At 41.3% G+C, this 220,606-nt stretch overlaps 2 protein-coding genes across 8 annotated transcripts; both read left to right on the forward strand.

Moving 5' to 3' along the window:
- Positions 1–1,675: 1,675 nt before the first annotated feature.
- On the forward strand, positions 1,676–9,114 carry LOC131196624 (uncharacterized). Its single transcript, XM_058179645.1, has 2 exons — positions 1,676–5,571; positions 8,575–9,114. The coding sequence occupies exon 1, from the start codon at positions 3,752–3,754 to the stop codon at positions 4,652–4,654; it is 903 nt and encodes a 300-aa protein (XP_058035628.1). The 5' UTR covers positions 1,676–3,751; the 3' UTR covers positions 4,655–5,571; positions 8,575–9,114.
- A 9,195-nt stretch (positions 9,115–18,309) lies between these two features.
- On the forward strand, positions 18,310–192,712 carry NPHP3 (nephrocystin 3). Of its 7 annotated transcripts, XM_058181002.1 has the most exons (27): positions 18,314–19,668; positions 19,981–20,106; positions 20,974–21,124; positions 22,329–22,481; positions 24,171–24,304; positions 33,880–34,040; positions 40,746–40,893; positions 42,344–42,418; positions 68,318–68,497; positions 71,406–71,509; positions 72,679–72,793; positions 75,473–75,616; positions 76,185–76,282; positions 84,902–85,004; positions 97,106–97,188; positions 121,578–121,716; positions 139,252–139,416; positions 142,288–142,385; positions 143,379–143,501; positions 147,814–148,003; positions 148,370–148,611; positions 154,676–154,751; positions 155,445–155,572; positions 162,875–163,115; positions 166,283–166,408; positions 190,548–190,663; positions 191,356–192,712. In XM_058181002.1, the coding sequence occupies exons 1-27, from the start codon at positions 19,315–19,317 to the stop codon at positions 191,534–191,536; spliced, it is 3,954 nt and encodes a 1,317-aa protein (XP_058036985.1). In that variant the 5' UTR covers positions 18,314–19,314; the 3' UTR covers positions 191,537–192,712. The 7 variants fall into 7 exon arrangements, with proteins under 7 accessions (XP_058036989.1, XP_058036990.1, XP_058036991.1 ...); XM_058181003.1 differs by lacking the exon at positions 166,283–166,408 and having other exon boundaries at positions 18,312–19,668; XM_058181006.1 differs by lacking the exons at positions 166,283–166,408; positions 190,548–190,663; positions 191,356–192,712 and adding an exon at positions 165,344–165,563 and having other exon boundaries at positions 18,310–19,668.
- Positions 192,713–220,606: the final 27,894 nt, after the last annotated feature.

Raw genomic sequence — 220,606 nt, forward strand, 5'->3', positions numbered from 1 at the left:
GGCCTTCTCTGTGGGGGCAGTGACGCTCTGGAACAAACTTCCCCCTGGCCTACGTCAAGTGCCTGATCTTCGGACCTTCCGTCGGGAGCTCAAAACACATCTATTCATTCAAGCGGGACTGGCATAATAGTGTTGAATTTTAATTGGGGTTTTGTGAATTTTAAAATTTAAAATTTTAATTTTAATTATCAGCCTTTTATAATCTGCTTTGTTTTAACTGTTGTTTTTAATTGTATATATTTTGTGTTTTATTTTTTGGCTGTACACTGCCCTGAGTCCTTCGGGAGAAGGGCGGTATAAAAATTTAATAAATAATAAATAATTCTGAGCATGTCCAAGATGGCGTTGCCCTGCTGATCGGGGGAGCGGCGATGGGCCTTTTCGGGCTCTGTCCGGGTCTGGGGGGGGGGCCTTAATAACATCTTAGGCCCCCGCCCTGATGGATGAAGACCCAGTCACCCGAAAAAAGGGTGACTTGGCGCTGTGCGACTCCGAGGGGCATTGGGAGGAGCCCTGGAGTTGCGGCGCTTTGACGGTGATCCTGGCGGCCTGCCGAGGCCTGCCGAGCCGCCGCCAGCCATTTCGGCGTTTTGGCGGCGGCGGCGGTGGGGGGGGGCGTTGATATCGCAGACCCCCTGGACTCCTGCCTTGAAGACTCAGGCATTTAGAAGATGGGTGATTTGGAGCTGGGCGTCTCCGGGGGCGATGGGAGGAGCCCCGGAGGGGCTGCGCCCCAATGGAGATCTGGAGGGCCGCCCGGGCTCCGTCGGCCTCTTTGAACTCTCGGTGGCGGCGGCGGTGGCCTGGTTTTCTCCATTGGGTGTTGGCGCCGGTGGAACCCCGGGACTGCTGGCGGGACTTGGTGACTGGTGTCCCTTCCTGGATGGTGGGGATTGCGGTGGCCTTCTTGCGGCGGCGATGGGGCTTTTCCGGCAGCGATGGCCGGGCGGAGGCGGTAGGCGGCGGCCTGCCCCGGTGCTTTGAAGCGGCGGATGGCCCGGTAGGCCCAATGTGGTTGTGGCCTTGCCCTAGTGGCGTGGATATCTGGTGGTGCCTTGAGGAAGGCCCACGGGCCCAGCGGATACCCCTCCATTATTTAACATCTTTAAATAACATCTTTATCATTGTTCCTCCCCCCTTCTTCCATAGTCCACCCCTGGTTGCTTGTATGGGGTGGTGAATTGACTGAGTTAGCGGTTTGGTCATCTACCGCACAAGGATTACAACTAACTGTTTCCCATCAGGATAGACTGGTCATGGTCATTTTACCATCTGCTTTGTCATCTGTTACCATCTTGACCAGCCCAGGATGGGCCTTTTCTGTGATGCGAACCTTCTCTGTGATGCGAACATTTACTGCGGCTGACCTACTTGCCCTGCGAGATGCCCCTCTCTCGTTTGGCCCTCCAGATTATCGAGGGCCCACCTTGAGGATGGGCTTTGGAGCCCCGAGAGGTGGCATGCGAAAAATAGGAGGCTTAGGGGTTTTTTAATTAGTTGTTTTAGCAGATTTTTTAAGGGGAGTTTTAGAGGGGATTTTAAGGGTTGGGAGGGGGGGAGGGATTTGACGGGTAGGGGAGAGAACCCGTCGGGGAGGGATCCAGCCTCTGTGCTTGTTCACAACATTATTACATCTGGTCTGAAGGCAGGGGGGGAGGGTTCTGTTCCAGGACTAGAGGGCTGTTCAATCGGTACGGTAAGTGGGAGAGGCAGATATGGCGGAGGGGGGGGCCGTATCGAGTGTTGGGAGCACGTGCTCGATGTTTGAAGGTGATCACGTGCTCCGGTCCCTCAGTCCCTACCCGTTCCTCAGGCGGCCATGATTCTCAGAGCCTGGATCTTCGGTTGATGCTATGTAATGCCCGGTCCGTGGCTAATAAAGCCCCCCTGATTTGCGATCTTATTCAGGGGGAGTCCGCGGACCTTATGGGCATTACGGAGACCTGGTTGGGTCCGGAGGGGGGGGTTCCCCTCGTTGAGCTGTGCCCTCCAGGTTTCCGAGCATTTCATCAGCCGAGGGCCCAAGGTAGGGGTGGCGGTTGTCATTAAGGAAGATCTAGAGCCGAGGGAGGCCACTGTTCCTCAGATTGCCGGTTGTGAATCCCTCTATGTGAGGTGGGGCCATAGGAATCAGTTGGGCTTGTTGATCGCGTACCTGGCTCCTTGCTGCGTGACCACAGCCCTGCCCGAGCTGTTGGAGGTACTTGCCTCTGTGGCGGTTGAGACCCCCAGACTTATAGTCATGGGGGATTTCAACTTGCCATCGGCTGGCTTGCTATCGACTGCAGCTCGGGAGTTCCAGGCTTCCATGACGGCCTTGGACCTGATTCGGGTAAATGATGGCCCCACGCACATGGGGGGAGGCACACTGGACCTGATTTATATCTCTGGTCAGTGGTTAAATGATCTGGAACTAGATGATTTAGTAACAGAACCGATGTCATGGTCCAATCATTTTCTCCTTCGACTAGACTTCCGAACCGCCATCCATCATTGCAGGGAGACGGAACCTATACGGTGGTTCCGTCCCAGGTGCCTGATGGACCCTGAGAGGTTCCTGACGGAGCTTGGGCCATTCCCTGAGGATCTGGCCCACGGCACGACTGAGGAACTAGTCGCGGCCTGGGAGCGGGCCGCGGCTGGGGCCTTGGACCATGTCGTGCCTTTGCGACCTCTGACCCGGCGCAGATCTCGTCTGGCCCCTTGGTTCTCCGAGGGGCTGAGGGAGATGAAACGCCGGAGAAGACGTCTAGAGAGCAGCTGGAGGTCCAGTCGTTCCGAAGCTGATCGGACACTAGTTAGGTCCTATTCTAGGACCTACCTAGTGGCAATGAGGGAGGCGAGGCACTCATACGCCTCCACCCTTATTGCGTCGGCAGATAACCGCCCGGCTGCCCTGTTTCGGGTGACCCGCTCCCTCCTTCATCAGGAGGTGCGGGATGACCCGTTGCAGGGACGTGCCGAGGAGCTTAGTGGTTAGCTATACGATAACATCGCTCAGCTCCGGGATGGTCTGGACCGAAATTGGGATGATCCAGGCGAGGGAGAGGAGACACGTCTTGTTGAGTCCATTTGGGATGAGTTTGACCCTATGGCTCCCGAGGACGTGGACAGGTTGTTGGGGAGGCTTCACGCCACGACATGTTTACTGGACCCGTGTCCTTCCTGGTTGCTACTGGCCAGTCAGGAGGTGACACGAGGCTGGCTCCAGGGGATTATCAACGCTTCTTTGTTGGAAGGGGTTTTCCCTGCCGCCTTGAAAGAGGCGGCGGTGAGACCCCTCCTCAAGAAGCCCTCCCTGGACCCAGCTATTTTGGGTAATTATCGTCCAGTCTCCAACTTTCGCTTTGTTGCGAAGGTTGTAGAGAGTGCTGTGGCGCGACAGCTACCCCAATACCTGGATGAAGCCGTCTATCTAGACCCGTTCCAGTCCGGCTTCCGACCCGGGTACAGCACGGAGACAGCTTTGGTCGCACTGGTGGATGATCTCTGGAGGGACAGGGACAGGGGTTATTCCTCTGCCCTGGTCCTATTAGACCTCTCAGCGGCTTTTGATACCATCGACCATGGTATCTTGCTGCGCCGGTTGGGGGGATTGGGAGTGGGAGGCACCGTGTATCGGTGATTCTCCTCCTATCTCTCTGACCGGTCGCAGACGGTGTTGACAGGGGGGCAAAGGTCGACCGCGAGGGACCTCACTTGTGGGGTGCCGCAGGGGTCAATTCTCTCGCCCCTTCTGTTCAACATCTATATGAAGCCGTTGGGTGAGATCATCAGTGGCTTTGGGGTGAGATACCAGCTGTACGCTGATGACACCCAGCTGTACTTTTCCACCCCAGGCCACCCCAATGAAGGTGTTGAAGTGCTGTCCCGATGCGTGGAAGCCGTACGGGTCTGGATGGGGAGAAACAGGCTCAAGCTTAATCCCTCCAAGACAGAGTGGCTGTGGATACCGGCACCCCGATTCAGTCAGCTGCAGCCGCGGCTGACTGTTGGAGGCGAGTTATTGGCCCCAAAGGATAGGGTGCGCAACTTAGGTGTCCTCCTGGATGAACAGCTGTCGTTTGAAGATCATTTGACGGCCGTCTCCAGGGGGGCCTTCCACCAGGTTCGCCTGGTTCGGCAGTTGCGCCCCTTCCTTGATCGGGATGCCTTGTGCACGGTCACTCATGCGCTCGTTACCTCTTGCTTGGATTATTGTAATGCTCTCTACATGGGGCTCCCCTTGAAGTGCACTCGGAGGCTTCAGTTAGTCCAGAATGCAGCTGCGCGGGTGATAGAGGGAGCTCCGCGTAGCTCCCATATAACACCGCTCCTGCGCAGACTGCACTGGCTACCTGTGGCCTTTCGAGTGCACTTTAAGGTTTTGGTTACTACCTTTAAAGCGCTCCATGGCTTAGGGCCTGGGTACTTACGGGACCGCCTGCTGTTACCACATGCCTCCCACCAACCCGTACGCTCTCACAGAGAGGGACTTCTCAGGGTGCCGTCCGCCAAGCAATGTCGGCTGGCGGCCCCCAGGGGAAGGTCCTTCTCTGTGGGGGCTCCCACACTCTGGAACGAACTTCCCCCGGGTTTATGCCAAATACCTGACCTTCGGACATTCCGTCGCGAACTGAAGACACATCTTTTAATTCGTGCGGGGCTGGCTTAAATTGAATTTTATTAAATTTTAAATTTTATTAACTAATTTTAAATGGGGTTTTTAGTTCATTGTATACTTTTCAGGCCAATTTTAAAATAAGTTTTTTAATTGCATTTTAAATTGTATATTGTACTATCTGTTTTATTTTTGCCTGTACACCGCCCTGAGTCCTTCGGGAGAAGGGCGGTATAAAAATCAAATAAATAAATAAATAAATAAATAAATAAATAAATAAATAAATAAATAAATAAATAAATAAATAAATAAATAAATAAATAAATAAATAAATAAATAAATAAATAATAATTGAAGACAGACAATGGTCCTGCATATATTAGTAAGGAATTTGCCTCCTTTTGTCAACAATGGAATATTCAATTGACACCTGAAATTCCTTATAACTCTCAAGGACAAGCTATAATTGAGCGAGCCCATCCTAAATTTAAAGCTAAATTAGTCAAAACTGAATCTGGCCCATACAATTTGAGAAAAATTCAAAATTTGATATCTATTGCTCTTTATGCTTGGAATTACTTAACCTTTTTAGATTCCTTTTCAGAAATTCCAGTCAATTTACATTTTCATATTCAGGATCCTGTCTCTGGACCTCTGGTATCCTATCGTCAACTTCCTGATCCTACCTGGCGTGGACCTGCTCAACTTATAACCTGGAGTCGTGGTTATGCCGCAACTGAGGATCTGTTAACAAAACAAGCTGTGTGGATCCCAGGCTGGTGTGTTTGTCCTTATCATGGCATGGCATCAAGGTCTCCACAATCCCATTCCTAACTTTGATCTGCATCTCAAAATGGAAGTTCGTGTTCCCAAGTCGCCACATCCTCCAGCCATGACTTGGGGTCAAGTGAAAGCTACTACCTATGAAGTTCAGCAACAACTACAGAAGGCTTCTTTACCTCAAACCAGGGGTGAAATCTAAAAATTTTCCCTATCGGTTCTGTGGGCGTGGCTTAATTGGTGGGGGTGGCTTGGTGGTCAGATGGCTGGGTGGGCGTGGCCAATAACAATAAATAATAAAAATAATAAACAAAGTATAAAAAACAATGAGAGGTACCAAAAAACAAATTTTACACTTTACACACACACAACACAACACAACACAACACAACTGACTCACACACAGTGTAAAAGCAGCTGCACTTCACACTTCACACAGCCACAAAAAGCTCAAAAACCAACTTTCACACTTTACACACACAACACAACACAACTGACTCACACACAATGTAAAAGCAGCTGCACTTCACACTTCATACAGCCACAAAAAAGCTCAAAAACCAACTTTCACACTTTACACACACACAACACAACTGACATACACACACACACACACACACACACACACACAATACCACATACAGCTTTCTGAGATTTTATGTGTTTGTGTAGTTAGAGTGAAACACTACAGAGACACACCAAATCTCAGAAAGCTGCACAAATATTTTATTTTATTATTTTATTTTATTTTATTTTATTTTATTTTATTGTGGACTTCAATTCCCAGAGTTCCTCAGTCAGAAAAGCCAGACAGCATTAATCGCTCAGTGATGAAATAGATTAGCTAAGTTTAGATTAGTTCTGTCTGGCTGAAAGCGAACCTGGGGCTTTCCGGCTGGGGAAAAAGCCATGAGGTCATCAGTAATCAGGTAAGTGCCTTAGAATCTCTTAAAAGGAGGTTTTCTAGGTTGGCTCCAGTGACGTCACCCTCCTGCTGGGTGCTCTAACAGAGCACTCCGTGTTAGAAGATTGTAAAAGTCAGTGAAACAGAAAAAAAAATCACTGTTCACTGAGCTTAGCATAACCTCTGGGTGAAAGAGGTTATCAGAGTTGTGGGAAAGTGGCAGATCTGACAGGGGGTTTGCTCTCAAGAGCGAATTTTCCTGGATTTATGACCCCACCGAATTCCACTCCCTCCAACTTCAGCACACTCCTGTTTTTATCAGGAAAAAGGAGTGGGAATGTCGCTTCTGCTCTAAAGGACTTATTGATTGATATTCTAAGCAGACGGGAATTTCACAAGCGTTCGATTTTTGATGTAGAATCAGCACGGCAAGTACCGACTCCCTTTTTGAAACTTGAAACCTTTCTTTGTCTTTGATTAATTGACTTTTAAAATGGCGTCTGAAAGTGAAAGTAAAAAATTTTAGTACGATGAAGCAGCGTTATTTGTGGATTGTTACAAACGGAGTTTTTTTATACTGAAAGGAGGGAAGGAGAGTTATTAAGTTTGAATTCGTGATTCTTTTGAAGACAGAATGGCAGCTAAACCTTTAAAGCCTTCTGGAAGAAGGGGATCTGAACCAAGTCTTGAGGAAATATTGAAAGAACAATTAAAACTTTCTGAAGATAGGCAAAAAGAGATGATGGAGAATTTTAATGCAAAAATAAGAAAAGATATTCTTATGGCAGTTCAAGGACTGAGTAAAAAAATTGAAGGATTGGAAGTGGAAATGCAACAGATCTCTCAGTCAAATAAGCATTTAGAAGACAAAATGAAAGGTGTTCAGAAAAAAGTGGATCAAAATGAAGATCAGGTTGTGATATTACAATATAAACTTATGGAAGGAGCTCTTAGAATTCGTGGTATGCAAGAAGAGCGAGGAGAAGACTTAAGAAAAATTATATCAGAAGCATTGGCTGAATTTATTGATGTGGACCCCCAAGAGGTAGCTTACCAAATTGATAAAATATAGAGTTAATTCCTGGATTGCAAGACAGAGAAAGCTTCCTTGGGACATTGTGGTTTATTTTGTGAAAAGGACTATGAGAAATCAGATTCTGCAAGTTTCATATCAGACAACTTTAAAAATTGGAGAACAGGAGTTGAAGGTGTTGAAAGAGATTCCTTCAAAGATGTTAAGAGACAGGAAGGAATTTGTTTTTTTTACACAAGAACTTAAAAAACATCAGATTCAATTCAGATGGGAAGTGCCAGTTGGACTGACAGTATTCTATCAAGGAAGGAGATATAGAATTGACACTGTTTTAAAGGCAAAGGATTTTCTTTCTACAGTTTTGAAAGTCGAAATATAAGTGATAGAAAAATTTCAAGAGACTCAAGAAGGCGTGGTGATCCAAGAGCCTTTATTGCTGCCAGTATTAGAGGAACCACAAGAGCAAAGGGTGACAAGAGGAGCCCTTAAGGGTAAAGAAGAGCAACAGTCTCAAAGTAAAAGTCAGGATCCCAGTATGGAAGCTGTGGGAGGAGCTAGACGGAAGATACCGGAGGAGGAGCTTTCGTTGTCTGCTTCAAAGCTTCAGGAGGCCAGTAATGGCAAATAGAATCTTGTCATGGAATGTTAATGGCTTGAATTCAGCTCAGAAAAGAAGGAAAATATTTTACTACTTGAAACAATTTAAAAATGATGTGATTTGTTTGCAAGAGACACATATAAAATTATCAGACCAAAAATATTTAATTAATTCAAAATTGGGTAACCATTTTGTTGCATCAGCTTTGGAAAAGAAGCATGGAATTGTTGTATATATCAGGAAGGATATACCAGCTAAGTTAATTGAGGCAGATATTCAAGGAAGATTTATTGCTATTGAACTGGTGATAGATGCAAAAAAGACTTTGTTGATAGGTATTTATGCACCTAATCAGCAACAAGAAAAGTTTTACAAAATGTTACATGAGAGGTTGACCCTCTGGGATTATAGTTCGTTTATTTTATTAGGAGACTGGAATGGAGTAATTGATACAAGAAGGATAAGAGAACCTCCTCCAAGAAGATACCTATACATGCAAAATTACCAAAATCCTTTTTTGAAATGATGGAAGACTTTGAGTTTAGAGATATATGGAGGTTACGGAATCCAGATGAGAGAGATTTTACTTTTTTTTCTGATAGGCATCAATCTTTTTCACGTATTGATTTTATTTTAATTTCTAATGACTTGCTTTCTAGGGTGAAGAAAACGAAGATATTTCCGAGGTGTTTAACTGACCATAGCCCAGTATGGATGGAATTATTACAAGGGAAAAAAGGTGGTAGAACATGGAGGTTGAATGAAAATCTGTTTAGATATGAGGATAATGTAACTTATTGTAAGAAACAGTTAAAAGAATTTTTTGATTTTAATATGTACAAAGGGACACCTATAGGAACTGTGTGGGAGGAGAGCAAAGCGTTTATTAGAGGGATATGATTTACTTGGACAATAGGCAAAGGAATAATAAACAAAGGCAGCGTAGGTATTTGGAAGAAGAAATTCAAAGGAAGCAACAGTTATTAATTCAAAACCCACAAGATCACAAACTTAAAGAGGCTATAAAAATATTACAGAGTCAATTTAATATGTTAATGGCAGACCAGGTGGCAACGAATATACAATATGCTAAACATAATACCTTTTGTAATGCAAATAAACCTGGGAGATGGTTGGCATATAATTTAAGGAAGAAACAGAAAGCACGTGTCATACAAAAAATAGAATATAAAGGTAAAGAGATATACCAACAGGATAAAATTAAAAGGCATTCTCAGAATTTTATACTGCACTATATGCAAAAAGACAAAATATTGGATAGGGACATTTATGATTATTTGAAAGATTATAAGGTTAATATTCTAACATTAGAACAGAGGGAGGAGCTGAATCGGCCGATAGCTACTGGAGAAATAGTGGAGGCAATTAAACAATTAAAAATGGGGAAAACCCCTGGTACAGATGGTCTTACAGCAACTTATTATAAAAAAACACAGGATGAAATATTAGGCCCACTTAAAGAATTATTTAATCAGATACAATTAGGAGTGGAAATACCCCCGTCATGGAAAACATCTTTTATTTCACTGATACCAAAAGAGGAGCAAGACTGCTCTAAACCTGGTAACTACAGGCCGATTTCACTTTTAAATAATGATTATAAGATTTTTGTAAAAATAATAGCAAATAGATTAATGTTAGTTTTACAACAAAGAATTCATACTGATCAATCTGGTTTTATAAAAGGGAGGCAGATGAGGAATAATGTTAGACAGATTATTAATATATTGGAATATTTGGAAAAGAAGAATACTTCAGCGGCACTTATTTTTTTGGATGCAGAGAAAGCCTTTGATCGATTGCATTGGGATTTTTTATTTAAATTAATAGAGAAAATGCAATTTGGAGATTGTTTTGTTAGAATAATTAAAGCGATTTATGGAGAGCAAACAGCACAGATTATAGTAAATGGTAGCTTGACAGAAGTTATTAAGATTGCGAAAGGAACGAGACAGGGATGTCCCTTATCACCATTATTGTTTGTTTTGACTCTGGAACCATTATTAGATAAAATACGAGAATTAATGAAAATAGAGGGAATTAAGATTAGACAATATGAATATAAAGTTAGAGCTTTTGCAGATGATGTAGTGGTTACATTAACGAATCCTATAAATTCAAGTAGATTTTTGTTGGAAGTAATTGATAAATATGGAAAGGTATCAGGATTTAAAATAAATCAGAATAAAACAAAAGTGATAATTAAAAATATGTCTATACAACAGAAACAAAAACTAGAGGAAATGACAGGATTTGAGGTAGTAAAAAAGGTTAAATATTTAGGGGTCTATATTAGCTCATCGAACAAGAAACTTTATAAGAATAATTATGACTTGCTATGGCAAAAAGTTCAGAATGATATGAGTGGCTGGAAGAAATTGCAGTTATCCCTATTGGGAAGGATTGCGGCTATTAAAATGAATGTGTTACCTAGATTTTTGTTTCTGTTCCAGATGATACCAATAATTAAAAAGGATAAAAATTTGGAAGATTGGCAGATTGGGATTAACAAATTTATATGGCAGGGTAAAAAGGCGAGGGTTAAAATGAAAATAATACAGGACTCACGGGAAAGAGGTGGTTTAAGAATGCCTAACTTTAAACTATATTATGAAGCAGTAGCCCTTTCAGTAATAAGTGACTGGTTTAACTTAACAGAGGAAAGAATTTTGAATATAGAAGGTTATGACTTGTTATATGGATGGCATGCGATTTATTTTATGAAAAAAGTGGATAGGGCTTTTAAGAATCATGTGTTGAGAAGTGCTCTTTATGGTCTGGAAAAATATTCCTATAAATTAGAATACAAGATTCCTATATGGGCGAGCCCTAGACATGCAATAGAGAATATAAATATAGAACAGAAACAGGAAATGATTACTTATAAAGAACTTTTGTATGCTGAAGGAGGTAGATTGCAATTAAAATCATTACAGGTATTAAATGAAGAAGGAGGAATTATACTTGGTTTCAATATGGGCAAATAAGTGCTAGATGGAAAGAAGATCAAAAATTGGTATAATGCAAAGGAGGAAAATTTAATAAAGCAAATTAGAAATCAGACCCAGGAGCATATAAAGAGATTGTATAATGTGTTGCTTGAAATAGATTCGAAAAGGATTTGGTAAAGGATTGTATGATAAAATGGGCACAGAATATTCAGGAACCAATAATGTTGGAAACATGGGAGAAAATCTGGGTTAGAAATGTTAAGTTTACACAAGCACAGAATTTAAGGAAAATTTTTATAAGATGTTTTATAGATGGCATTAGATCCCAAAAATTATCATGTATGTATCCTAATATCCAAGCGAAATGTTGGAGGTGTGATTGTGATGATGCTACATATTTTCATATTTGGTGGACTTGCAAGAAAATTAAGGTCTTTTGGATAAGAATTTGGTGGATTATTCAAAATGTACTGAAGAAGAAGATAAAGTTCCTGCCACAATTTTTCCTTTTGGGAATTATAACGGATTGTACAGGGATTGAGACTAAATTGATTCTGAATTTAATAACAGCAGCAAGACTGTTGATTGGACAATACTGGAAGAAAGAAGAGATACCTACAATAGAAGAATGGATATTGAAAGTTATTAATTTGGCTGAGATGGCTAAAATCTCAGCGTTTTTAAAAGACAATACGCAGGAAAGATATTTAATTGAATGGAAAAAATGGATTGATTATCTACAAAACAGATATCAGATTAAGAAATATCAGATTGCCTTTGAATAATTAGAAAGTTATTTTATGTAATGGGGAGGGGGTTGGGAGATGAAAAGCTTTGGATGTGGTTATTTGGATTGGAAGGGAAAATTTTATTCTATGTTTGGTTTATGTATGTGATTGACCCGGGAAGCCGGGGGGGGGGAAGGGTTTTTTTTTTTTTTTTTGGGAGGGAGGGGAAAAAAAGGGGAAAAAATGTTTTTGTTTTTTAAAACTCTTTCAATAAAAAAAAAAGGTGGTTTTCTACATGTTTTCTACAGAAAACATGTTTTTTGAGGTTCTGCTGATGAGGAATTCAAGTGAGATCCCCAGAATAGCCTTTAATTAAAAAAAAAAGCTTAAAAGCTCTGCCGATCTCAGCTGAGGGGCGGGATCCTCAAAGGCTTTTTTTTACTTTTAAAGGCATGTTTCAGCTGAAGCAAAACCTTCTTTTAAAAGTATAAAAAAAAAAACCTCTGCTGATGGTGCGGCTCAGCAGAGGCAGGGGGTGGGGCCAGGGATTTTTGCTACCGGTCCTCCGAACCAGCAGTTACCATCGCTACCGGATCGCGCAAGCTGATTCGATCCGGGAGCATTTCACCCCTGCCTCAAACTCCACAAAATCTTTTAGCTGCAGTTTTCGCTGTTATAATCGCAAATTGTTACTATTCTGTTGTGTTGTTTTCTTTGTTTTCCTTTTTTTGTTTCTACCACTTCTGAAGCAACTCCTGCCCTTTCTCTCAATCCTAACCTTTGGATTCGTCATGCTCAATGTATGCTTTTAACTCATGGCCGCAATGTAACCTTAATTATGAACCTCCTATGGCTTTTGGATAAGTTGCTTTTATTCCTAATCTAATTACCTCTTCTATCTTCATTGTTTCGCAACTTCAACATATTTCTTCCTCTTGGCTACTTTCTAAGCCTCCGAGTCAACTGAATTTAGTTAAATGGCGTTACCTCTGTATCAATCAGTTTACTCGAGGTTTGTGTTTTTGCTGTCATGCTCGTCATAATTGGCTTAATGCTTGTTCTGATTATCCAAAAGCAAAACGTATTTTAGATAAAGTGGGGAATTATAGTCATTGTACTCAAAGATTTTGGCTATGGGGTACTACTAATGCTACATTAGAAGGTTCTAATATTGCACCTGATATGTATCCTGATAATTTTCCTATTTTTAATGCCAGTGATTCTTCTAATATCGGATCTATATGTGCTGGATGGCAGTTAAAGGATCCTAATATGTGGTTTTTCTTTGATAAATATGCAACAAATATGCATCCTCAGAACTATCAATGTGCAGCAATTGGATATTTGTCGTTACCAGTACAAATAGGTGTTCCCGACCAATCATCAACTCGTACTCGGCGTGAAGCTTTGGGGCCATGTTCTGATGAAGTCATCATAGATACTCAACATTCCTCATTGTCTACCTATGGACATGCAGTTGCTGGGGCAATTACTGGAGTAATCACCTTGGAAGCATATCCAGGAATAATTGCTCAAGAAAATAGACATTCTATTTGGTACTCACATGTTGATTAGAAAAATCTATCAATGCTACTGCTGCAATTGTTCGAGACTTTTAGAATGAAATTGAAGAACTAAATCAGCATACGCTTCAACAACGTTTTGCTATAGACTATTTGTTAGCTCGTCAAGGAGGATTTTGTAAACTGGTTGGTCAGCGTGCTTGTGCTGTGCATTTTCATTCACTTAATAAAACTATTGAGGATGAACTGGCTAATATGCATTAGAAGATAATGTTCATGAAAATTTTTCTCCTTTTGCTTGGCCAACTAACTGGTTACCTGATTGGTCTTGGTTAACACAAATGTTTTTCTATGGTTTGATTGTAATTGTTCTTCTCATAATTTGCTGTTGTTTTATGCAATGTATTCCTTCATTTTTTGCTCTTTTCTGTTCGCCTCCCCCACCTACTTTGCATCCAATTCAAATACGAGCTATTCAAAAATCTCTTTTCTCTTCATTTAAAACAAAAAGCGAGGAAATATAGGGTTAATATTTTGTTCATCATGGGTTAATACTTTGTAATCATCATGTGCGTTTTGGAATGTGGGTAGTACTCTTATCTCGGATGGCAAACCGCAGTAAACAGTGTTCCCAGCATATACAAGGATACAGGATGAAACAAAGTATAACCAGAAACATTTGTTGCTTTAATCTTCCTTGCATACACGCATATTCACCTGAAAGCCAATGATGTAATAACTAACCAATTATTGTGCTTTGGAGATTCATCAGCCAATAATGAAGTAACACATATGTTAGCTGAGCTATGAAAAGCTATATAAACTTTGTGTAATGTTCAATAAATATTCTGGCTCTGTTCAATAAAGATTCTATGATTCTGATTCTGCTAATTTTGATTATGCTGCTGATTCTGGAAAAAGTCTGATTCATCATCATCAACCCTCGGGTCGTTTTAACATGCCTCCACTTTCTGCTGGTGCCACCACGCAAACCTCCCATGAGGAAAAAGAGGGGAAAAAGCAAAGTGGCTGGCTGCGGAACTGCCAGCTTTAGGAAATGGCCCAACAGGCCGAAGCAATGTGCCCAGAAAGAGGAGCCACCACCCTCTCACCTCCCACTCACCTTTTGCCATAGATTGGGGGCTGGGGCCCAGGGACGCGCTATTCCCTGAGACCCCAGAGCTGCCGCCTGCTCACCACCTGCCTCAATCAGGTTGGGGAATGCACCATTCCCCGACACCAGCCTTGCCCCAGAACTGCCACCCGCTTGCCACCTGCTCTTCCTTTGCTTTGGGTCAGGGGCCAAGGCCCAGGGACATGCCATTCCCCAGGGCCCTTGCACCTGCTCTCCCTTTGCCACACAGTGTATCCTTAGCTTCCTCCCTCAGCTGGCTGCCAGGGAAGGCAACCGCCAAAAGATGCAGCGGCTGCAGGTTTCTTGCAAGTGAAAGTTACTGGAGCCGCTCCCCTTCTTTAATATGCCGCCGCCATTGCCGCCCTGTTCCATGAGCCGACTGCGCAAGTGCACACTGTTTATTTCATTCATCAGCGGCAAGTTGGGTGTATGCTTGCACAGTCGGCATGTGGAACAGGGCGGCAATGGTCGAGGCACATTCAAGAAGGGGTGTGGAGCAAAGGGAGAGCAGACGGCGGCACTGGGACAAGTCTGGAGTCAGGGAATCGTACATTCCCTGACCCAGTCGAAGCGAGTGGCAAACGGACAGTGGCCCCAGGGAATTGTGCGTCTCTGGGCCCCGGCCCCCAACCCAAAGCGAAGGGAGAGCGGGCAGTGAGCGGGCAGCGGCTCTGGTAACTTTTGCTTGCAAAAAGCCTGCAGCCGCTGCATCTTTCAGCACAAGAAGCGCCTATAGGCGCACTAAAAAATAGAGAAGCTGCAGCTGCAGGCATCTGGCAAAAAGGGAAAAGGCAGAATAGAAATTTAAAAAGTTTTCTTACCAGCTTCTGTAGGTGTGGCTTGGTGGTGTTGGAGTCATGTAACTGAGTGGGCATGGCTGTGAGTGACATTGAGCTGGCCACGCCCACTCAGTCACAGGACACCCCCCACCAAGCTACACCCACAGAACCGGTAGGGAAAATTTTTAGATTTCACCCCTGGCCAGAGCACTCTGTCAGTGAAAATGGTCTACTGAGCTCCGTTTTCAGCTGCGACGGCCTCCTGCAACCCTCTGCCAGCAAAAACGGAACTTGGCAGAGCTGCACCCAGCCCTCCCGAGCTTCATTTTCTCTGGAAGAGGTACTGCAGGATAGACCTTCACTGTTTCCAGGGCAGCCCCACAGACCAGATCTAAGCACCCCGCGGGTCTTGAGTTTGACACCCCTGTGCTACAACACCTGGTTAAACTAAAAACCTATTATATTCTATGTATATATATATATATATATATATATATATATATATATATATATATATATATATATATATATTTACTACTAATAAATCAATGCTAAGAAATTAATGGAATAAAGAATTAGAAATCCAAAAATGATTAGATAATGGGGGAGTGTCTTAACTTCTGTAACAAGTATGTCAATGGACCAATTTATACAGCAGAAAATAATATTGAAAGTATACTGGGCTAAATTACATTTCTACAAAAAGGGATTCTCTAGGACAGCATTTTGCTGGAGATTTAATAATAATAATAAATTATTTTAACAGATTAACAGAATTGGAAGGGACCTTGTAGGTCTTCTAGTCCAACCCTCTGCCCAAACAGGAGACCCTACACCATTTCTGACAAATGGCCGTCCAATCTCTTCTTGAAAGCTTCCAGTGATGAAGCTTCCATGACTTCTGAAAGCGAGGTGTTCCATTGGTTGATTGTTCTCACTGTCAGAAAATTTCTCCTTATTTCTAGGTTAAATCTCTCCTTGATCAGTTTCCATCCATTATTCCTCGTATGACCTTCAGGTGCTTTAGTTTAGTTTAGTTTAGTTTAATTTGATTTCTATACCGCCCTTCTCCCGAAGGACTCAGAGCGGTTTACAGCCAGGTAAAACACAATTATACATATAACATAAAAGTTTAAAAATCCTGTTAAAAGACTAATTCAATTTGGCCGAGTTAAAACTTAAAAACAATAATAAAACTATAATAAAACCCCTATTAAAATTACTATTAGTTCAAGCCAGCCCTGTGCGGTAAAACAAAAACGTCTTCAACTCGCGACGAAAGGTCCGGAGGTCAGGGAGCGGGCAAACTGTATCATGGATAGAAGAATCTATCTGTGAGTGAATCGTGCTTTATCTATAACTTTCTGGTTATCTCCAGGGATTTTGGCAGGTGTGTGGGGAGACATCTCTGTGCCAGAAGGAATTCAGCCAAATGTAAATAAATTGGGAAGAGGCCTTTGACTGACTCTTTGTTGGGAGTATTGGGGGAGGGAAACAGAACAATGATATTCATTTTTCGCTCCCACACTAACATTGCTCTCAATGTGGTTGCTCTCAAACTGGAGCAAAAACTTCATCATAATCTTTATCAGACTGAGCAAAACCTTGAGCAACTAATCATGCTTTATGGGTTACAGTTCCATCAGCACCGGTCTTTAACTTATAAATTCATCTACAACCAATTAATCGTGCTCCTGGTGGTAACTTAACATTTCCATACACACCTAACTCTTTTAATGAATTCAATTCTTTATCCATAGTTTCCTTCCAAGCTAATTGATCCTTTTCAGGATACATCCCAATATCTTCATAGCTAGAAGGTTCTATGTTTATTTGACAAACAACGTTTGCTTGATATCTATCAGGTGGAAGCCTTATCCTTGTAGATCTTCTAGGTAATACAGAACTCATAACTGATCTTTCATCTAATTCCTCCCCTAAAGTTTCTTCTTCTTTTATAATAGATTCTACTTCATCTATTTCATTTTCGGGGGTATTATTGAATATTTGGTTATCAATAATAACATTATCCTCCTTTCTGTAATTAGCTTGCTCAAGCTTATCCCAACCTTCATGCTCCAGGAATTCTGCACTAGCACTACGATAAATACTAGTGGTTCCTGGCGCCCCAAATCTAAATGATCTATGATTAGAATCATACCCAACAAAAAACATTTTCCTAGCTCTTGGTTGTCCCTTTCGCCTTAATTGCGATGGTATAGGAATCCAAGCAGGAGCACCAAATGTATGTAAGTAGCTGAGATTTGGTTTTTTACCATGCCAAAGTGGAAACAGTAATTCATCAGTAGATGAATTCACTACATTGTTTAACACATGGTTAGCACACATTATGGCTTCACCCCAAAGTGATTCTGATGGACTAGAATCTGCTAACATAGATCTAGCCATGACTTGCGATGTTTGACTTCTGCATTCTATGTAAGAGTTGTGTTGTGGTCTATAAGGGGCAGAATGTTCAATACCTGCCTCCTGCAACATGTTCTCTAATCTAAGATTAGTAAACTCAGTACCATTGTCTGTTACTAAGCAAACTACCTTATGTTTCCTCTCAGCAAATTTCAGCCAGTTTGCCATACGCTGAAATGTTTCAGACTTCGTTTTCATCAAGTAACAGAAACCATATCTAGAGAAATGATCAACTAAGCTCAGTATATAGCAGGCTCCCCCTAAACTGGGTTTTTTAGGTCCGTCCCACCAGCTGCTTCTATTATTTTCTCACCTCCTCTTCCATTGAAACTAGAGGAGGTAGTACTTCTAAATCTGTTCAGGTGGTCTTCCTGAAATAAAAAAATGCTGTAACCTAAATTGATGTAACGGGTTTTCTCCAGCCCAATGCAAAATTCATTGTGTGACTCGGCTTTTCCTTTGTTTTAGAAACCTTTCCTCTCCCTCTGCAGTCTCAAGTGTAGACAATTCTTCTCTGACAGCGTTGTCGAGAAAAGCACCTTCGTTAACCACAGCCCTCGAAAAACGCGGGATATTGTACAACTTTTAATTTCTGATGCAAGAATGGCCGTGCTTCGACTGCAGACTGATAGGCGTTGTGTTCCAACACATCCCGAGGGGGTGTCAGGTTGGAGAATCCGGCGGCCCACGGCCCGCCCAACAAGCCTTTCCCGCAAGCGCTCAGAGCACGCCTTCTCTTTCGGCGAGCCTCAGCTGCGGAACGTCACGAAACGACAACGAACGTTGGCACTTCGCTTTCCTTCCCACGAGACCGCCAGAGCCAGTTGCAACCGTCCAGGAGAAAGCTGCCACGTCACTGCCTATTTCCTGCTTTCGTTGCGGCCCCCCGCCCACCAGCGCCGAAGAGTTTCCCGGCAGCAGTGCCTGGGCTGTAGTTCAGCGGAAGGAGGTCGAGGTGGGAGCGACGAGCGACCAAGTTGCTTGGCTGGTTGACTGTTTTCCCGTTGCTCGTCAACATTCCCTTAGTTTCTGGAAAGTTAAGGGATTCTTCTGGGAAGCTCCGGAGTAAAGCTCTCTACATTGACCTATTTGTTTGGAAAACGATTCCTTCCTTTTCGATTCTTCCATTTTTCTGAACCAAATGAGCAAGGCATAGCATGGGAAATAATAGGGCAGACTGGTATGAACTGTTGGTGACCGAGGTAACTTTGCTTGTTATTGGGAAAACGACAAGAAGACTATTTTCCCTTTAACAACCATACTGTAAATATTTGTGCTTGTTTGCTGGGTAGTTTTCTTTGATTTACATAAGGCAGAAATCCCAGCTCAGGCAGATAAGGGTTTGGTGAGTTTTATTTCCAAGGAAATGTGTGGAAAGTTGGCAGACTTAAGCATTGTCTCCTGTGGACAACCAGCACTAAACTATTCCTGATAACAGAACAACAGGAACATTTCCTTTGCTATGACTGTATAGAGAATTGTTACCAATGTTAATGAATATTGAATCTGTAGTAGTAACAGCCTTGTCAAGGAAATATGTATTATGTACTCTGCCCTTATCTACAAGGCTTAAAAAGAATTATCTATTTTTAAATTCGACTATTACTCCTTTGCACACATAAGTATTTTCTGATCTTAAAACCAGCAGTCTGGTTGGAGGAAAAGCGTCCATTTATGGATAATTAGACAGGAAGAAAGAAAGTGATTTGGGGCAATATCCTGGGCCCAAGTGTTGAGCAGCAGTTTGTCATTAAAGAAAGTCTACATCTAGTAGGATTTTGAGATAGTTAGAATCTGCCATTTTAAAAAGTGTGCATAAAGGAAGTTCTTCAGCTATGGGATCTGCTTCATCTTTGGTTAATCCAATGGTCACTGTTGGGGAGGTGATTGAAGATCCATATGAGGGAGTGGGTGGTGAGGCCTGCGAAATTCCTGTTGAAGTAAAGCCCAAAGCCCGTCTTCTGCGTAGTTCTTTTCGACGGGTAGGTGCATCTCGCCCTGGAGGCCTCATTGGCGCAAGCTTCAAGTCTACTGCTTCTGTACAAGAGCTGGATTGCATGGCAGAGTATGAACGCCTGAAAAAAGAATATGAGATATTTCGCATTAGCAAGAACAATGAGGTGGCTGCCATGATGAAGAAAGAAGCCAAGCTGGACAAAGAAAACAAGCGCTTGAGGGCAGAGCTTCAGGTATCTGCATGGGACATTGGCACCAGGATTGACCAAAAAACCCTTTCTGTTTAAAAAAAAAATCTGACCACCTTTATATTGCTGTATTGTAATTCTTACCAGACTCATCCAGAATAGCTAATAGGGATGCTAAAAGATGAGCTGTATCTGGAATACTGTATCATTTAAACCCTGGATTAAAATATCAAATGTATTCAAATTACATTTAGGAAGAGCTTTCTGACATCTAACAAATTACCGGCAATAGTCAGAGAGAATAAATGAAAATTTTCAGACCAGGGGTTAATAATGTCACTTTTTTCTTTCCCCCAGGCACTTCAGAAAACATATCAGAAAATCCTCAGAGAAAAGGAAAGTGCTGTAGAGGCCAAATATCAAGCTATGGAAAGAGCAGCTACATTTGAACATGATCGTGACAAAGTCAGGAGGCAGTTCAAAGTAAATAATTAATTTATTGGCTTTGCTGGATAAAAGCATGTTTCAGAGAGCCCTAAGCTTTGCTTAAATATAAATATTTTTTAGAAGTTAAACTGTTAATGATGGAATTTCTCCTCTTAAACAGGAACCATGATGGTGAATTTATGGCACGCCTGCCAGAGGTAGCATGCACAGCCCTTTGTGGGCACACGTGCCGTTGTCAGCTGTTCTTCTGGTTTCCAGGACGCACATGCATGCTGGCCAGCTGCTCTTTGCAGGTGGTGAAGCACTGGAAAATGGCCAAAAAACAGGCTGTTTTTGGGGCTGTGTACAGGCTGGTTTTTGGCCTGTTTTCAGGGCTGCTTCTGGCCTGAAAAACAGGCCTTTTGGGGCTGTTTCCAGGCTGTTTTTCAGGCCGTTTTTGGGGCCAGAAGCGGCCCTGAAAATGGTCTGAAAAATGGGCCAAAAACCAGCCAAGAAACAAGCATGTGTGTGCTAGCCAGCTGGTCTTCGGGTGTCTGGCACTCCAGCGTGCGCACATGCACACACATGCATGCATGTTCCAGTTTGGGCACCTAGTGCTGAAAAGATTCATTACTGGCCTAGGAAAGGACATATAGTATGTACGGAACTGTCTTAGAAATCAGGACTGATAGCTTGTAAACTTGAATAAAAGAATCATTTTATATTAGAATTTATTGCAAGTTCCACTTGATTCTAAATACTTCCCTTTTATCTACACAAGTTGATAGGTTGGGATTCTGTTGCTTAAGACTTAAGGGGGGAAAGGCTAAACTATTAATTGAAAATATATATTAATTGTATGCATATAATGAAATATGAATACTTTTTTAAAATACACTTGCTCAGAACTTTCTTCATTTATAGATTTTCAGAGAAACCAAGGAAAATGAAATTCAGGATCTACTGAGGGCCAAGCGAGAGCTTGAAGCAAAACTTCAGAGGTTGCAAGCTCAGGGTATCCAAATAGTTGATTCTGAAGAATCAGATTCGGATGACAGCTGTACAGAAATTACTGGTATGAGTCATTTTGCATTTATCAGTTGCCTAGATATGTTTTATAAATCTGCAGTGTACAGACAAAATGCTTTGTCAATATTTTGTTAAAAAATCAGAATAATGTCTAAGGAATAAAAATAGCTAAATTAATTATTGCCTAGTCCTCCCAACAATTTTTATTGATTGATTGATTAGCCTTTGAGCCATATCAAAGTACAGAGTTCCAGAAACAAATTATTACTAAAATTTTATAGAAGCAATTTAATATGGAATTGGATAAAATACAATTTAAAACCTCTCAACAATTGATTTTTCTTAATCCTTTAGATAAAGATTCTTCAATTTCTCCTATTTTCAAATAGTGACTTCTTCCCTTCTTTCCCTTTAAAATACCATGTCAATTGAATTTTTTTAATGCAAAGGCAGTACCTTGATTTGGGCATATCATTTTTTTAAGATTGAAAACTGAACAAAGAAACTTGACAGTGATATAAAAGTAGGTTATCACTAAAGTCCAGGAAGACTTATAGAGTTACCAGTTCTAGCCCATAACTCCATAATTTCCTAAAGCACTTGGTCATCCATGTAAATTTTAATCAGCTCTGGTCCAGTTTAGGGTTTTCAATCTTATTATGATTCTGATTTCCTGATTAGTAAGAATATTTGAGACAGGAGAAGAAGGCTTCTATCCCTTTTCATAATATTCTGAAAACTTCAATTACCACCACCACCATAATAATATATTTACTATTGAAGAACTTTTTTGTATCTTGCACCAGTCAGCCAATGGGAGCTGTTTGGTGACTAAGAAACTGGATCTGTTGTGAGCCATGGGAGACGGCTCAGGGCCTGGGCATGGCGTAGTTTAACTGATCTGTATGTAAGAGTTTGTCCTTGGATTATTGCTTCTGTGCTTTCTGTTTCTGTTTCTTGTCCTTGTACTTGTTACCATATTGCAAGAGCTGCATAGGTATTGTATACATGCCTCATATTCTATATTATTGTATATAAACAAGTTTCTTCTATAAATGAATTCTGCTGAATTATTTACTTATGTGCTGGTTGGATCGCTGCAAAATCTGATAACATGTTTTTTAATTACAGCTCCATTAGATTCCTTGCAGAAAACTCCCTTTGCTTTCCTGTTCTTTGCTTCTGAAGAATAATTGTATTTCTGATTAAATTTAATTTATTGAATTAGTATTTGTTTCCTTCATTTTAAGCTGCTGGAGGTCAGACAGAATATTGGATGGGAGGAGCCTTGGGAAGCGAGCCTTCCATGGGCAGCATGATGCAGCTTCAGCAGTCTTTTAGAGGACCCGAGTTTGCACATAGTTCCATAGATGTGGAAGGACCATTTGCAAATGTCAATAGAGGTAAGCATTTGCTGCTCCTTGAAACAAGAATGAGAGCAACAACAATAAGTCCTACTAAAAGCCCAAGCCTAAATATTGTAAAAATCTAGCGTTAAAACTTGTGGAATGTGGAGCCGGACTTCAAAATATGTAGTGCTTCATCTGCAAAGGTATGTAGATTTTCATCACTGTTTACTATCGGTGAAGAATTGATATTTGTATGAACCTGCTTTCTGAATTAGATCAAATCTTTCTTTATAAATGATTAGCAATGCCAGGTAAAATATAATCTGCTGACAGAAGTTGTTTTGTTTCCCTCGCATCCTGGACATAAACTGTTTCAACTCCTACCCTCAAAACGACGCTATAGAGCACTGCACACCAGAACAACTAGACACAAGAACAGTTTTTTCCCGAAGGCCATCACTCTGCTAAACAAATAATTCCATCAACACTGTCAGATTATTTACTGAATCTGCACTACTATTAATCGTCCCATAGTTCCCATCACCAATCTCTTTCCACTTATGACTGTATGACTATAACTTGTTGCTGGCAATCCTTATGATTTATATTGATATATTGACCATCAATTGTGTTGTAAATGTTGTACCTTGATGAACGTATCTTTTCTTTTATGTACACTGAGAGCATATGCACCAAGACAAATTCCTTGTGTGTCCAATCACACTTGGTCAATAAAATTCTATTCTATTGTATTCTATTCTTATATGTTAAATGGGTGCTCCATTATTATTATTATTATTTTCTTTTAAAGCCAGTATGTCTGTGAAGTTCATTTCTTTTCAGCATAATATTATTTTGTCCATAATTGGCACAGATGTTGTCATCCTTCCCTTGTCTTCTAAGGTGATCTTCATTTTTAAGACATATATATGAAATATTTAACCTGCAGTGAATAAAATTTGATAAATAGAAAGGAATCTCAATCCAGCATTAGCCATAGCAAGTTTCTTGATCAATAATTCTGATCTGTACATTTAGGTCTAATAATTATTAAATTTAGCTGTGCTTACACAAATGGAAACAATTTTCTTAAAAGTAATGCCAATATTTGATTTGTGTATATAACAAGCAGAAAACATTTTTAGAGAAAATCTTTTAGAAGATAGCTTTTGGCGCTTTTATAGCAGCAGCATTTAGTATGGAGAATGTGAGAAATGAGATAGATCCAGCTAACCAACAGAAGAGTACAATGAATTCTATCTAATCAGCATCCTATTGTCTGAGCTACTTCTGGCTATGAAGTAATAAAAATCTCTTTTGTTTTCTCATACCTCACAAAAAGGAAATTGCTAGCATCTTCCCATGTTTTCAGTACAATTTATTTGTAATGTTTGCAAAAGAACGTTTGAGATTGCTATAATACAAGCTATGTTACAGAAGATGAACTGAAAACATGTCAATAAAAGCCCTGAAATTCTCTAAAGCTTCTTGTTGCCCTTGCCTCTATGAGCTGTGGTGGTAAAATGATAGCATCTCAGCAATTTTGCAAACACTTTCCGCAGTTGCTGTGACAGTATGTTGTTATGGCAGCAGAATTGGAAGAACTGGAAGCAAATTCCAAGCAGTGTAATGCAAATAGAAAAGGATGAACTGGGGGAAAGGGACATGGAATTTCTATGAGTGGTTGGTAATAGGGAGAGGAGAAAGTTTGGCTTGATGTTCTTTATCTTTTGTTCTTTACAGATGATTGGGATGCAGCTGTTGCCAGTTTATTGCAAGTCACTCCTTTGTTTTCCCACTCTTTGTGGAGTAACACAGTAAGAGTGTATCTCATTAACACTGAAGAGACTCAGTTGGAAGTAGACATTTTCATAAAGGTGAGAAAAATCGCACTGCACAATATGCTGATTGCACTGATTGTTATGTCTGTCTTTGTTGTCTCACATTCTGGTGACAGAAACCTACATATGCAGTTTTCTCCATATGAATTAGAAACTGGTCTAATTTTATAGAATTCAGTGGAAGAGGTAAAGTTCAGTATGAGAGCAAAGAGTTTGTTTGAATAAGATTTAAGATTAATTCTTGGCATTTTGTAATATAAAAAGAATTTGGGTGAAATAACATTACGGATAAGACAGCCATGTCTGTTGAATTAATCTAGATATATCAGTTTCCTTAGATAAAATGTTAAATGAATGTTTTTAGATTTATAACATAATGGTATCTAACATGATACAGTGGATCATTTCAATGGAAAAATATAGACTTTATATGTATTCTCCCTACATATATTGAAGTAGTAGCTGGTTCTATAATGCCTTAACATTAATTTGGATTTGCTGAATATGAGAATTCCCATTCAATTAATCAAATATTTTGATTATATTTTCTCTGTACCCCACCCTAATCAACAGCCTTGACTGCTGTTGATTTTTTTAAAAATATTTTTAATTTTTCTTCAAACCACTTGTTAATATAGCAATAGCAATACCACTTAGACTTATATACCACTTCACAGTGCTTTATAGCCCTCTCTAACTGGTTTAAAGAGTCAGCATATTGCCCCAACAATCTAAGAGCCGAGCTGCCAAATTGCTGGCACCAGTGATCAGCAGAAGTCGCCTGCAGTACTGCATTCTAACCACTGTACTGCGGTGGCTCATATATAAGATTTGCGTATGTATTTTATAGAGAAATATTTCCAAATTTCATTAACATTTATTGTTTAAGTCATAGGCCACATCTGTAACAGGAAAAATGTTCTCTGTCAGGTCCCAAGTGGATCTATACTCCAAAATGTTTCCCTTTATTATCAAACCACTTATCAGAAAGTCTTTTCAAATTACAAGGACTGATCAAAAATCCCTTCCTTCAGCACCTTTGTAACTGAACAGTCATTCAATGGTCATAACTCAAGGCCTACCTATATTATAAAAGCAATATCATTGCATGATCTTTATGTAATTTCAACAAATTTCAACAACAAGGAGCACTGGTAATTTCATCAATCTTCATCTCCATAGGAATACTTTAGAGAGATGTAGTTTGGTGTAGTGATTAAAGTATCAGGCTATAAATCATGAATTCATCAGCTCTCTCATCATGCCTTTGACACAAAGCCAGCTGAGTGACCTTAGACCAGTCTCTTCTCTCATCCCGAGAAAGGAGGCAGTGATAAACAATTTGTAAAAAAATCTTGCTAAGAAAACTGCAGAGACTTGTCTAGGCAGTTTTGGAGAATCGGACAAAATAAAGGAATACTTGGGAGATGTTTGGCAATCTTTAAATCAATTTAAATATACTTGTTATGATGGGTAATGGATTTATGTGGTGTTACCAGTGGTGGGATTCTGCCGTTTCTAGGCGGTTTGGCCGAATCGTTTGTTAAATTGCTGGCTGACCCCGCCCCTCCCCACCATTACCTACTGGCCTTGTAGCACACCGAACTGTTTGTTAAATTGCTGCCTCGCACTCCCCTTGTCCCGCCCCTCCCCACCATTATTTATTGGCCTCGGAGCACACCGAACTGTTTGTTAAATTGCTGGTTCATCCGCCCCCCCACCTCACCCCACCACTATTTATTGGCCTCGGAGCACAACAAATCATTTGTTAAATTGCTGGCTCGCCCGCCCATCACCCTGCCCACTACTATTTATTGGCCTTGCTCGCAGTGTTGCACAGCTTGCCTTAGTGACACACTGAGACATAGCTGTAGCTACTCTTTGGTTCCTTGATCACATGGCCCAGCCTTCTTTCTTACCTTTGCTGCGGTTTCTCACTCTGTTCTCCACCTCGGACTGCCCCGACTGCTAAAGCAGCAGAACAGGCAAGTACAGGCGAGTGCTGCCCTTGGGGAAGCGGGAAAGGTGGTCGACCTGCCCCCGCCCAGCTGCCGGCTGCGACCTACCTCCATCCAAGCGTCTCGCTAGACACCCGATCCAAGTGCCTCGCTGCCACATGGCCACCAACCGTAGGCTGCGGTCGGCGGCTGCCTGGCCAGCGGGGCGCTTGAATCGGGTGGGAAGTGAGACACTTGGATGGAGGTAGGCTTCTGTTCTGTCCCCCCACCTCAGTCCGGGAGGCACGTGAGCTGATTCAATTAGCTAGCAATTTAGTCCACGGCAGCTATCAGCTCTGGCAGCAGACCAGCGAAAGTCTGTCAAGGTTTTCCCTGATGTTACCGGAGCAACCAGGAAGCCAGGAACAAACAGCAATCCAGGCCAAATGCTCAATTAAATAGTTCAGCTCAAGTTTTCTCCAGTCAGTTTGTTTGTTCGTCACGAAGCAGTAGAGCAGCCCCTCCTGCTTTTATACCCTGTGGGGTGTGGGTCCATGACTCAGCACTTTCTAGGCCTGCTCCACCCCTTCTTCTGTTGTTCCCGCCTCTCTTGTCTACGAAACCGGGGATCTAACCAGGACTGATTGTCCACCGCTGGGTCTGGAAGCATTACCTGGACAGGGGAAGATACAGGAGACAGAGGCCACCTCACCTCCTCCACCTGGCCTGCCTTTGGCTCCCGGAGCTGAGCCAGAGAGGCCAGCCCTGCAGAGGGGAGTCCTGACGGCCCTTCCCCCTCACTCTCTGAGTCACTTTCTGGCAGAGGGCCAGGCCCGGGGTGGGGGCTGGAGCCACAACAGCTTCGGTCGGTGGCCGCATGGCCAGCGAGGCACTTGGATTGGGTGGCTAGCGAGATGCTTGAATGGGGTAGCCAGCAGCTCGTGGCTGCTACACACCCGATCCAAGCCCCTTGCTGGCCATGCAGCTGCCAATCAGTCAGTGGCTGCATGACCAGTGAGGCGCTTGAATTTGGTGGTTAGCGAGACGCTTGGATGGAGATAGGCTTCAGTCAACAGCCGGGTGCCAACAAGGCACTTGGATTGGGTGGGCAGTGAGACACTTGGATGGAGGTAGGGTTCACTCAGCGGCCGCGTGGCCAGCGAGGGGCTTGGATCAGGTGGGCAGCGAGGTACTTGGATCGGGTGGGCAGCGAGGCATGTGTCAATTGCCTCGGCATGCTGACCACCCAGCAGGACTGTCCTGTGGCCGCGTCCCACCCATGCAGCGCCAGCCTACCCTACCCCATTTGGAGAAAGAGTGATGGAGAGAAAGAAGGGGGAGAAAGAGAGAGAGAGAGATGAAGGATAGAAGGGGGGGAGAAAGATGAAGATGAGAAAGGGGGGAGAAAGGGAGATGAAGGAGAGAAAGGGGGAGAAAGATGGAGAGAAAGAGAGGAAGGGAGAAATAGATTAAGGAGGGAGAGAAAAATGAACGAGAGAAAGAGAGGGAGGGAGAAAGATTAAGGAAAGAGAGATGGAGAGAAAGGGGGGAGAAAGATAAAGGAGAGAAAGAGATGAAGGAGAGAAAGGGGGGAGAAAGATGAAAGAAAAAGGGGGAGAAAGATGGAGAGAAAGAGGGGAGAAAGGGGAGAAAGATGAAGGAGAGAAAGATGAAGGAGGGAAAGGGGAGAAAGATGAAAGAGAGAAAGAGGGGGAGAAAGAGATGGAGAGAAAAAAATAGAAAGAGGGGGAGAAAAACGAAGGAGAAAAAGAGGGAGGGAGAATAGATTTGTTCTGGTAATTGGTTTAACAAGCATGGCACCAAAAAAGTGACTTATGACCATTTTTCATACTTACGAACATTGCAGCAAACTGTCATTAAGACAAAGAAGCTATGTCACATGACCACCTGGCCACGCCCACCCGGTCACATGAATCACTGCAGTTGTGATATGAGTGACATTGTTATTAAAAATGCTGCAACAGGCATAAATGATGACCAGTCATAAGTGTGAGGACTGGTCAAAAGTGTGAGAACTTGTCAGAAACCACTTTTTTCAGCCCTCTGGGTAGTCCCTATGTGCATAGGGACTACTCAGAGGGCTGAAAAAGTTATTTTTGACCTGTCCTCGCACTTTTGACCGGTCCTCACACTTACAACTGTCCTCATATTTTACATTTTGCACCCTATCTTGTAACTGTGATGAAGGGAAGTAAATGAGTGAAATGAGTGACATGGTTGTTAAAAATGCTGCAATGGGCATAAATGTGAGGATGGTCATAAGTACGAGGATTGGTCAAAAGTGCGAAGACCGGTCAGAAATGACTTTTTTTAGCCCTCTGAGTAGTTTCTATGCCCATAGCCATGGCCATCCGGTCACATGACCAGCTAGGTTCAGCCACCTAGTCACATGACCAGCTAGCCATGCCTACTCAGTCACATGACCAGCTAGCCACACCCATCCAGTCACATGACCACCAAGCCACACTCCAAAATAAGCCATGCTCACAGAACCAGTTGTTAAAAAATTTGAATCCCACCACAGGGTGTTACTCAAACAAAACTTTTTATCCAATCTTAGGCAATTTACCTTAGTTTGGGGAGCATTGATCTACAATATGATTTAAAATTTAAGTCTCATATTCATATGACAATATTTTTGGAAAGCTTTTCAGTAATAGGAAGTTCTAGCTCTTCTGAATTGAACTGCTGCCTTAAATATGAATACAGCTGAGTATAATAATCAAAATTGGGGATCCTTCTCTGGGTCCTATCTAATTGATTACATTGGGTGAATGTAAGTATCAAGGTCTCTTTTGATTAAGATATTGGATTTTTCTTCTAAAAAGATCTGCTAGGGTCTATCATGGTGTGTCTTTATATAATAATAATAATAATAATAATAATAATAATAATAATAATAATAATAATAATAATAATAATAATAATAATAATAATAATAATATTTTAATTTGTATACCGCCCTTCTCCCGAAGGACTCAGGGCGGTTCACAGCCACAATAAAATACAAAAAAACAACACATACAATAATAAAAACAACCATTAAAAAACTTATTCAATTGGCCCCATTTAAAATATAATATCAACCCTGTAAAATTTACAAATTTAAAACCCATAAAATCAATTTAAAAATTTAAAAATTCAAGCCAGTCCAGCAAGATGAAATAAATAAGTTTTAAGTTCGCGGCGAAAGGTCCGAAGGTCAGGTATTTGACGAAGTCCAGGGGAAAGTTCGTTCCACAGGGTAGGAGCCCCCACAGAGAAGGCCCTCCCTCTGGGGGCCGCCAGTCGACATTGCTTGGCTGACGGCACCCTAAGGAGTCCCTCTCTGTGAGAACGCACCGGTTGCTGGGAGATAGAAGATGGCAGTAGACGGTCCCGTAAATATCCCGGTCCTAAGCCATGGAGCGCTTTGAAGGTAGTCACCAATACCTTGAAGTGCACCCGGAAGACAACAGGTAGCCAGTGCAGTCTGCGCTGGATAGGTGTTACATGGGAGCTCCGAACTGCTCCCTCAATCACCCGCGCAGCCGCATTCTGGACTAACTGGAGTCTCCGGGTGCTCTTCAAGGGGAGCCCAATGTAGAGAGCATTGCAATAGTCCAAGCGAGAGGTAATGAGAGCATGAGTGACTGTGCATAGGGGATCCCGGTCCAGGAAGGGACGCAACTGGCGAATCAGGCGAACCTGATAAAAAGCTCTCCTGGAGACGGTCACCAAATGGTCTTCAAAGGACAACCGCCTATCCAGGAGAACGCCCAAGTTGCGCACCCTTTCCATCGGGGCCAATGACTCGCCCCCAAGAGACAGCCGCAACTGCAGCTGACTGTACCGGGGTGCCGGCATCCACAGCCACTCCGTCTTGGAGGGATTAGGCTTGAACCTGTTCCTCCCCATCCAGGCCCGTACGGGTTCCAGACACCGGGACAGTACTTTGATAGCTTCGTTGGGGTGGCCTGGGGTGGAAAAGTACAGCTGCGTGTCATCAGCGTACAGTTGGTACCTCACCCCAAAACCACTGATGATCTCGCCCAGTGGCTTCATATAGATGTTGAACAGGAGAGGCGAGAGAATCGATCCCTGCGGCACCCCACACATGAGGCGCCTCGGGGTCGATCTCTGCCCCCCTGTCAACACCGTCTGCGTCCGGTCAGAAAGGTAAGAGGAGAACCACCGATAAACGGTGCCTCCCACTCCCAAACCCTCCAACCGGCGCACCAGGATACCATGGTCGATGGTATCAAAAGCCGCTGAGAGGTCTAATAGGACCAGGGCCGAGGAGTAACCCTTATCCCTGGCCCTCCAGAGATCATCCACCAACGCGACCAAAGCTGTCTCCGTACTGTATCTGGGCCGAAAGCTGGACAGGTCTAGATAGACAGTTTCATTCAGGTACTGGGGTAGTTGACGTGCCACCGCACTCACTACAACCTTCGCCGTAAAGCGAAGATTGGAGACTGGACAGTAATTTCCTAAAACAGCTGGGTCCAGGGAAGGCTTCTTGAGGAGAGGTCTCACCACCGCCTCTTTCAAGGCAGCGGGGAAGACCCCCTCCCGCAAAGAAGCATTTGTAATCCCCCGGAGCCAGCCTCGTGTCACCTCCTGCGTGGCCAGCACCAACCAAGAGGGGCACGGGTCCAGTAAACATGTGGCGGCATTCACCTTTCCCAGCAACCTGTCCATGACCTCGGGAGTCACAGGGTCAAAACTATCCCAAACAGTCTCAACAAGACGAATCTCGAAACTTTCGCCTGGATATACCCAATTTTGATCCAATCCGTCCCGAAGCTGAACGATTTTATTGTAAAGATAACCGTTAAACTCCTCGGCACGCCCTTGTAATGGGTCCTCCCGCCCCTCTTGTTGAAGGAGAGAGCAGGTCACCCGAAACAGGGCGGCCGGGTGGTTATCTGCCAACGCAATGAGGGAGGAAACGTAAGAACGCTTCGCATCCCTCAATTCCACTAGATAGGTCCTACTATAGGACCTAACTAGTGTCTGGTCAGCCTCAGAACGACTGGATCTCCAGGCACTCTCTAGGCATCTTCTCCGGCATTTCATCTCCCTCAGCTCCTCGAGAACCAAGGAGCTTGTTGAGATCTGCGCCAGGTCAGAGGCCGCAAAGGCACGACACGATCCAAAGCTCCAGCTTTTTGTGCCCAGGCTGCGAGTAGTTCTTCAGTCGTGCCGCAGGCCAGATTCTCGGGAAACGGCCCAAGCTTTGTCAGGAACCTCACAGGGTCCATCAGGCGCCTGGGACGGAACCAACACATTGGTTCCGTCTCCCTGCGGTGGTGGGTAGCGGTCCGAAAGTCCAGACGAAGGCGAAAATGATCTGACCATGACAAGGGCTCGACAACTAAATCATTTAAAATCAGATCATTAAACCACTGGCCAGAGATAAAAATCAAGTCTAGGGTGCCTCCCCCGATGTGGATAGGGCCGTCAACTAATTGAGTCAGGTCCATGGCCGTCATGGAAGCCATGAACTCCCGGGCCGTCGAGGATGCCGCGCCAGTTGATGGCAGATTGAAATCCCCCATGACCAACAGTCTAGGGGTTTCAACTGCCAACCCAGCCAGCAACTCCAACAGCTCGGGCAGGGCTGTTGCCACGCAGCAAGGAGTCAGGTACGTGATCAACAAGCCCACCTGAGTCCTACGATCCCACTTCACATAGAGGGATTCACAACCAGCTATCTGAGGCACAGTGGTCTCCCTCGGTTCCAGACTCTCCTTAATAATAACCGCCACCCCGCCACCCCTACCTTGGGCCCTCGGCTGATGGAATGCTCGGAAACCTGGTGGGCACATCTCTACTAGGGGGACCCCCCCTTAGGTGCCCAACCAGGTTTCCGTAATGCCCATAACATCCATGGTCCCCTCCTGAAAATGTGGCTGTTCTTAGTATTTGGTCTGAAACTGTTTTCATTGTATTTTGTTAGTAATCAGAGGTGGGATTCAGCCGATTTTAGGCAATTCGGCCGAACCATTTGTTAAATTGCCAGTTCGCCCCACCCCTTGCCCCTCCCCACCATTACTTACTGGTGTCGTGACACCATTTGTAAAATTGCTGGCTTGCACTCTCCTCCTCCCTGGGAGCACATCCGAACAGCTTGTTAAATGTCTGGCTCAGCCACCTACCACTCTGTTCCCCATCTCGGACTGCCCACCTCGGACTGCCCTGACCGCTTCAGCAGCAGAAGGCTAGTACAGCCGAGTGCTGCCCCTGGGGAAGTGGGACTGGGAAAGGTGGTTGACCTGTGCCCGCCTGGCTGCCGGCCGTGACCTACCCCCATCCAAGCACCTCGCTGGCCACACAGCCGTCATCTGAAGCCTGCCTCCATCCAAGTGTCTCGCTGCCCACCTGACCCAAGCGCCATGCGGCCAACGACCGAAGCCTGCCTGCATCCAAGCCTCTTGCTAGTCAGCCAATCCAAGCTCCTTGCTGGCCATGTGGCCAGCGAGGCGCTTTAATCGCTGGCTAAAGAGACGCTTGGATGCAGGCAGGGTTCGGTTGGCGGCCTCATGTCGCTTGGCTCAGGTGGGCAGCGATATGAATGGATTGGGTGGGCAGCGGCCACAAGCTGCTGCCCACCCGAACCATGCACCTCGCTGCCCACCTGAGCCAAGCGCCACGCGGCCACCGACCAAAGCCTGCCTGCATCCAAGCCTCTTGCTAGTCAGCGATTAAAGCACCTCGTGGCCACATGGCTGCAATGGGCATAAATGTGAGGATGGTCATAAGTGCGAAGACCGGTCAGAAATGACTTTTTTTAGCCCTCTGAGTAGTTTCTATGCCCATAGCCAGGGCCACCCGGTCACATGAGCAGCTAGGCTCACCCACCCAGTCACATGAGCAGCTAGCCACACCCACCCAGTCACATGACCACCAAGCCATACCCCAAAATAAGCCACGCCCACAGAACCGGTTGTTAAAAAATTTGAATCTCACCATTGGTAGTAATGCTTATTTCTCTAGTTATAATTGGTATGCTTTATTTTGTAACTTGGATTTTGCTTTTGAATTTAGGGAGTTTTTAATTTTTTTCTACGAAGCAATTTGAAGGATCTGCTATAGAAAAGGCATTATTTGTGGATGATTTTGATTTGTACAAATCATTATCAACTGTTGCTACTAAATGTATGATTATAACTTGTTGCTGGTAATCCTTATGATTTATATTGATATATTGATCATCAATTATGTTGTAAATGTTGTACCTTGATGAACGTATCTTTTCTTTTATGTACACTGAGAGCATATGCACCAAGACAAATTCCTTGTGTGTCCAATCACACTTGGCCAATAAAAATTCTATTCTATTCTATTCTAAATTACAAGATGTCTGTGTATAAGTAGACTGTAAAAAATAGGGACTTTTCCTAGATCTAGAAGAATTATTAGGTTTAATCACACAATGATATTACTATTTTGGGGATTAATTTGCGATCAAAACTAAGTGTCATTTTTAGCTATAGTGTATATTAACCCCAGTTCATTATATAAATATATGTAGTTTATTTAGCTTTGGTTTATAATGATGTCCAAATTCATTTTTCTGAATTGTAAACTATGCATATTTGCTTTATAGTTTATGACTTAGCTTTATATGGGAAGCAGTTTGTGTTTTATTTTTTTCTTAAATTTCAGAAATACTCTCCAAAACTTCAGAAATATTGTGAGATGATGGAGTATTTTTTTCAAGTTGTCTATTTTCCAGTAGAAAATGAGAGCTGTCTACATGCTGTAAGGAAATGGGAAATTGAGAAAAGTTCTCTAACAATTTTATTTTTACATTTAAATCTGCCAAGGTGAGTTAATACCCCTAATAAAAACATTAAACAAAAAGAGTAATTTTGAATGTTTTTTTTTTTGGAAGAAAAGTAGAAGAATATTTTAAAGAAAAATATCCAGGTAAAAGAGAATATTATTGAATTACATTTCAATATACATATGGAACATAGTTTTAAATATACTTAAATTATTTACATTTTCTGATAAAAATCATCTGCAGTTTTTCTGAATATTAAGATCTATAGTAATGAAAACATGCAACCTGTTATTCTATAAATTTTAATAATTTCAATGTTAAAAACAGCCATATGCTTTGCATATTCTAATCAAAGTACATTTAGTTACTTGATTTTATATGTAGAAAAGACACCAAATGTAGATTATTATTTTTTTTGCCAAAAAGTTTTTTTAATTTTTTATAAACATAATAATAAAAAAAATCATTGTGAACAAATTATTGGTCAGGTACATCTTTAAACATATCAAATTTCACCCAAATTTATAATCTAATACAATATATTCCTTTCCTTCTTAAATTTAATTATTTATTTGCACAAATCTAATTAAAAATATTCCAAATTCAACACATTCTGAAAATTATTTAAATGAAGTTTAGTCCTCGTGTTTACTTCCCCAAAACATCCATAATTATTTATTTATTTATTTATTTATTTATTTATTTATTTATTTATTTATTTAATTCGATTTTTATACCGCCCTTCTCCCGAAGGACTCAGGGCGGTGTACAGCCAAAATAAAAACAGACAATACAATATACATTTTAAAATACAAATTAAAAAACTTATTTTATAATTGGCCTAAAAACTTTAAAATATATAAAGCTAAAAACCCTTAAAATTGATAATAAAAATTTAAAAATCAGTAAAATTTAAGCCAGCCCGCGCAAATAAAAAGATGTGTCTTCAGTTCGCGGCAGAAGGTCCGAAGGTCAGGTATTTGGCGTAAACCCGGGGGCAGTTCGTTCCAGAGTGTGGGAGCCCCCACAGAGAAGGACCTTCCCTTGGGGGCTGCCAGCCGGCATTGCTTGGCGGACGGCACCCTGAGAAGACCCTCTCTGTGAGAGCGTACGGGTCAGTGGGAGGCATGCGGTAACAGCAGGCGGTCCTGTAAGTACCCAGGCCCTAAGCCATGGAGCGCTTTAAAGGTCGTAACCAAAACCTTAAAGTGCACCCGAAAGGCCACAGGTAGCCAGTGCAGTCTGCGCAGGAGCGGTGTTACGCGGGAGCTACGCGAAGCTCCCTCTATCACCCGCGCAGCTGCATTCTGGACTAACTGAAGCCTCCGAGTGCACCTCAAGGAGAGCCCCATGTAGAGAGCATTACAATAATCCAAGCGAGAGGTAACGAGCGCATGAGTGACTGTGCACAAGGCATCCCGATCAAGGAAGGGGCGCAACTGCCGAACCAGGCGAACCTGGTGGAAGGCCCTCCTGGAGACGGCCGTCAAATGATCTTCAAACGACAGCCGTTCATCCAGGAGGACAGCTAACTTGCGCACCCTATCCTTTGGGGCCAATAACTCGCCTCCGACAGTCAGCTGCAGCTGCAGCTGACTGAATTGGGATGCTGCATCCACAGCCACTCTGTCTTGGAGGGATTGAGCTTGAGCCTGTTTCTCCCCATCCAGACCCGTACGGCCTCCAAGCACCGGGACAGCACTTCAACAGCTTCATTGGGGTGGCCCGAGGTGGAAAAGTACAGCTGAGTGTCATCAGCGTACAGCTGGTATCTCACCCCAAAGCCACAGATGATCTCACCCAACGGCTTCATATAGATGTTGAACAGAAGGGGTGAGAGGATCGACCCCTGTGGCATCCCACAAGTGAGGCCCCTCACGGTCGACCTCTGCCCCCCTGTCAACACCGTCTGCGACCGGTCAGAGAGATAGGAGGAGAACCACCGATACACGGTGTCTCCCACTCCCAATCCCCCCAACCGGCGCAGCAAGATACCATGGTCGATGGTATCAAAAGCCGCTGAGAGATCTAATAGGACCAGGGCAGAGGAATAACCCCTGTCCCTGTCCCTCCAGAGATCATTCACCAATGCGACCAAAGCTGTCTCCGTGCTGTACCCGGGTCGGAAGCCGGACTGGAACGGGTCTAGATAGACGGCTTCATCCAGGTATTGGGGTAGCTGTCGCACCACAGCACTCTCTACAACCTTCGCAACGAAGCGAAGGTTGGAGACCGGACGATAATTACCCAAAATAGCCGGGTCCAGGGAAGGCTTCTTGAGGAGGGGTCTCACCACCGCCTCTTTCAAGGCGGCAGGGAAAACCCCTTCCAACAAAGAAGCGTTGATAATCCCCTGGAGCCAGCCTCGTGTCACTTCCTGAGTGGCCAGTACCAGCCAGGAAGGACATGGGTCCAGTAAACATGTAGTGGCGTGAAGCCTCCCCAACAACCTGTCCACGTCCTCGGGAGCCACAGGGTCAAACTCATCCCAAACAGACTCGACAAGACGTGCCTCCTCTCCCCCGCTTGGATCATCCCAATTTCGGTCCAGACCATCCCGGAGCTGAGCGATTTTATCGTATAGATAACCAGTAAACTCCTCGGCACGTCCCTGCAAAGGGTCATCCCGCACCTCCTGATGAAGGAGGGAGCGGGTCACCCGAAACAGGGCAGCCGGGCAGTTATCTGCCGATGCAATGAGGGTGGAGGCGTAGGAGCGCCTCGCCTCCCTCATTGCCACTAGGTAGGTCCTAGAATAGGACCTAACTAGTGTCCGATCAGCTTCGGAACGACTGGACCTCCAGGTGCTCTCTAGACGTCTTCTCCGGCGTTTCATCTCCCTCAGCCCCTCGGAGAACCAAGGGGCCGGACGAGACCTACGCCGGGTCAGAGGCCGCAAAGGCACGACACAGTCCAAGGCCCCAGCCGCGGCCTGTTCCCAGGCCGCAACTAGTTCCTCAGTCAAGCCGTGGGCCAGATCCTCAGGAATTGGCCAAGCTCCGTCAGGAACCTCTCAGGGTCCATCAGGCGCCTGGGACGGAACCAACGTATAGGTTCCGTCTCCCTGCGATGGTGGGTGGCGGTTCGGAGGTCTAGGCAAGGAGAAAATAATCTGTCCATGACAACGGTTCTGTTACTACATCATCTAATTCCAGATCATTTAACCACTGTCCAGAGACATAAATTAGATCCAGCGTGCCTCCTCCCATGTGTGTAGGGCCATCATTTACTCCAATCAGGTCCAAGGCCGTCATGGAAGCCTGGAACTCCCGAGCTGCAGTCGATGACAAGCCAGCTGATGGCAGGTTGAAATCCCCCATAACCATAAGTCTGGGGGTCTCAACCGCCACACCGGCAAGTACCTCCAACAGCTCGGGCAGGGCTGTGTTCATGCAGCAAGGAGCCAGGTACGCGATCAACAAGCCCAACTGATTCCTATGGCCCCACCTCACATAGAGGGATTCACAGCCGGCAATCTGAGGAACAGTGGCCTCCCTCGGCTCTAGATCCTCCTTAATGACAACCGCCACCCCCCCCCACCCCTACCTTGGGCCCTCGGTTGATGAAATGCTCGGAAACCCGGAGGGCACAGCTCGACAAGGGGGACCCCCCCCTCTGGGCCCAACCAGGTCTCCGTAATGCCCATAAGGTCCGCAGACTCCCCCTGAATAAGATCACAAATCAGGGGAGCTTTATTAACCACGGACCGGGCATTACATAACATCAACCGAAGATCCAAGCTCTGAGGATCATGGCCGCCCAAGGAAATCTATTTACATTTTTAAATTTCATCAGTCATAACTTTGCATCTACATTATTAGTCAAAGGTCAGACCACCTAGAATCTTTTCCTTGAAAACTGCCCAGAGATCACATAGACAATTTCTTTCTTCCCTTCTCATCCTCCTCCCCTTTAAATCAAATAACATATATTCAAAGTTCCCATCTAATCCTTTATAATACCAAACAAAAAAAATAATATTTAAAAGGGGTACACTAATTATGACAATATTCCAAATTCAACACATTCTGAAAAATATTTAAATAAAATTTAGTCCCCATGTTTACTTCCCCAAAACATCAATAATAAGTCTTCTGTTTACATTTTTAAGTTTCACCAATCTCAATTTTCCATTTATATTATTGATCAAAGGTCAGACAAACTAAAATCTCATCTTTGAAAACTGCCCAGAGATCATATAGACAATTTCTTTCTTCCCTACTCTTCATCCTCTGCCTCTAAATCAAATAACATATATTTCAAATTCCCATCTAAATCATTTATAATACCAAACAAGAAGTTTAACATTTAAAAAGGATTCACTAATTATTTCCACCAATTATTTCTACAATATATTTAATTATTCCCTTAGAAGTTTTTATCAAATCATTTCATTACCTCACCCATACATAAAAATAAGAAAAGAAAAAAAGGGACAAGAAAAAAACACTGTTGCCAAAACATAAAAACCCTCAATTCCCTCTTATCCCAATTCTAATATCTTTCCCTCCATTTCCCAAAACATCAATTTACTTTTATTACATTTGTCACTTATATTTTAAGATAGATATTAACATTTTCTATTTTAAACTCTTTAGATGATTCTAAAAGCAGCCATTAGTTCCTTTCAAAGCAATGTTATGTGTCCACGTCAACAGGACCTTCTCTGGAGGAGTAGTCTGCTATTCCATTCTTATAGTCTTTCTCTGCCTTTGGATCCTTACTTAAATAACAAATTCTCCAGATCTGTAATCCAAGAGCACACCATCTAAAATTCTCTTCCAAAACTGTTGCGCAGTCCCTAAAAACGCCAATCATTCATGGGAAGAGTCACAAGAAAGCTATTCGACTCTTACTATCTTCCTCTGCCTCTAGGTGTCATCTTGAAACAGTTGCAGCTCACAAATCATATGTAGCCATTTTGGTGACAAATTTTCTTTGTTCTCAAATGCTTCAGTATATGGAGGTTAATTTTCCCAAGTTTTTCTTTAACTGTATTGAAAGTTGATAAAGTCTTTTAACTCCAAAACAACAATTTCCCCCCCATTTTTCTTCCATCTTTACTGTATCTTCTCTTAAATTACATTCTCAATTTAAAATATTCATTTTCATTTTGTGTCCAATTTATTTATCTTCCAAGATTTTTCTATTGTAGGTTGCTTTAATATTTCATAGATTTAGGGTAGAGGGATTTGAGACATTTATTTAATAACAGTTCAAATATTTCTTTTATACTTTTCTCATTATATCTTTAATTTCCATTTATAATCCATTAACACTTCCAGGGTTTTCCAAACCATTACTTAATAAAAACTTATTTTTCCTTTCCTTATTTAAATAGGGCTCTACTTCGATTCTGAGCCCCCAGAGCTCATTCAATTCCAGAGTGTGTATTCGTTAAATTGATTCTTTCCACTTTCACTTCCTCTTCAATTAGCCGCCTGACAAGGTTTCTCCCAGTGTTTGCGCTTATTTTAAAATGTTTTTTCTTCGTGAGCTCACAACTCACCCGACTTCAACAATTTGTCTCCTGATGCTTCTTCCTCCTGCTCATTCTTGTGGCCGCGGCGGCTTTGGTGCAGCCGCCATGATGGACGATGGCGGCTGCATTCCTCCCCTTTGGGTCTTGGGGAAAAAGTCCGGAGCTGTGCGGGGTTTGCAGTCCCCCCCGTTCTCTCCGGTTGCTCCCCCACTCTTCGCTGCCCCTACAGGTCAGCTGCAGTCCGATCCTAAATTAGGACGGACCCCCAGATCAGGGAGGTATCAGCGCAAACCCCGGAGCCATTGGGGTTTGTGACCGTCTCACCCGCAATGCTGGCCACGCCCCCCCAATGTAGATTATTGAATGAAAACAAAATGTAATGAATAATACAGAAAAGATGCTTCCCCCCCAGTCAAGCAAATTGTTCATATCAGAAATTTAGTTGACTTCAGAAGAGATTTTCTTGGAACATGTTCTCTATTTCCTAAATGAGCATTAAGATTGGAAGGTTCAGTCTTAGCTATGCACTTAAAACAGCAGGCAAACCCTGTCAAAATAAGTTTCTGCCATAATGGCCATTTTCATACAGGGAATCTGTTCCATTTTATTTGTATTTGACAACTGAGCTGATAAACGTTTAGCTTACCTGCAGTGTATCTGCAATTGCAATCCTTCCCCCCGCCCCCCATGCAGGGTTTTTTTTTCCCATGCAGTTCTGAAGCTGCATGGGAGGAACTTTCGTGTCTTCCTCTCCTGGTTCCTGAACTTTAGTTTTCACAGCACTCTACTCAGAAGAGATTGGGTAACCATTTGTTTGAAATGGTATATAGGATTTGCTGCCTAAGTAGGGGGTTGGACTAGAAGATCTGTAAGGTCTATTCCAACTCTGTTATTGTGTTATTCATACATTCTAAAGAAGAAAAGTAGCTTAATGACTTAATCACTTCATTTAGAAATATTTGGCATAGAACCAAAGCAGTGCTTGCCATCTTATTAATTCTGCATTAAAACTGAAATTATAAATTGCTGTTGAACTTAAAATGATCTGGTACCCTTTTAACTTCATTCTTTGTAAAATTAATATTTGTGGTAGTCATTTATAGAGCAGATAAATTTTTGCTCTTGGTTTTTAAAAATGCATGACATTTGTACTCATAAAGTTTGACCATTTTGATTGGAGTTTCTGGAAAAATACAATATTGGAGCTAACACTGATTACTGCAGCAAAGTATTATAGCAAAAGAATGCTGATTTCTAATTTAGGCATCTACTGGATGAGTGTGAAGAAGCCTTTTTGAAAAACCCTGAAGGAAAACCTCGGCTCATTTACCACCGACTAGAAGATGGTCAAGTCAGTTCAGATTTGGTGCAGCAATTAATTGAGCAAGTTCATTTTGTGAATAAAGCAAAGGTAACAAGGCAAAACATCTACAAAAGTGGAGCATTTACTGTGATTGGTATCTTCGTTTATGTAACATAGTTGTAATAGATGATATTAACAGGATTTGCAGATTATTTATTTATTGTATTATAAAAGGTAAAATACAAAACAAACACACACACACACACACACACAAACAAGCATATATTCAGCACTAACAACAAAAGAAAAGAAAAAAAATGGTGTACAAAAAAAGAGAAAAAGGTGATCAAAATACTAAATAAATTAACATTTAAGATATAGAAATTTTTCTGGGTGCAAAAGAAAAGCAATAAATTCTCTTCTTTTACAAATATATATACATACATATACATAGAAGAAAGAAGTAAAAGCTCTCTCAGTCTTCGGAGAAGGGCGGTATAAAAATATGAATAAATAAATAAATAAATGTTTAGTTAAGCTAATTAGTCACACTAATCTTTAAATCCCTTTATTAACCATCTGTTGTTGTATTTAGTGCGTAGAAAGACTACAAATGATTTCCAAGTCTGTCTAGTCCATTATCTCAAATCAAAGCAGTTAATTCCAAAATCTTTGATAAAATGAGCCTGGATTATGACTACATTTCCAGCACTTATTAGCTATCCCCTTATACATTTTCACTAGTCTACCTGGGGTCAATTACATCATTTTATAAAAAAAATATTTCAAGCTATAATTAAATATAAATTTTAATCCAGATTACCATTTCTATTTCTACTGAATGGAAAATGCTGCCTCTAGAAAGCTAAAGATATAGTTCGTAACTAAATGTCCATCATTATCAAATTCTTACATTAGAGGATATTTATTAACGGAAATATAGTAGTACAATTATTTAATAAGCAGGTATGTTCTAATCAAAATGTGTTTAGATTTATGCTTTTAAAAAAGTACATTGATATAGAGAAAGGTGTCTTGAACTCCTTTTCTGTGCATCTCTATAATTTTTTTGATTTTATGTCTAAATAACATAGGCTTCACTTAGGTTTTTTATATGGAATCTGGGTATTGGATGCTTGTATTAAGAATTGTGGGAAGCTGGCCTTCATCACTATTTACTTCACTATTTACTAAAACTGCAATACTATTAATCTTCTCATCGTTCCCATTACCAATCTCTTTCCACTTATGACTGTATGACTGTAACTTTGTTGCTGGCAATCCTTATGATTTATATTGATATATTGACCATCATTTATGTTGTAAATGTTGTACCTTGATGAACGTATCTTTTCTTTTATGTACACTGAGAGCATATGCACCAAGACAAATTCCTTGTGTGTCCAATCACACTTGGCCAATAAAAAATTCTATTCTATTCTATCAAAAATATGTAAATTTTTTTGAATGTAAAACTAGCCTTATAAATCTTTCTGTTATTAAACTTTGTCAGCTATGAGGTAACCTAATCTTTTAATGATGATTTCTTTTCTCTCAGATCATCAACCATACGGGAGGATTAGAGGAAGGAGCATATGAAGTATATAGTTACGTGGAAAAGATTATAAAGCAGGTATTATCCATTGTCTCTTGCCCTGAAGATTGGATGTGGATGTGGATGATGAAAAGAAGTGGATGATGAAAAAGCAGCATATTAATGATGTACCATATTTTTAGGCATATAAAATGCACTGGAGTATAAGACTTACCTTAGTTTTTTTTTGGGGTGGGGGGGAAACAAGAAAAAAAAAGAATTCTGCCTCTGCCGTACGTGCGAGGGTAACCTTTACCTAATGTAGCAACATATTACAATATGCTTTCTTACTTATTTAGCACTTAGGATTTCAATTACTGTGTTTCATGACACATTCACAGATTGACACAATCTGTGCAATACATACCAGATGTTCCCCACTTATTTCAGGTGCCTATGGTTACATAAACTACAACTATTTGAGGATTTTTACTGGAATGCAATGTAATAACTATGGACTCTACAACATTTTTGTGTGCATATGCTTTCAAGTCAGAGTTCTGAAATAGTTCTGTAGTTTTCTTGAGAAGGTTTTTTAGAAGTGGTTTCCCCTTCCTAGGGCTCACCATCACCTAGTGGAACTCACCATCACCTAGTGGTCATCTTAAACCAAACCAAACCAGACCAGACCAAAACGTCTCTCTACCTACAGCATTCTTCTTCTCTGAATTATTAGTTGTATTTGAGATGACATCCAGGAAATCCCAAGTTGTTCTTTTTAATGAAAAATGGCCTAAATGTCATGTTAAAGTGAAAGTTTATGACATTTTAGCATTCCAGTTAAACAGATTTAGGAGAAGCTGCTCCAGCGCAGAAAACATTTGTGACTCCCACATTCTGGCAATTTACAACTGAGCAAGCACTGTAAAGAAAAGTTTGTTCAAAAGCTCAATCTACCCCTGTTCCTTCCCGAAATCATTTCTCAGAGAGCAGTGTAGAAGCTTACTGTGATCTCTCATAGACTTGCAGCACAGAAAAGAGAAGGCAGCAGAAATGGATGGTTCTCTTTTTCCCAGATGCAAAAATGTCTACTCAGGGAGCGTCCCAGTCAGGGGAATCAGAGAGCTCTTTCTGTTCGGTCAATTTTCAAATATATTTCACATGTACTACTAGCTTTTCCTACCAAAGAATGGAAGAATTCAAACACCCTGCTTGCCCATAAGACATCGGGAAAAACGAGCATGAGTGGCACTCTTCGGAGAAATTGAGAGCAAAACCAAGACACTAAGCGCATGCCCATTAAGCCAGGATTTTTGCGGAATTGTGACTAGCCTGTGTAGTGTTTGTAATGGGAGTAAATCGGGATTCTTTTGCATTGTAAAGAAAATGGATGTCTTCTCTGACGGGTGGGGGGTGGTGTAAAAATTTTTTTATGTGTGAATTGCTTCGGGCAATTGGGAGGAAAATGCCGGAAAACGCGATGCATGGAGGATGGAGGCAACACCGGGCGGCGAGCACCTTTTTGTACGCCTCTTATGGAGAAGCGCCCACCTCGTAAGAGCATCACCTTTTCCAGCATTTTTTTCCTCAATTCTCTGAAGGAATTTGCAAAGCCGCGCACCCTCCTCATCCTTTTCTGCAGTCTCTTTCCTCCTAGCCAGATCCGCCTCCCAGGCTAGGAGCAGAAGCTGACTGCAGAAAAGGAGGAGGAGGACACGCAGCTTTGCAAATTGCTTCGGAGAATTGAGGGAAAAAAATACGCCATTCATGGAAGCAAGGCTCTTTTTCCTCCCCCATTGCCCGAAGTGTTGCCTTTGAGTAGCGTTGTAGGCTGTCGACGGCAGCTGAGGCAGACTGGCTCAAAGCGAGTGCTCCTGCTGCGTGTCAAGGTTCCAGAAAAACCTCCTCTGCATGAAAAAAAAACTCTGAAGCCATTATCTTTCAAAGTTCTTTACTAGCATAAGGAAACTGGCACACGATGAGTGAAATTCCAAAACTGAAACTTCCAGCTTCTTTTCCCTAGTTATACAAATCCCAAGAGTCCCACCCCCCTAGCCCCTTTGCCGGTCATATGGTCCAACGTTCTTCCACTTTATTCAAAACCTCTTCTTGCCACTCCTTCTGCAGATGCGAACACAATCTGACCTTGACCGTTTGAAGAATGTTACCATACCCCTCAACCCCCCTTCTTCCCCTCAGGGGAGAAATGTGGCAGCGTCTGGAAACCTATGGCCTAGTATGGTTTCCAGGCCTGTCAGGCGTCCCCCCTTGCAAAAGAAGCTATATCCTAGGAAAGAAAAGAAAGAATTAATAAAGAAAAGTGTTGGTGGTCCGCACTTCCCTTCTACCCCCCTCTCCCCCCTCCAAGAGGTTTTTTAGGTTTGTCAGGGAAAGTGTCGTGAAATTGTTTAATCAAATTGTCAGCATTTACTTTCCAACTTTTGACCCAAGTAGATTCTGATAATGGATATCCTTTCCAGTGGACTAAATATTGTAACTGACCTCTGTATAGTCTAGAGTCAAGGATTTTCTTTCATAGGGATTCACCTTGGATTATCAAGGGGGCGGGGACGGGAGGTAGAGGTCTCAGTCCAGATTGTCTAGCAGGTTTTAATAAGCTGCTATGGAATACTAGGTGTATTTTTCCCAATATTCGAGGGAGTTTAAGTTGGACGGTAACGGGATTAATAATCTTTACAATGGGGAAAGGGCCCAAAAATTTTGGACCGAATTTTTTGCTTGGTATTCTCAACCTCAGATACTTAGTAGATAAAAAGACTTTATCCCCAATGCGAAAAGGGGGTTGAAGGGAACGGTGTTTGTCAGCTTGGGCTTTGTATTTTTGAGCTGTTACAGCTAAGGCCTTTTTTGTATTTTCCCACCCTTTTTTCAACGAATTTATCCAGTCCGTTAGGGAAATGGAAGTGAGGGGGTTGGTTGCACGGGGAGTTCAGGCATTGGAACGAAGTCCATGTCAGTGGTTATCTGAAAAGGAGTTTAACCCCGTGCTGCTGTGAACAGCATTATTATATGCGACTTCTGCAAATGCCAACAAATCCGGCCGGTTCTCTTGTTGGTAATTTACATAACACCGTATGTATTGTTCCACCATTGAGTTCAATTTCTCAGCCGCACCATTGGTCTCCGGATGGAACCCAGAATTAAGTCCTTGAGACGACCCAATGGACCGTAGGAATTCCCTCCAGAACTTGGCCGTGAATTAAACACCCTGTCGGATATTATCCTTTTAGGAACCCCATGTAGTCTGTAGATGTGTTTCACAAAGAGCTTTGCTAATTTTCTTGCCGATGGCAATCAGCTGCACACAGTTAAGTGGGCCTGTTTAGAGAACAAATCCACCACGGTCCATATCACCGTATTTCCCCCACTAGGTGGGAGTTCAACAATGAAATCCATGGCAATCTCCTCCCAGGATTTCATGGGTTCGGCCACAGTATGTAGGAGTCCGGGGGGGTTCCCTGGTCTGGATTTCATGGTGGCGCAGGTGGCACAGCTCCGCACATAGTCTTCGACATCTGATTTCATTTTTGGATACCAGAATTGCCTTCTAGCCAAGTGGAGAGTTTTCAAAAACCCGAAGTGACCTCCTAGGCGAGAGTCGTGGCTTCTCTGTAGTATAGCCAGCTGCATAATGATGGGTACATAAATCTTGGTTCACTTCCAGGGTAGTCCATCCCTTAAGGTGAGGTCTGGCAAGTTTTCTTTAAACCAAGCATCGTCAGCGATTGCTGATTTTAATTCCGCTAGTAGTTTATTTCGTGGGATATTAGCACCACGGCGTGATCGCGGTCGAGTAAGTGCTTGGCTGGCTGGTTCGGTATCGGGAATCTGCATGTACTACCTCTTCACGTTGGCTGTCAAATTGCGGTTTCCTAGATAGGGCATCAGTCAGTAGATTTTGGTCACCGGGGATGTATTTGAGGGTGAAATGGAACCGTTTGAAAAACTGAGCCCATCGAACTTGTTTGGGAAAAAGTTTTTGAGGGGTTTTTAAGTATTCGAGGTTTTTGTGGTCCGTCCACACCTCGAATGGTTCCTTCCCCCCTTCAAGGAAGTGTCTCCAGGAGAGGAGTGCCCACCGCACTGCAAAGACTTCCTTTTCCCAAACTGCCCATTTGCGTTCAGTGTTTGTCAGTTTTTTAGAAACGTACGCTCAGGGCATAAGATTGTCATCGGTATTCCGTTGTAATAAGAGCTGCTACCGCTACATCACTTGCGTCAGCTTGGACCACAAAAGGTTTATTTGGATCCGGGTGTTGAAGAATTGGTTCCATCGAGAATAGGCATTTTAGGGGTTCAAAGGACCATTGGCAGTCCATTGTCCAAGGTAGGAGTTGGTTAGGTTTGGGTTTGGTGGGTGATGGTCCAGTTTTTAGCAATTCTGTGAATGGTAGAGCTACTTCTGCGAAAGAAGGAATGAATTTGCGGTAAAAATTTGCGAATCCCAGGAAACTTTGAAGATGTTTACGTGTGCGTGGCAGTTGCCAATCCAACACTGCTTTCACTTTTCCTGGGTCCATTTCGATACCTTTGTTTGATATCCGGTAACCTAGGTAGTCTAGGGATTCCTTATGGAATTCGCATTTGGAAAGTTTTACATATAGCTTGGCCACTAGGAGTTTTTTAAGGACTTGTCTGACTAATTTGATGTGTTGTTTGATATTGTCCGTGTAGATAAGAATGTCATCTAAGTAGACAAGAACCCCATTGTAGAGATGGAGGTGCAGGGTTTCATTAATTAGTTGCATGAAAACCGCTGGAGCCCCCTGGAGTCCAAAAGGCATGACACGGTATTGGAAACTGCCCAAGGGGCAGTTGAAAGCCGTTTTCCATGCATCACCTTCCTTGATGCGGACCTGGTAATAGGCTTCCCTTAAATCCAATCTGGTGAAAATTTTGCTTTTTGCTAAGTGGTTCAACAAATCGTGCATTAGTGGTAATGGGTATGTGTTCTGTATGCAAATCGCATTGATATTTTGAAATCAATACACAATCTAAGTGAACTATCTTTCTTTTGTTTAAATAGCACGGGCGCAGCTACAGGTGATTTTGCCGGTTCAATGAACCCCCTGGCTAGGTTAGTGTCAATTTATTTCCTTAGTTCAGACATTTCGGCTGGCGTCATTGAGTACATTTTGGGTTTAGGTAATTTTGCACCCGGGTGCAATTCAATTGCGTAATCAGTTTGTCAGTCTGGGGGTAGGAGGTTACATTCATCCTTGCTAAAAACGTCTGCTAAATCCATGTATGCTTTAGGGATGCGTGGTTGATTACGAGGTAATTGGATATTGTGGCTATCGGTTCCCTCGGGTGGTCATTTTGGATAAGGTTTTTTTCGGTAGGGGGAACTGGGTCTATGGGTCCGAAAGCCTATATAATTTTCCTGAATCTATCCTCCCATTTGATTGTGGGTTCCCATTTGTCCAACCAAGCTAAACCCAGGACGATGGATTCTGACATCTTTGGAATTACTATGAATCTTATAAGTTCATGATGGTCTCCAATTTCTAAGTGAACCAGTTGCATGATTTGGGTCGCTGGAACGCCGCCAATTAAGGTTCCATCTACTTGGTGGAATTTTTTTTTATTCAAAAAGTTTTACAAAAATTTTTTTTATCCTTCACAATGACTTGGGCGAGCACAAGGTATAGTTAAAAATAAAACAAACATATGCTAAAAAATTTTCGTCCCAACTTAATTATATCTCTACAATCATCAATTCCTAACTTCCCCCGAAAACAATCAAAAATAATACATCATAATCATTCAAAGGCAGTCTGATAACTCTTAGTCTGATATCTACTTTGAATATAGTCAATCCATTTTTTCCATTCCTTTAAGTATCTTTCTTGCGTATTGTCTTTCAAAAAGGCTGATATCTTCGCCATCTCAGCCAAATTGGCAACTTTCAATATCCATTCTTCTATTGTAGGTACTTCTTTTTTCTTCCAATACTGTCCTATTAGTAATCTTGCTGCTGTTATTAGATTTAAAATCAATTTAGTCTCAATTACTGTACAGTCCGTAATAATTCCCAACAAAAAAAATTGCGGCAGGAACTTTATCTTCTTTTTCAAAACATTTTGTAAAATCCACCAAATTTTTATCCAAAAGGCCTTTATATCCTTACAAGTCCACCAAATATGAAAATATGTAGCGTCATCACTCCAACATTTTGCTTGCATATCTGGATACATACACAATAATTTCTTAGGATCTAAATGCCATCTATAAAACATTTTATAAAAATTTTCCCTCAAATTCTGTGCCTGCGTGAGTTTAACATTTCTAACCCAAATTTTTTCCCAAGTTTCCAATAACATTGGCTCCTGAAAATTTTGTGCCCACTTTATCGTACAGTCCTTTACCAAGTCCCTTTCAGAATCTATTTCAAATAACACATTATACAATCTCTTTATATGCTCCTGAGACTGATTTCTAATTTGCTTTACCAAATTTCCCTCGTTCTGCTCTATACCAATTTTCTGATCTTCCTTCCATCTAGCACGTAGTTGCTCATATTGAAACCAAGTATAATTTTTCCCTTCTTCTTTTAATACGTGCAAACATTTTAATTGCAAATTACCTCTTTCAGTATACAAAAGATCTTTATATGTAATCATTTCCTGATTCTGTTCTATATTTATATTCTCTATTGTATGTTCAGAGGACGATGCATCCGTGGAGTGGAAGGCTTCTCCTGAGTGTCCGAATCCGCCGAGGCCTTAGCCAGGTGTTCAAGGACATGCAGATCCAGGTCCCCAGCCGATATACAGGACTGGGGGACCGATGCTGGCGCTAGGCTCGGGGTTGAGGCCACAGGCGCCATTTTTCGCCGCCTCCCTGCTGACACCGGCTTGAATAATTGCAGCAGCCTGGTGGTGAACAGGGAGCGGAGAAGAATTGAGGAATGAAGAAGGAAGGGATATCGGCAAATGTGAGTGGAGTACTCCGGTGCGGGGGTTTTCTCCCCTGCGACTGGAAGAATCTGAATCACTTTGGAGAGAGGAGAACTTAAAATAACAAGATTACCGGTTTTGTGGAGCTCTGGAGAAAGAGGTGATGGAGAAATTTAGGAGGGAGGGTTTGAGGCCCCTCCTCTGGGGAACAATGGTGGCGTCCAGCTTCCGCCTTCACTATGAGAATCTTGATGACATCACTTCCTTGGCTTCCTGGTTGACTAACTGTACTCTGGACTCGTTGCTCCTGTGAGTGCCCCTGGTGGATCCGGAGGAAATTATAAGGATACTGTGCTTGCCTGAGGATTTAAAAATTTTTTTTAAATGGCAAGGTCGAGACCAACTGCTGGAGAAATGGAGAATTCTGGAAAGTTATCTAATATGGACAAGAAACTGGATGAAATAAGGCAGAAATTGTGACTATCCAAAAGGATTTAAAGGATACTCAACAAGTCTCAGCAGAAAATAAGCAGAAAGTGGAAGGTCTGGAGGGTGAGATGGGCAGTGCAGAAAAGAGGGAGGCGACAAGCAATGCTGTGCTTGGACTACAGATGGATAAAATGTCTTATTTTCTTAGGTTCCAAAATTTGGAAGAAGTGGACCAAGAAGACTTGAGAGATGTTGTGACTAAACTGTTGGGAGAATTTCTTGGGAGATGTTGATTTTATGAATTGGGATGTGGATCGAGTTTATAGAGTTAATTCACAATATGCAGCATGCATGCAGTTCCTAGAGAGGTTCATGTCAAATTTGTGAAAAGAGAGCGAGAGATGAAATTCTTAGAAAACATAGGAGTGGGGCACTGACTTATAGGGGCAGGAGATAGCCATTCTGAGGCAGATTCCCAGACAGGTGCGTGAAATGAGAAAGAAATATTATTTTTATCAAGCAAATTGTACCAGAAGGAGTGGGCTTCAGATGGCTGATGCCAGAGGGATTGATGATTTTCGGGAGGCATTTCGAAAAAAATTAGTACAATTGCGGAGGCTATGGCCTACGTGGAGGAACACAAAGCCCTCCTGGATTTAGATGACCCAGGAATTGAAGAAGGGGAGGTTATAGACCATGGGGCGGAGGCGGCTGCCGCTGTTGCGGCCCTGGAGTTGGGTCAGGCTGAACCCAGAGTTCTGAGATCCAAAACTAGGAAGTGACAAAGATATCTGGTATTGTGTTGGTTTTCCTTATTCTCTTTCGTATGATATTCTGATTATTCTTGACCCTTCCTTATTGTGTAAGATTGAAACTTAGCTACTTCGTATCACCTGCTTGCCATATGGCTATTGTATGTGTTTAAAATTTTGAGTAAAATTCTTATCATGTATAAGAAAAATGAAAATTTACCATACCTGATATGTATTTGCATAAATTTTTTTTTGACCAATAAAAACTTTTTATATATTGTATGTCTAGGACTTGCCCACATAGCAACCTTATAATTTAGTTTATAAGAGTATTTTTTCCAAACACGCAGAAGAGCAGTTCTTAACACATGATTTTTAAAGGCCTTATCCACTTTTTTGTCATAAATTAAATATGCATGCCAGCCATATAGCAAGTCATAACCTTCTATATTCAAAATTCTTTCCTCCGTTAAATTAAACCAATCACTTATTGTAGAGAGAGCAGCTGCTTCATAGTATAATTTAAAATTGGGCATTTTTAAACCTCCCCTTTCCCGAGAATCTTGAATTATTTTCATTTTAACCCTAGCTTTTTTACCTTCCCATATAAATTTGTTAATTCCCTTCTGCCATTCCTCAAGATTCTTATCTTTCTTAATTATTGGTATCATCTGAAAGAGGAATAAAAATCTAGGTAAAACATTCATTTTAATAGCAGCTATTCTCCCCATCAAAGATAATTGCAATTTTTTCCAATCAACTCTTTCTGAACTTTTTGCCATAAAACCTCATAGTTATTCTTATACAATTTCACATTTGACGATGTAATATAGACCCCTAAGTATTTAACCTTCTTTACAATTTCAAATCCTGTTATTTCCTCTAGTTTTTCTTTCTGTTGTCAACTTTAGGAAAAGGAGTTTGTTGCTCCTTTTCTTTATGCTTAAGGGTTCCCCTCGTCAGTCTTTGTTCTTGTGGTTGTTCCTCAAATGGTAACATCACTGGGATCACCTCAGATTCCACACCCATTTGAGTCTCTTGAATTCTTTTTTCTATTATTTCTACTTCAAGTTTCAGCACGGTAGAAAGAAAATCTTTGGCCTTAAGCACTGTATCAATACGATATCTCCTTCCTTGATAATACACTGTCAAACCAACTGGAACCTCCCATCTAAATTGAATCTGGTATTTCTTAAGTTCTTGTGTAAAAAATGTAAAGTCCTTTCTATCCCTTAACATCTTGGGAGGAATCTCTTTCAAAACCTTCAGCTCCTGTTCTCCTATTTCAAACTTTTCTGAAATGCAACTTGTAATATTTGATTTCTGTTCTTTTCAAAAAATAAACCACAATGTCTCTAGAAAGTTTCTTCTGCCTAGCAATCCAGGAATTAACTCTATAAATTTTATCAATTTGATAAGCAACCTCTTGTGGATCAAGTTCAATAAATTCAGCCAGAGCTTCTGATAATTTTTTTTTAGATCTTCCCCTTTCTCCTCATGCAAGCCCCTAATTCTCAGAGCTCCTTCCATCATTCTATACTGCATCACCACCACTTGATCTTCATTTTTGTCCCATTTGATTTGCATTCCCCCCATTCTATTTTCTATTTGCTGATTTGACTGAGCAATTTCTTGCACCTCCTCCTCCACCACCTCCAGTCTTTTTGCCAAACCTTGGAAAGCCATCCAAATATCTTCTCTTCTTTTTTTATTATTCTCTTTTATTTCTTCTCTTATTTTCTCATTATTATCCATCATCTCCTTAAACCTTTCTTCAAACACTTTCCCTTGCTCTTTAATCAAATCTTCTAAAGCTGGTTCAGAACCCCTTCTACCCCCAGTCTTAGGTGGTTTAGTAGCCATTTCAGTTTTTAAAATTCACAAAATATAAGTCTAGAAACTTCTCTTTTCCCCTTTAAGTATAGGAGAGCTCACTTGATTAGAATCCACACATAACGTTTCTTAGCTTCTTAGTTACACAGCCTGTTTACAATTCCATTCTTCACTTTCACTTTCTTTCAGGCGCCATCTTAAACAGTCAGTTAAAGAAAAAAAAAGTTTCTCTTTTTAAAAGGGTAGAAGTCAGGAAATCAAAAATACTTGCAATCCAGTAGTTGTTCACTTGTGCTTATTCCGTCTGCTTATAGAAATCCATAAAGATAAGACAATTACCAGAGATGGACACTTTCTTCTTTTCCTGCTTTTGCAGGAGCGCACTGAAGGTCAGAGCTTGGCAGGTTTTTGGACTCCTCAGGGCTCTGCTTAATAAACAGCCCTGGGAGGTTTCCTGCTTCTCCCTTTCATCCAGGAAAATTCTTTTTGGCTTTACACAACCAGCAAGACAATTAGCACCCAGCAAGAATTAAAGTTCAACTTGGTGGAATTTAATTGGGTTTTTCAAGGGAAATGTTTTTATATGCAGTTGCGTGACTGTAGAGGTTGAAATTAGGCATCTGGTGCATCCTGTGTCCACAATAGCCTCTAAGTCTTTTGGCCCCTCCCCCTGGAATTATTAAGTTTACTTTGATAGCAAAAGGAGGAATGGGTGCACTCACCATTGGGTCATTTTCCGCCTCGTTTGAGTCGTCAGGAGGTGAATCAGCTGACGGAAGGTCAGTGGATACTTCAGTAGGGAGGGGGTTGTCCACGGCTTGTCTTGCAAAGCGACTGGTATTCAGGTTCTTTCGAGGGGGTCTGCATGGTCGGGTAGCAGTTGGTGAGCGATACTGTGGGAGTGGTGTTCGGGCCAGGCAAGCTGAAGCCCAGTGCCTAGTTTTCCACAACGGTAGCATTTAATTATTGTTGAAGATTGAAAGATGGAGGGTGTGGTAGGTTTTAAGTGGGAAGGTCTTGTAGGTAGCCACTGTAGAGTTGTAGTTGTTGATTGGCTTTGGCGGGGGTTGAATTCTCTGTCCAGAGCTACGGACACGTTGTACCAGTCATTTAGTTGTTCTGGGATTCCTCTGGTGGATCAGGCTTTTCTGATTTTTTGATCAATTACCTCTTTGAAATAGTGGAGGAGGATGCGGTTTGGCCAATGTCTAAGGTTACCAGCAACTCTTCGAAAATCCCATACAAATTCCTTTAGAGGCCTGTTACCTGTCTCATCGTTTTTAAGGTGGTTTCACATTCTGCAATTAGGTCATCATCTTGAAACCGGTTGCGAAGCAATGCAATAAATCCGTGAACATCGTTTAATTCAGGGGCACGTTCATTGTGTAGTTGAACTATCCACTCTGAGGCTATTTATTTATTTAATTTATATATCGCCCTTCTCCCGAAGGACTCAGGGCGGTTTACAGTCATGGTAAAAGTACAAATCAAAAAGTTAAAAAAAGCATTTAAAAACTAATTAAATTAAAGACTGAAATAATTATAATAAAACTATATTAAAACCCCCATAAAAAACTTCATTAAGAGATAGACTTCCTGTTTGGCACCGTAGGTGATGGCGGTGATCTTTACGATCACCAACCTCTGGATTATGTGGAATCGCTAGGACAGCTTAAATCTGCTGCCCAGCGGTTCGAAAAACCCTCTCTTCGGGAGAAGAAGAGATGGTGAGCTGAGGGCAGAGGTTGAATTTCCCTAAAGCCCCTGAGAAAAAAGTGATTTGAAGGGTTAAGTTCCCTCCAGTAAGCCGAAGTGCTCCAGATCCGAGGATTTTTCTGCTTTGGCGGAACCAATCACCACGACCAAACACCGAGATTTATTTTGGACAATAAAGGATTATACCGGACAGAACGAAAGTGGGAGAACTTTATGCAAGTAGCCAAGCCAATTCCCTGTTATTTTGTAACAAGCTTGAAAACAGCAAGAAAATGGAGGCGAATTGTTAAGTTAACGAGTGGAAAGCGAAAGTGATACTTTTAGCGTTTGCCGTCTGGTGCTGGTAAATTGCATGTTATTTGCTACTTTAACTCTTTGCTGCCTAGAATCTAGGGGAGATTTTCTTTTTAAATATTGCTTTAAAACACTGTGTTTCTCAGAGGTTAAGAAGATTTAAAGTGAATATTAAGTTGGAAATAAATAAATAATTTTATAGAAGATGGCAGCCAAACAATTAAAGTCTACTGTAACAAAGGGCTTTGGAATTTCATCAGCTGGTGCCTCTCCAGCTCATACAGCAGAGACTAGAACATTGAACTTAGAGGCGGTACAAGAGAATTTAAAAGACTTTATGCAAGAAAAATTTAAAGTAATAACTGATGAGATGTCTGAAATGAAAGAGCAGATATTAGAAATTCAAGTGGGAAATAAAGAAGTTAAGGAAGGATTTGTAACTGCAGTACAAAGTTTGGCAACAAATGTGATTTTATTAGAAGAGGAAGTTGAAGAAATTAAGCAACATAATTCAAAATTAGAAAATAAAATGGCTGAATTTCAAAGTAAAATGGAAAAGACAGATGATGAAATAGTTTTGATACAATATAGAAATATGGAATTTGCTCTAAGAATCCGTGGTTTGAAAGAGAATAAAGAAGAGAATTTAAGGGAAATTTTTTCTGAAGTATTTGCTGAGATATTAGCAGCTCGTCCAGCAGATGTGGCTTATCAAATTGATAAAATATATCGTGTGAATTCTTGGATAGCAAGGCAAAAAAAGTTGCCAAGGGATGTTGTTATTTATTTTACAAATAGAACAGTGAGAAATCAGATTTGCAAGCCTCATATAAGGGGGAGAAGATTCAGGTTGCTGGTCAAGATATTTTAACACTAAAGGAAATTCCACCAAAAATGTTAAGGGCTAGGAAGGAATTTGCCTTCCTGGTGAATGAACTTATAAAACGTCAGATTGAATATAGATGGGATATTCCAACTGGTATAATAGTATATTATGCAGGGAAAGTACATCGTCTCAATACAGTTGGAAAAGCAAGAGAATTTTATGCTGAGGTATTAAAAGTTGGAAGTCTTCCTCCATTGGAAGCTAGAAGAAGGGAGACAGAAGTGAAGGAAAGAGAAGTGAAGCAGGTACAAGAACAGATTGTGATGGAAGAAGATTTATTACAAGTGTTGGAAATACCTACGACGGGTTCAGACTCAAAAGAACAAAGGCTGACAAGAGCTGCTGCTAAACGCAAGGAATAAGAGATGAAGGCACAACAACAACTGGCAACTACTACAACGGAAACAGTGGGAGGAGCAAGGCCTAAAGCAAAATGTGATCTCCGGCTAGTGTTCCAAAAGTTTCCTTTGGCCGATAATGGCAATTAAACTATTATCTTGGAATGTTAATGGTTTGAATTCACCGCAGAAGAGAAGGAAAGTATTTCACTATTTGAAACAATTTAAAAATGACATTACCTGTTTACAAGAAACACATATTAGATCTTTAGACCAGAAATATTTGATAAATTCAAAACTGTGAGTACATTTTGTTGCCTCCTCTTTGGAAAAAAAAATGGTTTAGTTATATATATAAAGAAGGATATATTGGCAAAATTAATTGAGGTGGATAAGCAAGGAAGATATATTGCTATTGAACTTTTGTTGGAGGGGAAGAAGACATTATTAATAGGAGTTTATGCTCTGAATCAACAACAAGAAATTTTTTTCAAGTTTTTACATAAAAGAATAGTATTTTGGGATTATAAATCATATATATTAATGGGTGACTGGAATGGTGTGTTGGATACTCAGAAAGACAAAAAAAGTTTAAGGAAGATATCAAGCCGGGCGAAATTACCAAAGGCTTTTTTTGAAATGATGGAGGACTTGGAATTAAGAGATATTTGGAGAGAACGTAATACAGAAGAGAGGGATTTTACCTTCTTTTCTGACAGGCACCAATCATTTTCGAGGATTGATTTTATTTTGATTACTAATGATTTGTATTCTAGAGTGAAGAAGACTAAGATTTGTTCAAGAACTCTATCTGATCATAGTCCGGTTTGGATTGAATTTGATCGGGAAAAGGAGGCTAGGAGATCATGGAGGTTGAATGAGAATTTGTTTAAATATGAACAAAATGTAAATGAATGTAAAAAGCAAATGAAACAATTTTTTATTATGAATATGAAAAAAGAAACGTCTATAGAGATGATTTGGGATGCTAGCAAGGCCTATATGAGAGGAAATCTTATACAAATGAATATTAAATACAAAAATAAATTGCAGAAAAAGAAAAAGGAATTGGAAGACGAAGACGAAGAGGAAATTAAAAAGAAAGAACAATTATTGATAAATAGCCCAGGAAATAGTAAAATAAAAGAATCAATAAATATATTAAGAGGTCAGTTTAATATGTTGATGGCAGATCAAGTAGCAATTAATTTACAATATGTAAAACATAATACATTTAATAATGCCAATAAGCCAGGAAGATAGGCTTGCCTATTTAATAAGGAAAATAAGGAAAAAACAGAAATCACGAATGATTGATAAAATAGAATATAGGGGTAAGGAAGTTTACCAAAAGAACTTGATTAAAAAAGCATTTTTAGAGTATTATAGTAAGTTATATTCTAGGGACATGATTGATGATACAGAGATAGAAAGATATTTACAACAACAAAATATTTGTGAGCTTACAGAAAATCAAAGAGAAGAACTGAATCAATTAATTACTACAGAGGAAATTTTGTTAGCAATTAAGCAACTTAAAATCGGTAAAGCACCAGGTACAGATGGTTTAACAGCTGTTTATTATAAAAATTTACAAAATGAGATGGTTGAACCACTTAAAGAGTTATTTAATAAAATTCAAATGGGAGGAGATGTTCCCCCTTCATGGAGGACAGCCTTTATTTTGTTAATACCGAAGGAAGATCGAGATGGTATTAAAGCAGAGAATTATAGGCCTATATCACTTTTAAATACTGATTACAAGATATTTACCAAGATACTTGCTAATAGATTAATTCCAGTGATGAATCAAATAATTCATAATGATCAGTCAGGATTTATTAAGGGTAGGCAGATGAGATATAATGTGAGGCAAATCGTAAATTTACTTGAATATTTGGAACGAAACAACCAAGTCTCAGCGGCATTACTTTTTTTGGATGCTGAAAAAGCTTTTGATAGATTGGATTGGCAGTTTTTGTTCAAAGTAATAGAAAAAATGCAATTTGGGGATTATTTTATCCATGCAATCAAAGCAATATATCAGAAGCAAACAGCACAAATAATAGTAAATGGTGGGTTAACAGAAACTTTTAAAATTGGGAAAGGGACAAGACAGGGATGTCCCTTGTCCCCATTACTTTTTATTTTAACTTTAGAAATTCTTCTGAATAAAATACGTGGTTCCGATCGAATAAAGGGAATTAGAGTTAAACATCAAGATTACAGATTAAGAGCTTTTGCAGATGACCTGGTTGTTACTGTATCTCAACCAATATACTCAGTTACTGGTTTAAAAGATATAATTGGTCAGTATGGCAAAGTATCTGGATTTAAGGTGAATCAGCAAAAGACAAAGATGATAACTAAAAATATGAATATACAACAAAAAGAAGAGTTAGAAAGAACTACAGGTTTTGAAATTGTTAAAAAGGTTAAATATTTAGGAATATATATTACAACTTCAAATGTTAAATTATATAAATATAATTATGAGGTATTATGGCAGAAGGTATGGAAAGAAATGGAGAGTTGGAAGAAGTTACAACTATCTTTGCTGGGAAGAATAGCGGCTATAAAAATGAATGTTTTGCCCAGGTTTTTATTTTTGTTTCAAATGATACCGGTGCTTAAGAATGATATTAAATTACAGGAATGGCAAAAGGGGATTAATAAATTTGTATGGATGGGCAAAAAACCAAGAATAAAATTAAAAATAATGCAGGATACAAGGGAAAGGGGGGGTCTTAAAATGCCTAACTTAAAATTGTATTATGAAGCAGTTGTCTTATCATTAATTACTGATTGGATTAATTTAACTGAGGAAAGAGTTTTGAATATAGAAGGTTATGGTTTGTTATATGGATGGCATGCCTATTTATTATATGATAAGAAAGTAGATAAAATATTTAAAAATAATATAATTAGAAATGCATTATTGAGGGTTTGGAGGAAATATCAATATAAATTAGATGGAAAGATTCCAATATGGGCAATCCCGAGACACATGATAGAAAATATAAATATATATCAAAAGATATATATCGCGGCGAAGGTTGTAGAGAGTGTGGTGGCATGTCAGCTACCTCGGTACCTGGAGGAAACCGTCTATCTAGACCCGTTCCAGTCCGGTTTCTGACCCGGTTACAGCACTGAGACGGCTTTGGTCGCGTTGGTGGATGATCTCTGGAGGGCCAGGGATAGGGGTTGTTCCTCTGCCTTGGTCCTATTAGACCTCTCAGTGGCTTTTGATACCATCGACCATGGTATCCTGCTGCACCGGTTGGAGGGATTGGGAGTGGGAGGCACCGTTTATCGGTGGTTCTCCTCCTATCTCTCCGATCGGTCGCAGACGGTGTTGACGGGGGGGCAGAGGTCGGCCCCGAGGCGCCTCACTTGTGGGGTGCCTCAGGGGTCGATTCTCTCGCCCCTGTTGTTCAACATCTACATGAAGCCGCTGGGTGAGATCATCAGTGGTTTCGGTGTGAGGTACCAGCTGTACGCTGATGACACCCAGCTGTACTTTTCCACACCGGACCACCCCAGCGAAGCTATCGAGGTGCTGTCCCGGTGTCTGGAAGCCGTACGGGTCTGGATGGGGAGAAACAGGCTCAAAGTCAATCCCTCCAAGACGGAGTGGCTGTGGATGCCGGCATCCCGGTACAGTCAGCTGCAGCCTCGGCTGACTGTTGGGGGTGAGTCATTGGCCCCAATGGAGAGGGTACGCAACTTGGCCGTTCTCCTGGATGGACGGCTGTCTTTCGAAGATCATCTGACGGCCGTCTCCAGGAGAGCTTTTTACCAGGTTCGCCTGGTCCGCCAGTTGCGCCCCTTTCTAGACCGGGATGCCTTATGCACGGTCACTCATGCTCTTGTTACCTCTCACTTGGACTACTGCAATGGTCTCTACATGGGGCTCCCCTTGAAGAGCACCCAAAGACTCCAGTTAGTTCAGAATGCGGCTGCGCGGGTAATAGAGGGAGCCCCTCGTGGCTCCCATGTAACACCTCTCCTGCGCAGACTGCACTGGCTACCTGTGGTTTTCTGGGTGCGCTTCAAGGTTTTGGTAATGGTCTTTAAAGCACTCCATGGCATAGGGCCGGGTTACTTACGGGACCATCTGCTGCCACTGAATGCCTCCCACCGACCCGTGCACTCCCACAGGGAGGGACTCCTCAGGGTGCCGTCAGCTAGGCAGTGCCGACTGGCGACGCCCAGGGGAAGGGCCTTTTCTGTGGGGGCTCCCACCCTCTGGAACGAGCTTCCCCCAGGACTTCGTCAACTTCCTGACCTTCGGACCTTCCGCCGCGAGCTTAAGACACATCTATTTATTTGCGCAGGACTGGACTAGATTCTTAAATTTTAATTGTTTAAATTTTAGATTTGGTTTTAACTTGGGGTTTTATTATTTATGTCTATTTTAAATATTCGGCCTATTTAATAAGTTTTTTAGATTATGTTTTACTGTGTATATTTATGTTGTTTTTAGATGGCTGTACACCGCCCTGAGTCCCTAGGGAGATAGGGCGGTATAAAAATATGAATAAATAAATAAATAAATAAATGGAGGTAGTTACCTATAAAGAACTTCTTTGTATGGAAAAGGGGGAATTACAATTAAAATCTAGAGAAAAGATGGGGGAAGAAGGGAAAAATTATACATGGTTCCAATATGGACAATTACAAGCTAGATGGAAATTAGATCAAAAAATAGGTGTTAGGCAAATTGAGGATAATTTGTTAAAACAAATGAGAGATCAAGGCCAACAGCATATTAAGAGGTTGTATAATGTATTAGTAGAAATAGACTCAGAGACTGAATTGGTTAAGGATTGTATGATTAAGTGGGCACAAAATTTTCAGCAACCAATAATGTTGGAAACTTGGGAAAGAATTTGGGTGAGGAATGTTAAATTTACACAAGCGCAAAATATGAGAGAAAATTTTTATAAGATGTTTTATAGATGGCATATAGACCCAAAAAAATTGTCATGTATGTATCCTAATGTACAGGCTAAATGTTGGAGATGCGATTGTGAAGATGCCACTTATTACCATATATGGTGGACTTGTAAAAAAATTAAAGCATTTTGGATTAAAGTATGGTGGATTATGCAGAATATTTTGAAAAAGAAGATTAAGTTTACTCCATGATTCTTTTTACTAGGAATAATTATGGACTGTACAGTTATAGAGACTAAATTGATTTTGAACTTAATAACAGCCGCAAGACTTTTGATTGCTCAATATTGGAAGAAAGAAGAATTACCTACAATTGAAGAATGGACACTTAAAGTATCAAATCTGGCAGAAATGGCAAAAATCTCTGCTTATTTGAAAGACTATACACAAGAAAAATATATTTTAGAATGGAAAATGTGGATTGATTATATTCAGAATAAGTATCAGATAAAAAATATCGAATAGCATATGAGTAAATTTAGGAAATATTTTGTATTAGATATATTTCTGAAGGAGAGGGGAATTGAGAGTGTGATTAAGTGTGGAGAGACTAGAGATTATAATTTAGGAATTATTTTAGATTATGATTGTTAGTTTTGATACCCTGCATTTTGTTCTGGGAAGTCGGGTGGGGGCGGGGTTATGGGGAGAAATTGGGGGTTGAGGCTAGAGATGGAGTGATGGTTAATGTACAGGGATTATTGAAGATGTATAAATATAATTAATGTAGGGTCGGGTCTGCCCAGTTACCATTTTAGAACGGTGGGGAGGAGAAAGAGAGTAGGAGGTAGGAAAGAGGAGAAGAGGAAGGAAGAGGGGTAGAAGAGGGAGAAGGAAGGTGTAGGGTGGAGGGAGGAGAGGATGTAGATAAGAGAAGGAGAGGAAGGTTTGGATAGTAAAAGAAGGTAGAAGAGAGGAGTGTTAAAAAGGGGGGTGGTGACTGGGCAGGCCCGACTAAATGTATATAACTGTACATTGAATTAATTGTTTGACCTGATTGTAAAAATAAAACTTTTTTACTAAAAAAAAAAAAACTTCATTAAGCCAGCCCTGCACGATGAACAGGAAGGTCTTTAGCTCGCGGCGAAAGGTCCGGAGATCAGGAAGTTGACGTAACCTCAGAGGCAGTTCATTCCAGAGGGCAGGGGCCCCCACAGAGAAGGCTCTCCCCCTGGGGGTCGCCAGCCTACTTTGTTTGACCGACGGCACCCTGAGGAGACACCCTTTTTGGGAGCGCATGGGTCGATGGGAGGCTATTGGTAGCAGCAGGCGGTCTCATAGATAACCCGGTCCTATGCCATGGAGCGCTTTAAAGGTGATAACCAACACCTTGAATTGCATCCGGAAGACCACCGGAAGCCAGTGCAGCTCGCGCAGGATAGGTGTTACATGGGAGCCTCGTGTTGCTCCCACTATTACCCGCGCGGCCACATTCTGAACCAGTTGGAGCCTCCGGTTGCTCTTCAAGGGGAGCCCCATGTAGAGAGCATTACAGTAGTGCAGGCGGGAAGTGACGAGAGCATGAGTGACCGTGCATAGGGAATCCCGGTAGAGAAAGGGACGCAACTGGCGTATAAGGCAAATCTGATAAAAAGCCCCCCTGGCAACGGCCGTCATATGCTCTTCTAAAGACAGCCGTTCATCCAGGAGGTTGATTGTGAGCCCTTTCCGTGGGTGCCATTGACTCGCCCCAACAGCCAGCGATGGCGTCAGTTGGCTATACCGGGACGCTGGCATCCATAGCCACTCAGTCTTGGAAGGGTTGAGTCGAAGCCTGTTTCTCCCCATCCAGACCCGCATGGCCTCCAGACACCGGGACATCACTTCAACGGCATCGTTGGGATGGTTTGGGGTGGAAATGTATAGCTGAGTATCGTCAGCGTACAAATGACATCGCACCCCAAAAGCACGGATGATCTCACCTAGCGGCTTCACAAAGATGTTGAACAGAAGAGGCGAGAGAACCGACCCCTATGGCACCCCACATATGAGGCACTTCGCGGCTTATCTCTGCCCTCCTGCCAACACCGTCTGCGACCAGTCAGAAAGATAGGAGGAGAACCACCGCAGAACGGTGCCCCCCACTCCTAACCCCTCCAACCAGCGAAGTAGAATACCATGGTCGATGGTATCAAAGGCCGCTGAAAGATCTAATAGGACCAGGACAGAGGAACAATCCCTGTCCCAAGCCCTCCAGAGATCATCCACCAACGCGACCAATGCCGTCTCCGTGCTGTACCCAGGCCGGAAGCCAGACTGAAAGGGGTCGAGATAGGCAGTTTCATCCAGGTACTGTGGGAGTTGTCGCGCCACCACACTCTCTACAACCTTCGCCACAAAGCGAAGGTTGGATACGGGACGATAGTTCGCTAAAACAGCTGGATCCAGGGAGGGCTTCTTGAGGAGAGGCCTCACTACGGCCTCTTTCAAGGTGGCAGGGAAGATGGCCTCTGTCAAGGAAGCATTGACAATTCCCTGAAGCCAGCCTCGTGTAACCTCCCAGGTTGTCAATACCAGCCAGGAGGGACACAGGTCCAATAAACATGTGGTCGTGTTCAGCCTCCCCAGTATCCTGTCCATGTCTTCAGAAACAACTATATCAAACTCTTTCCAGATAACATCCTCAAGACCTATCTCCGTCATCCTACCTGAATCCACCCAATGTCAAGGTTCCAGAAAAACCTCCTCTGCATAAAAAAAACTCAGAAGCCATTGTCTTTCAGAATTCTTTACTAGCATAAGGAAACTGGCACACGATGAGTAAAATTCCAAAACTGAACTTCCGGATTCTTTTCCCAGTTATACAAACCCCAAGAGTCCCACCCCCCCAATCCCTTTGCCGGTCACATGGTCCAACGTTCTTCCATTTTATTCGAAACCTCTTCTTGCCACTCCTTCTGCAGATATGAACACAATCCAACCTTGACTGCTCGAAGAATGTTACTATACCCCTCAACCCCCCTCCTTCCCTTCAGGGGAAAAATGTGGCAGCGTCTGGAAACCTAAGGCCTAGTATGGTTTCCAGGCCTGACACCCAGTCAGAGTCCAAACCCTCCCGAATCTGAGCAATTTTATTGTGCAGATATTGTCCAATATCCTCAGCACGCCCTTGCAAGGGGTCCTCCTGTGCTCCCAGATGGAGGAGGGAGCGGGTCACCCTAAACAGGGCGGCTGGGCAATTCTCTGCCGATGCAATAAGAATGGAAAAATACTCATGTTTTGTTTCTCTTATCGCTACTAAGTAGGTCTGAATATGAGACCTTACTAGTGTCCGGTCGGATTCGAAATGGCTGGCCCTCAACCACTCTCTAGGCGTCTTTTCTGGCGTTTCATCTCTCTCACTCTCAGAATACCAAGGAGCCAGTCGAGACCAGCGCCAGGTCAGAGGCCGCAAAGGCACGACGCGTCCAAAGCCTCAGCGGCCACCCTTTCCCAGGCGCCCACTAGTTGAACTAGTGGGCTAGCCCGACCTTCATAACATCCGAGATGGTGTTGATTAGGCTTTTTTCTGATGGGTATTGATGTATATATTGTTTAAAGTAAGCCTCAATTCTCCTGAGGAAGTAAGCCAAGTGGTGTGGATTCCCATCAAAGGTTGCTTTGAACGCAGGAGGAGCTGGGAGAAGGGTGGAGGTGGGTTTAGCTGGCCTGCTTGCGGTTGAGGAATTTGTGGGATGGCTATTGCTGATAGCTGTAAAACGCCTGTTGCGGGGAGGTTGAAGCCACCATGGCTGGTTGCTGAGTTGTAAAGGGGGGTGGAATCCCCGGCTGCTGAGAAGAAAGTCCTTGAAATGCTTCAGCTGGTGTGGCAAAACCTGGCTGGGGCCCCCCAGGAAAGAAAGGTGCTTAAACCGCTGGTTGCCATTGGTATTGGACCTATCCCTTTCCAGGATAAAATGCCCAACCGGGAGGAATAGAAGCAGCAGGAGGTAGCGTAGGCCTTGGCTGGTGGGAAAAGTCAATTGAGGGTGTTGCGGTTCCTTCCAAGTCAATTGTGCTGCCTGAGCTCCCTGCTGTGTGAGGGAGGGAAGGGAGGGCCTCCTGCGTTCATCGGAATGGCTTCGAGCTTCAGTAACTTTGCTGAGAGGGAGGATGAATTTAGCCATTTAGGAATGGCTCTCGAGGGAGGTGAGCTGAGCTTATGAGGCCTCACTCGGCCTCTTTCAAGGTGGCAGGAAGATGGCCTCTGTCAAGGAAGCATTGACAATTCCTGAAGCCAGCCTCGTGTAACCTCCCAGGTTGTCAATACCAGCCAGGAGGGACACAGGTCCAATAAACATGTGGTCGTGTTCAGCCTCCCAGTATCCTGTCCATGTCTTCAGAAACAACTATATCAAACTCTTTCCAGATAACATCCTCAAGACCTATCTCCGTCATCCTACCTGAATCCACCCAATGTCAAGGTTCCAGAAAAACCTCCTCTGCATAAAAAAACTCAGAAGCCATTGTCTTTCAAAGTTCTTCACTAGCATAAGGAAACTGGCACACGATGAGTGAAATTCCAAAACTGAAACTTCTGGATTCTTTTCCCAGTTATACAAACCCCAAGAGTCCCACCCCCCCAATCCCTTTGCCGGTCACATGGTCCAACGTTCTTCCATTTTATTCGAAACCTCTTCTTGCCACTCCTTCTGCAGATATGAACACAATCCAACCTTGACTGCTCGAAGAATGTTACTATACCCCTCAACCCCCCTCCTTCCCTTCAGGGGAAAAATGTGGCAGCGTCTGGAAACCTAAGGCCTAGTATGGTTTCCAGGCCTGACACCCAGTCAGAGTCCAAACCCTCCCGAATCTGAGCAATTTTATTGTGCAGATATTGTCCAATATCCTCAGCACGCCCTTGCAAGGGGTCCTCCTGTGCTCCCAGATGGAGGAGGGAGCGGGTCACCCTAAACAGGGCGGCTGGGCAATTCTCTGCCGATGCAATAAGAATGGAAAAATACTCATGTTTTGTTTCTCTTATCGCTACTAAGTAGGTCTGAATATGAGACCTTACTAGTGTCCGGTCGGATTCGAAATGGCTGGCCCTCCAACCACTCTCTAGGCGTCTTTTCTGGCGTTTCATCTCTCTCACTCTCAGAATACCAAGGAGCCAGTCGAGACCAGCGCCAGGTCAGAGGCCGCAAAGGCACGACGCGGTCCAAAGCCTCAGCGGCCACCCTTTCCCAGGCGCCCACTAGTTGAACTAGTGGGCTAGCCCGACGTTCATAACATCCGAGATGGTGTTGATTAGGCTTTTTTCTGATGGGTATTGATGTATATATTGTTTAAAGTAAGCCTCAATTCTCCTGAGGAAGTAAGCCAAGTGGTGTGGATTCCCATCAAAGGTTGCTTTGAACGCAGGAGGAGCTGGGAGAAGGGGTGGAGGTGGGTTTAGCTGGCCTGCTTGCGGTTGAGGAATTTGTGGGATGGCTATTGCTGATAGCTGTAAAAACGCCTGTTGCGGGGGGAGGGTTGAAGCCACCATGGCTGGTTGCAGAGTTGTAAAGGGGGGTGGAATCCCCCCGGCTGCTGAGAAGAAAGTCCTTGAAATGCTTCAGCTGGTGTGGCAAAACCTGGCTGGGGGCCCCCAGGAAAGAAAGGGGCTGAACCCGCTGGTTGCCATTGGTATTGGATCCATCGTTGTCCAGGATAAAATGCCCAACCGGGAGGAATAGAAGCAGCAGGAGGTAGTGTAGGCCTTGGCTAGTGGGAAAAGTCAATTGGGGGGGGTTGCGGTTCCCCCCAAGTCACTGGTGCTGCCTGAACTCCCTGCTGTGTGAAGGAGGGAAGGGAGGGCCTCCTGCGTTCGTCGGAATGGCTTTGAGCTTCAGTAATTTTCCCCTCTCTGCTGGGAGGGAAGATGAATTTAGGCTGAGCTAAATTCAATGGCTCTCGAGGGAGGTGAGCTGAGCTTATGCGAGGCCTCACTTCCAAACGCTCAAAAGTCTCCAGGAGGTCCAATAGGTATTGCGATTTTAGGGGGTTTCTCAAGCCCCAATCCAGTGACTCTCCCGATTCTCCAGTTTTTACTGTCCTCCATTGAGATTGAGAAGAGGGAGGGGGCTCTCCATTCCGCTCTGGGGAAATGTTTTCTCCCAGGGATCTCACTTCTTGCAATTGATGGGGAGGGGTTTGTCCGGAGCGACAGCTTGCCCATGAATCAGAGTCTTTAGGCCGTGCACCAAGCTGACGCGCAGGTTCCACAACTTCAGGCTTTTGAGTCACATCTTCCGATGGGAAGAAGGTGATCTCGACCAAGTCCTCAGATTCCAGCCCCACTGCCCCTTCAAGGGTTTCTGCTTGCTGGCTTTCCATCTTCACTGGGTCTTCACACCACTGTGGAGGTTACGGAGGCTGGGGCCCAGCACCCCCTAATGGGAACCCAGAGCGGAGGAGAGGGTACCGTAAAGCCAAAGAAAGTTTTGAGTTTTGGAATAGTGTCAAGGTAAAAACCTCTTCTGCATGAAAAAAACTCTGAAGCCATTGTCTTTCAAAGTTCTTTATTAGTATAAGGAAACTGGCACACGATGAGTGAAATTCCAAAACTGAAACTTCTGGATTCTTTTCCCCAGTTATACAAACCCCAAGAGTCCCACCCCCCTAACCCCTTTGCCAGTCACATGGTCCAACGTTCTTCCACTTTATTCGAAACCTCTTCTTGCCACTCCTGCAGATGCGAACACAATCCGACCTTGACCGCTTGAAGAATGTTACCATACCCATCAACCCCTCTTCTTCCCCTCAGGGAAGAAATGTGGCAGCGTCTGGAAACCTACGGCCTAGTATAGTTTCTAGGCCAGTCACTGCGGCTGTAACTACACTAGGTGCACCCATGCTCCACGAGCTGGAGGGGAGGCCTGTTGGCTGTCCTAGAGCCAAGTGTTATCGCCGCTTCTTCAAAAGGATTCGGGTAGCCTGGCTCGCAAAGAGCGCTCTTACCATGGCTATGTTGATGCCGAAACAGCAGCCACTTTCCACACATAGAATTTTTGGCCGACAACCTCTGAAGGTTGGGGGGTGGCGGGTGGGCGGGGCTATATTTGGCATATAAGACGAAGCCAGATTTTCACCCTCTTTTTGGGGGTAAAAAGGTGTGTCTTATATGCCAAAAAATACAATAATTCTTTTTTAATTGTAGCACATTTACTTAGATTTCTTGACTCTGTTTTCATGTCAGAACATTTAATTATGCTTTTGAATTTCACATCTAAAATATTTTAAATCTTCATATAAAGCATGGATAGTATGAAAGCATTTGCAAATTCAAATACCATTGTCAATATAATTATCCTAAAAAGCAGCTTATGCTAAATGCCTATTGGCTAGTTTATGCTATCTGATGTTTGACTAGATCACTTTAATACTTATCTTTCAAAAACATGAGTATCTGTCAATATTTTGAAAGTAGTTTATCTACATGTTATTCAGTATGAAGGTTTTTCTGAAGGTTTAAAAATATTTATAACCTAATGCTTTAGTTTCTGGTATACCATAGTTAGTATAGTGTTAAAATACAGAATTTTCTGTTCCAGGAATGTGTAAGATGACAGCTAAGGTAATCCTTGGTTAATTTTGGTTTTTGTTACTATTGAATACAATAAGGATACAAAATTACTTGGTTGTATGGATGGTACAATAGTTCCACATTGAGCAACATCTTCCCTCTTTTAACAAGTGTATCATATAGTAAACAATATTGTCTACTAAAAATTCTTTTTTTTTCTCCAAGGAAGTTCCATAGTCATCTTATATGTGAATAAATTGCCAGGAGACCTTTTTTCATGCTGGAGAAGAATCGAGGGTCTAAAATATTGTCTTTTTAGAAACTGTCCTTAAAGAAGAATAATGATGTTTTCATAAGTTTTGCTTCTATTCTCATATAGGATATATTGGTCTGTGAAGTTTCACATATAGAAAAGAAAGATGTGGCTGATAATGGTGACTCTTCAGTTCCTGAAGAGGAACTGTTTGGAGACTTGCTATGGGATGCACATGATGAACAAGAACAAATGGAGGCTTTCCAGCAGGCATCTAATTCAACATGTGAACTAGGATTTGACAAAGTAAGTTCATATCCTCTCCTAGAAGGAAATGCATAAAATGTTTGGGATTTTTTCTTTTTCATTGTTGAAAATATAGAAAAAACAGATTTGAGAATAATATCGGAGGCTTTCAAATCTTATATAGATGACAGGTTTGGTTTGGGAATTGATGCTAATAATTCTGTATTAAAAATTTGTGGATATGGTTGCTGTTTCTCTCTTTGGAAATAAACTGCCATGGTGTAACTTTAGTTTATTTATCTGACTACTGAGATAATGCAAAATACTTCACTGGGCAGCAGTAGATTATGCAGATGGAATTTTAAGTGCTGAAACTTTCTGGAATAAAATGTAATAGCATACTTTGTATTTATGGACCATAGTTGAAAAGAGCAGCAGTTGCATAATATTAATTTTTAGTATATCCTTTGTTTATTTATTTATTTGGCAGGGTGGATTTGATTTAAATAGAGTCAATTTAAATCACAATTTAAATCACTAGTAAAAAGGCTCGATTTAAATCAACTCGATTTAAATCATAATTTTTAAAGAGCAACTGTCATCTCTGTCCTCCAGCGGCTCCTCTGACCCACTGTTGACTCACTGACAGTCCCATTCATTTTAATGAGATGGCTAGTGATCTGGCAGTGACCCAACAAGGTGAGGGACCTGGCAGGCATTAGATGAGTGGATATCCACTTACAAGTGCTTCTGGTGCTTCGTGGTGGATCTGAAATGACAGGTGCTCTTTAATATTATATTTATAAGCTGCTTAGAAGGTTTCACTTTCATTTTTACTTGCTTGCCCTTCTTCGTCACACTTAGAGCCTGGTGGTACAGATGAATTTCTCATCAAAGAATCATAGTTTGTGGTGTACATAGATTTGCAAAACAGTGGGATAAAGGAATATTCCTGAATTTTTTTTTATGATTTATCTCATGGTTATTGTGAAATTGTGTGAATGCATCAGTGCAGTGCATGTTATCTCAGCTTGCAGAGCTTGGGTTCATTGAATGAGTTTACCAAAAATGTAAATATTACAGAATATACAGCTTCATGCTATATAATTAAGCTCCATTTCATGCTGAATAAATTAAATTGTTAACATATCTTAAATAGAAAGCTATCTTTAGATAGGTTTGTACTCCAAAAGCATTTTATTAAATTTGATAAAAAATAATAAATCAAATTTAAATTAAAAAATCTGATTTAAATAAAAAAATCTGATTTTTATTTTATTTTTTAAAAAATCATCGATTTTTATTCACCTTGTTAATTGGAGCCATGATGAAGAATCCATCAACTTGACAAATCCTTGGTTACATTGAATTTTTTAGACAATATACATTTTTAGCAAGTTAACAAATTTAAGCAGGCTTATAATAAATATTTTCCACTAAAATGAAATTATCTGATTCCAAATTAAGGGACTCGAAGCCCCATTGATTTTTGGGATTTAAATTGAACTGAATGTCATATTGCAATAATCTATTGTCTTTCAAACACAATGACAATGAGCTTTACAGAAAATCATTTTATATGGGAACAGTAACTCCATATACAGAAAATGTGAGTTTCTTGGTTTCTATAGATGTGTTCCCTTTGTAAGTTGTTGACACAATGTAAGATAGGTATAGTATGAAGGATGATTAAGGGTGCAAAGATACTTGAATGTATACCTGGATTATAACAGTTCGTTTAATGATTATTCTAAGTTACAACATGAAAAAAATGGACTTATGACCGTTTTTCACACGACTTTGTAGCATCTCCATGGTCATGTGATCAAAATTTAGACATTTGGCAGCTAACTCATATTTATAACAACTGTGTGTCCCAGGATCATGTGATCACCTTTTCTAATCTTCTGACAAGCAAAGTCAATGGGAAACCTGATTCACTTAACCAGATTATTAATTTAACAGCTCCAGTGATTCACTTAACAAATGTGGCAAGAAAGGTTGTAATGTGGGACAAAACTCACTTAACAACTGTCTCATTAAGCAATAGAAATTTGGGGCTCAGTTGTGTTTGTAAGTTGAAGACTAGTTATATTTAAAACTAGTGGGACTAAGAAAAAGGCCTTCTCTGTGGTGGCTCCCTCTCTGTGGAACATCATTCCCGCAGAAATAAGATTTTTCCCCGTTTTGAAACTCTCACAAGATCCTGAAGATAGGATTTTGCCAATGAGCCTGGGAATTGAAATGGAAATCCAGAGTGGATGTAGCCCGTCAAATGGCTTATTTTATTGACTGTTGTCACCATGCGGTAATGTACACCATGTTACACCATGGGGTAATGTACACCACGGGGTACACCATGGGGTAATGGTGTTGTCACCATGGGTCAATAAACAGTCAATAAAATAATGGGGTGGAGGGTTATTTCTTTTTATTGTTATTTATTAGAATTTTATTTTTGTAAAATTCCCACAGTCACTGTGAGTGAGTTGGGTGGCCATATACATTTTCTTAAATAGACAGTTGAGGATAATGATTCAAAAATGGAGAACCCAAGCTAATAAATAATACATTGGTGTTTTATGCCATTTGATGCTATGGTTAGTATTTAGAATGTAGTGATGCAATATTCTTATGCATTTATATGAAGTTGGTTTAAACTGGTAGTGTTGAATTTAAGCTATTAGCTGTAGAGAATTTCTTGATTTGTCATTCATCTTCCACTTGCAGGGAAAACAAGCTTACATTCTGTAGTGAATTTCATGTGTAAGACAAAGCCAGAATTTTAAATTCTTTAATTAACAAGGTCCTTTATGTGCAAACTAAGCCAATGCCAATATTTTATATGCACATAAATTAATATGAAAAAGACTAATTTTTGGATTAACACAGCTTTATATTCAAGTGAATGTAAATGTTTGGACCTAACTCAACAATTATTTATTATATTGTGTTGTTTCATTTACAGTATTATGAAAGTCTGAACGATTTGGTGGCAGCCCCTGCACCAATTCCACCCCTCCTTGTAACTGGAGAGTCAGGCTCCGGAAAATCTCTCCTTTTATCAAAATGGTATTATAGATACATTTTTTAAAAACCTGTATTTCTAGAAAATGTACATTTTAAAAAACATTTCCCTCCTTCAACAAATACCAAGCTGTACATGTATGTTCAGATATACATTCATGTGCATTCCAGATTTCCTTTAAATCCTGCTTTACTGGTCACTTCATAACACAAATATAACACACTAGATCAGTTGACAAAGTATTAATGAAGCACGACTACACCTATAACATTTATATTATATGCAGTGTGCTCTGTCATAAGATTTTGTCTGCCCTCCCCCCTCCATTTGTTCCACAGAGTTCTTTTGCAGCTAGCCAGGTTCTGTATATTACACATTTGTTACTTTATCACAGACTCTTCTCCACCTAGGTTTTCAAGATCCTCCAACCAGCTATCCTTGTGACCATTCCTGACATTTTACCTTGGTGGGAATGTTGTTCAGCAGGGAAAAGGTCAAAAATGTTCCACCTGTGCAATGACATAATTTAGTTGCATTGCTTTAGTGTCTCACTGTAATCTGTATAAAGTATATCCATACAGATATTTAAAGTTTAAAATGTGTATATATATATATATATATATATATATATATATATATATATATATATATATATATATATATATATATATATATATATATATATATATATATATATATATATATATATATATATATATACACCACCGTTTACTTTCTAAAGAGTATTTGTTTTTTTACCTTAACTTTATCTAGAATTTAAACTGTTATTGATGACACCATTCAGATTTCTAGTCTAAGACCAAATGCCAAAGAAACTGCAGCACAGAAGTTTAAACCTTTGGAAAAGAATGGCAGTTCATTGGCAAAATGAGTTACATACAGAAGGTATCATATACAGTTCCTAATATCTCAAGACAAGTCTGGAAAAAACTTATGAGTTCCTGGAGCGCTCCTGCCAGTTATGGTAGTATGTTGACTCTAAACTAAGTGGGCCAGTCCTTTAATGCAAGGATGAAGAGATTTTCTTTTCCACTTTTTTGAAACAATCATTAATATCTAGTTGATAGTTCAATGTTTAAAAAATTAAATATAGCCATATAAAAAAACTTTCCAGTGTAACAACATAATCATCCATATTTTGGTAGAACTGTTTGTAGTATTTGAGTTGACAAGTATATTTTTTTCTTATTAGGATTCAGTTACAGCAGAAGCATTCTCCAAATACACTCATTCTCTATCATTTTGTTGGAAAACCAATGTCGAGCAGTTCGGAGCCTATACTGATTCTCAAACGTCTCACTTTAAAGGTAGGTCTATTTTACTGTATGTCAGCATATGGGAACCAAAATACTTCTTCACATAATAAAATGAAAATTCTATTTCACTATATTATGCTTAAATTTCTTTTTTATATTTTCAATTGATGTTTTCAAAAAAAAATATAAATACAAAAAAGAAACTAGAAAAAAGGATAAAATATTTAAGACAAATTGATAAACTTGGGATTTAAAAATATCATAGAAATTAAATGTTTCAGTATAAGATTAGTTTATTATTAATCTGAACATATTACAATATTTTATAGTCTAAAAATCAAAATTAAGCTCTAAAATAAGCATTAATATTGAGACCTGTAGTTAACACAGTATAAATTATAAAGTAAGATTATAGGCATAGTAAATTAAACTTTGTCAAGTCTATTTTGATTTAAACATTTTGTAAAATTAAAATATAAATTCTGTGACTGCAGAAACTCAAATTTTGAGGTATTTACAAATCCATATGTTGGAGTGTAATAATTTCAAGGTTAAATTTTATTTTTATTTGACCTTAGTATCAAATTTGCAAAAGCAAAAAAATCTCTCTTTATTATAAAGTATCGACAATAAGGAACATATTCTGTCTTTTCTAGCTATCTGGCTAAGGAATAAAACTAGGCCATATTTCTTAAGTTTCTGGCTTTAGGCAAACATAGTTTATATTTCTCAATTGGCAGCTGTTCTGCTAGTGCATTAGCTTCTCTTAGTTTATTTGCTTGTGATACTGAAAAAAAAAATCCTAATTCCTTGTCTTTATAGTTTCTAAGGCTCAAGCTTTCTTTGGCTAGAAGGCAGTTTAGAATTTCATATAATCATTCTGTCAGAGTATAACTGTCCCTTTCAAAGTCTTAACAACTGTACATTCTGATTTGTACATAATTTGTAATATTTGACATTATTTCTTTTATAAGGTCTCAATAATAATAATAATAATAATAATAATAATAATAATAATAATAATAATAATAATAATAATAATAATATGATGATGACGGGGGGGCAGAGGTCGACCCCGCGGCGCCTCACTTGTGGGGTGCCGCAGGGGTCGATTCTCTCGCCCCTTCTGTTCAACATCTATATGAAGCCGCTGGGTGAGATCATCAGTGGCTTCGGTGTGAGGTACCAGCTGTACGCTGATGACACCCAGCTGTACTTTTCCACACCGGGCCACCCCAATGAAGCTATCGAAGTGCTGTCCCGGTGTCTGGAAGCCGTACGGGTCTGGATGGGGAGAAACAGGCTCAAGCTCAATCCCTCCAAGGCGGAGTGGCTTTGGATGCGGCCATCCCGGTACAGTCAGCTGAGTCCGCGGCTGACTGTCGGGAGCGAGTCATTGGCCCCGATGGAAAGGGTGCGTAATTTGGGCGTTCTCCTGGATGCACGGCTGTCTTTTGAAGATCATTTGACGGCCGTCTCCAGGAAAGCTTTCCACCAGGTCCGCCTGGTGCGCCAGTTCGCCCTTTCTGAACCGGGATGCCTTGTGCACAGTCACTCACGCCCTTGTGACGTCTCGTCTGGACTACTGCAATGCTCTCTACATGGGGCTCCCCTTGAAGGGCATCCGGAGGCTGCAGTTGGTCAGAATGCAGCTGCTGGTGATAGAGGAGCCCTCGTGGCTCCCAGTGACACCTATCCTGCGCAGGCTGCACTGGCTACCTGTGGCCTTCGGGTGCGCTTCAAGGTGTTGGTGAGCGTCTTTAAAGCGCTCCATGGCATAGGGCGGGTTACTTACGGGACCGCCTGCTGCTACCGAATACCTCTCACCGACCCGTGCGCTCTCACAGAGGGACTCCTCAGGGTGCCGTCGGTAGCGACAGTGTCGTCTGGCGACACCCAGGGGAAGGGCCTTCTCTGTGGGGGCTCCTGCCCTCTGGAACGAGCTCCCCCCAGGACTTCGTCAACTTCCGGACCTCCGAACCTTTCGCCGCGAGCTCAAAACTTACTTATTTATCTGCGCTGGACTGGGTTAGTTTTTTAAGTTATGGGTTTTTAATGGTGATTTTATAGTTTAGGGTTTTATATCGGTCGTTTGACCGTTTTTAGTTTTAAATTGGCCGGTTAAATATTTCATTTTAAATGTATTTTAAATTTATTGTGTACCTATGTGTTTTAATAAGGCTGTACACCGCCCTGAGTCCTTCGGGAGAAGGGCGGTCTAGAAATCTAATTAATAAATTAAATAAATAAATAAATAAATGATGATGATGATGATGATGATGATGATGATGATGTATCAATACTATTATTCTATGTTATAGTTCCGGAGTAGTATATTGTGTAGTTTTAGCTATGCTGCATCAAAGCAACATTAGGTTGAGGAAAAGGAAAATATATAACATGCTGAGTAATTTTTGTGGTTAGAATCAGTATGCTAACTAAATTATGGATCATTTAACTTCAGTTTAGTTTTGTTCTTGACCTATTTAAATTCTGAGAGCATATAAGCTAAATCTGGAGTTAGAAATTGTTAATTTATTATTAATCTCCTATTCCAGGCTTTGGACAGAAAAATGACAGGGTGAAGTAGCCACAATTTTTTTTCTAATCTTTTTCTTAAATAAAAACCACTTCAATTATATGAAATCTAAAAAGATCTGCTTCTTTGTTTCATTTTTAGATAAAATATTATTTAGATAAAGCATTTTGTTTCTGTTTATTCTTTCACAGCTTATGCAAAATTCCTGGTCAGTTTCACCTACTTCATTGGAACCAGCTAAATTATTAGAAGAATTTCCTCGTTGGTTAGAGAAACTTTCTGCTCACCAACAAGGCAGCATTATAATCATTATTGATTCAGTTGATCGGATACAGGTATAGTATTCTTTGACTTCTGCTTTTACTGAAATATGGATTTAGAATTGCTTAGATTATTTTTTACTACCTTAACAGGATAATTTTTATTTTTTTTGTACAATGCATCAGAAACATACAGAGAAAATACATTCACATTTGTAACTGTACACACATGAAAATAAGAAACCTGAATAGAACTGGGACAGAATATTGTTCCTTGTTCCTAATGACTGGATTCACATATGCTAAGCTATGATTTATTTTATATATACAATCAAACAGTCTAAGCAATATAATAAACACATAAACTTAAATTATAATATAAATCATGTTAAACAATCAAAACATTGCTTGCAACATGCTAAGCTAAAACGAAATCTCATTATAGAGAAGCCAGGAAAAGATCCTTTTTTCTGGAGATAGTAACTGTAATTTATGTAATATCAGACACACAGTTTAATGTTGTGTATGTATGCAGTTTTGTTTTATGTAGGCAGCTGAAAGAAAAAATATAATGTAAAGGATACTTTTCAATGAGAAAAATATTACAGCATTCTGAATTTCAAATTAACTTTATGTCTCTCAGCAAACTGAAAAGCATATGAAGTGGCTGATTGATCCACTGCCAGTGAATGTAAGAGTTGTGGTATCTGTGAATGTTGAAAGTTGTCCACAAGCTTGGAGGTAAACTTGTTTTGTTATACAATAAACTACACTATTCAGCTGGGAAAAATCAGGCATGGTAGTTTTTATCTCAGTTGCAAACAGCAAGTTAAGTGCCTTATAACAATCAGCTCCATCTGTACAGTCCATATGGCAGAGTGTTTTACTATGAATCTATGAAGACAAATAGACATAATCGATGAGGAAAGCAACATGCTTTTTATGGCAAGGTGATGGCCATTCAGAAAATGTACATGCTCTTGAATTGTACCTCGGAATGCAAGTAGGAGATGCGTTTACATATGAAAAAATGGTCATTTGTATATTATACTGGTTAAAAAAAAATCACAGCACATTTTTATTGGGTATAAGACTATCAGACTATCACTATTCCCCCAGTGCAAAAAAAAATGAAGCCTTGAGTGCTCTTTATAGCACTTTCAATGATTTGCAAGCTATCTACCTGGGAGGGTTTTTCATTGTGGTAGGGGATTTCAATCATACTAACTTGAAAGCAGCTCTCCTTAACTTGCATCAATATGTGGACTTTGCCAATAGGGCTGGGGACATCCTGGACTTAGCTTACTCTAACATTGAGAAAGCATTTTGGCTCTTCAGATCATCTCTCTGTGATGCTTATGCCAGCATATAAATATTTATTAATTAGAGAGAGACCAGTTAGAAACCAAGTGCGAGTGTGGCCAGCAGGAGCTATGGAAGCTCTACAAGATTAATTGGAACATATTTAATTGGAACGTATTTAAAGAGGCTGCAACGAATGGACAACATACTAATGTAAATGAATACACTTCTACTGTGTCTGCTTATTTGAAAAAATATATGAGGATGTCAGTGTTCTTAAGACTTTTGTCATATAAGCAAGGAGGATGTCTCAAGAGGTCCGTTTGATGTTGAAAGTGAGAAACACCGCTTTCAAATCAGGCAATGTGGCAGCACTTAGAATAGCAAGAGCTGATTTGAGACATGTTATAAAAACAGCAAAGCGGGCCTATAGTCAGAAAGTACAGAATTTCTTCCAAGTTCCTATGGACCTGAGACGTATGTGGCAAAATATAAGGCAGCTTCCCTGACATGTAAAGGTGACATGGGTTCTCTAAACAAGCTAAATATGTTTTTTGGATTGTTTGAAGCCACAAACAATGTTCCAGCAAGGAAGGCTGTTCCCTTCCCTGATGAGCAGGCACTCAGGTTTGGTACAACTGTTATTCAGAAAGTCTTGCAGAAAGTCAATACTCAGAAAGCTGCTGGTTCTGATAATATCCCTGGGCAAATAGTGTGCTGACCAGCTGGCCACTGTTCTCACAGACATCTTCAACTTCTTGTTGTATCAGGCCATGGTTCCATCATGTTTTAAGACTGCCATCATTGTATCAGTGCCCTAAAAATTATCATCACATGCCTTAATGATTACCATTCAGCTGCACTCACTTCCATTATGATGAAGTGTTTTGAGAGATTTGTAAAGGACTATTTGCTTTCTGCCTTCCTCCTGCATTTGACTCATTAAGATTTGAAGAACTGTTACAGAAAGAACTGCTCTATAGATTCTGCACTTGCCTATGAGCATCATCTTAGCTTGGCACACCTGGAGGAGAAGAATACTTATGTGCAAATGCTGTTTATTGGTTTTAGTTTGGTGTTCAACATAATCATTCCTCAGCATTTAGTGAACAAACTGAGCCTATTAGGTTTTAATACTCCTTTATGTAATTATGGCAGGGGTGAAATCTAAAAATTTCCCCTACCAATTCTGTGGGCGTGGCTTAATTGGTGGGCGTGGCTTGGTGGTCAGATGGCTGGGTGGGCGTGGCCAATAACAATAAATAATAAAAATAATAAACAAAGTATAAAAAAACAATAAGAGGTACCAAAAACCAACTTTCACACTTTACACACACACACACAACACAACTGACTCACACACAATGTAAAAGCAGCTGCACTTCACGCTTCACATAGCCACAGAAAGCTCAAAAAACAACTTTCACACTTTACACACACACAACAGACTCACACACAATGTAAAAGCAGCTGCACTTCACACTTCACACAGCCATAAAAAGCTCAAAAACCAACTTTCACACTTTACACACACAACACAACACAACTGACACACACACACATACACACACACACACAATACCACATACAGCTTTTTGAGATTTTGTGTGTTTGTGTAGTTAGAGTGAAACAGTACAGAAACACACCAAATCTCAGAAAGCTGCACAAATATTTTATTTTATTATTAAGGTTTGTGGACTTCAATTCCCAGAATTCCTCAGCCAAGAAAGCCAGCCAGCATTAATCACTCAGTGATGAAATAGATTAGCTAAGTTAGATTAGTTCTGTCTGGTGCTAAAAATGAAAATTGGGACTTTCCGGCTGCGAAAAAAGCCATGAGGTCAATCAGTAATCAGGTAAGTGTCTTAGACTCTTTTAAAAGGAGGTTTTCTACGTGTTTTCTACAGAAAACATGTTTTTTAAGGTTCTGCTGATGAGGAACTCAGGTTAGACCCCCAGATTAGCCTTTAATTTTTTTTTTTTAAGTTTAAAGGCTCTGCCGATCCAGCTGAGGGGCAGGATCCTCAAAGGCTTTAATTAATTAATTAATTAATTAATTAATTAAATTTTTATACCGCCCTTCTCCCGAAGGACTCAGGGCGGTTCACAGCCAAATAAAACCACAATAATAAATATAATAAAACAGTAATTAAAAAACCTATCAAATATGGCCAATTTAAAATACATATAAAACAATAAAACCCAGTTAAAATTTAAAACCCCAATAATAACATATAAAATTCTAAAATCCTATGCCAGTCCTGCTCAAAGAAGTAGGTACGTCTTCAGCTCGCGGCGAAAGGTCTGAAGGTCGGGAAGTTAACGAAGTCTCAGGGGAAGTTCGTTCCAGAGGGTAGAAGCCCCCACAGAGAAGGCCTTTCGCCTGGGGGTTGCCAGCCAGCATTGCTTGGCCGACGGCACCCTGAGGAGTCCCTCTCTGAGAGCGCACAGGTCGGTAGGAGGCAAACGGAAGTAGCAGGCGGTCCCATAAATAACCCGGTCCTAAGCCATGGAGCATTTTAAAGGTGGTAACCAATACCTTGAAGTGCACCGGATAGACCACAGGCAGCCAATGCAGCTTGCACAGGAGTGGTGTTACATGGGAGCCACGAGCGGCCCCCTCTATCACCCGCGCAGCTGCATTCTGGACTAACTGGAGTCTTTGGGTGCTCTTCAAGGGGAGCCCCATGTAGAGACCATTGCAGTAGTCCAAGTGAGAGGTAACAAGAGCATGAGTGACTGTGCATAAGGCATCCCGGTCAAGAAAGGGGCGCAACTGGCGGATCAGGCGAACCTGATGAAAAGCCCTCCTGGAGACGGTCGTCAAATGGTCTTCAAAAGACAACCGTCCATCCAGGAGAATGCCTAAGTTGCGCACCCTCTCCATCTGGGCCAATGACTCGCCCCCAACAGTCAGCCGTGGCTGCAGCTGACTGTACCGGGGTGCCGGCATCCACAGCCACTCCGTCTTGGAGGGATTGAGTCTGAGCCTGTTACTCCCCATCCAGACCCATACGGCTTCCAAACACTGGGACAGCACTTCGACAGCTTCATTGGGGTGGCCTGGGGTGGAAAAGTACAGCTGCGTATCATCAGCATACAGTTGGTAACTTACCCCAAAACCACTGATGATCTCACCCAGTGGCTTCATATAGATGTTGAACAGGAGAGGCAAGAGAATCGACCCCTGCGGCACCCCACACGTGAGGCGCCTCATGGCCGATCTCTGTCCCCCACCAACACCGTCTGCGACCGGTCAGAGAGATAGGAGGAGAACCACCGATAAACGGTGCCTCCCACTCCCAAACTCCCCAGCCGGTGCAGCAGGATACCATGGTCGATGGTATCAAAAGCCGCTGAGAGGTCTAACTGGACCAGGGCAGAGGAATAACGCCTGTCCCGAGCCCTCCAGAGATCATCAACCAACGCAACCAAAGCCGTCTCTGTGCTATACCCAGGTCGGAAGCCGGACTGGAACGGGTCTAGATAGACAGTTTCATCCAGGTACTGGGGTAACTGACGTGCCACCACACTCTCTACAACCTTCGCCACAAAACGAAGGTTGGAGACTGGACGATAATTTCCTAAAACAGCTGGATCCAGGGAAGGCTTCTTGAGGAGGGGTCTCACCACTGCCTCTTTCAAGGCGGAAGGAACAACCCCTTCCAACAAAGAAGCATTGATAATCCCCTGGAGCCAGCCTCGTGTCACCTCCTGCGTGGCCAGCACCAACCAGGAGGGACACGGATCCAATAAACAAGTGATGGCATTCAGCCCTACCAGTAACCTGTCCATGTCCTCAGAAGCCACAGGGTCAAACTGATCCCAAATAATCTCAACAAGACGAGTCTCTGATACCTCACCTGGATCTACCCAATTTTGATCCATACCATCCCGAAGCTGAGCGATTTTATGGTGCAGATACATACTAAAATCCTCGGCTTGTCCTTGTAGGGGGTCATCCCGCTCCTCCTGTTGAAGAAGGGAGCGGGTCACCCGAAACAGGGCGGCCGGGCGGTTATCTGCCGATGCAATGAGGGAGGAAACGTAAGAATGCTTAGCCTCCCTCAATGCCACTAGGTAGGTCTGAATATATGACCTAACTAGTGTTCGGTCGGCTTCCGTATGGCTGGATTTCCAAGCACTCTCTAGGCATCTTTTCCGGCGCTTCATCTCCCTCAGCTCCTCGGAAAACCAAGGAGCCAGGTGAGGTCTGCGCCGGGTCAGAGGCCGCAAAGGCACGACACGGTCCAAAGCCCCGACCGCAGCCTGTTCCCAGGCTATGACTAGCTCTTCGGCCGTGCCGTGGGCCAGATCCTCAGGGAACGGCCCAAGCTCCGTCAGGAACCTCTCTGGGTCCATTAGGCTGCTGGGACGGAACCAACGCATTGGTCCCGTCTCCCTGCAGTGGTGAGTAGTGGTCCGAATGTCCAGACGAAGGAGAGAATGATCTGACCATGACAGTGGCTCAATAACTAAATCTCCTAAATCCAGATCATTCAACCACTGCCCAGAGATAAAAATCACATCCAGTGTGCCTCCCCCAATGTGAGTAGGGCCGCTAACTACTTGAGTTAGGTCCATGGCCGTCATGGAGGCCATGAACTCCCGAGCTGTTGTAGATGCCACACCGGTCGATGGCAAGTTGAAATCCCCCATGACCATAAGTCTGGGGGTCTCAACCGCCACCCCGGCAAGCACATCCAACAGCTCAGGCAGGGCTGTTGTCACGCACAGGAGCCAGGTACGTGATCAACAAGCCCACCTGAATCCTACGACCCCATTTCACAAAGAGGGATTCACAACCAGATAGCTGAGGTACAGTGGTCTCCCTCGGTTCCAGACTCTCCTTAATAACGACCGCCATCCCTACCTTGGGCCCTCGGCTGATGGAATGCTCGGAAACCTGGTGGGCACATCTCGACAAGGGGAACCCCCCCTTCCGTGCCCAACCAGGTCTCCGTAATGCCCATAAAGTCCGCGCCCCCCCCCCCCGTATAAGATCACAAATCAGAGGGGCTTTGTTCACCACGGACTGTGCATTGCACAACATTAGCCGAAGGTCCAAGCTCTGACGAAACTGGCCACGCGGGGAACGGGAGAAGCTTGAGGGGCTGGAGCGCGTGACCACTTTCAAACAGCAGGCACGCCCCCCCAGAGATCAATACGGCCCCTCACTTCCGCCATATCTGCCCCTCCCACTTATCGTGCCATAAAACTACCCTCATAAACGGGAACATGACCCTCCCCCATTACCTTCGGACTGGTTGGAATAACGCCGCGAGCAGACGCAGGAACTGGACCCCTCCCCGGTGAGTTACACCCATCGCCCGTCCTTACCCTCCCCCACTTTAAAAAACCCCTATTTAAAAATCCCCAAAGATTCTTCCTAGACACATGCCACCTTTCTGGGTCCCAAAACCCGTCAATAAAGCCGGCCCTCGGTAATGTGGAGGGTCATTCCTGCGAGGCGGGGGAGCCTCGCAGGCGCAAGAGTTCGTGCGGCGAGTATCGCATAGCATCGGCAGATAAATGGGTCCGTCCCCTTTATCGGCTGAGATGTTATCCTAAGATGGTCACCCGGGACCCGGTAAAAGTTGGAAAAGGTAGAACAGACAGTCTTCATGGCAAATCCATGATATCCCTAGTAGATTAACAAACTAAGATCTTAAACCGTCTTAAACCGGCCAGGACATGAAACACAACTGCTCTGTCCAATAAAGTCCGAGTCCCATGGGGGGGAAGGGTGGTGCTTCCGTCGCCTCCATCGCTGTCCGTCATCGTCTCCCAAACGGATCTCCCGTTGTCTCCCAAAACAAGTCCCCAATGGGACCAGGAAAGACTGCAGGAGTCCCAAAAATCCCAGAAAACCAGGAAAGGCCACAGTAAACATTGCGGCAGGGGAGATATGTCGAACAGGAACCACAAGGCCTCCGACGTCCCTCTCGCCTCCGGCTCCGTCCTCCGAGGGTACCTGGAAATGCCATCCAAGAGGCCATCTTCGTCACCTCCAACACCCCTCCAGACAGGTCCTGTTGTGCCTTGCTCGCTCCCCCCACTGCAGCTGGGCCCCTCTTATCTCCTGCCGGATGCTGATAGTGCTGAAGAATGTCCTGGCATGCCTCCAGCCCCCAGCCCTGGCACCATGCCCGGACAAACCAAACAAACAAACCTCCCTACAATAGCATGTGCGCCTGAAGCCAGCCACGAACTAGGATTATCAACAGCTGGAGACGAAACGATGCAATGGATAGATCCACGCTTCCGGAGAATGGAGAGGTGACATCACCAAAAGGAAGGGAGGGGCAGGCCTGGATAAGTGCTGAGTCATGGAGCCACACCCCATGGCCTATATAAAGGATCTGCTTTCTGGCATTCTCTGAGTCAGGCAAAGTCTAATCTGGATTGCTGAAGTCACATCTTGGATTCCTGCCTGCCCTGAGGACTCTGATAGGATTTTGGCAGAGCTGCAGAGGCACGCTTGATACGGACTTCCCCAACCCGGCCGTCAGAGGAGGAGTGGGACATGACAGGTCCGAACCGCTCCCAGAGGATCAGAAAAGCCGAAAGCGCCACGGTTAGCCTTGCGGCGGGGGGAACAGGCCAGAAATGTCGGCTGGCCGGAATGCCACCCCACCCACGCGTCTCAACATGGCCGCCGTCCTTCACCGCTCGCCCCTTCTCCGGCTCTGTACACGGCAGCCGTGGGTCCCAAAAGGCCAAAAGACCTCACCCGCGACCGCCGAGAAGATGTTCCAACGGGCCGGGGGCGCAATCAGCGGTGCAGATGGCCGAGACGCCAGTATCAGCTGGGGACATCGCCAACCGCTGCTCCGTGCACTCAGTAAGCCACCATCTTGCGCATGCGCAGAATCTTATTCTTTTTAAAAAGAATCTTTTTACTTTTAAAGGCATGTTTCGGCTGAAGCAAAACCTTCTTTTAAAAGTAAAAAAAAACCCTCTGCTGATGGTGCGGCTTAGCAGAGGCAGGGGGGCGGGGCCAGGGATTTTTGTTACCGGTCCTCCGAACCAGCAGCTGCCATCGCTACCGGATCGCGCGAGCCGGTCCGATCCGGGATCATTTAATCCCTGAATTATGGATTTTCTTATTGATAGGCCCCAGTTTGTGCGAGTTGGAAGAAAAGTCTCCCATCTCCTTGAGTACAGGTTCCCCACAGGGCTATGTCTTGAGTCCGCTACTGTTCACATACAGTTGATCCATGACAGCTGTGCCAGATCTGCTGCAAATCATATTTTGAAGTATGCAGATGACACAGCAGTGGTGGGTATTATCTGGGATGACAGGGAACATACTTATAGAGAAGAGGTGAAGGGTCTGATAGACTGGTGCAATAAAAGTAACCTGCTTCTAAATGTTAATAAAACAAAGGAGATCATCATAGATTTTAAAAAGAGCCAGCATGGTCATACTTCACTCAGAATCAAGCATGCAGCTGTAGAGGTGGTCAACAATATTAAGTATGTGGGTGCAGATAACTAACAGTCTAAACTGGTATCTCCACACGTCATCCTTAGTGAAGTATGCAAACCAGCATCTGCATTTCCTGCGTTGGAGGAGAGCACATCTTTCTCCTTCTGTCCTGGCCACTTTTTACAGAGTCATGATAGAGAGCATCTCTATTTGGTTTGGTGGCTACAGTGCTTCAGAGAGAAAGTCCATTCAGAAAGTGGTAAGGACAGTGGAGAAGATTATAGGAAGCTCGCTTCCTCTTATTCAGAATACTGCTTATAAATACTATGTGCTTAGAGCACAAAGCATTGTTACAGACCCCACACACCCACTTCACAATCTGTTTCTGTGCTCCCCCCTGAGCTTTGCGGCATCTTAGTTTGATGAAGAACCATTAATGATAACTATTTGATTTTTGAGACAGTTGTGTTTCTAAGTGATTGTTTTGCTATCTTGCACATATAACATTCAGAACACTGAAGATTAAGAGATTTGTCCTGGGTTTTAAAAATTGTTCTTGCATTTGAATCTACTCTTTACACATGTTAATTTCCATAGATATCACTTTCTGCTTTTTTCATTGAAAGGCTGTGGCCTACCCTTCATCTTGAACCATTAACTGTCAGCTATGTAAAATACCTGATTAATGAAGAATGCAAAAGCGCAAGTCTGAAGCTGACCAAAGAACAGGTATTGCTGCATCATAAATACTAATTCTTTATCTTTCTACTTACCAGACTTAATTATAAATGTTTCAAATTAAAAAAAAAATACTTGTATGTCATATAAGTTTAAGGAAAAAAATCAAAAAGTTTTGCACTAACAATGAATAGCTCAAGGTTTAAAATGTATGAAAGAAGACAAAGCCCTATTTATTAGGACAGGTTATTTACCGTTGAAATTATGGTTGTTCCATTACTTGCTATTATGATTAGTATGCCTATGTCTTCTCTAGATTATACTTGTGAGCTTTAGATTTCATTTTTTTTAAGGTCAAGTTTTTTTATTTTTAAATATACATCAATGTCATTGCATGGACAGTGTGGTGTCTGAGTATCATCCATTATGGTACAACAGCCATATTAATACAAATAAGAATTACTACATTAATCAAATGAATGTAGTCTAGTTATTATATAGTCTAGTTATGTAGACTAGTTAATAATCTAGTTAGAATGTAGTCTAGTTATTATATATATTAATATTAGCTCATATTCCTTCATTTTTCAATTAATCAGTATTTACTACATCCTTCTAATAGTCATAAAACTGTTCTTGAGCGTATCTAATATCATCCTTTTTCAAAATCTAATCTTAACCTCTGACCTTCACTTTAAATATGTCATACAAAAACATGTATAACAATATTTCCCCTAATTCTATTTTTTTAATCTATTTAGTCTATTCTCCACCAAGGAGGAAACAGCAGTCAGGAATGGATTATCTCTGTTAACTGCTTGGACTGAGTCTGCAAATTGTTAAGCCATGCCTCTTCCTGTTGCTTCCTGACTCAGTCTAACTGGACAGACGTTTTTCTTTGAGCTGTCCATTCTTGACTGTTTTTTCCTTGGAAAAAAAAGGTTTTCTTTTGCATTTCTCTTGGGTGCACAATTTTAACAGGTGTTCATTCCAGCATGAAGGGCGATTCAGCCTGAGCCTGCTGAAGGCCGCTGGGGCGGTGTGAGGTCTCTCGGCTGAGAGCCTCTGGGCAGCTCTCACAGGTTTTGCCTTGAATAGCTGACTATCAAGGGATTTGAGGCTTTGGTTCCTCTGCAAATCTAAGGCAAAGCCCACAAGCCTGACTCCATAGTGCTTGCCTAGTGGGTGCGTGAGATTGGCACTGTTGGAAGCCAATTCAGGGAGCACCCATTAGCTTGCTCTGTAGTGCTGGCCTGTGCATCGGTTGGTGTGGCGAAGAGGCGCTTTGGCCATTCAGGAACCTGGCAGACTGATGGCAGCCATTTTAAGCCTGTTGGTGCTGGGGTGGCCATTTTGGGAGCCGCACGGAGGCACAGCTGCCATTTTGATAGCCTTCTGTGAGTGGTGGCCATTTTGAAGCCTCATGGAGGTCATGGCCATTTTGGTACTGCAGCTAGGAGGATCAGTGGCCATTTTGAGTGCCTCGGTGTGGCAGTTGGCAGCAATCTTCAGCAGCACAGTTTCAGTCTGGGTAAGACCGATCCTGAAGAGAGCCTTGAGGACACCCATTTCTTATTGTTCAGCTTGGAGTTCACGTGCTATCCACATCTCTCTTTCCAGTGACCAGCGCTCCAAAGTGACCTGGCTGGGGGAGTGGCACTCTGGTTGGGAACCCAATCATGCTATTTCGGGCTTCCTCATTTTATCGGGCATTGTGGGCCCTGTGAGTAATCTGTTTTACTGCAGCCGGGGACTTCTGGCCATTATTCATAGTGTCTATATTCTCCTTACAGAAGTTGGCACAATGTCATCTACGGCTTCAAAGCATTCCAGATCTAAGTCTGGATCAGGCCTTACTGCACAAGACAGTGATCCCGGGGAAGGATCTTCTTTGTCCCTTGGGCGGGGCAAAGCTCATTCTCGAGCTCAGACGCCTTATTCCCAGCCTGCAAAATATTCTAAGAGAGGATTCAAGCAAAAGCATAGGGCCTCTGAAAAGACTCCTCAAAAGATTCAACAGGAGACTATAACGAAAGTGAAGAGTTCCCAGGGCAAGGATCTCCCTAGGGCTCAGGTTGCCTGTGGGGGGATACAGGAGTAGTCTGCTATTCCAGAGGAAGCTCCTCCAACTGCCAGATGGGGACTCAGCACAGGCTCCTGTCTTGCCTAGTGGTAATGATTTACTCTTTGGAGCAATGCCTGCTCTTGAACCATTGGTGATCCCTTGGGAGCAACAAACAGAACACAAGTCTCCTTCCCTAGAGGCTTTCTCCATGCCCATTTCTTCAGGCCTACAGCCTGGGCAGCCGAGTGATACTCAAATTCCTGATCATTTGTTCACCTTAATTACTAATGCCATAAGACAGGGCACTGAAGCAGGGTTACAATGAATATCTGCTACTATGGCTTCTGATTTTTCTAGAGCTCAATCTTTCCATCATAGGCAAAAGGGGTTGGGATCTTCCCTTCTCTTTCAGGATGCGGAAGGTTCAGGGGCTTCTTCCAGCCAGGCCTCCCTTTCAGGGGAGGAGATGCAGCATGATATTGAGCTATCAGATGATGAGGATTTTTTACTGGACCAGCCTTCATTAAGCCTCACCTCTTCAGGTCATTGCTGCACAAGGCCAAGGTGACCACTAGATAGGGCATGGTCCAGTCAACTCCTGGTACTGTTTTGGATCCCGCTGACCCGGTGGAGCCTTTATCTGTAGAACCCACCATTGAATCTGAGGAGGTTCCGGCCCCCAGACTTTTTCTTTATATGGTTCACAGACAGTGGGTTTCTCCAGATTTGGGCCCTGTTCCCAACAGTTTGGACAGATGCCTGTACAATATTGGTTCTGATATGACCAAGTCATTACAGGTTCCTGTGGTTGGCCCTCCGGTGGTGGCTCTGTCATCACAAGCAAATCTACCTGGCCTTCTGGAGGAACCTGTCCGGAGGATAAGAGAACAGAGCAATCTCTGGTCAAGGCCCACCAGGCTTTGGCTTGGGCTGTTAAGGCAGCCTCAGCTGCATCCTTTTTTAACAGGGCTTCATTGCTGTGGTTAAGGCAATTACAGGACCAGATATCCAGTCGCAGATATCAGGTCCCAACAAGATCTCAACAAGATAATGGCAGCAGTGGAATTCTCAGTTGACGCAACGCTAAATGTGTCTCGATTTGCATCTAAGACTATTGGATTTTCCATCACATCTCATCGCCTCCTGTGGCTTTCCAGTGGCAGGCTGATGCTAGAAACAAGTGGAGACTAGCTTCTTCCCTGTATAAGGGAGAGAAATTGTTTGGCGACTCTCTAGACCTTATTCTAGCGTAATCTTGGGACAAACACAAGATTATGCCTATCTTGATCAGGCAGGCGGAGACCCGCCTGAGCCCATATTTTCGACCCTCTTCCTTTTGGGGATCGGACAGTGGTTTTGGGGGCAACAATCACAGAGACAATTTGCCTTCCAACAGGGTCAGGACAGGCAGGGCAGACAGGGACACCATTATCCACCCAAATGTTCCTTTCAGAGTGGGAGGGGCCACCCCTATTGACTGTCAAAATGACTGCTCTCCCAAGCCTCCCATTGGGGGCCAACTGGCTCTCTTTGCCAACCAGTGGGAGGATTCCACTTCGGACTCTTGGGTCAGGGAGATGGTAAGGTTGGGCCTCTTCCTGGAATTTCTGTCCAGCCCTCCAAAGTTCTTTGTCCACTGTCCCATGTTGCAGGATTGGGTGAAGCGGCACCTCATGGATTTGGCCATAACACACATTGGCCATTCAGCCAGTCCCAGAGGCTCACCACGCTCAGGGATTTTATTCCAGATTGTTCCTGGTTCAGAAGTCTTCGGGGGTTTGCAGGGCAATTCTCAAATCTCAAGACCTTGAACCATTATATAGTGTATCGAAGATTCAAGATGCAGTCTCTCCATTCCATTCTGGAGAGCGTCAAGGAGGGCGATCTCCTCACGTTGGTGGATCTCACAGAGCCTACCTGCATGTCCCCATTCATCCAGATTACAGACAATCTCCATTTTCAATACGCGGGGAAACATTATCAGTACCAAGTGTTGCCTTTCAGCTTGTCCTCAGCCCCAAGGGTGTTTACCAAGTTGATGGCTGCCTTAGTGGGCTATCTCCAGACTTTACCTGTCCGAATACAGTTCTACCTGGATTACATCCTAATCCAGTCCAGTTCAGAATCCCGAGCCAGACAAGAGCTGGATACCTGTTGTGACCCAGGTTCCCGGACTTGGACTCCTGGAGGAGGATGATTCAGAGAATGAGGAGGAGGAGCTGGCAAGGCCTGCTTCCCCTGGGCCCTCTCCCTCCCTGGCACCGACCCAGGAGGAGGAGGAGGGGCTGGCAAGGCCTGATTCCCCCGGGCCTTCTTCTGATTTGGCAATGCCCCAAGAACAATCTTGGCTTGATGCGAGACTGCGCAGATGTGACTGGCACACGCAGCAGAGGAGACTTTGGGACAGCGTCAGAGAATGATGAGTCACGGATCGACACCCACAGGGAATATAAAGCAGGAGGTGGAGCTTCCTGGCTTTTTGTTTTGGACAAAGCAGTGAATTTGCGTGGGAAAACTGTTTCATGGATGAAAGAATCTGTTTGTGAGTGACTCGTGCTTTATCTATAATAACATAACATAACAACAGAGTTGGAAGGGATCTTGGAGGCCTTCTAGTCCAACCTCTGCCCAGCAGGAAACCCTACACCATCTCAGTCAGATAGTTATCCAACATTTTCTTAAAAATTTCCAGTGTTGAAGCATTCACAACTTCTGCAGGCACTTATTAATTGTTCTAACTGTCAGGAAATTTCTCCTTAGTTCTAAGTTGCTTCTTTCTTTGATCAGTTTCCATCCATTGCTTCTTGTTCTACCCTCAGGTGCTTTGGAGAACAGCCCGACTCCCTCTTCTTTATGGCAACCCCTGAGATATTGGAACACTGCTATCATGTCTCCCCTAGTCCTTCTTTTCATTAAACTAGACATACCTAGTTCCTGCAACCGTTCTTCATATGTTTTAGCCTCCAGTCCCCTAATCATCTTTGTTGTTCTTCTCTGCACTCTTTCTAGAGTCTCAACATCTTTTTTACATCGTGGCGACCAAAACTGGATGCAATATTCCAAGTGTGGCCTTACCAAGGCATTATAAAGTGGTACTAACACTTCACGTGATCTTGATTCTATCCCTCTGTTTATGCAGCCCAGAACTGTGTTGGCTTTTTTAGCAGCTGCTGCACACTGCTGACTCATATCTAAATGGTTATCCACTAGGACTCCAAGATCCCTCTCACAGGTACTACTATTGAGCAAGGTACAACATATACGGTACCTGTGCATTTTGTTTTTTTGGCCTAAATGTAGAACCCTACTTTTTTCACTGTTGAATTTCATTTTGTTAGATAGCGCCCATTGTTCAAGTCTGTCTGAGATCTTTCTGTAACTTGAGTCTATCTTCTGGAGTGTTGGCTATTCCTGCCAGCTTGGTGTCATCTGCAAATTTGATGAGTTCCCCATCTATCCCCTCATCCAAGTCATTGATGAAGATGTTGAAGAGTACTGGGCCTAAAACAGAGCCTTGGGGTACTCCACTGTATACTTCCCTCCATGTGGATGTAGTTCCGTTGAGGACTACATGTTGAGTGCTGTTGGTCAGCCAGTTACGAATCCATCTGGTGGTGGTGCTGTCTAACCCACATTTTTCTACTTTATCTAGTAGTAGGTTATGGTCTACTTTATCAAATGCTTTACTGAAGTCCAAGTAAATTATATCGACAGCATTCCTCTGGTCTACTAATTTTGTCATTTTGTCAAAGAATGCGATAAGATTAGTCTGGCATGATCTGTTTTTGACAAACCCATGTTGGCTTTTAGTTATTACTTTGTTTGCTTCTAGGTGTTCGGTGATTCGTTGCTTGATTATCTTTTCCAGAATCTTCCCCGGTATTGAGGTCAGGCTGATAGGTCTGTAGTTTCCTGGATCTGTTTTTTTTCCTTTTTTGAAGATGGGAACTACATCAGCTCTTTTCCAGTCCTCTGGCAGCTCCCCTGTGTTCCAGGATCTTTGAAAGATATACTTCAGTGGTTCTGAGATCACGTCTGCCAGTTCCTTCAGAACTTTGGGGTGTAATCCATCCGGTCCTGGTGATTTGAACTCGTCTAAGGTAGACAGGTGTTCACTTACCATTTTCTTCCCTATTTTAACTTGTATTTCTAATCTGTTTTTTGTAGTGCTGTTTTTGATAGTTGATATTTTTGATGTTTTTGATAATTTTCTGGTTATCTCCAGGGATTTTGGCAGGTGCGTGGGGAGACGTGTCCAGAACATCTCTGTGCCAGAAGGAATCCAGCCAAGTGTAAATAAACTTGGAGAAGCCCTTTGACTGACTTTTTGTTGGGAGTGGTGGGAGGGGGAAACAGAACAATACCACCATGCAGGTCCTTCAATGTCATGACTTCTCCATAATAGTCATCTGATCCCGACAACACGCTTGCTCCACCTAGGGGCAATAATAGACACAGTGGAATCAAGACCGCCAATCCAGCCTGAAGGACCTGGCAGTCAGCGTCCGGTTTGATTGTACCTCATCCCTGCTGCTGCTGCTTCTCTCTCAACTGCTGGAAAAGATGGTGTTTCAGCATTGCGTCTTGGGCTCGTCTTCACAGCAGGGCCCTGCAGTGGTTTCTCCTTCCATTCCAATGAGCTTGGCACAGCATATCTCCAGTAAGAGTGGAGGTTCCACCAGCTGTCCGGTCTTCCCTCACATAGAATAGAATAGAATAGAATAGAATAGAATTTTTTATTGGCCAAGTGTGATTGGACACACAAGGAATTTGTCTTGGTGCATATGCTCTCAGTGTACATAAAAGAAAAGATACGTTCATCAAGGTACAACATTTACAACACAATTGATGATCAATATATCAATATAAATCATAAGGATTGCCAGCAACAAGTTATAGTCATACAGTCATAAGTGGAAAGAGATTGGTGATGGGAACTATGAAATGATTAATAGTAGTGCAGATTCAGTAAATAGTCTGACAGTGTTGATGGAATTATTTGTTTAGCAGAGTGATGGCCTTCGGGAAAAAACTGTTCTTGTGTCTAGTTGTTCTGGTGTGCAGTGCTCTATAGCGTCGTTTTGAGGGTAGGAGTTGAAACAGTTTATGTCCAGGATGCAAGAGATCTGCAAATATTTTCACGGCCTTCTTCTTGATTCGTGCAGTATACAGGTCCTCAATGGAAGGCAAGTTGGTAGCAATTATTTTTGGTGGTCTTCTGACGCATTGCCCAGGACTGCAGGTTCCGGGAGCCTCATCATGTCATCCTAACTACCGATGCCAGCCTCTTCGGCTGGGGAGCTCACCTCGGATCCCATATAGCTCAAGGTCAGTGGTTCCCGGAGGATCTTTTGCACAACATCAACTGGCTGGAACTATGGGCTGTCCACCTGGCTCTCAAGAGTTTCGAGTCCCTAGAATCAGGGAAGGACATATTAGTGCTGACAGACAACGTGGCCGCCAAGGCCCACATCAGTCGGCAAGGAGGAACCCATTTCTTGGCTCTGATGCAAGAGGCAGAGCAGCTGGTTCTCTGGGCGCAGTCTCATCTGTCTTCCATCTGAGCGGACCACATATCAGGAGTGGCAAACGTCCAAACAGACTGGCTCAGTCGGATGTCAGTTGACCAGGTGGAGAGTCATTTAGATCCGCATCTATTCAGGGATCTTTCAGACCGCTTTGGCCTCCCGGTGGTAGATCTGTTTGCCACACAGGACAACTGTCAAGTGCTGAGATTCTTCTCCCGGTTCCCATCTCCAGAGGCGGAAGCAGTGGATGCATTGTGGAGTCTGTGGCCATCAGGGCTCCTGTATACCTTCCCTCCTCTTTCTCTGATCCCCAGAGTCATCCGGAAACTCTTGGAGGAGGAGGAGGAGGAACTTTTACTTCTAGCCCCTCATTGGCCCAGGAGACCTTGGTTTGCAGATCTAGTGGCTCTCTTAGGGGGCCGACTCTGGAGGCTTCCTCGGGGCAAGATCTCCCTCAGTCAGGGGGTGTTGGTACATCCAGACCTGCAGTGATTTCAACTAACCGCTTGGCATTTGAGTGGGACCTGCTGAGGGAGGACAAATTTTCCTCCAGGGTCATCGCCACTATCCAGGCATCCCACAGGGATTCCACCAACCATATCTATAATACTACGTAGCAATCTTTTTGTTCCTAGTGCAAAAGGGATCTGGTTCCCATGGACATTTCTGTGGCTCATGTTTTGGACTTTCTTCAAGTGGGTTTAGATGCTGGGTTGGCCCCTAATATTCTTCAGAGACAGGTGGCAGCCCTTTCTTCCATTCCACATGGAAGGATTACTTGTGGAATCCAGGATTCCCTGTCAAAGCATCCAATGGTTCGACGGTTCTTCAGGGAAGCCACCAATCTCTGACCACCCATGGTTCACTGCTTTCCCATTTGGGACTTAAACAAGGTTGTAACTGCCCTTCCCAAGGTCCCTTTGAGACTTTGAGGAAGTTAGTTTGAAATTTGTTTCCTATAAGTTGGCATTTTTAGTAGCCATCACCTCTGCTCGGCGCATTTTGGAGCTGGTGGCTTTGTCCTTCAGGGGGGATCTCTGTGTTTTCCATGCTGAGAGAGTTGTTTTATGCCTAGATCTTATATTCCTTCCCAAGGTCAACACTTGGCTTCATAGGGCTGAGGAGATGATTCTCCCCAATTTTTGCCCTGAGCCTTTTAGGACATATTTGGCATACATTGGATGTATGGAGGGCTCTCTGCATATATTTTAATCGGACCGCTTCTCTACGAAGGACAGAGTCCATTTTTGTTTCTTTTCAGCCTGCCACTCTTGGCAGCAGAGTCACTTCCCCCACCTTGGGACGTTGGATCAGGACTTGTATATCTATGGCATACGAGGCCCAGGCCTTACCTGTGCCCAGATGTATCACCGCCCATTTGACCTGAAGTGCTGCGCCTTCGGTGGTCTACCTAGGCCTCTCTGGAGGAGGTCTGCAGAGTAACTACTTGGTCTTCTCCTTTACCTTTTGTATGTCACTACAAGCTTAACTCTTATGCCTCAGCTGAGGCTGCTTTTGGCAGATGGGTTCTCCAGCGAGTTCATTCAGACCTAGGACTGCAAGTCCAGACTCCTCCTCTCAATAGGACACAGCTTTAGTATGTCCCATTCCTGACTGCTGTTTGCTCCTTGGTGGAGAATGGGCATTGATACACCCTTTCTGTTGTGTCTTGCCCACCCTCAGAGCAGCCGGGGCCTTCTTACCTGCTCCCCAACACTGAGGAATGTATGCCTTCCGGCCCAAGTCCTGGCTCCATGCCCCCACAAACTGCAGAAGAAGGAGCATCTCCCTGCCCCAGCCCTGACTCCATGCCCAGGCAAACGGAGCAGCTAGACCCCTCCCCCTCCTCCACAGCAGGTGAGCCTGAGGAGGGTTTACTCCCAAGAACAGCTGATTGGAGTGACCCTCGCATCAGAAGATTGGAGAGGCGGAGGCAACAGAGGGAAGGGAGGGGCAGGCCTTAATGAGTGCTGAGTCATGGAGCCACACCCCATGGCCTATATAAAGGAGCTACTTTCTGGCAGTCTCTGAGTCAGGCAAAAGTCAAACTTATCTTGCTGAAGTCACTTACTGGTCTCCTGCCTGCTCTGAGGACTTTGCTAGGACTTTGGGCAGAGCTGCAGAGGCAAGCCTGATTCGGATTTCCCGGACCCAGCCGTCAGCGGAGGAGTGGGACACGACACTTTCTCAGCGTAGAGGAAACAAGGGTAGGGCTTTGTTTCTTGTCTTTACAGCTCAACACGCACGCTGCGTCGATGCCTTCGTCAAAAAAGCTGGCAAGGAACAGGAAGAGGTGTCGCTTAACAATTCGCAGACACAGTCCAAGCAGTTAACAGACAGAGTTAACCCATTCCTGACTACTGTTTTCTCTATGCTGAGAAAGGGTATATCAGGTAACCAACACCCATTCTAATTCTCTGTACAGCCAATCTTATTATTAACCACATTAGACCACATTCCGGTGACGTTGCTGTGAGGTTGATGCAGGGGAACAGGTCTCCATACCCCCCCAAGGGGCTAAAGTCTGATCTTTTTTGTTGGAGGCCCCCCCCAAGGGGCTAAAGTCACCCTGTAGGAGTGACCAATAAGGAGGGGCTCCCTGCGGGTCGCAGAGAGCAGTAGCTCTTCAGCTGAACCCAGGGTTTTTTCCTTTATACCAAAGATTAAGACGAGACAGCCATCATGGCCGCTGTGAAGCAGGGGCTGCCTAAGAAACCAAGATTGTGCTGGAGCGGTGAGAGTGGGCAGTGCTTGGAGCTGGGTAAGGCGAACTTCTGTTTAAGATTAGACACGAAAAAAAAATCAATCTGGGAAAAGAGGCTCTTTAGAATATTTTTAAGTTGTGACCAAGAAGAGGCAGAGAAAAATTGCACCCTAACAGGTAATGAGTGAAAGATATAAAATACAAAAAGACTGGAGGTATAAATTCTAGTGGCATGACTCTGATCCGACACTTCAATGAAACTGTTGAGCAGCTGATTATCTATTGGATATTTTGTTTGAATTAAATTGAAGTATATGATTGGCGGAATAGCTTTAAAGTAACTTTCTAACGTTGAATTTTAAGCTGATATGCCACCTACTGGTGAATGGATATATACTAAGTTATACTCCTAGAATAATCAGGCAGCCTTGGAAATTTCTGATAAGAGAAGAATAATATCTGGAGGTCTGCTGTATTATTTACTGTTCTACACCTATCTATTTTATGATTACTAAGAGGTCCAACCTTGAAAATTTAGAGGATATCTAATGGAATGATTTTGAATACTAGAACTAACTAGCAACTTAAAGAGTGGATCAAAACGGAAATTTGGAAAAACCACTGGACCGTACAAATGGATGAGATAGAATAGAATGCACAACAAATAGAACAAGGAAATAAGAAAGAGGAGACAATAAAGCGGGGTGAAATAAAATTGGGAGAACATAATATGAGGAGGTAGAGAAATGGACGTCAATTGAAAAACATTTTTGGAAAAAAGAGGATTTGGTAGATTTGTGGGTGGACTGGCAGCAAAAAATAACGGAGATGGAAATAATGGTTGGAGTGAAAATGAAAGTTGTAGATGAGGACCCAAGGGCGGAATATGGGAGGCAAGTTAAAAAGAAAAGAAGGGAAATTCCCAAAAGAGTTGAGAGATGATGGATAAAAAAGATTTTTTTCTTAAAAAATAATAATAATAAGATTGGCTGTACTGAGAATTAGAATAGATTAAATAGATTAAAAAAATAGAATTAGGGGGAATATTGTTATACATGTTTTGCTACAACATATTTAAAGTGAATGTTAGTGGTTAAGGTTAGATTTTGAAAAAGGATGATATTATATATGCCCAAGAACAGTGTTATGACTATTAGAAGGATGTAATAAATATTGATTAATTGAAAAATGAAGGAATATGCGCTGATATTAATATATACAATAACGCTAGACTATGGTCATTTGATTAATGTAGTAATCTTTATTTGTTTTAATTTTGTACCAAAATGAACAATACTTAGAATAAAGCAGGGTGAAATAAAATTGGGAGAATATATATTAGGTAGGTAAAATGAGGACCCAGATTGTTGGGGGGGCAATAAGTTGACTTTGTATATAAATATACAAATAGAATGAGACTATTGCCTTACACAATGTAAGCCGCCCTGAGTCTTCGGAGAAGGGCGGGATATAAATGTAAATAAATAAAAACAAAACAAAACAAAACAAAAACTCTGGTTATATTAGTATGGATTTCTGAAAATCATAGTTTTAAAAAATCCAGAGTTCCACACTTGTGCCCTTATTTCACTATGCACTTTTATTATTAAAAAAACATTTTAAAAATAAAATGTATTTTTGAACATTATTTTTTATTATATGTAGCTTTGTATAGTTATTTATTTATTTAGGAAATTTATTTGTAACAAGGGGATTCATCCTGAAGGCAATATGTGCAAAGGGCAGTTGTATGATTATGTCGGTGTAATGTTTCTTGAATTCCATATGAACCTATGTATTCATAACAGTTTTCAACATTGTAGAAATATTATTTTTTTGTATTCTACTCCTTTAGGAGAAGAAGCTTGAGAAACACAGTAATTCTACTTCAACATGCACTGCCCTCTATGTCACTCTTTTGGGCAGAATGATGGCTGGGTATGTCAAACATACTGATACGCTGTTGGTACTAGAAAGGAATAGTTAAGAAGCCAGATCCAGTAAAATTAGTGCTTGATATTAAAAAGCAAATACGAATAAGTAGTACATTGTCCAAATGGAATTTTGCAGTTTGTATTCTTCATTAATGACATGAAATAAGTTCCCAAGCTTTTTGACTTTTAATCAGGTGGAAAATTCTTTTGTATTTATAATAACAACGCTGGCTGTCTTGGCCAAGAAACAGATTAGCACTGTGCCCTAGAGTCAACTACTAATGAACAGGGAAATATTTACCTTTAATTCTAATAATCTATTAAATTCAACCTCTGTAATTTGTAAGATACTTCTTTTTTGAAAAAAAGAATATCTTATTTGGAAATGAAATAAATGCTACATACAATAAAATTTGATTCAATGGATCTTAGTAGAGATTTTGGATTTGATTGATACAACTTCCAGTCTTTGAACTTTGTCCAAATTTTGGGCAATAGTAGACTCTGCCTGAACAACTTGATTAGGGATTATGAAGGTGTCATTCAATACAAATGGTAACCCAGTCTGGCTTCAGGTGCTGCATGGTTGCCATTGTTTAGCAACATGGTCTCCAGACCTAAAGCTGCAGTGAAGATACCTGCATTATGGTTGATTTGATTTTCTTTCCTCCTTCTCTCCCTGATAGCCATCTCATCGCCTCTGCTGCTGCAATAACACTGGCACAGAGTCCATGTTTGAAGCTCAAAAAATCTAGCAATCATTTAACCAACATTAGACTTTAACAGACAGCTCTTCTCTTGATTAGACCATTGAATCAAGAATTCACAATATTTGCATGTAGATGTTTTTTCTACAAAAGATTCATATATACATTTTTTTAAACAAGAGGCATTTTTGCCCCATTTATTGGCTTGTTTTATTCTTTACTGTAAAAGAACTTAAAAGTCAAAAGTTTGCAACTTCCTGTTAAGGAACATAGATAGCAATTTCATTCAGACAATCTTTTTTTTTAATAAATTTTTTATTTTTCAAAATACAAACATTCCATCTTTCCTTACACAGTGTGTTGTCTGGGTTCAAATATCTCTAAGCGCCAATCTTCAACATTTACAACATCATTCACTTTAATATAATTCTCTAATCTTTAAATTATAGTGTGTTGAACAATTAAACATTATAAGCCAATTTGTTTTTCCTCTTAACATGTCTTCTAGTAAAAATACAATAATAGCAGACCCTTAATTATCCTCCTCATCCTAATACTAAACTTATCATCTTATTTATACCTCTATCTTAACGTATTTTCTATTATTCTTTAATCTTCTATTTCCAGTTTCTCTTTTTACTCTCTAACCATTGATATACGACTTCCCATATCATAAAATTCAATTTGTTTTTTCTCCTTAATTGGTAGTGTTAATCTGTTCATTTCTGCACATACTAATATTTTCTTAATCACCTTCTCAATAGGAATATACAATTCTAGCTGCAGTTAGAACATGGATAATTAAGTAAGTATTCTCTTTATTATAGCTTTCGGATAAAATGCCCAAGAAAAATATTTCTGGTTTTAGCTCAATATATTGTTTTGTCATCTTTTCCAAACGTGTCCTTATTTTTGTCAGTATTTTTTTTGCTTCTACACATGTCCACCATATCTGATAGTAAGATCCAGGTGGCACTTCCAACATTTAGCGGACTTATCTTTAAACATCTTTGCCAACCTCGCCGGTGCAAGGTGCCATCTATAAAACATCTTATACAAGTTCTCTTTATCTGCGATTGATATTGTTAGTTTGTAATTCCTATCCCACACTTTCTGCCACTTATCTAATTCTATCGTGTAACCAAATTTTTTCACCTATGCTATCGTTGTCTCCTTTACTTGTTCCTCTTCCAATTTTATACTCAATAAGTAGCTGTACAATTTCTTTATCAATCTTTCTTCTGTTCCTGTTAATATTTTATCTAATTCTGTTAGTTCTTTATAAAAACTATGTAATTTAGCATCTTTTTCATATCTAGAATGTATCTGCACTTGTGAATACCATGATATATCGATCCCTTGCTCACTCATTTCTTGTTTAGTTTTCATTTAAACTATCTTTATATCTAACAGTATTTCCCATGTTAATAACATTTGGGTGAATCAATGCTTCCATTGTTGAAAGCCAAACTGGTATCCTCAAATAATGTTCTTTAATTTTCTCCATACTAGTATTTTTTTAATCAAGTTTTATTGATTTTTTTCTTCACACCTACCTACATATTTTATAAGCAGAATATTGGCCATATCATATCTTATACAACTTGTCATATCCAAATACATTTTACTTAGTTAAAATTTCTGCCAAGATATTCTTTTTCCATATTTTTTAATCATATCTTAATATTTCTATGCTTATTTATATAAACAATATCTTTCGCCCTCAAGTTCTAATTTCTCCATTTTTAATCATATATATTTTCTTTTAATTTTTTTGATAGTTCATTCTTTATCCTGATATCTTTAAACATGTTCAGGGTTCCCTTTCTTCCATTTCATCTTTTTCTTTTCACAGCAATCCTTTCTTCTCTTTCTCACTTCTCTTCCTCCCTTCTTTCATTCTACCTACTTTTTTCTTCCCTTCTCTCCTACTCCTTCTCTACTTCCCTTTCCTTTCTCCCCCTCCTTTCTTCTTCCCTCCCTAACCTTCTCTCTCCTACTCTTATTTCCCCTCCCTTTCTTCCTCCCCTCTTCCCTTTCCTCTATTCCTCTCTCTCCTTCTCCCTTCCTTCCATCTCCCTACTCTTTTTTCCATCTCTTTCTATTGCTGTATTCATTTTCAATTCAGTATTTTTCACTATGGTGTCCAGGCAACCCCGATTTTTCCTCCATTTATTGAATGTATTTCTCAAAATTCCCATCATATTTTTGATTATTAACAAGGTATTTCAACTTATTCCATTTTTACCTTAAAAACTTTTAACTAAGTTAACCTTCCACCCAGGGGTGAAATACTCCTGGTTCGGACCGGCTCGTGCGATCCAGTAGCGATGGTGGCTGCTGGTTCGGAGGACCGGTAGCAAAAATCCCTGGCCCTGCCCCCGCTACCTCTTCTGAGCCTCACCATCTGCAGAGGTTTTTTTTTTTTTTTTTACTTTTAAAAGCCGGTTTTGTTTCAGCTGAAACATGCCTTTAAAAGTAAAAAAAAGCCTTTGAGGATCCTGCCCCTCAGCTGAGATCGGCAGAGCCTTTAAACTAAAAAAAAATAAATTTAAAGTCTCCTCTGGCGATCTCAACTGAGTTCCTCATCAGCAGATCCTTACTTGTACTCTTACTTGTAGAAAACATGTTTTCTACAAATAAGAGTAGAGATTCTAAGGTACTTACCTGATTAATGATGAACACATGGCTTTTTTTCCAGCCCAAAAGTCCCAGTTTCACTTTCAGCCAGACAGAATCAATTGCTTAGCTAATCTGTTTCCTCATGATCAACTAATGCTGACTGGCTTTGCTGGCTGAGGAGCTCTGGGAATTGAAGTCCACAATAAAATAAAATAAAATAAAATAATAAAATAAAATATTTGTGCAGCTTTCTGAGATTTGGTGTGTTTCTGTAGTGTTTCATTCTAACTACACAAACAACAAAATCTCAGAAAGCTGTATGTGGCATTTTGTGTGTGTGTGTGTGTGTCAGTTGTGTTGTGTGTGTGTGAAGTGTGAAAGTTGGTTTTTAAGCTTTTTGTGGCTGTGTGAAGTGTGAAGTGCAGCTGCTTTTACACTGTGTGTGAGTCAGTTGTGTGTGAGTCAGTTGTGTTGTGTTGTGTGGTGTGTGTAAAGTGTGAAAGTTGGTTTTTGGTACCTCTTATTGTTTTTTATAACTTTGTTTATTATTTTTATTATTATTTTTTTCCCGGGCAAATTTCTTTTTTATTTTCCATAATAATTCCCACAATTTGACCAGTGTACAGTACAATCACTTATCCAACAATCGATCCTATACTCAGGCCTGCTCGGCCGCCACTCCCTTCCTTAATCCTTCCTACCCTTCTCATCCTTCTTCTACTTTCCCCACCATCCTTCTCCTCGCTTTCCTACTTCCCCTCCTCTTTCCCACTTCTCACTTCCATCCTTTCTAACCCTCTATCTTCCCCTCCTTCTTCTCTTCCTATCCTTTCTTCTCCCTCCCCTCTTTCCTACCTACCTACCTGCCAACCTACTTCTTCCTTCTTTACTGCTCTTTCCTTTCCCTTTCCCTTCTGGAGTGGTTACCGAGCAGCCCCGACTTTGCACCATTCCAACTTGTTTAATTCTACCATTATTCCTGTACAATGGCAATCAATCAATTTATAATCTTCCCCTCCCCCCCCATTTCCCCCCTCCCCCGAGACTTCCCAGAACAGAATACAGGGTATAGTAACTAACAAACATAATCTAAAATATAACTAAAACATATTCCATATATCAGGGAATTGATAGTGTGATGGTGTGAAATGGAATTTTTATTATTTATTGTTATTGGCCATGCCCACCCAGTCATCTGACCACCAAGCCATGCCAACCAATTAAGCCACGCCCACAGAACCGGTAGGGGAAAAATTTTAGATTTCACCCCTGCTTCCACCTCTTATTTTCTTTAATTCCTAATTTCTTATTCCCACTTCAATGATTGTTTTTCTCTTTCATTAGCATTTCAATTTTATATCTCCCTTTCAATTATTTTCATATATAAATCATTCTATCTTTCATATTGCATCTGCTGATCTATTTTACATTAAACAATATACTTCTTCTTTTTTTGCTTCTTACATATATTTCATCCTTACTTACATCATTTACTAACATTTCAATTTGGTATCTTAATTTCAATTAATTCCTTTGTTTTTTCCATCTTTAAAACACACTTCTTTACCACCTTCACATGACTTTCTCCAGTCCATACATCCCCAAGCATTTTTATCAATTATAAAAACAGTGCTTTCTCTTAACAGTATCTCAATTTCAATTATTTTCACATATAAATCATTCTCTTTCACATTGCATCTGCTGATCTATTTTATATTAAACAATATATTTCTTCTTTTTTGCTTCTTACATATATTTCATTTCATCCTTACTTACATCATTTACTAACATTTCAATTTTGTATCTTAATTTCAGTTAATTATTCCCTTTTACAATAATCTATATATTTCTTCGAATTTATTTCTTGCATACAATTTCTACTACTAATACCATTTCCTTAAATCAACATATCAATACTTTAATTCCCTTTCTACTATTCTTTCTTCTTCCCCTTTTAACCATTTCCTTTTAGTCTCTCCAAAATTCCATTTTTTAATATTTTCCTCTTTCTCCCATTCTCTTATTTCCTTCTTTTTCTTTTTGTGTTTATTGCATTTATTGTATCTTCCTTCCTGAATCTTTTCTCTAGTTTTTAAGATTGTTGCCCTCTTAATTCTCCCCCTCAATCTTTTCTTATTTCCATTCCTTCTCTTCTTTTTTGAGAGATATTACCCCCTATCCATTTTTATTTTCATTATCAATTCCAGTGTAATCATCTATATTTTTATCTTCAATTATTTTCTTTCCAACATTGTGTCTTGCTTCTCACTCGTATTTCCTTTTTCCTTTTTTTGTATTCTAACCAGTCCTCTGATTCTTTATTTCTCTTAAATGCTTCTCACACCTTTTGAAACATCTCCTTTGATTCCTCATACTCATGCTCCCAATTCTCCATGTTGTCAATTCAAAGAGAATGTCTCTTTTTGTTTCCAAATAGTGTCAATTCAAATATTCCTTTAAACCATTCCAATTTGAGACTTTATTCTTTCCACTTCTTTTTTTTAATTGAAAAAGTTTTACAAAAAAATTTACCAATTAATTCCCCCACATCTCCCCTACCCTCCTCCCTCTCCCTTCCCCCCCTCCACTCTTCCCCCCCACCGAGACTTCCCAGAGCAAAATACAGGGTATCGCATCTAACAATCATAAGCTAAATTACACCAATAAACCATAATCCATAATCTCTTCTCACCCCTTTGAAACCTTAACTCCCCTTCCCTATGTAAACAAATTAATAAAATACAATTCTTACAGTCACTCATAAACTATTTGATACTTCAGTCTGATATTTGATTTTAATATAATCAGTCCAGTTTTTCCGTTCCAATATATATCTTTCTTGTGAGTAGACTTCAAATACGTTGAAAATATTCTTTCATAGACATTCTTTTGAGTACACTAAAGTTTCTTCTTTCTCTCTTAACTCCATTAAAATTAGTCCAATCTGCAACAATAAACAATATTCCATCTTCCAATGTTTCAGTAACGAAAGTCCAACTGCCGAAATTAGATTTAGAGTCAATTTACTCCTTATTATTCTTCATAATATCTTATATAATCCAGCAAGTTTATAAATCTACCATACATAATAACAAATATCATTTTTCAATCCTTAGTACTCCATTTCTTATTCTATTATTATTACCTTATTTAACCCCAAATCTATTTTTATCCAAAATAATTTACAATGCTACAATCACTCAAGCATTAAAATTATAAATTCGAACCATACCATTTAACTTTAATCCAGATTCTTCCCCATATTTCCATCACTATAAATTACCAAACCTTCAGATTATAAATTCAAACAGTACCATTTACATTTAATCCTAATTGTTCTCCATATTTCAATCACTATAAATTACCAATTATTTTATAACCATTTTTCATACATTCCCTAATTGAATCCATTTCTTGTTCTGTTTTTATCAAAGCACTCCCAAATCAAATAATTCAGTTGTTAACAATTCAACCATGTATAAACAAATAACATCACTACAATCATATCTCATACATTTAAATTATAAATTCAAACAGATACCAAAAAATTTTTTTTTACAAATTCCAAATAACTAGTCTTACAAAAACCATTATATAAATTAACCTTTCTTCTAATATTATACTCAATGTTAATTATAATTTAGCCTTTCCCATAAGAAAAAAACTCTTTTCACTTAAAACTATTTCTTGTTTCTTCTTTATGTCTCTCTATTTTTCCCACTATTTCTTCTTCAGTAATTACAAGCCCAACTTTATCTTGTGTTTGTTTTACTTCTTTCTCCCATCTTTTTGCCATCTCCACTTCTGTTCTCATCTTAACTTCTAGCATTAAAGGATTTTATACTTTAGTATAAAAATCTCTTGCTTTGAAAACTGTACTAAGACAAAACTTTCTTCCTTTATAATTCACTATTAGTCCAGCTGGAACATCCCATCTATACTGTATATGATGTTTCCTAAATTCATCCACCAAAAAGGCAAACTCCTTTCTATTTCTTAACATTTTAGGAGGAATTTCTTTCATCATTAATACATCTTGTCCTAATATTTGAATTTTATTTTTATAAAATGCTTGTAAAATTCCATTCCTAATCTTCTTGGTTGTGAAATAAATCACAACATCTCTTGGTAGCTGCCTTTGTCTGGCAATCCAAGAATTAACTCGGTAAATTTTTTCAATATGAGCTTCAAAATCTACTGGATATTCTCCAATTATACGCGTAAAAGCCTGTATAAAAATCTCTTTTAAATTCTCCTGCTTATTTTCCTTCAATCCTCTAACTCTCAAGGCATACTCCATCAATCTATATTGCAATATAACTATTTCTTCATCTGCCCTATCCATTTTACTCTGAGCTTCCTCTATTTTATTTTCCAAATAATTTGAATTTGGATTAACTTGGTTAATCTGAACCTCTTGTATTTTCATTTCCAAATTCAAGTTAGCTTGATTAACTTCTTCCATTCTTTCATCCAACTGAATCTCACATTTTGAAAAACATTGAAAAGCTGCCAGCACACTTTCACTCATATCCTTATTCCAAGTTTCCACCATACTTTTAAGTTCCAATATTGCTTTTTCAGTTTCCTCTATTTTATTTTCCAAATTCAAATTAATTTGATTATTCTGAGCCTCCTCTATTCTTTTTCCAAATTCAAATTAGCTTGATCAGTTTCTTCCAATCTTTCATCCAACTGAATCATACATTTTGAAAAACAATGAGATACTACCATCACACTTTCACTCATATCCTTATTCTGGGCTTCCACCGTGTTTTTAAGTTCCAATATTTCTTTTTCTAATTCACTGAATTTTTGATCTATTAAACCCTTTAGGTATTCTTTCATTTCTTCTTTTAGCTTGTATATTTGAACTGGAAAAGCTTCAACATCCTTAGAAACATTTAACCTTGTTTGCTTAAAAGCCATTTTCTGTTAGACTTTAAACTCTGCAAAAAGTAAAAGGAGGAAATCTTCAGATCTTCTCTTAAACATTAATTAGTTAAATTAATCAAATTAATTAAAATCATTCCTTGGCTTAATCTTTTCGCGTAACTTCAGCGCTGACAGCTTTAACGAGCACTTCCTTTAGCTTTCGTTTTCATGCCTTGTTACAACAGAGATGCCAATTCCTGTCTTCTTCTTAAGTCATTTCAAAAAAAAAACAACAATATCATGACTGAGGAGTTAAAATTTGATATTTGCAACTGCTGGTACTCCTAATTTTGCTCTGTATGCTTAAAAATGTCCTTTTGTTATTCATTTAAATATAACTTCCAGCAGTCTCTGGCAGCTCTACACCTTAAAGAGTAGCAGCTTTCTCACTTTCATTTTCTGAGCCTATTAAATCAATGGTGCCGTTTCCGTTCTTATCTTCAAAAAGAAACAAAATATCTAGGGAGTTAAGACTTGTTACTTGCTATTGCTGGTGCTCCTGTCTCTGCTCCGTCTGGTGTGAAATCAATTTATAATCCAATATTGGTCCCAGAGATGGTCGTGGTGATTAATTCTGCTAATAAGCAGAAAAGCCTCGAATCCGGAGCTCTTCGGGCTTTCCGCAGGGAGCTCTACCCTCCAAATCCCTGAAATCGTCCCAGGGATTTTTGGTGAGCTCTACCTCCACCCTTTTTCTCACCTCTCCCTCTTTTTTGGAGGGAGAGGTTTCCGAGCCACAAGACAGCTGATTTGCGCTTTCTTAGCGGTTCTACATGATCCAGAGGCTGGATAGTCTAAAAGACTATCGCCATCACCAACGGAGCCAACTGGAAGTCTCCCTTTCCACTTCTTTTTGAAATCTTGCTCCAGCTGTTTAAACAAATACTCCTCAAAAAGTTTTCCACAGTGATCTGAGTTTTGTTGCAATGTTTCTTTTTCACCAGCAGATGACTCTCTCCAATTCACAAATCCCCAAGCAACAAAATATCAATTGTAGATCCACAAAGACAGTATTTTCTCTACTTCAGTTAATTCCTTTTATTATTAAAAAATGCTTCCCTCAGTTTTTTTCCTTATGTTGTTTTTAATTTCTTCCAAGTTTAATTCTAAATCCAGGTGGTAAGTTTTCCTTTTAGGGCTTTGATTTTAAATTTCCTCTTTTTTTCCTCCTTCACTCTGAATTCCCAAGGGCCAATTAGCTGCTTATTTCAGGCTAGGACCTTTTTTAAGCTTTAAAAAGTTTTTCTTCTTACATGTGAGTTGGCCAATAACTCACTTGGTAACAATACTCCATTCAGTCACCGCTCCTGCACAATTTTTAGTCTGGTTGCCCCATCTTGTAGTGATCGTTTTAGTGGCCGTCCCCCCACACCGCTGGATCAAAGAGCTGCCTCTGACCCTTCGAGGAACTTGCCTGTTCCTCTTGATCTTCCAAGGCATCTCTCTTTCTCCCCTGTCCCTCCAAGACGGTTCCAGTCTGAAGACCCCCCTACAGCAGTTTGGCTGGGTTTTCGCGAAGCTTGTTGGAGCTTTGCTATTTCCCAGCCAGTATTGCCGCAATGCTTCCAGTTCCTCCACTAGTATTAATGCATTCCTTATGTAATGTCTTTGAAAATATCCATGTATCTTATTTTAGGCCCTGTTTCTTGTGGGTCTTCCAAAATAAAAACTAAGTCATCTGCAAACACCTGTCGTTTGTACTGTTCCTTTTTAATTTCCATGTCTGTTATCTCTATATCTTGTCTAATGTTTCTATTTAATGCTTCCAATATCAGTATAAATAATAGTGGTGACGGAACATCCTTATCTTGTACCTTTTTTAATGCTAACCTTCTCTGTCATGTCTCCATTTACCATCGCTTTTGCTATTTGTGATATATCACCTTAATCATATTAATAAACCTCTCCCCAAAAGCCATCTTTTTTAGCTGTGCTAGCATAAATTGCCAATTCATGTTGTCGTATACTTTCTGATATAATGAATAGAACAATAGGTCAGGAACGGTAGGCACTTTTGTGCTCTTATGCACGCCCCTTATAGTCCTCTTAGGAATGGGGTGAGGTCAATAGTAGACAGTTTTTGGTTGAAGATTTTGGGATTTTGAGTAGAGACTATGGAGTCAGGTAATGAGTTCCAAGCATTAACAACTCTGTTACAGAAGTCATATTTTCTGCAATCAAGTTTGAAGCGGTTGACATTTAGCTTGAATCTATTTTTTGCTCTTGTAATATTGCGATTGAAGCTGAAGTAGTCTTTCACAGGAAGGACATTGCAATAGATGATTTTGTGTGTTAAACGCAGGTCACGTCGAAGTCGACGGAGTTGTAAGTTTTCTAATCCCAGGATTTCAAGTCTGTTGGTATAAGGTATTTTGTTGTTTTCGGAGGAGTGAAGAACTCTTCTAGTAAAATATTTCTGGATTCGTTCTATTGTATTTATGTCAGAGATGTGGTATGGGTTCCAGACGGATGAGCTGTATTCAAGAATAGGTCTGGCAAATGTTTTGTATGCTCTAGTTAGTAGTGTAGAGTTTTTAGAAAAGAAGCTGCGTAGGAAAACCAATGCCATTTGTTTCTCTGGATGTGCTTCATAATACTCTGATGTATTTAAGATTGTTCTTATATTGTCTTTAATTTGTCTCTTGGGTAAAAAACAATTTTGAATGTATAAATGTATTTTAAAATCTTTTTAGTCTTTCTGCAATTATTGAAGCAAGTATTTTGTAATCCGCATTCAACAAAAAAATCAGTCGATAGTTTTTTATCTGTTGCAAATCTGCATTTTCTTTCGGTAAGAGAGTAATATATGCTTCTATCCATGAATTTGGTACTTTTGCCTCTAACAAAAGTTCATACTTCCAACATTGGAATACTTAAAATATCTTGCACGTCTTTGTATAGTTCTACTGATAATCCATTCGGAACTGGTGTCTTCCCATTCTTTTGTCTCTTGATTGCTTCTGTTAATTCCATCATTGATACACATTTGTCTAACATTGCTTTCACTGTTTAGGTTTTTTAGGTAGTTCCACTTTTGGTAGTATTGTTTTATTTTTTCTTCTGCAATTAGTTCTTGGTCATATAAATTCTTATAATAATTTTGAATCACTTTCTTTTTATCCTCATTCACCTCATGATGGTGAATATTTCCTTCATTGTTCCACTAGTTTATGTATGTTTCTTTTCTTTTTCTTTTTTCAGTTTATGTGCCAGAAATTTTCCTGGTTATTTGCAATCTCAAAGAAGTTTTGTTTGACATTTTTAATTTTCCATGCTAGCTCTTCTTTATCAAGTTCAACTTATGCTTCATTAAATCCATTTGGTTCTTTATATTCTTTTTTTATGGATCTTTTTATAATTCTATCTCTTGTCTCTTGAATTCTTCTTCTAATGTCCTTCAATTTGTCTCTTTTTTGGTTCTGTTTTCCTCTGTATATTATAATGTATGCCTTAGTTGTATCCCATACATTTTGTAGTGATGTTTCTTCTTTTCTGTTTCCTTTAAAGAAAAAGTCTTTCTTTCTATAAATTGGATGAATTCCTTTTCTTTCAATATTTCTTGATCCATCATCCATCTCAATTTTCTTTTTTGTTCCTTTCATACAGCTTTTATTGGATTATGGTCTGCCCAATTACTCATTTCTGTACTTATTACTTGTATATTGGCTTTTAGCTCTGCTGTCATCCATATCATGTCTATTCTTGACCAAGGCATATGTCTATTTGAATAAAATGAGTATTGATTTTCCTTAGGATGTATCTCTCGTCTTGAATGACTAGTTCTTCCACCATTTTGAAAAAAGCCTTAGGAAGTGTCTTCCTTGTTTTTTTATTTTTCGTTCTAGTTTTATAGTCCATGTTTGCATCCACAACTGCATTTAAATCCCCCCAAATACAAATATTTTCATACTGCAATTCTGCTATTTTTTAATGAAATTTTCCATAAAAATCCTCTTGATTAGTATTTGGCGCATATATTGCTACCAAAAGTATCTGTTTATTGTTCATCGTTATCTCCATCATCAAGATTCTTCCTTCCTCATCCGTAAAAGTTTATTTAGCATTTATTGTTTCTTTTACATAAAGGGTTATTCCCCTCTTCTTTTGTTGTGTAGAGAAGTATCTATCTTCCTAATTTTAGGATATTCCAATACTTTCATATGTGTTTTTTTAAACAAGTTTTTATTGATTTTTTAATTTCCCCCCTAACACATACATAGTTTATGAACAGAGTATTGGCCATATCATATCTTATACAATTCAATATATTCAAATATATTTTACTTAGTTACAATTTTTGCCAGAATATTCTTTTTTCATAATTTTTATTCATATCCTAATATTTTCTTGCTCATTTCACTAAGTCACATCTTCTTTCGCCCTCAAGTTCTAATTTTTCCATTTTTATTAGTATTCATTCTTTTTCATTTTTTTAACTGTTTTGATTTTTATCCTAATATATTCAAATATATTTGGAGTTGCCTTTCTTCCATTTCATCTTTTTCTTTTCACAGCAATCCTTTCTTCTCCTTCTCACTCCTCTTCCTCCCTTCTTTCATCCTACCTACTTTCTTCTCTCCTCTCCTACTCCTTCTCTACTTCCCCTTCTTTTCTCCCCCTCCTCCCTATTTCCTCTCTATCTAATCTTCTCTCCTACTCCTATTTTCCCTAATTTTCCTCTTCTCCTCTCCTCTTCCCTTTCTTCTTTCTCTCTCCCTCCTTCTCCCTTTTCAACTCTCTCCTTCTTCTTATCTCTCTCCATTGCTGTACTTATTTTCATTTCAATATTTCTGGTGTCCAGGCAACCCCGATTTTCTCATTTATTGAGTATATTTCTCAAACCTCCCCTCATATATTTTAGTTATTAACATTGTCTTCCTCTTTTTTCATTTTTATACCTTACAATCAATTAATACAACCTTCCACCTTTTATTTTCTTTGAGTTTTTGTTCACTATTCAATAATTATTATTCTCTTCCAATAGCGTACATCATTCACTAACATTTTAATTTTATCATATGGTGTTTTTTAATGTGGACTTCTTGTAAACAAATTATATCTAATTTTAATTTTTCTAATTTATTAAAAGTCCTTTTCCTTTTTATTATCGAATTCAGTCCATTTATGTTAATTGACATTAATTTCTTCTTCCATAGTTAATTGTAGATGGGTTTTGTTGTTCTAGTCGTTCTTATCTCTTGGTTCTTTTGCCTTTGCCCCCTCTCTTATTGCTATTTCCTCCCGCTCACTTTCATCTTCTTTTTGCTGCATATCCCTTTTTTTTCTATAACTTCTTATTTCTTCTTGTGGTCCAAAGTATATTGTTCATAAAATTGTTCTGCTTTTTCTATAGAATCCAATCTATGTCACCAGTATTCCCTCTGGAACCAGCCATCTAAAGTTCACTCCATTCTTCATTAGTTGCCTTGTCAGGAATTGATATTCTTTCCTTATTTCTCTTACTCGCTGGGTCAAGGGAAAAAAGCCAGAGCTATAGGGAATTTGCAGCTTCCAGAAAATTCCAGCAGCTCCCTCATTCTTCACTGCCCCTGCAGGGCAGCCATAGTCCGTTCCGGACCCCCATATTGAGGGGATTTTCAGTGCTCACCCCGGTGCTCTCGGAGTTTGCATCTGTTCCGTCGTGATGCTGGTCACGCCTCTCTATTGAATCAAATCTTGAACACCACCGTTCCTTAATCAGTTCCAGCACAACTAGCTTGAGGTACACATTGCTAAGTAGCAGTTTCCCAATAAATATATGCTGACACATATCTACAATAGGAATCTGATAGTTAATGAAACTGTCTTATTTCTTGATTCCAGAAAAAAGAAATAAGCAGAAAGTAGCAAACAAAAATTTCTTCCTGATTTGCTTCAGATTTGCTTCTTCTTTCTGATTTGCTTCAGAAAAGCACGTGAGTAGAGCTGCTGCTTTAAGGAGAAGTGGGGGTGGAAAACTCCTGCATTTCTTCCTGATTTGCTTAAGAAAAGCACGTGAGTAGAGCTGCTGCTTTAAGGAGAAGTGGGGGTAGAAAACTACCTGCATTTCTTCCTGATTTGCTTAAGAAAAGCACGTGAGTAGAGCTGCTGCTTTAAGGAGAAGTGGGGGTAGAAAACTCCTGCATTTCTTCCTGATTTGCTTAAGAAAAGCACGTGAGTAGAGCTGCTGCTTTAAGGAGAAGTGGGGGTAGAAAACTCCTGCATTTCTTCCTGATTTGCTTAAGAAAAGCACGTGAGTAGAGCTGCTGCTTTAAGGAGAAGTGGGGGTAGAAAACTACCTGCATTTCTTCCTGATTTGCTTCAGAAAAGCACGTGAGTTTGAGCTGCTGCTTTAAGGAGAAGTGGGGTGAAAACTCCTGCATTTCTTCCTGATTTGCTTCAGAAAAGCACGTGAGTTTGAGCTGCTGCTTTAAGGAGAAGTGGGGTGAAAACTACCTGCATTTCTTCCTGATTTGCTTAAGAAAAGCACGTGAGTTTGAGCTGCTGCTTTAAGGAGAAGTGGGGGTAGAAAACTACCTGCATTTCTTCCTGATTTGCTTCAGAAAAGCACGTGAGTAGAGCTGCTGCTTTAAGGAGAAGTGGGGGTAGAAAACTCCTGCATTTCTTCCTGATTTGCTTAAGAAAAGCACGTGAGTAGAGCTGCTGCTTTAAGGAGAAGTGGGGGTAGAAAACTACCTGCATTTCTTCCTGATTTGCTTAAGAAAAGCACGTGAGTAGAGCTGCTGCTTTAAGGAGAAGTGGGGGTAGAAAACTCCTGCATTTCTTCCTGATTTGCTTAAGAAAAGCACGTGAGTAGAGCTGCTGCTTTAAGGAGAAGTGGGGGTAGAAAACTACCTGCATTTCTTCCTGATTTGCTTAAGAAAAGCACGTGAGTAGAGCTGCTGCTTTAAGGAGAAGTGGGGGTAGAAAACTACCTGCATTTCTTCCTGATTTGCTTAAGAAAAGCACGTGAGTAGAGCTGCTGCTTTAAGGAGAAGTGGGGGTGGAAAACTCCTGCATTTCTTCTGATTTGCTTCAGAAAAGCACGTGAGTTTGAGCTGCTGCTTTAAGGAGAAGTGGGGGTGGAAAACTCCTGCATTTCTTCCTGATTTGCTTCAGAAAAGCACGTGAGTAGAGCTGCTGCTTTAAGGAGAAGTGGGGGTGGAAAACTCCTGCATTTCTTCCTGATTTGCTTAAGAAAAGCACGTGAGTAGAGCTGCTGCTTTAAGGAGAAGTGGGGGTAGAAAACTACCTGCATTTCTTCCTGATTTGCTTAAGAAAAGCACGTGAGCTGCTGCTTTAAGGAGAAGTGGGGTGAAAACTCCTGCATTTCTTCTGATTTGCTTCAGAAAAGCACGTGAGTAGAGCTGCTGCTTTAAGGAGAAGTGGGGTGAAAACTACCTGCATTTCTTCTGATTTGCTTAAGAAAAGCACGTGAGTAGAGCTGCTGCTTTAAGGAGAAGTGGGGGTAGAAAACTACCTGCATTTCTTCCTGATTTGCTTAAGAAAAGCACGTGAGTAGAGCTGCTGCTTTAAGGAGAAGTGGGGGTAGAAAACTACCTGCATTTCTTCCTGATTTGCTTAAGAAAAGCACATGAGTAGAGCTGCTGCTTTAAGGAGAAGTGGGGGTAGAAAACTCCTGCATTTCTTCTGATTTGCTTCAGAAAAGCACGTGAGTTTGAGCTGCTGCTTTAAGGAGAAGTGGGGTGAAAACTACCTGCATTTCTTCTGATTTGCTTCAGAAAAGCACGTGAGCTGCTGCTTTAAGGAGAAGTGGGGTAGAAAACTCCTGCATTTCTTCTGATTTGCTTCAGAAAAGCACGTGAGTTTGAGCTGCTGCTTTAAGGAGAAGTGGGGTGAAAACTACCTGCATTTCTTCTGATTTGCTTCAGAAAAGCACGTGAGTTTGAGCTGCTGCTTTAAGGAGAGTGGGGTGAAAACTACCTGCATTTCTTCTGATTTGCTTAAGAAAAGCACGTGAGTAGAGCTGCTGCTTTAAGGAGAAGTGGGGTGAAAACTACCTGCATTTCTTCTGATTTGCTTAAGAAAAGCACGTGAGTGAGCTGCTGCTTTAAGGAGAAGTGGGGTGAAAACTGCATTTCTTCTGATTTGCTTCAGAAAAGCACGTGAGTTTGAGCTGCTGCTTTAAGGAGAAGTGGGGTAGAAAACTCCTGCATTTCTTCTGATTTGCTTCAGAAAAGCACGTGAGTTTGAGCTGCTGCTTTAAGGAGAAGTGGGGTGAAAACTACCTGCATTTCTTCTGATTTGCTTCAGAAAAGCACGTGAGTTTGAGCTGCTGCTTTAAGGAGAAGTGGGGTGAAAACTCCTGCATTTCTTCTGATTTGCTTAAGAAAAGCACGTGAGTAGAGCTGCTGCTTTAAGGAGAAGTGGGGTAGAAAACTACCTGCATTTCTTCTGATTTGCTTCAGAAAAGCACGTGAGTTTGAGCTGCTGCTTTAAGGAAGTGGGGTAGAAAACTACCTGCATTTCTTCTGATTTGCTTCAGAAAAGCACGTGAGTTTGAGCTGCTGCTTTAAGGAGAAGTGGGGTGAAAACTGCATTTCTTCTGATTTGCTTCAGAAAAGCACGTGAGTTTGAGCTGCTGCTTTAAGGAGAGTGGGGTGAAAACTACCTGCATTTCTTCTGATTTGCTTCAGAAAAGCACGTGAGTTTGAGCTGCTGCTTTAAGGAGAAGTGGGGGTAGAAAACTACCTGCATTTCTTCCTGATTTGCTTAAGAAAAGCACGTGAGTAGAGCTGCTGCTTTAAGGAGAAGTGGGGGTAGAAAACTACCTGCATTTCTTCCTGATTTGCTTAAGAAAAGCACGTGAGCTGCTGCTTTAAGGAGAAGTGGGGGTAGAAAACTCCTGCATTTCTTCCTGATTTGCTTAAGAAAAGCACGTGAGTAGAGCTGCTGCTTTAAGGAGAAGTGGGGGTAGAAAACTACCTGCATTTCTTCCTGATTTGCTTAAGAAAAGCACGTGAGTAGAGCTGCTGCTTTAAGGAGAAGTGGGGGTAGAAAACTACCTGCATTTCTTCCTGATTTGCTTAAGAAAAGCACGTGAGTAGAGCTGCTGCTTTAAGGAGAAGTGGGGGTAGAAAACTACCTGCATTTCTTCCTGATTTGCTTAAGAAAAGCACGTGAGTAGAGCTGCTGCTTTAAGGAGAAGTGGGGGTGGAAAACTCCTGCATTTCTTCCTGATTTGCTTAAGAAAAGCACGTGAGTAGAGCTGCTGCTTTAAGGAGAAGTGGGGGTAGAAAACTACCTGCATTTCTTCCTGATTTGCTTAAGAAAAGCACGTGAGTAGAGCTGCTGCTTTAAGGAGGAGTGGGGTGGAAAATTTCTGCATTTCTTCTGATTTGCTTCAGAAAAGCACGTGAGAGCTGCTGCTTTAAGGAGAAGTGGGGTGGAAAACTCCTGCATTTCTTCTGATTTGCTTCAGAAAAGCACGTGAGTTTGAGCTGCTGCTTTAAGGAGAAGTGGGGTGAAAACTACCTGCATTTCTTCTGATTTGCTTAAGAAAAGCACGTGAGTAGAGCTGCTGCTTTAAGGAGAAGTGGGGGTAGAAAACTCCTGCATTTCTTCCTGATTTGCTTAAGAAAAGCACGTGAGTAGAGCTGCTGCTTTAAGGAGAAGTGGGGGTAGAAAACTACCTGCATTTCTTCCTGATTTGCTTAAGAAAAGCACGTGAGTAGAGCTGCTGCTTTAAGGAGAAGTGGGGGTAGAAAACTACCTGCATTTCTTCCTGATTTGCTTAAGAAAAGCACGTGAGTAGAGCTGCTGCTTTAAGGAGAAGTGGGGGTAGAAAACTACCTGCATTTCTTCCTGATTTGCTTAAGAAAAGCACGTGAGTAGAGCTGCTGCTTTAAGGAGAAGTGGGGGTAGAAAACTCCTGCATTTCTTCCTGATTTGCTTAAGAAAAGCACGTGAGTAGAGCTGCTGCTTTAAGGAGAAGTGGGGGTAGAAAACTACCTGCATTTCTTCCTGATTTGCTTAAGAAAAGCACGTGAGCTGCTGCTTTAAGGAGAAGTGGGGGTAGAAAACTCCTGCATTTCTTCCTGATTTGCTTAAGAAAAGCACGTGAGTAGAGCTGCTGCTTTAAGGAGAAGTGGGGTGGAAAACTACCTGCATTTCTTCCTGATTTGCTTAAGAAAAGCACGTGAGTAGAGCTGCTGCTTTAAGGAAAGTGGGGTGGAAAACTCTGCATTTCTTCCTGATTTGCTTCAGAAAAGCACGTGAGTGAGCTGCTGCTTTAAGGAGAAGTGGGGTGAAAACTACCTGCATTTCTTCCTGATTTGCTTCAGAAAAGCACGTGAGTTTGAGCTGCTGCTTTAAGGAGAAGTGGGGTGGAAAATTTCCTGCATTTCTTCCTGATTTGCTTCAGAAAAGCACGTGAGTGAGCTGCTGCTTTAAGGAGTGGGGTGGAAAATTTCTGCATTTCTTCCTGATTTGCTTAAGAAAAGCACGTGAGTTTGAGCTGCTGCTTTAAGGAGAAGTGGGGTGGAAAACTCCTGCATTTCTTCCTGATTTGCTTCAGAAAAGCACGTGAGTTTGAGCTGCTGCTTTAAGGAGAAGTGGGGTGGAAAACTCTGCATTTCTTCCTGATTTGCTTCAGAAAAGCACGTGAGTTTGAGCTGCTGCTTTAAGGAGAAGTGGGGTGAAAATTTCTGCATTTCTTCCTGATTTGCTTCAGAAAAGCACGTGAGTAGAGCTGCTGCTTTAAGGAGAAGTGGGGTGAAAACTACCTGCATTTCTTCCTGATTTGTTTAAGAAAAGCACGTGAGTTTGAGCTGCTGCTTTAAGGAGAGTGGGGTGAAAACTACCTGCATTTCTTCCTGATTTGCTTAAGAAAAGCACGTGAGTAGAGCTGCTGCTTTAAGGAGAAGTGGGGGTAGAAAACTACCTGCATTTCTTCCTGATTTGCTTAAGAAAAGCACGTGAGTAGAGCTGCTGCTTTAAGGAGAAGTGGGGGTAGAAAACTACCTGCATTTCTTTCTCATTTTCACAACCCGCGCGCCTAATGGCGCGCGAATCTAATCTAATCACTATAAATCAAAAATAGCAATAATATATTCAGGGTTGGTCCACTTGAGATTGTGATTTTATTCTATTCAAAATGACTGGCTTAGTTCAGTGCAATACTTGTTTTGCAGCTGTCTTTCGCAGTATCCTTTTCAAATTTGGGTACTGTCCTCTTTGTAAACAAATTAGCAGTCTACGTGGACAGATTACATATCTAGAATCTGTAATCTATGCTCTCCAAGCAGAAATTAGGTACCCAATTCAGCCATTCCATCTGCTGAGCCATCAGCCCCCTCTACCACAAAGATCCTGCAGGAAAAGGGCAGTATGGACAACCGTGGGATCTGGCAGGGTGAGAGCTGTGAACCATAAACACAAAGCTTTTACAGTGTCCCAGTATAACAGATATAGTGCCCTTGCTGACCTAAATAGGAACACTAAAGTGACAGATCAAGGTAGTTGTGATACTGATAACTCAAACAATCAAGGGATTATGGTTCAAGATGAAGAACTTACTTTGGAAAAGTGTGAACCTACTTTGGAAAAGTGTGTATCAAGTATTACAGATCGGTCACACAAGAAGAGCAAGGTATCCAAAAAGAGAAGCCACCTTCTGATTGGTGATTCAATTGTAAGGGATGTAAATTTAGGAAAGGATATGGAGGTTTTGAAAGACGTCAGGTGTCTACCTGGTGCTACTGCCAGCAGAGACAAGAGGCGTATTCTTAAGATAGTCAAGAATGCCAGTAAGGATTCTGATGTTGATGCTATTATACATCTTGGCACAAATGATCTGTCCCAAAAGGATGTGCTTTCTGTGCAGAATGATTTCCAGAGCTTGGGGTATGAACTTAATAGCATAGGTTGTAGGCTTAACTTTTCAGAGGTTTTACCAGTACATAAGGAACAAAAAGGTAAAGGCCAGCGTGTAGTGGAGTTTAATGTGTGGCTAAAGGAGTGGTGTAAAAGGGAAGGCTTTGGTTTTATTAGTCATGATGTCTGCAACTGGTCCAATGAAAAATTGTACAAAAGAGATGGAGAGGGACTGAGTTACTTAGCAATACATTCACAGATTTTCTGGATAAACATTTAAACTGAACAGTGGGGACAGAGAATTAACTGATATAGAAAATTTCTGTCCCCAGCAATCGAAAACTAAAAGGGTGCATGTAACATAGATGTGTATGTTACATGCATGTAACATACAGTGCATGTAACATAGATGTCTGTATGGGTAAGACTATCAACCATGCTATCAAGCAAAACCAAGCACCTAATAGTGAGTGCCGTACCATGTGCACTAAACCAACAGGTGGCAAGAAAGTAGGGGCACAGGTTATGTAGACAGTAAACACAAGATCAATCCAAATGGACTCAAATGTCTATATACCAATGCACAGAGTATGAGGAATAAACAGGGTGAATTAGAAATCCAAGTAAATGAGGGTAGATATGATATTGTTGCCATTACGGAAACTTGGTGGGATGAAACTGACAAATGGAACATACAGCTAGAGGGATATAAATTATTTAAAAGAAATAGACCAAATAAAAGAGGAGGTGGAGTTGCACTATATATAAGAAATAACTACATCTCTACAGAAATAGAGCACAACAATGATGAAAATTATCTTGAATGCAGTTGGGTCAATATTAAAGGGAGCGAAAACGATATTGCCATGGGTCTATACTATAGGCCACCCAACCAAACAGAGGAAGTAGATGAACTTTTTGCTAGTCAGCTAACTAAGGTATGTAGGAAGCACATCACAGTAGTAAAGGGGGATTTTAATTACCCTGACATCAACTGGGAGACAAACTCTGCACCAAGTGGAAGATCAAACAGATTCCTAACAAACCTAGCAGACAACTTCGTTTCCCAAAAAGTAGAGAAGGGAACAAGAGTATCAGCCATATTGGACTTAATTCTCACTAACAGAGATGAAATGATAGAAGGTGTTGAAGCTATAGGAACCTTGGGGGCAAGTGATCACGCAATATTGGAATTCAACATTATGCAAGCACAAGTAATAAAATGAAGTCAGACTAGAGATTTATTAGGAGCTTAATGTTGGCAGGTCCAAATGAAGCCAACTCTGACCCCACATAATTTACAGCCTAGATTTGACCCTGTTTCCCCCCTCCCCCCAGGGTGTGTCATCAGTCACATTTGCAAACGGAGCAATTTTGCCAGTTGTAGAGATCCTTCTTCTCTGGCCGCTGTGGGTAACCCTGGGAGATAGCCTTGAGAGAAATATGTCTGAATGTGCTTTTGTTTTTGGCTGCTGTGCTGCTTCGCTGTTTTCCCATTACCCCTTGCCTATGGCTACTCGAGAGCAGGCCAGGGATGCTTTGTGAGTTGTCACCTTGCACCTCATTCCCTGTAATCACCAGAGGCGATGGGCCCAATGGGATGAGGTAGGTTGTAGGAGGCTTAGGTGTTGTTGGTATGTCTGAGATGGGGGTTGTGGATATGGGTGGCAGTAGTTTTCTCTCAAAACTACAGTAAAACTCAATCTGCCAGTTGTTGATTTTCTTCAGCATGGGAAGGAGTTTTGTTGTAATCATTGATTTTTAAGAGTTTTCCACATTTGCTGGTTCATTTGTTGAGAACTGATTCCTTAGTTTTTCAGAGTAGCTTCTTTTTGCTGGTCTGATCTCCCTTGTTAATATGTTTCTGGCCTGATTGTAGAGCATTGTATCACCTTTTCTGTAGGCTTCCTCTTTGGTATGACGAGCTGCTTAAGTTTAGCTGTGAACCAAGGTTTATTGTTGGTTTATATATTCGCAGGTTTCTGGTCATTAACAGTTAATTAACAGATTTATTAAAGGTTTATTAATTAGAGTTAATTAACAGGTTTATTAACTGTTCTTATTTATATTATATTTGTATTGGGGATTGCTAGGCTTTAGCAGTGCATGTAACATAGATGTGTATGTTACATGCATGTAACATACAGTGCATGTAACATAGATGTCTGTATGGGTAAGACTATCAACCATGCTATCAAGCAAAACCAAGCACCTAATAGTGAGTGCCGTACCATGTGCACTAAACCAACAGGTGGCAAGAAAGTAGGGGCACAGGTTATGTAGACAGTAAACACAAGATCAATCCAAATGGACTCAAATGTCTATACACCAATGCACAGAGTATGAGGAATAAACAGGGTGAATTAGAAATCCAAGTAAATGAGGGTAGATATGATATTGTTGCCATTACGGAAACTTGGTGGGATGAAACTGACAAATGGAACATACAGCTAGAGGGATATAAATTATTTAAAAGAAATAGACCAAATAAAAGAGGAGGTGGAGTTGCACTATATATAAGAAATAACTACATCTCTACAGAAATAGAGCACAACAATGATGAAAATTATCTTGAATGCAGTTGGGTCAATATTAAAGGGAGCGAAAACGATATTGCCATGGGTCTATACTATAGGCCACCCAACCAAACAGAGGAAGTAGATGAACTTTTTGCTAGTCAGCTAACTAAGGTATGTAGGAAGCACATCACAGTAGTAATGGGGGATTTTAATTACCCTGACATCAACTGGGAAACAAACTCTGCACCAAGTGGAAGATCAAACAGATTCCTAACAAACCTAGCAGACAACTTCGTTTCCCAAAAAGTAGAGAAGGGAACAAGAGTATCAGCCATATTGGACTTAATTCTCACTAACAGAGATGAAATGATAGAAGGTGTTGAAGCTATAGGAACCTTGGGGGCAAGTGATCACGCAATATTGGAATTCAACATTATGCAAGCACAAGTAATAAAATGAAGTCAGACTAGAGATTTATTAGGAGCTTAATGTTGGCAGGTCCAAATGAAGCCAACTCTGACCCCACATAATTTACAGCCTAGATTTGACCCTGTTTCCCCCCTCCCCCCAGGGTGTGTCATCAGTCACATTTGCAAACGGAGCAATTTTGCCAGTTGTAGAGATCCTTCTTCTCTGGCCGCTGTGGGTAACCCTGGGAGATAGCCTTGAGAGAAATATGTCTGGAATGTGCTTTTGTTTTTGGCTGCTGTGCTGCTTCGCTGTTTTCCCATTACCCCTTGCCTATGGCTACTCGAGAGCAGGCCAGGGATGCTTTGTGAGTTGTCACCTTGCACCTCATTCCCTGTAATCACCAGAGGCGATGGGCCCAATGGGATGAGGTAGGTTGTAGGAGGCTTAGGTGTTGTTGGTATGTCTGAGATGGGGGTTGTGGATATGGGTGGCAGTAGTTTTCTCTCAAAACTACAGTAAAACTCAATCTGCCAGTTGTTGATTTTCTTCAGCATGGGAAGGAGTTTTGTTGTAATCATTGATTTTTAAGAGTTTTCCACATTTGCTGGTTCATTTGTTGAGAACTGATTCCTTAGTTTTTCAGAGTAGCTTCTTTTTGCTGGTCTGATCTCCCTTGTTAATATGTTTCTGGCCTGATTGTAGAGCATTGTATCACCTTTTCTGTAGGCTTCCTCTTTGGTATGACGTAGCTGCTTAAGTTTAGCTGTGAACCAAGGTTTATTGTTGGTTTATATATTCGCAGGTTTCTGGTCATTAACAGTTAATTAACAGATTTATTAAAGGTTTATTAATTAGAGTTAATTAACAGGTTTATTAACTGTTCTTATTTATATTATATTTGTATTGGGGATTGCTAGGCTTTAGCACAGTAAACACTAAGCTAATGCTAGATATCTTTTGGTTAATAAATTCAAATCTTTTATTTAGACTTAATTTTCATATTGTTGTTTCCCTGAATGATTTCTGCCTGATGTCTTGCCATTAAAACTTAAGACTCATTGAGGTCTTTGGGATAAAACATATCTCAGAAGCAACTTATTTGCCTAAATGTATAGCCATATTTTCATTTTTTCTCCCTTGATAACAAAATGTGGCATGTATTAGTATTAGTATATGCTCTTATGTATTGTTTATTTATTTTATCCAATTTTTCCCATGTCAAACAAGTGACTTTAGATTACGAACAATCATTAACATTTGAGCTTTAGTTATACAGATGTATAGCAATTGTGAATATTTATGATTCTTAATACTTGCCTATTTGAAGTGAAAATTTGAATGTATTGTTTATTATCCTTTTAAATATTTTGTATTATATCCTTCAGCACCAAAAGCACAGAAGATATTGATGAACTTCTACAGAGGTGTTTTGAGTGCCAGAATGTGATGGCTCTTTACCAGCTAGTTTTGAGATCAGTTGAAGAGTCTTTGAAAAGTGAAAAGGAGAAAAGGCTCATGAAAGAGGCAAGTTTGCAAGCTGATGCAATAACACATCTAATTTTATAGATATGGCACTTAAGACAGTGTTTTTCAAACTAGACAGCATTACAATTTGGAGACTACTACCCACAGAATTTCATAGCCAGTATGCTGGTTTAGGAATTTTGAGAATTAAAGTCAACACATTGTAAAGTTGCCAAGCTGAAAAATACTAATTTAGTATATGGATAATGAAATGCAAGTAAATTCAATTTTTCGCTCTTCTAGTACGATGGGAGACTTCTAGCTTCCCTTGTTCCCTGGGAGTCATTGGTATACTTTCATTAACATTTTCTGTGGGATTGGACTCAGTAATTTAAAAGTTTCCAAACCCCTCTGTTTTACATTTGTCTTTCAAAACAGTTCTTCTTTTTAAACTTCAGTTGTATAAGATTAATTATAAACTCTCGAGATTCATGTTGAAAAATGGATATTAAAAAAAAAAAAAAGAAAATCCAAGGATATTCAGAAAAAAGTAAATATAGTCCCTTGTCTTTGTGATCTTATTACTTATGTAGGAAATGTTCATCTCACATATCACCAATAAAATCCTATACAAATAGTTTAAAATAAGATTAGGGTAAACAATTTGATTGTTGCTTGTATAAGGGTGTGAGAGACAGGTACCTTGGTCTGTATACCAAACAAATGACCCTTTGGGATCCCCATATGAAAACAACTTACTTTATGTGTTGCCAGAACCTGAAAATAACATTTAACACAGCACAGTATTTGAACAAAATGGTTCAGTACTCTTCAACATCTTCATCAATGACTTAGACAAGGGGATAGATGGGGAACTCATCAAATTTGCAGATGACAGCAAGCTGGCAGGAATAGCCAATACTCCAGAAGGTAGGCTCAAGATACAGAAGGATCTTGACAGACTTGAACATTGGGCGGTAACTAACAAAATGAAATTCAACAGTGAAAAAAGTAAGGTTCTACATTTAGGCAAAAAACCCCAAAATGCACCGGTACCGTATATGTGGTACCTTGCTCAATAGTAGTAACTGTGAGAGGGATCTTGGAGTCCTAGTGGACAACCATTTATATATGAGCCAGCAGTGTGCAGCAGCTGCCAAAAAAGCCAACACAGTTCTGGGCTGCATAAGCAGAGGGATAGAATCAAGATCATGTGAAGTGTTAATAACACTTTATAATGCCTTGGTAAGGCCACACTTGGAATATTGCATTCAATTTTGGTTGCCACGTTGTAAAAAAGATGTTGAGACTCTAGAAAGAGTGCAGAGAAGACCAACACAGATGATTAGGGGATTGGAGGCTAAAACATATGAAGAACGGTTGCAGGAACTGGGTATGTCTAGTTTAATGAAAAGAAGGACTAGGGGAGACATGATAGCAGTGTTCCAATATCTCAGGGGTTGCCACAAAGAAGAGGGAGTCGGGCTGTTCTCCAAAGCACCTGAGGGTAGAACAAGAAGCAATGGGTGGAAACTAATCAAGGAGGGAAGCAACTTAGAACTACGGAGAAATTTCCTGACAGAACAATCAATAAGTGGAACAACTTGCCTGCAGAAGTTGTGAATGCACCAACACTGAAAATTTTTAAGAAAATGTTGGATAGCCATTTGTCTGAAATGGTGTAGGGTTTCCTGCCTCAGCAGGGTATTGGACTAGAAGACCTCCAAGGTCCCTTCCAACTCTGATGTTATGTTATGTTATGTTATGTTACGTTACGTTACGTTACGTTACGTTACGTTACGTTACGTTACGACTGATGCAAAAATTTTGTAATCCGCATTTAATACGGAAATTGGTCTATAATTCTTTATTTGTTGAAGATGTGATTCTTCTTTCAGTATAACAGTTATGTATGCCTCCATCCACAAGTCCAGGATCTTAGCTTCTAATAATAAGTCATTAAATACCTGCAACATGTTATTTAATACATCTAGCAACATTCTGTATAACTCTGCTGGTAATCCATCCAGTCATGGTGTTTTACCATTCTTTTGTCTCTTAATATCCTCTATTAGTTCCATCATTGATATTCTTTCTTCAAATAACTTTTTAATTTTTTCTGGAATCTTGGTTATTTCAGCTTTTTCTAGATATTGTTCTATCTCTGCAACTGTATCTTGCTGGTATAGTTATTTGTAATATTTCTCAATTACTTTTTTCTTTTCCTCATTTTGGAAGCATATATTTCCATCTTGATCTACTGGTTGGTTTATTAACTGCTTTTCTTTCTCTTTTTCCATTTTATATGCCAACTATTTTCCTGGTTTATTTGCATTTTCAAAAAGGTTTTGCTTTGTTGATTTTATTTTATTCACCAAATCTTCATTTTCCATTAAATTCATTTTATGTTTTTGCAAGTCCATCAAATTCTTAGTCTTTTTATCATGTGGATTTTTCTGTAGTTCCATCTCTAACTTCTTATACTCTTCCTCCAGTTTCTTTTGTATTTGTCTATTCTGTCTATTCTGTATTCTAGAAATGTTATTGTTAACCCTCTAATATATGCTTTGATGGTATCCCACACAGTTTGTAATGATGTATCCTCTTTTTTATTTTCTTTAAAAAATAGGTCAATTCTTTTTCCATATACTGCTGAAAATTCTTTTCATTTAATAGTTTTTGATTCAATGTCCATCTTATTCTTTTCCTCTGCCACTTCCATGTCATTATTATTGGGTTGTGGTCTGCCCATGTACTGCCCATGTACTGCAGAAAAAATAATTGCTACCAACCTGCCTTCCATTGAGGACCTGTATACTGCACGAATCAAGAAGAGGGCCGTGAAAATATTTACAGATCCCTCACATCCAGGACATAAACTGTTTCAACTCCTACCCTCAAAACGACGCTATAGAGCACTGCACACCAGAACAACTAGACACAAGAACAGTTTTTTCCCGAAGGCCATCACTCTGCTAAACAAATAATTCCCTCAACCCTGTCAAACTATTTACTAATTCTGCACTACTATTAATCTTCTCATCGTTCCCATCACCAATCTCTTTCCACTTATGACTGTATGACTGTAACTTTGTTGCTGGCAATCCTTATGATTTATATTGATATATTGACCATCATTTGTGTTGTAAATGTTGTACCTTGATGAAGGTATCTTTTCTTTTATGTACACTGAGAGCATATGCACCAAGACAAATTCCTTGTATGTCCAATCACACTTGGCCAATAAAAAATTCTATTCTATTCTATTCTATTCTATACTTGTTTCTATATCAATTTTGTGTATAAAAAAAAAGTTTATATTTTCCCTCTTAAACATATCTTAAATGTAGAGTTTCTTATCTAACATACATATTTTCTTTTAACCTTTATATTAATAAAATCTTCATCCTAAACAATTTAAGTATAATCGGGGTTGCTCTTCTACAATTTCATCTCCCTTGTTTTACAACAATCCTTCTTCTCCCTCTCCTCTTTCCTTTCCCTCCCTTCTTCCATCTTCTACTTTCTCCTTTTCTCTTCTCCTTCTCCTTCTCTCCTTCCCCTTCTTCCCCCCACCTCCCTTCTTCCTATTTTCTAACCTTCTCTCCCACTCTTGTTTTCCCTCTTTCTTCTTCTCTTTTTCCCTTTCTTCTTTCCCTCTCTCTCCTTCCTCTCTCCTCTCCTCTATCCCTCTCCATTCTCTCTCTATTGCTGTATTCATTTTCAAGCTAGTATTTTCCAAAGTGGTATTAAAGCAATCCCAATTTTTACTTTCTTTTCAATTACTTTTCATTTTATTAAATTCACAGAGATCATCATAAATGTACATTTATATAATAACATTTCTTCCCCCCCCCCCCCGTTTCCTCTTTTCCATTTACACAGGTGTCTTCTGGGTTTCTATTTCTTTTTTGTCTTCTCTCTCATTTACTTAAATCTTATCTAATTTATTTCTCTATTATATTTTACTCATATTTCTTTTCTAACCATACATAAAATTGTCACCATGTCTTGAAATACACAATTTCCTCTATCTTTTATTCTCAACATTAACCTATTCATTTCTGCAGATTCTAAAATCTTTATTACTTCTCCTTCTGATGGGATTTTTTCTGTCTTCCACTTTTGTTCAAATACAATTCTCGCTGCTGTTGTATGAATAATTTCACTTTCTTCACTATTTGAACGGGTGAACTTGGGCCGGTGAATAGCGCAGGCTGGTAATGCCTGTTATTAAGAACACAAAGCCTGTTATTAAGAACACAAAGCCTGCAATTACTGCAGGTTCGAGCCCGGCCCAAGGTTGACTCAGCCTTCCATCCTTTATAAGGTAGGTAAAATGAGGACCCAGATTGTTGGGGGGGCAATAAGTTGACTTTGTAAAAATATACAAATAGAATGAGACTATTGCCTTATACACTGTAAGCCGCCCTGAGTCTTCGGAGAAGGGCGGGGTATAAATGTAAACAAAAAAAAAAAAAACTTCTAACTTCTCCATTAGTTGCTTTTTTTGTTTTTCTCTCATATTTTTAACTATGATTTTTGTCTTGTCTTTATTCATTTTCAGTCCCATTACTTCTCCATATTCCTGTATTTGCTCAATTAACTTTGGACTGGTTTCTGTTGTTTCTTCCATGATAAACACTAAATCATCCACAAAGGCTTGTAGTTTGTATTCTTCTTTTTAAATTTTCATTCCTTTTATTTCTTTATCTTGTCTTCTCTTTCTGTTTAAAATTTCTAATGTCAATATGAATAGCAATGGAGATAATGGACATTCTTGTCTAGTTCCTATTCTAATATCTACATTTTCTGTCATTTCACCAATCACCTTTGCCGATTGGCCTTTATATATAGTTTTAACCATATTTATAAACCTACCCCGAAGTCCATCATTTGCAATTTTGTCTGTTTACAAACATTTTCTGTGCATCCAAAAGTAACAATTCTATTTGCTTTTCTGGATGTGCTTCATAGTATTTCAATGTGTCCAATATAATTCGCATATTATCCCTAATCTGTCTTTTAGGTAAAAAAAAGCATTCTGATCTGGATGTATAAATTCATTTAATAGTCTCTTCAATCTTTCAACCATAATTGATGCAAAAAATTTGTAATCCGCATTTACTAATGAAATTGGTCTATAGTTCTTTATTTGTTGTAAATCCAATTATTCTTTTGGTATAAGAGTTATATATGCTTCCATCCACGAATTCGGAATTTTGGCTTTTAATAATAAGTCATTAAATATATGTAATCTTACATTGTTTAATACATCTTGCAACATTTTTTTTATTGAAAAAGTTTTTACAAAAATTTTCACTCCCTTCCCCCTCCCTGCCCCCCACTCCATCCCCTCCCCCTCCCTCCAAAACTACCTTCCTCCCTCCCCCGACTTCCCAGAACAAACACAAGGTATAGTTCAAAAGAAAAAACAATCATTTGCTAAATTTTCCCTAACACAAATTATAATCCTCCCCTTCTTCTCAAATCCTAACTTCCCCCATAAAAATCAAAGATAAATACATCCTAATCATTTAAAAGCAATCTGATATCTCTCAATCTGATATCTATTTTGCGTATATTCAATCCATTTTTTCCATTCAGTTAGATATTTTTCTTGTGTAGTGTCTTTCAAAAAGGCTGAGATTTTAGCCATCTCAGCCAAATTAGCAACTTTCAATATCCATTCTTCTATTGTGGGTAACTCTTTTTTCTTCCAGTATTGTCCTATCTGTAGTCTTGCCGCTGTTATTAAATTTAAAATCAACTTCATCTCAATTACTGTACAATCCGTAATAATTCCCAATAAAAAAAATTGCGGTAGGAACTTTATCTTCTTTTTCAAAACATTTTGTATAATCCACCAGATCCTTATCCAAAAAACCTTAATCTTCTTACAAGTCCACCAAATATGAAAATATGTAGCATGATCACAATTACATCTCCAACATTTCGCTTGCATATCTGGATACATACTTGATAATTTCTTAGGGTCTAAGTGCCACCTATAAAACATTTTATAAAAATTTTCCCTCAAGTTCTGTGCTTGTGTAAATTTAACATTTCTAACCCAAATTTTTTCCCAAGTTTCCAAAAATATTGGTTCTTGAATATTCTGTGCCCATTTTATCATACAATCCTTTATTAAATCCCTTTCAGAATCTATTTCTATCAACACATTATACAATCTCTTTATATGCGCCTGAGTTTGATTTATAATTTGTTTTACCAAGTTTTCTTCATTCTGCATGATACCAATTTTCTGATCTTCTTTCCACCTAGCTCGTAATTGTCCATATTGGAACCAAGTATAATTTCTCCCTTCTTCTTTTAATTGTTGCAAGGATTTTAATTGTAAATTACCTCTCTCAAAATATAAAAGTTCTTTATAAGTAATCATTTCCTGTTTCTGTTCTATATTTATATTCTCTATTGCATGCCTGGGGTTCGCCCAAATAGGAATTTTATAATTCAACTTGTAATAGTATTTCTTCCAGACATGCAGAAGAGCAATTGTTAACATATGGTTCTTAAAGGCTCTATCCACTTTTTTTTTTATTTTATTGAAAGAGTTTTAAAAAACAAAAACATTTTTCCCCCTTTTCCCCCCCTCCCTCCCAAAAAAACCCCTTCCCCCCTCCCCCCCCCCCCGGCTTCCCGGGTCAATCACAAGGTATTGTTATACATAAACCAAACATAGAATAAAATTTTCCCTTCCAATCCAAATAACCACATCCAAAGCTTTTCATCTCCCAACCCCTCCCATTACATAAAATAACTTCCTAATTATTCAAAGGCAATCTGATATTTCTTGATCTGATATCTGTTTTGTAGATAATCAATCCATTTTTTCCCCATTCAATTAAATATCTTTCCTGCGTATTGTCTTTTAAAAACGCTGAGATTTTAGCCATCTCAGCCAAATTAATAACTTTCAATATCCATTCTTCTATTGTAGGTATCTCTTCTTTCTTCCAATATTGTCCAATCAACAGTCTTGCTGCTGTTATTAAATTCAGAATCAATTTAGTCTCAATCCCTGTACAATCCGTTATAATTCCCAAAAGGAAAAATTGTGGCAGGAACTTTATCTTCTTCTTCAGTACATTTTGAATAATCCACCAAATTCTTATCCAAAAGACCTTAATTTTCTTGCAAGTCCACCAAATATGAAAATATGTAGCATCATCACAATCACACCTCCAACATTTCGCTTGGATATTAGGATACATACATGATAATTTTTTGGGATCTAAGTGCCATCTATAAAACATCTTATAAAAATTTTCCCTTAAATTCTGTGCTTGTGTAAACTTAACATTTCTAACCCAAATTTTCTCCCATGTTTCCAACATTATTGGTTCCTGAATATTCTGTGCCCATTTTATCATACAATCCTTTACCAAATCCTTTTCCGAATCTATTTCAAGCAACACATTATACAATCTCTTTATATGCTCCTGGGTCTGATTTCTAATTTGCTTTATTAAATTTTCCTCCTTTGCATTATACCAATTTTTGATCTTCTTTCCATCTAGCACTTATTTGTCCATATTGAAACCAAGTATAATTCCTCCCTTCTTCATTTAATACCTGTAATGATTTTAATTGCAATCTACCTCCTTCAGCATACAAAAGTTCTTTATAAGTAATCATTTCCTGTTTCTGTTCTATATTTATATTCTCTATTGCATGTCTAGGGCTCGCCCATATAGGAATCTTGTAATTAATTTATAGGAATATTTTTCCAAACCATAAAGAGCACTTCTCAACACATGATTCTTAAAAGCCCTATCCACTTTTTTCATAAAATAAGTACGCATGCCATCCATATAACAAGTCATAACCTTCTATATTCAAAATTCTTTCCTCTGTTAAGTTAAACCAGTCACTTATTACTGAAAGGGCTACTGCTTCATAATATAATTTAAAGTTGGGCATTCTTAAACCACCTCTTTCCCGTGAGTCCTGTATTATTTTCATTTTAACTCTCGCCTTTTTACCCTGCCATATAAATTTGTTAATCCCAATCTGCCAATCTTCCAAATTTTTATCCTTTTTAATTATTGGTATCATCTGGAACAGAAACAAAAATCTAGGTAACACATTCATTTTAATAGCCGCAATCCTTCCCAATAGGAATAACTGCAATTTCTTCCAGCCACTCATATCATTCTGAACTTTTTGCCATAGCAAGTCATAATTATTCTTATAAAGTTTCTTGTTCGATGAGCTAATATAGACCCCTAAATATTTAACCTTTTTTACTACCTCAAATCCTGTCATTTCCTTTAGTTTTTGTTTCTGTTGTATAGACATATTTTTAATTATCACTTTTGTTTTATTCTGATTTATTTTAAATCCTGATACCTTTCCATATTTATCAATTACTTCCAACAAAAATCTACTTGAATTTATAGGATTTGTTAAAGTAACCACTACATCATCTGCAAAAGCTCTAACTTTATACTCATATTGTCTAATCTTAATTCCCTCTATTTTCGTTAATTCTCGTATTTTATCTAATAATGGTTCCAGAGTCAAAACAAACAATAATGGTGATAAGGGACATCCCTGTCTCGTTCCTTTCGCAATCTTAATAACTTCTGTCAAACTACCATTTATTATAATCTGTGCTGTTTGCTCTCCATAAATCGCTTTGATTATTCTAACAAAACAATCTCCAAATTGCATTTTCTCTATTAATTTAAATAAAAAATCCCAATGCAATCGATCAAAGGCTTTCTCCGCATCCAAAAAAATAAGTGCTGCTGAAGTATTCTTCTTTTCCAAATATTCCAATATATTAATAATCTGTCTAACATTATTCCTCATCTGCCTCCCTTTTATAAAACCAGATTGATCAGTATGAATTCTTTGTTGTAAAACTAACATTAATCTATTTGCTATTATTTTTACAAAAATCTTATAATCATTATTTAAAAGTGAAATCGGCCTGTAGTTACCGGGTTTAGAGCAATCTTGCTCCTCTTTTGGTATCAGTGAAATCAAAGATGTTTTCCATGACGGGGGTATTCCCACTCCTAATTGTATCTGATTAAATAATTCTTTAAGTGGGCCTAATATTTCATCCTGTGTTTTTTTATAATAAGTTGCTGTAAGACCATCTGTACCAGGGGTTTTCCCCATTTTTAATTGTTTAATTGCCTCCACTATTTCTCCAGTAGCTATCGGCCGATTCAGCTCCTCCCTCTGTTCTAATGTTAGAATATTAACCTTATAATCTTTCAAATAATCATAAATGTCCCTATTCAATATTTTGTCTTTTGCATATAATGCAGTGTAAAATTCTGAGAATGCCTTTTTAATTTTATCCTGTTGATATATCTCTTTACCTTTATATTCTATTTTTTGTATGACACGTGCTTTCTGTTATTTCCTTAAGTTATATGCCAACCATCTCCCAGGTTTATTTGCATTACAAAAGGTATTATGTTTAGCATATTGTATATTCGTTGCCACCTGGTCTGCCATTAACATATTAAATTGACTCTGTAATATTTTTATAGCCTCTTTAAGTTTGTGATCTTGTGGGTTTTGAATTAATAACTGTTGCTTCCTTTGAATTTCTTCTTCCAAGTACCTCGCTGCCTTTGTTTATTATTCCTTTGCCTATTGTCCAAGTAAATCAATATCCTCTAATAAACGCTTTGCTCGCCTCCCACACAGTTCCTATAGGTGTCCCTTTGTACATATTAAAATCAAAAAATTCTTTCAACTGTTTCTTACAATAAGTTACATTATCCTCATATCTAAACAGATTTTCATTCAACCTCCATGTTCTACCACCTTTTTTCCCTTGTAATAATTCCATCCATACTGGGCTATGGTCAGTTAAACACCTCGGAAATATCTTCATTTTCTTCACCCTAGAAAGCAAGTCATTAGAAATTAAAATAAAATCAATACGTGAAAAGATTGATGCCTATCAGAAAAAAAGTAAAATCTCTCTCATCTGGATTCCGTAACCTCCATATATCTCTAAACTCAAAGTCTTCCATCATTTCAAAAAAGGATTTTGGTAGTTTTGCATGTATAGGTATCTTCTTGGAGGAGGTTCTCTTATCCCTTCTTGTATCAATTACTCCATTCCAGTCTCCTAATAAAATAAACGAACTATAATCCCAGAGGGTCAACCTCTCGTGTAACATTTTGTAAAACTTTTCTTGTTGCTGATTAGGTGCATAAATACCTATCAGCAAAGTCTTTTTTGCATCTATCACCAGTTCAATAGCAATAAATCTTCCTTGAATATCTGCCTCAATTAACTTGGTATATCCTTCCTGATATATACAACAATTCCATGCTTCTTTTCCAAAGCTGATGCAACAAAATGGTTACCCAATTTTGAGTTAATTAAATATTTTTGGTCTGATAATTTTATATGTGTCTCTTGCAAACAAATCACATCATTTTTAAATTGTTTCAAGTAGTGAAATATTTTCCTTCTTTTCTGAGCTGAATTCAAGCCATTAACATTCCATGACAAAATTCTATTTGCCATTACTGGCCTCCTGAAGCTTTGAAGCAGACAACGGAGGCTCCTCCTCCGGTATCTTCCGTCTAGCTCCTCCCACAGCTTCCATACTGGGATCCTGACTTTTACTTTGAGACTGTTGCTCTTCTTTACGCTTAAGAGCTCCTCTTGTCACCCTTTGCTCTTGTGGTTCCTCTGATACTGGCAGCAATGAAGGCTCTTGGATCACCACGCCTTCTTGAATCTCTTGAAGTTTTTCTATCACTTCTATTTTGACTTTCAAAACTGTAGAAAGAAAATCCTTTGCCTTTAAAACAGTGTCAATTCTATATCTCTTTCCTTGATAGAATACTGTCAGTCCAACTGGCACCTCCCATCTGAATTGAATCTGATGTTTTTTAAGTTCTTGTGTAAAAAAAACAAATTCCTTCCTATCTCTTAACATCTTTGAAGGAATCTCTTTCAGCACCTTCAGCTCCTGTTCTTCAATTTTTAAAGTTGTCTGATATGAAACTTGCAGAATCTGATTTCTCATAGTCCTTTTCACAAAATAAACCACAATGTCCCGAGGAAGCTTTCTCTGTCTTGCAATCCAGGAGTTAACTCTATATATTTTATCAATTTGGTAACCTACCTCTTGGGGTTCCACTTCAATAAATTCAGCCAATGCTTCTGATATAATTTTTCTTAAGTCTTCTCCTCGCTCTTCTTGCATACCACGAATTCTAAGAGCTCCTTCCATAAGTTTATATTGTAATATCACAACCTGATCTTCATTTTGATCCACTTTTTTCTGAACACCTTTCATTTTGTCTTCTATCCACTTTTTTATCATACAATAAATATGCATGCCATCCATATAGTAAATCATAACCTTCTATATTCAAAATCCTTTCCTCTGTTAAGTTAAACCAATCACTTATTACTGAAAGAGCAGCTGCTTCATAATATAATTTAAAATTGGGCATTTTTAAACCTCCCCTTTCCCGTATGTCTTGAATTATTTTCATTTTAACTCTCGATTTTTTACCTTCCCATATAAATTTATTAAATCCAATCTGCCATTCTTCCAAATTTTTATCTTTCTTAATTATTGATATCATCTGAAACAAAAATAAAAATCTAGGTAAAACATTCATTTTAATGGCTGCTATTCTCCCCAATAATGATAATTGTAATTTTTTCCAACTGAGCATTTCCGTCTGAACTTTTTGCCATAATACCTCAAGGTTATTCTTATACAATTTCACATTTGAAGAAGTAATATAAACCCCTAGGTATTTGACCTTTTTTACAATTTCAAATCCTGTTGTTTCCTCTAATTTTTCTTTATGTTGTCTAGTCATATTTTTTGTTATCACTTTTGTTTTATTCTGATTTACTTTAAACCCTGAAATTTTTCCATATTGATCAGTTATTTCCAACAAACATACACTTAAATTTATAGGATTTGACAAAATAATCACCAAATCATCAGCAAACGCTCTCACTTTATACTCATGTTGTCTAATTTTAATTCCCTCTATCTCCTTTACCTCTCTTATCATCTTGCAACATTTTGTATAGTTCTGCTGGCAATCCATCTGGTCCTGATTCTTTTGTTTCTTAATTCCCTCCATCAATTCCATCATCAATATTCTTTCTTCCAACAACTCTTTAAATTCTTCTGGAATTTTAAGTATTTTAGCTTTTTCTAAATATTGTTCTATCTTTCCTTCGCCACCATCTCTTGCTGTTATAAACTTTTATAATATTTCTCAATTATTTTTTTCTTTTTCTCATTTTGATAGCATATTCTTCCATCTTGATCTAATAATTGATTTATCTTTTTTTTTTTCTTTTTTCTTTTTCCTTTTATATGCCAACCATTGCCCTGGCTTGTTTGCATTTTCAAAAAAAAAATATGTTGATTTTATTTTATTTGCCAATTCTTCATTTTCCATTAAGTTTAATTTATGTTTTTGCAAATCCATCAAAATTTTATTTTTTTTATTCTGTGGCTTCTTTTGTAGTTCTTCCTCTAGATTCTTATATTCCTTTTCCAACTTTTTTTGTTTTTGTCTGTTCTATTTATTCCATTTTCCTAAATAATCTTCTAATATATGCCTTACCAGTATCCCATACGTTTTGCAGTGATCTATCCTCTTTTCTATTTTCTTTAAAGGAGAAAGTCAATTCTTTTCCATATATTATAGAAAGTCCTTTTCATTTAGTAAGTTTTGGTTTAATGTGCATCTCATTCTTTTTCTCTTTCCCTTCAATATCATTATTATTGGATTGTGGTCTGCCCATGTACTTGCTTTTATTTTAATCTTATACATCTTGGAAATTAATTCTGTTGACATCCACATCATATCTATTCTTGACCATGACATTTGCCTGTTTGAGTAGAATGTATACTGCTTTTATTTCAAATTTCTTTTTCTCCATGCATCTTGCAAGCGTAATTCATCTGTCATTGTATAAAATGCTCTAGGTAAAGTCTTAATTTTTTATTCACTTTTGTACATTTGTAGTCTAACTCATCAATCGTATTGAAGTCTCCTATTATGCATATATCTTCATCTTCATATTCTAATATTTCCCTGTGTAATTTCGCATAAAATTCTTCTTGATTTTCATTTGGAGCATATATCCCCACTAGCAATATTTTTTTATAGTTCATTACTATACCATTAATACGCTTCCTTCCTCATCCTCAAATATTTGTTTAGATTAAATTGTCTCTTTAATATAAAGTGCTACTCCTACATAGCCTTGTATCAGCTCCCTCCCCTCTCCTTTTTTGCCATTCTCTCTCAAGTAAAGTTTTTTAAAGTCAGGGACTAAATTTTTTTACAAAAGGAATCTTATTTCCAAGACAGCAATTTGTTCTCACCCAGATATTTCACCTTACTTTCTTCTTTTCTCATTCCGTGTGGCCGCCCCAACTTATGACAGCTTTCTGGCTGTCTTCCCAGCCACTGAGTCGAAGGCTATTTGTCAGTACTACAGAGAATTTGCGATTTCCCTGTTCATACCAGCCTGTGCCTCCATTCTTCACCGTCCTTACGAGACAGCTATGACCCTAAAGGAACCCAAAACGGCTGTGATATCAGCGCTATCTTCAGAGCCCCGAAGTTTCACGCTGTGTCACTGCAGTTTTGGCCACACACCCCTCTTATTAATTCTATTGACATCTACATCATATCTATTCTTGACCACAACATGTGCCTGTTTGAGTAAAATGTGTACTGCTTTTCTTTTGGATATCTTCTTCTTCAAGCATCCTGCAGGCTGAATTCATCTGTCATTGTAAAAAATACTTTAGGAAAAATGTTTCTTAACTTCCTATTCATTTTTGTTGATTTGTAATCTAATTCATTATTTACAATTGCATTAAAAACTCCTATTATACATATATCTTCATCTTCTATTATGTTTCTATGTAATTTTGCATAAAATTCTTCTTGATTTTCATTTGAGGCATTTATCATTACTAACAATATTTTTATGGTTCATTACTATTTCTACCATTAATACTCTTCCTTCCTCATCCTCAAAAATTTGTTTGGATTGAATTGTCCTTTTAATACATAGTGCTACTCCTCTTTTACGCTGACAAGCAAGTGTTGTATATAATGTCCCTAATTTAATCTGCTCCAAAAACTTCTTATGTTGTTTTCAAATATTGACTTCTTGTAAACATATTATCTCTAATTTTAACTTCTCTAATTTATTAAATATTCTTCTTTTTTTTATTGCTTAATTTAGTCCAGGGGTAGTCAACCTTTATATATCTACCGCCCACTTTTGTATCTCTGTTAGTAGTAAAATTTTCTAACCATACACCGGTTCCACAGTAATGCGCTGTGTGTCATTGTCTGAGCATGCCTCTCGCGCATTGTGGATTAAGTTTGGGGGGGGGTCGGCCAACAGCTGTGCTTGTCTGTTACAGCTGGGTGGTGTGGGGGAGATGCGCAAACTATTCTGGAACGAGGCTCTTTTTTTTTGCGGTCGCATATAGTGCCATTTAGTTTCATTTATGTAACGTGAACTACATTTATGCGCGGGCGAGACAAATAGTATATTTTCAGAAATTTAAATTGTCATGGGGAATTTTATGAAAACCTAATGAAAATGCTTTTAAATAATGCTATGAAATTTTTTAAAAAGGTCAATTAAATTTAAAAAAAGGAAAGTGCTTCAGTATCGGACAAAACCCCTACTGCCCACCATGAAAGCTGGAACGCCCACTAATGGGCGGTAGGGACCAGTTGACTACCACTGATTTAGTCCATTTATATTTATTGATATCATTGTTATTTCTTCTTCCATATCTTACTTATTTACTTGTTTAGTAGATCTAGTCATTCTTATCTCCCTTTGTTCTTTTGCTTATTTTGCTCTTGCTCCTTCTCTTCTTGCTCTTCCTTCTTGCTCTTTAGCTTTCTCTTTTGGTTGTTCCTTTTTCTCTTCCTGATATCCAGCCCCTCTTTCTTCTTTCAATCTCTCTTCTCATTGGAATCCTATATATTGCTCATAAAATAGTTCCGCCTTCTCTATTGTATCCAGTCTATGTTTCTGTTCCTGCCAATTCACCAAGATTCCTTCTGGAACCAACCATCTAAAACACACTCCTCTTTTAATCAAACATTTTGTCAGGAACTGGTATCTTTTCTTAAGTCTCTAACGCTTCTTGGAACTTTTTTCAACTCCACTATCTCACTACCTTTATGTTTTATCATCATGTTTCTCATAAGCTGCAAAATCTCTGTTCTCAGTGTTCTCTTGGAAAATCTGACATGTATCTCTCTTGGCAATTTATTTCTCATTGCATATCTTCTATGTACTCTGAAAATCTCATCAATCCCATTTAATATCTTTTCTGTATTCTCTTCCATTGATTCCACTAATATCACCACAATTTTTTGGGTAGATTCTCTCCTTTTTCTTCTTCAATATTTTGGAATCTTTGATAATAATCAGCCTTGTCCATTTCTAATGATATAGTTGTCTTTTCCTGGTTTTTGCCTGTTGTTGTAAGTCTATAATCCATCTCTTTCTCTTTTTTCTCTGTTGATTCTGCTTTCTCTTCCACTATCTTCAGTTGTTGTTCATTTTTCCCCATCATCTCTTTGACTTCTTTGACTTCTTCTACTTTGTTTATTCATTCTTTAAGGTTTTCATGCATTGCCTATAACATATTTTTTAATTCCATATTAGCTTTCTCTTGTTGTGTTGAAGTATCTACTACCTTTTGTGCCGTGGAGCTGGATGATGTTGTTATTGATGGTGATGATAAATGTGCTATTATTTTCTTCATCTTGTTCTTTGTTTTCAAACCACAAAATGTATAATCCAAATATCGAATTTAATTGTAATCACATTTGTTATCTTGAAGTCAATACCTTTTCACTCTGTTCCACCAGCAAGCAATCAAATTCCACTTTCAAAATAAATCCAAATTTAAGATCAAAGTCAAAATCAAAATTCAATCCAACATCTTCAGGTTCTTGTTACCTTAATCCATATAAATTTGAAGGAAATAGAAAAGGAGCCAAAAAAAAAGTATCCTACAAAAACAAAAGGAGAAAGAATATCTGTCTAAGGTAAAAAAGGAAAAGAAAAAAACAAAAATTTAAAAAGGAGAAAGGGAAAAAAGGGAATTAAAAATATCCAAAAATTTAATTCCAAAATTTCCAACTGTCAAAAGAAATCCAAAAATCCAAAATTATAGATCCAGAAAATAAAGGGAAAGCAACTGGATATTTAGTCTATTATGCAACTGGTTCTTTTTCTTTTTCTTTTCCCCGCCAAGTCACAAAACAATTATTATCAGAACTCTGTTGCCAAGTTTAAAAACATTGTCCAAGATCATTCCTTTTCATATCTTCTTCATTCTTCTCTCAGTTAATTTTCCAATAGTTCCTCTTATGCCACTAGATGGCACTGCAGTTTACTCCTCCTAATTATAATTATAATTAATCCAATTCAGACCTTTCCAATATAAATCTGAAAATTTTAAAGTTCGTATGTATTTTAGTTTTGGCAAAAAGCCACTCTGCCCAATCTGCTTTTTATTTTTCAAATCCATTTTCAAACTTCTTTAAAATAGTCTTTATTTTATGGACACTGCTTTTTCACTGCTATTGCCGGAAGTGGGGAGGGAGCTTTACATCTGCTCCTTCTCTTTTCCACTTTCGCTGTCCTTCTTCAGTTATAACTTTTAAAACCAGGGAGTAAAGTAAAAATAGGAATCTCGTTTTCAAGATAATATATTCAATCTCACCCAGACAATCCACCTCGGATTTTTCTTCTCTCTTTCTGGTGATTGCCCCAGTTTTGAGATTGCTGCCAATGGCTGTCTTTCCAGTCGCTGGGTCAGAGGGTATTCACCAGCACTTCAGGGAATTTGCATTTTTCCTGTTCACACCAGCCTGTGCCTCCATTCTTCACCATCCCTACGAGACGGCTACTATCCTCTGTGGACCCCCAAAATAGCTGGAATATCGATGCTTCTCTGGAGCCCCGAAGTTTGTCATGTCGCCGCAACGCTGTTCACCCCCTTCAGTTCTGAACTTATGACTATCTGTTTAGAGACCTTTAGATTGACACTGAAAAATTGGCTTATGACCAGACCCTGGATTTATCATCATTGCAGGGTCCTTTTAATCACATGCCAATCTCAATTTGGGTGATTGGCAACTGGCATGTATTTATGATAGGTGCAGTGTCCAAAGTTCACTTGTAGCCTTCCCAATTGGCTTCTGACAAACAAAGTCAAAGGGCAAAACTGGATTTGTTTAATAATCATGGAAAAAAGTGTTGTAAAATTGGACACAGTCATATAATGACTCTTATTAATCACATCACTTCATGAGAAAAGTTGCAGTCCCAACTGCGGCCACAAGTTGAGGACTTATCTGTAGTAGGATACTTTGTGATCTCCATATAGAGGATTTTTCTATGAAGGGAAACCCGATAAAGAAATGCAAATAATAGTAGTTTAATAAAACATCTCCTGGTTTTCTTAGCAATACTGTTATCTATCTTGATATTCATGTGGCAGAATCAATAAATAGAATAAAATTGTTTTTGTGTTTGTTCTGTAGGTTCTATGCCTCATCAGTGTCAGTCACAATGGAATCAGTGAATCAGAACTCATGGAACTCTGCCCTGAGCTATCGTGGGAAATGCTGGCCTCCTTAATTTACAGTATGCACAAAATGTGCATTTTGACATATAGATGTGGTTTGTTAAGGTTTCAGCATCTTCAGGTATTTTGGCAAAGAAATTAGTAACCTAATGTTCTTTCTGTATTTATTGTATCTCATTTGCCAGTTTCTGCTAATGCTTTGGATAGATTTTTTTAAAAGTTAAAAAATAACTTGAGTTAAGGTCAATTAATATATCACTATTAATGTAATTTTCCTTTCTAATATTCACACCACTTCTTATGAGTTTGTTCTTAAGAAAATAAATTATTTTATCCAGTACTAATGGAAAATCTGTCACACAGCAAGCAAGAAATGGCAAGTAAAATTCACTACATATTTCACTACGATAGCCTAGCATTTGTAAAAACACAAGTAGTCCTCGACTTGCTACAATTCATTTAGTGAACATTCAAAGTGACAATGGCTCTGAAAAAAGTGACTTATGACAGTTTTTCATATTACAATCTTTGCAGCATCTCCATGATCATATGATCAAAATTCAGATGCTTGGCAGATGGTTCATATTTATGAATGTTGCTGTGTCCTAAGGTCATGTGATCATCTTTTGTGACCTTCTGACAAGCAAAGTCAATGGGCAAGTCAGATTAACTTAACAACTGAGTTGCTAACTTATCAACTGCAGTGGTTCACTTAACAGCTGAGCCAAGAAAGGTCATAAAATAGAGCAAACCTCACTTAACAAATATCTTGCTTAACAACAAAATGTTGATCTCAATTGTGCCATAAGTCAAGAATTATCTGTACATGCATAAGCCTGGATTTTTCTTTTATTTCCTGGGAAGTGACTTGCTGATTATCGTTTATCATTCTCATTGGATAGTTACACTTACTGCAGGGTTGGTATGCTCTGGATTCCTTAGATGAAACAATGTCATCTTTGGAGATCCAGCAAACACATCTTTTCTGTAGTAGTGTTCTGGAATTAGATTCCCCCACAGATTCAGAGAGCCCTTCTTTGCTATAATTTAGAATGGCCGGGCTGCCAAGCCGAATGTTTGCTGCTTGGCGGCCCGGCAGGGGAGGGGGAGAGAGGAACCGGACTGCATGAGCAGCAGACTGTATGTTCACATGCACAGCTTGACTTGTGTGAGTGGCAGGTTGGCATACACACACATGGGCGCACAGCTTTTGCAAGTTGAGTTGTGTGCGTGTGTTCACATGGGCCGGCCTGCTGCTCGTGCAAGTTGAACTGTGCATGTGGGCCCTTCCAAATAGGTCATTTTATTTATTTATTATTTATTTATTGTTTGAATTTATATACCGCCCTATCTCCCAAAGGACTCAGGGCGGTTCACAGGCATATAAAAACATCAATATACAAATTAAAACAAACATTAAAAAACTTATTCTACTGCCCAATTAATTAAAAGTAAAAAATATAGATATTAAAATCAATTTAAAAACCCCTCTAAATTTAAAATCTAAAAAACTAAGCCAGTCCTGCACAGATGAATAAATGTGTCTTGAGCTCATGACGGAAGGTTCAAGGTCCGGAAGTTGACGGAGTCCTGGGGAGTTCGTTCCAGAGGCGGGAGCCCCCACAGAGAAGGCCCTTCCCCTGGGCGTCGCCAGACGACACTGCCTAGCTGACGGCACCCTGAGGAGTCCCTCTCTGTGAGAGCGCACGGGTCGGTGAGAGGTATCTGGTCGCAGTAGGCGGTCCCGTAAATAACCGGGCCCTATGCCATGGAGCGCTTTAAAGGTGGTCACCAAAACCTTGAAGCGCACCCGGAAAGCCACAGGTAGCCAGTGCAGACCGCGCAGGATAGGTGTTATACGGGAGCCACGAGGGGCTCCATCTATCACCCGCGCAGCCGCGTTCTGGACTAACTGTAGCCTCCGGATGCCCTTCAAGGGGAGCCCCATGTAGAGAGCGTTACAGTAATCCAGGCGAGACGTCACGAGGGCGTGAGTGACCGTGCATAGGGCCTCCCGGTCCAGAAAGGGGCGCAACTGGCGCACCAGGCGAACCTGGTAGAACGCTCTCCTGGAGACGGCTGTCAAATGATCTTCTAGAGACAGCCGTTCATCCAGGAGGACGCCTAAGTTGCGCACCCTCTCCATCGGGGCCAATGACTCGCCACCGATGGTCAGCTGCGGATTTAGCTGACTGTACCGGGACGCCGCATCCACAGCCACTCTGTCTTGGAGGATTGAGCTTGAGCCTGTTTCTCCCCATCCAGACCCGTCGGCCTCCAGACACCGGGACAGCACTTGATGGCTTCGTTGGGGTGGTCCGTGGAAAAGTACAGCTGGGTGTCATCCGCGTACAGCTGGTACCTCACACCGAACCCACTGATGATCTCACCCAGCGGCTTCATATAGATGTTGAACAGAAGGGGCGAGAGGATCGATCCCTGCGGCACCCCACAAGTGAGGCGCCTCCGGGCCGACCTCTGCCCCCCTGTCAACACCGACTGCGACCGGTCAGAGAGATAGGAGGAGAACCACCGATAAACGGTGCCTCCCACTCCCAATCCCTCTAACCGGCGCAGCAGGATACCATGGTCGATGGTATCGAAAGCCGCTGAGAGGTCTAATAGGACCAGGGCAGAGGAACAACCCCTATCCCTGGCCCTCCAGAGATCATCCACCAACGCGACCAAAGCCGTCTCCGTGCTGTACCCGGGTCGGAAACCGGACTGGAACGGGTCTAGATAGACATTCATGGCCTGGTAGTGGGCTGCAGCCCAGAGGTTGGGGGCCCCTAGTTCATCCAGGCCTTTGGCAGAAAGTGTGAGATATGCTTAATTTATTTATCTTTTTTTTCTATATAATTGATTGTATTGTAATTTTTTTAATTTGAATGTTAGGAGCTTCTCAGAAGCATTGAGTTGGGCAGCATACAAGTTTAATATGTTACTGTTTTTGTTACTATTGTTAAATAATAGAACTAATGTTTCTTTTCAGGCTTGGGATACAGTGAAATTAGAATATATAGAAGGAAGTCAGAATGGTTTTGCTTCTCACAGAGAAAAGTTGATAGACTACTTTACCAGGCAATTGAGGTAAGATTTTCAGATTATGAGATATAGAAATGATTTACTGACTATTTAAATACTTAATAAATGATGAAAGTAGCTTTGGTCATAACCGTCGTGTTTTCAGAAGGATGTCTCATCAGAAAATTCATCCAGCCCAGGTTTTGGTATCCATGGTAAATGACTTCACATAGTCACAATTTGGAGCATGTTTTGGGAAATTTTAAGCATGCAGAAGATGGGCTTTTAAGTACACATATGTTTTCACATTCTTGTTATCTGCAGTTTCATTATCTGTGACTGCTGTAAGAGGATAAAAACTATGAGTATTATGATTGTCCTACATATTGCAAACCAAATGATTGTAGTTTAAATACTAAATGATAGGGCAGCTAAAGGACTAAGGTATAATTAAGGAATCCCATATTTCAAATCTCATTTCTACCACTGTCTCATTTTATTACTTGTTTGTCTGTCTATTTCTTTAATTGCACTTTGCACCAGCTGAAGCCTAATGGACTTCAGGGTACCTCTATGTAGAATGCATTGCACAGTTCAAGCAAGCAATTGAGGACTGGATCTCTCTCATTCCCTATCAACACCAAATGGGGCTGGCCTTGGAGGAAGCAGCTAAACCAGTGCAAAACTATGCCACCCAGCCCTAACTCACATGATTGATCCAAATGGATAACATGGCTGAGAGTATTGAAAGCTGATATATTTTAGAACTTTTTCTGTGTTATGCTATTTTCCCAGGCAGGACATTCCTCCCCCACTTCTCCTTTTATATGTTAGTTCTGATCCACCAGTAAAAGAAAATTCTTAATTTTGTTTTCTCTGATCTTTTTTACATTATCACTACAAATTTAAAAAAATTACTGGTAGAAAGAACAGATATATATTTCATGTTCAAATAAATGCTTTTGTAAAATAGTATTATAATTCTTTTGTAACTTAGATAATTACTCCCTTTCCTTGCAATTTGTCTTCTTACCTATTCTTCCACTACAATCACCTTAGTGAAGAAAGAGTGACATGGAGGAGTGCAGATGAATTACCCTGGTTGTTTCAGCAACAAGGAGACAAGCAGAAGTTACATAAATGCTTATTGAATCTCTTTATATCTCAGAATCTTTATAAAAGGTAAGGATGAAGTATTTAGACAATGGCTTTGTTTGTAGGTTTCTGGTGACGTTTGTATTTTTAATAAACATGGAATCCTATTGTATCAAAGGGTACAGGTCTAATTATGCATTTTGGTTATTTGGAGCAAAAATTAATAAAAGAAGTCTTCTCAAATCCCTAATATGTCATATGAATGACATATTAGTATATTTTTTCTTTATTACAGTTCAAAAATTATGTCCTGTTGCCCATGTCAGGAATTTTGTTTTAGACTGGAAAGAGAAATCAAGAACTCTTTGTTCTGTTTGATATCATATATCAAAGCGTACAGAGGGAGATAGTTTGCTGAAGAATATATAAGAGGTAAACAATCTGGTGCCCTCTTAATGATTTGGACCTCATTTATGTTAGCTACAACTACCATAATAACTCAGAATGGATTGTGGGAACTGCAGTTCAGAATATTTCAAGGGCTGATTCACAGATTTCTGATACCTGCTATTTATGCAGGTTGGAGACTGCACCAAAGACAGAGACAGCTTTAGTTTTGGTTTACAGCAGTGCTACTTTTCTGTTGTTGCATCCTTTTGCTTAACTAGGAGAACTTAGTTCAATGAGCAAAGCATGCTGTTTTTATGGAGGAAATGTCAGTTTCAGTCTCTGGAAAATACAGTTTAAAAATGCCTAGGGAAAAAGGTAGAGACCACTATACTATGGGAGAGATAGATATGCCTGAGTAATATTGTGTATGTTTGTGATTCAAAATATAAAGATCTGTTAATTCTGGCTTTAGACTGGATTGAATTAAGCAATAAATCCAGAGCTCCCATTCAGATCTTTTAAAAACCTTAAGATAAAACATTAAGAAAAGAAGGGGAAAATATTTCATGTGATGGTGAAATTCTGTTTATTTAATTTGTATACTAAAAGTATTTGTGCACTGATATGTTGGAAATACTGGCTTGTACAAATATCATATGCAGTACATACAGTACCATGTTTTCCCCAAAATAAGACACTGTCTTATTTTCTTTTGATCCTCGAAATATGGCCTTGGCCTTATTATTGGGGGTCTTATCCTAAACCTCGGCTCTGCACCAACCAGCTGCTTCGCCAGTGTCACTCAGGCTGCTGCCTCCAGCAATCGTGGCAGCTTTTTGGTTATTTCCCGTGCAAGCAACCTGAAGGGAGGCAGCAAGTTGGGGGGTGAGGGGGGGAACATGCCCCCCCCACACCTGCCATCCACGTGGAACGGCCTCACGGAGGCCACTCCCACAAACCATAGCTCATGTGCCAGAAGAAGTGGAGAATGACCATTTGAACGTAAGGAATGCAGCAGCAGCTTGAAGTTGCTAGGCGGAGAGCGCACCAACTTCAGACTTTAATCCAAGTTTAAAAAAGCGGTCCGAGTCTCCCTTTGCAATCTTGCATCTCCTTGTCCAGCCTTCTGCAAAACCATGGGCAACAACGAATTTGCGTAAGTGGACATTGCGACCGAGGCAGATCTGAAGGGGGGTAAGCCCAGAAGTTGGATCAATTTTCCGTTAGTGGAAAAAGCTGGGATGGAAGACCATGACATGAGTTGCAACTGGCTCTTTCCAGTTTGTTTCTTTGTATCTCTTGGGTTCAGTTCGCATGGCTGAACATTGAAGGCTGGAGGGGGAGGGTTCACTCTGCTGTTGGGTTCGGGGCTGAAGCGGGTGGGCAGCACTTTAAGGCCACTTCTGCAGCTGAAGCAAGAAACACCTCATCCCATGCCCTCCCCTCCCCGTTAAAGAATGAAGTTGGGGGGGGAGAAAAGCGAGGGGGGAAAATAGTCACCTCCCAAATCTCCAAGGGATGTGGAGTTGAGATCTAGCTAAATGGTCAATGCGCCATTACCAAATAAAAGTGGATGGGAAGATATTCACTCCTGTTGCTTCTCTTCTTGTCTGTCTCTCTGCCTGTCTTCTCTGCCGTGTCTTCCCTGACTTCCAGCTCCTGTCATGCCCGGTGACGGGGGTGGGGGAGGGAGAAGAGACGGCAAGGGAAGCCCTGTCTTGCTCCATGCATCTCGCTTCTCCGCCGCCCCACCCCTCCCCACCTGCCACTCCCCCTCTCTGGCTGAGATAGGTAAGCCAGATTTGGGAAGCTGAAGGGGCTGTTGCCACCCCAGAGAAAAAGAATGTCAGAAATGGGCTCTCTAGCAGTGCTTCCTCTCTCTCCTCCTCAGTGGCAGCGGTGCGTCCGGTTCACAAAATCTGGCCTGCTGATCTCAGGCGGCAGTGGCTCTGACTCGATCCTCGCCAGCAATGCTGCAGGCAAGAACTGGCCACACTGATCCTGCTTCATGGCTGCGCAGGCAGCCCACATCAGCCACTCCTCGGAGCTCTGGCACCAGTCCCAGGTTGACAGGGCTAGGGATGGCAAGAGTTTTTTTGCAGCCGCTCTTTGCAACCACCACTAAGAGAAGGGGCACGCAAGCTAGAGTTTGTGGAGCAGCCTCTGCGAGGCCATTCCACGTGGATGGCAGATACATGTGGGGCGCATGGGGCATGTTCCCCCTCCCTTTCCCCCCCCCGGCCTTGCTTCCTCACGTCATGTTGTTTGCACGGCAGCTGCGCATGCGTCTAAGTATTTTGGGAGGGCTTATTTTTACGGGGAAGCTATTTAATTTATGCTTCTTAGGGCCATGATTACACAAATTAGGTGGCTATAAAATCTAGATATATTAAATACATGTTTTATGAATTTTTACTTTTCAGAGTATGATTCTACATTGCTGTAAAGTGTTTAAATTGATCTTATTGTCAGGAGCATTATTTCCTAACAAAACAATGCAGTTCTATAAGGACAACCACAATCCTGACCACTAACTTTCAAAATTGTATGCTAAGTGTTTCAAAGGCAGTGTAGCAGGGATAGATTATAAGATATATAGGCATCAATTGAAAATGTTTGTATTTCAGTTCCTTTATAAAATTGGAATGATATTTGTTTATTTTGTATTGCCAGCTTTGTTCATATATTGCTGTAATTAAAAAACAACAACACTATGAATCATTTATTGTGGTCCAATTCACCTATAAAGCAAAGCTGTTGCGCTAAACCAGGGATCTCCAAACTTGGCAACTTTAAGACTTGTGGACTTCAATGCCCAGAATTGTTCAGACAGCCATGCTGAGGAGGGAATTCTTGGAGTTGAAGTCCAGAATTCTTAAAGTTGCCAAGTTTGGAGACGCCTGCGCTAAACCAAAAGCAAACAATCTATGTAATTACTTCACACAATATATTAACGCAGGGGTGAAATGCTCCCGGTTTGCACCAGCTCCCCCGATTAGGTAGCGATAGCAGCTGCTGGTTCGGAGGACCGGTAGCAAAAATCCCTGGCTCCGCCCCTCCTGCCTCTGCTGAGCTGCACCATCAGCAGAGGGTTTTTTTTTTACTTTTAAAAGTTTTTCTTCAGCCGAAATATGCCTTTAAAAGTAAAAAAAACAAAAAACAACCCTCTGATGATCGCGGGGCTGAGCAGAGATCAAACCCTTTAAAAGTTTTTTTTAAAAAAACCCTCTTCAGCCGAAGGGGGGGAAAAAAAACGAAAAAAAACCCCAGGATTTAAAAGCCTCCTCTGGCAATCCCAGAGGAGTTTCCTGATCCTCACAGGCTTTTAAACTCACTTTTTAACAGCCCCCACTTACAAGAGCCCCTACCCATGCCCAGCCAATTCCCCCTCCTCACTTACCTATAATTACTGCTCCTTTCCGGCTGCAACTGCATGCTTTCTTCAGCTACTGAAGAAAAAAAAAAGCTTGCTTTGACTTCCTGCTTTGCTAGCTGAGGAACTCTGGGATTTGAAGTCCACAATAAAATAAAATAAAATAAAATAATAAAATAAAATATTTGTGCAGCTTTCTGAGATTTGGTGTGTTTCTGTAGTGTTTCACTCTAACTACACAAACACACAAAATCTCAGAAAGCTGTATGTGGCATTTTGTGCGTGTGTGTGTGAGAGAGAGAGTTGTGTGTGTATAAAGTGTGAAAGTTGATTTTTGAGCTTTTTGTGGCTGTGTGAAGTGCAGCTGCTTTTACATTGTGTGTGAGTCCATTGTGTTGTGTTGTGTTGTGTGTGTGTAAAGTGTGAAAGTTGGTTTTTGATATCTCTTACTGTTTTTTATACTTTGTTTATTATTTTTATTATTTATTGTTATTGGCCATGCCCACCCAGTCATCTGACCACCAAGCCACGCCCACCAATTAAGCCACGCCCACAGAACCTGTAGGGAAAATTTTTAGATTTCACCAGACCAATAAGACTTAGAATGTTTTAATGAGTTATATTTACTTGTTGTAGGGGACATTTTGCAGAACTACTCAATTATTGGCAGCTTCTTGGAAAAGATAAGAGCTCCATGGCAGTAGAATATTTTAGTTCTCTAAAGTTATATGAGAAAAATTGTGATGGAGAAGAAAGCATGATCTCTTTGGCTGATCTTTATGAGACCCTGGGACGATTTCTTAAAGACCTAGGTCTTCTCAGCCAGGTAAGTACTCCAGAAAAGAAGACAAATTCACAATTCTGTTTTTCCAGTGGCAGATGTAGAATCAGATTTCTGGAGAAACTTGAGTTTTTACTTGAACAACTTTAATCTTTCAATTAAACATGCTTCTTATTTTTCATGATTATGGAAATTTGACAACAGATATAAGATATCTGTATAAGTTTAGCTGTGTGATTGATTGATTAATTGATTGATTAATCAATGCAACTGATTCTATATTATAATTTTTACTAAATCGAACAACCTCATGTAGAATTAAGCCAACAACTGAAATTAAGCCTAGGGCCAGGTGTCTATGTGTGTTAATGCCTGTCCTTTTCTAAAAAGAAAAACCCACCTTCTTCACAGGCAATTGCTCCATTGCAGCGCTCCCTGGAGATTCGAGAAACTGCCCTTGATCCAGATCATCCCAGAGTGGCCCAGTCACTACATCAGTTAGCTAGTGTTTATGTGCAATGGAAGAAATATGGCAATGCTGAGCAGTTATATAAACAAGCACTTGAAATTTCTGAAAATGCTTATGGATCTGATCATCTCAGGGTAGCTCGTGAACTTGATGCTCTGGCAACTTTATATCAGAAGCAGAACAAGTAAGGAAAAACCATATTTTATCCAGAACCTCTTTCCCCCTTCATTTTTAACAAGATCTTCCTGGGGGTGCTACTAGAATTTTCTTGGTATTGAATTGGCCAAGAAATTGGGTTTGAAAACGTTGGCAGGAATAGACAGGGAATGAAAGTTTTGTAGATAGGGAATAGTTTAAATAGTTAATTATTTTAAATGTATTTTATGGAAATTTAGGGATTAGGGAAGATTGGAAAGTAATACAGTATATAAAGCAAATGAGATTGTTTATTGGTTTTACTGTATTTTTTAGTTGATGTGTTATTTGTCTCATTCATATTGTAAATCACTGTAACTAATGTTTTTGAAATCATTTTAAGGAATTGCTTCTATTTGGTTTCATCTTAGCTTATCTACAAAAACTAAGTAGGTTTGGACAAAGTTAATATACTGATTGAAGGGAAGCAGAAAATATCAGAACTCATAAACTACATTAGGAACTAAAAAAACTAATTGAAGAAAAAAAATAGAAAATCCTTTTGCAAGAAAATAATACAGATTAGTTCATAGAATCATCAGAATTCAACCAGGACAGTTCAAGTTCAAACATTCTTATTCACAGCTAATACAGTACTTACATGAAAGCTACATATTGTCCTGGGTGTCTATATTGTGCCAGAGCAGCAATTTGTCTGCGAAGAGTGTTGACCGCTAAACCAGACGTTAACCCATCCTGCAGGAATTGTAGAATGTGTGGGATGGTTGCGGATGTCAGATCGATGTGTTGTCGGAGACACCAACGGCAGAATGCTGCCTGTGTTGCATCATAGATACGTGACGATGGATGACGAGTTGCCAAAATGGTGGTGATTACATCTCCAGAGAAACGTTCCTTCTGCAAGATCTCCCTTTCAAATGCCATACGGCCAATTGGAGCCATTGCGGGTTCGTATGTACTATGGTCCCCTGGCACAGTGATATCCCGTCTGTTGGAATCCTCCATGGTGGGGAAACAGAGAGATTCACAAGATCAGCAAACCAAGATTGCTGGGGCCAGTGAGGTGCCACAAGGAGGATTTCTGCCCCCGTCTCTAGGACCTTCCTGATGACTCTGGGCAAGAGCAGGGTCAGTGGGAAGACATATAATAGACCCTGGGGCCAATGACATCTGAGTGCGTCGATGCCTTCTGCTTCTGGTGTCAGGAACCGGGTGTAGAAACGTGGAAGATGCACACTGACTGGACTTGCAAAAAAATCTATTACTGGGAGACCGAATCTTTCCACAATTTGTTGAAAGAGATGCGGGTGAAGCCGCCATTCTGCATGATTGATGGTTGTCCGGCTCAACCAGTCCATCTGGGTGTTGGTCACTCCAGAGATGTGACTTGCCTGTAGTGATAGAAGGTTCTTCTCTGCCCACAATCCCAGCGCCTGTGCTTCCTTCATCAGTGCTTTAGAGCGCGTCCCTCCCTGGCAATTTACATGTGCCTTTGTTGTCACATTGTCCATCAACAACAGCACATGATGACCTGACAGCTGTGGTTTGAAATGACATAACACCAGGTGCGCTGCTCTCAATTCTAACCAGTTGATGTCGTTGAGGAGATCGGTTGATGACCAGTGACCCTGGATTACCTCGGATTATAGATGGGCACCCCAGCCAAATAGGCTGGCATCCGTGGTCACAATGAGACGGTGATTTTCTCTGAAGGAGCTGCCCTTCTCTATGGCTCGTGATGTTCACCAGTCCAAGGACTTGCGTATGGTTGGAGAAACACGAATCCGTTTGGTGGAGTTGCTTAGACTGGCCTTTTGGCTGGGTAAAAGAAACCACTGGAGGGGATGAGAGTGAAGTCTCGCCCAAGGTACAATGGCTATGCAAGATATAATTTTGCCCAATAATTGAGAAAGGAGCAGTAAGGGAACCCATGGACGGGATCTGACTTCTTGTACAGTGGTTCGGATGCTGGACAGATGCTCCTTGGAGAGAAATACCTACAACGCAGGTCTGAGTTTTGATCCGTGCTCTGAGGTGGACTAGGGAGGTGGAAGGAATGAGATGACTTTTCTCCCAATTCACGGTGAAACCGTGATTTTGAAGGGATTGAATTGTAAATTGGAGGTCCAGAGACGCTTGATGATGAGATGACGACATGATCAAGATGTCATTGAGATAGCACAAGAGACATATTGGCTGTGCCCTCAGGTGTGCCACCACCACATCTAAAAGCTTTGTGAACGTCCTCAGGGCAGATGATAGACCGAAAGGCATTGCGCAGTATTGAAAATGAGTCCCTGCATAACAAAACCTGAGATATCTTCGGTGCGATGGTCTGATGGGCACGTGGAGATAGGCTTCCCTGAGATCTATAGATGTTAATAGATCTCCTTTTCATATACAGCCCAGGATTGTGTGTAGGGAGTGCATTTTGAAACGCTTGTATTTTATATGCACATTCAGCCTCTTTAAATTGAGTATGGCCCTGCTGCCTCCCGACTTCTTTTGTACCAGAAAAAGAATCGAATAGAAGCTGAACCCTTGGTGTTGAAGGGGCACTGGTTCGATCGCTTGAATGGATAAAAGGTGTTGGATTTCGGCTTCTATTAGAGACCTTTTGATGGTATCTCTGGGTACTGAGCCTTGAATGAATCTTTTTGGAGGTTTGGAATTGAACTGCAAGGTAAGACCGAGTGAAACAGTTTGTAAAGCCCAGGTGTCGGTGGTGGTTCTTTGCCAGGCGGAGGTAAAGTGGAACAGGTGATCTCCAATGGAGTCTTCCTTGGAACAGTCACCTGGTTCATCTGTAAGGACGTTGTCCCGAACCTCGAAAGGGACATCTGGCCTGTGGCTGACGAAAACGGTCTTGAAATGTCTACCTGTCCAGGGATTTATCTGCGGGCTGAGTAAAAGATCTTTGATATATCAGATTCTGGAATCTTTACGTTGTAGTTTGAAAGGACTGCCTGTGGAAAGGAAAGTAGGACTGTCTATCTGATCTTCGGTATACTTGCAGAAGCACCTTCTTTTTGTCCTTTCTTTCTATCAGGACAGGTTCCAGAGCTTCTCCAAAGAGAGAGCCTCCTTTGAATGGTTCAGCAGCCAGTTGCCATTTCAACTTCATGTCTGCTTGCCAATGTCTTAGCCATAGAAGGCGTTGGGAAGTAATATTGGACGCCAGGGCTCGAGAGGCAAATTTAGCAGAAGAGAGAGTAGCGTCTGCAGAATATTCGGCTGCTGCTATTACTTTGTTTATATCTTGATTAAGCCTTATGTCGTCAGGCGATGTTCAGAATTGCATCTGTCGAAGCCAGATAAGTGATGTTCTTACAAAAAAAGACGCTGCTGTGGCAGACCATATGGCCCATGCAGCTGCGTGATGTGTTTTGTGGGTAGCAAGTTCAGCCCTGCAATCCTCGGCTTTCAGACCGTCAATGGAATCAGAAGGAAGGATATTGGATGAAGCCAAACTTGCCATAGGAGTATCCACAGTGGGCAATTTTAGCAGATCTTCCAGTTCCTGCTCCACCATATACATCCTTCTGTCCATATGGCTAGGATTGGCAATGGATCCTGGTTGATTCCATTGGTGTTGGATCACATCAATGAAAAGTCGAAGCGAATGAATGATCTCTTTCTCCGTGACAGGTTCAGTGAACAGAAGAGCTATAGAATCTTGAGGATCCGAAGATTCCCGTTGTTGTTTAATAAGGGCCCCCATGTTGGCAGTCGTTTTAGCTTTATAAAAACTAAAGGGAAGGAAATAGATCATGTCGAAAAAGACCTGCAGAAGATGGTTTGTCCTGCCTTGTCCTCTCATCATCTGAGAGGTTAAATTCAGTCATTTTGTCCTCATAAAGATAGGACAAATCTGAATGTTGAGAAATGGACGGAGAATAAGTCTGTGACTTGGCATCCTCACCAGCACGGCCCAAATCTGTATTGAGTCCAGATTGAAGTTCCCTCGGTAGAGGAGGATGAAAAATGCTTTGTTGAATGAGGGCAGCATCAATACTCTTAGAAATGGTCTGGGTAAGCATGTCACACATTTCTTGTGACAGAAAAATACTTGTGCCTTCTTCTGGACAGAGCCCTGCCACGGTAGGCGTAAATGTGGCAGAGCCACAGGAAGATCTGCCTGTCTGCAAAGAACCCGCATCAGACTTGTGCTTCAGAAGGAGGAACTGGGTTCAACTCTTACATGACCTGTGTATCAGGTGGAGCATTAGGTGACCAATCAGCCTGTTCATTGTGAATGGTTCGGTCCTTATTTGAAGATTTTTTGTTAGATTGATCAGATGTCAAACTCCTTTTAGCAATGTTAAACTGTTTTTCCAAGGCACGTTGACATCTTTGAGCATCGTTCTCTGATACAACAGACATAGAGGCTGATCTAGAGGGGTGAAGCCTAGAGTGTTTGACTCTGGAACGAGACCTCCCTGAGACCTTGCTAGTGGAAGAATCACAAGATGAAGAGCGACTGTGGTCAGCCATAGTTAATAGAATTTGAATAATTCAGACTAGTATACAGTATGTGTCACACAGGAGCAGCTGATAAAAGATAGCAAATAATGGAGCCCAAAATGGAAAGACTGACACCACGGTCAAGAATCACCAAATAAGACGATCTTTGGGTTTGTCTAGAATTAAAATATATGCCGGGCAACAGATACCACAACTGCACAAACGCTCACAGCAAATTGGGAATTTAGGGATCCGACACCACGGCCCTTTACCCAGATGTCAATGTATGCAAAATCTATGAAAAGGTTCTTAAAGCGTCTGTTGCTCCTGACAGGTCAAATTGAGTGCCAAACTGACACCACAGTTCGTTAAGCGCCAGAACAAAAGACAGTACCTGAGGAGATCAAACTTGGCACTGAACCAATCACTTTGGTTCCTATAGCACACAAACTGCAGCCGCAGAAATATAAAGGAAATCCATGGTTAAAGAGCCGGCACCACGGCCCTATAGCCACCAATCACTTGTCAAACCTCGTTGAATCGTTGAGGTGATGGCAGATGCTGTCATGTGCCACAACTGTTATGACAGGTAGACCTGGCAAGATAGGAGAGGCGTGGGAGTCACGCACCAGACTCAAACCTCTAATTAACTGCCAATGAACAATCAGACTGTTTGGGGGGGCACTTTAAAAAGCGTTGGCATTTCCCCTTAAGAAATTGCGGACTTAAGGCAGAAGCGCGGAGCTGACACCATGAGCCCCTTTGCGCTTTGAAAAGTACAGAGAAAACGGCGCAGAGCTGACACCACAGCTCCCAGCGTGCCTGACCGACCATAAAACAAAAAAGGAATTGAGTGATTAAATAATAAGCGCGGAACTGACACCACGACCCCCTGCGCGCTGAATAAACATCAGAAAACGGCGCAGAGCTAACACCAAAGCTCCTAGTGCAAAATTCACTAGTGCTAGCCGACCGCAAAATTCACAACAGAGAAATCTTCTAAAAAGCCAATAATCTGCAGCCTACTACTTGGACTCTCACGCTGCACACCCACAAAGAACTTCAGGTAAGCACAAGGTTCCTTCACAGCTAATACAGTATTTACATGAAAGCTACATATTGTCCTGGGTGTCTACATTGTGCCAGATTTCTGTGGGCTATTAATGAGGGAACAACTGAAAGAAGAAAACATAAAGATTAAATTAGAAGAGAAAGGTTTATGTATATGTTGATGCCTACAGCAATATTCTAAAGAAGATTTATACAGTCCTATGTATTTATTTATTATTTATTTATTTATTTAATCGTATTTATATACCGTCCTATCTCCCGAAGGACTCAGGGCGGTTCACAGGCACTTAAAAAACTCAAAACACATAAATACAATATAAAACAATTAAAAAACTTATTCTATAAGCCCGTTAATTAAAATGTAAGAATAAAAGCCAATTAAAACCCATAAATTTAAAATCTAGCTCAGTCCTGTAGGGAGGACCTCTCCATTTGTTGACTTTTATTGGAACCAATACCCATTACATCCTGAAAAATGATGATCTTCTAAATATATTCTACTATTAAAACTTCTGTTGATCTACCACTGTCATTATTAATTGAATTTTTCATTTTAGATTTGAACAGGCTGAACATCTTAGGAAGAAATCCTTCAAGATTCAGCAAAAAACTGCAAGACAGAAAGGCAGTCTGGTAAATACTATACAGTCTTCACTGTATAGTGTTCAGTGTCTTTATATAAGCAATGACTGTTGGCTTGAGTCATCATTTTTAGAAAAATGGCAAAGTTGTTCTCAAATTAGACTGGCATTCTTGTTAGTATGTATTCATTTACATGGTTTTGGCGATTGCAGTAAATTAATTCAAATGTCATTTATGAATACAACTTGAAAGTTTTATATCAGATTTAGCTATATTAAATTTCCATATCAAAATAGATTGTTTTGATTCCTTTTTCTCAAAAGATTTTAAAAAATCAGAAGTATTTTTATAATTCTGAAAAAATGTCTAGCAGTACTGTCATTCCTACTTATTTCTCTTTCTCCCCCCTTTTTTTTTTGTTTTTAAGATTTTTCATGCAAATAGTCTCTTTCTTTCTCTGTCTCTGTCTCTGTCTCTCTCTATCTCATCTAAATGGATAGGTAATTTGGGGGATATATTTATATACTTTATAATATAATTTAAGCTTCCTCTTTTCTTGCTTTAAAATATAGCAAGAAACTAGAGAGGATCTGTTGTACAGTTGTTAGTAATGCATGCATTTTTTTGTGGAACAATCCATATTCAGATTCTGTAATGGATTCTGCAGGTTGACAAGCATGTTTCCCTTTGGTTTTACTATTGGACATTAGAATATCAAGGCAATATTTTCTTCGTTTGGTTTAGTATGGATTTGCTCTTCTTCGTCAACGATCTTTGCAGCTGGAAGAGCTGACTTTAGGTAAAGATACCTCAGATAATGCTCGTACACTTAATGAGCTTGGAGTTCTCTACTATCTTCAGAATAATCTGGAGTAAGTAATAACCAGGTGACAACTGATACATCTTAAGTTGAAGGGTTTTTTGGAAGCTAACTAACTAGAATAGTTGCATTAATTCTCTGCAACAATTCCATTTCTGGGAGTAGTGATATTGAATAGCTTCTTAATAAATATATTAAGAATATTAAATGAATATTTTCTACTTGCTTAAAGGATAGAAAATTAATGCAATTAAAATGAATGACCTTTTTGTTTACATTAACTCATTACCTTTGTAATAAAAAAACATGAAATGTTAAGTTTATCAAAGTCTCAAAGGAAAACTTGATATTCATTTGCCAGTACAAAGCATGATATTAAAGACAGCTTTATTTTTATGGCGGTCCCTATATCGTATGAATTTAAAATAGTTTGGCCAATCACATTTTCTAGATGACTCCAGAATTGGAGTTCAGACATGTTATGTTCAGGATGTGTGTGTATATTAATTTAATTTAATTTAATTTTACACTGCTCATCTTGCTGTTTGATTATTATTTATAGTTTTTTTCTGATAAGAAAATCTTAACAACTGACCAAGCAGATCAGATCTCTATCTGTAATTTATGGAAAGGAAAATAACTATTTTTATTATTAAACCATACTTGTCTCAATTTATACAGATATTAAATTAAAAAGAGTGATTTACTCCTAATAATAATCAGATACATAAAACTTAATAAGTCAAAACTAAGCCTAGTAGTAAATAGTGTGATTTTCTAGGAATATGTTATTTTTCAACTGGAATGTGACATGACTTAATTATTATCTTATTTGAATAATTATTAATTATTTGAGGATGAGGGCTGATCTGACCTGTATGACTGAGCCACTGAAGGGAGGGCCCCCCTCTCTGAAATATGCCCTCTTAGGTTTGGAGTGTGGCATTAGCCACAACTCCAAGGCAGGGATGGTGATATGACTATCATTATATGCATGTTTCTGGTAGCCTCTAGGGCACAGGTGTCAAACTCGCCACATCACATTACATACCTGGCTCCCTGCGGCGTGACAGCAGCCCTGCCCGAACTGCTGGGGATGATAGCCGAGCTGGCAGTTGATACCTCCAGACTTATGGTTATGGGGGATTTCAACCTGCCATCGCTGGGTGAGTCATCTACTGCAGTTTGGGAGTTCATGGCTTCCCTCACGGCCTTGGACCTGAACCAGTTAGTTGATGATCTCACTCACATTGGGGGAAACACGCTGGATTTAATCTTTGTCTCTGGACAGTAGCTGAATGATCTGGAATTAAGGGATTTAGTCACTCTACCCTTGTCATGGTCGGATCATTCTCTAATTCGGTTGGACGTTTGAACCGCCAACCCGCACCGCAGGGAGACGGAACTGACACGTTGGTTCCGTCCCAGGCCCCTGATGGACCCGGAGAGGTTTCTGATGGAGCTTAGGCCACTTCCTGAGGACCTAGCCCACGACTCAGCTGAAGAACTCGTCGTTGCCTGGGAAAGGACGGCGGGGGGGGCCTTGGACCACGTCGTGCCTTTGCGGCCTCTGACCCGGCGCCGATCTCGACTGGCTCCTTGGTATTCCAAGGAGCTGAGAGAGATGAAGCACCGGAAAAGACGCCTAGAGAGTGGTTGGAGGGCCAGCTGTTCCGAACCTGATCAAACACTAGTAAGGTCTCATATTCAGACCTATCTAGTGGCGATAAGAGCGGTGAAGCGGGAATATTTCTCCGCTCTTATTGCGTCAGCAGATAACTGCCCAGCAGCCTTGTTTAGGGTGACCCGCTCCCTTCTTACTCAGGGAGCTAGGGAAGATCCCTTGCAAGGCCGTGCTAAGGACTTTGGAAAATATCTGCAGATAAAATCGCTCAGATTTGGGATGGGATGGACACAAATTGGGTAGTTTCGGATGGGATGACGGAGGTGGGTCTTGAGGCTGCCATCTGGGAGGAGTTTGACACTGTGGCTCCCAAGGATATGGACAGGATACTGAGGAGGCTGAATGCAACCACATGTTTATTGGACCCATGTCCCTCCTGGTTGGTACTGGCCACACAGGAGGTTACACGAGGCTGGCTTCAGGGAATTGTTAACGCTTCTCTGAGGGAGGGTGTCTTCCCTACAGCCTTGAAAGAGGCTGTGGTGAGACCCCTCCTCAAGAAGCCCTCCCTGGATCCAGCTGTTTTATCGAACTACCGTCCGTTTGTTTTGTGGTGAAGGTTGTTGAGAGTGTGGTAGCGCATCAGCTCCCTCAGTACCTGGATGAAACTGTCTATCTGGACCCGTTCCAGTATGGTTTCCGGCCTGGGTACAGCACAGAGACGGCTTTGGTCGCATTGGTGGATGATCTCTGGAGGGCCCGGGACAGGGGTTGTTCCTCTGCCCTGGTCCTATTAGATCTCTCAGTGGCTTTTGATATCATCGACCATGGTATCTTGCTGCGTCGGCTGGAGGGGTTAGGAGTAGGGGGCACCGTTTTTCGGTGGGTCTCCTCCTTCCTCTCTGACCGGTTGCAGACGGTGTTGGCAGGGTGGCAGAGATCAACTGCGAGGCGCCTCTTGTGTGGGGTGCCTCAGGGGTTTGTTCTCTCACCTCTCCTGTTCAACATCTATATGAAGCCGCTGGGCGAGATCATCCGTGGTTTTGGGGTGCGGTGTCATCTGTACGCTGATGATACACAGCTGTACATTTCCACCCCTAACCACCCCAGTGAAGTTGGCAAAGTGATGTCCCGGTGTCTGGAGGCTGTGCGGATCTGGATGGGAAAAAACAGGCTCCGACACAACCCCGCCAAGACCGAGTGGCTGTGGATGCCGGCATCCCGGTATAATCAGCTGATGCCATCGCTGACTGTGGGGGACGAATCATTGGCCCCCACAGAGAGGGTCCCCAATCTGGGCGTCCTTCTGGATGCACGGCTGTTGTTGGAAGAACATATGACGACCGTCGCCAGAGGAGCTTTTTATCAGGTTCGCCTGATACGCCAGTTGTGTCCCTTCTTAGACCGGGATTCCTTATACACAGTCACTCATGCCCTCGTCACCTCCCGTCTGTACTATTGCAATGCTCTCTACATGGGGCTTCCCTTGAAGAGCACCCGAAGGCTCCAACTGGTTCAGAATGCGGCTGCGCGGGTGATAGAGGGAGCGACTCGTTGCTCCCATATAACACATCTCCTGTGCAGGCTGCACTGGCTTCCGGTGGTCTTTCGGGTGCAATTCAGGGTGTTAGTTACCATCTTTAAAGCGCTCCATGGCATAGGACCGGGTTATTTACGAGACCGCCTGCTGCTACCAGTGACCTCCCATCGACCAGTGCGCTCCCATAGGGAGGGTCTCCTCAGGGTGCCATCGGCCAGACAATGTCCGCTAGCGACACCCAGGGGGAGGGCCTTCTCTGTGGGGACACCAACCCTCTGGAACGAGCTACCACCAGGTATCCGCCAACTCCCTGATCTCCGGACCTTTCGACGCGAGCTGAAAACATTTCTTTCCATCACGCAGGACTGGCCTAATGGTTTTTTAAATGGGGTTTTTATGGGTTTTATAGTGTTTAGCCAACCTTAAATTTTCTCTTTTTAAACTGGTTTTAATTTTTGTATCAATTGTTTTATTTTGGCTGTAAACCGCCCTGAGTCCTTTGGGAGAAGGTTGGTATAGAAATTTAAACAATAAATAAAAATAAATAAATAAATCACGCTGCCATTACTTGACGTTTCATGAAGTTTTTCCCATTCATAGAGCTGGGGTGGGCGTGGCCTTGCGTGACACATCCAGCCTGCAGGCTGCCAGTTTTGACACCTCTGCTCTAGGGCATTATTGGTTGAAGGACCCTGTTTGTGAGACTAGGCCTTAGGGATCAGTTGAGATTGCTGTTCACTTACCTCCTCACTTCAAAGTGCCCCTGAAGACCACTCAGAAGCAATATCTGGTTCAGAAAGCAGCAGCATAGGTGTGGTGGGACTTCTGGATTTGTGGATATAATGCATCATTTGTGTGAATTGGGAACTTACAGTATGTCACAGAAGTGAGTACACCCCGTCATATTTTGTAAATATTTAAGTATATCTTTTCATGTGACAACACTGAAGAAATAGCAGTTGGCTACAATGTAAAGTAGTGAGTATACAACTTGTATAATGGTGTAAATGTGCTATCCCTCAAAATAACGCAACATACAGCCATTAATGTCTAAATTGGTGGCAAAAAAGTGAGTACACCCCTAAGCAATACTCTCCAAATGGGGCCCAAAGTGTAAATATTTTGTGGCTACCATTATTTTCCAGCACTGCTTTAACCCTCTTGGGCATAAGGTCACTAGAGCTTCACAGGTTGCCACTGGAGTCCTCTTCCACTCCTCCATGACAACGTCATGGAGCTGGTGGATGTTAGAGACCTTGCGCACCTCCACCTTCCCTTTCAGGATGCATACAGATGCTCAATAGGGATTAGGTCTGGAAACAAGCTTGGCCAGTCCATCACCTTTACCTTCAGCTTAGCTGAAGGCAGTGGTCATTTTGGAGATGTGTTTGGGGTCATTATCATGTTGGAATACTGCCCTGCAGCCCAGTCTCCGAAGGGAGGGGATCATGGTCTGCTTCAGTATGTCACAGGGCATTCATGGTGCCCTCAATGAACTGTAGGTCTCCAGTGCTGGCAGCACTCATGCAGCCCAGACCATGATATTTCCACCAGCATGCTTGACTGTAGGCAAAACACACTTGTCTTTGTACTCTTCACCTGGTTGCCGCCAAATACGCTTTGCACCATTTGAACCAAATAGATTTATCTTGGTCTCATTGGACCACAAGATATGGTTCCAGGAATCTATGTCCTTAGTCTGCTTGTCTGCAGCAAACCATTTGTGGACTTTCTTGTGCATCATCTTTAGAAGAGGCTTTCTTCTGGGACTTCAGCCCTGCAGACCAATTTGATGCAGCATGCGGAGTATGGTCTGAGCACTGACAGGCTGACCCCTTTCCCACCCCTTCAACCTCTGCAGCAATGCTAGCAGCACTCATACATCTATTTCACAAAGCCAAACTCTGGATATGACACTGAGCACAGGCACTAAACTTCTTTGGTCGACCATGGCGAGGAATGTTTGAGTGTGTTCAGTTCCCGATTGTTTCGGTCGCACCACGAGGGTAGTCATTTGACCTCCCGTCTGTATGTGGATTCATCATTATCTCGAATGAGACCGATCACTGTTGTGTCATCTGCGAACTTCAGTAGTTTAACAGATGGATCGTTGGAGATGCAGTCATTGGTATAGAGAGAGAAGAAAAGTGGGGAGAGCACACAGCCTTGGGGGAGGGCCCTGTGCTAATTGTACAGGTATCTGATGTGATTCTGCTTAGCTTCACCTGCTGCTTCCTGTTTGTTAAGAAGCTTGTGATCCACTTACAAGTCTGTTCAGGTACCTGTAGCTGGTTTAGCTTAGTTAGAAGACTGTCTGGGATGTTGGTATTGAATGCTGAACTAAAGTCTACAAAGAAGACCCTTGCATAGGTCTTTGGAGATTCAAGATGTTATAGGATGTAGTGCAGAGCCATATTAACAGCATCATCTGTTGATCTATTTGCTCGGTATGCAAATTGCAAGGGGTCTAACAGTGGATCCGTGATGGTTTTCAAGTGGGGCAGCACTAGCCTTTCAAAGGTTTTCATGACTACAGATGTTAAAGCAACTGGCCTGTAGTCATTCAGTTCCTTGATGGTGGGCTTCTTCGGCATGGGGATGATGGTAGAGCATTTGAAGCAAGAAGGAACATAGCACATCTCTAGTGATTTATTGAAGATATGGGTGAAGATGGGGGCCAATTGGTCAGCACAGACTTTTAAGCAAGAAGGAGTTATCTTGTCTGGGCCTGGAACTTTTCCTGGCTTTTCCTGACTTTTGTCTCTTAAATAGGTCCTGCACTTTCTTTTCTGTGATCACTAGGGGTTGTGAACCCAATGGGATGGGGTCAATTGTAGGAGCTTGGCTGTTGTTGGTGTTTCTGAGATGGGGGTTGTGGAGATAGGTGGCTGTAGTTTCCTTTCAAACCTGCAGTAAAACTCATTCGGGTCATCTGCCAGTTGTTGATTTCCTTCAGCCTGGAAGGAGGCTTGCCGTAGCTGATGATATTTTTAAGAGTTTTCCACATGTTTGCTGGTTCATTTGTTGAGAACTGATTCTTTAGCTTTTCAGAGTAGCTTCTTTTTGCTGCTCTGATCTCCCTTTTTAGTACATTTCTTTTTTGTAGGCTTCCTCTTTGGAATGATGTAGCTGCTTAACTTTAGGTGTGAACCATGGTTTGTTATTATTGTATATTCGCAAGTTCCTTGTCGGTACACATAGGTCTTCACAGAAGCTGACATATGATGTTACAGTATCTGTGAGTTCATCCAGGTCTGCAGAGGCATCTTCAAAAATATTCCAATCAGTGCAGTCAAAGCGGGCCTGTAGCTTTAATTTTGCCTCCTCAGTCCAGGTCTTCACTGATTTAATTGTTGGTTTTGTGGTTTTAAGTCTTTGCCTGTAAGCAGGTACAAGGTGAATCATGCAATGATCAGAGTGTCCTACAGCTGCTCATGGTAAAGACCGATAAGCATCTTTTAGTGTTGTGTAGCAATGGTCTAAAGTATTCTTGCCTCTAGTTGGACAATTGACATGCTGAAAGTATTTTGGTAGCTCTTTCCTTAAGTTTGCCTTGTTTAGATCTCCCAAAATAATGACCAGTGAATTGGGGTATTTGGCTTCAGCCTCCATATACTTAAATATTTACAAAATGTGAAGGGGTGTACTTACTTCTGTGATATACCGTAGATCCCCATTTACTTTGCAATTAAATGTGCTAATTGTCATTTTTAAAGCTTTACATGACACGGACTAAATTATTTGTGGGACCATCTAGCCCTGATAGGGTAAGCACATTCCAAGTCTGTTCCCTAAAATGTTGCTTGGAAGATGCTTTTCCATGACCCCTGCCTTGTGGAAAGTATCTGGCATGGGTTTTTAGCTTTCTGGAATTTAGCTTTATTGAGACCTTCATGACCTATATCTAGTTATCTGTGACTGATTGTTGGGGAATTCCTAGGGATGACTGAAATGCCAGGTTTTTAGTTTGTATTATGGTTTTGTGAACAGAGTTGTGCTTTAAGACATGTAGCCATACAAGTCTTTTGAACAAAATAAATGAGTGAACAATAAATTGCAGTTATAACTAACTTGACTTCAGGGGATGAAGATTTCCATTAAAATAAATTAGCAACCTTTCTGTTTGTTAGTATTACTATGGTGGTGACATGACAATATACACTGATACTTATTTCTAAACTGGCTGATAGGACAGCAGAACTTTTCTTGAAACGCTCTTTGGAAATGAGAGAACGGGTTCTTGGAGCCAGTCACCCTGATTGTGCCCAGTCACTGAACAATTTAGCAGCTCTCAACAATGAAAAGAAAAACTATTACAAAGCAGAGGAATTGTATGAGCGAGCTTTAAACATCAGAAGACGAGCATTAGCACCTGACCATCCTTCTTTGGCTTACACTGTGAAACATCTAGCTGTGCTTTACAAAAAGCTGGTAAGTATTAATGTATAACATTATGGATACTCTAGAATTCAATGCCAGGAATTTATGATAATTGATCACCACTGGGTTGGATATTGACATTATTGCCCCAAGCTGGGAAGCAAAAGCTTATCTATATCTGGTTACGTACTTCTGTGCATTAAGTACACCAAAGTGTTCAAACTCAAATTTTATTTCAGAAAGATTATTCATTATACTTCGTCAGAACTATGAAAGCAGTTCATTCTCTCTCTCTCTGAGTCTATGTAGTTGTACATGCATGTCCATTTCTGTGTCTGTGTATGCACTTACAAACATAAATTTATGTACACATAAAAATTTAACAGTTTAATAGGGAAAAAATACTCAATTTGTTCATGGTGTTTTGAGAATTTCTGTGAAGGAACTCAAAAAATTCTCTGGCATTAAAAAAGTACACTAGACATGACAACAAAGAGATAGAGAAACTCTTGACTCTTCGTTGCTTTCTTAAACTATTCTTTTTGTAGCTGAATTGTGTGATAGCCTAACCATCCTTGATATAGTTAGGCTTGATAGCCTAACTAGTCTAACCATCCTTGAATTTTTTTCTTTTTTGATTGTTAATGTGCACCCTTTGTTTTTGGCCTTTCTCACCTTTATTATAATTGGAGATACAGGTCATGTAGCCTGTGGCAGGATATTATTGCAAGAAGCAACTAAGATAATGGTCCTGATACCACTGTAAATAGCCTACAGTCATGGCAAGACTCTGTTGGCAGCAAGTCTGTCATGAAGTAAGATCCAAATAATTCCAAGAGAAACAAAAATCCAAAATGGTTTTTCCTCCATGAATTTCCACATTCCTGAGGAACATGATAGAATTTGTCAGTGATGGTAAAAATTCCATCCCTGCCTCTGTAGATCTATAAGGTAATAGAAGCTTCTACAGAGCCTAAGCATGACTGCTGGGCAAGTAAGAACCAGGAAAGATAGCTCTCTGCCTCTCCCACTTGCAACTGTTCCTGCTGTCCAGAAAAAGCAGTTTGTTCCAGAATGCACTCGACCAGACTATAAGGCAACATGCCATAAGACAGCCCATGGTTTCTCTTTCTTACTTGGGAATCATGTGAACAGTTAAAAACATTCAGCTCTGAACAGCATTCTTGTTCATTCAGATTCTGCAGCATTCTCATTTTATCTTTGGTCACATTAGCCAATCAGACCCAAAAGTGCTTTTTCAAGAGGGAACGGGAGTTTCTGGTCTTTCATTGAGAAGGTGAAACTGTGCTTTCTGCAGGATGTTTTCTGCCCTGTATCCCTTCACTGTTGAGTATAGGCTGTTGCGGATGAGTCTGCTGTCTGCATCTCAAACTAAAATACAAATGGTTCCTGTAGTTTGCAATTTTTCTGGAAATCTGGTTTTTTGTTTTTTTTTGGTAAACATTTTTATTTTATAAACAAAAAAACATACAATACATAATCAATCATTCAGTGTATCATCTAGGTAGGTCTTTTGTGACTTCTTCTTACTCCTCCATTCTTCATCATTTCTTAATATTTTCCATTCATTTGTTATAACATTCTCCCCACATTATTCATTTATTATAACATTCTCCCCATATTTTTTATTTATTATTAATACATTTATCTATTTACCTTATGTATATCTCTTCTCTAACCAATAGTAAAATTGTCCCCATATTGTAAAATATTCCGATTCCTCTTGTTCTGTAATTATCAAAGTCAATCTATTCATTTCTGTACAATCTAATTTTTTTTAATTACTTCCCCCTTTGAAGGGATTTCCTCTGCTTTGCATCTTTGCGCAAATATTATCCTTGCTGCAGTTATTACATGTATAATCAAATATATATTTTCTTTACTAATTTTCTCTGGTAGGATACCCAAAAGGAACAGCTCTGGTTTTAATTCTGTGTGTGTTGTAGCATTTCTTCTAACCATGTTTTAATTCTAGTCCAATAATTTCTCGCTTCTGGACAAATCCACCACATATGATAATATGATTCTGGTATCTTATGGCATTTCCAACATTTAGCTGATTTATCTTTAAACATCTTCACCAATTTTTCCAGTGGCATATGCCACCTATAAAACATTTTATATTGGTTCTCTTTATATGATACGGACATTGTTAATTTGTAATTCCTTTCCCCTAATTGCTGCCATTTGTTTAGCTCAATTGAATATCCAAAATTTTTCGCCCAAGCTATCATTGTTTCTTTTACCTGTTCTTCTAGAAATCTGTTCATACTCCTGCACCAGAAAGTCCAGTTGCCTCTTGAAAAAGCACCTTTGGGACAACCATAACCTGGATGACTGAGAATCTCCATAGACATTTAGCCAATCAGACATAACCCCTCCATTAGGAAATACAAGTGGTGAGAGGCAGGATCCTTTGTGTTGAAATCAGACCAACTTTTGATGTGAATTTGGGGCCATAAAGAGGACAGGTTGGTCTACTTATGAGTTGGAAGAAAATGAAGTTGGGCTTCATCTTGTTATCTGAACTAGAACACTTTATACATTTTTTATCTGAAATTTTAATTCACATCCAGGAAAATGTTCCTGTTTCTGGATGCTACTTGGACAAACATCTACCTATTTTGTTTTGTATACAAGTTACCTGAATCAGTTACTCTGTGCTTGAAGTGTTTATAATTCAAACTGTTCTGCACATCCCTAGCAGATTGAGAAAGGCTGTTTAGTGTAGTGCAGTGGTTCTTAAACTAACCCAGTGATCCTGGACTGCTGTTTTATACAAATACCTTGGCAGCAACCCCAGCAATCCCAAAATAGATTCTCATTCAGAAAGAAGCAATTATGAATTGCTTCATTACCTCCAGAATATGCTTAAATTTTCCCCAGTTTAAGAAGCACCGGTCTGTTGGTTAAAACACTAGACTAAGAGCAGAGAAATATGAAATCTACTTCTATATGGAAGTCAACCAGATGAATTTGTGTCGAACACTCTGTTTCAGTCCTAGGAAAAGAACAGTTGCAAACCACTTCCATAAATGTTGCCTAAAACTGTGTGGACTTAGTCTTGGAGTATCACTAGTCCAGACTGACAGGAACAGACTGACAGGAAAAAAACACCCAGAATGTAAACTTCTCAATTTTGCAAAGTTTTTGTTTTGATGTACTTTTAGCTAACTCATGCTTGCTTTGTTTCCTAGGGAAAGCTTGATAGAGCTGTTCCTTTGTATGAGCTTGCTGTTGAAATCAGACAAAAATCCTTCGGTCCAAAACATCCAAGTGTGGCTACTGCTTTAGTAAATCTGGCAGTTCTTTATTGTCAAATGGTAGGCTTCCTTTCCTTAATTAAAACAAAAAGATAAAATGTATGATGATATATACTGTTTACTCTAAAACTCATATTTCAGGTACTCTGAAAAACACAGATTAGCAAATTTCATCAGCATGAAAATAGTAGTGAAAATATTTGAGACAAATTTAATTTGAGACAAATTGATACAAATACAGAAGTAGAATGTGCATCAACTCTTATACTTATTATATGAAAGATGACATCTAGGGTTTTTTCCCAGTCATATTTTTCCAGTCATATTTTTCCTTGTTGTTTTTTTAAAAAACACCTCTGAGGAAGGGCACATATACAGGAATGGGTTAGTGGCTAGCCAATCTGAGTTTCATCCTCATGGAGAAACTTAAACTTTTCTCCCTCAATCTGTCCTTCTCATTGCGAGATTTAAAAACCCAACCTCATAGAAAGTAATGCAGAGTCCATAATCTAATTAAAAAGTAGATTTATTATAAAGATATGTGTATATACATATATGTGTGTGTGTGTGTGTGTGTGTGTGTGTGTGTGTTTTCGTAGGTTTTCACGGGTATAGGTATGTAGATCTTGGCATATTCGGGTCTTTTCCCGTGTAAGGTTAAGAGTATCGGTGGCGTTCGATGAGGTCTCACTAATCATCTTCAGGCTGGTGCTTCCGGCTTAGAGCTTCTGTCGGCAAAGCGTGGTCGGAGCTGCCGTCTCTCTATAAATACTGGTGGGGAATGTTGCTGTGAGCAGGTTGGTTGGCTGTGTGGTTGCATCTTGATTGGTAGATGGAGTGGGTGTTTGCAGATTGGTCAAGGTGGGGAGTGTTGCTGTGAACGGGTTGGTTGGCTGTGTGGTTGCATCTTGATTGGTAGATGGAGTGGGTGTTTGCAGATTGGTCGGCTGCCTCGCAGCATCCTGTGTGGGTGTGGTCCTAGTCTTTTATTCCTGAGCTTTGGTGATATGGCCTCTGGAGTTCTGTGATGTGATGTCTTGAGTAAATGGCTGTGATGCAGCATCCCGGGCCCTGGTCTGGCTCCAAGTTCGAGGTATTGTTATGTGTTCCTGTCATGTGTTCCTGGCATGTGTCAGCTTGCTTTGCATGGGGATTGGAGGGGGCACAGCAGCAATCATCCAGAACCCAGACCATGCTGGCACCACTGGCTCTGATCCCCATGCAAAGCAAGCTGACACACGCCAGGAACACATGACAGGACCTCGGACTCGGAGCCAGGCCAGGGCCCGGGATACTGCATCACAGCCACAACACCAAAGCTCAGGAACAAAAGACTAGGACCACACCCACACAGGATGCTGCGAGGCAGCTGACCAATCTGCAAACGCCCACTCCATCTACCAATCAAGATGCAACCACACAGCCAACCAACCCGCTCACAGCAATACTCTCCACCTCGACCAATCTGCAAACACCCACCTATCAAGATGCAACCACACAGCCAACCAGCCTGCTCTCAGCAACACTCCCAACCTCCCCACCAGTATTTATAAAGAGACGGCAGCTCCAACCACGCTTTGCCCACAGAAGCTCGAAGCTGGAAGCACCAGCCTGAAGATGATGACTGAGACCTCATCGAAATGTCGCCAAGATACCCTCAACCTTACACGGGAAAAGACCCAAATATGCCAAGACCTACATGTATAACTAGCAGTTAAAAGGAAGAAACAGCTGCAATCACACATTGCTCCCAGAAGCACGAAGCTGAAGCCTGAAGATGACGAATGTGACTTCGTCGAAACGTCGCCAAGACACTTCCAATTTTACACGGGAGAAAACCCGAACAACCAAAGACCTATATATATATATATATATATATATATATATATATATATATATATATATATATATAATATGTGTGTGTGTGTGTGTGTGTGTGTGTGTGTGTTTTCTGAGGTTTTCGCGGGTCAGAGCACAAAATCAGAGCACAAAAAAACCCCATCCAATCAGAGCACAGCCAAGCTCCCATCCAATCAGTTCAAACCCCCACTAGCAGTTAAAAAGGAAGAAACAGCTGCAATCACACATTGCTCCCAGAAGCACGAAGCTGAAGTCTGAAGATGACGAATGAGACTTCGTCGAAATGTCGCCAAGATACCCTCAACCTTACACGGGAAAAGACCCAAATATGCCAAGACCTACATGTATAACTAGCAGTTAAAAGGAAGAAACAGCTGCAATCACACATTGCTCCCAGAAGCACGAAGCTGAAGCCTGAAGATGACGAATGTGACTTCGTCGAAACGTCGCCAAGACACTTCCAATTTTACACGGGAGAAAACCCGAACAACCAAAGACCTATATATATATATATATATATATAATGTGTATATATATATATATATATACATATATGTGTGTGTGTGTGTGTGTGTGTGTGTGTGTGTGTTTTCTGAGGTTTTCGCGGGTCAGAGCACAAAATCAGAGCACAAAAAAACCCCATCCAATCAGAGCACAGCCAAGCTCCCATCCAATCAGTTCAAACCCCCACTAGCAGTTAAAAAGGAAGAAACAGCTGCAATCACACATTGCTCCCAGAAGCACGAAGCTGAAGTCTGAAGATGACGAATGAGACTTCGTCGAAATGTCGCCAAGACACTTCCAATTTTACGCGGGAGAAAACCCGAATGACCAAAGAAAGACAGATGTATATATAGATATAGATATAGATATATAGATATATATGTATACATATATATATATATATATACACACATACATACATAATAAGCTTTTGCAAAAGGGTTCTCCCAAGAAAGACAGAGAATATCTTACAGGTCTGAATTTTAAATACATTTTCGAACAATCAGCAAAGCAATTAAAACGCCTCAAATGCCCCCTCTTATCATTGTTTATCAGTCATTACTTAAAGTTTTTGGCTTACTCAGCAACATATTCCTCAATTAGAAATACCCAATGGAAATATCCTACCCTCATGTCCTTATCAAAACAATTAATTGGAACATGTCAGCGTCCTTCCTACTATTAAATTAGCTTGGATTAGCCTGACCCAACTCAGAATGTCCTAACCAAGTTTATGGCCTTGTTTTCTCAGAAAGGACGTCATACATACTTCCTTATCTTAAAACCTTACACAGCTGGTTAGCTCAGGTCATGAGAAGAGTAAATATGGAGTCACTGAAGCTAAGTTCTTTTACGGGAATAGTTCTATTTCTCTCAATCCAGCCTTTCTTTTTTGATCCATCCTTATTCCTGTAAACCATCGTGTATGTTTTGTAACATAATATGTACTTTCTGTCTGCTTAATCTTTTTCCCTTTGCTTCATTCTTCCTTGGTTTAGTTACTCGATAACAATACTTACAACAATTACAGCATCCTGGTACACATTTGATACAAATACAGGAGATAAGACGTATGAGTATAATAGGCAACCAAGAGGTTAACAAATCCCATATTCCCTTAAAGACTGTATTTTCGGCTACATATGTTAAATGTGTAGTGATATTATGTAAAGCTTGTATTTTAGACTCAATAAATTGAGATCGATCAGCGATTTCAAAGCAACACATTCCTTGGAATTCCTTGTACCCATGTTCCATTTATAATAATATATAATCTATAGCCACACGGTTTTACAGAAGAGATTTCCTAATCTCTCCCATTTCATCAGCTAAAGCAGCAATGGCAGATGATATTTCATTTATACATTTTGCTAAAGCACAGGCAAGATGTCCTATTTGCCTATGGTTATATTGAGTAGCCACCAAGGGAAACATCCCTAAAAGTCCTGCTTGCACTTTGTTTAATATCACCACTTCATCACTGCCTCCTGCATCTTATGCCTCTTGTAGTGTAGCTCTTTTGCCCCATATATCTTTTTCTCCGGATGATCAAAGGGGTACTCCACTGGTGTTATAGGCTATTCCCCATCCAGGAAGAAACAGCAGTTAGGAATGGGTTAACTCCGAGGGGGCGTGGACAGTGTCACGGCGGTACAGCGTGGATTCTGGGGCTCCGGGAAAATGCTGATATCCCAGCTGAACAGGGGATCCCTAGTGGATCATAGCTGTCCCGTAGAGACAGGGAAGAATGGAGGTGCAGGCTGGTGCGAACAGGGAAGTTGCAAGTTCCCTGGAGTGCTGGCATTAGCCTCCAACTCAGCGGTGTGAAAAGACAGCCATTAGGAGCTGTCAAAAGCCGGGGCGGCCACATGGAAAATTTGAGCAGGAATGGTGATTGAACGGAGTATTGTTACCGGGTGAGTGATTGGCCAACTCACAGGTAAAAAGGAAACATTTTTAAAGCCTGAAAGAAGTCCCAACCTGAAATTAGCGGCTAATTGACACACAGGAATTCAAAGTGAAGGAAAACAAAAAACAAAGAGGAACTTTAAGATCAGAGCCCTAAAAGGAAAACGTTCCATCTGGATTTAAAATTGGACTTGGAAGAAATTAAAAGTAATAACAGAAAAAGAAAACTGAGCATTTTTTAATAACAAAAGGATTTAATTGAAGAGGAAGTAATTATGTTTGTGGATTAACAATTGACATTTTGTTTCTGGGGGATTTGTGAATTGGAGAGAGGCATCTGCTGCTGAAAAAAAAGCATCGCATTACTTAGACCACCGTGGGAAATGACTGGAGGAGTATTTGTTTAAACAGCTGGAGCACAATTTCAAAAAGGAGTTGAAAGAATAAAGACTCAAACTGGAACAGTTTAAATGAACATTTGAATTGGACATTATTTGGAAAGAAAAAAGAAAAAAGAGACATTATATGGACTTGAATTCAAATTATACATAAGCTAAAATAATAAATTCAAAAATCCTTTCTCTTTAAATTAATAAAATGGAGAGTTGGGAGTATGAGTATGAGGAACTAAGGGAGATGTTTCAAGTGGTGGAAGAATCATTTAAGGGAAATAAAGAAGTGGAGGACTGGTTAGAATGTAAAAAAAAAGGAAAAAGAATATGAGTGAGAAGCAAGAATACAATGTTGAAAAGGAAATAATTGAAGATAAAAACATAGATGATTACACTGGGATTGACAGTGACAGAATAAAAATGGATAGGGGGAAATATTTCTCAAAAAAGAAGAGAAGAGAAGGAAATGGGAGAAGATCAAGGAGGAAAATTAAAAGAGTAAAAATTAGAGAAAGGAGGCAGAAAGGAAAATACAATAATAATAATAATAATAAGATAAGAGAATGGGAGAAAGGGAGGAAAACATTAAGAAATGGAATTTTGGAGAGACCTAAAGAAAATGGTTAAAAGGGAAAAAAATGGATAGCAGAAAGGAAATTAAAACATCAATAGGTTGATTTAAGGGAAGGATATTAGTAGTAGAAACTGTGTGTAAGAAGTAAATTAGAAGAATATATAGATTATTGTAAAAGGGAAGTAAGAAAGGATGAAATGAAGTTATGTAAGAAGAAAAAAGAAAATATATACTGCTTAATGTAAAATGGAGAAGCAGATGAAATGTGAAAGAGAAAATGGGTTATATGTTTTGTTGTCTGAGGATGTATGGATTGGAAGTAACGATAGTGGATGGTAAAGAAATATGTTTTAAATATTGAAAAGAACAAAGAAATTAATTGAAATTAAGATATAAAACTGAAAAGTTAGTAAATGATATAAGTAAGGATGAAAAGAAATATATGCTAGGGAAAAAAAGGAAGAAGTATACTGTTTAAGAAAAATAGACCAGCAGATGAAATGTGAAAGATAGAATGGGTTATAGGTGAAAATAATCGAAAGTGAGATATAAAATTGAACAAAATTGAAATGTTAGTAAATGTATGTAAATGAAAAAGAAAAATAATTATTGAACAGGGAATAAGAATTTAAAGAAAATAAGAGGTGGAAGGTTGAACTAACTAAAAGGTTGTAAGGTAAAAATGGAATAAGTTGGAAGACATTGTTAATAATTAAAATATCTGAAGGGAATTCTGAGAAATATACTCAATAAATGGAAAAACTGGGGTTGTCTGGGCACCATAGTGAAAAATATTGAAATGAAAATGAATACAACAATAGAGAGAGATAAGAAGGAGAGAGATGGAAGAAAGGAGAGGAAGAAAAGGAGGGGAAATAAGAGTAGGAGAGAAGATTAGATTGGGTGGAAGTATGGAGGAGGGGGAGAAAGGAAAGGGAAGTTGAGAAGGAGTAGGAGAGGAGAGAAGAAAGTAGGAAGGATAAAAGAAGGGAGGGAGAGGAATGAAAAAGAGAAGAAAGATTGCTGTAAAACAAAAAAGATGAAACAGAAGAAAGGCAACCTTGAACATGTTTGAATATATCAGGATAAAAACTAAATTATCTAAAAAATAATGAAAGAGAATATATATTAGTAAAAATGAAGAAATTAGAACTTGAGAGCGAAAGACAATGTGGCTTATATAAACAAGCATAGAAATATTACTATATAATTAAAAATACGGAAAAAGAACACTGGCAGAAATTGTAACAAAGTAAAATGTATTTGGATATGTTAAGTTGTATAAGATATGATATGGCCAATACTCTGTTCATAAAATATGTGGGTGTGTGCGTGAGGAAAAAAATTGACTCCAAATAACCAAAAGGAATGGGTTAACTCTGTCTGTTAACTGCTTGGACTGAGTCTGTGAAATAGTTACGCCACCCTTCTTCCTGTTGCTTGCCAGCTTTTTAGACTCAGTCGAGCTGGATAGATGTTTTTCTGTGAGCTGTACATTCCTGATTGCCTTTTTTCCTAGGAAAAACAGGTTGGACATTCCTTTTATATTTTCTTTACCTTATCTTATTCCAGCGTGAAGGGCGATTCAGCCTGAGCCTGCTGAGGGCTGCGGGAATGGCATGAGGTCTCTCTGCTGAGTATCTCTGGGCAGTTCTCACAGGCTTTGCCTCGAACAGCTGACCTACAGGGAGATTCAAGGCTTTGATTTCCTTGCAAGGCAAAGGCAGCGCCCATAAGCTTGCTCCTTAGTGTTTGCCCAGTGAGTGTGTGGATAAGCACAGCTGAAAGCAGCTTCAGGCAGTGCCCACGAGCCTGGCTCCATAGCGCTGGCCTGTACTTCGCAGGGAGAGGTGAAGAGGAGCGTTGACCATTGTGGAGCCTTGCGCTTCTTGGTGGCCATTTTTTTCGGCTAATTTGTGCTGCGACTGCCCTTTTGGAGCCATGGAAGGCTGGGTGGCAAATTTTGAAATCCGCGTGGAGGCTTGGTGGCCATTTTGAGAGCCTTGTGGCGGCAGCCATTTTGAGACCTCGTGAAGAACATTTTGATTCAGCTGCAAGAAGGATCGGTGGCCATTTTGATTGCCTCTGAATGGGAGGTTCGGCATCAGATCCTCAGCTGCACGTTTCAGCTCAGGTAAGACCAATCCGAGGGAGATCCCTTGTGGGCGCCCTCTCTAGTTTCTTCAAAGACCTATGCAAGGGTCCACTTTTTAGACTTTAATTCAACATTCAATACCATCATCCCAGACACTCTTCTAACTAAGCTAAACCAGCCACAGATACCTAAACAGACTTATAAGTAAATCACAAGCTTCCTAGCAAACAGGAAGCAGCAGGTGAAGCTAAGCAGAATCATATCAGATACCTGTACAGTTAGCACAGGGTCCACCAAGGCTGTGTGCTCTCCCCATTTCTCTTCTCTCTGTATACCAATGACTGCATCCTAACGAACCATCTGTTAAACTACTGAAGTTTGCAGATGACACAACAGTGATCAGTCTCATTTGAGACAATGATGAATCCGCATGCAGACGGGAGGTTGGACTACTAGCTTCGTGGTGCGACCAGAACAATCTGGAACTGAACACACTCAAAAACGTAGAAATGGTGGTAGACTTTAGGAGAAATCCTTCCATACTTCACCTCTCACAATACTAGACAACACAGTATCAACAATAGAAACCTTCAAATTTCTAGGTTTTACCATATCGCAAGATTTAAAATGGACAGCTAACATCAAAAATGTCATCAAAAAAGGACAACAAAGAATGTTCTATCTGCACCCACTCAGAAAGCTCAAACTGCCCAAGGAGCTGCTGATCCAGTTCCACAGAGGAATTATTGAGTCTCTCTTCTGCACCTCTATAACTGCCTAGTTTGGTTCTGCAACCCAAGACAGACACAGATTTCAGAGGATAATTAGAACTGCAGAAAAAATAATTGCCACCAACCTGCCTTCCATTGAGGACCTGAATACTGCATGAGTCAAAAAGAGGTCTGTGAAAATATTTACAGACCCCTCACATCCTGGACATAAACTGTTTCAACTCCTACCCTCAAAACGACGCTATAGAGCACTGCACACCAGAACAACTAGACACAAGAACAGTTTTTTCCAAAACGCCATCACTCTGTTAAACAAATAATTCCCTCAACACTGTCAAAAGATTTACTAAATCTGCACTACTATTAATCCTCTCATCGTTCCCATCACCCATCTCCTTCTACTTATGACTGTATGATTGTAACTTTGTTGCTTGCATCCTTACGATTAATACTGATATTGTTTCCTGATTGCTTATTTGTAGCCTATGACTATCATTAAGTGTTGTAAGTGTTGTACCTTGATGAAGGTATCTTTTCTTTTATGTACACTGAGAGCATATACACCAAGACAAATTCCTTGTGTGTCCAATCACACTTGGCCAATAAAAAATTATATTATTCTATTCTATTCTATTCTATTCTATTCTATTCTATTCTATTCTATTCTATTCTATTCTATTCTATTCTGCTGGAAGTATATGGCATAACTGTGCTTTGTCCCTGTGAGCACTGGTTTAAGAGACCTGGCTGGGGGTGTGGCACTTGGGGTTGGGAACCCAGTCGTGCTGTTAGGCTTCCCCCTTTTTAATTCAGCATGGTGGGCCCTGTGAGTACTCAGTATTACTGCATTTGGGGACTTGCTATCATTATTCATTGTGTCCATATTCTCCTTGCAGGAGTTGGCACTATGGCCTCTTCGGCTTCAGGGCATTCCAGGTCCAAATCTGGATCTGGCTTTTCAGAGCAAGACAGTGATCCAAGGGAAGGACCTTCGGGTTCTCAATCCCTTGGGCGGGCAAGGCTTGTTGCAGAACGGGCCTGTGAAGCTTGCTTCACAGCCTTCAAGATTTTCAAAACGAGGGTCCAAGCAAAAGCATAGCTTTTCTGGACAGGCTTCCTAGGGAATTCATAAGGACACTATTTCTAAGGGCAAGGACCCTCCTAGAGCTCAAGCTCCTGAGGAGCTTGCAGGAGCTTTCAACTATTCCGGAGGGAGCTCCATCTGCCTGGTCTCCAGATGGAGATTCTTCACAAGCTCCTGTATTGCCTGGTGACAGTGATCTTCTTTTTGGGGCAATGCCTGGTCTAGAACCTTCAGTTAGCCTATGGGAGCAACAGGTGGAACACAGGTCTCCTCCCCTTGAGACATCCTCTACTCCCATTTCTTCAGGATTATAGCCTGGTCAGACAGTTGCTTCTAAATCCCTGACCATTTGTCCACGTTGATTACTAATGCCATAAGTCAGGGCATTGAATCAGGGTTACAATGCATATATACTACTATGGCTTCTGAGGGTTCCAGAGCTCAGTCTGCCCATCATAGGCATCATGGGTTGGAATCTTCTCTTTGCTTCCAAGATCCGGAATGTTCAGCGCTTTCCAGCCAAGGTTCCCTCTCAGGAGAAGAGATGCAGTGTGATATTAAGTTATTTGATGATGAGGATCTGTCTCCAGATCAACCATCTTTTGTTGGGCTTTTCAGGCCTCACCTTTTCAGATCATTGCTGCACAAGGCGAAAATTACCACTTGTCAGGGCACGACGAGTGCACTTCTGGTACTGTTTTGGATCCTGCTGACCCAGCTGATCCTTTGTTTGTGGAACCCACCATTGAGTCTGAGGAGGTCTTATCCCCAGACTTTTTCTGGACATGGTTCCTAGACAGTGGGTTTCTTCTGGCTTGGGTCCTGTTCCCAGCAATTTGGGCAAACACCTATACAACATTGGTTCTGATTTGACAAAGTCACTACAGGTTCCAGTGATGGACCCTCCAGTGGTGGCTTCTCCGTCCGAAGATAAGAGATCTGAGCAATCTCTGGTCAAGGCACATCAGGCTTCGACCTGGGCTGTCAAGACAGCTTCTGCTGCATCCTATTTTAACAGGGCTTCGTTGCTTTGGTTAAGGCAGTTACAGGACCGGCTTCCAGTCACAGACATCAGGTCCCACTAGGATCTCAACAAGATTATGGCAGCGGTGGAATTTTCCACAGACCTAATGCTGAATGCGTCTTGATTTGCATCTAAGGTCATTGGTTCTTCCATCGCTTCTCGTCACCTCCTCTGGCTTCGCCAGTAGGCTGATGCTAGGAACAAGTGGAGGCTAGCTTCTTCCCCGTATAAGGAAGAGAAATTGTTTGGTGAATCCCTAGATCCTATTCTAGTGGAATCTCAAGACAAATGCAAGATCATGCCTTCCTTGAACAGACAGTCGGAGTCCTGACCGAGCCCTTATTTTTGTACCTCTTCCTTTCGGGGAACAGACAGTGGGTTTGGGGGACAAAGATCGCAGAGACAATTTGCCTCCAGACAAGGTCAGGGCAGACAGGGACACCATTATCCATCCAAACATTCCTTTCAGGGCAGGAGGGGTCATCCCTATCAGCGGTCCAAATGACTGCTCCTCCAAGTCTCCCATAGGGGGCCGGCCGGCTCTCTTTGCCAACCATTGGGAGGATTCCACTTCAGATTCTTGGGTCAGGGAGACGGTACGGTCAGGCCTCTCCCTGGAATTTCTGTCCAACACTAAGATTCTTCGTCCACTGTCCCGTGTCTCAAGATCAGGGGAAGCAGCACCTCATAGAGTCAGCCATAGAACACTTGTTGGCCATTCAGGCCATTCAGCCAGTTCTGGAGGCAGACCATGGTCAGGGATTTTATTCCAGAGTGTTCCTGGTTCAGAAGTTCTCAGGAGGTTGGAGGGCAATTCTCGGTCTCAAGACCTTGAACCATTATGTAGTATATTGAAGGTTCAAGATGTCGTCTCTCCACTCCATCCTGGAGAGCATAAGGAAGGGTGACTTCCTTATATTAGTGGACCTAACGGAGGCCTACCTGCATGTTCCCATTCATTCCGATTTCAGACAATTTCTCCAGTTCCAATATGCGGGGAAACGTTATCAGAACCAGGCATTGCCCTTCAGCCTGTCTTCTGCCCCTTGGGTGTTTACCGGGCTGATAGCAGCTTTGGTGGGCCATCTCAGAGCATTGCCTATCAGGATACAGTTCTACTGGACAATGTCCTCATCCAGTCCAGTTCAGAAGCCAGGGCCAGAGGGGACCTAGATCTCACCATTCAGGTTCTTCAATGTCATGGTTTTTCAGTAAACTGGTCCAAGAGTCATCTGATCCCGACAACGCATTTGCTCCATCATGGGACAGTAATGATACAGTGGAGTCAAAGATGTACCTTTCGCTGGACCTCCAATCTAGCCTAAGAGATCTCGCTGTCAAGGTCAGGTTGCATCGGACTTCTTCCCTCCTGCTTCTCTCTCAGCTACTGGGAAAGATGGTGTCGTGTTTCGGCATCATGCCTTGGGCTCGTCTTCACAGCAGGGCTTTGTAGTGGTTTCTCCTTCCATTCCAACGAGCTCGGAGTAGCACGTCATCACTGTGAGTGGAGGTTCCACCAGCATTCTGGTCCTCCCTCACATGGTGGTCTTCACCATTGCCCAGGGTTTCAGGTTCCGGGAGCCTCATCATCTCATCCTGATGACTGACACCAGCCTTTTTGGTTGGTGAGCTCACCTTGGATCCTGCATGGCTCAAAGACAGTGGTCTCGGGAGGATCTTTCGCACTTGGCTTTCGAGTTTCAAGTCCCTAGTTTTGGGCAAGGACATCTTAGTGCTGACAGACAATGTGGTCACCAAGGCCCACATAAATTGCCAAGGCGGGACCAGATCTTTGGTTCTGATGCAGGAGGCAGAGTGGCTAATCCTATGGGCGAAGTCTCATCTATCTTCCATTTGAGCAGACCACATTTCTCACATGGAAAGGCTTCAACCCATCCAGTTAAATGGTCCACTATAACCAGTAGACAGGGGTGAAATCTAAAAATTTTTGCTACCTGTTCTGTGGGTGTGGTTTGGTGTGTGTGTGTGTCCTGTGACTGAGTGGGTGTGGCCAACTCAATGTCACTCACAGCCATGCCCACTCAGTCACAACCCCCCCCACCAAGCCACGCCCACAGAACCCAGTAGGGGAAAAAAATAATTTCTATTCTGCCTTTTGCCTTTCCCTCGCCACCTGTTCTCCCTTCATCTAGGCCCCGGAGCCGCCACCTGCCTCAACGGGGTCAGGAAATGCACCATTCCCCAACTCCAGCCTTTCTCTGGAGCTGCCGCCCACTCACTGCCCGCTCACTGCCTGCTCGCCCTTCGCCTTTGGTCAGGGCCCAGGGACGCCCCATTGCCTGAGGCCCCCGAGTCGCCCCCTGCTTGCCGCTTTTTCAACCGGGTTGGGGAATGCACCATTCCCCGACACCAGCTTTGTCCCGGAGCCGCCGCGCACTCTTCCTTCATCACGCAGCATATACTTACTTTCCTCCAGCAGCTGGCTGCCAGGAAAGGCAAGCGTCCAAAGTTACCGGAGTTGCTCTCTTTGAATATGCCGCCTTGTTCTATGCGCCGGCTGTGCAAGCGCATACCCAACCTGCTGCTGATAAATAAATGAAATAAACAGTGTGCGCTTGCGCAGCCGGTGCATGGAACAAGCAGCAGTGGCGGCGGCATATTCAAGGAGAGGGACTCTAGTAACTTTTGGATGCTTGCCTTTCCTGGCAGCCAGCCACTGGAAGAAAGTAAGTATACTCTGTGTGGCGAAGAAAAAGCGGGTGGCAGCTCTGGGACAAGGTTGGTGTCGGGGAATGGTGCATTCCCCAACCCGGTTGAGGCAGGCAGCGAGCAGGGGCTGGCTCCAGGGTCTCAGGGGAATGAGATATCCCTGGGCCCTGACCAAAGGTGAAGGGTGAACAGGCAGCGAGCGGGCAGCAAGTGGGCGAAGGAAGAGCGGGCGGCGGCTCCGGGGAAAGGCCGGAGTTGGGGAATGGTGCATTCTCTGACCCGGTTGGGTAGGCAGCAGCTCCGGGGCCTCGGGGAATGGGCCCTGGCCCCTGACCTAAGGGCAAGCAGGTGGCGAGCTGCCTTTCCGGTGTTCTGGTGTCCAGCTTGCGAAGGCTGGACTGTGGGCCATGGACTGGTTCGGGGGCGTGGCCAGCCAGCGATTGCTACCGGATCGGCGAACCAGAACCAAACTCCGCTACCTACTTGCCCGATCCGGTAGCATTTCACCCCTGCCAATAAATACTTTAGAGTATACTTTCGTTGAAATGGCCAAATGGCCAGATCTCTACCTCCAGCCACTTGTTTATGCATAATCTTCTTATTTATTCTTACACAATGTATACATTTCCTTCCCACTTGCATAGCTATTGTGTACAAATGTACTTTCGTTTAACAAAATCAATAACAGCCTGAATCCCCTAGTGAGTCCCCTCATGCACTCTATTATATTTCTCATAATTGGTTTATTCACTAACTGTAATCCCTCCTTTGTTATCCATTTGCTTTTTTCACCTCCTCCTCAAACATTCGTTTTTCTTCATCATTTGTGAATACAGGTTTCACATCCCATTCCAAAGTAGGAATTAAAACCATCAATTCTTCCCCTAGTAGTGCTGCTTTTTTTGCAGTTTCATCCACCAATTGATTTCCCACAACCAGTTTTGAAGTTCCCTTTTTATGTGCCTCAATAGCCAACAGTTGCCTTTAATACAGCTTTTATGAGATCCACTTGCTTTAATTCCTTCCCTTTACTTGTTATCAACCCCCTTTCCATCCAAATTTTTCCAAACGTTTGTAAAATTCCATAAGCAATCTTTGAATCAATATATATATTGCCCACTTCTTTGGTTAACAACTTCAAGTCTTGTAATAAAGCAAAGACTTCACATATTTGTGCCAACCAATCAGAAGGTAACCGTCCAGCTTCCAGTACTTCAGCAGTGTCTCCATTAACTACTGCATACCCATTCATTCTCTTCCCATTTTCCACTCGGGAAAACCCATTAATAAAAAAGTTTATACTGCCCTCTATAGGACTACTTCCAAATCCCCTCGTACTTTTGTTTGCAAGTCAATAGCTTCCAAACAGTTATGTTCCACACTGTCCCATTCCTTTCTCCCCTGATAGGAATTCTGCTGGATTTAAATTCCTATCAGTTGAGAGAACCTGTTGTGACCCAGGTTCCTGGACTCGGACTCCTGGACTCAGATGATTCAGAAAGTGAGGGAGAAGACCTGGCAAGGCCTGCTTCTTCTGGGCCCTCTTCCTCCCTGGCACCCACCCAAAGGGAGGAGGAGGGGCCAGCAAGGCCTGATTCTCCCGGGCCTTCTTCTGATTTGGCAACGCCCCAAGAACAGTTTTGGAGTGATGCAACACTGCGCAGACATGACCAGCGCGCGCAGCAGAGGAAGTGTTGGGACAAAGCCAAAGGAATGATGAGTCATGCAGTGACATCTACAGAGGATATAAAGGAGGCGGAACTTCCTGGCTTTTTGTCTTGGACAAAGCAGTGAATTTGCGCGGGCAAACTGTATCAATGGAGGGAAGAATTTATTCGTGAGTAATTCTGGCCTTATCTATAATTTCCTAGTTATCTCCAGAGACTTGGCAGGCCCGTGGGTAGATGTGGCCAGAACATTTATCTATGTAAATAAATTAGAAAAGGAGGCCTTTGACTGACTCTTTGTTGGGAGTATTGGGGGAGGGAAACAGAACATTTTGTCCAAGACCCCGACTAAACCATCTTCCACCAAAGATGGACCAGCAGCAGGTACAGCAGCTGTTACAGCAGCTACAAGCGGCTAATCAACAGCTACAGCAGCAAGTGGCTCACTTGGCAGGCCAACTTGCTGCCGGGAATGTGCCTGCAGCCCTCCCCCCCCGGTCCTCCCACTCCTCCTCCTCGTCGCAAGTGCCCGATAACCGTGCCGGATAAGTTTTCTGGGCAGCCTGAGATATTCCCGACCTTCTTGGGACAGTGCCAGCTCTACATGGCTATGTGGCCAGAGGATTTCCCAGACGACTGGGCTAAGGTGGCCTTCGTGATTAACCTTCTTTCCAGCTCGGCTGTCCGATAGGCCACGTCCCTCTTGCTCCAGGACAGCCCCCTGCTGGCGGACCAACAGCGTTTTTGGCAGCACCTGCGCATCATGTAAGAGGACCCCATTCGGACGCTGAAGGCAACCAGGCGTCTTAAGGAACTCCGTCAAGGGAAGCGCTCCCTGCAGGAGTACATTGCCGAATTTCGTCTTTTGTGCCACGACTCTGACTGGAATGATGCAGCACTGGTGGACGCGTTCCAGGAGGGACTCTCAGAGAAACTGCAAGACGAGCTGGCCCGGGTGGAGGCGCCACGGACCCTCGACAACTTGGTGCCCCTTTGTCTCCGCCTCGACGCCCGTCTGCAACAGCAACCATCCCGTCGCGCCCCCTGGGACCCGCCGTCGACATCTGCACCCCTGCTTCCTGCGCCACTGGTCACCCCATGTTTTGTATCCACTGCGGAAGAGCCCATGGAGTTGGGAGCGGCCAGACCTCACCTGACAGCCCAGGAGCGGAACCGGAGGCGCCAAGGGTGATTGTGCCTGTACTGTGGGGAGCCCGGCTACTTCACCGCTTCTTGCCCCACAAAGCAAAGTGGGGCACGCACGCCGGTCCCCGAATCACAGTGTGACCAATCGGGAAACGGAGCAGGCCCGACCTCGGGGAAATCCTAGGTCGGGCATGTACTAAGCCCCCACTGGACGTTGCAGAAGTAGACTCTGGGCCCCCTCGGCGTCTGATTCTGGACACATGGATATGGTTGGGGAACCAGTCGGACGGGCTCCAGGCGCATGTGCTGGTGGATTCAGGGGCCACAACAAACTTTATGGACCAGGCCTTTGTGACCCAGTTTGCAGTCCCCGTGGTTCCGGTGGACCCTCTGATGCGGGTAGAGACAATTGATGGACGAGAACTGGTGTCCGGCCCCATTAAATTCACCACCCAGCCTTTGTGCCTGGCTATTGGAGACCATGAGGAGGCGATCCAGTTTTATGTCACGACGGACCTTCATTTTCCCTTGGTCCTTGGGTTGGCCTGGCTTCGGACCCACGATCCTCAGGTGACCTGGTCGCGGAACGCCATCTCTTTCCCGAGTCTGCAGTGCGTTGACCACATCCACCACACCTGTGCCGGCCAGAACGTTCCCACCGCTGCCATCTCCTTGCCTCCTGAGCTGACGGACTTCGCCGACGTGTTCAGCGAGAAGGAGGCGGACCGACTACCCCCGCATCGGCCCTACGATTGCCCCGTGGACCTTCTGCCCAATGCACCACTGCCTGTGGGACACCTGTATTCCATGTCGGAGCCCGAGTTGGCCGCCCTCAGGGACTTCCTGGACAAAAATCTGGCCCGAGGGTTCATCTGGCCTTCAAAGTCCCCTCTCTTGGCCTCGGTCCTCTTTGTGAAGAAAAAGACAGGGGACTTGCGCCTGTGCTGTGATTACCGCCGGCTAAACGCCATTACAATGCGGAATCGCTACCCCCTGCCGCTCATCCCGGAGCTGCTGGAGAGGTTGCGGGAGGCCACGATCTTCACCAAGCTCGATCTCCGGGGGACCTACAACCTGGTGCGGATGCGAGAGGGAGACGAATGGAAGACGGCATTCGGCACCCGATACGGACACTACGAATACACTGTCATGCCATTTGGGTTGACCAACGCCCCCACCGTTTTCCAGCACTTCATGAACGACGTGTTCCAAGACATGTTGGATCGGTTCGTTGTGATCTACCTGGTTTACTCCCGGTCCAGGGAAAGCCACCTTCGACACGTCGGTCTGATTCTGCAACGCTTGTGGAAGCAACAACTCACTGCGAAGCTGGAGAAATGCGTCTTCTTCCGGACTTTCATAGAATTCCTCGGGCATATCATCTTGCCCAAGGGCATAGCCATGGACCCACACAAAGTAGAAGCTTTGTGTAGCTCGGAAACCCCTCGTCGGGTGAAGGATGTTCAGCGCCTGCTGGGCTTTGCCAACTACTACTGGACCTTCATCCCGGGCTTCGCCACACTGACGGCTCCACTTACCCAGCTCCTCAGGAAGAAGGTTGCGTTCCGGTGGGGTCCCCCGCAGCAAGAAACATTCACCGCCCTCAAGAAAGCCTTCATCACGGAACCCGTCCTGAGGCATCCCGACCCGCTCCGGCCTTTTGTGGTGGAGACGGATGCGTCCAATGTGGCTCTTGGAGCGGTGCTGCTACAGGCTCTGACGAATGGCGGCACACTTTTTCCCTGCGCTTACTACTCCCGGCAACTCAATCCTTCTGAGCGTAACTACATCATCTGGGAAAAAGAGTTGCTGGCTATCAAGGCTGCATTCGAGGCTTGGCGACACCATCTGGAGCGGGCCCGACATCAGGTGGAGGTCCGAACGGACCATCAGAATCTCAAGCACCTCACCACAGCTCGGAAGTTGAACCAGCGGCAGATCCGGTGGTCATTGTTTTTTGCCCGGTTCAACTTCCGCGTGACCTACATTCCCAGCGGTCACAACCGGAGGGTGGATGCCCTGTCCCGCAAGCCGGAGTACCTCTGCGCCAAGGACCCCCTTCCTCCATGGACGGTGCTGCCGGCAGAAGCCTTGGCCGCAGCACAGGAACCAGTGGACTTGCGGGCCCAGGTGCGAGAGGCGCAGCGCCAGGACTCCTGGTCACAGCAAAGGAGAGCGGAGGTGGGCCCCGTGTCTCCTTGGACCTTGGAGGAGGACTTACTCAAGTTTTGGGGGCGATAATACGTGCCCACAGGACCACTCCAAGCCCTCATCATGACCCAGTGCCACGACAACCCTGCAGCAGGACATTTTGGGTTCTTCAAGACCCTCCACCTGGTGACACGGACCTTTTGGTGGCCTCGAGTGCGGCATGATCTACATGCCTACGTGACATCCTACGTACCGTGCCGGCAAGCCAAGGCCGCCACAGGGGCCCTTCCCAGGCTCCTCCAGCCCTTGCCGACACCCGACAGACCCTGGGGGGCGATCTCCATGGACTTCCTGACGGACCTGCCGCCGTCCTCTGGGTTCACCACGGTGCTGGTGGTGGTGGACATGCTCACCAAGATGGCACACTTCATCCTATGCCACGGGCTGCCCACAGCCGCCAAAACAGCCCGTCTCTTCCTGCAGCACATCTTCCGCCTCCATGGTCTACTGGACAGGGTGATTTCGGACTGCAGAATTCAGTTCACAGCTCGCTTCTGAAAGAGCCTGATGGCCGCGTTGGAGGTGCAGGTTTGTCTGTCGTCATCGCACCATCCAGAGACTGACAGGGGTACAGAGAAGGTCATCGGTATCCTGGAACAGTATCTCTGTTGCTTCATTAACCAGCAGCAGGACAACTGGGCCGATTACCTGTCCCTGGCGGAGTTTGCTTTTAACAACTCTCAGCACACCTCTACTCAGATGACCCCGTTCTTTGCCAATGTGGGGTACCATCCGCGGCTCTTCCCTCTGGCACCACCGGACTCTCCTGTTCCCGAAACGCAGACCTTCCTGATGGAATTGCATGTGGTCCAACAGTTGGTACGTCAGCAGCTGGATCGGGTGAAGGAGGACTACAAACGGTTCGGCGACCGCTCCCAACGGGCAACGCCCCCGCTGGCAGTCGGAGACCGGGTGTGGCTCTCCACCAAACACCTCCCGTCCGACCGCCCAGAAAAGAAGTTGGACCACCGATTCATCAGCCTATTCCCTGTTGAGGCAATCATCAACCCGGTATTCTACCGACTGACCCTGCCACGATCCATGCGGATCCACCCCATCTTTCACTGGTCCCTTCTGGTTCCTGAGGCCACACCGAGTCCCCTTTGGTGCCCAACAGCACTTGTCACCGTCGCCGAGGACGGATCGGAGGAATATGAAGTCCACAGCGTACGAGACTCCCGCTGGCTGAAGGGTCGTTTCCAATATTTGATTGCGTGGAACGGATACGGGATTGATTTCTCCTGGGTAGATGCCTCCGATGTTCATGCCCCTGACCTGGTACAGGCCTTCCATGAGCAAAACCCAGCCCGACCGCATCCCGATCGTCAGCCCGGGGGAAGGGCCCTGTGGTGAGGGATAGTGTTGTGACCCAGGTTCCTGGACTCGGACTCCTGGACTCAGATGATTCAGAAAGTGAGGGAGAAGACCTGGCAAGGCCTGCTTCTCCTGGGCCCTCTCCCTCCCTGGCACCCACCCAAAGGGAGGAGGAGGGGCCGGCAAGGCCTGATTCTTTCGGGCCTTCTTCTGATTTGGCAACACCCCAAGAACAGTTTTGGAGTGATGCAAGACTGCGCAGATGTGACCGACGCGCGCAGCAGAGGAAGCGTTGGGACAAAGCCAAAGGAATGATGAGTCATGCAGTGACATCTACAGAGGATATAAAGGAGGCGGAACTTCCTGGCTTTTTGTCTTGGACAAAGCAGTGAATTTGCGCGGGCAAACTGTATCAATGGAGGGAAGAATATATTCGTGAGTAATTCTGGCCTTATCTATAATTTCCTAGTTATCTCCAGAGACTTGGCAGGCCCGTGGGTAGACGTGGCCAGAACATTTATCTATGTAAATAAATTAGAAAAGGAGGCCTTTGACTGACTCTTTGTTGGGAGTATTGGGGGAGGGAAACAGAACAGAACCAGATTCTCTTGAGATAACAAAATAACCTCATATTTTGAAAGCCTAGCATTGGTGACCCACCTTTGGGCTTTCTGCATCAGGAATGTTCTCACCTGATGTGGACTACTCATCACCAATGCCCATCAATTTTCTACTCTCCTCCACCAAAAGGGTAGTGGCAGCTACAGCCTCTATGCACAAGGGCCAACTTCGCACTACAGGATCCATCAATTTTGATAAAAATGCTACAAATTTCTTTTTCCCAGCCTATGTCTGAGCCAACATCCTCTTAGCAATACCATTCTCCACTGCTAGAAACAAGTGGAAGGGTTTCTGTAAATCAGACATCTCAACACTGGAGCCTGTATCATTGCTTTCTTCAACTTTTCAAACCTATCTTCATCACCTTTCTTCCACACAACTTTCCATGGCTCTTCTTCCAACAACTTATCATATAGAAACCTGACCTTATCGGTATAGTCATCTATCCACAATCTACAATACCCTACCAGCCCAATAATTTCCTAACCTCCCTCTTCGTCTTTGGTAAAGGCTGTGTTAATATCCCTTCTATCTTATCCGGGTTTATTTTTTTATTTCCTTGATTTATCAAATGTCCTAAATACTTTACCTCTGATTCCATATATTGCAATTTCCTTTTTGACTCTGAAACCATGAATGTCCAAAAAATTTAACAATGCATTTGTATCGTCCTCTGACTTCTTCTCCCTGACAACAATAAGTTATCCACATACTGTGACAGCTGAATACTTCTAGGTGGGCTAAATTTTTCCAACACCTGTTCTAACATTTGCCCAAACAAATTCAGACTCTCTGAAAACCTCTGTGGTAAAACACACCACCGATACTGCTGATTACTGTGGGTATCTGGATCAGCCCATTTGAAAGCAAATATATCCCTTGATTCCTCTGCCAATGGGCCCATCCAAAAAGCATCCTTTAAATCAATTACACTAAAATATTTATGACAATGCAGTATACGGCTCAAAAGTGTATAAGGGTTAGGCACTAGTGAATGGTGGCTTGCAACAAGGCTATTGACCTGTCTTAAGTCGTGAACTAAGTGAACAGATCCATCAGGCTTCCTTACAGGTAATATAGGTGTATTGTATTGAGACACTGCAGGTTCTATTAACCTCTTGCAATAGTTTCTCTATCACTACTTTTAATTTCTTCTTCATCTCCATTGGTATATTGTATTGCTTTTGTTTTATTGGGATAGTTCCCTCCTTTAGGATTACCTTCAGAGGAGGGATATCCAAAATTCCCGTTTTCTTCTGCCTCCCAAACCTATGGTTCGATTTTCTTCTCCTGTTCCTCAGTTAATATATTTACAGTATAAGCAGTATTTATAAATTTAAGCTCACTTCCCAATAGGAATAGGGCATCTCTTCCCAATAGGTTCATCCCTGCTTCTGGTACTAATATTATATTATATTTCCCCATTGTAAATGCACATCTTTCAACAATGGTACATCAAATGGTTCACCTTTTACTCCTTTTATTCTCATTGTTTTTCCATCTTGTTCAATACCTTTTGGCATTTTACAGATAGACGTTCGAGTTGCCCCTATATCGATTAAAAACATATATACCTTCCTAATTGTCCTCTTCTCCCATGAGGGTATAGAGGCGTTGTTTTCTTCTCTGGGGTTTTCTCTTCTCAGGGCAATTTTTTGCAAAATGCCCCTCCTTCCCACATGAAAAACATTTCTTACTACCTATGTTGCCAACATCTGGCTTTCTTCACTGGAGAAATCCCCTTCCTTGTCCAGAGCATTTCTACTGATTAGTGGAAGGTTGTTTTCCAATACCTCTGCCTCTGCCAAACTCTTTCTTTTTGTCTATCAGATTATTAGCAGCCTTCATAACAGACACCATCATTTGGCTTTTCTGTCTGCTCCTTGCCTCATCTCTGTTTGCATAAACTTCTGAGCTTCCTTAAATTGTGATATCAGAGTTAGCCCAGTCCTCAATTTTTTGTATCTTTTTCTGTATATCTAGCCAAGCCTTTGTTACAAATTGCATTTTCATCAGAGAATCATAAGCTGGTGATTCAGGAGAAAGACCAGAATATTTATTCAGACAGTCTTTTTTCCTTTCTAAGATCATCTTTCAACTGTCCCACCTCAAAGACTTTACTTAAGTTCTTCCCTTGAGGTATAGCAGTTCTCGCTCCCTGGAAAAACAATCCTTGTCAAATCCTCCATTTGTTCCCAGTCAGCCAGATCATTATTATTCCAACCAGGATTAGTTAATGGAAATTTAGTATCAGAGGCTACTGGGTTACCTGCCCCCTCTTGGGTTTTATCCCAATAAGCCATAGCAGCTTTCCTGATTTGGGACCTTTCTTCTGGGGAAAACAAATATCCCAGAATAATTTTAACTCAGTATATGTGTATAGATTAGGTCCCAAAAAAAGATCCAAGGATTCAGACAGTTTTATAGGATCTATCTGCAAAAAAGGCATTTGTCTTTTATAATTCCTTATGTCTGAGGATGTAAAGGGCACATTTACAAACATTGTTATAGGCACCCCTGCACCTGTTATTCCATTTGGCATTTCCCTTCAGGGAAGCATCTTATTCTCCTTCATAGTTTGTGATTGTGTAACCTGAGGAGAAGGATTTGGATAATACCTGACATTTAGTAAATCATCCACTTCCTTCTTCAACTGCTGATACTGCAGTGTTGTTGAACTTTCTCACTTCCTCCATCGTCTACACCTGCAGCCCCTCCTCCTGTTCCGTTCTGATTATAAGGACGAGGATGTGGGCAAATGGCATATGCTAATGGGTCCTAACCTTTTTTTTCTTCCTCCTTTTTGCAGTTCTGGGGGGAATGGATCAAACCACTGAATACAGAATCATGGTTCTATGTACAACAGCTGAATTGTTAACTTCTTTTTTTCCAGCACCCTTTTCAAAGCATTTATCCAATAAGGATCTGATTCCCCAAATTTACTCCATCTATAATTTGGCTGTATTAGAATAAACTTTGGCCAAACCCTTGTGCAGTATTCAATCATAGACACTTCCTTGTTTATCTAACTTCCTTGTGTAAGTATTCAGCCAATCCTCCTTCTACTGAGTTAATAGCTCCCCCAAAGGAGAAAGCGGGGGTGGGGGAGAAATAGAGAGTGTTTCACTACTGGTAGTATTTTTAGGATCCTTAACAAATTTCCCAGTCCGGGGCCTCATAGCTGACGCCTCCCTCCTTGAACTCCTTTGTCCCTTATGAAAAGAACACTCAACACGCTTAACCTCTGGCCACTCCAGTAGCCCAGAAATGAAACCGCAGAGGAAAGCTCACATCAGCAAGTTCAAAGTGCATCCTAAGCACTTCTATTGCATCTCAATGTACACACAGCACCAGACATTCAAGGAGTTAGACCACCCCAACTAGATTTCCCTTAATTACCCTGTACTTACACTCACTCTGGGTCAGTGCACTGTATTCCTGTCCCTTATGGCTCAGACTTCCCTGCTTTGATGTTCAGGTCTCCATCACATCAGGTTGAAGAAGAGTAGTCCCCCTGGAAAAGAAGTACCCTTGAAACGCTAAAATCAGTATCTCCTCAGGTAAAATCCCTCTCCAGATGGATGTCTTCAAGTCCCTGTTCAGGCACCAATTGCGAGATTTAAAAACCCAACCTCATAGAAAGTAATGTGGAGACCATGAGCAATTAAAAAGCAGATTTATTTCATATATATGTGTGTGTGTGCGCGCAAACACACACACACACTCACACACGCTCACACGTATATAAAAATCAGGGTTCTCCCAAGAAAGAGAAAACATCTTACAGGTCTGAATACATGGTTTAAATACATTTTCAAACAATCAGCAAAGCAATTAAATGCCCCTTCTTATCATTGTTTATCAGTCGTTACATAAAGTTTTTGGCTTATTCAGCAACATATTCCCCAATTAGAAATACCCAATGGAAATACCCTACCCAAATGTCCTTTTACAATTAATTGGAATGTCAGCTTCCTTCCTATTATTAAATTAGCTTGCGTCAGCCTGACCCAACTCAGAATGTACTAACCAAGTTTATGTCCTTTTTTTCTCAGAAAAGGCATCATACATACTTTCTTATCTAAAAACCTTACAAGCTAATTAGCTTAGGTTAGTTTAGGTCACGAGAAGCGTAAATATGGAGTCACGGAAACTGTTCTTTTACAGGAATAATTCTGTTTCTCTCACTCATGGACAGAGGAAGAAAGGGAGGAAGGATCTTATATTTGCACATGATGTTTCTTACTGTACTAACTGCCAAAATTTTGGGAGAGGGGTTATTCACTTCCTATAGGCATTAACCTTATCCTATAGGCAGACTAATTTTCTGGCTTTGAAATGAATTTCAGTAAGTATTTTAAAAATACATTCCTAATTTTGTTTTCTTGTTTCTTTTAGAAAAAACATCAGGAAGCATTGCCTCTGTATGAACGTGCACTGAAAATTTATGAAGACAGCTTTGGGCATATGCATCCTCGTGTAGGGGAAACATTAAAAAATTTGGCTGTGCTAAGGTATCAAGTAAACGTGTTTGTTCTATTCTAGATAAATAAATTTCCACTTATTATAGTAGCTCCTTATATTGATATAATTGAATGCAAGAATATCAGAAGCATTTATGCAGGCATATTTCAAGGCACTTAGTCTGCTTCTAGCCTTGCAAGATCCAGCTAAGGGTGGAAGCTACATATGACTGAATGACTGAATAATAAAATTCTCCATATTGTTGAATCCAGTCTGTAATGGGAAAGATGGTGGATGTTTCTGTGTATACAGATGACTTAGTATGAGGATTAGGTACAAAATGTATTATGAATCTTTAATGGAATAACAGAGTTAAAAGAGATCTTAGGGAGTCCTCTAATTCAACCTCCTGCTCAAAAAAATACCTTTATTAAGACTTTATTAATAGGACTTCGTCATCTTCCGGACCTTCGGACCTTCCGCCGCGAGCTTAAAACATACTTATTTAATTGCACAGGACTGAGCTAGATTTTAATTTACGGGTTTTAAATTGGGTTTTATTTTCATATTTTTAATTTAGGCTTTTAGAATAAGTTTTTTAATTGTTTTTAGACTGTATTTATCTATTTTTAAATGCCTGTAAACCGCCCTGAGTCCTTCGGGAGATAGGGCGGTATATAAATTTAAATAATAAATAAATAAATAAATAAATATTAAGTCCTACTTTCTTTTCTCCCCAAAGCTATGAAGGGGGTGAGTTTGAGAAGGCTGCTGAGCTCTATAAGAAAGCCATGGAAATTAAAGAAGAAGAGATGCTGGTAATGGGTGGAAAAGCTACTTCCCATCACTCATCAACTGGAGATACACTCAGCATTAAAAGTGCTTTTTCTCACAACATGTATTTTCAACATGGACCAAGATAATGAAAAGTAGCATATTAATCATTAGAAGGAAATATTTTTGCTGAAAAGAAATAACGTTTCATTTTAAAAGAGTGGGAAAAGATAGGAGAAAAAAAGTTAAAGATTTGTATTAGTTTATGTTTAAACTAACACTGATTTTGAGCTAAGGTGCACTGTTTTTAAAGATTTGGCTAATGTTTCAAAAAATATCTGTTATGCTATTAATTTTTCTACCTTTTTTTAGAAACAACTTGAGTTGTTCTGCCCCCCCATTAAGTAAGTAAAAATCATTTACTGGCCATTTGGATTTTTGGATTGCCATTTTTCTTCATTGCAGAAAGTAGTTACAAATGAAACTAGGAATTATCAGAACAATTACAATCTGCATATTATTGCAGAAGCTTTAATCTCAATGAGATTATTTTTTTATTTGTAAAAATTAAATGTATAGTCAAAATTAAGTATTTGACTACTTATACAGATAAATATAGATAGTCTTTATGATGATAATTGACCTCAAAATTTTGCTAAGCAAGGCAATTTTTAACTAAGTTTTGTGCCATTTTAGGACTTTTGGGTACAATTGTTAAGTGAATTACTGCAATTATTAAGTGAATTATGTGATCATTAAGTGAATCTGGTTTCTCTCATTGACATTGCATCTCCAGAAATGGTGTTCACATGACTCCAGCACAGTGCAACAGTCATAAATACATGCGAGTTGCCAAGTATCCAAATTTTGATCATGTGACCAGAGGGATATTACAACAATCGTTAAGTGTGAAAATTAATCATAAGTCACTTTTTTCAGTCTCTAAATGAATGTTTGTAAGTTGAGGACTACCTGTGGTTGAGATATAGAATAGGAAAACTAGATCTGAATAGAAATATTTAAAAATAATAACACAAATGTCTAATTGCTAAAAATGTAGACTTTGGAGTAGAAACCTTACCTTACCTTAAATATGTTTTTGTTTCATTTGTCCTACAGTTTAGTATTATACGGATATGCTTACCACTTTCCCTGTAATTCTTTATGCTTTTCTAAGGACTGGGAAATCACTGTTGTTTATGTTCTTTAACTCTACTTTGGTACCCAAATATGGTCTTGGTTTACTGAAAAAAGCTAATTTCAAATATTGGTTTAGGAAAGTGAAGTTTCAATAAACTATAATAAACATTATCCACAGTATAGAATTGCATTTGTACTTTTTATTGTACTTAATTGAATGAAAATTTTTATTTTCCATGGGATACTAAGTTGTAAGGAGGGAAGCTTGGGATTAAATGACAATAGATAATTCATGACAACAAATACATGTCATTATCATCTGCTTTTGGGGCACAAATATGTAAGAGTGGCATTTGTTGGTAATATCACTGCATGCATGATTGTTGTATCATTGTCATATCTTCAAGCCACAACATGTCTGAATGTATGTCTGAATTTTGTTCTAATAGGACAGGGGTGTCAAACTCGATTTCATTGAGGCCCGCGTCAGGGTTGTGTTTGACTTGGGGGTGTTTGTGGGCATGGCCAGAGTGGGCGTGGCCAGCTAAACATCACTTGGGTTGGGGCACCTGTCATGGCCCAAGGGCTCTGCCACTGAAAATGGGCACCTAGCTCCGTTTTCGGCTGCGACGGCCCCCTGCAACCCTCTGCCAGTGTATACAGAGCTTGGGAGGGCTATCTGTGGCCCTTGTGAGCTCAGTTTTCGCCTGTGATGGCTTCCTGCAATCCTCTGCCACCAAAAACAGAGCTCAGGAGGGCCACATGCAGCCCTCCTGAGCTCTGTTTTTGCTGACAGAGGCACTGCAGGTCAGTTCTTTGCTATTTCCAGGGTGGCCCCGTGGGCTGGATCTGGCCCCCGGGCCTTGAGTTTGACACCTCTGTAATACAACATTGTACTATTGAAAACTAATCTAAAACTCCTATGAAATGTGTCCTAACTGAGCTATATGCTAAATATCATCTATTTTCCTATCACTCATTGTCTTTAGTGGTATGTTTTTTGAATCCTTTTTATACTTCAAAAGCTAGGAAATAAAGATATTTAAACTTGTTCTGAGTATTCAGCCTTATATAAATGAATTCATGACAATTTTGAATATTATTTATTATTTTTATTTTAACAATTAAAAAAGACTTAATTTCACATATTAAAAATCCAAATCTCTCAGGAAAATCATCAAGATAAGAACTGTACAGGTAGTTCTCAACTTACGACTAACAGCTCAAAATTTATGTTGCTAAGTGAGAAATTTGTTAAGTGAGTTTTGGCCCATTTTACAACTTTTGCTACATTTGTTAAGTGAATGACTGCAGTAGTTCAATAAGTAACATGGTTGTTAAGTGAATCTGGCTTCCCCATTGACTTTGCTTGTCAGAATGTGTCAAAAGATGATCATATGACCCAGGGACACAACCGTCATAAATGTGAGTCAGTTGTCAAGCATCCGAATCGGGGTGAAATCTAAAAATTCTCCCTGCCAGTTCTGTGGGCGTGGCTTAATTGGTGGGCATGGCTTGGTGGTCAGATGACCAGGTGGGTGTGGCCAATAACAGTAAATAAAAATAATAAACAAAGTACACAAAACAATAAAAGGTACCAAAAACCAACTTTCACATTTTACACACACACAACACAACACAACACAACACAACACAACTGACTCACACACAGTGTAAAAGCAGCTGCACTTCACCCAAAATGGCCCCTGCAGCAAGCAGGAACCTCACACAGCCACAAAAAGCTCAAAAACCAACTTTCATACTTTACACACACACAACACAATACAACACAACTGACTCACACACACACACAAAATGCCACATTTAGTATTGTGAGATTCTATATGTATGTAGTTAGAGTGAAACACTACAGAAACACCAAATCTCAGAAAGCTGCACAAATATTTTATTATTTTATTTTATTTTATTTTTTATTTTTTTTATTTTTTTATTACTTTTTTCCAACAAACAAAAAAAGAAAATACATTATTACACCCTTGTGCTATACATAAAAAGGAAGATTTGGGTCTTCGGATATATCCTCATGATTGCCAAAATCCACGTTCTCGAGGTACAGGTACCGAAGCGTCCAATGTTCCAAGCGCATAGTCCACAAATGGTTTCCAAGTCTTCCAGAAAATATCTTCTTTATACACACCACTTCTAATTTTAATATCACATGTCATTTTATCATTTAAAGCCAATTTCCACATTTCAGAATTCCACTCTTCTATTCTAAAAATCACATCTAGTTTCCAATATCTAGCTATTATAATTCTACCTATTATAATCATAATTCTAATCAATTCTTTTTCATACCTGGCAGGGGAGACACCATGATCATTATTATTTTATTTTATTTATATTTTTTAGATAAAAGGAACTAATTTAAAACTTCCTTAACTTTAAATTGCTATGTCTAAAAAAACTCCAATTAACTATTTTTTTAAAGTCCCCCCCCACGAAAAACCCCCAGTTTCTTACCCAATTCAAGGGACAACGCAGGCAGATTGAGTTGCTCACCATGAGATGGATTGCAGGTAGGCAGATTGAGTTGCTGGCTGATGCAATTGATTGCAGCAGCCAAAGCAAGGCAAGCCTGAAAGAAGCAGCAAGCTGCCAAGTAGGCAAGGGGGACCGGGTGATTGGGTGGGCTGGGGGGGGGGGCAGGGATTTTTGCTACTAGTTCTCCGAACTGCCCACCCCCATCGCTATTGGATCGCCTGATCTGGGAGCATTTCACCCCGATCCGAATGTAAATCACATGTCCGTGGGGATGCTGCAAAGGTCATAAGTATGAAAAATAGTCATGTCACTTTTTTCAGTGTTTTGACTGGTCACTAAACAAACTGTTTAGTGGACTATCTCTACTTTGAAAGTATTATCATATATGAACAAGTGAAACTGACCTCTGAAAGCTGAATTTTCTAAATACTCTATCATCTTGAATTTCAAAGCTATATAACAAAATTATTTAAAATTCAAGATTCATGTGTTTGGCACTGGAAACAAAACAAAAGCATGATATTGAAACCAGAAACAGACACAAAACTCAAAAGAGTGGTTTTTAAACAATCAATGATGAACTTTTTCCATATAATTCAAGAACTTTACATAAATTGAACAAAATCTTTTAAAATTGTGTAAAAGCTGTATTAAAAGCTAAATGAATAAATGCCTTTATTCCTGGTATTGAAATTATTTTTAACAAGACTGTTAGCCAAATTCAGAGTCAAAGATGGAGCAAAAAATTATAAAAATGAATTATAAAACTTCATTGAAGTAACTGTACAATTATAAACAATAATACCCTTTAGAAGTACCATACAGTATTTTAGTCAGCAAACTCTAATTTCTTGTGCTCAAAAGGTAAATGTTTAAAAGCAAGGTCTTTTAATACTACTATGTTTAACAATATATTGTTATATATTAATTGCAAGTCACATAAGTGCATTTCAATAAACAGCTATAGAAATATTCATTTGGAAGGTCTTTTTTCATGAATGAAATTGCATCACACTAAAATTGTTTTAAAATTATGGCCACAATAGAATTCAATACAAATATTTCTAGTCATGCTTCTCAAATTTCTAAACTTAAAAATAAATGTTACCAAAGTGATAATTTAAAATATTATATTTAAATACATTACTTTAAAGAAAGTGATTGTTGAAAGCTTGTGTTGTGACCCAGGTTCCGGACTCCCAGAACAGCTTGGAGTGAGAAAACCTTTAAGGATATCAAATCTAGACTCAAAAATCAGTATCACTGTGGTCAGTCATTCCGCCATTTCTGACTCTTTGTGACCTAATAAATAAATTGGCAGGATTGTCTGCCAGTGATTGCTTTATTTAGTTATTATACGTTCATGTTTACAATCAGTAATATTGTATAGCTATCTTGTCTTCTCCCCAGTATTGTTGTCAGATCCCATTCAAATGGAGGGAGAGGGAACATGGTGATAAGCTGTATTTTTATAACCTTTTTCCTGGCATCTAAGCACCCTGCAGTATCCTCACCTTCTTTGGAATTTAATAAGGAGGAAGGGCCATGTAGATTGTTTCAGTTTGCTGAAAGCGGAAGAAGATCCTGGGAACAGATCCTCATCTGTTTCTCAAGACGGCAGTTACAATAAACATCTTCACACCTATGGATTGGCTGAATCCACATTTGGATTGGAGGGAGGGATTCTAAACCCCTATTTCTAACTGCATAGTTTGAGAGGAAATTTAGAGTCTGCTATGCGTGTCCTGCTATCACTTCTTCTCAATAAAAGGTTCCTTTTGAAATACCACGTTTCAAGAATCTATACTTCCTTGGAAAAGGAGGAGAGGCAGGGCCCGACAATTGTTTTTGCATCAAATATTAAACATTTATTGGTGTTTTTAGTGAACCATATTGTTTTGATTTATGCAATTTATTTAGATCTTAACTTGACTTTTAAGATTAAACTCTTTATCTTCTTGTTGTCCAAGGTCTCTCAACAATTTTCTCCTGCAGCACAGAACAAAGGCATCACATTGTTTATGCCAGCCTTTCTCATAGTCATCTTTTCATAGCCATACATTATGACTGAAAGACCACAGTTTGACAGTAGATACTTTTAATAATAATAATAGAATGATTCATTATACTTTGATATTTTGAGTAGATTTGTCACAATCTTTCTTTCAGAATAATTTATTTCATGCATACAAATTCTATATCTGAATTTCTGGGCCAAAGAATTTCTACCAGAAATTCCCAAGATCAAGTGATCTGCTTTTGTGATCTTCTAACAAGCAAAGTCGATAGGGAAGCCAGATTCACTTAACAACCGGGTAACTAACTTATCAACTGCAGTGATTCACTTAATGGGGCAAAATTCACTTAACAAATGTTTCACTTAACAAAAATTTTGGGCTCAATTGTGGACGTAATTCAAGAAGTACCTGTACTGATTTATCTTTTCCAGGTTTTTTTGGCCAGTATGTTTTTCAGATCTGTTTACAAATTGCAAACAATATATCAACAGCATTGCCTTATAAGATTTTAAAAAGTTATGTTGACATTTCATCAACACTTTTGTTATTAACTGTATTTTCTAGAGTCCATTTAATTTCACTTTCCATTTTATTCAAATCTAAATTATTTGGGTGAATCATCACTTCCATTGTGGATAGCTAAACTGGGATTTTTATAGTGTTTCTTTTTAACTTTAATCCAATTGTTTATTAGGGAATCTCTAATCAAATGTCTGTGGAAATACTTTTGTTTCGTATGGCCTGTTTCCCACAGGAAGGCATACCATCCTCTCTGCAGGTCATGGCCTTCTATAGCTAGTATTCTTTTATTCTTTAAATTGATCCAGTCTTTTAACCAAACTAGTGTTGCTGCACTATAATATAATTCCCAATTTGGTAATCCAAATCCTCCTCTGCTCTTCATATCTTGTAGAAGATCTATTAGATATTCATGGAAAATTAAAAACACTACAGGACCTCCAAGAATAAGGATTACGGGTTGACTGGTGGGCCTATCTTCGGTTACAAAATCGATACAAACAAGATATAAAAGAATATGGAATATATCTTAAACTACAGCAATTAGATAAAATTTTACTAGGGCCAGACAAAAAAAAATTACCCAAATTTATAAATACTTGCTAGAAGTAGAATTGGAAGAAGAAGTAGTGAAAGGATGTATGATTGCATGAGGTCAAAATATTGGACATAATATAAATTTATCAGATTGAGAGAAAATATGGAACAGAAATTATAAACTAACAAAATCAGCAGCATACAAAGAAAATGCATATAAAATGTTCTACAGGTGGCACCTGCCACCATCGAGACTAGCGAAAATATATCCCAAAATGTCTCCCATATGCTGGAAATGTAAAAATAAAGAGGGAACATATTATCATATGTGGTGGTCCTGCCCTGAATCATGTAAATATTGGTTAAAAATTAAAAAGTGGCTACAAGAAATCACGAATGAATAATTGGATCTAGAACCCGAACTTTTTTTATTGGTGATTTTAAAAAAAAATACGTGAAGAGTATAAAATATTTAATACTACATATATTAACTGCTGCTGGGATGGCCTTCGCTCAGTTGGAAACAGCCATGTGTGCCCTCAGAGAGACTTATTATACAAAAGATTACGAATTGCGCAGAAATGGACAAACTAACTCTGAAGGATAAAGAGACATCAGTATTTTATAGTATATGGGAACGGTGGGATGGATGGATGGAAAGGAGATAGGAATATTTAGTTACTAAGTATAATCAATAGATAAAATAAGAACACAAATATGTATAATTTAATGTTTGTCATTATTGCACGGATTATTGTTAGATGAAAAACACCACAAATAGCTGTTAAATGATATAAGCTTTTCTTTTTCCTTTTTTTCTATGCTTTTAATGTAAAAAAGTTCAATAAAGTATATATATATAATTTCACTTTCCAAAATGTTTGACTCTAACTTAATGATTATATTATTATGTTAGTGGTAGTGTTGATTTACCACTTAAAAGAAGCAAAGAGATAATTACAAGTATCTCTTGTAATTATCCCAACTTACCATAGCAATTGGGACCAGAGTTTCCTTTGCTAAAAAAAAATCCTTTGATGTACCTATTATAATCTGATAGCAACCTCTGCAGTTTTGGTTGTCACCGTTAACAGAATCCCATGGTTGTTAGGCACATAAATTTCCTGCTGGCTTCCCTCAATCAAATCATTGGGGGAAGCTGGCAGGAAGTTTTAAATCCCAAAAGGCTTGCCAGGGGGCTGGCAGGCAGGTAAGTGCTTGCTAATGGATGGGGAAGGGTGAGGCTCGGAGGAGGTAGGGTGCAGGGGGTAGATGAGGGTGCAAGAGAGGAGGGAGGGCTTGTGGAAGGTTCTGGGATGGTGTATAGAGGCATGCAAGGGAGGTACAGTGTGACTCAGCAAGGATTCACAAGGGTAGTACAATGAAAATCAGGGAAGGTATGCATGAGTACGAGGTATGGCGAGAGTCATGGAAGTTATATGAAGGTATAAGGGAAGTGCATTTAGATTAAAGAGGTTTTCTGGGTTAGCCAGGACAGAAAATTAGAAATACATGAGACTTTGAATTATAGTTAGAGATTAAATGGAAGGATTTTACAGAAAATATGATTAATAAAAAGAAATTAAAGGAGTATATTGATAATTGGCTAAAACAACATTTAATGACTGTTTGGATGCAAGTGAAACTTATGAGGGGTTACTTTACTCAATTCAGCTATTTGTAAAAGAAGAAATCTCAAAAGATACAAAGGATATAGGATGAAATTAAAATTACAGAAACTGAACTGCAGAAAACATTAATGGACTCTAAAATTCTATATCAAATTAGTTGTTACATCAGCAATTATTCTTTCAGGTACAGAGACAAAACTGAACTATACCATATAAAGACATTTTGAGTTTGCAAATAAACCAGACTGTTTATTAAATTGAGAAAATTATAAAGAAAATTCTTTATAATTTTTTATAAAGTGATTCTTTATAAAGAATTATTTATAAAGTGATACTGTATTAACAGATAACAAATCTATTGAAATGCCTTTCATAATTTTTACTCCAATATCTACAAGAAGCAGGAAATAGATATAATACAAAATCTCTGAAACAAAGTTGTTTTACCACAAATGTTTTTATTCCAGATACTGCTGATACTGATGACTAATGTTCTATTTAAACAATGGCCAAAGGATATTTCTAAGTTTTTATATGGCAAAAGAAAAAAAAACAGGAATTAAATATAAATTGTTGCAAAATGCTAAAGAGGTGGTTTGGGTTTACCAGATTTAAAACTACTTTGATGCTTGTTTGGTCTAGATGAAAAACTGGGTGATGCTTATAAATAAGAGATTACTTGAATTGGAAGGCCATGAATGAGATTTAGGTGGCATGCCTATCCATGGTACAACAAAGTTAAAATAAATGCTGATGACAACAATCATTTTGTTAAGTATGCCATTTTAAGTTTGGAATAAATGTAAAACAAAGCTTTCCCACAAAGTACTTCTAGGTGGCATTTAGAAAAGAAATGATGGTGAGATCAGACCAGTGGACTTTTACCCAAGTCTTTGACTCAAATCAAAAGAATTGGAATCAGAAGGACGCCTTTTGCATTGGCTTCCATACTTACAGTTTAAGAAATTTAAATTAGGCAAAAAAGTTGTGGGTTTGAATTTCCAAAATACGAATTTGAAATTGTATTAGGTGCTGAAATTGTATTATGTGCTAATGATGAAAATGTTGGTGCTAAGAGCTATTAAATGTTGAATCTGAATTTGGAAAACGAATATGTGAAAGACAGGGTGTTGGTCCTACTGTGTACGCCTCTTCTCCAATGATGCGGAATGGGCCAGAAGCAGGTTGCTACAGTGAATTCTGCCCAGAGACTGAGTCAAAATTGTTAGCCACACCTCCTCTTGCGACCGTTGGCCCTAGTTTTCAGCGAAGATAGCCTGAAAGAGAAGGTCAGCCAAAAGTTAGTAAGGACCGGCTCTAGGCCTCCAAGGCTGGGTGGGGCTGGCCCATTCTGCATCATTGGAGAAGAGGCGTTCGCGGTAGGACCATTGCCCTTTCTCCCAATGGAATGCGGAATGGGCCAGAAGTGGGATATACCAAAGTTTGGCTGTCCTAAGAGCGGGATGCCGTGGGGACTAGAAGCCCTAGGGCCAAATGAACCTGTTGAAGGACCCTCCTCCCAAATGAAGCTTCTGCAGAACCATAGACATCTAATTTATAATGCCTTATAAAAGACGAGGAAGTCCAGGTGGCCGCCCTGCAAATTTCCTCAAGGGAGACTTGCATGGCCCATGCAGCGGTGGTAGCTGCACCTGGTGTCGAATGCGCAGTAATGCGCTTGGGAACAGGCTGCCTGAATTTCATAAGCCCAGGCAATACACGCCCTGATCCAGTGACCAATGGCTGAAGGGGACACCTTGGTGTCTAGTGAAGTCAGCTGGAATGAAACAAAGATAGCCTCAGACTTCCTGGTGGGCACAGTTCATTTGATATAAAAAAAATTTAATTGAAAAAGTTTTACAAAATTTTTTCCCCATACATCCCTCCCTCCCTCCCCCCAACCCTAATCCTTTCCCTCCCTCCTCCCTCCTTCCCCCATCCCCTCTCTCCCCCCCCTCCGACTTCCCAGAGCAAATACAGGGTATCGTATCTAACAATCATGAACTAAAATATGCTAATTAACATAAACTCCCATCCCTCTTCTTAAACCTCAACTCCCCTTTTCCATAAAAAAAAGGAAAAAAAAGAAAAATATTAATACTAATGCAATTACCTTCTATTCATTTAAAAGCTATTTAGTATTTTGTTATTTCAATCTCTATTGTATATATCTTTCAAAAATAATCTTTCAAATATGGTGATAATTCTACCTTCTCATCATTAAATTTAAAGTCCAATCTTCTGTATTAAACAATATCCCATCTTCCAATGTTGTAATATCAAAAATTATTCCTCAATGTACTTTATAATCCATCATATTATCTCCATCATACTTAATAATAAACATCATCTTTCCTTATATGAATTTAACATATATATATTTTTATTTGCATTTATATTCCGCCCTTCTCCGAAGACTCAGGGCGGCTTACACTATGTTAAGCAATAGTCTTCATCCATTTGTATATTATATACAAAGTCAACTTATTGCCCCCAACAATCTGGGTCCTCATTTTACCTACCTTATAAAGGATGGAAGGCTGAATCAACCTTGGGCCTGGTGGGACTTGAACCTGCAGTAATTGCAAGCAGCTGTGTTAATAACAGACTGTCTTAGCAATCTGAGCCACCAGAGGCCCATTTACCTCATATTCTTCCCCATATTCCCCATACCATAACTTTCTAAACAATTTACACCCCATTTATCATACAATCCATAACTTCTTACTTTTTCTATCCCATGAAAGGAAAGTCTTTTCATTTGAAAATATTACTTCTTTACTCCTTGCTAATTACGTTTAGTAATTACTATCATACTTTGATCCTTCCCTGTGGCTTTCTGTGTTTCTTCTCCCAAATTTACAACCCCAATTTTAGGTTATATTTGCTTTGCTTCCTTCTCCCCTTTTTTAAACATTCCCACCTCTCCTTTCATCTTAACTTCTAACAATGGCAGACTTCCAACCTTCAATACTTTAATGTAAAAATCCCTTGCTTTAAAAACTGTATTAAGACAATATCTCCCTCCCTTATAGATTACTGTTAATCCAGCTGGTACATTCCATCTATACTGTATCTGGAGATTTCTAACTTGATCCACCAAAAAAGCATATTCTTTTCTATTTCTTAACATTTTAGGCGGAATTTCTTTCAGTACCAATACCTCTTGTCCCAATATTTGAATTTTATTTTTATAAGAAGCTCATTCTTAATCTTCCTAGATGTAAAATAAATTACTACATCTGTTGGCAAATGTCTCTGCTTTGCAACCCATGAATTAACACGATAAATTTTTTCAATTTGGATTTCAAAGTCCACTGGTTTCTGTCCGATCAGCTGTGCAAAAGCCTCTGCAAAAATCTTTTTCAAGTCCTCGCGTTTATTTTCTTTCAAACCTCTTACTCTCAATGCAAATTCCATAACTCTGTATTGCAATAGAACCCGCTCTTCTTCTGCTCTCTCCGCCTTAATCTGGAGAACCTCTATTTTGTTTTTTAAGTCCAAATTAACTTGTTTAATTTTTTCAACTCTGTCATCCAACTGCTTTCTATTCTCTGCCTTGGTCTGAAACTCCTCTATTTTGCTTTTTAAATTCGAATTAACTTGATCCATCTCTTCCACTTTTTCACCCAATTGTTTTGTGTATTCAATCAAAGTCTTCAATGCTGCCAGCATTTCTTCTTGTATCTCTTCAACCTCAGCTGCAACAAAGTCTTTAATTTTCAATATTTTCTCCTCAATTTCCTTAATTTTTTTATCCCGAACAGAAATTTGAGCCTTCAGAAATTCCTTCAGCTCCTCTTGTAGTTTATATAGTTGAACTAACGGCGCTCCAACTTCCTTGAAAACAGCAGGCTGTATTTGTACAGAAGCCATCTTACTTTAATTTTATAATTTGAAACAAAGTCAAAGTCTTTCCATAAACACAGTATTTAAGATAAATTAGCTCAGTTGTATAATCCTTCCAGCTTTCACTTTATAGTTTCTTCATATAAACGTATAATCCAGCAAGTTTAAGCAAAGTTACAAACCGTAACAATGTTAATAAGCACCTCTTTGTCTTTCACTTTCACACCCTTTATACTCAGACGCCAATTCCTTTCTTCTCGAACAAAATCCACACGGGGTTGATGTCTGGTACTTACATCTACATTGCCTCCTGGCATTGCTCTGTCTGGTTAAGTCAAAAATCCATTTAAACTCATTATCGATCACAGATGTGGATGCGGGCGTTTTGCTCTTCCAAAGACAGAGGCGTCCTGGATCCGGAGCTCTTCGGGTTATTAAGAGAGCTCTTCCCTTCAAGCCTCCAGGATCATTCCTGGAGCTTTGGGGGGAGCTTTACCTCCACCCGATCGCTCACCTTTCCCTCTTCACCCAAGGGAAAGGTTTTCCAAGCTGCTAGACAGCTGATTTTTGCTGTCTTAGCGGCTCTATGTGATCCAGGGCTGGTGCTAAAAAGACCATCTTCAACGACCAGCGGAGCCACAGGAAGTCCATTTGATATAAATTTTAAGGGCCTGTGGAACATCCAAGGTATGTCATGCTTTCTCCAAGGGATGGGAAGGTCGAGGACAGAAGTTAGGCAATATGACCTCCTGGGCTCTGTGGAACTAGGAGTTCACTTTGGGAATGAACGAGGGGTCAAGTCGCAAGACGACCTTGTCAGAATGGAAAATACAAAGGTCGGCCCACACAGAGAGGGCTATCAGTTCAGAAATGCGCCGTGCTGATGTGATGGCCACCAGGAATGCCACCTTAAGGGTAAGGAACCTGAGGCTCGCAGTGTGCGAGCACTCAAAGGGTGGTAGTGTCAATGCCTTTAATACCCTGGGTAAGTCCCAGGTAGGGTATCAGTGAACAACCGGAGGGCGGATGTTACTTGCCCCCTGCAGGAACCTGCAGATGACTGGGTGATGTCCCAGCGGCTCCCTGTCTGCCCTCGACAAGACGGTGGAAAGGGCCACCACTTGTCTTCTGATGATGTTGTGGGCCAGCCCTTTGTCAAGTCCATTCTGTAGGAAATCAAGCACCTGTGGAACAGAAGCTGAGACAGGATTAATATAGTGCTGGGCGCACAAGGCAACAAATACCTTCCAGGTCGAATTGTAGATCCTGATAGTGGACTGCTTGTTTGCCTGAATGGTCCGGATGACCTTGTCAGAGTAGTTCTCTGTCCTCAAGAGGACCCCCTCAAGTGCCAGGTGGTCAACTGGAGCCACTGAGGCTCCGGATGGAGAAGAATCCCCTGGCTGAGAGAGATCCTCTCTGGAGGAATCCTCCAAGGTCTTGATGCAGATAGGTTGAGTAGTTCCACGAACCACAGTCTTTGTGGCCAGTAAGGAGCCACCAGAATGACTTCTACGCCCTCTGCAATGATCTTGTGAATCACCCCTGGTATCGGGGAGAGGTGGAAAAGCATAAAGGAGACCAGAGAGCCAGGGGCAGTGGAGGGCATTGGTCCCTTCCTCCCCTTGGGTCTGAAACCTTGTGATATAATGAGATAGCTGTGCATTCAGGCGTTGAGGTGAACAGGTCCATTAGTGGTGTTCCAAATCGGGAGCAGATCTGTAGAAAGATGTTGGGGTGGAGATGCCACTCGGCGTTGTCCACCGTGATCTGGCTCAGGAAGTCTGCCTGAGCGTTTGCCTCGCCAGCAATGTGTTCCGCTTTGAGAGATCTTAGGTTGGTTTCTGTCCACCTGCCCAGTTCGAGGGCTTCCTTCATGAGACTTCGTGAAGGGGTACCGCCCTGGCGGTTGATGTGTGCCTTTGTGGCGACATTGTCCGTCAGTATGAGTATGTGATGTCCTTGGACAGAGCTCTGAAAGTGCCTCAGAGCCAGATGGATCACCCTCAACTCCAACCAGTTTATGTTGTTGGCTAGGTCCTGTGGGGACCAGTGACCTTGAGCCACTTGGGAGTTGAGGTGGGTTCCCCAGCTGTAAAGGCTGGTATCCGATGTCAGAACCATCCTCTGAGGCTCCTGTATGGGGGAACCTCTGTCAAGGGCTGATGACTCCCACCAGTGGAGGGACCATCTCACAGTAAGGGGAACCCTGATTTTTGTTTGGAAATTGGCAGTGCCCGCCCGTTGATATGGTAGCAGGAGCCACTGAAGCCTCTGGGTGTGTAGCTGAGCCCATGGTACAATTTGTATGCAAGAGATCATCTTGCCTAGTAGTTCGGACAGCGTGGCCAAGGGAATCTTGGGGTGCTGCTGAACCTGAACTGTAGGCTGTCCCTCCTTTCCTGGGACAGGAAGACCTGCCCCAGGGTGGAATCTATGATGGCTCCAAGGTGGATCAACCAAGTGACTGGTGTCAGATGACTCTTTGGGTAATTCACCAGAAACCCATGGTCCTGTAAGGTTTGTAATGTCAAGTCTAGGTGTTCCATCACTTCTGGAGAGAGGATGCCTGAATCAATATGTCATCTAGATAAGCTTGCAGCCTTTTTCGTGAAGCAGCGCGGGGCCGATACCAGGCCAAAGGGCAGGGTGCGGTTTATATATATATTTATATATATACAAGTTTTTATTGGTTTTTCAATTTCTCCCCTCCCTCACAACTACAATTCATGAACAGAGTATTGACATTTTCTTATTTTATACAATTCAACATATTCAAATAAATTTTTCTTAGTTACAATTTTAGCCAAGATGTTCCTTTCCCCCCCCCCATAGTTTTTTATTCCTTTCCTAATATTTCTTTGCATATTTTATTGAATCACATCTACTTTCGCCCTTCATTTTCTAATTTCTCCATGTTCTTTTTATTCATATTCATTTCCTTTTAATTCCTTTTTTTGTTTAACTATTTCAGTTTTTATACTTGGAATATTTTTGGGGTTGTCTTTTCTCCATTTCCTTTTCACAGCAATCTCTTCCCTTGCACTCCTCTCCCTCACTCCTTTCTTCCTACTTCCTTTCTTCCTCTCTTCTCCTCGTTCTTTTCAACTTCCCTTTCCCTTCTCCTCCTCCACCCTGCTTCCTCCCTATCTAATCTTCTCTCCTACACTTACTTCCCTTGCCTTACCTCCTCTCCTCTTCCCTTCCTTCTTTCTCTCTCCCTCTCTTTCCCTTCCAACTCTCTCTTCCTCTTATCTCTCTCCATTGCTGTATCTATTTTCAATATCTCTAATGTCCAGACATCCCCAATTCTCTCATTTATTATACATATTTTTGAAACATCCTCTCCCATATTTTAAACCTTAACATTGTCTTCATCTTATTTCATTTATATCATACAATCAATTGGTACAACTTTCCACCTCTTATTTTCTTAACATTTCTATTCAAAATTCAATACTTACTATTTTCTTCCAACAATGTACATCATTTACTGACGTTTCAATTTTATTCCCTTTTACATCTTAAATTCCAATCATCTTCATTTATAAACCATACTATTCCAAATTAGCTCTGCTGGATTTTCCATTCTTTTATAAATTTAAAATTTATATCTTAATCAACTTTAATTTTTTTCATTCCATGCATTATCCAACACAAAAAAAGAAAAGAAAAAAAGGAAGCAAGTCTATCTCTACTTTAATTTCTTTTTTTTATTAATTTTTCTCTTACTTCTAACTGTTTTCTTTCAGTCTCTCCCAGATCCCATCTCTTAATATTTTTCTTCCTTTCTCCCTTTCTTTCATTTTCTTTTTTCTCCCTTTCTTATTTCCTCTTTTCCACTTTCCTCTAACTTTAACTTTTTTGATGTCCCCCCTCAATATTTCTCTATTTCCTCCTCTTCTCTTTCATCTTTCACTGCTAATCCCAGTGTAATCATCTGTGGTTTTTTTTTGTTTTTTCAATTTTTTAGTTTTTCTTCTCAATTTTTTTTTCACTTCTCCCCCTCTTTTTTTAAGATTTCTTTCCCACTCTTCATTTTCATTTTTTCACTATCAGTCCCAATATGATCATTTGTATTATCATCACTAATTTCTTCTCCAGCATTATATCTCATCGTTTCCTCATCTTCTATTTTTTTATTTTTAAGCCATAATTCTGCTTGTTTCCATTAATAGACTTTCAGACCATCAAAAGCATCTTCCATAATTCCTCTCAATTTTCCGTATTTTCAGTACAAGGAGAAAAACTTTTTAAAATTTATTTATAACTTAACCCAAGTCCATGCATCTCTTTTTTTTCTTTTCTTCTTTATTTCTGGAAGAGTCTAATTCCAATGTACCTTGAAACTGTTTCAATTTAAATCTTTATCAGTTCCTTGTCAGTGTCTCGCAGCAGCTGTAAAAAACAATGCTCCTTCCTAGTTTTCCCACGGTGATCTGAATAATGTGATTCTTTCTTTCCTCCAGCAGATATCTCTTGCCAATTCACAAATACTTCCACAACAAAATGTCCCTTATTAATCAGCAAAGTTATTGTTTTCGGTCTTAGCTCTTTTGTTAGTGAACGATGTTTCCTTCAATTTTCTGTTTCTTTTAATAATCTCTTCCAACACTAAATTAACCAAATTAAAGATCAGATGGAAAGTTCTTTTTAGGGCTTTAATTTCAAAGTTCTGTTTTACTTTTGCTTTTCTTTTGTTTATAGTCCCATATGCCAATTTTTATTTATTTATTTATCTATTTATTTATTTATTTTGTCACAATAGTATATGTAAGCGTAAGCATGAAATAACTATACGATATATAAGCATATATATAAGCATAAGTATAAAAAAAGAAAAACTATACAAAATGGATACAATCAAAGGGAACATTAGGACAGGAATGGTAGGCATGTTTGTGCTCTTATGCACACCCCTTACAGACCTCTTAGGAATGGGGTGAGGTCAATAGTAGATAGTTTTTGGTAAAGTTTTGGGGATTTTGGGAAGAGACCCCAGAGTCAGGTAGTGAATTCCAGGCATTAATACAGTGGTTCTCAACCTTTATAGTGCTGCGACCCCTTTAATACAATTCCCCACGATGTGGCGACCCCTTTAATACAATTCCCCACGATGTGGTGACCCCAACCATAAAATTATTTTCGTTTTGAATTTATCGCGCCTGAAGCCGTATTGGCTAGCGATCTGAACTGCTTGCGATTGCCTTGAGGACCGAGGCATTAAAGCGGAGACTCCTCTCCTATTAAGTTTATCGCGCCTGAAGCCAGATTAGGCTAGCGATTGGGAGTGATTGCAGCAGGCTTGAGAGGGAGACATCAGAGCAAAGATTTCTCTCTTTTTTAATTCATCGCGCCTGAAGCCAAATTCGGCTAGCGATTTGAAGAGCCTGCAGCTGGCTTGTGGAGTCAACCATTGAAGCGCGATTCTTCTACTCGCAAGTATACTTCCCATATTTCCGATGGTCTTAGGCGACCCCTGGAAAATCGTTATTCGACCCCCAACGGCGTCCCGACCTACAGGTTGAGAACCGCTGCATTAATAACTCTATTACTGAAGTCATATTTTCTGCAGTCAAGATTGGAGCGTTAAGCTTAAATCTACTGTGTGCTCATGTAATGTTGCGATTAAAGCTGAAGTAGTCTTCAACAGGAAGGATATTGTAACAGATTATTCTATGAGTTAAACTCAGGTCATATCGAAGGTGGCAGAGTTCCAAATTTTCTAAACCCAGTATTTCTAGTCTGGTGGCATAAGGTATTTTGTTGTATTCAGAGGAGTGGAGAACTCTTCTTGTAAAATATTTCTGGACACACTCAATTATATTAATGTCCGAAATGAGGTATGGGTTCCAGACAGGCGAGCTGTATTCAAGAATTGGTCTAGCAAATGTTTTATATGCTTTGGTTAGTAGTGTAATCTTTCTGGAGAAGAAGCTACACAAGATTAAGCTTACAACTCTTAAAGCCTTTTTTGCGATGTAGTTGGAGTGGGCTTTGGCACTTAGATCATTTGATATGAAAACTCCAAGGTCTTTAACGGGATGGGGGTCATCTACAAGGTAATGTCCATCGAGTTTGTATTTAGTGTTCTGATTCTTTTTTCCAATGTGTAAAACAGAGCATTTGCTGGTTGAGATTTGGAGTTGCCAAATTTTTGACCATTCTGACACAAAGTCAAGGTCTTTTTGAAGGGTAGCCATATTGTTGGTAGTGTTAAATAGTTTAACATCATCAGCGAAGAGAACACAATTACTTATAATATGGTCACAGAGGTCATTAATGTATAATATGAAGAGTGTTGGTCCCAGAACGCTACCTTGGGGGAACGCCGCTATTGACAGGAGCAGGATTTGTAGAGCACTGCCTATTTTGACCACTTGTCTGTTTGACAGGAACGTTGTTATCCAGTTATGGAGGGGTCCGGAGATGCTGTAGGATTTTAGTTTTAGGAGAAGTTTGTCATGTACCACTGAGTCAAAAGCTTTACAGAAGTCTATGTAAATTGCATCTATAGCTTTGCCTTGATCAAGATTTGTAGTCCATATGTTTTTGCATTGAAGAAGTTAGAATAGAATAGAATTTTATTGGCCAAGTGTGATTGGACACACAAGGAATTTGTCTTGGTGCATATGCTCTCAGTGTACATAAAAGAAAAGATACGTTCATCAAGGTACAACATTTACAACACAATTGATGGTCAATATATCAATATCAATCAATATAAATCATAAGGATTGCCAGCAACAAGTTATAGTCATACAGTCATAAGTGGAAAGAGATTGGTGATGGGAACTATGAAACGATTAATAGTAGTGCAGATTCAGTAAATAGTCTGACAGTGTTGAGGGAATTATTTGTTTAGCAGAGTGATGGCCTTTGGGAAAAAACTGTTCTTGTATCTAGTTGTTCTGGTGTGCAGTGCTCTATAGCGTCATTTTGAGGGTAGGAGTTGAAACAGTTTATGTCCAGGATGCGAGGGATCTGCAAATATTTATTTATTTATTTATTTATTTATTTATTTATTTATTTATTTATTTATTTATTTATTTATTTGTTAAATTTTTATACCGCCCTTCTCCCGAAGGAGTCAGGGCGGTGTACAGCCAAAATAAAAACAGAGTATATACAATTAAGATAACATTTAAAACATAGAAAATTAGAAAGGCTGATAATTAAAAATTTAGTTTTACAATTTTAAAATATTAAAAAACCCAATTAAAATTCAACAATATTATGCCAGTCCCGCTTGAATGAATAAATATGTTTTGAGCTCACGACGGAAGGTCCGAAGATCAGGCACTTGACGTAGGCCAGGGGGAAGTTCGTTCCAGAGCGTCACTGCCCCCACAGAGAAGGCCCTACTCCTGGGGGCCGCCAGCCGACACTGTTTGGCGGACGGCACCCTGAGAAGACCCTCTCTGTGAGAGGTACGGGTCGGTGGGAGGCAAAGGATAACAGCAGGCGGTCTCGTAAGTACCCGGGTCCTAAGCCATGGAGCGCTTTAAAGATGGTAACCAAAATCTTGAAGCGCACCTGGAAAACCACAGGAAGCCAGTGCAGACTACGGAGCAGTGATGTCACGTGGGAGCCACGAGCGGCTCCCATTACTACTCGCGCAGCTGCATTCTGGACTAACTGTAGCCTCTGGGTGCACCTCAAGGGCAGCCCCATGTAGAGAGCATTGCAATAATCCAACCTAGACGTAACCAGAGCGTGAGTGACCGTGCATAATGCATCCCAGTCAAGGAAGGGACGCAACTGGCGAACCAAGCGAACTTGGTAAAAGGCCCTCCTGGAAACGGCCGCCAGATGTTCATCAAAGGACAGCCATCCATCCAGGAGGATGCCCAAGTTGCGAACCACCTCCTTTGGGGCCACTAACTCGCCCCCAACAGTCAGCTGCGGATGCTGTACCGGGATGCCGGCATCCACAGCCACTCCATCTTGGAGGGATTGAGCTTGAGTCTGTTTCTCCCCATCCAGACCCGTACAGCTTCCAGGCACCGGGACAGCACTTCGACCTCTTCGTTGGGGTGGTCCGGGGTGGAAAAGTACAGCTGAGTATCATCAGCGTACAGAGCAGCAACCCCTGTTTCTGGCCCTCCAGAGGTCATCCACCAACGCGACCAAAGCCGTCTCCGTGCTATAACTGGGTCGGAAGCCGGACTGGAACGGGTCTAGATAGACAGCTTCCTCCAGGTGCCGGGGGAGCTGCCATGTAACCACACTCTCTACAACCTTCGCCACAAAGCGAAGGTTGGAGACTGGACGATAATTTCCCAAAATAGCTGGGTCCAGGGAAGGCTTCTTGAGGAGAGGTTTCACCACCGCCTCTTTCAAGGCAGCAGGGAAAACTCCTTCCACCAAAGAAGCATTTATAATCCCCTGGAGCCAGCCTCATGTCACTTCCTGAGCAGCCAGCACTAACCAGGAAGGACACGGGTCCAGTAAACATGTAGTTGCATGTAACCTCCCCAGCAACCTGTCCACGTCCTCGAGAGCCACAGAATCAAACTCATCCCAAATAACCTCAACAAGACGCGTCTCTGTCATCTCGGTTGGATCATCGCAATCTTGGTCCAAACTATCCCGAAGTTGAACGATTTTATCGTATAGATAACCGTTAAATTCCTCAGCTCGTCCCTGTAAGGGGTCATCCCGTCCCTCTTGATGAAGGAGGGAATGGGTCACCCGAAACAAGGCGGCCGGGCGGTTATCTGCCGATGCAATGAGGGTGGAAACGTAGGAATGCTTCGCCTCCCTCATTGCCACTAGGTAGGTCCTAGTAAAAGACCTCACTAGTGTCCGATCAGCCTCGGAACGGCTAGACCTCCAAGTACTCTCTAGGCGTCTTCTCCGGCGTTTCATCTCTCTCAGCTCCTCGGAAAACCAGGGAGCCAATTGAGATTTACGCCGGGTCAGAGGCCGCAAAGGCACGACATGGTCCAAAGCCCCAGCCGCGGCCCGTTCCCAGGCCACAACCAGTTCTTCAGTCGTGCCGTGGGTAAGATCCTCAGGAAACGGCCCAAGCTCCGTCAGGAACCGCTCCGGGTCCATCAGGCGCCTGGGACGGAACTAACGCATTGGCTCCATCTCCCTGCGGTTGTGAGCAGCAGTCCGAAAGTCTAGGTGAAGGAGAAAATGATCCGACCATGACACTGGTTCCGTCACTAAATCTCCTAATTCCAGATCATTAATCCACTGTCCAGAGATAAAAATCAAATCTAGTGTGCCTCCCCCCCGTGTGTGTAGGGCCATCAGTTACTTGAATCAGGTCCATGGCCGTCATGGAAGCCATGAACTCCTGAGCTACCGTTGATGACAAGCCGGCCGATGGCAAGTTGAAATCCCCCATGACCAAAAGCCTGGGAATCTCAACTGCCACCCGGCAAGCACCTCCAGCAGCTCAGGTAGGGCTGTAGTCACGCAGCAAGGAGCCAGGTACGCGATCAACAGACCCATCTGATTCCTATGGCCCCACTTCACAAGGAGGGATTCACAACCAGCTATCTGAGGCACAGTGGACTCCCTCGGCTCTAGACTTTCTTTAATCACAACTGCCACCCCCCCACCACTACCTTGGGCCCTCGGCTGATGGAATGCACGGAAACCCGGAGGACACAGTTCTACCAGGGGTACATCCCCCTCTGTGCCCAACCAGGTCTCTGTAATGCCCGTAAAGTCCGCGGACTCCCTCTGAATAAGATCACAAATCAAGGGAGCCTTATTTACCACGGACCGGGCATTGCACAACATCAGCCGAAGCCCCAGGCTCTGAGGATCTTGGCCAATCTGGGAACGAGTAAGGACTAAGGGGCCGGAGCACGTGATCGCTTTTATACATCGAGCACGTGCTCCCGGGGAACGATAAGACCCCTTGCCTCCGCCATATCTGCCTCTCCCACTTACCGTACAGATGGAATAACACTCTACGCTCTGAACATCCCCATCCCCCCTTGCCTTCGGACCAGATGGAATGGTGCCGTGAGCGCGCGCTGGGACTGGACATACCCTCCCTGACGGGCTTCTTCCCCTACCCGTCACTCCCCTCCCCCCCTTTAATCCCCCCCGTCACATCCCTCCCCCCCCTTTCCCAACCCTTAAAATCCCCATTAAAACTCCCCTTAAAAAATCTATTAAAACAACTAATTAAAAAACCCCTAAGCCTCCTATTTTTAGCATGCCACCTTTCAGGGCTCCAAAGCCCGTCCTCAAGGTAGGCCCTCGATAATGTGGAGGGCCAAACCCGCGAGAGAGGTGCATCTCGCAGGGCAAGAAGGTCAGCCACTGTAAACATTCGCATCGCAGAGAAAGTCCGGCAAGAAGGCCCAGCCTGGGCTGGTCTAGATGATAACAGATGGTAAAGTGATCACGACCAGTCTGTCCTGATGGGAAACAGTTAATGGTAATCCATGTGCGGTAGGTGATCAAACCGCTAACTCAGTCAGTTCACCACCCCATATATACATCCAGGGGTGGACTATGGAAGAGGAAGAGGGGAGGAACGATGATAAAGATGTTAAAATGTTAGATGGTAAAAGGGGTATCCGCTGGACCCGTGGGCATTCCTCATGGCAACCGGCAGGTGTCCACCGGGCTAGTTGGCGACCGCTAGTCCAGCCGCCAGGCCGCCAAGCTACCTGGCCTCTAGACCGCGTGTTTCACGGCCCTCTTCTTGATTCGTGCAGTATACAGGTCCTCAATGGAAGGCAGGTTGGTAGCAATTATTTTTTCTGCAGTTCTAATTATCCTCTGAAGTCTGTGTTTTAAGTTTTTAAGTGTTTAAGTTTTAAGTTTAAGTCTGTGTTATAAGTTACAGGATAAGTTTTTTCTGAAACCAAATTGTTTATTGGAGAGTGGGTTGTTTATTTCCAGGTGGAGGGTAATGGATTGGTTGATGATTGATTCCATTACTTTGCAGTGATGCAGCATAAAGAAATTGGTCTGTAATTTTCAACTAGGCTGGGGTCTCCTTTTTTGAAGACAGGGATGACCGTGGCTTGTGACCATAGTTTGGGAAGGGAGCTGGTCCTGAAAGATTTTTCAAAGATTATGCTTAGGGGTTTTGCTATATTAGTGGAAAGTTTTTTTAAGAAGTATGCACATAGACAATCAGGTCCAATTGATAGAGATGATTTCAGTTTGCGAAGGGCCTTTTCAACATTATCTTCTGTGAAATCTATTTGTGTTAGGTCATTGTAATTGTTGGTACGAATGGGGAATGTTGGGTATGAGCCATTACTGTTAACAAAGACTGAGCCGAAGAATGTGTTAAAGAGGTTTGCTTTAACTGTTTCATCATTATATTCTTTACCGTTAGGTCCTTTTAGGGGTGGGATGGATCTCGAGTCTTTAAGTTTGTTGTTCACAAAACTATAAAAAACCCAATTGGATTTTGTGCGCAGAAGGTATTCTTCTTGTTTGATGTGGTATTTGGTGCATTCAATCTTTATTTGGTTGCATATATTTTTGTGGCGGTTTCTGAAGTTGGCTACATAGCCAGTTTTGTTTTTTCGCCAGAGGGATTTTTTTTTGGGATTGGAGTTTTTTTATTGATATGGGTAATTTGTTTTTTCTGATTTTGTTGGTGGTTTGTGGCATGTATAGTTTAATGACTCTATTGACTTCAAGTAGGAAAATGCTATAGTGGTCTTCAGCAGTGATACAGTTAGAGGAATAGAATTTGCCAGTCAAGAGATGAGAGGTCGGTGTTTATAAGGTCATAGTTGGCTTTTTTGAAATTGAAGTTTGGAATACTATTGTTATGAAGATTATTGTAAGGGCGTATATTGAGACAAAAATCTAACAGAACACGGGTTAGGTCATTTATTCAGACCTATCTGGTGGCATTGAGGAAGGCTAAGCGTACCTACGTTTCCTCCTTTATTGCATCGGTAGATAATCGCCCGGCCGCCCTGTTTCGGGTGACCCGCTCTCTCCTTCAGGTGGAGACGCGGGACGACCCCTACAGGGTCGTGCCGAAGATTTTAGTGTGTATCTGCACGATAAAATTGCTCAGCTTCGGGACGGGTTGGACCAAAATTGGATAGATCCGGGTGAGACGCCTGAGCCTCGTCTTGTTGAGACTGTTTGGGAGGAGTTTGACCCTGTGACTCCAGAGAAGGTGGACAGGTTACTGGGAAGGCTGAATGCCACTACATGTTTACTGGACCCATGTCCCTCCTGGTTGGTGCTGGCCACACAAGAGGTGACACGGGGCTGGCTCCAGGGGATTATTAATGCTTCTTTGTTGGAGGGGACTGTCCCCTCCACCTTGAAAGAGGCGGTGGTGAGGCCTCTCCTCAAGAAGCCTTCCCTGGACCCGGCCATTTTAGGTAATTATCATCCTGTCTTCAACCTTCGCTTTGTGGCGAAAGTTGTAGAGAGTGTGGTGGCACGTCAGCTACCCCAGTTCCTGGATGAAACGGTCTATCTAAACCCGTTCCAGTCTGGCTTTCGGCCTGGATTCAGCACCGAGACAGCTTTGGTCGCGTTGGTTGATGATCTCTGGAGGGCCTGAGACAGGGGTTATTCCTCTGTCCTGGTCCAGTTAGATCTCACAACGGCTTTTGATACCATCGACCATGGTATCTTGCTGCGCCAGTTGGAGGGTTTGGGAGTGGAAGGCACCGTTCTGCGGTGGTTCTCCTCCTATCTCTCTGACCGGTTGCAGACGGTGTTAGCAGGGGGCAGAGATCGACCATGATCTCCCCTCCTGTTCAACATCTATATGAAGCTGCTGGGTGAGATCATCAGTGGCTTTGGGGTGAGTTACCAACTGTACGCTGACGATACGCAACTGTACTTCTCCACCCCAGGCCACCCCAACGAAGCTGGCGAATTTCTGTCCCAGTGTTTGGAAGCCGTACAGGTCTGGATGGGGAGTAACAGGCTCAAGCTCAACCCCTCCAAGATGGAGTGGCTGTGGATGCCGGCATCCAGGTACAGTCAGTTGCAATTGCGGCTGACTGTTGGGGGCGAGTCATTGGCCCCGATGGAGAGGATGCGCAACCTTGGCGTTCTCCTGGATGATCGGTTGTCTTTTGAAGAACATCTGGTGATCGTCTCCAGGAGAGCTTTTCATCAGGTTCGCCTGATTCACCAGTTGCGCCCCTTTCTAGACCGGGATTTCTTATGCACAGTCACTCATTCTCTGGTTACTTCTCACCTGGACTATTGCAATGCTCTCTACATGGGGCTCCTCTTGAAGAGCACCTGGAGGCTCCAGTTAGTCCAGAATGCAGCTGCGCGGGTGATAGAGGGAGCGGTTTGGAGCTCCCATATAACACCTATCCTGCGCAGACTGCACTGGATGCCTGTTGTCTTCTGGGTGCGCTTCAAAGTATTGGTTACCATCTTTAAAGTGCTCCATGGCTTAGGACCGGGTTATTTACGGGACCGCCTACTGCCATCTTGTACCTCCCATCGACCCGTGCGCTCTCACAGAGAGGGACTCCTTAGGGTGCCGTCAGCCAAGCAATGTCGGCTGGTGGCCCCCAGGGGAAGGGCCTTCTCTGTGGGGGCTCCCACCCTGTGGAACAAACTTCCCCCTGGACTTTGACAGCTACCTGACCTTCGGACCTTTCGCTGCGAACTTAAGACATATCTATTCTCCCACGCTGGACTGGCTTGAATTTTAATTTTTTAGATGATTTTATGGGTTTTAAATTTTAATCAGTTTTATAGGGTTTGAAAGTATTTTAAAATTTAGGCCAAATTTAATAAGTTTTTAATTATTGTTTTTAGTAATATTGTATGTGTCTTGACTGTTATTTTATCTGGCTGTTAACTGCCCTGAGTCCTTCGGGAGAAGGGCGGTATACAAATTAAAATGTTGTTGTTGTTGTTATTGTTGTTGTTGTTGTTGTTGTTGTTGTTGTTGTTGTTGTTATTATTATTATTATTATTATTATTATTATTATTATTATTATTATTATTATTATTATTATTATTATTATCATGATGCTGTGGTCACTGTTGGAAAAGGGTTCTTTTATTTGTAGTCCATAAATTGAGTTTGCGTTGTTGCAGAAGATGAGGTCAAGGCAGTTGTTGATTTAGCCACTGATTTACAATTGAAGGCTTCTTTTAAAGTTTAATAAGTTTTCCTCTTACCTATGCGTTGGCAAATCGCTTTTCAGTAAGAATGCTTTGTTCAATCACCTCTTCTGCTCCATTCTTTTGGTGTGGCTGCCCCCACTTGTGACAGCTCTAATGGCTGTCTTCCCAGGCCGCAGAGTCGGAGGCTTATATCGGCACTCCAGAGAATTTGCCACTTCCCTGTTCGCGCTGCCTCCGTTCTTCACTGTCTCTCCGAGACAGTTATGGTCCATGAAGGACCCTCAAAGAGGCTGGGATATCGGCGTTCCTCTGGAGCCCCAGGGATTGTCGTCCTGCAGTGATGCTGACCATGCCCCCTTCCGGGCAGGGCATGGTATTGAAGGTGGTGACCTGCATAACAAAATCTTAGAAACCTTCGATGATCTGGTAAGATCCTGATGTGGAAGTATGCTTCTGACAGATCGATTGAAGCCATGAAATCTCCAGGACGAATCCCTTGAAGAATTGAGAGAAGGGAACACATTTTGAACCTCCTGTAGACCAAGTGGGTGTTGAGGGACTTTAGGTCCAGAATTGCTTTCCAGCCCCCCGAGCGCTTCGGTAGAATGAACAGGATGGAGTAAAACCCCTGTCTCCATTGTTCTTGCGGAACTGATTCTACTGTTTTTATGTCTAGGAGGTGTTAAATCGCACGCTCCATCAGATCCCACCTTAAGTGGTTGTTGGAGATAGGGCATTGTATGAAGCGGTCAGGTGGGCTGGAGAGGAACTTCAACGATAGTCCTCGGTGAATGGTCACGAGGACCCAACTGTCTTTAGTTATGCGGTCCCACTGGTCTACATAGAGACTCAACCTCTCTCTATTGGAGGTTGGAGGGTAAGTCATTTTGTCTGCGGAACTGGCAGTCGCCAGATCTGCAAAAGGGGCGTCTTTGACTGCCAAACTGACGGGATCGGTCACAAAAGGAAGATTTTTCAGGTTGACGCCCCACTCCCTGCATATAGGGACGTTGCTGAGAGGGACCCTCCTGTGTATTAAAACAAAAGGGCTGTCTGCGATAGTAAGGAGGAGCTTGCCTGTCCGGTCTTCTGATAGCAGAAGAGAGCACCTTTTGCTTATCCTTATTTTCTACTAGTAAGGGTTCAAGAGATTCCCCAAACAGTTTCGTACCCGAATATGGGGAAGATGCCAGCCTCCATTGGCCTTAAATTTGGCTGGCCACTGTCGGAGCCATAATAGTCTCCTGGAGGTGACCGCTGATGCCAAGGCCCTAGAAGAAAATTTGGCGGCATTTATTGTCGCATCTGCTGAAAATTGAGCGGCGGCAATGATCTTGTTGAGGTCCTGGTGAAGACGGACCTCACTAGGTGACCATCTGGCCTGCAATTGCTGAAGCCAGATAAGTAAAGACTGAGTAAAAAAGGATGGTGCCATGTAGGCCTGTATGGCCCAGGCAGCCGCCTGGTGCATTTTCCTAAAGGATAATTCCAATTGTTTCTCCTCTGGCTTTAGGCTGTCAGAGGGATCCCTGGCCATATAAGAAGAGGGGGAAGCTAGGGCCGCAATTGGACCATCTACAGAGGGTACCTGTAATGGTTGTGCCAACTGAAATGCCATGTTATAATTTTGTCTGTCCATATCACTGGGAGTGGGAAGAGATGCCAGGCTGCTCCACTGGTTGTGAACTACATCCGTGAAGAGCTTGGGAGCAGGAATGAAGAGTTGTTGAGCGACAGACTCAGAAAATAGACCATAACCTTGTCCTTGGGTGGACTGGGTGTCGGAGGGAATCTCATCTTGAAGTCCAGCGGTGACCTTTGCCTTGAACAGTAGGGACTTGAAGAGGCCTGAAGGAAAAGGGACATTGGTCTTACCGTGATACGTCCTTTCTCATAGGGGCGATAGGAGGCGCCATTTGGGTTATTCCAGTCTCTAGGTCTATGGTCTCTGAGTTGAAAGAAAAACTTCTGAGGATCCGCCTCCCTGGTGACGTTCCCCAGCATTTTTCAACTCAGCCTCAGCTATGGTCGATTAATTTTTATCTCCAGAGCTTTAGAGCTGAATTATATTATTCCCTGGATATTCTTTTCTTATTTTGGATTTTGGTTCTCTTTCCGTTCCTTTCAGGTAAAGGTTGTTTCTTTTATCTTGATTTTTCTTGGATCTATGATTGTTGCTTGCAGCTAGGGAGGGCTCTCCATTGATATGGATTGGAGCTGGGGGGTTGCCCTTTCCGACGCCTCCCACCCTCCCCTTTCCTCTCAGGTACTGGGCTGGTAACTCTGGGGGGTGCTGCAGGGGTTTGCTTTCACCCCAAAAGTTGCACCTGGCCTCCATTGTCTCGGAGCGCCCTGAGCCGCGCTAACCTCTAGGAGCCTTGGCGCAGCTGCATTTTACTCAGGAGTTTTTTCGGCGCCAATATGCTGTGGAGCATGTTTGTTGCTTACAGCTGGGGGCTGTTTTTCAAGTTTGTCTGCCACACCAGCCTCTTGCAGCCTGGCTTGAGCCGTTTTATTGCTTTCTGGATTTTTGTCCCAGGAATGAACTGTGGCAGAGCCGCTGGGCTGCCCTAGCCTTTCTTAGACTAGTGCAGCCCTGGGAAGGAAGGAGTTAATTGAGCGCCCCTTTTCCCCCGCGCTTTACAAATGCGGCTTCCTGTCCGGGCGGCTTTGTCCCCCGCCATTGCTTTGTGGCCACAGGGCTGGCAGGGCTATCTGCATTGGGGGATGGGAGCCCTGGTAATCTTCCAGCCCTTTGTTTTGTACCTGCGGGCTAGCTTTGCAGGAAGAGCCTGATATCTACAAGTGATCTGCAAGATTCCAGTTGGTCTGCATCGTGGAGATCAGGCTTGTATATTTTCTTTTCTATCCTGTCTGTTTGCAAATAGAAAGAGAAACTGGACTTGGGAGTTGGTCATTTGGCAAATAGTTTGTCCTGCCTTTGTGGATTACAGAG

Source organism: Ahaetulla prasina, chromosome 4, assembly GCF_028640845.1.
Source record: "Ahaetulla prasina isolate Xishuangbanna chromosome 4, ASM2864084v1, whole genome shotgun sequence".
In the NCBI taxonomy this organism is placed as follows: domain Eukaryota; kingdom Metazoa; phylum Chordata; class Lepidosauria; order Squamata; family Colubridae; genus Ahaetulla; species Ahaetulla prasina.

What these genes read in the sequence shown, in the direction of transcription:
- LOC131196624 (XM_058179645.1), top strand. Translation starts at nt 3,752, where the DNA reads ATGAAGCCGTTGGGTGAGATCATCAGTGGCTTTGGGGTGAGATACCAG.
- NPHP3 (XM_058181002.1), top strand. Translation starts at nt 19,315, where the DNA reads ATGGGATCTGCTTCATCTTTGGTTAATCCAATGGTCACTGTTGGGGAG. An exon ending in TGAAGCTGACCAAAGAACAG is followed by an intron (nt 85,005 to 97,105) that starts GTATTGCTGCAT and finishes CTACTCCTTTAG; the next exon opens with GAGAAGAAGCTTGAGAAACA. An exon ending in CTGTGCTTTACAAAAAGCTG is followed by an intron (nt 163,116 to 166,282) that starts GTAAGTATTAAT and finishes TTTGTTTCCTAG; the next exon opens with GGAAAGCTTGATAGAGCTGT.